General features: G+C 45.8%; 8 protein-coding genes and 2 long non-coding RNA genes across 28 annotated transcripts; 4 read left to right on the top strand and 6 right to left on the bottom strand.

Moving 5' to 3' along the window:
- Positions 1-40,711: 40,711 nt before the first annotated feature.
- On the bottom strand, positions 40,712-42,907 carry FZD2 (frizzled class receptor 2). Its single transcript, XM_077853526.1, has one exon. The coding sequence runs from the start codon at positions 42,524-42,526 to the stop codon at positions 40,829-40,831; it is 1,698 nt and encodes a 565-aa protein (XP_077709652.1). The 5' UTR covers positions 42,527-42,907; the 3' UTR covers positions 40,712-40,828.
- Positions 42,908-51,408: 8,501 nt separating this feature from the next.
- Positions 51,409-81,276, bottom strand: LOC144286707 (uncharacterized). 2 transcript variants are annotated; one of them, XM_077853524.1, is made up of 4 exons: positions 80,156-81,276; positions 56,608-56,720; positions 52,549-52,686; positions 51,409-51,548 (listed from the first exon to the last, which is right to left on the bottom strand). In XM_077853524.1, exons 1-4 carry the CDS (start codon positions 80,426-80,428, stop codon positions 51,485-51,487), a joined length of 588 nt encoding a protein of 195 aa, XP_077709650.1. In that variant the 5' UTR covers positions 80,429-81,276; the 3' UTR covers positions 51,409-51,484. The 2 variants fall into 2 exon arrangements, with proteins under 2 accessions (XP_077709650.1, XP_077709651.1); XM_077853525.1 differs by having other exon boundaries at positions 51,410-51,548; positions 52,536-52,686.
- Positions 79,812-197,103, top strand: GPATCH8 (G-patch domain containing 8). Of its 8 annotated transcripts, XM_077853515.1 has the most exons (13): positions 79,900-79,958; positions 110,484-110,558; positions 111,557-111,591; positions 116,416-116,433; positions 118,975-119,047; positions 145,740-145,784; positions 147,841-147,908; positions 148,624-148,710; positions 172,471-172,614; positions 176,072-176,108; positions 186,428-186,477; positions 187,627-187,757; positions 190,965-197,103. In XM_077853515.1, exons 7-13 carry the CDS (start codon positions 147,882-147,884, stop codon positions 194,848-194,850), a joined length of 4,362 nt encoding a protein of 1,453 aa, XP_077709641.1. In that variant the 5' UTR covers positions 79,900-79,958; positions 110,484-110,558; positions 111,557-111,591; positions 116,416-116,433; positions 118,975-119,047; positions 145,740-145,784; positions 147,841-147,881; the 3' UTR covers positions 194,851-197,103. The 8 variants fall into 8 exon arrangements, with proteins under 8 accessions (XP_077709635.1, XP_077709637.1, XP_077709636.1 ...); XM_077853514.1 differs by lacking the exon at positions 111,557-111,591 and having other exon boundaries at positions 79,894-79,958; XM_077853513.1 differs by lacking the exon at positions 145,740-145,784.
- A 4,908-nt stretch (positions 197,104-202,011) lies between these two features.
- Positions 202,012-216,075, top strand: ITGA2B (integrin subunit alpha 2b). Of its 3 annotated transcripts, XM_077853517.1 has the most exons (30): positions 202,022-202,415; positions 203,956-204,077; positions 204,165-204,262; positions 204,367-204,532; positions 204,786-204,835; positions 204,917-204,962; positions 205,064-205,192; positions 205,513-205,560; positions 205,725-205,768; positions 205,906-205,959; positions 206,108-206,160; positions 206,339-206,550; positions 209,043-209,225; positions 209,667-209,712; positions 209,814-209,918; positions 210,001-210,056; positions 210,150-210,301; positions 210,446-210,571; positions 210,970-211,037; positions 211,159-211,306; positions 212,136-212,228; positions 212,500-212,579; positions 212,903-212,983; positions 213,106-213,202; positions 213,303-213,455; positions 213,580-213,705; positions 214,187-214,300; positions 214,517-214,618; positions 214,815-214,931; positions 215,802-216,075. In XM_077853517.1, exons 1-30 carry the CDS (start codon positions 202,081-202,083, stop codon positions 215,853-215,855), a joined length of 3,258 nt encoding a protein of 1,085 aa, XP_077709643.1. In that variant the 5' UTR covers positions 202,022-202,080; the 3' UTR covers positions 215,856-216,075. The 3 variants fall into 3 exon arrangements, with proteins under 3 accessions (XP_077709644.1, XP_077709646.1, XP_077709643.1); XM_077853518.1 differs by lacking the exon at positions 214,187-214,300 and having other exon boundaries at positions 202,012-202,415; XM_077853520.1 differs by lacking the exon at positions 209,043-209,225 and having other exon boundaries at positions 202,019-202,415.
- On the bottom strand, positions 213,847-219,030 carry LOC144286708 (uncharacterized). The gene is made up of 2 exons (XR_013354640.1): positions 218,848-219,030; positions 213,847-215,831 (listed from the first exon to the last, which is right to left on the bottom strand). It is a non-coding gene; the product is annotated as an uncharacterized LOC144286708 (long non-coding RNA).
- Positions 219,031-219,264: 234 nt separating this feature from the next.
- On the top strand, positions 219,265-229,429 carry FAM171A2 (family with sequence similarity 171 member A2). The gene is made up of 8 exons (XM_077853521.1): positions 219,265-219,432; positions 222,675-222,902; positions 223,150-223,242; positions 226,015-226,173; positions 226,253-226,432; positions 226,536-226,652; positions 226,772-226,898; positions 227,401-229,429. The coding sequence occupies exons 1-8, from the start codon at positions 219,315-219,317 to the stop codon at positions 228,875-228,877; spliced, it is 2,499 nt and encodes an 832-aa protein (XP_077709647.1). The 5' UTR covers positions 219,265-219,314; the 3' UTR covers positions 228,878-229,429.
- A 97-nt stretch (positions 229,430-229,526) lies between these two features.
- On the bottom strand, positions 229,527-236,975 carry GRN (granulin precursor). Of its 2 annotated transcripts, none has more exons than XM_077853522.1 (13): positions 236,822-236,975; positions 233,454-233,598; positions 233,204-233,329; positions 233,009-233,093; positions 232,414-232,526; positions 232,184-232,319; positions 231,968-232,062; positions 231,626-231,749; positions 231,235-231,332; positions 230,900-231,145; positions 230,402-230,635; positions 230,066-230,296; positions 229,527-229,969 (listed from the first exon to the last, which is right to left on the bottom strand). In XM_077853522.1, the coding sequence occupies exons 2-13, from the start codon at positions 233,589-233,591 to the stop codon at positions 229,832-229,834; spliced, it is 1,764 nt and encodes a 587-aa protein (XP_077709648.1). In that variant the 5' UTR covers positions 233,592-233,598; positions 236,822-236,975; the 3' UTR covers positions 229,527-229,831. The 2 variants fall into 2 exon arrangements, with proteins under 2 accessions (XP_077709648.1, XP_077709649.1); XM_077853523.1 differs by lacking the exon at positions 236,822-236,975 and adding an exon at positions 236,652-236,815.
- A 13,033-nt stretch (positions 236,976-250,008) lies between these two features.
- LOC144286702 (uncharacterized) lies at positions 250,009-254,356 on the bottom strand. The gene is made up of 2 exons (XR_013354638.1): positions 251,448-254,356; positions 250,009-250,715 (listed from the first exon to the last, which is right to left on the bottom strand). It is a non-coding gene; the product is annotated as an uncharacterized LOC144286702 (long non-coding RNA).
- A 78-nt stretch (positions 254,357-254,434) lies between these two features.
- SLC25A39 (solute carrier family 25 member 39) lies at positions 254,435-259,008 on the top strand. Of its 2 annotated transcripts, none has more exons than XM_077853507.1 (12): positions 254,435-254,574; positions 255,613-255,712; positions 255,846-255,905; positions 256,026-256,070; positions 256,327-256,436; positions 256,778-256,845; positions 256,988-257,112; positions 257,289-257,462; positions 257,794-257,903; positions 258,126-258,207; positions 258,288-258,368; positions 258,480-259,008. In XM_077853507.1, exons 2-12 carry the CDS (start codon positions 255,628-255,630, stop codon positions 258,593-258,595), a joined length of 1,056 nt encoding a protein of 351 aa, XP_077709633.1. In that variant the 5' UTR covers positions 254,435-254,574; positions 255,613-255,627; the 3' UTR covers positions 258,596-259,008. The 2 variants fall into 2 exon arrangements, with proteins under 2 accessions (XP_077709633.1, XP_077709632.1); XM_077853506.1 differs by having other exon boundaries at positions 256,303-256,436.
- A 639-nt stretch (positions 259,009-259,647) lies between these two features.
- Positions 259,648-269,116, bottom strand: RUNDC3A (RUN domain containing 3A). Of its 7 annotated transcripts, none has more exons than XM_077853499.1 (11): positions 268,941-269,116; positions 265,142-265,257; positions 264,413-264,549; positions 264,155-264,240; positions 263,101-263,190; positions 262,898-262,978; positions 262,645-262,810; positions 262,389-262,546; positions 261,517-261,654; positions 261,279-261,385; positions 259,648-260,254 (listed from the first exon to the last, which is right to left on the bottom strand). In XM_077853499.1, the coding sequence occupies exons 1-11, from the start codon at positions 269,045-269,047 to the stop codon at positions 260,112-260,114; spliced, it is 1,329 nt and encodes a 442-aa protein (XP_077709625.1). In that variant the 5' UTR covers positions 269,048-269,116; the 3' UTR covers positions 259,648-260,111. The 7 variants fall into 7 exon arrangements, with proteins under 7 accessions (XP_077709625.1, XP_077709626.1, XP_077709631.1 ...); XM_077853500.1 differs by having other exon boundaries at positions 264,413-264,546; positions 268,941-269,115; XM_077853505.1 differs by having other exon boundaries at positions 264,413-264,561; positions 268,941-269,082.
- Between the last annotated feature and the right edge of the window lie 13,542 nt (positions 269,117-282,658).

Raw genomic sequence — 282,658 nt, 5'->3', positions numbered from 1 at the left:
AACATAAGAGCCCTGAATGAGACTAGATGCATCCCTTGTTTGCCTTGTTTTCTGTGGGTGGGTCTCAAGGTTGTTGGGAAATGTACACTGTTAACTGAATCAGTGGAAGGGGTCATTTGGGTGGTGGTGTTTCAGGGTGTCCAATGTTGACATTGAGGCTCATAGCAGGGCCAACAAGTTCTGGATGGGCCTTGGATGAGAAAGGGTACCATGGTTAACGTGTCTAATGACTGGAAGGAGGAGCATTTGTTCACTTTGAGTTCTTGGAAGGAGAAATGGAAAGCCATCTCTCTCCTTCCCCTGTGGCTCTGGATGAGTCTCACCTGGATCTCCATGGACAGGGGCTTGTCCCAACCCCACCATCCACATAGGTGCCATTGCTCTAGTCTAACCAGATCCACTCAAACCTAGAGGCAGCCGGGTCCTTGTAAACATCTTCTTCACCCCTACCTACCCCATAAGGCCAACATGAATGACCTCCTTGTGGGAACACACTCACCTACAGCCCACTCAGACACTTGTCTTTTAAAAAACACAAACCAGGGGCACCTGGGTGGCTCAGTTGATTAAGCATCTGGCTTCACTTCAGCTCAGGTCCTGATCCCAGGACGTTGGGCTCCCTGCAGACCCTCTGCCTGCCGCTCTCCCTACTTGTTCTCTCTTTCTGTCCAATAAATAAAATCTTTTTTAAGATATAAAAAAAACCTACAAACCAGCTTCGTTGATATTTATAATACACATATCAGAAAGTTCACCCTTTTAAAGTATACTGTTCAGGGACACCTGGGTGGCTCAGTGGTTGAGTGCCTGCCTTTGGCCCAGGGCACGATCCTGGAGTCTCTCTGTGTCTCTCAAGAATGAGTAAATAAAATATTTTTTTAAAAGATTTTATTTATTTATTCATGATAGTCACACACACACACACACACACAGAGGCAGAGACACAGGCAGAGAGAGAAGCAGGCTCCATGTACCGGGAGCCCGACGTGGGACTCGATCCCGGGTCTCCAGGATCGCGCCCTGGGCCAAAGGCAGGCACCAAACCACTGCGCCACCCAGGGATCCCCTTTAAATATATATATATATATATATATATATATATAGTTCAAAGTTTGGGGGTACATACCCACTCTTGACCTCCTGTACTGAATACCATGCTCATCTGAATCTTTGCCACACAGACCTCAGTTTCTTTCCCTTTGCTCTCCCTCGGCCCTAACTCTTCACTCTCTGAGTCTGGACTCAACTCCTGGGAAAGGTGCCCCATAGTTCTGGCATTTTCCACCTTGGACCATCTCTCTGGCTGGAGGCCCTCATCAGGTCTGCTGTACTATAAAAGTCAACTGGCGCTGGGGTTGGCGGGGAGTGCACAGAAAAGCTGCCAGCGTGAGCTCCACATTTGGTGAGATTGAGGAACGCCCAGGGAGAACCCAGGCGGCAAGAGGCTGTGGGCAAGACCAGCCCAGGGAGCTGCAGCACTTGACAGATCACATTGTTAGACCGTGACTCACTCCTGCCGCAGTCTGGAAAGCTGAACCGCTCCGCCTGGCCTTCAAAGGAGGGCCGCTCGGACTGTGGGTGGACTCTCTGAGCAATCCTCTGAGGGCCAGGTTGGACAGGCCGAGCAGGGACCTGTGAATTCCAGAGCTGGACTGTTTCATGGCCCTTGACCCCACGTTGGGAATCCCTGTTAAAAAGTCATATGGTGGGGGCCTGAAAGGGGGAAGATAAGGTGTCTTCTTCGTGCTTTCCAAGAGAGAAGAGGGGGTCATCTGAGTTTCTGACCCTGCTCTGGGATCTGGGCTCTGCTGACTGGCAGTGGAGACCCAAGCCCCAGCTCCACTGTTGATGAGTGTCAAGCAGGCCCCCCTAAGGGACCCTCTCATTACCCTCCAGCCCCCTTGTGTAAAGCTGTTCCTGACCAAGTGGCATTCACATATTCCCCTCTTCTCATTCCCTTCTCCTTCTCCCCATATTTCTGCTTTTCCCCATCCACCCTGTCAGCCCCCAGATCTTTCACATATAAAGAAGAGAAGGGGGACTCTTCCTTTCCAGCTTACTCTATGGGTTTAGCATCCCTTTGTTTCAAGTGCCCATGAGAGTCTGGATTAAACCTGTCCCTTTCCACAGGCTGGGGAGGGGCTGCCCAGTCGAGACCCGCTGCCCTCCCAGCACAGCACACAGTCCTGCTCTCCAGGTGTGCTTGGGCCAATACCTGACTGGAGTGTTGAGAGCATGACCCAGAACTCCCCGTCTGATGGGGGAGACAGAGTTTGGTCTCTGGGAACCCCTGTCTGGTGGAGGAACTTAGATTAAAACAGTTAAATACTATTTCATAGAGCAGTAGGTTCCCAACTGCAAATTCTATGAAGTGCTGAAGCCACAGAGAAGGACTAGGGTTGTGTCAAGAGTCTTTCTGAAGCTCCTTCCTTAAAGCCCTTGAGAACCATGCCATATAATGGTCACAATCTGTTTTTTAATTTTTAAGATTTTATTTTTTAAAAAATGTTATTTATTATTTGAAAGAGAGAGAGAAAGAGACTGAGCACTGGGTGGGGGGCTGGGGCAGAGGGAGAGGGAGAAGGAGGCTCTCCCCCTGAGCACAGAGCCTGATGCAGGGCTCCACTTGGAGCTCCATCCCAGAACTACGAGCTCAGGACCCAAGCCCAAGTCTGACGCCTAACCACCTGAGCCATCCAGGCCCCTCCTTAAGATTTTATTTTTAAGTAATCTCTACCCTCAACACGGGGCCTCGAACCCACAACCCTGAGATCAAGAGTCGCTCATTCTTCTGACCCAGCTAGCCAGGCGCCCCTGCAGTCACAATCTCTAACACTCCCTCAAACAAAGCCAGGTGGAGTGCCTATTGCCCGTGGAAGTTAAGGCTGGGCTGAATTAGGGGTAGCTGCCTTTAAAAACAGGAAAGACCCCCAAATGCAGTGGTCTTTCCACCACCCCACGCTACTTCCACTGACATAAGGAACTTCAGGAATGGGCATGTCAGGGGGTGGGCTGTGCAGCCAAGTGGGAAAGCTGCAAGACGGTGAGAGCTGCTCCATCTGCTAAGGGAAGGAGGATGAAGGAGTGGACCCAAAGTATCTCAAAACAATATTCTCTCTCTCTCTCTCTCTTTGAGGGGGGTATGAAGTAAGAGAGGGAAAGAATCCCAAGCAGGCTGCAATGCAAGGCTCGATCTCACAACCCTGAGATCATGACGTGAGCCAAAATCAAGGGTCAGATGCTTAACCTACTGAGACACCTAGGCACTCCCAGTATTTTCTCTTCTGTGGGAATAGCAAGTGCATCTGAAGGAGACCAGGAGAGCTCCCAGTTTTAGGGGGAACTTGGCTGATTGGGAGACCATCCCACAGCCAGGAAGGACCTTCATGGTTACTTTCCCCAGCTACACTAGTGCTGGGCCCACCTCACATCCTCTAAGGGTGTGTCACTGGTACCACCACCATTCTCTAAGTGGGGCTTTGAGAAGTGAGATCACTGGCAGCTGGCTCACTGCAGATCTGGGACCCGAGCCCAGTCTGATTGCAAATCTGGTGGTGGTTCCACGGTGCTGCATTGTCACATTACGAGCTGGTATCTAGGATCATTACTGCTTCCAAGGTCCCTGCCGAAGGTGCCTATTCTCCACCAGAGCCACTGCCCTCTTCAGTCTTTGGGACAAAGGTTGAAAGGCTCACTCTCAAGGCTCAGAGACCCCTGGCCCCTTTCCCAGGCTCCTTAAGCAGTTCTTAGTCAAGCTGTTCTTAGGCTCCATGTTACACCCCCTCCGGCCCCCACCCACACCCTTCTAGCCCCAGCTGACTTGGACGCAGAGAGAAGGACTTGAGGCCAGAAGGCTTTTGTTTTTCAACGATGGAGAAATGGCTGAAATCCCGGCATCTCCCCCAGAAGACAGAGGCAGCTCTGGATTTCCTGTTGCTCCCAACACGGGCCAGATAATTGGAGACAGATTTTTGTGCTTGAGTTGGGAGGTGAAGCTGGAAGTACAGTCATCAGGCCTCCCGTGAGTCCCTGTACGCGCGCGCCACTTTGTTGGGGTTTCTTTGTTGGTGCTTAATGTGTGTGTGTGTGTGTAGACACTTGTGTTGGAGACAGTATGTGTGTATATCTAAGTGTGTCCATATGCGTGTGCGGCACACCTGTGTTCCTGGTACTTCTTTTTTAATGTCCAGGACCCTGCATGGATGTCTGCCTAAGAAAGTGTGTAAGCATGTGTCTGGGTCTCTGAATGGCTTCCTTTTTTTTGTTTTGTTTTCCTTTGTGAGAGTCAGTCCAGCCTGGGGAGACCTCACCAGTCCTTTTTGGATCTTATTACTCAAGACTTAGTGATTAAATGTAAAACAGTAATTAAGATTTAAAAAAAAAAAGGCAGGAAGGCAGATGGCCTTCAGCAAGGGGTATGAGGGATAGAAACAGCCAAGGTACAGTCAGAGGAAAGAGCCAGGGGGAACCTCCTTACAGAGCAGAGGGGCTCTTTTGGGGGTGGGGTCTTTAATGGTGGAAGGCACCACAAGATTCCAGAACTCTTCTGCTTTCTTCACACTTGAAGGTTGGGCAGAGGAAGGAGCTGCTCTTGCCTTGCCCGCCTGCCTGAATGGCTACCCTGGAAGGAGAATTGAGCCTCTTTCTTCTCAGCCCCTCTGTGCACATTCACAAATGTAGGTTCTTTTTTTTTTTTTTTTTTAAAGGTCTTATTTAGGGGCAGCCTGGGTGGCTCAGTGGTTTAGCGCCACCTTTGGCCCAGGGCATGATCTTGGAGACCTGGGATCGAGTCCCACATCGGACTCCCTGCATGAAGCCTGCTTCTCCCTCTGCCTGTGTCTCTGCCTTTCTCTCTGTGTATCTCTCATGAATAAATAAAATCTTTAAAAAAATAAAGAAATAAAAAATACAGATCGTATTTATTTATTCATGAGGCACACAGAGAGAAAGAGAGAGAGAGAGAGGCAGAGACACAGGCAGAGGGAGAAGCAGGTTCCTCACAGGGAGTCCAATATGGGACTTGATCCTGGGACTCCAGGATCACACCCTGAGCCCAAGGCAGACGCTCAACCGCTGAGCCACCCAGGTGTTTCAAATGTAGGTTCTTTTTACTACAAATGAAATACAGACCAGTTGGGATGCAGCCTAAATCATACTCGTGGCCAGTCATGGTGTACCTGGTGCACACTCTATCCTGGGCTGGGCACTTCACATACATTTTGTATCAACAGTATATATATGTATGTATGTGTATAATCACTTATAATCACTTATGAGGGGCACTGGGGTGGCTCAGTTGGTTAAGCTTTCGACTCTTAAAGCTCAGGTCATGATCTCAGGGTGGTGGGATGGGGCCCTCCTTAGGTGTCTGCTCAGCAAGGAGTATCTTCTCTCCCTCTCCCTCTGCATGCTCTCACTCTATTTCAAATAAATAAATAAATAAATAAATAAATAAATAAATAAATAAATAAATAAAGATTTTGATTTTGAGAGAGAGAGCACAGGAGCAGGGGTGGGGCAGGGAGTAGGGGGAGAGGGAGAGGCAGACTCCCCACTGAACAGGGAGCCCACCGCAGGGCTCTATCCCAGGATCCTGAGATCATAACCTGAGCTTCAAGAGTGAAGCTTACCCAGGGGCCCCATAAGAAAATAAATCTTAAAAAAAAAAAAAAAAAAGCCCACTTATGAGCTGGGAATTGCCTTTTTGCAGAGGAAATGAGCCTTATGATAGAGCAAGAACTTTCACTCACCATGATTCCCCCAAGAGGTAATTCACTTGTTCGCTCAACAAACATGTACTTCCTAGTGACCTTCATCAGACACTACGGTACATACCAGGGAGCAGAGGCAAACAAGACACAGTTCCTGTCCTCAGGGAGGCCACCCTCTAGGGAGGAAATCAATGAGGCTCCAATGATTGAACTCCTCACTCTCTAGTTGGACCTGACGGCTGTCGATGCCAGAGCCAGGTGTCTGTGACAGGGCTGAGGACTTTTCAGATGCGGTAAGATCTATTCCCAGAATGAGTTGTTCCTTATAAAGACACTGGTTGTAAGGACTAGCTGGGGAGGAGAAGACTTGGTAGCAATGGAAGGCAATGGAGTAGGGCTTGAGTGGGGAGAGATGGGGAGGACACCGCCTGCCTGCCCTCCCCGTGCATTTGCTGGGTGGACATAGGGTCCCCACAGGGCCCAGCCCTCTGGCAGGAGGAAGGACGGAAATGAGGAAGATGCCCACACCTGTGCTTCTCTGATTTGGGGGACAGGGAGGGGAGAGTCCCCTCCTAGCTCCTGGTGGCTGGATTAATCCCCCCTTGCAGCCGCCTCAGCATGCCGCCAGCGTTCCGGCCTAAATCGCTTCCAGTTTGTTTAGTCAAAACCCTTGGCCCCGACATCAAAGCCCTTTGGAGTTTCTGGGGGTTGTTGTTCTTATATGGTGTTTATTTCAGAGTTGGTTCTCTGTCACCAACTGTGCCTGAGCAGGGAAGGGCAGGAGGGGCTGCTGGGGCCTTTGGGTTTCAGAGACACCAGGTTGCCTGGGGGAGGGTGACAGGACAGTCTCCACACTCTCTCCCCTGTGCCTGCCTCTACCTGGTGCACAGGGGTACCAAAAGAGAGGCTGCTTCTCCCCTGCCCAGGGCCCCACACAGGAGCCTCCGTGCCCCTTACATTGATGCCAGACATTTTCGTCTGGGCTTCCAGGGGTCAAGTCTAGGCCACCTCCCCCCTCCGCCCATTCCGGCCCTCATCTTAGAACCCCTGGTTTCCCGCCAAGCACACAGCTCTCCAGTGTCCACCTCACCACCCTTATCCCTCTGGGCCTGGCCCCAGACCCCAGCTCCTTCTACCCTCCTCCTCCCTGCCTCAGGAGAGCTCTTCTTTTAATCTGATTGGCTGACCATGCATCCAGCTATTTGAACTTACACTGGGTTCCACTTGGCTCTGGGATCTGTACCTTTCTCATTTCTGAGTTCCTGCAGGTTCTAGTAGGTTCCCTCTTTCCTGTGCCTTGTTCCTCTGTGCCCAGGCATAGGGGTGCACCCAGTGAAGAGGGGATGCTTTATCCAGGGTAGGTGGAGGAATGAACTTCTTTTGTAGGGGCTGGTAGCAAGGATGCTGAGCTGGTGGCCCAGGGGGAGGCAGAGCTACTAGGAGTCTTGCTGGGGGGAAAAATCTGCACTGGGTGAAGTAGAAGGCAACTCCAGATCTTAGCCACTCACTGGAGCAGGAACAGAGATAGGCATGAAAGACCAGAAAGAGGGAAAAAAGAGAGAGAGAGAGAATGAGCAGGGGAGAGAGGAGTGAGGATATGTAATGGGCCCAAGTCTTAGGTAAACTTTTGTTAAATACAAAAGTTTCCAACCAAGATCTATAAGGACAGAGTCCTCTCTGGGTTGACTACCTTCTTTCCCAGAATGTTCCTAGGAGTTAGAGGAGTCTCCAGACTCCCCAATTTATACTCTCCCTCCACCACCTCAGCTGCCTCTGTTTTTTTCCTATCATTTTCTTGGGCTGCACCCTTCCTGCCTTCTTAACTTCCCATCAGCTCTCTCAATGCTCCCACACAAAAGGACCTGAGAGCACCAGTGGCCACATTTAGCCTCTCCCAATGGCTAATAATTTACAGTTGCTTGCTAAAAAATGGGAGCCCAGCCAGGAGTGGTAAAAACTGGAAGTGGACTTAGCAATCACCTCTGCCATGGGATGATGGGAGGGGCATCTGAATTTCCTGCACTTTTGCCCACACTTGTGAGCCAAGAGCAAGGTCTTCACAGGGAGCCCCAGTCTAGAAACTTGGCCAAGCACAGTGAGCTCCTTGCTCCATGGACTCTCCCACAGGAAGCCTCATTGAGGGTTCCCCCAAGAGGTAGTAATTCAGAATGCCTGGACACAGGCTCCCCATCCTCAAACCAATGTCTTCAATGCCCTAATGAGCTTGTCTCCTAATTATGGAAGGAGGGGAGGTGCAGTTTTGAACCACTCTCTCCCAGGGTGGCCCCTGGGCTCAATCACACAGCAGGTGCCTCCCTCTCCTCCCTAACCCCTCACTCTATACCCACCCCCACCTCTGCAGACTGCTCCTTAGTTAATAATGTTAATGTGGCTGCAGCTAGTGATTAAAACCATTGGTTTGACTGAGACTTAGCGATCAACATCCCTGGCATAGTTGCTAATCCCTCGGAAATATGTTTTTAATAATCATAAGGGAGGAGGTCAGGGTGGGTGGTCTTGGGAGCTGGGATCCAGGGCCTCCTATTCCCCCAGCCCTCGGTTCCCATGGTTTCTCTTAGGCAGGCACTCTGGGATGTGTTGGAGCAGGGGAACCACTTGGGAAGACCGGCCAACTCTGCAGCAGATGGAGGTGATGCCTGGTACACAGCTGCCTCCGCTAATAGGACAGGGACAGGACTGTGCCAAGGGTGTGGCTGCCATGGCGAAATGAAGTGCCCAGGGTCAAGAGGCTTTAGCCACGTGGAAGGATTAATTCTGAGCCCTGTATTGCTCACTCCCATGCCCAACGCCCACGGAGGAACCACAGGTTCCAAGGATCCCCTCACCAAAGCAGCCCAGCTGCTTCTTTGGTCTCACCCAGTCAGAAAAGCCTTAAGTCAGAAGGGTTCCTCTTCCATGCCCTCAAGCTTCTCCGGCCTCCTGATCATCCCATTCAATTGTTTCATTTTTGTTGCCTTTAATAATACATTTACGTAATGCCTTTATAATTGTTATATGAACAATATAATAGCAGGCACATAATAAATGTAAACTATATATTAATATATTATGTGCAATAATATAATTATTATGATTAACATTTTATTGACTGCCTACTTTGTCAGGCCCTTTATATATATTACCTCTTATGTTCATAACACCCTGCCAAGCAGGCCTTATTATCCTGTTTTATATATGAGAAATCTGAGACCCAGAGTGGTTAACTTGCTCAAGGTCATATAGCTAATAAGGGGCAGGGCTAGCTAGGTCTCTGGCTAACTTCAAATCCATTTTTTCCCAAGCCTAACACTGTAGGGAACCTGAATAATAAAATAATACACAGACAGTGCTATTAAAACACCGATAAGGTGACTGGGTGGCTCAGTCAGTTAAGTGTCTGACTCTTGGTTTCAGCTCAGGTCATGATCTTGGGGTCCCAAGATGGAGCACTCAGTGAGGAGTCTGCTTGTCCTTCTCCCTCCCCCATTCGCTCCTCCCTGCTTGCTCTCTCTCAAAAAAATAAATAAATAAAAACTTAAAAAAAAAAAACACGAATACTGATAATTCAGCTCCCAGGTTGTGGCACACGTGTACACATATGCACACACACACAAGCAACTAAAAGTTAGATGATGGCACAAAATAGCTTTTGGCAAGCTGACACCAGCCAGTGTGGGTGAGGGCCTAGTGAGTGTAACTGGCAGGAAAAGTCCTAGCTTAGCGGAGGGAGAGGCCACCGAGGGCATCAGAGAACTCTGAAGACTTCATGGAGGGAGGAGAGGGATTTGCTGGACAGGAAGGTGTTGGTGGTGGGAGGAGCGGGAGAAGGTACATGGGGGAAATTCAGTGGCAGTGAATAGACCAGAGTGGTCCGTAACCTCTGTCCTTCCACTCACCATCCCTGTAAGCAGGCCTGCCCTTAATGTTGGCAGTGCTGGGGCCAGAGTACAAACCAAAGCCCACTAACAAAAAATTTCTAAATATTTAAAAGTTACAAATCAAGTGAACAAATGATGAATAAGATAGATCCTATCCCCTTACCATGGCAAATCCACTTTCCTCCTGACTTCAGAGTTTTGCACTGGAATACCACATTCCCTCTCACCTGCGGTGAGGACACATCCGCAGCCCATGCGTGCGAGCCCCTTGCGAGCCCTGCCCGGCCCCATAGACAGCCATCCCTAGGGCACCCCTCAGCCCTGAGCATGTGCACACTTGCGCTGGTCCTGCCCTCTGTAGGATGGATGAGGGACCGAACTCTATGGGCCTTGGAAACAGTCTGGGGTCACTTAGATGGGGAATTTTGGGGATCAGTGAGGCCCTCAATTCAGATGCAAAACATAAGGGACACCAAAAAACTCAGTAATAAACAATATTTTAATGTAATATTTTAAAATCAAAATGAAAACAAAAGATCCAGGTCCCCTGGGTGGTTTAGTGGCTGAGTGTCTGCCTTTGGCTCAGGTCGTGATCCTGGGGTCCCGGGATCGAGTCCCACATCGGGCTTCCCACAGGGAGCCTGCTTCTCCCTCTGCATGTGCCTCTGCCTCTCTCTGTGTGTCTCTCATGAATAAATAAATAAAATCTTAAAAAATAATAATAAAGCAAAAGATCCATAATAAAACACCAACATTTTAAATAAAGGCAGGATCAGTATTACTGTTGTTGTTGTTAGGGTTTTTGGTGTTTCTCCTCTTCTCTTCTCTTCTCTTCTTTCTCTTCTCTTCTCTTCTCTTCTCTTCTCTTCTCTTCTCTTCTCTTCTCTTCTCTTCTCTTCTCTCTCTTGTCTTCTCTTTTCTCTTGTCTTCCTTTCTTTCTCTTTCTTTCCCTTAGACTTCAGTGTGATTCCACACAGCACTAGGACGGAACCCACAGCATCATCTAGGAGGGAGTGTGGAGGGGACTGTGGCTCCTAGCTCAGGGAACCCTCTTGCCTAGAGCCTAAGGATGATACATACTGTGTGTTCCTGAAGACATCCAGCACCTAGCAGGGGATCTGACACTTAGTAGGCCCTCCATAGATACTTCTTGAACAAGCAAATGAATACCACTAACTTTTCTAGAATCATCACAGTCCTATTCATTACCAGGTTACCAAGTGAAATGGGTTATAGCCACTCTCAATACAGTATTCCCTGTTACGAGTATGTTGGCTGGGTCAGAGCCATGAGTTGGGGAACAGAGGCAGGGAAATTGTCAAGACTTCAAGAAGGCTGACCTAGGATCCTGGAACAGTTTGAGGCAGCAGGAGGCAAGGCCCTGTGGTCCGAGAGAATGAGCCCCAGGAGATCCAGGAGAGATGGTGGCCAGGGGTCTCTGAGGCTCAACTGGAAAAGAGTTCTGACAATGACAGGGGTAGGGAGTTGGAATTGAGACTTCCAGTGGGTGAAAGAAAGTGAGGGAAGAGCTGGCTCCCTGAGGACCAAGGAGCTGGCCAGGGAATGAGCAGGAGTGGGATGCAGGGAAGGGAACTATGGGGTCTGGCAGGAAGAGCACAGGGTCTAGGAGTGGCGAGTGTGTGTGCTTCTACACAGTGAATAGGAGCCTGGAGAAGGGGAGGAAGGGGAGTCCAAGCCTCAGAGTGCGGATCCCAGAAGCCAAGAACAGGTCAGTTCCTCAAGAAAGGTTCTAGGTGGCACCCCCCCTGCCTCCGCGCCCCTCCCCCCCCCACTCAGGTTACACACCAGTGTTTCCTATTTCAGGCCCTAAGCCCTTTCCAATTGCTCAGCCTCTACCTCAGCCTCCACCACCTCCTCCCCTCCCTTTGGCCTCCTCCCCCACCCGTCATTCCCCAGAGAGAGACAAACACACTTGATATATGAAGTGTTTCCACCTCTACTCTTGGGAATCCCACAAAGGCTTCAGTGTGTGGCGCCTGGCCCCTCCTCACTTTCCACTCGCAGCTCCTCCCCTCCCTTCTGTCTGGGAGTCTGGGAATGCCTCCTTTTCCCTGGGAGGGAGTGGGCTGGGGAGGCGGCAGAGAGAAGGAGGACAAGCGGTGGGTGTAGAGGACTCCTGTCCTCTCCAACCGTACCCTTCTTATAGCAGGTGGGTGTGGGTGTGGGTGAGTGTTGGGGCACTGGATGATGATCCTTGGTTTCTTTGGGTTCCCACCGAGGCCAAGCTCCAGACCTCAAAGTGGTGGTGGTGGTAAGACGTGGGGGGCTCGGTGTCTATATTTGCCTCTTCTCTTGCCCACCTCACTCACTTGCTGTCAAAGCCCCCACCCACTGGTCTCGGGGGTGTTGTGCACCCTCCTCTCCTCCAAACTGGAGCCCAGGGGAGAAAGGAAACTGATACTCCAACGTGCTCCATATGCCAGGCATTGTGCTAGGGCCATCTTACAAAAAATCATCTCAGTTCCTTCCTGGGCAGCTTCTGAGGCAGGTATTTTTACAGCTGAAGACATAGTGATTTGAGTGATGGTGGAGGCAGCTTGGCACAGTGTTCAAGACCATGGGCTTGGGCCGCAGACAGACATGGGACCAGATCCAACTCTTGGCCTCATGAACGGGGCATGTTTGCCCCCAAAGTTTCAGTTTCCCCATCCCTCAAGGAAGCACGCAAGACCCCTCACAAACTTGTTAGAAGTCTTAAATAATAGGGACACTTAGGTGGCTCAGCGGTTCAGCATCTGCCTTTGGCTCGGCAGGGGATCCTGGGATCCAGGATCAAGTCCCACATCAGGCTCCTTGTGTGGATCCTGCTTTTCTCTCTCTCTCTCTCTCTCTCTTTCTCTTTCAAAAAAAAAAAAAGAATTCTTAAATAATAGGGGCACCTGGCTCGCTCAGTCCGTAGAGCATGCAACTCTTGAACTCAGGATCCTGTGTTTGAGCCCACGTCAGGGATGAAGTTTACTTAAGAAAAAAGAAGTCAAAAAGAAAAAAAGAAGTCTTAAATAAGATATTGTGCAGGAGCTACCGGGCATGTAGTGTGTAGTATAGATGTTGAGATGATTATTATTGCACGATCCCATAACTGGTAGGCGGCAGAGCAGCCTCTGAGCTTTCTACTCCCCAACAAAGCTCCTCTGGGAGGGGGCAGGCAAGGACCCCTGGGCCCAGTGGAGTGGGCTTGGATCCCGTACAATGAGGTTAGGCAGGGGATGCATGTGTGCAGGGGAGGACTCCTTTCCAAGTCCCAGGAGCACTTTTTAGAAGTACAGATGGCACGATGGACACCAAAAGCCCCTGCACTCAGAGAGTCTTGAGGACACAGACGTCCCCCATCCCATCCACAGGCAGTGGGGGAAGACCCACTACAACGCAGTGGGTGGTCTCTCTGGAGCTCCTCCTCTGACTCAGGGAGAAGGGAGAAGCCGCAGCTGGCCTAGGACCAGAGCAGCCACTCACAGGGCCAGTTGCACCACATGTGTCCATCACTCTAACCCTTCCCGACACCCACGGTACAGCAAAGAATGGAAACAGGCACACTTGGGGGTTTGGAATAATGTTTTCCATGTGAACGAGTGAGGTTGTGTGCGGAGCACAGGTACCCGGCACCCACGTGGAGGATGAGCTCTGGGTGTGCATGCGTTACATCTTGTCTACAGGTGACAGGGTACCTGTTTGTGTCCACATTTGTGCTCGCGCAACTCCTAGAGCCACCCTGGGGTCCCCGGGTGCATGTGTGTGCCATGTGCAGGTTCTGTGCGTGTGTCCACGTGTGTGACTGCATGTCAGACAAATTCCCTGGAGCTGGGGCTCTGCGGGAAGGGTCAGACGGCAGTCTGAGACACTTTTCATGTGTCAGGAAAATCAGGCTCCCCTTTCAGGAAGCCTTCCCAAGGAAAACAAACTAGCCCAGCTCCTGAGGCCCATGGGGAGGGAGCTGGGGATGGGGAAAGAGAAAAGGTGGCTGAGCGTGGTGGAGGAGGTCACAAAACTAGGCGGTCAAATGACACCCCTTTGGTTCCACACTAAGACTCCATTCTGATTTCTGGAAATCATCTTCCTCTCACTTTGTCTTAGGAGAGCTTTGTCCTCTTTCTCCTCTTCACATCCTTTTTTCTCCTCTGGCTCTCCTGTCCCCCTGCTTTCTTCTCTCCCTTCTTTTGCATCTGTTCTCCAATTTTCTCTCATCCTCCCAACTCCTATGACTCTGGCTCTCTGCCCATCACCCCTGCTTCTTGTTCATCTTTGCAGCAGGAACCCAAACCATGGTCTACCTATGAGAACAAGGGGTCAGAAAATCCCCATAAGGAGCAGTACAGGTGTGCAGGTCATTTGGGTTTGTTGTTGTTTTGTTTTTTATGGGTTGTTTTAACTTTTGTCTTTCTGTTCCAGATTGACTGCAAAGCCCCCTGACGATTGCCTTCAGCTATGGAGGGGATCTTTTATTTGTCAATTGACTAACTGCACCATTAACCATATATGCTTATCAAACACCCAGTTTGTGCCAGGCACTGGGGTTGGCTTCAGAGCTACAAAGGTGGGCAATAAGCAGGAGGAAAAAATTGACTCTGCCTCGCAGAAATTTCAGACTGATACGGGAGTCAGAAATTTATCAAAGACACACATAATGTAAAATTAAACAATGTTGAGGGCTGTAGACAGAGGAATATATCTACATTTATGTGTGGTGACAGCCTCTATTGAGGGAATTGACATGATTAGGGAGACAGGAAAGCTTCGCTAAGGAAGTGATTAGCCTAGATTTGGGGAAAAAGTAAGAGTTAATCAGGCCAAGGAGTGGAAAGGGGTTGTGAAGTGACACAGATAATTGGATTGTTGTAGGCAGAGGGAACTGCATGTTCAAAGGCCCTGAGTCCAGAGGGAGTTAGATCCATTTGTGAAACTGAACTGAGACCTGTGTGGTGAGGAGAGGGAGCTTGGATGAACCTGGGGCAACAGCCTGTACAGGTCATGCATGCTCTCGTAGGCTATGTTAAAGATCATTCATGTCGACAAGATTCATCTTGACAAAATGCCAACTTTATAATTGTGATAGATTTTCTAATTTGTTAAGAAAGTATAAATGCATGAAGACAATTTTCTATTTTTTCACCGCAATAGCATCCGTACATATTTGAAGACCATTAGCACACAGACCTGGGAGTCAGGTGGGAAACTTCTAATCTACAGGTGATGCTTGGCCCACACAGGAATCCTCGGGGACCACCAGGTTGGAAGTCACTGTGCTAGGGAAGAGAGGGGAGGAATGGATAGAGAATCACCCCAGTTGCCAGGCCTAGGTCTGACGGAAGAAGCCAGGCTGCCATACCCTCTGCTCCTGGAGAGTCTAACCCTGGCTTCTGCCACCCTGGCCATGTGCTTAGCCCCTAGCAGCTGGGGTGGCTTGTGCTTGGCAGGTGGGGGCAAGCAGGGTGGCAGGGGCTGGGAGAAGGATGGGACAGCTGAGCAAGGAGAGAAAGAAGTAGTAGAATACTACTTCAAGCATGGCCTCTGGACCAGGAGCATCAGCATTACCTGAGGAGTGGGGATTCCAGCTCCTGAGAGTAGGGGCTGCCTCCCCTATTAGACTAGGGCTCCCTAAAGGCAGGAACTGAGTCTCTGAAACTTGGAGGCCTCCTACTCAGCTCTATAATTCTATTCCACAGAGACACAGCCTTGGTTTAGTCCCTTAGACATGTAGCCTGGAAACCTAAAAGCTCTTCAGGAGAATCAGGAACTTCAGATTCTCAGCCCCCACCCTAGACTCGCTGAATCAAAATCTCTGAAGTGAGGCAGACTTTAGGGCATTATGTTTTAACAAGTGACTCTCAGGCTCTGCTGAAGTTTAAGAACCAGAGGTACAGAAGGTAAGAAGTTGGTGGGGAGCACTCTAGGCTGAATCAAAGAAAACAGGAATTGAGGGACGCCTGGGTGGCTCAGTGGTTGAGCGTCTGCCTTTGGCTCAGGGCGTGATCCCCCAGTCGAGGGATCGAGTCCCACAGTGGGCTCCCTGCGGGGAGCCCGCTTCTCCCTCTGCCTGTGTCTCTGCCTCTCTCTCTCTCTCTCTCTCTGTCTCTCATGAAAAAATAAAATCTTAAAAACAAAAAAACAGGAGTTGGGCCTTCCATTCCGCCATCGGCCGCCATCTAGGGCTGGGTGCTCCATGTGACCCCAGCACTTTTCCTGTAAGTCTTTCTGATGGAAAGGTGCCAAGATGGAAATAACATGGCTCCCCCAGGTCCAGCCCCTGCTCTAAGCTCTCCCCCTTCACCGTCTGACCTCTTGTTCTGGGGGTGGAGAGCACCCCCCATCCTAGCCCACATGTGTGGGGTGAGGGTGGGGGAATGTCTCAGGAGGGGTGTCAGGCCAGGCCTCCTGGCAGACCCAGCTGTCCTTTCCCATCCACATTGCCCCCCACCTCCCAGCTCCCTCCCGAGGAGCACACCCAGCAGCTGCAGGAACCACCCAGCCTGGCCCAACTCTAGCCCCAGTGTCCCCCAGCTCAGGGGAAGTGGAGTTCAACCTTTCTTCCCCATGACCCCTCCCAGACCTCCACAAAGGGTCCCAGATCCACTGCAGGCCTACTGAGGACATCCCAGGAACATTTCTCTCCTTCCCCACAGACCCACAGATCTCCCCGACCTGAGGGTATTGGGAAAAGCAGCCACAAGCCATGTCCTCACCCCGGTGCCCCAGCTGTCAGCTCCTCAGGTCACAGTGCACCCTCACTGAACGCCATCCCACACCGTGGGTGGGATCTCATCTTTGCACAGGCCAAGCAGCTGGCTGCACCACCTGCCTCAGGAGAGACCAAATGGAAGGCCGAGAGGAAGGGCAGGGGTGGGGGAGGCTCTGAGGGAGAGGAAGCAGGGGTGAGAGGCCCAGGGCCAGGAAGTCTAGGATGTTAGAGCTGGAAGGGATGTGAGGGATCAGCTAGTGCAGTCTGGACATTTCACAACCCTCCCCCAGGCGGGAGAGATAGTTGTGGCCTCGTACACAGAGGAGGGCTCTCCCCCACTCACTGTAGTGGACCTTATTGTTCACTACTTTCTTCTAGGAGCTTCCTCTACCTAACTCCAGATTTCTTCTCCCTTATTCACTTTTTTTTTTTCATTCTCCTTCTCCTGACTGCCTATAACTGGTACTTAGTTCATTAGCTTGTCTCATACTCACCCCAAGTCTATAATAACTTTCTATATCTTAGGAGTGTGTGGGGATGCCTGGGTGGCTCAGCGGTAGACTGCCTGCCTTTGGCCCAGGGTGTGATCCTGGAGTCCCAGGATCGAGTCCCACATCCGGCTCCCTGCGGGGATCCTGTTTCTCCCTCTGCCTGCGTCTCTGCCCCTCTCTCTCTGTGTCTCTCATGAATAAATAAATAAATAAAATCTTTTAAAAAAAGAAAAGAAGTGTGAGTGTGTGCGTGTGTATGCATGTGTGCCTCCACCATTGGACTGGAGGTTTCCTAAGCACAAAGGCTTGGTCTCTACCTTCAGACTAGGTGTCCCTAGAGAACAAATGACATTTCCCTTCCACTAGAATATGAGCTCCCTGGGAGTAGGAGCTATCTGCCTTATTAGACCAATGTTCCTACTCAGCTTTACAATTCCATTCCACAAAGAGAGCTCTGGTTTAGTCCCTTAGAGATGTGGCCAGGAACCTAAAAGCAATGAGCCCCGTGGACAGGAGGAGTCACTTCAGAGACTGTGCCTGAAATGTCTGGTGCCATTTGGAGCCATTGGGGCCAACACTTTGGGGCACGACCTGGGAATTCTCAGACAACTGTTCTCATTCTTTGCCCACCCCAAGATTCCAATTTTTTTTTTAAGATTTTCTATTTATTTAATCATGAGAGACAGAGAGAGAGAGGCAGAGACACAGACAGAGGGAGAAGCAGGCTCCATGCAGGGAGCCCGACATGCGACTCGATCCCGGGTCTACGGGATCAGGCCCTGGGCTGAAGGCAGCACTAAACCGCTGAGCCACCTAGACTGCCCAAGATTCCAAATTTTTGTAAGAGTAATTAGCTGCCTTGGTGTTCTAGAGTTCCTGTCCCTGCAGCCCTCCTGGGAAATTCTCTGAAGTTTTGAAGGGAGCTCACCCTACCTGAGCTGGAGCCCCTGTGAACCCAGGGACTGTTGTGAGGAATAGGGGTAAGAGAAGAAGCCTCCCTTCCTCCTGTTGGCCAGGCCTCTGGGGATGGCTGAGGCAGATGACCCCTCACCAAAGCTCCCGAGGCCCCAGCCCCTCTCTGACTTTCTCTCTCTTACTTGTTCTGGTCCTTGATCACCAACTCCTAGGATGAACTTCAGCAAAGGCACCAAGCTAATCCTTTCTTTAAAAGAAAAAAAAAAAAAAGCTAACCCTCTCTCTACAGAATTGATCATAGAGTCTTCCTCTCTGCCCCTCAAAGAATCCTGGGATTTCTGTCACAACTCCCAACCAACAAAAGTCTTAGAAAAGTTCATTCTGGAAGCTTTTGGTATCGTCCCCCTGAGCCTCCAACAGCCCCAGCCCCCAGCTGGAGATGTGGCAAGATCTGAGCCAGTCCAGTAAGTACAATGAAACCTCAGTTCTTGGGACGCCTGGGTTGCGCAGTGGTTGAGCCTCTGCCTTCATGGCTCAGGGCATGATCCCAGAGTCCCGGGATCGAGTCCCACGTCAGGCTCCCTGCATGGAGCCTGCTTCTCCCTCTGCCTATGTCTCTGCCTCTCTCTCTGTCTCTCATGAATAAATAAATAAAATCTTAAAAAAAAAAAAAAAAAAAGAAAGAAACTTCAGCTCTGTCCCAGAGGATCCCATCCACAGCCTCTTTCCACGCTGTGCTGAGCCATGTGGTATACAGGGCAGCTTCATAGAGGTCATCCGAAGAACACACATGTAGGGGCGCCTGAGTGGCTCAGTCGGTTAAGTGTCTGCCTTTGGCTCAGGTCATGTTCCCAAGGTCCTTGGGACTGAGCCCCCCATTGGGCTCTCTGTGCAGTGGGGAGCCGCTTCTCCCTCTCCCACTGCAGCTCACCCAGCTTGTGCTCTCTCTCTGTAAATAAATAAATAAAATCTTTAAAAAATATATACACATGTGACAGGCTGGCTGGCAGTGCTTCCAGTCTTTATGACACATGGTTAAAGCACATTACACTCTATTTGTGTATGTGACTAACCCCCCACACCCCATACTACTAAGGATGAACTTCTAATGGTCAGTGTCCTCACTTTTGCAGCCCTGGTAACCAGCAGAATTTATGAAATACAGGTAGCCATCAAGTTTGTGGGCTGGCTGGCTGGATACACAGACACAGGAACACAATCTGTACAACCACCTTATAAGATACACAGGACAGACCCTACCCCAATAAAGAAGGAAGGCTCAAAGAGGCTAAGAAATGTATCTGGGGCCCTATAGCTAATCAGTAGGACTGAGACACCAGGCCAGGCCTGTTTTCTGGTTTCAGTGCCCATCTTATCGCAGTGCTAGCTTGGAACTAAACCCCAGGCCAGACTCCCTACACCTGGAGCAGATCACACACTGTACCACTCCAGGAGGCACCGAGCATCTCCTGGAGTTGCTGCAGGATGTGACCCACATGGCCGCCTCCCCACCACTGCTCAGCCCTCTTTGTGCACACATTCAAACACTGGAGGCAATGGGAATTCATCCCTCCTTCTCTTCTTCTCCCACTAGTTAGGGTGCCAACTAGTAAGGAGTTTCTGTGAGTGGGGGGGAGCAGGTGAGGATCCCTGAGGAGTACACAGCACCCCCTCCCAGCACTTCCCTGTGCCTCCTGTCTCCCCAGGTAGGAGCACTTCTGTCAAACCTCACCAAGTCCCAACAGGCCCCGTACCTGTGCCCACACCCACCCCTCCACACTCACCTCCCCACACACCGCCCCACACATATGTGCACCATGCGAGGGAGGCGCAGGGCCCCAGATCTCCCAGCTCCTGACGGAGACTCAACCAAGCAGGGGGCTGAGGGCTGGGGGCCCGCCTTCTGTAGCAGAGCCCCGTCCCCCTCCACTCGTCCCCCTCCACTCGTGTGCAGGGCCCTGGCCCCTCCCGGGGAACAAGGCTGGGATTAATAAGCGGCGCGGCTCCCTCCCCTAATGGGCTCCAGCTGCACAAACATTCCCAGAATTCAGAGCCTGCTCTGTCTGGGGCAGCCCAGGCCTCAGCTCCAGCATTCCTGGACCCCTCCCCCCCAAGCCTGGGACAGCTGCTCCGGAACTCTGGCAACTGGCAGGGGATCGAATCCCAATCTGGCTTTTCCAGGGGTGGGGGGTATTGGCATGACTGGGGCCGGGGGTGGGGTGGGGAGCAGGAAAGGAGGGAAGAGGGGAACAAACTCTGAAGGGACATCTCAGTTCCTGCCCTACCTGCCCCTCCCTCTCCCTCTCCCCCTCCCTGGGCGCTGCTTACCCTCTTAGCAGTAGGTCCCAGGGGCCCAGCTCAGTCTCGCCTAATTTGTCTCCTGGGGCAGTACCTTGGGCGGATGATGCCCAGGAAGAGGGGACAGGACAGAGCTGGGAGGAAAGATAAACATCTCCCCTTAGGTTTTAAGAGATCCAGCTGTGTCTCAGATGGAATCTATGGCCTGGCAGGAGCTTCATTCTAACAGATTCTTATCAAGGAGGGGAGGAGGGGAGCAAAGGGAGCCAGAAGAAGAAGGAAAGTGGGGTCCTCGCCCTCCTGCTATCCTCTCAGGGTGGGACAATCAGGGACCCAAAGGCAGGAGTTCTAAGTGGATAAAGAGGTGCCATGTTAGTAAAGCTCCAAAACTGCCTGTCTTCTTTCCCATCTCTGGATCAGGGGCCAGAACAGGTCATTCCACTGTCTTTACCCAGGACCCACCAGTTAGCCTAGTCTGTGGGACCCCAAGGGTCTAGGCCAGGTGAGGGGTCCTGGGACTGGAGTTTGTGCCAGGGGCCCGTGGAGAGCATAGGTCACCCTAATGGAGGTGTGCGACGGTCTGTGTGTGTATGCTTGCCTGTGCCCAAGCCTGAGCAGCTGTGTTAAGTTGCACTGTCTGACAGTGTAGAAGTGGATGAGCGTGTGCGCACACTCATCAGCCTCCTGGTATTCAGAGATGCCATAGGTCCTACATTCATTAGGTAAGGTGGCCTGCTGGTCACTCCCTACCCAGCTGGATGTGCCCCTGCATGGGGTGTGTGCTGACCTGGGCCTTGGTCTCCTTGTCTTGAATATGGGCAGTTTAGACCAGAATGTCTCCTGAGTTCCTTCTTAGACTCCACTATCACTGGAACTAACTTTGGGGGCACAGGGAAGATGTTCCTTCTCCTCAGAGCTGTGGAGAAATGGGCTCTGGGCAGTCAACAGGGACTGTGTGGAAGGTACCCAAGTCTCCCTGGAGAGGCAATCCAGAGGAGGGGGTTGGTCCTTATCCTGGGGAACCCCATTCTCTGGAGGCAAGTAATGGCAGAGTCTCCCAACCTGCTATTCTCAGTGGCAGTCCTAGGTCAGGGGGAGAAGAGGGACATTGAGACAGGGAGCATGGGGACAGTCACCCTCTTGCCCTCATGCACGTGTTACCCCTGCCCTCCTCTGGCCCTGCTGGGGAACATAGGCCTCTCCAGATCTTTCTCTCCACACCTACCTTACATCACCTGCTTCTTCCTGGGCCACCATTTCTCCACAAGCCTCATTAGTCATTCGTCGGCATTTAGTGCACAACTACATTACAGTTAGCCCTGCATTAGAAGATGAGGAATACAAAGAAACAGCATTTCCTCCAGGGATATGACTTAGGAAAAAAAAAATTCCCCCCCCTAGAACCAAAGGTAGAATTGGAACGAACCCTAGCCCGAGCCAAGGAGACAGTAATCCGCATGTAGTAATCTGCCTGTATTTTATTTATTTATTCATGAGAGACAGAGAGAGAGAGAGGCAGAGACACAGGCAGAGGGAGAAGCAGGCTCCACGCAGGGAGCCCGATATAGGACTGGATCCGAGGATCTTGGGATCAGGCCCTAAGCGGAAGGCAGATGCTCAACCGCTGAGCCACCCAGGTGCCCCGATACTGGGGATTTTAAAAATGAAAAGAAGGAAAGCAGCAGGCCCTGGATGTGGAACTGTAAGGCACAGATGGGCGAGAAACTGAACTTCTATCCTCTCTCCTTCATCCCTCCCTAATTCTTTCAGTTATCTACTGGGTAACAATCCACCTGAAACTGAGTGGCTTAAAACAACAGCAATCTTTTATTTCCTCAGGACACTGCAATTTGGGCAAAGTTTGGTGTGGACAGCTTGCCTCCGCTCCATGTGCTGTTGGCTGGGACAGCACAGCTAGGCCTGGAGCATCCAAGATGGCTTTCCTGACGTGTCTGCTGCCTCTGCCAGCGTGGCTGGAAGAGATGGGGCTCTCTCTCTCTCCTTCATAGTCTCATCCTCCGGAGTGCCTCTCCTCCTCTCTCTCCCACAGAATGGTTGCTCTTCACGTGGTGGCTGGTTTCCAAAAGGCAAAAGTGGAAGCTGTACCAGGCCTCCTAAGGCTTACACCTGAGCTGTCAGGACAACAGGTTTGCTGCATCCCATTGATCAAAGCAAGCCAAAGGCCACCTAGATTCAAGGAGTGTGGAAAGTAGCTGAAAGGCTCTGAAGGAGAAGGCATTGCTGGTGGTGATCTCTGCAGACCTTCCAGCTCATTCCCCTCACCATGCTCCCTTTTTTCCCTTGGCTCACCAAAAGGCACTCCTCCCTGGGGTGTTGTCCTTAACCCCATCTTCTAATCAGTGCCCCAGTTCTGTTGTTTCTGCTCTCTCAGTGTCTCTCAAGTCATTCCCACAGTCATTACAATTCTCTCTTACTGGAATGTTCTATAGTTTCCTGAAAGATCTCCTTTTTCCACTCTTGCTCCATTATCTCCTTGCTTTCCACCTTGCAGACAGAGAGATCACCTGTAGGGGGCTGGTGAAGTGGGGGAACCAAAGAACCAGGGAGACCTGTGCTTTATGATGTGCCCTTTTGTACCATATGTATACCTTTCCAAAAACTAAAATTATTTTCAAAGTTGACTCAGGTGCCTGGGTGGCTCAGTTGGGAGAGAATGTGACTCTTGATCTCGGGGGTATCAATCCCCATGTGGGGTAGAGAGATTACTTAAATAAAATTTTTAAAAAATTATTAATTAGTTTTAAAAAAAGAGAGAACTGGAAGCCTTTAAAACATCGACTCAAAGTCAAATTTATTAATAGAGAAAAGCAACCAAATCCTCATTGTGTCATTCTGAAAACCCCTTAGTAATGGCCCTTGGCTTCTTCAAGTTTAGACTCCTTAATGGAGCTCACAAAGCCCTTCATCATCTACCACATCTAGCCCCCACAGCCTCACCCCTTCCTACTTTGCACTCTCTGCTCCAGCTGCGTGGAACTTCTCTGACCTTCCTGCAGTTCCTAGAAAGCACCATTTTCTCTTTTGCCTTGCAGTTTTTGCACAGATGACTGCTCACAACACTATTCATCATTCAGTTCTCAGCTTAGAGGTTGTTTCCTCCAGGAAGTCTTCCATGCTCCATAAAGTTGGGGTTTGACGCCTCTTCTATGAATTCCAATAGCACCCCAGATTTGACTAGCACCATGCTCATCACACTGCATTGTAATTACCTGGCATTTTACCTCTCCGTCCCACTAGTGCACACCCTCCAAACAGGACAGGAACCAAGTCTGCATTGTTCACTGCTGTTTGCCTAGCACCGTTTTTTTTTTTTTTTTTAAGATTTTATTTATTTATTCATGAAAGACACACAGAGAGAGAGGCAGAGACATAGGCAGAGGGAGATGCAGGCTCCCAGCCCGATGTGGGACTGAATCCTGATCCCGGGACTCCAGGATCACACCCTGGGCCAAAGGCAGGTGCTCAGCTGCTGAGCTACCCAGGCATCCCTGCCTAGCTAGCACCTTTGAAGGGCATTTTCTACATACTGGTAGAGGAAAGGGAGGGGAGAAAGGAGGAAGAAAGAGGAGGAGGGGGGAAGGAAGGAAAGTAAGCTGGTATAAGAGCTGGAACAGCCCAGGATAAGGGCAGGATTCAACCGTGTGGATGGACCTCATAGACAATAGATATAAAAGAGGGAATATTATATTATTCCATTTCTAGAAATTCCAGAACGGATATAATTGATTGTGATAGAAGTCAGAATAGTGGTTGCCTCTAGAGCAGAAGCCACTGGAAGATAGCAGGAAGAAAGTGTCCCATATCTTTTTTTTTTTAAGATTTTATTTATTTATTCATAGAGACCCAGAGAGAGAGAGAGGCAGAGACACAGGCAGAGGGAGAAGCAGGCTCCATGCAGGGAGCCTGACGTGGACTCGATCCCTGGTCTCCAGGATCAAACCCCGGGCTGCAGGCGGCGCCAAACCGCTGCGCCACCGGGGCTGCCCTGTCCCATATCTTTTTAAAAAAATATTTTATTGGGGATCCCTGGGTGGCTCAGTGGTTTTGCACCTGCCTTCGGCCCAGGGCGTGATCCTGGAGTCCTGGGATCAAGTCTCTCATCAGGCTCCCTGCATGGGACCTGCTTCTCCCTCTGCCCGTGTCTCTGCCTTTCTCTCTCTCTCTGTGTATCTCTCATGAATAAATAAATAAATAAATAAAATATTTTATTTTATCCTCTCAGGGTGGGACAATAAAATATTTTATTTATTTATTTATTTATTTATTTATTTATTTGAGAGAGAGAGAGAGAGCGCACGTGGGGTAAGGGGCAGAGGGAGAGAGAGAATCTCAAGCAGACTCCAAGCTGAGCATGGAACCCAACAAGGGACTCTATCTCACAACCCTCAGATCATGACCTAAGCCAAAACCAAGAGTCTGTTGCTTAACTGACTGAGCCACCCAGGTGCCCCGAAAGTGTTCTATATCTTGACTTAAGTAGTGTTTACATGAGTGTTGATACATGAAAAAATTCATTAATCTGTACGTAAATTTAAAATTACTTTATGCATTTCACTTTGTGTTATATCTCATTAAGACAGTAGAAAGGGAAGGAAGGAAGGAAAGAAGGAAGAGAGAGAGGGAGAAAGGAAAGAAAAAAGGGAGGAAGGAATTATGTGAGCCTGATATTCACATAAATTGCCTAATTGGTAACAATGATAAAGCAGTTATAATCTAGGACTAAGGTATAGAACTGGGATCTGGGCAGAAAAAGGTGTGTGTGTGTGTGTGTGTGTGTGTGTATACATATGTGCATGTGAGCAAAGAAGATAGTTTCTATTCAATGGAGGAAGGTAATGCAAAAAATTTTCCCATCCATTCTTCACACATCTATCTGTGCCCTCCCTCCCCCAAGCCTCCAGTGGTTTTTCGTTACTACAGCATAAAGTCTGGTCTCCTTGACCTGGCATTAAAACATTCCACTATCTGCTCCTTGCCCACCACCCCTTCTAGACTTATCTCTCTTGCCTCATATCCGCTCTCCCCAAATCCATCATATTGTGCTGCTTCTGTGTATCTCTTACTGGTAGAGGTTCACCAAGTCATTGAAAGGTCAGCTATCATTGCTCTTTGCTTATGAGACTCCTACTCACCACCATGGTCTTCACTGCTCCACCATCTTTCCTTTCATGGCACTTTGCTCTAGCCAAATAGCATGTAACTTGACCTCTTGTAGATCATAGCTATTTATATATGTTTCTCTTCCTGTCTAGAATGTCTCACATGGATGTAGGCAGGCCTCAATCCCTCAGATTGATTGATGGATAAACCCTCCAGCAGTCAGGGACAATATCAGGGCTCAAACCTCTAGCTTGAGCTCTCAACCCATCTGAACACAAGAACCATATCTCCAATTGCTTACTGGCTATCTTCTCCTTGAAGTTAATGTGTTCAAAACTGAATTTTACCTCCTTGTGGCAGAGACAATCGTGATCACCAAGTACTCCATGTGCTTCCCTATACTTTCCAACTTGTCTAGTTAGGTAGAGGCCACAAGACTGGTTCTGGCCAATGAAATGTGTGTGGAAGTGATGTGCATCATGTCTGGGCTGGGGTAGTAAAAGCCCCATACACCATTCTCTGGTATCTCTCTCTTCCTCTTCCATGTAACTGAGGACATGAGTGAAGATGCCATGTGTGGTAGATGGTGTAGCTACAAGATGGTGGAGCCTCTGTCAGTTTGGATCCCTGAGTGACTGTATGGAGTAGAGACCCCTGCTGACCACAAAGGACCTGTAGTATGAGTGAGAAAAGAAAACAGGGATCCCTGGATGGCGTAGAGGTTTGGCGCCTGCCTTTGGCCCAGGGCGCGATCCTGGAGACCCGGGATCGAATCCCACATTGGGCTCCCAGTGCATGGAGCCTGCTTCTCCCTCTGCCTCTCTCTCTTTCTCTCTCTGTGACTATCATAAATACAAAAAAACAAAAAAATTTTGTTTTGTTAAACCAAAAAGATTTTGAAGTTATTAGTTATTGCAGCATAATCTCTATGATCCTAATAGATTCTCTACTCTTTTTTTTTTTAATATTTTTTATTTATTTATGACAGTCACACAGAGAGAGAGAGAGAGGCAGAGACATAGGCAGAGGGAGAAGCAGGCTCCATGCACCAGGAGCCCGACGTGGGATTCGATCCCAGGTCTCCAGGATCGCGCCCTGGGCCAAAGGCAGGCGCTAAACCACTGCGCTACCCAGGGATCCCAGATTCTCTACTCTTAAATCTGCATGTCATCTTATCCTTCCATTGGCAAATGGCTTATCATCCACCAAATTATCCCAGCTAGAAACCCTAAGCTGTGTCCTCCTTCACTTCCTTCTTGATCTGACAGTGCTTGGGCCAGGCCTCATCCGACCCCTCCCCTGGATCAGAATCATCATCGTACCTGATTTGTCTAACTTTAGACTACTCTCTCCAGCTATCCTCCATGTTGCCTCCAGAGTTCTCCTTCTAAAACACAAATCTGATCACAATACTCATTGGCTTAAAAACCTCTACCCGTTCTTTATTTTCTATAGGATAAAACCCAATAACTTGAGTCTGACACCAATACCTTGATTGCCTGGTCAACCTACCTTGCCAGTGTCCCCTGCCATTTGGTCCTCTAAGATCCAGCCACATGGGATGCCCAGTGAGTCCTCAAACATAGTGGTTTTGTTGGCCTCTCAGTATGTGTAAATGTAGCTCCTACGACCTGGAAAGCTCTTCCTTCCTTTGTCTTCCTGGCAAATTTCTACCCCCTTTTTCTTTCTTTCTTTCTTTTTTTTTTAAGAAGTTTCTTTCTTTCTTTCTTTCTTTCTTTCTTTCTTTCTTTCTTTCTTTCTTTCTAGATTCTATTTATATATTTATTCATGAGAGACACACACACACACACACACACACAGAGAAAGAGAGGCAGAGACACAGGCAGAGGGAAAAGCAGGCTCCATGCAGGGAGCCCGACATGGGACTCGATCCTGAGACTTCAGGATCCACCCTGGGCGGAAAGCAGTGCCAAACCGCTGGGCCACCCGGGCTGCCCCCTACCCCTTTTTCAAAACCCAAACTGAATGTCTTCTCTCTGGACCTTTATTCATATAGCCAGGCAGAATTATTTTCTTCCTCTTCTGTGTTGCTCAGGAACACTGAACCTTCCTCTATTAGCATTTTTCACTAAAATTTTAAGTATCCATTGATAAGTTTGCCTCTCTCACTAGGCTGGAAGCTCTTCAATGGTAGAAATGAAACCATACATCTTTGTATTCCTAGGAGCAAAGCAGGTAGAAGTGTACTGAAAGTATGAGTGAATGAATGGATGGATTAAGGAAAAAATTATCTCATATTACTTACTGTATACATCATTTGTAACCCAGAATTTTCTCAATATGCAGTGTTTTGGTTACTTATTACTGTGTAAAAAAAAAAATACCCCCAAACTAAGTATTTTTAAACAACAAACATTTATTATTGCAGTTTCTGTGGGTCATAATATCAGGCACAGTTTAGGTGGGCGCTGTTGGCCCCCAAAATCTCATGAGGCTGCAGTTAAGCTGCCAGCTAGGGTTGAGGTCTCGTCCAAAGACTTGACTAGAACAGGGTCAGGGGAAGGGAATCTGCTTCCAAGCTTACTCACATGGGTGTTGGCAGGCGTCAATTCCTCACCACGCAGGGAGGAGATTACACAAAGAACACCAGGAAGCAGGGATCACCGGGGACCAACTTAGAAGCTGCCTACCACATGTAGTTATGTAGTTTTTCTACTTTAAATGACATGAGACAAAATGGAAAAGAAAAGAAGAACAGGAGAAATTCCTAGCATAGGATCTTGAGCCAGGTTAATACCTTTGAAAGCAAAATCCTGATCCCTGAGACGGTATCAACAAAAAGCTCACCTAGCTCTAGTAAAAATGGATATGTTAAAAAAAAAAAAAAAGGATATGTATGTGTGTGTCTGTGTTTGCATGTGCGAACACACAAGCATTTGTGCACCCAGATGTCCTGAGGGGGAGCTAGTCATTTTTGCATATCTACAGTAAATGGCAGAGACTGAAACCAAGGATTTTGTATCGTGACCCTGAAACAGAGTGCACATATGATGGTCCAGAAGGAAGTGTATGTTGAGACAGAAGAATGTTCCATTCTGTTTTTCCCCCTAGACTGAGAGTCAGCAAACTTGAGATCTGGACTTGACTTGGCACAAAGAGACTGTGGGATCCTAGGGTTATTCATTTAATCCTCCTGGTTCTCCATTTTTTCTAAAGATTTTATTTAGGGGTGCCTGGGTGGCTCAGTCAGTTAAGCGTCTGCCTTTGGCTCAAGTCATCCTGGAGTCCTGGGAGTCCCCACATCAGGCTCTCTGCACAGCAGGGAGTCTGCTTCTCTCTCTCCTTTTGGTCCTCCCCCCCCCATTCATACTCCCTCTTTTATTCACTCTCTCAAAGAATAAATTTAAAATATTATATTAGGGGATCCCTGGGTGGCGCAGCGGTTTGGCGCCTGCCTTTGGCCCAGGGTGCGATCCTGGAGACCCGGGATCGAATCCCACGTCGGGCTCCCGGTTCATGGAGCCTGCTTCTCCCTCTGCCTGTGTCTCTGCCTCTCTCTCTCTCTCTCTCTCTCTCTCTCTCTCTGTGACTATCATAAAAATTTAAAAAAAAAAGAAAATTAAAAAAAAATAAAAAAATAAAATATTATATTAATATAATTTAATATAATTAATAGTATATTGATATAATTGATGTTATATTAATATTATTTTTAATATTTCTTTATTTTAAGATTTTGCTTTGGCACCTGGCTACCTCAGTCAGTGGAGCATGCAACTCTTGATTTTGGCTCAAGGTTGTCATGATCTCAAGGTTGTGGGATTGAGCTCCATGTTGGGCTCCACTCTGGGTGTGGACCCTGCTTGGGATTCTCTCTCTCCCTCTGACCCTCTCCTCCTATTTATGAATAAATAAATAAAATCTTTTAAAAAAATAAATAGATACAGAGAGAGAGAGAGGCAGAGACACAGGCAGAGGGAGAAACAGGCTCCATGCAGGGAGCCCGAGGTGGAACTCGATCCCGGGTCTCCAGGATCACACCCTGGGCTGAAGGTGGCGCTAAACTGCTGAGCCACCAGGGCTGCCCTAAATAAAATCTTTAAAAAAATAAAATAAAATGTTTTTAAAAATCCTTTTAGTCTCTATTTTTCTACACTCTAAGGTAGGGGGTTTATAGCACAGACTCTGGTGTTAGACTACCTGGGTTCAGGTCTAGGTAATCACACATACAAGCTCTTAACCTGAAAAAAATTGACTACTCTGGTTTCTGTAGCCCATTCTTAGGTATAAATGAATTAATGCATGTCAAATGCTTAGAACAATGCCAGATACATAGTAAGCACTTAATGAACTTAATTATTGCTATCCATTTGTTTCAGTTATCTACTGCTGCATAACAAAGTACCCTAAAACTGAGTAGCTTAAAACAATAATCATTTTATTATATCCCACAATTTTATGGCTCAGGAATTTGGATAAGGCTTAGTTGGGTGATTCTTCTGTTCCACAGGCATCTGAGGACACCTAAAGATATTCAGCTGGTAGGTGGGCTAGTCTGGAGGGTTTAAGATGGTTTCACTCATCTGTCTAGTGTGTTAGTAGAGATGGCTGAAAGGCTGGGCTCAGCTAAAACTATTAACCAGAGCACCTGGGGCAGTCCGGGTGGCTCAGCGGTTTAGCGCCGCCTTCACCCCAGGGCCTGATCCTGGAGTTCCGATATCGAGTCCCACGTCAGGCTCCCTGCATGGAGCCTGCTTCTCCCTCTGCCTGTGTCTCTGCCTCTCTCTCTCTCTGTGTCTGTCATGAATAAATAAATAAAATCTCAAAAAAAGAAAAATAAAAAGAAAGAAAGAAACAGAGCACCTACATGTGGCCTCTCTAGCATCGTGGTCTCTGAATAGTCTGACTTCTTATATGGCAGCTCAGGCAGCTCGAAGGTGACAGTTCCCATGAACAAGGTTGAAGCTGCATGGGTTTTCATGACCCAGACATGTATGTCACATAGCATCACTTCCACCATACTCAATCGGTCAAAGAGCCCATATTCAAGGTGAGGAGACGTAGACTCCACCTCTCAAAAGGAAAAGTCAAATAATTTGAAATCATGTATCATAACCATCTCATTTTCTGACCCCCAAGGAAGTTTCCCAAATGAATACTATAGGGATGTCAATAGACCATTCTATCACTCTTTCTCTGACAGGGAATTAGGGTTATATCTCCTGAGACTTTAAGGCAACCATTCATATCTCTCCCTAGAGATATGCACGGATATACTCGCATATATATATCCACCTACACACACAGGCATAGTCACACAGTCAGATCTGGTACATATATAGTGCCAAGGCTGCCTCCATCTGTAGCCATGTCTCAGGTCAGGGAGACCCAAAGTCCCGCCCTAGAGTTCCTTATCAGGAAGTCCAAATTCATTGACCATTCCTACTCCTACTGGCATGAAAGGAGGGTGTTGGTAGGGATGGAATCCAGTCATTGATTAGAGAGAGAGAGAGAGAGAGAGAGGGCATAGACCCAAAACCCACTAATGTTTGGCTTTCACATTTCCTCTGGTGTGTGCGTGTGCGCGCGTGTATATATATATATATTTCATATATATATAAATGTCTCCCAGTTCTCATTGAGTCAAGTCAGTAAAGAAATGAGATCTGCTATTGAGAGCAGACAGGGGTGGCTCAGATGTGTGCTGCAGGGCCAAGCCAGCGTGAGATTGAAATTTTGCTGGGGCTCAGCCCAAATCCTCACTTAGATCAGCCCTGCCACTCTCCTCCACACTCATCCTGTGTTCCAGGCACGCTCTCCTTCTCACTGTTCCCTGATTATACCATGTTCTCCCATGGCTTTGCCTCATGGGGGTCCCCTTTGTCTAGAATGCTCTTGTCTTTTTCCTAACAACTCCAGTGTCTGCCTTTTGTGTCGCATGATATTGTAATCATCTGCTTATATGTCCACTTTCTTCAAGAGCAGAGACTATGCTCTATTCACTACTGTCTCCTCGTGCCTGGCAGAGAATAGTTTTCAAAACTGGTTGAACCAATGGCTGAATAAGCAGCAATTGCTCCCAGATTTGGCAACTATTTCTCCTCCGTATCTCTGTGCTGTCCAACTCCACTCTGACTCCCTGGGCCCCTATGAGAAGGAGCAAAGGTCTCAAAAACTAGGGTGGAAAGTTTGGGCTGGATTCTTGAGGCCCTAGGGAGATTCTGCAGAGTCTCAGAAAACAGGAAAGGACACGGTGCTGAGCTGTAGAGGTGTGGCCAGCAGACCCAGAGGCACTCACACTCCTAGTGGGAAAAGCCAGAGAATCCTGCAAGGTTTTTCCAGTGTAGAGGAGGATGTCTTAAAGTTTTCAAGCCTCGATTGAAATGGTCTGTAAACACACCTGGTTCTGCTGGGTTAAGTGTTAGGGTCTGTCGGGAATACTCAGACCTGGACCTGAGCCAGCACCTTCCTGGAAGAAGATTCTTGCTGCTGAGGTGGGGGCAGGTGCAGTTGAGAAAAGAGGTCCCCAGGACCAGTGCTCCTTACACTCCAATGTGCAAACAAATCCCCAGGCAGCCTTTTAAAATGCGGCTTCTGATTTGGTAGGTATGAGGTCAGATCCAAGATTCTGCTTTTCTAACAAGCTCCCAGGTGATGGCATTGCTGGGGGGCGGGGGTGGGGCAGAAAGCAAGTGGAATCACACATGGACTAACAAAGACCTAGAAAACTGGCATTTAAGATCCAGACATTGAGGGCTCAGGGCTCAGGCCTTAGAAGGAGAGGCTGCCATCAGCAATGTTATAAAAATGTTCAGGAGATGATGTAGGAGTCAAGGTGGTATAAAGCCAGTCTGACACTTACCTGGTATACTTGCCAACCTTTTGATTCTTTGATTCTCTGACCACGACAGACATCACTAATGGATTCCAGCACTATCTCCCATTAAACTGAAAGGATGCCTCAGCATCCATCTCAACACAGTACTCCAGAGAGCTACTACCAATTCTTTACAGCTGGCATGAGAAATGACCCCATTTGCTATTTCTGGTATTGTGGTTAAGAGTCTGACTGTTTTTGCTCTTCTCAGACTGGCTAGATGCCCTCTAAACAGCTGTTTGCATGAAATTTGGTGACTTTAATATGCTGTAATTGGAGGTAAAGACAAAGCTCATTTCATGGCTCTTGTGAACGTTATTTTTTTTTCTTGTGAACGTTAAATGCTATTAGGAATGTATAGTGCTTAGCTCAGTGACTAGCACATAGAAAGTACTCAATAAATTATGGCTACCACAGAGGATGAACAGGTTGGCTGCATAATCAGAGGGGATGCAAGTGGTGAGTGGGAAAGAGGAAGCAAGAGAGAGAAGCCAGAGAGCTAAGAGTGGGAAATATCAGGTGGACAAAGGCTGTGCCAACCTGGGGTGGGGGGAAGCTGATGGCTGGAAGATTTCTAGCTCTCTCTGGATGGAACTGGGCTCCCTACTGGCACGAAAGCTATTGGATTAGAAGGGGCGCATGGCACTTGTCATCTTGGGAGTTTCGAATTCAGAACTTCTTGTCAAGAAAAATTGTGAAAGACTTGGAAATGGTTAAAAAGATTACTCTGGGGCGGGAGGAATTACTGTGTATCCTTGCAGGTTATCTCTGAGTCTTATCATCATTTGGTTATTTTACAACTCAAGGCAACTGATAATAATGGAAATTATTTTTGTCCATAAAATGTGAATCGTGTCCGGTGAAGATGCAATTGATATTACCCAGTGACTATTGCCCAGTTTCACATTAAGCAAATCTTTGTCAACGTTCTTGATGGCCAGATGTCTTTCTGTTCTTCAGAGTCTCCTGAACATCTTACAGATTCCTTCATTATTTGAGGAATTAAATGAAAATTTTGATGTTTGTTGTATATTTGTGTAAGAGTAATTATTCTGCCTGGTAGGAAAAAAAATTTTTTTTTTTTTGAAAAAAATTTTTTTAACATTCTCATCAGCAGTGAAGATTGAGCAGGAGGCTTCCAGGACCTTCTGTCCTAGACAAGTTTTCTCACATGCTCTGAACAACAGATTACATATGTCAAGTTTATAAGGGATTACGCCCAATTTCATTGCTTGTTTTATGCTATCCAAATAGATACATCATGATTCCATATTTAAACATGGATACATTCTCAAACACTTATATAGTGAGCTTGTTTGACAAAACATAGAAAGTCAGAAGTCCCACAGAAGTTCCACTTACCCATTCATTTGCTTAAACTAGATGGTTGTCACCATGTGGGCAAGGACTGCATGTGTGCTTTTTAGAGTTTAGCAAGTTCCTGACCCATGGGAAGCACTAAATGCCCTAAATAGTGAGCTGACACAATGTATGAAAAAGTTTAACTAGCATTTACCAGGAACTTACTAGGTACCAGGCACTACTTTATTTTTTATTTATTTATTTTTTTAAGATTTTAAATTTATTCATTCATGACAGACAGACACACACACACACAGAGAGGCAGAGACACAGACAGAGGGAGAAGCAGGCTTCCATGCAGGGAGACTGACATGGGACTTGATCCCGGGTCTCCAGGATCACACCCCAGTCCGAAGGTGGCCCTAAACCGCTGAGCCACTGGGGCTGCCCTGGTTTGAGGATTGGATAGACTAATTCAAGTAAAATGTTTAAAGTAGTGCCCAATGGGCAGCCCCGGTGGCTCAGCGGTTTAGGGCCACCTTCGGACCGGGGTGTGATCCTAGAGACCCGGGATCAAGTCCCATGTCAGTCTCCCTGCATGGAAGCCTGCTTCTCCCTCTGTCTGTGTCTCTGTGTCTCTCTCTCCGTGTCTGTCATGAATGAATAAATAAAATCTTTTAAAAATTAAAAAAAAAAATCTTCAAACCAGTCTTGAAAGGTAAGTATTATTTCTATTCCCATTTACTGATAATGTACTAAGAGGTTAAGTAACTTGCCAAGGTCAACACCTAGCAAGGAGCTAAGCCCAAGGAGTCTGGCTCCAGAGCCTGTGATCTTGGACACCTCCTATGTGCCAGGCATATCGCTAGGGTCAGGGATACAGAGATGAAACACCAAATGCAGGCTTTCCCTCAAGGAGTCACAGTCATGAAAGGAGATGAATGACTCACAATAATGTGATGTGCTGACCATCGAGAACACACTGTGGTGACACGATGGGCCAGGGGCACGGCTGTCTGCAGAGGGGCCACCTCGGGTACATTCTGAGGCAATAATAGTTAATATCTAGGCTAGGGCAAGGGAAGGGCATTTTGGGCCAGAGGAACAGCACACATGAAGTCATGAGGCATGGTGGTCTGAGCACATAACAGTTCTGAAGGACGGCACATAGGAGCAGGGAAGGACAGTGGGAAGTGAGCCTGAAGAGCCAGTAGCCAGATCCAGACCTAGGAAAGCCCTGTGTGCTGAGGGAGGGAGGGAGGAACGGAGGGAGGGAGGGAGTTTGGACACTCTTTGGAAGCCTTGCAGGATGTTAACGGAAAGACATTCAACCCAGTACACAGAATTCCCTTCAAGCCACATCCCACCCCCAGAGAGTTCCCTGGGAGGCCTAGACGCAGAGGGAAATGCAGTAGGAGTCTGGGACACACCCACTGCCACCTGGGAGCAGCGGCTGGGAATCCTGTCTCCTTCCCACAACTCTCGCTGTTGCGCCACCCCCCATCCCCACCCCACCCCCATCCCCACACAGCGTGGCCACTTTAGGCCCACTCCCTGCTGTCACATTCCCCCTCCAGGGTGAGGCCAGAGATGAGAATTAAGCACCCTCCCTTTCTCCATCCCTTCCCTGCCCCCCTCTGACTCCACCATCCTCAGCAGCTGCAGAGCCTGGCACACCCTAGGCCCCAGTCAGAGGAAGAACGGGAGACCGGAGCTTCCTGGGAGAGCCGGGGCTCTGGGCTGTGCCCTCCCCTCCCAGCGGGCTGAGGCTGGTGATTAGCTGGGTTAATTATATCCAAGCCATTTCCGATTGGCACAAGCCCACCCACCCACAGAGCCTGCCCAGAAGGCGCGCAGGCCCAGCCCAGGGTCAGGATGCCAGGGCGCCAGCTACCCTGGGAGGGGTCCTGACCCCTGCAACGGCCAAATGGGGAGGGTGGCTGCCCTACCAGCTCCAGGACCTCCTCCCCTCCCCTCCCCTCCCCTCCCCTCCCCCCAGGCCTCCTTCTCAACACTTCCTATCCCATGCTCCTTTTTGCAAATCCCCCTCCTGCCCCTCCTCCTCCAGGTTCGGAATGAAATCTCGGGGCTCTGAGTTCTGCACGAGGCCCCTACATAAACACTCTGATTGGGGCTAATTATAAGGGCCAGGTTGGGAGGCTGGAGCCTTCAGAAAGCTTGGCTCTCAAACAAAGGGCCCAGGGCTCAGCCCTCAGCCCATGCCGGCTCCTCTCCAGGCTTCATTAGGAATAAGGAGGGTCCTGGGCCTTAGGCAGTCCTCTCTGAACCCAATCAATAGTTTCTGGGCTTGTTCCACGTCCCAAGTCCTGTCTTGTCCTCTCTCTAGACATCAAATCTCAGCCCTGCTCAGATGGTTTGGAGGGACCACAAGCCTGCAGTGCAAGGCGAGGCAGCTGGGGAGGGGCTCTCAGGCCGTGAGGCTGGGGCTGGGGCAGAGCAGGAGGGTGGAGGTAGTGGGGGGAGGCACAGGGGAAGCCAGCTGTGACAGCCCTAGCCCTAATTAGCTGGCTTCAAAGCTGGCTGGAGAGAGAGCCCGCCCGCGTGTGTGCCCTGCTCACTCAGGCGGGTAAGACATTTCTGTCCTAATCAGAGGAGAGACTGAGAAAAAACACTGCCCACCACCCCCAAGAGCCTCTAGACTGTGAGCTGGCACCCAGAGTCAGGTGCAAAACCCCGGAGCACAGGAAATCGCTCTATTTTGTTAAAACTACCAGCAACAATAGGTAAAATGCCCTGAAGAAATGTACATCCTTTGATGCGGTGATGCTTTTAGGAATTAACCTAGGTAATTGGAAGAGTGCTACAATTTATTGAACTTTTAGGTGCTGGCTCTGTACCTGCACCATCTGATGTAATCCTCACACAACCTGGCGGGACAGGTACTGTCACCTTTTTACAGATGAGGACAGGGACTCAGAGATTAAGAGACTTCCACTTCCACAGGGCTCATAGCTGGCACCAGCTCATGCCTGTACTCTCTACCACGATCTGCCTGTGTCTCTGTCTTTTGCCTGTCTTTTCTCTTTTACTACAAAAATAACTGCACACTCATTCCACTCTGCTGCACTCCATAATTTGTTACCTTCCAGAGAGGCAGGATTGAAGGAACAATCTGGTTTGGGGGTGTTCCTGGTTTTGTAGACCTGATGGTTTTCCCTCCGGAACCCCCTTTCCATAGCAGAAGTGATTAGACACTTGGAGGATAGGGGTAGGACACTGGAGTCTCCCAAGAAAGTAAAGGATGTCCATTGGTTGGGATCCCTGAGTGGCTCAGCGGGTTTAGCGCCTGTGTTCCACCCAGGGCATGATCCTGGAGTCCTGGGATCGAGTCCCACGTCGGGCTCCCTGCATGGAGCCTGCTTCTCCCTCTGCCTGTGTCTCTGCCTCTCTTGCTCTCTCTCTGTATCTCTCATGAATAAATAAATAAAATCTTTTTTTTTTAAGTTTTTTTTTTAATTTTTATTTATTTATGATAGTCACAGAGAGAGAGAGAGAGAGAGGCAGAGACACAGGCAGAGGGAGAAGCAGGCTCCATGCACCGGGAGCCCGACGTGGGATTCGATCCCGGGTCCCCAGGATCACGCCCTGGGCCAAAGGCAGGCGCCAAACCACTGCGCCACCCAGGGATCCCAATAAATAAAATCTTTAAAAAAAAAAAAAAGGGATGTCCATTGGTGAAGTGGAGATACCCGGTCATCAGGACGAGGAAATGTCTAAACCAGGAATTAGAAAGCTGGCTGGGAGAGTGGAGGGCAGCACAAAAAGGGTTCATCAACCCCCTAAAGTTACACGAAAATTTGCATGTTCATGAGAGTCTGGCCATTTCCTCCCAGGAGAAGCGCCATAGATTTTTTAGGTTTCCAGATGGGTCTGTGGCCCCAGTTTTGGGCAGCCCTGGTGGCGCAGTGGTTTAGTGCTGCCTGCAGCCTGGGGTGTGATCCTGGAGACTCGGGATCGAGTCCCATGTTAGGCTCCATGCAGGGAGCCTCTCTCTCTCTCTCTCTGTGTGTGTGTCTCTCATGAATAAATAAATAAAATCTTAAAAATAAAATCCATTTTGAGGAAAGGAGGGTGAGTCTAGAGAAGAAAAGAGACTGTGCTAGAGTGGGCAGGTAGATGATGAAAGGTCCAATGCCTTAGATGTGGTATGATCTGTGCTTGGCTTCCTTCCCCAGACATGGGCCTCACGGCACCCTGGGACAGCATCTTTCCACTTCTGGAAGCCAGCCCAGATCCAGGGCTAGAGCACCCTATAGTACAGAAGTCACCAGCTCCAGATCCTAGTGATCCTCACTCTTTGGGGATGTTCAGAAGAATGTGGTCTTAGAAAACTTCAGTGTCCTCTTCTGGGGTTGGTTCTTAGAGGACAAAGAGTTTGTGACTAATAGAACCATTTTCAGGAGGAGGAGTTGGAGGGGGGTGGAAGAGCCAAAGTCTGACCGATGAGGGAGGAGTCCGGAGGAAATGTGCCTTGAACCTAAATGGCAGAGAACCCACTGTTCCTCTGTGGTATGGGGTGAGGGTGGGAGAACAGGTAGAAAGCAGCTGAGTCAGAGACTGGCCTCAGGTGAAAGGCTTCCCTTCAGGCCCTTGACCCTCCACCAAAGCCTCACTCTTCCCCAAGGAGGCACCAACCCACTTACAACCACCCACAGGGTGACCCAGAAATCTACACAATCTCCAAGCCCATGCATTTAACTTGATTTTTCCAAACAAGGGAATGGAGACCCCTCTCCAGGTGACAGGGCTCAGGGAGTTTGACAGGGCTCAGGGAGTTTGCCTCCGGTCTCTGCTCCAGGCATGGTCTCTCCTAAATCCCCTGCACTTTGAGCTAACACTTGCCCTCCTCTGAGAGCTGGTTCATTAAAACAGTGAGAGCAGCCAGCCAGGACGTCCCCCCACGACTTCTGTAAGGTAATTAGCCCTTGGGCCTCCCCATTGGGAAGGGGGCATCTAGAACCATCCTTTCCCAAAGAGGCAAGGTTGTCATCTATCCTTTCCACCCCACCCCCACCCCCCATAAAGCCGATTTTTTTTCTGTTTTCTTGGGCCTTCTTCCCCTCCGTTGGCACACAACTTTTCAAGGAGGGGGCATAAGATCATAAGATGGAACAATCTTTACCAAAATTCCCTCCCTCTCACCCCCACTCAGGGAAAGATCACTGTTAGTCCACAGTGATATCCAGTGACAGCTCCTGCTATCACTGACAAAACATACCCAAAGCAGACAGAGTTGGGCTCCTGGGGGCTTAGATGCAGGGGGAGGGGTGCTGGGCCAGCTCTCCCCCAAATCTTCAACAGAGACCAGCTCTCCTTCCCACCCTGCTCCATCTGCACCACTGGAACCCTCCCCCCAACCCCCCCGCCCTCCCTTCTCAGGCTTTCACCATTCTTTCCCGGAGAGGCACTCACAGTTTGTAATTTAACTCTTCCCTGCAGCCCTTGTGGGGTTCCTTTAGAATTTCGCAACAAATGGAGCTACAGGGGAGTCACTCCCCTGCCTGCTTCTTTGATAGTTGAGGGAATCTCATATTGGGACTTCACACACATCATCGTTTGAGAAAAAAACTAGTTTTAACTTATAATGTTGACCACCCGCACAAATCATTTGGGGGAAGGTTATATATTTTGGGAAGGGGGCTCTGCTGAAATCCTCCGGCTTCATACATACAATTCCAAACAAAGCCAGACATACGACTTCAATTACCACCAAACATTTCCAGATCCCCTCCCCCAACATAAACTAACACACACAAACACATCGAAGTAGGGGTTCTAACTTACTTTCTCCCTTATCCCAAAGACTGCCAACAAAGGGTGGTAGGGCACCATTTCCCCCATCATTTAGCTAATAAAAAAAGCAAGATCTGGGGCAGGGAACCTCTTCTCCACCCCACCCCCAACCAAGTAGGTCTGGGGAGGGGGAAAGAAGGGGTGTGGTTTGGTTAAACTAATAAAATGTTACAACCCTGTTAAATACAATTAAAGGGCTAGATCTCTAGAAGATAATTAAATGCACTTTATTATGATTATTAGCTTTTAATTTGCACTATTATCAAGAAACAGGAGACGGTGAAAAATGGAGTTCTGTGCCATACTTGTTCCACCTACCCCTTGGTCTTCAAATCAATCCTTTGTAATTAAAATACTAAAATATTCCAAATAGTTGAGGGAAATGATGTGTATTGGAAACTGCAATTCTCATACCAGCTCAAAGATACTTTAAGAAAAGTCTTGCCTTTTATTTTGGGGGGTTGAGGGAAGATAAGAAACATCTGTTATAAACATTCTATCAATCTTGTGATATAGAATGTCATGTAAACACCCAACCCCACCCCCACAGTCACAAAGAGCCTGCCCAGAGCCTTCTTCCAAAGCAAAGATACCCACCTTTTTTTTTTTTTTTTTTTTCCTTTCTGGACAAGTTTGAAAAGAAACCAGTCTTTTGTCAAAGGAAAACTAAAAATCCCACCAGCCCATCCGTCCCCTCCTCCAACCCAAACCATTTTTATTGCTTTTTTTGGAGAAAAAAAAAAACACCCAACAGCAAAACCCAAAACATAACACACAAACCAACCTGGAAACTTCTAATCTGAATGCCAGAGAAGATACTGGGGGGGGGGGCATGGGGGGTGGCAGGGAGCCCACTACAGGGGGAGAGACACAAGGCCATCTCCAAACCCCAACATTTAGGAGCCAATGCTCCCCCTAAAAATGGAGGCAGTCAGGATTGGTACTCAAGGTGATGGTGGGGTGGGGTGGAGGGCGGTGTTGTTTCAAAGCACATTTCACAAAGCACTACAAAGCACTTTCTGCCCACTTCAAGCGCTTGGGGCAGCGAGCTGAAAAGAAGAAAAGGCAAATAGGAGAAGATCTTCCAGCCTGCAAAGGGAGCAGGCTGTCCCCCCAATCTCGCCCTGTCCCCCCAATCCCACTGGCGCAGGGGTTGGTTACCCAACCCCCGAACCCCCCTCGGTTTCATCTCTTTTGGAAGTGCTCCAAAGATCGAGTGAAGGAGACCGGACTTGTGGAGAGAGAAAGGGAAAAAAATGAGAATCCAAATCTCGTTCAAAAATATCCAACAGCTTCCACAGGCGCAGCGTCAGTGAAAAGGCTCACAAATCTGGCTTTGGGAGTTGAATGTAACCCACTTCCAACCCCTCCCAGCAAACACCTCTTCCAGCAGGCCCAGCCCTGCCAAAACGCCAAAAAATTCAAACCTAAGTAGGTGATGGTGTTTGAGAGGGCACTGAAAAAAAAAGAGAGGATCCCCCTCAACGCCCCCTGCCCAGGGCCCCTCGCCGCTGCCTCCCCCTCCCCGCCCCATTTTTCTTTTAAATAGAAAATATATAGTTAAATGTACAGGCTATTTACAGTTTTAATTACAAACCTGATGGGAGTGTTGAACAGAGTTCTCTTTAAAAAGCAACCTAAAAGAGAAATGGTTTCGATTGTTCTTTATTTAAAAAAATAAAATAAAGGAGTCTGTTAGGAGGAACCCCCCCCCAGCAGAGGCAAGCCCGGTGCGGCCCGCCGGGGACGCGGCGCAGGGGCACCCCTCACACGGTGGTCTCGCCGTGCCGGCTGTTGGTGAGACGCGTGTAGAACTTCCTCCACGAGTGCAACGTCTTGCCGGACCAGATCCAGAAGCCCGACGTGATGCCCACGATGAGCGTCATGAGGTATTTGATCATGTAGACGGTGAAGTCGGGCGACATGCGCGGCGTGTAGTGCGCCGGGCACGGGATGGCCAGGCTCTTGCAGTGCTGGCTCACCCACGAGCGCTCCCAGTGCTCCCGAAAGGCCTGCTCGTAGAAGTAGCAGGCGATGACGATGGTGGCGGGCACGGTGTAGAGCACGGAGAAGACGCCGATGCGCACCATAAGCCGCTCCAGCTTCTCCGTCTTGGTGCCGTCGTGCTTCATGATGGTGCGGATGCGAAAGAGTGACACGAAGCCGGCCAGGAGGAAGGACGTGCCTATGAACAGGTACACGAAGAGCGGCGCCAGCACGAAGCCCCGCAGCGGGTCCAGGCTGTTGAGGCCCACGAAGCACACGCCGCTCAGCAGGTCGCCGTCAATCTGGCCCATGGCCAGGATGGTGATGGTCTTGACCGCCGGCACGGCCCACGCGGCCAGGTGGAAGTACTGCGAGTTAGCCTCGATGGCCTCGTGGCCCCACTTCATGCCCGCCGCCAGGAACCAAGTGAGCGACAGGATGACCCACCAGATGGAACTGGCCATGCTGAAGAAGTAGAGCATCATAAAGAGGATGGTGCAGCCCTCCTTCTTGGTGCCCTGCACCACCGTGCGGTAGCCGTCCTCGGAGAAGCGCTCGTTGCACACGACGCGCTCCTGGAGCACGAAGCCCGCGATGTACGCCACCGAAACCATAGTGTAGCAGCCGGACAGAAAGATGATGGGTCGCTCCGGGTAGCGGAAGCGCTGCATGTCGACCAGGTACGTAGTGACGGTGAAGAAGGTGGAGGCGCAGCACAGCACGGACCAGGTGAGGATCCAGAGGCGCGCGAAGCGCGTCTCCTCCTGCGAGAAGAACATGGAGCCGTCCGGCCGCGCGGGCTCGCAGGGCGCCGCGCAGTCGCGCTCGCCCAGGAACTTGTAGCTGAGATAGGACGGCACCTTGAGGACGCGCGGGCAGTGGAACGGGTGCTCCAGCGTGGCGTAGCGCGGGGGAGAGCCGCCGCCGCCCGGGCCGCCCGGGGTGCCCCCGGCCCCCGGCTGCAGGCCCGGCGGAGGCGCGGTGGTGAGCAGCGCCGGCGTGCCGTCCTCCGAGTGGTTCTGGCCCACGCAGATCTGCTCCGCGCCGTGGCGCGGAAAGTGCTCGCAGCGCAGGCGCTCGGGCCACTGGAAGCCGAACTTGTTCATGAGCGCCTCGCAGCCCTGGCGCGCGCGCTCGCAGATGGAGCGGCACGGCGGGATGGCCTGCTCCAGCACCGTGCACACGGGTGCGTACATGGAGCACAAGAAGAAGCGCAGTTCGGGGGAGCACTGCACCTTCACCAGCGGGTAGAACTGGTGCACCTCCAGGCCCGCGTCCTCCTGGTTCGTGTGGCCCAGAAGGTTGGGCATGATGGTCTGGTTGTAGGCGATGTCCGTGCACAGCGGGATGGAGATGGGCTGGCAGAAGCCGTGGTCCGGGATGGAGATGCCCTTCTCCCCGTGGAACTGGGCCGGCCCGGCGGCGGGCAGCAACAGCAGCGGCAGCAGCAGGCGGGGCAGGGCGCTGCGGGGCCGCATGCTGGCCGCCGCCCCCCACTCGGCTCCCGGGCGCCCCCCCGCCCCCGCCCCCAGGCCCGAGACCGCGCGCGCCTTCCCCGCCGCCGCCTCGCCGCCGCCTCCCGCGCCTCTGCAAAGTTTGCTGGCGGCCGCAGAGTTGGGGAGGCCGGGCGGGGGAGGGGGGCGGCGCGCCTGCCGGCTTGCTCGCCGCGGTCCGACTGAGCCGCCGGAGACACCGCGCGCCGCTTGCCCTCTCTCTTCTTCCTCCTCCTCTTGCCTCTCCCCTCCCTTCTCCGCCCAGCGACTTCTTTGTGCCTTCCTCCAGCCCTCACCTCGGCCTCTCCGATCCCAATTAGTCGGTTTCAAGGGGGCCCCCGCCAGCGGCCCCGCCCTCCTCTCAGCCCCCCAAAAAAGGGATCCTTGAAACCGCCCCGTCGAGCTCTAAGCACCATCCCAAAATGTGCTCTCGGCCAATCAGATTTAAACCCCGGGACCAGCCCCGAGGGCTGGATTGGTCGACCGCAACATAATGAGATCAGAAACCAGATGCCAACAAAACTTTCCCCCCCCCTTTTGCTTTTTAAAGAGACAAGCTATTATTATATTAAGGGCTGTTTGCCCAGCACAGGATTTCTCCGGAGTCGTGGCGGCGAGATCCGGAGACACTCATTCCCCAGAACCGCGGCAGAACCAAGCCCCTAGCCCTGGATCACGCTTCTTCTGGGGCGGGGGTGGGGATGGCTCAGGCGCGGTCCTGGGTAGGGTCTCTTTAAATCCTTGCCTCCGCCTCTGCTCCTAGAACCCCACCTATTCCAGTCCAATTTTTCAAATCAAATGAAAAATCTCAAGTTTAAGAAAAAAATTTTAAGAGAGAGAGGAAGACTTGAAAAAAGGGGGGGAGGCGGCTCACAAAGACTTTTGTCTCAGCTCTTTCTCGAGGAGTCGGGACAAAAGTTTCACTTCACCCAGTAGTAGACCCCTAGGAGTTTGCCTCGCCCCCTCCCCCTTAAACACACCCTTAAATAACTCTCTGAAAAATGAGAGCCTGTCTCTTTAAGAGGCTCTTAAAGGGGCCTGGACTCCGGGGCGTAATTGCCCCGTAGCGAGCACAAAGGAGCCCATTATGGTTCTTTGTGTTCGGTGGCACCTCAAAGTGAGAAAACTCAGGAACTTAGAGGCCCCGAGCTGGAGGGTTGGGGCGGGGGTGGAACGGGGAGAGGTGAAGGAGAATAGCCTAGAGCTGCGCCTTCTCCCTCCCCCTTCTTCCGAGGCAAATCTTAATTATGCAAAGTAAAGTTTAGTTGCCATAACGAGGAGGTCTTAATCGAAAGTTAATGGTGGGGGGTGGGGGGTGACAGGCAGTTTGAGTGAAGAGATGACTCTCTTAGGCCGTTTGGGGGCATTTACCTCCTCTCTCCCCACCTCTGCCTCCGCCCCCTAAAAGCTTCCAGATACTGTCTCCTGGGAGAGAGGGGAGCTTTACCCAAATCTTAAGTGATTCCACACCAGAAAGTGATGGCGTGTGTGGCGAGGAAGAGGGATGGGGGTGGGGGGTTTGTGGTGGATTATCCACCCCTCCCCCCATCTCTCACCTGGTTGGGCTTGGGTTGTGGTGGCCAGAAGGGTTCCTACTACTTTAGAAAGGTCTTTTTTTTTTTTTTCCCCTCCTAGGATTTTAAATTTGGGAAGTGGTGGGGGTGGGGGGGCGGATTGGAAGGATTTGCATGTAAATCTCCAGGGCCTGATACTGGATGATGGATCAATTATTTCTATTGTCTCTCTGGAGGGAAGGGGGGGGGTGCTTAAAAAGAAAATTGAGTTTTGAAAACCCTTTTGCTTCTCAGTACAAACCAAATCCTCCCAGCCTGGTGAGCCGGTTCCTCTCCAATCTAGAAAAGGACTGCTTTACAAACAAAACAGAAACAACAACGAAAGACATTTGAGAAAAAGAAAGAAGAAAGCAACAGGCAGAAGAAAAAAAATTCTAAGTAGATACATACAACAGATCCAGGTTTGACAGGATTCTTTTTTTTTTTTTTTTTCTGGATTGAATGATAAACAGATTTTCGAGTTCTTTGCAATGTGAAAATGTTCCTTACTGTATCCTGGAGAAGTTGCCTTTTCACTACTTTAGGAAGAATATTTTCCCTCAAAATCAGGGGGTTACACTTTTTTTGCTGTCCATTCCAATTCCAGTTCACCCCCAAATCCACTTGGTTACAGAGCAATTTAAGGAAAGGTAAGTTGTACTCTGGGGGGGCCCAAACCGAGCCTGAGGCGCCCCTCCTTTGGGCTCCCCTCCCAGTGTCTCCCTGCACATCTCTAGAGCTGGGACGAAGCCTCTGAGCTGAGCAGGGAAAACAAAAATACTACTCTCCACTCAGGAAGCTCACTGTCTGATAGGAAATTGAAAGTCAATCTCCAATAGAATTGCAGCATCTTCAATTTCCTTCCATGACAAACCTGTTTTCCTGCCCCAGGGCCAGTTTTGAGTGACAGTTATCGCTTCCCGAGCCACCCCTACAAACGGGGAGCTGGAGGTGGAAAAAAAGAAATAACACGTATTCTTTCATTCACTCAAGAAAGCACTCATTCCTTCAACACACTTTTGTCGAGTCTTCTAACTTCAAACCACTGGGGTAGGTGCTGTGGGCAACGCAGATTAAATAAGTGGTAGCATCTCTGCCCTTCGAGAGTTTATGGCATCCCTGAAGAGCAATGATTCTACTAAGACTTTACATTTGTCTAGCATTTCTATGTGAAGTAAGAAATCATGATATTTCTTTTTTTTTTTTTAATTTTTTTTTTTAATTTATTTATGATAGTCACACAGAGAGAGAGAGAGGCAGAGACACAGGCAGAGGGAGAAGCAGGCTCCATGCACTGGGAGCCCGATGTGGGATTCGATCCCGGGTCTCCAGGATCGCGCCCTGGGCCAAAGGCAGGCGCCAAACCGCTGCGCCACCCAGGGATCCCCCAAACCGCTGCGCCACCCAGGGATCCCGAAATCATGATATTTCATGATTTCATGATTACTCTTATCTTCCGCGAGGGTCTGCAGTGTGAACAGGACCCGAACCTACATCTTCAGATTTCAAGTCTATCCACCGTACATTCCACGCCACAAACCTTTCAACAGCAGGAGATCTGTAACTAAAGGAAATTAACAGATTCTCTCAGTTTTTTTTTTTTTTAAGATTTTATTTATTTATTCATGAGAGACACACAGAGAGAGGCAGAGACACAGGCAGAGGGAGAAGCAGGCTCCATGCAGGGAGCTCCATGTAGGACTCGATCCCGGGACTCCAGGATCACGCCCTGGCACCTGCCTGGTGCGAAAGGCAAGCACCAAACCGCTGAGCCAACCAGGGATCCCAGATTCTCTCAGTTTAAACACTAAATGATGTCATCTGATAGATACCCCACTTAGTTCTGATTTTTTTTTTTTTTAATTAGCTTGAGCATTGACCTCGACCTGATGATCCCTAACTTGAAGAGTTATTTCACTTCTTTGAGCCTAATTCCCCTATCTGCTAAGTGGTAGTGAGACAACAGATTTTTTAAATGTGAGACTACACATCCAAAGTAATTTCAGAATGACAGGAAAACATTTTATTTTTAAATATTTTATTTACTTATTCATGAGAAACACACACACACACACACACACAGAGCGGCATAAACACAGGCAGAGGGAGAAGCAGGTTCCATGCAGGGAGCCCAATGTAGGACTCGATCCTGGGTCTCCAGGGTCACACCATGGGCTGAAGGCGGCGCTAAACTGCTGAGCCACCCAGGCTGCCCAGGAATACATCTTATAATCCTAAAGAATCTTTCAAAACATGAAGTTACATGAAATAAATATTTGTTCAGCAAACATCTTGAGTATACCTGGTAGCTACTACCATTTTTTGAGCTCCCACTGAGCACTGCACATACATATGTATACAAAGTAGGTATTGCATTGTGTTTATAGATGAAGAATCTACAATTAAAAATAAAATAAAAATTCATTAAAAATGAAAGCTCCAGTTTCAGGAAGCTGAGGGGTGACAGTCTGTCATCTGCTGCAGAGTACAGCTGCTGTTCAGCCCCGAGGAGGAACATTTCTGGTTGGTCTTGGGTTTCTGCGGTAGGTTGGGAGCCCAGGTGTCCCCAGTGCACAGTATCAATGCTACTTCTCCAAATCTTGAGGCACTGCTGTCAATCATCTCTCAGTTGACCAATCTGATATCTGGGATAATTGTTGAGTGCCCACTGTAATGACCCCAGGCACCCTGTTTCATGGGATAGTGCGCTAGAGCAGAAATCTCAACAGAACACAGCAAATAGCTGGTAGAGAGGAAAGAAACCTGGTCTGGGGCTCAGAACATCGGGGCTGTGGTTAGGCTCCACCTCACATCTGCCAAGTGAACTTGGGCGAGTCAATTTTCCTTCCTTAGCTTCAGCTCCCTCATCTGTAGAAGAGGATCACAAAAACGTTTATTGATCTTCCCTTTGGGCCAGATATAGGAAACTGTGAGAATAATATGTTTGGGTCATGGAAACTGTCCTTGCTCGAAAGGCTTGTGTGTTACAGATAAGTGAAAAGACAGCCAGTCAGCAAAATCCAGCACACCACGGGCGTGCATGCTCAGAGACAGCACAGGGAGGGAACTTCTCTCGGCTAAGGAAACCTGAGGGGCTCCACTCCAGGCTCCTTGCTCTTACACAAAAATCCTCTTGTCTCTGGCCTTTCATTTTGCCAAGGGAAAGAGTCCAGGCAATTGCATGCATCCCTGTCTCCTCCTCACTTCTTTCCCCTTAGAACTCCTGCCTTCCAGAGAAATCATCCCTGCCCCCAGCAAGGTTATGCGTCCTTTCTTTATTTCTTCAATCCTGGGTCAGTATTCTTTCCTTCCAGAAGCACCGAGCTCCCTCCACCCTAAAGGGCAAGGGTGTGTATCTGTTTAGGAGGAGAGGGCTGAGGAAGAGAACATGATTTCACATACTTTGAATCCTCAAAGGTTTTATCCTCTAAGCAAAAATACTCTCAAGGGAAAAATGGGTTTGAGCCTAAAGAGAATCTACTTGGCTACCTGTCCCCCAGCCCACAAGATATCTCTCTCTGCTTTGCAAGAATCTTCCTTTTCTCTCCTGTCTCCTCCAGCCTGGCCACTGAGACCTGGAATCCGCCTTCAGGTGAGATGCTGAATTTCCTCTTCCTGAACTGCGGTCCTCCATTTAGCTCTCAGGGAACCAGCCCTTAGAAATGGGCCTCAGAATAATCAGGTCTAGGACTCCGCGAGCCCCCACTTCCTGGCCACTGGAAGGTGGCCCCCTTCTGTGTACTTCACCCCACCCCCTGCCAAATTCCAAGGCTGCCCCCAGGCTCTGGGGACAGAGCTGGAGAGGAACTTGGCAGAGTCCAGCTGTTAGGTCCTTTATCTCTCTAGCACCCTTCCCCAAGGTCTTTGGATGGCAAAAATGGGCCATAAAAGGATTAAACAGATATAACAGATGATCTATTAATTAAGGACTTTAATTAGCCCAGGCCTAGGCCAAGAAAGAACAAGGTGTGGGCTGCTCAGAGTCGAGGAGGGAAAACAAAGCTGAAAAATCAGTGTTGAGTTTGGTGAGTGAGGTTCTTAGGGGTGACTCTGCCTTCTCGGTCCAGGAAATAAGCATCTCTGGGAATGGATGAGTCAGATATTTTGTCTCCTGGAAGCTTCTAGAAGCTAATGCCAAGAGGAGAGGAATGGAAGAGCCTGAATCATAGAGTTGTAGATGTAGAAGAGTCCTCAGGGGTGATGCTCTCTTGGGGAAGGATGAGCAAGATAGGTTTGCTTCCACGGTGGGGTTCCCTCCTGCTCCCCCAGAGCGCCTCTTTCTGCTTCCAGCTGCACCCCGTCTCCTAACTTGCTCTCTTTTTTCCCCTCATTCTTCCTTTCTTTTCACTCTCCCAGAATTTCTCTCATTTTCCTCCAGGCTGGGCCACCTCACCCCCTCCCCTTTCTCTTTCCTGTAACTTAAGCTGTAGTTGGGAGTTGGAGGAGCCCGGCTGGTTTGAAAGGAGGCCCCACTGCTTTTCAGGGAGGAATTGAAACCATGGAGCTGGGGGTGAGGGGAGGCCGAGGGGGAGGGGGCAGCTTGAGGAATCAAAGCGGCTGCGGCTCCATCTGGGAAACCAACTTTGATTTACTAGCAAGGACCTGGCTCTCTAACACCCCCCCACCCCCCTTTCCCTGGACTTTGCTTTGTGGTGATAACTGGGGGCGGGGTGGGGGGCTGCCTCCCTCCCCCAGCCTGAAAGCCAGTTCTGGGAGAACCAGCCAGAGGAAGGCCCAGGGGATCCTGGCTCAGTAGGGCTGCAGGAGCTTCTAAAGGGGGCCCTGGGTGTCTGCAGCTGGGTGTGGAGGGGAACCCCCAGGAAGAAGGCCCTGCTCTGACTTGAAGTGATGTCCTCCCCAGAGGAGTGGGGCTGGGTTGGGGGTGCCACCAGGAGGTGATCATGGCTTCTTCATCCCTCTGTGGCCTTGCCCTCAGACCTGGGGGTTTGGGGGCTGGGGCTGGGGCATGAGAACCTCGAAAACAAAATGACTGAGAAAGAAAAGGAAAATCAATTTTAACAGATTATTTTGTGTTGAAATTCAGTGTGGGCTGCAGACAACACTGGCTTCCAGTGGGGACTCAAGACATCTCTGGATGGCAATGCCCGCCCTCTCCTCCTGTCCTCTCCTGTCTCCTCCTGCTGTTTCATCTTGTTCTTTATCTATCAAATCTTTAAACTCAGGACACCTGAGTGGCTCAGTGGTTAAGCATCTACCTTCAGCTCAGATTGTGATCCTGGGTCTTGGGATCGAGTCCCACATCAGGTTCCCCGTGGGGAGCCTGCTTCTCCTTCTACCCATGTCTCTGCCTCTCTCTGTGTGTCTCTCATGAATGGATAAATGAAAACTTAAAAAAAAAAATTCCTTAAGCTCCCTAAGGTTTAGGGTGCTCTCACACCACTGCAATCAAACTAGGATCCCAAGGGTCCTGAACACCAGTGCAGGGCTGTAAGAGAGAACACAGTGAGTCACAAGCTCCAAGAGGTGCTGGTTGCTAACTGACAACCTGGTCTTCCTGGGTGCTGTTGGTGTTGGGGATCGGTTTAAATCCCTAGATTCCTGGGTTCCAGCAGAGCCCCCTCCTCTTGCAACCCCACCTCACTGGTATTTTTCATGATCCAAACATCCAGTCTTTAGGACCAGCTCCCAGGGCAGCTCTCAGTAAGGAGAGGAAGGAGCTAATTTGGCTAATTGTGTCCCCAAAAAATGGAACTTTCTCAGAACTCACAGCACTATGCTGAATTGCCCCATCAGAGCTCCTGCTCTGGGACAATGTTCCTGAAAACCTGGAGTCCACTTGCATCAGAATCCTGGAAGAATTAAAAAAAAAAAAAGAATCCTGGAAGAAGGGGCCCTGGGGCAGGATTTGCTGATTAAAATACAGATTCCTAGGTCCTCCCAATAATCAGAATTTATAATCCCCTAGTAATTTATTTATTTATTTAATCGAGAGAGAGAGAGAGAGAGAGAGAGAGAGAGAGACAGACAGACAGAGGGAGAAGCAGGCTCCTGCTGAGCCACCCGGGCTACACCCCCTAGTAATTTTTTAAAGATTTTGTTTATTTATTCATGAGAGACACAGGCAGAGGGAGAAGCAGGCTCCAGGCAGGGAGCCCGACGTGGGACTAGATCCCGGGTCTCCAGGATCAGGCCCTGAGCTGAAGGCGGCGCTAAAACTCACCCGGGCTGCCCCTCCCCTAGTGATTCTTTTTTTAAAAAATATTTTATTTATTATTTAAGTCACAGAGAGAAAGAGAGGCAGAGACACAGGCAGAGAGAGAAGCAGGCTCCATGCACCAGGAGCCCGACGTGGGACTCGATCCCGGGTCTCCAGGATCGCGCCCTGGGCCAAAGGCAGGCGCCAAACCGCTGCGCCACCCAGGGATCCCTCCCCTAGTGATTCTTATGCACACTCCGGAGCTCTCTGCTCTTCAGAGCACTCAGTTAGCTTTCTGAGAGTCCCTGGTTAATCTTGGCAGCTGCCCAGTCTTGCTCTGTCCCCCCCCCCCCCCCAAACTCATTCAACAAACTTTCAAACTCTAACCCCAGTGTTGCTTTCCAGGGTCGATTTCTGCCACCCTTTCCCCAGTGCGGTGGACAAGATGGACTGGCCTTCAGCATCCATTCCCACCTCCTTCTAGGTACCTTCCTGCACTACAGACGTTGGAAAGCCAAAAAACTCATCTCTTGGCCTCCCTTGCAGCTAGAGGTCCGGATGCAAAGTGCATTCATGCGGGACTTGGAGGTTCGATGGAGATGAGACCACAATCTTGCTGCTCTATTCCTGCTGGCAGGCAAGGTCTTGGGAAGGAGGTGCACTCCGTGTTCAATGTCTGTGGCAGGAGTAGAAGCCAGGCACTGATCCCTGTGGGGCCACAGGGTTGCCTCCGTTAGCTTAGTTCCAGGGGTAGCCTCATCATTCTCCCTACCTGATTGTGGCAGAGGCGGCAGCTCCTCCTGGAGGGTCATTTCTGTGGCTTCATTATAAAGTCTGTTCTTTCAGTCCATCTAACAAATTTTTTTAGGATTTTATTTATTTATTTATGAGAGAGAGCAAGAGAGAGTGTGTGAGAGAGAGAGAGAGAGCATGAGCAGGGGGTGGGGGGAGGGTAGAGAGAGAAGCAGGCTCCCCACTGAGCAAGGAGCCACTTGTGGGGCTCGATCCCAGGACACTGAGATCAAGACCTGAGCCAAAGGTAGCCAGTTAACGACTGAGCCACCCAGGCACCCCTCCCTCTAACAATTTGGCAAGCACCTATTTCCCCATTGTCTTCGTCTGCTTGGGCTGCCATAATCAAATACCATAGACCAAATGGCTTCAACAACAGAAATTTATTGTCTCAGTTGTAGAGATTAAAATTCCAAGATCAGGGTAGAGCATGGTTACGGGCTACTGAGGTCTCTCCCCGCTTGCAGGTGGCTGCCTTCTCACTGTGTGTCCACAGGGCTTTCCTCTGCCGAAGGAGAATTTAACCTTAATTACCTCCTAAAAGCTCTGTTTCTAAATATGTTCACATTGAGGGTTTGGGCCTCAACAGATGAAGGGGGAAGAGAGCACAATTCAGTTTGCAGCATCTTATTAAGAATCCTTCTACAGGGGGGATCCCTGGGTGGCTCAGTGGTTTGGCGCCTGCCTTCAGCCCAGGGCGTGATCCTGGAGTCCTGGGATCGAGTCCCGCGTCGGGCTCCCTGCGTGGAGCCTGCTTCTCCCTCTGCTTCTCATGAATAAATAAATAAAATCTTAAAAAAAAAAAAAAAATCCTTCTACATAAAGCACCTAGAATGGTCTTTGTTTTTTTTTTTTAATATTTTATTTATTTATTCATGATAGTCACAGAGAGAGACAGAGAGGCAGAGACACAGGCAGAGGGAGAAGCAGGCTCCATGCACCGGGAGCCCGATATGGGATTCGATCCCGGGTCTCCAGGATCACGCCCCGGGCCAAAGGCAGGCGCCAAACCGCTGCGCCACCTGGGGATCCCTGGTCTTTGTTTCTTGCACCAAATCCTGACTTCACTTATGAACAGAGCAGAGCACTCGGTCCCTTCGTACTCTATGCCCTTGCCCCCACTGAGCCCTGCCTAAAATGCCCTTCCACCCTTGTAAACCTGTAAGGCCCTTCTCTGTGATGCTCCCCTCCCCTGACACTACCTCCACACTCCTTTCTCTGGGTGTGTGCTTATCTTGTGGCACTTAGCGCTTGGTATGTCCAACCACCCCCAATTCTCAACAAGATAGTCTCTTGAGAGCAGAGGCTGTGTCTTAGTTTTTGCGCATACCCTAATGCTTATATATAGCAGGTGCTCAGTAAACATTTGTCAAGTGAATCAATGCCCTCTCTAAATAGGACAGGGCCTGGAGAACTACTGGGCAGTCTAGAGATCCAAGCATCCTGCCTGGACACCCAGTCCAATGCCCTTCCCCCTGACTCCCTTGCCCACCTTTGGAACCTACACTTTGGAAGGCAAGAAGCTAAGCTTTGAGAAGTCAGCAGCTAGGTTTTTAGGGTCCAGGTTTCCATCCTTCAGTTTTGACAAGCTTATCCAATCTTCTGAAGCCGTGTTTAACTGCAAATGTGTTCTGGTCCCCAATCTGAGGAATGAAGGGAAAAAGAAATTTGATATAATTGTGGGAACTCATGAAGTGGCCCCAGGAGACCGAAGTGCTCAAGTCCTGGCCTTGGTACTCACTAGCTCTTTGACTCTCAGTGAATCATTTTCCCTGAGTATCAGTTTCTCCATCTGCAGAATGGGTATAATAAATCTGTCCCTTTCTCCCCTTGAAATGAGGATTGAACAAGAAAATGGGTTGTGCAGGCACAGTTGCTTTAGGAAAAGAAGTCTGCGCGGTACATGCTGATTTGTAACCTGGAAGCAGAATGTCAACCATAGAGGCCTGAACACAGGCAGGGAAACAGACCTACTCATGAGGCAGTGTGCTGGGGCACAGCACTGGACTCCACAGGCAGGGAGAGGACGTTTGAATCTTGGCTCTCTACTTCATTACTACCTTCCCTGGATGGGTCACTCTAGTTCTCTGCAGTTTTGAAGCTGGTACTGACCCACCCACTCTCCAGGCATCTCTCCTTGGATACCCTCCCCGGCTCCTCCAGAGGGTAAGCACCCCAAAAGGCAAGAAACTCATTAGGAAACAAAGAAAGAGATCAGACTTCAGCTGAGCCCTCTAAATGTCTCATTTTGTTGGGAAGGGCTTAATATCAAAGCAGATTGCGGGGGTGTGGGGGTGGGGGGTGGGGATAAGGGAACCCCAAGGATGGAATTGGGAGAGGCAATCCCACTTTGTGGATGGGGGTCATTGGGAGGAGAAGCAAACACTTCCCTCCTCTCTCCAGGAAGCTTCCCTTCCCTGTAGCTGGTGCCCCAAGGATTCCCCCCCCCCCTTTCCACCCCAGGCCCTTCCCTTAGAGAGAGCCTGCTGAGCCTGGAATGAGAAGAATCTGAACTACAAACAGACCTCCCAGAGGCACCCCCAACTCTCCTCTAACCACTCCAACCCAGCCAAAGCCTGGCTTCCTGGAGTGGGAGGCTGGCTCTGAGAGGCAGGGCTGGGGTTCGAGCTACAGAGAAGGGGCCATGGTGGGGGGACTTTTTCCTGGAGCAGGAGGGGAGAGAGGATTTAGGGCAGGGTAGGGACCAGGCTCTACAGGGACTCTATTTTCCAAACCAAAAATCAGAGTCAACAAGACTGTACTCACAAGGGCCATGGGAATGGAGGGTTGAAGACAAGCCTGTCCCAGAATGATCCAAGCTCTGAGGTCCTGCCCCAGTCACCCCATATAATGCCAGAGGAGAGAAATGACCCAATCTGTCTCCTCCCCCAATGCTTTCTTCCCTTTGCTTGATCTCTCTCAGCTTCTCTGAAGTGGTCCGTGGCAGTGGTGGGCCGGGGAGGGTCTCTCAGGCCTTCCAGGGGCTAGGTACTCCTAGTCCTCAGTCTGGGCTGCATTATGAGGCTGAGGAGGCTGTGAATGAACTTTGAGGAGTTGAGGGCAGAGGCTGGAATCAGAGGAAAGATGTAGGGACCAGCCAAAAGGACCAAAAGCACAGAGTCAGAGGGGCCTCTCCCGCCTGCCACACTTCCCCAGACCCTGGCTTCCAGCCGCCCACCCTTCCCCTAGCATCCCTACCCCCACCTGGACCCAGGCCGGGGCTTTGATGTGAGTCAGCCAGGGCTGTCAGTGCCCATGGATGCCCAGGTGGTGAATTAGATGGGGGAAACCCCAAGGAGGTGATCAGGGAGGAGAGGCTGCTGGAGCTGGAAGCTGCCATAGGCAGATGACCTCTTTGCGGGGGCGCTCCCTCCAGCTTGTATAACACAGCTCCTGCCAAGGGTGGTATAGAAAGGCACAGAGCCCACAGCGGGCTGGGGAAGGCCACTGAAAAGGCAGCTTAAGGGCTTCCTGCTGGGTGAGAGGGATTAGGGGCCTGTGGGGAGGGAGCCAGGCAGTGAGAAAGGCACTGGCCCAAAGCCAGGGCCCCTTGGCCGCAGGCCCTCTGGGATCAGAATCCCCTGGGTGTCTGGCAGGCAGGGGTCAGTACTCTCCACCTGGATGAGGTGCTAGGAGAATAGGGCTCCAGCTAGGGCAACACCCTGGGACGAGGAGACACCATGGGTCCCCAAAATAAAGGGAGGGAGAAAGGGAAGGCAACACTCCTGGATGAACCAGCACACTTCTAGTCAGAAGAGGAAGGAGGGAAAGAACTGACCACCCAGCAGTTTCAGCCCACAGTCTCCCTGCTATTCTCCATCTCAGAGGTTCCCCAGCTGGGAGGGGAGCACCTCTCTGCTTCTCAGGGGCCCCAGGGTGGAACAGAACGAGGGGGACCCACATGGTCCTAAGTTTCCACTGGAGCATGGGTTTAGAGAAAGAGCCCAGGTGGCCACCAAGGCAAGCTGTGTAACCCAGACCCTGGGCAGGGGCCTGGACAGCCAGGACTAGCTGTACTCTGGCCCTGGGCTCTATTGTCTAATCTGAGTTGGGATCTCTAAGACCACACTGTGGGGTGGGAGGAGTGGGGTTTGTTGGGGGATCTGACTTCTATCAACACTTTCTCCACCAGTCCAATGTGGATGGGGGGAGGGGCAAAGACCTGTCCCACTTCGAGTTAGTTACTGTCTGAGAGCTGACACATGCATTCTGGAAATTGTAAAGTGCTCTACAAATGTGAAGTAGCCAGACCTCATTATCCCTGGAGCATGCATGTATTAAAGGTCAGATGTTCCCAGGAAGGGGAGGGACCCACTGAGAACCAGGTACTGCCCTGCGGGGTACTTTGCATGTCTCTATCTTCACAAGAACTTTAAGAGCACAGTACTGTTGCCCCCATTTTATGGATGAGAAAACTGAGGCTCAATAAGGCTACATAATTTCTCATCCAAGTTTATAGAGGCTCATAAAATGGCGCATCCAAATTAGAAGGCAAGGCTGTCGGGTCTTTAAAAGGTTACTTGGCCCCAGGGTTCCTATGTTTAGAGGATTTCTCCAGAGGTCTGATTCCTTCTCCTCCTTGGTTGGGCTCAGGCAAGACATTTCCCACTCCCCGCAGTACAAAACATTCAGAAGGTTGGCAAAGTGGATGAAGAAGTCCCAAACAGGGCGCAACTGAGCAGATAAGGTCGGCGTGGCTCCCGGGCCCATTTTCTGGGAAGGGGCTCCAGCCATGGGTACTTCCAGCTCAGGGCATCCCCGGATCAGAGCTGCCCTGTCTCCCAACTCAGCCGGGCCAGCCCCCTTCTTTGTGCTCAGTTTTTTCCCACAGGCCCGCAAGGGGGGTGCTGGGATCCCAGGCCCACCCCCTCCTGCTGGGCAGCACCCCATCACGCCCCACCATAAAGAGCAGAGCTCGGCAGTGGAGGAGGAGGGGGTGTCCTTACTCCGAGGAGCCATCCTCGCCCTGCTCCCTTTCTGGGGAACAAGAAGCTTGCTAATGGCTTGGGCCCCTTCCCCAGCCCCTGGCCCCAGCCCTGGCTCCCCCAGACAAAAAGCTGCTTTACATGAGAAGAGCAGGCTGGCCTGGCCTTACCCGGGCACTCAAAGAGGCGGTAGCCCCTGACAGCCGAGCGGCTGCCCCTTCCCCCACACCCGGGCCTCGTTTAGTTGCAATTAGCAATTCTTTGCAACCCACGGGGCTGAGGGGGACGAGCCCCTCACCTCCCAAACCCGGCCTCCACGCCTGGGCTCCCTTCCCCTCCAGCCTCCCCTCCCCCACCCCCAGCTCTCGGGCTGGTCCGCAGGCTTCCTGAGCGTCCCCCGCAGGACCCAGCACCCAGAGGGGCCAAACCGGGGGCGGCCTGGGGCGGACGGGGGCTGCACTGGCCGGAGGACACCCTCCCCTGCCCCTTCCCTCCTCCTCTCCGAATCAGGCTTAGCGTTTGGATCAGTAGGAGGGGCGAGAGGGAAGGAAGAGAAGGTTTTTAGGACAGGGAGGCGCTGAGCTGGTGGTGGTGTAGGGCACGGGGTGCTGAGGGGGGGGGGCGTCTCCCCTGGCCGACCTGCCCCTTGCTGCTGCAGTGTGGGCTCCCTCTTCATTCAGGGCGCCGCAGGGTAGGGCTGGGGACCTAGCGCCCGGCTCCGGCTCCAGCAGGCGGCGGGAGGACGGTGCAGCCTGGAAAATGAAAAAGGAGAAAGAATTCCAGGGCCCTTTTTAGGCTGCACACAAATCCACTCCTGGCGTCAGGGCCGGGTGGAGGGTGGGCTCGGGGTAGGAGTTTCCTCCAGGGTCCGCCCTGCCTTCTGTCCTGGTCTCCTGTGGTCTCCCTCTGTTGCCACCAGGGGGCGCCCGAGGCACAGAGGGGGCTCCGGGTTGCGGGGATCTCCAGCAGGGTCTGCACTCAAGGCCTGTCCTTCCCACAGGGTCTTGATTTCCGCTTGGACCCCGACTGAACATCCTCGGAAGAGGAGACCCCCACATTCTATGGAAATTCTGTCCCCGCTCTAAAGGGTATGTGGAGGGTGCGACGAAATGTCCCACTCTGTGGTTCAGCTAGTGATCAAGGGACAAGGCCAGGTAAAGGGACTCAGTCTCCCCTGGGCTCATCTCAGCTCTCAGTGCAGCTTTTTGGGAGGAGTCCAAGATCCCTGGATGGTGTGATGGTCTTCTAGGGGTCTCCAGGACTTATGAGAACAATAGGATGGGGCAGAGGTTAAGCTGCCAATAGTTAGAGGCAGAGGTTTAAGCTGAAATGACCTGGGTTGTTTTTTTTGGATCTCAGCCCATTTTAAGTATTGAGATGACACTCCCCACACAAATGTGAGGAGGGCGTGGTTTAGACTTGGGAAGTAAGAAAGAAAGGTCTGGCCCCTTTTACCACCCTTCAGTGGACTCCCGGAAGTCACATCCTGGGAGCCTGTCTCACGTCACAACAAGCCAGGAAACTGCAGATGGGAGACTCCAGGTGGCTCTAGGGAAGGAATCACAGGATTATTTCCTGTGGAATCTGCCCGTAAACTGCCCCCCTTCCCTTTAGAGATGCCCAACTTCTGTGTGGGGGAAAAAGCATGCCCTATAAATGAAGAAGAGTTTGGAGTTCTCACCCAGAGCTGAGAGGCCCAGAGGGGTAAACAGACCAAAAGATAGGAAAGCTGAGTCCTCTCCCCAGGGGAGGGAGGCAGGGTTGGCTCCCCCAAAATCTGTCCAGAAGTTTCACTATGACACCTGGAGTCCAGATCCTCCGAGGGGTTGGGGGAGGCTAAGCCTCTGGACACCTGGGTTCCTGCCTCCTTCAGCTGCGGAGGTGCTTGGGTCTCTGGACCTGCGGAGCACGTGAGGCCGGCCTGGCCACCCACCTCCCCTGGGAGGAAAGAATTGAATGGGGGTCAAGTGTTGGGAGCTCTGGGCAGGAAGCAGTCGTGAGCCAGAGGCAGGAAATGATCCTCAAAAGTTATCCTCCCACAGCAACCTCCTCTGAGGAGTTTGGTCATCACACTCCCCTCAGGGAGCCGTAGGGAGGACGAGGGCTGACCCTCCCCTCACTGCCCGCCCCCCTTCCGCCTCCCCATCCCTGCTGGAGCCTGAGCTGGCCTGTTCCCCAGTCCCTAGGGCCCTCCCCAGCCTTAGGTTCCTGGAGCTCCATCCTGCCCCCACAGTCAGAGCCCCCACCTCCCACCCCGCAGTCTGAGGTGCACCAGCCTTTGGCTCCCTCTGCTCCTCCCAGGAGTGCTAGATGGCCCGCCTCCCTGGCTGACTCGGGGTTCCCTCTGCTCTTCGGCTTTGGCATCTGCTGTCCTTACTGCTTCTCTCTCCGGGGTGGAATGCCTGCAGACCTCTGGAATTCTGACTCCATTCTGAAAGCTTCCCTGGGCTCCTGTGCCACCTTGATCTCACTCCTTAGAACACACACCACATTTTTCTCTTGTTTTAGAATTATTTGAGATCCTGTCTATCTGTCTTTCCACTGGGCTTAAAGCTCCTAGGACTCTGCCCTACAGAAATAAAAGGTGAGCCGCCTATGCCATTTTAAATGTTCTAGTAGTAACCTACATGTTAAAAAGTAAAAAGAGGGATCTCTGGATGGCTCAGCTGTTTAGTGCCTGCCTTCAGCCCAGGGCGTGGTCCTGGAGTCCTGGGATCCAGTCCTACATCGGGCTCCCTGCATGGAGCCTGCTTCTCCCTCTCCCTGTGTCTCTGCCTCTCTCTCTCTCTCTCTCTCTCTCTCTCTCTCTCTGTGTGTGTGTCTCTGCCTCTGTGTATGTGTGTGTGTGTGTGTGTCTTTCATGAACAAGTAAATAAAATCTTTAAAAAAACGTAAAAAGAAACAGGTGATGTTAATTTTGATGATATATTTTATTTAACTCAATATATCAAAAATATCACTTCTACATGTAATCAATATTTTATATATGTGTGTGTGTATTGTTTTGTTTTTAAGATTTTTTTTGTCTTGTTTTGTTTTTAAGATTTTGTTTTTGAGTAATCTCTATACCCAACTTGGGGCCTGAACTCACATCCCCAAGATCAAGAATTGCATGCTCTTCCAACTGAGCCAGCCAGGTTCCCTGCTAATGCTACTTTTTTTTTTTTCAACCAAAGTCTTTGGAATGCAGTATGTATTTTACACTTACAGCACATCTCTATTTAGATTAGGCATGTGCTCCATAGTCATGTAGTTAGTGGTTACCATATTGGACAGTGAAGTTCTAAAGATTAGGGATGGAGTCCCATGTCTGTACGTAAAGTCCAGATAGCATGCTGTTTAAGAACATGCTGGTTCCGGGACGCCTGGGTGGCTCGGCGGTTGAGTGTCTGCCTTTGGCCCAGGGCGTGATCCCACGGTCCGGGGATTGAGTCCCACATCGGGCTCCCTGCATGGAGTCTGCTTCTTTCTCTGTCTGTTTCTGCCTCTCTCTGTGTATCTCTCATGAATAAATAAATAAAATCTTAAAAAAAAAAAAAGAACATGCTGGTTATTCCAACAGTTGTTGGAACCAGATAGCTTGGGTTTGTTTGAATGCTAGCTTTGTATGACCTTAGGATATGTCCCTTTGCCACTCATATGCCTCAATTGTCTCATCTGTAAAATGGGTCTAAGAAGCATCATAGGGGTATTGTGAAGAGCATGTGAAGTGCTTAGGACAATATCTGGCACATAGTAGCGGGTGCTTGATAAAGGTTGGCTGTCTTCGTCTCTGCGTGATGCTAACCTTGGCCCAAAACAGTGGTTAGCTGAAAGACTGAATGAAAGAAATAGTCCTTTCCCCTGCAGCCGACTGAAGCAGAAGTAAGCTGGGTGGGGTGTGAGTTTTGTCTGGAGAAGTTGGAACAGGACAGGAGAAGAGAAGGCTGTGGGTGGCTGGCAGAAGGCTCCTCAGAGGGCCAGACGGAGGTTTATAGCTGTGCTGCCATGGAATTTGGAAACAGTAACAGAGCAGCAGAAGGCCCTTATGATTCATTGCTGAAATGCAGTTTCTGGGGTTCAAAGAAGGGAAGTCTAGAGCTCTGGAGCCTTCAAAGAACAGGATGAGGTTTGGAAAACCCGCCAGCGGTGGGTGATAGGGAGTTTGCTGAGTGCTTGGAGAAAGGGACTAGTTAGGACAAATGGTCTGATTGGAGTCAGGCCCACCCCGCTGCGGGTACCCTTCCTCTCCAGCGTCCGGCCTCTAGGAGAGGGGAGCGGGAACCGGCTGCGGGCTGCATTTTGAGGCCACAGCGCCCTCTGCTGGATTTAGGGACCTGGGGCCGCAGCAAGAGTGAAGGATCCTGGAAGTTAGGGGAAGGGGTGACAAAACTGTGCCGCTTTTTTTTTTTTTTTTTTTTTTTTTTAAGATTTTATTTTTTTATTCATGAGAGACACACACAGAGAGAGGGAGAAGCAGGCTCCATGCAGGGAGCCCGATGTGGGACTCCCCCCCACCCCTCCCCCGTCTCCAAGATCACGCCCTGGGCTGAAGGCGGCACTAAACCACTGAGCCACCAGGGCTGCCCTGTGCCGCCAATTCTGTAGTAGATGCAGTCCTTCCTGACCCCCAGACGCCCCCAAGAGATCATACAATGGGAATCCCTTGACAAGGACGTAGGAAGTGTGTTCAAAATAAGCAGCCTCTGAATCTCTGAAGTGTGGGTTCCTACCCGTTCTTTATTTGCTCAGTTTGTATAAATGTACACTATATTAATTTCTAGGGCTAGGAGTTAGAGACAAATATAATAATGGTGATAGTAGGGACGCCTGGGTGTCTCTCCGGTTTAGTGCCTGCCTTCTGCCCAGGGCGTGATCCTGGGGTCCCAGGATCGAGTCCCACGTCAGGCTCCCTGCATGGAGTCTGCTTCTCCCTCTGCCTGTGCCTCTACTTCTCTCTCTCTCTCATAAATAAATAAATAAAATCTTTTTAAAAAAAGGGTGATAGTAATAATAATAAAATCATCACAATGACAAAATCATAGTGATATTGTTATTACTATTGCGGCTAATACTTATCTAGCCCTACTATGTGCCAGATGCTGTTCTTTGACACAGCTGACAGATGGCAGAGCCAGACTGAACTGGGCACTATGATACTGGGGTGTGTGTGCACTGAACCATCATGTTATCTACTGCTTCTCTGAAATAATCAAGGCTCTTCTCCCACTTATGTGAGGTATGGTGAGTCTGAGTGCTTCAGGAATCTGGACATTCCTAGTTCTGTTTCTGATTCTTTGACCATGCTAAATAATCCCAGAAAAATTAGAGCTAACATTTATTGATTTGTTGTGCACTAAATGTATGCCAGGCACTGTACTAAGCATACTGTTGGATCATCTCTCCGAAGCTCCACAATGGCCCCATGAGATGACCACTAATATTTACCCCTTTTACAGATGGGGAAGTGATCAGTTTTCTGTTGCTGTATAACAAATTGGGGACACCTGGGTGGCTCAGCAGTTGAGCGTCTGCCTTTGGCTTACGTCATGACCCTGGGGTCCTGGGATTGAGTCCCAGTAGCATCGGGCTCCCCACAGGGAGCCTGCTTCCGTCTCTACCTAGGTCTCAGCAACCCCCTTCCCTCTCTGTGTGTGTGTGTGTGTGTGTGTGTCTCTCATGAATATTCATTTACTCTCATGAATAAATAAATAAAATCTTTTTTTAAAAATTGCTGCTGCAAACTTCATGGCTTGAAACGACACATATTTACTATTTCATAGTTTCAATGGGCTAGAGGTCCAGACATGGTTTATTGGTCAAGGTCTCACAAGGCAGCAGTCAAGATATCTTCTGAGTTGTTTTCTTATCTAGAGGTTTAACTGGAGAAGAGACTGTTTCCAAATTCAATCAGATTGTTGGCAAAATCTATTTCCTCCAGGGTACAGGATTGATGGGCTCAGCTTCTTGCTGGCTGTTGGCTGAAGGCAGTTTCTTTCCACATGGGCTTTCCCACTGTATCAGTTAGTGTCTTCTAGAAAAATAGCACCAGTAGGAAGTGTGTGTATATATGTGTGTGTAAAGATCTTTATTCCAAGAATTTGGCTTACATAATTGTGGGGGCTAGCAAGTCTGAAATCCATAGGGCAGACTGGCAAACTGGAAACTCCCAGAGAGGAGCTGATGCTGTAGTCTTGAGGTAGAATTTCTTCTTTATTCTTTGGGGAAACTTCAGTTTCATTTTTAAGGATTTCCAACCGATTGGATGAGGCCCACCCACATTACCGAGAATAATCTTTACTTATAAAGTCAACTGCTTGTAGATATTAACCACATCTACAATTTATCTCCATAGCAACACGTAGATGCGCATGTGATCTAGTAACTGTATTATATAGCCTTGCTGAGCTGACACATCACACTCACCATCACACCTAACATGACCATTTGCTTCACCAAGCCAGCAAAGAGCATCTCCGGAGTGGGTTGACTAGCAAAAAGTTGTCTTATATGATTTTTTTTTGTCTTATATGATTTAATTAATCATGGGGGTGACATCTCACATCCCTTTTGACGTATTTTAGAGTTAGACACAAGTTGTGGGTTGTATCCAGAAACAAGGGAGAGGATCACACAAGGGGGTGAGTGTAGGGAGGTGGGGACATCTGAGAAGCTGTCCATCACAGAAGCTAAGTCTTGGAGAGGTTAAGGGAAGGCCCAGGATAAGACAGTGCTGAAGCAGGTGGTCTGTGAGCGGCTCTGCTAGCAGCCAACTGCTCTGCTCTTCGCTGGTCTCATTGCCATGCGCTAACTCGGGCGTTGTGCCCAGGTTCGTGTCCTGGTCCCATACACTTTCCCCAGTTTAACCATCACATACAGGTGGAAGATGACAGATCTAGGCCTCCCGGCTCCAGACTGTCTGGTTCTCCTTTGCCTGTATTTCCACTTGGGAGTGGGCATGTCTCAAACAGTGTGGTGGAAAGACCCTGGTTTGGTCCCAGCCTTGGCTCAGCCCCCTGCTCTGTGAGGACCCTGGCAAGTCCTGAGACCTCCACCTCTCAGTTTCCTGGACTCCTCTCTTCTCACACCCTCACATCCAGATGTCTCCCTTTACTCTTTCATATCTGCCCACCACGCTCCAGCCACCTTGTCTTTCTTTTCTTTTCTCTGCTTCCACTCCCATCTCCTTCCAGTCCATTCTGCTCAGCAGGTGGAAGGATCACGCCATGCCCTCCTGAAAACTTTTCAATGACTTTCCCTGGTTCGTGGCATCAATGCTGAGCTCCTCAGTCTGACCCGCCAGTCCCCGTGGGGTGGGCTCTGGGTCACATACCCAGCCACCCTAACGGGCCACATGGTCCCATGAAAGCAGAGACTCTGCACCACCTAGCACCTAGCACCATGCCTGGTTCTAGGAGGAGCCAACCTGATAAATGACAGAGATGGTGTGTGAAAGAGTGGGGTGAATCAGACAACTCTTGAGGTCCTGTTTGTGATTCTTCTAATCTCTATCTGCTTCATCTGGTAACACTAATCTCAGGCAGCCAGGTCTCACTGTGAATAGATTTGACTGGATCCCCAGATGGGCCAACTGGTCCTTATTGTCATTTCTATGCCTTTGTTTCTATTCCTTTAGTGATTATGCTACAAATTACATTCCATATTTATATACAGGGCATGTTGTTTGGGCCTATACTCTAAGAAATATAATGTGCATCAAAGTCCAAAGTTAATCAATACCTTTATTTACCTTTATCCTGGACCATAGAGCACTTTAACCTCATTTATCATTTATATTGTACATTTTAATTCTCTCTTTTAACCTCCATGGGAATTATTATTATTATTTACATAGTCAATGCTTGTTTAGATTTATGTATGTACAGATCTTTTCACTTCCTTAAAAAAAAAAAGATATTTATTTATTTGAAAGAGAGAGAGAGAGAGAAAGAGAGAGAGAGCATGGGGAGGAGCAGAGGGAGAAGGACAAGCAGACTGAGCCCTGAGCATGGAGCCTGATGCAGAGCTATCCCAGGACCCTGAGATCATGACTTGAGCAGAAGTCAGGCGCTTAACCGATCGGCCACCCAGGCACCCCTCATTCACCATTTTAAGTGTACAATTCAGTGGTCTTTAGTATATTACACAGTTGTACAACCATCACCACTAATTCTGTAATATTTTCATCACCCCAAAAAGAAATCCTCTACTCATTAGGGCCACTCGCCATTTTTTTCTTCCTGTAGCCCCTGTCAACCACAAATCTACCTTCTGTCCATGTCCATGGATTTGCCTATTCTGAACATTTCATATAAATGGAACCACAGAATATGTGGCTCTTTGTGTTTGGCTTCTTTCATAGAATATGTTTTCTTTCTTATTTTTTTAAAAGACTTTATTTATTTATTCATGAGAAAGACACAGAGACAGGCAGAGACACAGGCAGAGGGAGAAGCAGGCCCCATGCAGGGAGCCCGACATGGTACTCGACCCTGGGTCTCCAGGATCACGCCCTGGGCCGGAGGCGGCGCTAAACCGCTGAGCCACCCAGGCTGCCCTGAATATGTTTTCAAGGTTCATCATGTCTGAACATGTATCAATACTTAATTCTTTTTGTGACTGATTCCATTGTATGGACAGAACACAATTTATTATTTTTTAAAAGTTTTTACCTATTTGTTCATGAGAGACAGACAGAGAGAGAGAGAGAGAGGCACAGACACAGGCAGAGGGAGAAGCAGGCTTCATACGGGGAGCCCAATGCGGGGCTCGATCCCAGGACCCCAGGATCACACTGTGGGCTGAAGGCAGATGGTAAACTGCTGATCCACCCAGGGATCCCCGACAGAACATAATTTATGTATTTATCAGCTAATGGACATTTGGGTTGTTTTTACCCTTGGTTATTATGAATAATGCTGTTCCAAGTATTTACATGCAAGCATTCATTCTTTCCTGCCTCTCAGACCTTTCTGTCTCAATTGCATCCCTCAGAATTTGTTTTAGAGCTTCCTTTAGTGAAGCTCTAAGTTTGCTAATGGCAAACTCTTAGTTTTCACTTGTTTGAAAATTTACTCCTGAACTCTAGGTCAGAAGTTATTTTTTTTTTACGTAAACTCTATGCCCAATGTGGGAATCAAGCTCACAATCCCAAGATCAAGAGTTGCATGTTTTACCCAATGAGCCAGACAAGTACCCCAGAATTTTTTTCATTTTTAAAGATCTTATTTATATATTTATTTATTTACTTACTTACTTATTTGAGAGAGAGAGAGAGAGCACAAGTAGGAGGGAGGGGCAGAGAGAGAAGCAGACTCCCTGCTGAGCAGGAACCCCAATTTGGGGCTGGATCCTAGAATCCTGGAATCACAACTGGAGCCGAAGGCAGATGCTTTAACCAACTAAGTCACTCAGGCACCCCCAGAAATTTTCTTTCAGCATGTTCAGGATATCATTCTACTGTATTCTAATTTCCATTACTGCTGGTGATTTAGATTTTCTTTCTAGGGGCACCTGGGTGGCTCAGTTCACAGGCTCCCCGCTCATTGGTGAGTCCGCTTCTTCCCTCTGCCCCTCCTCACCGCTCATGCACGCCCATGCTCTCTCTCTTTTGCTCTCTCTCAAATAAATAAATAAAATCTTTTAAAAAAATACTTTCTTTCTATATCTGTCATTCTAAAGTCTTTTTTTTTTTTATCTGTCATTCTAAAGTCTTATTGTAATATATCTACATATGGATTCTATTTTATTTATCTTGATGGGACTCTCTGGGCGTCCAGAGCTCGTGGATGGATACCTCAACAGTATTGGAAAATTTTTAACCATTATCTTCCAAATCTTGCCCTTGCCACATTCTGTTGTAGTTTCCTTCTAGGACTCTGACTCAACTATGTCAGGCAGTCTCAATGTATCCTTCATGTCTCTCAACTTCTTTTCTTTCTCTGCCTCTCTTTTCTGCATTCTGGGTTACCTCTGTCCTATATTCCAGTGCCTTTCTGGGAATCCCACTTTCCCTTAGGCTTTGCCCTGGAAATGTATAGCTCTCTTGTCACATATTTGTGATATTGTTTTTTTAAAAGATTTTATTTATTTATTCATAGAGACGGGGGGGGGGGGGACAGAGACACAGGCAGGGGGAGAAGCAGGCTCCATGCAGAGAGCCTGACCTGGGACTCGATCCAGGGTCTCCAAGATCACGCCCCGGGCTGCAGGCGGCGCTAAACCGCTGCGCCACCGGGGCTGCCCTATTTGTGATATTGTTAAGGAGATTTAAAAAGTCTTTTGTAAAGCATTTGCAGTTGCTTTCAGTGGGAACCTTGGTCCAAATAACAGCCCATCATTACTAGAAGTAGAAATTCCACCGTCCTCCTCATTCCTTCTGCTGGTATATATTCTCCTTCCCTGCTGATCCCAACTGGAGCGTTCTCCAAGGATGGGCTCCAAATCCATTTCTTCCACCAGCTCTTTTCCTCCCCGGAACCCCTGCAGAGCCTTCTATTCCAGAAGTAGACGTCTCCTGATCACCTTGGGGCTTCTATTGCATTGTTCACTTATCAAATAAATTTATGCATTGATTTATTGGCATTATTGATTTATTGGCTCCCACACTAGATGATCGTCTCCAGAAAGGCAGGAATAGCCCGGACCAGAGGCTCCAAATCCTGGCAAATCAGCAGGTGTGGCAAGGACGGGAGAAATTCAGGTTTAGGAAGTTTGAAGTAGTTTCTGATTCTGACCAGGCATTTGGGGATGCAGTTGAAGACTCCTCCCCGAAACTGCTTCATTAAGCCCTTGTTGGCGCTAAAGGACGTGCTCCGCAGAGCTGGAGGCTGCTTGGGCTTGGACACCCAGGGTCTGAGATCCCCCAGGAGCGGGCGGGGAGGCTCAAGGCTGCACTACCGCATCGCGTCGGGAGGGGGCAGCACACACATATCCATAGCAGCCCTAGGAGCTGTTGGCACATTTCCTGGTCGCCCGGGACCTAACTGGCACTAGGGAGTGAGAGTGCGACGCCCCAAGTTAGGCGCGATCCAAAGGCCGAAACTGGACGCAGCAAACAACCTCCCCTCCCCCCCCGTCCCTTCTCCCCTTGGGTCCCCTGCTAAAGGCGATACCTACCAAACTCCGGTTTCGAGTCCAGCGTTTCTTGCCTGATTAGTCTTTGCACTTGCTGTACCACCTTTTGAGATGCTCTGGCTTTCAGTCGCTCTCCTAACCAACAGTCCTCGGCTCAAAAAAAATATTGGGGGCGGGGGACGCCTGGGTGGCTCTGTGGTTGAGCATCTACCTTCGGCTCAGCTGTCCCTCATCTGGCTCCCTGCATGGAGCCTGCTTCTCCCTCTGCCTGTGTGTCTATGCCTCTCTCTGTGTGTCTCTCATGAATAAATAAATAAAATCTTTTAAAAAATTAAAAATAAAGATTTTATTTATTTATTTAGACTCCTAGGTGGAGTTTTTTAAATAAAATCTTTTTTTTTTAAGATTTTATTTATTTATTCATGAGAGACACAGAGAGAGAGAGGCAGAGACATAGGCAGAGGGAGAAGCAGGCTCCATGCAAGGAGCCTGACATGAGACTTGATCCTGGGACTCCAGGATCACGCTCTGGGCTGAAAGTGGTGCTAAACCGCTGAGCTACCCGGGCTGCCCAAAATAAAATCTTATTTATTTATTTATTTATTTATTTATTTATTTATTTATTTATTTATGATAGTCACAGAGAGAGAGAGAGAGAGAGAGAGAGAGAGAGAGAGGGGCAGAGACACAGGCAGAGGGAGAAGCAGGCTCCATGCACCGGGAGCCCGATGTGGGATTCGATCCCGGGTCTCCAGGATCGCGCCCTGGGCCAAAGGCAGGCGCCAAACCGCTGCGCCACCCAGGGATCCCTGCCCAAAAAAAAATCTTAAAAAAAATTTTTTTGAACTGGTTACAATGTTCTTAAACTTTATATATGATAATGAGTGCCCGGAAAAGTATGAGAAAGAACAGTGAAGAAGTACTTGCCTTACCAAGTGTGAGAACAAACCATGAAGACCATAATTAAAGTGACAACGCATTGATATGGGTATTGACAAATCGATCAGAACGGAATAGAGAATCCAAATATAAGTCCCAAATATATGAAATTCTTTTTTTTTTTTTTTAAGATTTTATTTATTCATGAGAGACACAGAGACACACAGGCAGAGGAAGAAGCAGGCTCCATGCAGGGAGCCCGACATGGGACTCGATCCCAGGTCTCCAAGACCAGGCCCTGGGCTGAAGGCGGTGCTAAACTGCTGAGCCACCAGGCTGCCCCTGAAATTCTAATATATAACATAATGAGTGGTTTAATTGATTGGGAAAAATATATAATTGATTTTGCAATCGTAGGCTTTCCAAATGAAAGCAAATAAAAGTTTTATCTTAAATGCAACAATAAACTTTAGATGGATTAAAATTTTATTTTATTTTTAAAGATTTTATTTATTTGTTCATGAGAGACACACAGAGAGAGGCCGAAACATAGGCAGAGGGAAAAGCATTCTCCCTGTGTGGAGGCGGATGTAAGACTTGATCCCAGGACCTTGGGATCATGACCTGAGCCAAAGGCAGACACTCAACCACTGAGCCATCCAGGTGCCCCGGATTAAAATTTTAAATGTAAACAATAAATTCAGGTCATAGCTAGTAGATAAGTTCTGGAGCTCTCATGCACAAAATAGTTACTGTGTTATATAAACTACCAAGTTGCTAAAAGATTAAATCTTAACTGTTCTCAACTCAAAAAGAAATGATAAATATGTGCTATGTTAGGGTGTTAGCTAACATTACTGTACTAATCATATTAATTATATATATCAAGCCAACACATTGGACACCTTAAATTTATAGTTATATGTCTATTATATCTAAAAAAAAAAACCCATAAAATCTTGTATGAAAATCTAGGAGCCTGCATATATGATGTAAGAGTAAGAAAATATTAACCAAGATTGAAAATCAGAAGCTGTAACAGAAAAACAAATATTTGACTGTGTAAAAGTTAAAATGATCATTGTGTAATTATATGTATGTCAAATTATCATGCTGCATACCTTAAAATTATACAATGTGATATATCAATTACATCACAGTAAAGCGGGAAACAAAATTAAAATGTTTACTGGATGGGAAAATAGAACATAAACACAGGTAAATGGTAGATTTAGGAAAAAAATTCTTAATACAAATGGCAAATCATGGGTTAACAGCTCTACTATGCAAAAAGATTTTACAAATCCACAAGAAAAAGACAACATGGTAGAAAAATGGCAAGGTCATGAATAGGCAATTCTCGGAAAAACAGTAATTTTTAAAAGACTCAGATTCATAGTACAGAGGGAAATGAAACAACAAGTAACAATAAGTTGTCACTTTATAATCACCAGACTAGCCAAAATTAAAAGGAGCAAAGACCCCACTTCCTGGCAGGATTATGGAGAAAGGTGCACTCTCTTGTATCATTGGATATTATTGAGCAAAGGAGGTGATGCATCCTCTCTGGAGAGTAACCCGGCAACATCTATTACAAAAAAAACCCCTTCTTTAACTGAGCAATCCCACTCTTGGGAATTTATCCCGCGGAAATACAATCACCGACACATAGCAACAAGCATACAAGGATGCTCAGTGTAGCATTAGTTGCAAAGACACTGGAAACAGAGTGAATGCCAAACAGTGAATGGTTGAACAAATGGTGACAATGGCATATTATGCAGTCTTTTAAAAAAAATCAGAGCTGTAGCGATTGTCTTTAAAACTACCAACCAGGGATCCCTGGGTGGCGCAGCGGTTTGGCGCCTGCCTTTGGCCCAGGGCGCGATCCTGGAGACCCGGGATCGAATCCCACATCAGGCTCCTGGTGCATGGAGCCTGCTTCTCCCTCTGCCTATGTCTCTGCCTCTCTTTCTCTCTCTCTCTGTGACTATCATAAATAAAAAAAAAATTAAAAAAAATAAAATAAAATAAAACTACCAACCAAATATTCCATATACCTTTATATGTGTGTGTATACAATTATATGAGCATTAAAAAAATGGATGAATACAAACTTGGTTGTAGATGGTTGGGGGGAAAGGAGAGGGAAAGCCAAGTTTTATTTTTTATTTTTTTTATTTTTTTTAATTTTTTTTAATTTTTATTTATTTATGATAGTCACAGAGAGAGAGAGGCAGAGACATAGGCAGAGGGAGAGGGAGAAGCAGGCTCCATGCACCGGGAGCCCGACATGGGACTTGATCCCGGGTCTCCAGGATCGCGCCCTGGGCCAAAGGCAGGCGCCAAACCGCTGCGCCACCCAGGGATCCCCCAAGTTTTAAAAAAAGACAAATAAGGGGATCCCTGGGTGGCGCAGCGGTTTGGCGCCTGCCTTTGGCCCAGGGTGCGATCCTGGAGTCCCGGGATCGAGTCCCGGGATCGAGTCCTGCATCGGGCTCCTGGCATGGAGCCTGCTTCTCCGTCCTCCTGTGTCTCTGCCTCTCTCTCTCTCTCTCTATGTCTATCATAAATAAATAAATCTTAAAAAAAAAAGACAAATAAGATTCTTTAAAAAGGGGGAAGATTTGGAAGATATTACACTGAAGTATCTAGGTAAAATTTTTATGCTGATATGTGGAAAAAATAAACAAAAATAAAGAGAGAAGAAAAAATAGGAAAAAAATCTATTTCAGATCCTCAACATCTTCTATTACATCTTCCCCTGTCAAGGAGAGGGGAATAAACTCTTTGGAGTTGCACCTCTGAACCCACATTGTGCTTTTTCTCCCCCAGATTTATTTATTTGAGAGAAAGAGCAAGCATTCATCCATATGCAGGAGCAGGAAAGAGGGGCAGAGTCTTAAGCATACTCCATGGTGAATGCGGAGCCCCAGGCAAGGCTCGATGCAGGGCTCAATCCCACAACTCTGAGATCACAGCCCTGAGATCATGATCCAAGTGGAAACCAAGAGTCAGGTGTCCAACAGACTGCACCACCCAGGCACCCCGCACACTGTGCTTCTTATAGGCTCCTTCCTATCCCTACACCTGACCGGTGGACATTAATAATTCTACCTAATGTCTGTCTACCCCCTCAGGACTGAGGGGAAGGTCCTGGAGGTCACTGGGCGGTCCTGGAGGTCACAGGTCATTCTTCCTAAATGTCCTAGCACAGGTAATCCCTAGGTTAAATATTCAGTAAGTCTCACTAAGTGATTGTTTAATCACTCAGCCTAAAAAATCTGCAGAGGGAAGGAGGATGCCTTGGCCCCTTGCCTTGTAGAAATTCTTAGAACAGTTGGCTTCAAATTTTCATGAACATCAGAATCATGTTTGGGGGGGGTATTATTTTGATTTGGCAGAACTGGAGTGGAGTACCATAGTTTGCATTTTTAATAAACACTCCCGTGTTAGTCTGATCCCGTTTTAAGACTCTCCTCTAAAGTCAAGATCCACATAGAGAATTGATTTTTCTTCATCTCCACTTAAATTCTGAGTATCTCAGACTAGCATGTCTAGAGTGCAACTCTTGGGGCGCCTGGCTGGCTCAGTCAGCAGAGTGTGTGACTCTTGATACCAGGGCTGTGGCTTCGAGCCCCATGTTGGGTGTAGAGATTACTTACTTAAAAATAAAATCTTTAGGATGCCTGGGTGGTTTAGTCCATTAAGCATCTGTCTTCTGCTCAGGTCATGATCCCAGGGTCCTATGAATGAGTCCTGCATTGGGCTCCTTGCTCAGCGAGAAGCCTGCTTCTCTCTCTGCCTGCAGCTCCCCCTTCTTGTGCACTCACTCTCTCTCTCTGACAAATAAATAAAAACAAAATATTTTTTTAAGAATAATAAAATCTGGGCAGCCCCAGTGGCGCAGCGGTTTGGCGCCACCTGCAGCCTGGGGTGTGATCCTGGGGACCTGGGATTGAGTCCCATGTCAGGCTCCCTGCATGGAGCCTGCTTCTCCCTCTGCCTGTGTCTCTGCCTCTCAGTCTCCCTCTATCTTTGAATAAAATATATAAATTTTTTTAAAAAATAAAAATAATAATAAAATATTTTTTGTTTTTGTTGTTGTTTTAAAGATTTTATTTATTTATTCATGAGAGACACACAGAGAGAGGCAGAGACACAGGCAGAGGGAGAAGCAGGCTCCATGCAGGGAACCTGATGCGGAACTCGATCCCAGGTCCCCAGGATCACACCCTGAGCCAAAGGCAGACACTCAACCGCTGAGCCAGCCAGGCATCCCAATAAAATCTTTAAATAAACAAAAGAGCAACACTTGATACCCTCCCAAATTTGTCCACCAATCACACAACCTTCCCAGTTTCAGCAAATGATTCCACATTCCACCTACTTACTCAAACCAGGAACCCAGAAGTCATTTTTTGTAAACAATCTCTGTACCTGATGAGGTGGGGCTCAAACTCATGACCCCGAGATCAAAAGTCACATGCTCTACTGACTTAGCCAGCTGGTACCCTCTGGAACTCACTCTTGATTCCACCCTTTTCCTCATCCTCAACATCTCATCCCTTATATTCTTGCCCATTCTTCTTCAAAACACATCTTACATTGCCTTCTCTCTGTCTCTACTGCCATCATCTTAGTCCAGATGGTCATCCTGGAGTTTACTGTACTGGCAGCTTATTTGATTTCCACTTCCACCCTTGCCCCCTTACAATCTGTACTTTACACAGGCAATGATGGATCTTATTTATTTATTTATTTATTTATTTATTTTTATTATTATTATTTTTTAAGTAAGCTCTACACCCAGTGTGGGGCTTGAACTCACAACCCTGAGATCAAGGGTCACAGGAGTTACATGCTCTATGGACTGAGCCAGCCAGGCTCCGCTGGCAGATCCTGAAAATGTAAGTAAGATCGCATTGCTCCTTCTCCTCAAATCTGTCAAAGATTTCCCTTGTGTGTGAAGTAAGGTCCAGCTCCTTGCCATGACTTCAAGGACTCCCTCGGTGAGGTGGTCTCTGCTTCCCTTTCCATTTCACTTCTAAATCCTCTCTCCCCCCCACCCCCCTCCCCGTGGTCCCTCTAACCTGGACTGGCTACAGGGCCCAGTGGAAAATGCAAATGTGGGGCACTTACTCAAAAGTTGTTAAGGGGGGAAGAAAAAAGAAAAAAAAAGCAATCCCTGGGTGGCTCAGCAGTTTAGCGCCTGCCTTTGGCCCAGGGCTTGGTACTGGGGTCCCAGGATGGAGTCCTGCCTCGGGCTCCCAGCATGGGGCCTGCTTCTCCCTCTGCCTGTGTCTCTGCCTCTCTTTCTCTCTCTGTGTGTGTCTATCATGAACAACTAAATAAATAAATCTTAAAAAAAAAAAAAAAAAAAGTTGTTAAGGGCAACCTGGGTGGCTCTACGGTTTAGCGCCACCTTCGGTCCAGGGCGTGATCCTGGAGACCTGGGATGGAATCCCATGTTGGGGTCCCTGCATGGAGCCTGCTTCTCCCTCTGCCTGTGTCTCTGTCTCTCTCTCTCTCTGTGTCTCTCATGAATAAATAAATAAAATCTTTAAAAAAAAGTTAAGGGGTACCTCCGTGGCTCAGTGGTTGAGCATCTGCCTTCTGCTCAGGGTGTGATCCTAGAGTCCTGGGATCGAGTCCCACAACAGGCTCCCTGCAGGGAGCCTGCTTCTCCCTCTGCCTATGTCTGCCTCTCTCTCTATGTCTCTCATGAATAAATAAATAAAATCTTTAAAAGTAAAAAAAATAAAATAAAATAAATTTAAAAAAATAATAAAAAGTTAAGAATTTCAAGATGTAGGGCTGCCCGGGTAGCTCAGTAGGTTAAGCGTCTGCCTTGTGCTCAAGTCATGATCCCAGGGTCCTGGGATCGAGTTTCACATTGGGCTCCTTGCTCAGTGAGGAGTCTGTTTCTCCCTCTCCCTCTGCTCCTCCCTTTCACCCCACTTGTGCATGTAAACTGTCTCTCTCTCTCTCTCAAATGAATAAATAAAATCTAAAAAAAAAAAAAAAAAAGAATTTCAAGATGTAACAGTTAAAGCAAGGGTGGGTTAAACCCAGTGTGGAGCATTAACCCAGGGTGGAGCCCTTCTGAGTACAGAGCCTCGTGCTACCAGCCCTGCCTCTGCCTGGAACTGTCTGCCCCAGTTTATAATACCCAGGTCTCAGCTCAAATGTCACCTCTTCAGAATTGTCGTTGAATTTAAAGTAGCTTCACCCAGTTCCTCTCAATCACATCTCCCTGTATCCCATCACTGGGTGTTAATATCTCCTCTGCATCTGGCCATGTCTGAAATGATCTCATTTGTTTTCTTGTGTCTTGTGTCTCTCCCCACTTCCCTGACTGCCAGAACAGAAGCTCAATGAAGGACCTTTCCTGCCAAGTCACTCTTGTATCTCCAGCACACAGAGCAGGGCTACTGCGGACTAGGCACGCAATAAATGTTTCATGAATAAAGGAATAAATATGCTGAAGAATGCCCCCCAGGACGCTGATGGCCACCTACCATAGAGGAGTCCTACAACCAGCAGTGGCTTTTCAAAAATTTATTTAAATTATTTTTTTAAAGATTAAAATTTTTGGGGTAGCCCCGGTGGTGCAGCGGTTTAGCGCCGCCTGCAGCCCAGGGCATGATCCTGGAGACCCTTGATCAAGTCCCACGTCAGGCTCTCTGCATGGAGCCTGCTTCTCCCTCTGCCTGTGTCTCTGCCTCTCTCTCTCTGTCTCTATGAGTAAATAAATAAAATCTTAAAAAAAAAAGATTATAATTTTTTTTAATTAAGTGAACTCTATCCCCAACATAGGGCTCGAACTCAACCCTGAGATCAAGTCACATACTACCAAGTGAGCCAGCCAGGCGCTTCCTATTTTTTTTTTCCTTGAGTTGCATTTAAATGCCTTTGGGCATTTCAAAAACCAAAGGCTGCTTTCTTTCCACTGGCTTAAATTCTATGCCAATCCACACACTTGAGTTCCTGTCTTTGCTATGTGTGGGCAGGGATGAACACCTCACATTTGAATCTTAGTAGTTGTGTGATCAAGAACAAGTTATTTGACCTCTCTGAGCCTTTCCTCTTCATCTGCCCAGTGAGGATAATTATGCTATCAACTAGTTGGATCATTTTGAGATTAAATGAAATAACACCCATGAATTGGTTGCATATACTAAGAATGTAGAATAAGAGTTGCTGTTATTAGTTAAAGAGAGGCAGTGGTGAAATGGGAAAGACAGGGATTCTGGTTCTAGCTCTTTACCTACTACATGCATGACCTTGGCCAAGTGACTCTACCTGCCTTAGTCTCCATGTCCTCTTCCACAAAATGGGGGAAGCAATCCAGTGACGGCTATTTTACAGTATTGGTGGGATTATCAGAGAAAGTTTGAGATGAAGGTAGGAGTTACTCTTATGTTTCCCTGAAGGAGCAGTGGGAGGGAGCCATAGGAGGGGCCCTGGGACAGGGTAGCCCTCACGCAGCTACCAGGGGTCTGCTCTCCCTCACATTGCATCCAGGACTCCTCAGGAAACATAGGACCCAGAGACAGCTCTTGGTTTCACCATCCGAGATGCCTCTCTCCATGATGAGAAAGGAGCAAAAGTCTGATTTCACAGATAAGCGGGGCACCTTCCCCTAACCATATAAAACCCAACAAACAGATAAATAAATAAAATAGCTAACCTAGCTAATCTTTGCCTTCCAAAATGTGCAGGTTCCAGCTGATGGAATTCAGGACACGCTACCTCCAAATATGGCACTATGACATATTGAATATTTTCAGCTAAAGGACTCCAGGAAACAGCAGATTGACAAAGGGCTTTCTGATGTCCTGAAGTGGGTCATAAAACTGTCACGTGAGAAGTGCTCTCTCTCTACTTGGAGGAAAGAAGCACCCTTATCTCTGAAGACTGAGGGATATCAGGAGGAATCTGAATGAACAGGCCTTGCTACATTTCTCTCACTTTATATTATTTACTTCATGCTCTTTATCCTATCATATCTTTCTACAACATCCTCCCCTTCATCAAACCTAGCATAAAATCACTCAGGCTTAACTATTTCTTTAGATCTTCCTTTCCTTATGAAGGCTCCTGTGTCACTTAAGACTCACACTAAATAAATCTGTATGCTTTTTCCTCTTGTTGATCTGCCTTTTGTTATAGGAGAGAACTCTAAAAGGTAGAGGAAAATATGTTTCCCTTCTCCTTACATGGCCTCCTGCCCATACTGAGCAACCTTCCACTCTTGCAGGCTGTGGGACTCATTGATCAGTCCCACTCTTAGTGTCTGATCTTGGGTGATGGTGGGTGTGTGAAGGTCTGGAGTGAAGGAAGGCCTCCTAAGCCTGTCCCAGCTCTTTCCTACTTTGCTTTTGGTGCCTTGACCCTTTCCTGCTCTCATCAGCCATCAGCTCCAGCCTCCATAGTGCTGAGCTTTCCCTATGCCAGTTCCCACTGGACACATGTCTAGTATGGTATCAGGGAGTAGAGGTTTAGAGGTGGGGCTCTTGATCCCAGCAGATCCTGTTTTAACCCAGACTCCACTTCTTACTAGGAGTTTTGCCTTGGATAAATTCATACAAGCCTCAGTTTCTTCACTTGGAATATGGGGGAAAAAAGCTTATCATTTATCATAGTACCTACTTTGTAGGGTGACTGTGAGCATGCATGTGAGGCTATTAGCATGGTGCATGAATGGCACATAACCCTCCTCCCCCACCGCTAAAGGTTGCTAAATAGGGATAAACTTTTAAAATATCTAACAATGGTTCTCCCTGGCTAAATATAGAACAATCTGAGTATCGGATTGTTAGGGTCCATTTTCTATGTTGTCTTATCCCTCCAATAAGTGAAAGACCAGAGAATTGGCTGCTGTGGACGTTTTTTTAAATCACCAAGTTGAACTTTTGTTTTTAATGAAAATAATGCCTATTCATAGAATAAAAAGTTAAACTACTCTACATGACTTTTTACGGAAAATGGCTTTCCTTTCCCTTAGTTCATTTTATCCCTAATTCTTATTGTTTAGAGGTAGCTGCTTTCAACTCTTTTAGCTCTGTCTTCCTTATTTTTAATCATGCCTATTTCCAGTATTTCTTAGTTTTATTTATTTATTTATTTATTTATTTAGATTTTATTTATTTATTCATGACAGACACAGAGAGAGGCAGAGACAGAGGCAGAGGGAGAAGCAGGCTCCATGCAGGGAGCCCGACATGGGACTTGATTCTGGGTCCCCAGGGTCAGGCCCTGGGCTGAAGGCAGTGCTAAACCGCTGAGCCACCGGGGCTGCCCTATTTCTTAGTTTTTTTGTTTTTTTTTTTTAAGATTTTATTATTTATTTATTCATGAGAGACCTAGAGAGAGAGAGAGAGAGAGTGAGAGAGAGGCAGAGACGCAGACAGAGGGAGAAGCAGGCACCATGCAGGGAGCCCGATGTGGGATTCGATCCCAGGACTCCAGGATCACGCCCTGGACCAAAGGCAGGTGCTAAACCGCTGAGCCACCCAGGGATCCCCCTATTTCTTAGTTTTAAATAATATGCTCATACTAGTATTTCTTGATTGTTTTTCAAATGTAGACACTATTGGGATGCCTGGGACGCCTAACCACTGAGTCAACCAGGTGTCCCTCTGCTTAAGACATTTTAACTTTCAAAAGTTACTTCTTAATCTCCGAGTATTCTTTTTTCTTTTTTTGGCATCTGATGCTTCCTGATGTGGTCCCTTGTTTCCTGAGGTAATTTCATCTCTTTGTGGATATCAATTATAATTTTTTAATGGATTTTTTAATTACTTCTATTATCTGTGGTTCCTCTGAATTCCCCTTGCTGTTTTTTGTCTTGTTTTTGGGGGTGGGGGTATTTCTGTCTTACAGGTTTCTTTCAATGATTATCTTTGGCTGTCCATTCATACATAAGAGCTGAGTGGAAGCTCTGTGTGGATGGGGTGGTGACAGGCTTTTTTGCGGGATATCTGGGCTGGAACATGACTTTTATATGTTGGGGAGACTCCACTCCACTCCCATTTTGGTTTGTGTAAACTTTTTCCCATTGAGCTGGAAAAAGCTAAAGTTAGTGAAGCCTAACTCTGACCAGAATGTTAGCTTTTACCAAATCTTCTCATTTATAGCCTGGTACCTCTTTCCGTATCTATGCCAGATATGTGAGAATCTCTTTGTTCAGTCTTTTCAGAGGAGAACCCTCCAGTTTACTACCTGGATGGAAAAGGATTTAGAGTCTGACTGTTTCCTAAACTGCCTTCTAACAAGCCCTGTTTTCGACTCCATCTACACCCTCATCTTGGTATCTAGTGATTCTAGTTCCTGAACCTTAGGGGTACACCTTAACAGTAGTTGATTTGTTTCCTGGCTTCCCCCCTCTAGGACTTTGTTTTCTCTATTTTGCTAAAGCTATTTCCATTTATCTGTGCTCTCCAGGCTCCAAAATGTTTTTGTTTTTTTCTAAGATTTTATTTTTAAGTAATCTCTACACCCAATGTAGGACTTGAATTCATAAGCCCTTGATCAAGAGTCGCATGCTCTATGGAGTGAGCCAGCCAGGAACCCCCTACCTCCAGCTTCCAAAATGTTGACACCTCTTGCCTACTGTTGTACCTTCTTCAGGTCTCTTTGTCCATGTCTTTCTCATTCTTTAACTGTCATTTTAGTAGGGTTAGGTGGGGGAGAAGAGGTAAACCTGTCCAGTGTATCCATGTGATTCAACCTGCCATTTACCCTCAACTCTCTTTACAATGTTTTCAGTCTGTGTTCTGCCTCTACTTAGTTCTTTTCACTGCTTAAAATTGTATTCTGCTTAGACTAGGGGTTGGGTGAGGCAGAGAGTAACAAAGGAATATGAGATACACATCCTTCTTCCAAAAATGTACATTCCACTGGACTCTTTCAGGGGAGGGTAAGGGCTATTTTCCATTTTATGATTTCTGTCAACTACTCTTTTCAAAAGCAGGCAAGTCCTCATACCCCTCCCACGTGTTTTATGTATTTTGGCCAAGGGAGCTGGGTGGGGACCTCAGGAAAACCATAGGATGGAAAAATCTGAATCATAATCCACAGTCATTCCTGGGCAGGGGCAGTTGAGATTACCAAACTCGATTTCCTTATTTTATAAAAAGGAAACTGAAACCCAGAGAGCTTTAGTTGATTTGGATCACCTTTGGTCTCCTGAAAAATCTTTACTCTCATATCTCTTAGAAATGACAACTCTTAGCAGTCAAGGGGCCTGTGGGTCTAACGTTCCCTTTGCTCCAAGGCTGCAAGGGTAGGGGGTGGGGGTGGGGGGCTTGCCGCCTGCTGTTCCTCAAAGGCCAAAGGTCATCTCAGAGGTCTCATCACCGCACTGTTTTATTTTTTTGTAGCCCTCGTTAACATTTAAAATTACGCGATTATTTTTACTATGTATCTGATTTTCCCCCACTGGAATGTAAGCCCTATGACCGAAGGGGTCTTTCCCCGTCTCGTTTGCCATTTAATCCCTAGGGCAAACTGGGATTCGAAAAGGAAGCAGTCCCGCTCCAAAATCCGCGCTTCCAACCCGGACATTACATTGGTATTTAGTGAATAAGGCAGACGATGGGCTTCTGCACACCCAGGGAAACAAGAGGGCGAGAAAATAGATCGTAGCCGGGGAAAGCAGCAGGTGGAAAACACCCGGACCCCGGCGTATTGTGCCCCGTGACCTTTCTCTCCGGAAGCGCTTGCAGCTCCCCGGCACGAGTGCGCACGCGCGGCCACCGGGGTCGCTCTGGGCCGCGAGCGGAGAGGGGACTTAAGGAAAGGTTCCGCCTCCAGGGCCGAAAGGCGCCTGCGCCGGCGGGGCTCCTTTTTGGACGCGCTTTCTCGCTTCCTCCCTCCCTCGCCTGCGCGCGCTGGGTGGGCGTGGGAGGAGGCGGGGAACTGGGGAGGGGAGCGAGGGGGCGGGTGTCGCGGGAGGGAAGGAGCGAACCGGAGAGCGTCGTCCTGAGAGGAGTGAAGGCGGCAAAATGGCGGACCGCTTCTCCCGCTTCAACGAGGATCGAGACTTTCAGGTAAACACGGGCGTCGCCGAGAATCCGGGAAGGCGCTCGCAGAGCCGGGACCACCTCCTCCCCCGCTCCTAGCGCTTTTCCTTCCCAGCTCGGCTCCGGCTTACGAACCGGCTTGCTCTTCTCCCGCCTCCCAGTTCCTCAAGGGGCCTCCCAGCTTGAGGCGAGGCCGCATCCCCTCTCAGCTCGTATTCTCTTACCTGTGAAACTCCGGCCCCCGGGTTTGCGGCTTCGGCTTTGCTGGGGCGGGTTTCGGAAGCCTGGCCGGGCCGCAGACTCGGGACTGCGCTCCGCTCGGGTCCGCCGGGCCTGTGGAGGCGCCGGGCGGGCTCCCGGGGGAGAAGAGGGATGGGTCGGGAGGGCTTCGGGCTGGTGTTGCTGAGACCAGGGCTTCCGAGCCCCCCGGGTTTTGCTCGCAAGGCTCTTTTTCGGGTCGTCCTTCGTCTATCCTCAGTACGATAAGTCCCTTTCATTGTCTATTTCCTCACATGGGAAAAGGATGCTTGAGTTATCAGACGCCTTCTTGGTTGGTCGAACATTGAGATTTCCCTAGGCGTAAATGTTGCTGTTGTCATGAGGCCGTTCATCTTGCTTGGAAAAGAGTAAGTTAGAGGACTGTTGTCGATGGAAGCTTAGCCCCAAATCCTACCTCGAAAGATTTTTAACAAGTGTAATGATCATGGACTAACCTTTGAAGTGCGATAATTAGCGCCAGAAGCTCCCTTTTTCTTTCTTTAGTTGCAAACGCTGTATGGAAAAGTGTCCTTGTGATGGCAGGCATTACCGAGGAGCAAATAAAGGCTAAATTACAATAACTCGTCTTCCCGTTTAAGATACCTTCCTGTTGAGCATGGTTACTGCAGAAATCTCGGCGACTAAGAGGGATTTAGTAGAGGCTGGCTGATTCTAGAGTAAAATGCATCCTCAGAGTCTCAAACCACTGCATTACTACCGCATATCCTGGCAACAGCAATTTGGGTCAGGGGATGAACATCACAACTCAAGTTTTTATCCCGCTGCAGATCTTCCTCTCAGTCACACGGGATACTCTGGATATGTTTCAGAAGGCTGTTTGAAGGAGTTAAATTTTTCCGAGATGGGGTTGGTAAATAAACACGTAAAGAAAGCAGTTAAACAACAACAGTTCAGTGCGTAGAACGCTTCTCACAGAGAAGTTTTGCAGCAGTAAGGCATCTGGGGGCTGTTGAAAAAAGCCTTGTGATCTGCGCCTGCTGTATAGCTGCAGCCCAGTACAGAATCTCACGGCGGCTTAAGAGTATAATGCAGGTGCAGGGAAGTTGAAGTAGTTCTCTATAGCCATTTGCTCCCTGAGAGATTGTTTTTGTTTTTTCTTTTCTTTTTAGCGAGCATCCTAAAACGTGAGTAGGCTACAAGATGTGTGGGCTTTATTGGTAATCTTTAAAGAGACATGTTAACTAAAATCCTCAAGTGTTTTTCAGAGGAGAGAATTTCAAGGTGACCTAATAGAATTGAAAATAAATAATATGGACAATTAAGTTTTGAGGGAAAATGTCTGTCAACCACAGAATTTCAGCAGACTTAAACAGGATTTGCAAGGCCTTGAAAAAATTTGAAAACTGGTTGGCAGATTATGAATGCTGTCACCTGAAAAAAATTGAGAAAGCCTCTGCCTTTTCAAGTAAGATGATTTTCTCTTCTGATGCTTTAGTTGGGCTTATATGAAATCTGGTTGGTAGTCCTTTGAAGATAGTAGGTATATTTTACATTTATTTCCTGCTTGTATGTTGGAATAACCAACGCCAGTATTGGGTGAGCCAGGAATATGGTTTTCTAAAATTCAGCTGTCTTAATATTATGGGTAAAATAGGGTATTTGGAAAGAAAGCTTTTTAGACAATTATAAGATGTTAAAGTTTTTGTAAATTATCGATTAACATTTCTAAACATCCATTTATAAATAAAGTAGTCAACTACAATAAATTTAAAAATTAAAAATACTTAACATATTTTTTTTCTGGATGTTTTAGTAAAAGGATAAAGGTTGATTTTCATTAATGATGTCCTTCAATTTAAAGTTATTGGAGAGGAAATGTAATATCATGTTCCTGCATATAGTATATCTGGAACATTTTAAGGTTGGTTTATTAAAATTAAATGTGGCCTCCTTTTAAGGTTTTAAGTGATAAATGAGGTTGAAGCCATTGAATACACTTGAAAACAAATCCAGAGTAGATTTCCAAACAGTGCATGGATCCTGTTGCTTTAAAAGATCTTCTTACAGCACTAGAAATTCTTCTGTGCATTTTCTCTGGTAAGTTCTAGATGACTTCATTTTCTTTGCCTTGAATTTGGCAAGATGATTTGTAATTATAAAATTTCACTCTTTGCCAACTTACCATCACTTGCAAATTTTGGAGAGTTTGTGGTATCTTGAACTTAGTATTGAGTCAGAGGTGGATTCACTTATTTGTGAACACCTGAAGTTTTAAAGGTGTTTTGTGTAATATAGTGAGCATGCTATTGTGGCATGCTACCTATACCTATAGTAATTGTGGCATGCTACCTGAAACACTTAGGAATATAAGGAGTAATCATTATTAGGGCAATAATTTAGCTTTATTTTAATAATAAACAGGTACCATTCTACAGGCTTTATGTGTATTGTAGTCTTCACAATAACCCTATGAGGTAGGTACTATTAACGCTCATTTTCAATTGAGGCAGCTGAGGCACAGAGTTAAAAAAAAAACTTAGCCAAGTACATACAGCTGATAGATCCAGAGCCTAGATCACACCCTGGCCCTTAAGATTCTTGAACCTGTGCTAATGACTGTTATCTCTACTGGCAATTACATATTTTATGTAACTGTAATTGAGTCATCAAATATGGAGGATAAATTTATAGATTACAAAGAACAAGTGAGCTTTTAGAGAGGTTATACAATTAGTTTTTACTTTGTTCTTTTTTGTCCAGAACTGTTTCTTGTTGGTCTCCCAAGGACTTAATAAGGAGACTTTTGACAGTGATGAGTTACACTATTATAGAGGATATATTGTTAATTGTTATTTTAGTTTAGACATTATTTTGTGTGATTTTTTAAAAAATATTTATTTATTTATTCATGAGAGAGAGAGAGTCAGAGACATAGGCAGAAAGAGAAGCAGGCTCCATGCAGGGAGCCTGATGTGTGGGACTTGATCCTGGGACTCCAGGATCATGCCCTGGACTGAAGGCAGGCGCTCAACCGCTGAGCCACCCAGGTGTCCCACATAAGTGATTTTTTTTTAATCTTTGGAAATCTTTGTTTAGGCTGATATATTTATGTATTTTTTTTAATGTTTTAAGTTTTGACTACTGCTTTAAGAATCTGACCTCAATTTCTGAATGAGATAGGACTTCTGCCTACATTTATCAGATTAAGGTGTATCACGGAAAATACGTAGTATAAGATACATCTGTGTTCAATTCTTTGAATTACAGGTTCCCTAAAGAAAGTTTTGTTTGTACAGAGATGTACAACCATAAGGTGTTAAGGTGGTTGTGCAGCTATTAATGGTGATGCTGCTGAATGCTGTGAGGAAATTCGTTCTTCAGTTTGTGTTTCTGCAGAGGACTGGTGATTTAAAGTAGCCACTCATTCTTGTTCTGAATGTATTTTGCATTAGCTTTTTAATAAAAAAGAGCTATGATAATAGATCAATGAATAATAGAATCAGGGGCATCTGGGTGGCTCAGTGGTTGAGTCTGCCTTCTGCTCACGTTATGGTCATGTGATCCTAGGATTTTTAATTTTTTTTTTTAATTTATTTATGATAGTCACAGAGAGAGAGAGAGGCAGAGACACAGGCAGAGGGAGAAGCAGGCCCCATGCACCGGGAGCCCGACATGGGATTCGATCCTGGGTCTCCAGGATCACGCCCTGGGCCAAAGGCAGGCGCCAAACCGCTGCGCCACCCAGGGATCCCTGATCCTAGGATTGAGTCCTGCATTGGGGTCCCCGTGGGGAGCCTGCTCCTCCCTCTGCCTATGTCTCTGTCTTTCTGTGTCTGTCATGAATAAATAAAATCTTTAAAAAAAATAAAAATTAAAAAATTAAAAAAATGAGTAATAAAATCAGAAGCAAACATCTTAAAATTCATAATAAAAATAAAATTACTCAAGGATTTTCTATAATCTATGTAAGCATAATGGTAAATAGTAATGTCATGTATTTTTTTTAAAGATTTAAAAAAATTTATTTATTGATGAGAGACAGACAGACAGACACAGGCATAGGGAGAAGCAGGCTCCATGCAGGGAGCCTGAAGTAGGACTCGATCCCGGGTCTCAAGGATGATGCCCTGGGCTAAAGGCGGCGCTAAACCGCTAGGCTACTGGGGCTGCCCTCACGTATTATTTTTATATACTGTGTTTGAAAGATTCTTCTTAGTGTTTCATATATGATACCAGGATGCGACCTTCAGATGATTTTTAGTTGAGGCCATTAAATGAGAAGGCTGTAGTTTTAAAATACTTAGGTCACAGAAGCGTGCTCATATATTTTCTGTGTGGTATCTTGTAATAAAGTTGGCTTTCTAATGCAGACTTGTTGGAGATGACATATGGGCAAGAGTTCTAATCCCTGTTTCCTGAGTCTTCCATCATCTGGAAGAGATGGCCACTTACAATCAATGTGTGCTTTGCTTGGGATACTGAAACTTATGCAAAATCATTACTACTCCCTTTCCCATACATATTATGATAAGTGGGAAGGATTGAAACCAAGGCTGTATTGATCTCAAAATACTGATGATAAATCAGCATGATTATTAGCAGATGGAAAATTATTAGTATATTTTCAGGTGTTCAAGAATTACTATGTAAGGTCAGCATTAGGGAAAGTTCTGATGGTGATTTGAAGGATAAAGAGTATATATTCGGGATCCCTGGGTGGCGCAGCGGTTTGGCGCCTGCCTTTGGCCCAGGGCGCGATCCTGGAGACCCGGGATCGAATCCCACGTCGGGCTCCCGGTGCATGGAGCCTGCTTCTCCCTCTGCCTGTGTCTCTGCCTCTCTCTCTCTCTCTCTCTCTCTCTATCATAAATAAATAAAAATTTAAAAAAATATATATATTCAAGGCAAAAGTACTTACAAAGGGATATTTCAAGGAATAACATCACGGAGAAAGGCATAAGTTGCATTGGAGGGAGAATGGGGTTGGCAAGAATTGTGATCACAGGGCTTCATGTGATTGTATGCTTATTTGTTTTCAAAGTAGGCATTGAGACCAAGAAGAAGCAGATCTAGACAAATATACTCAGGCTGATTATTTATGGGGCTGTTCTGGTGCCATCAGCATTATAGAAAAATAGGTATCCCTATTGAAATCATTCTATTTTTTCTATACATATCACACAATTCTCAGAGTACTACAGAGGGATTCATTTTTCACATTTTTGTAGGTCTTCATAATAAATTATATAACTAGAACTAAAACTTGTGACTTAGTGGGCACCTGGGTGGCTCAGCGGTTGAGCCATCTGCCTTTGGATCAGGGGGGCGTGATCGCCGGGGTCCTTGGATCAAGTCCCACATCGGGCTTCTCGCAGGGAGCCTGCTTCTCCCTCTGCCTGTGTCTCTGCCTTTCTCTGTGTGTCTCTCATGAATAAATAAATAAAATCTTTAAAAATAAAATAAAATTTGTGACTTAAAATTTTTTTAGACACATATAATTAGCTATACTGATTCTGCTGCTTCATAGCCGAGATATATTTCCATATAATTTCCATCTATTTGAGTACATGATAAAATGACAGTGCTTTCTTGTGGACAAGATGTTCATTTTCTGTGACACTTGGCTGGCTTAGTGTAGTATGTGATTCGATCTCAGGGTCATGAGTTCGAGCCCCACATTGTGGAGTCTGCTTAAAGAAAAAAAAATCATTTTCTGAAAAGGAATAGGAGTTCATGAGATCTTGAATTATGGATCTGAAACTCATGTAGAGATTTCATCTTTTTTTCTTGTGATTTAATAAGTTTCTAATATTTTATTAATGAAAATGGGTCCCAGCTTGAGGTAGACATCCAGTTCTTGAATCTATTAAAATTCCTTCCCTGAAACAGTTTGGTTTTGCTTGTATGTCTGGCATTAAATTTCTTTTCATATTAGCATCTCCATTTAGCATTGAGAGCTGACTCATGGTTAATTACCAAAGGAATTACAAATGACCACCACAAATACTGAAAGGAGTCATTGATTTGATATTGCAGTGAACACCAGAAGATGTTGTAATGATTTTCCAGTTATAAAAAGTGAATTGTCCATTTAACTGTGGAAGTCTAACCAAATGTGCTTAATGCATTGTATTAGTGCAAAAATTTAAATATATCTAGCTGAAAGAATGTATCATATTGTCATGCTTATACTAAATGATTTGTTTAGGACTTAACAAATGCATTTAGTTTATTAGACATAATATAGGAATTTATGGAAGAAAAAATAGCCAAAGTTGCTTTAGCATTGTACGTAGGTTAATAACATAATATTTTAGTAAGTGCCATAGATAGTAAGAAAGTTAGGGCCAGAATAGTAGTTTCCTGTTACTTTATTTTTACCAACAGTGTTGGAGTAAGATAAATCTTGAGTTGTGTCACTTAAACAACCAGAAGGTATCTTTGTAATATTAATTTGGTCTCATCTCATTATTTGTCATAATTACTGTCAATTATTTGTCATAATCCTTCTCACTCTGGCAGTGACATTGATTTCAAAGAGGAATTTCAATTTATCTGTTTCATAGAATTGAAGTACAAAACAGGTCTTCAGATTTGAAGTTGTAATAGAAAAAAGTCATTGATCATGTTTGTATTTCATGATATTATTTTAAACAATGATCGTTGAAAAAGTCAGTACTTTCTTAAGGTTCAGGTAACATTTTCCAGTGTTGAGAGGGAGGAGTAGCTTACTTTTTCGCCCTTTTTTGTAAATAGTACTGATTAAAAATTAATATTTTAGATCTTGACTATACAAGAAGCTAACGCTGATGCTTGTGGATTATATGTTGTAGTGTCAGTAATTTCCCTTGTTGCTATTAGTAAAGCTATAAGTAAAATTATGAGGTACCTTAAAAGGAGCAAAATGCTTGAAAATTTAATTGGTTTAATAACTACTTTAGGTTATCTCCAACAAGAGATTACCTTCAGAGTATTTTCTTTTTTTTTTAAAGAATTATTTATTTATTTCTTCATGAGAAAGGGGGGAGGAGGCAGAGACACAGGCAGAGGGAGAAGTAGGCTCCATGCTAGGAGCCTGATGTGGGACTCAATTCCGGGTCTCCAGGATCACACCCTTGGCTGCAGGCGGCGCTAAACCGCTGCGCCACCAGGGCTGCCCACCTTCAGGGTATTTTCTAATAGATGAACTTATTTTTTAAAAGATTGTTAAAATAATATTTGAATGGTGGTTGTACTAAGAAATATGTATATGTTTGTGAAGGAAACTTGGTTAAGAATTGTTTTTCGGGCAGCCTGGGTGGCTCAGCGGTTTAGCGCCGCCTTCAGCCCATGGTGTGATCCTGGAGACCCGGGATCCCATGTCAGGCTCCCTGCATGGAACCTGCTTCTCCCTCTGCCTGTGTCTGTGCCTGTGTGTGTGCATGTGTCTCATGAATAAATAAATAAAATATTTTTATTTTATTTTATTTTATTTTTATTATTTTTTTAATAAAATATTTTTTAAAAGTGTTTTTCAAGGAGCTTTTGTTTTGTTATAGTTTGAGAGATAACAAAAGTAACAATACTTATTATTCATACTTAATATTCAACTTAAATTCATCACTGATTTTTCAGCATGATTAACAGATGAATAGTATAGTCAGTAAATGCAAAATTCAAAGTAAGTGAGAGAACCCTTCAAGTGGAATGGTTGGGGCATACCTTTATGAAGAAATTAGCATTTAAGCTGGATCTTGTAAGATAGGATTGCATCTTTGCAAGGAAAAGAATGGGAGGCATTCAGCTGGGAGAAAATAGGCAGGGCAAAAGTATGGAAGTGGAACAAGAATTGTTCTAGCTATTTTTTAAATTTAGTTTTATTTATTTTTAGAAATTTTATTTGACAGAGAGAGTGAGAGCGCCCCCCCAAAAAAAAAGCATGGGGGGGTGCGGAGGGAGAGGGAAAAGCAGACTCCCTCCCCACTGAGCAGGAGCCTGGGATCCTGACCTGAGCTGAAGGCAGACACTCAACCGCTGAGCCACCCAAATGTCCCAGAAAAAAAAAAACAAAAAAAAAAACGATAAACAGGGATCCCTGGGTGGCGCAGCGGTTTAGCGCCTGCCTTTGGCCCAGGGCGCGATCCTGGAGACCCGGGATCAAATCCCACATTGGGCTCCCGGTGCATGGAGCCTGCTTCTCCCTCTGCCTGTGTCTCTGCCTCTCTCTCTCTCTCTCTCTCTCTATCATAAATAAGTAAATAAAAAAATTAAAAAAAAAAACAGGAGATAGACATCAAAACAATTTTTCTTATTGGAAGATGAATTCAGATACAATTGTTAGATGTGCTATACATACAGTTAAAGCTGTGATAACCAGTTCCCATTAATCAGAGTTAATGTGAGTGGGGGCAAGAGGGTAGATTGTAACAGTGGACTGTGATTTTAAGCTTAGTGGGGATAAGGGGTGGAGGGAAAAGTTAGATCAATGGATTGTAGGCTCTGATGGGGTTTAAGAATTGGAATGATGGAAAAAAAAAGAATTGGAATGATGGGAGGTGGGTGGGAGATGGGAAAAATATAAAAAAGATTAAGAGTGTACTTACTGTGATGAGCACTGAGTAATGTGTAGACTTGTTGAATCATTATATTGTACACTTGAAACTAATAACATTGTTAACTACACTTCAATTAAAAACAATTATTGGAGGGGAGGTGCTAGAGGGAACCAGCTGTTGTGATTGGGAGAGCACAGTGTTTGAAATAGAGGTAATGGAAGGATTGAGATTATTGGTAATGACTATGAGAGTAAAATGGCTAAAGTAGGATGGAGGACAAGATCATAGGAAAGGAAGTTAGGAAACTAAGCAGAGTGTTATAAAATCATCTAACCTAAAAAAAAAAAAATTAACCAGATATAAGAATGGTAGTATTGTATAGTTGTATACTGTCATGGTTTATTTTAGTAAGTGCCCTTGTATACATTCTTGTCTAATTCTTCCAGTAACTCAGTGAGTTAAGTGGGAACTCTATTTTAGAGGTGATGAAACTGAGACCCATATAAATCAAGTATTTTGCCTAATACAGAGCAGGATTTTGAACTTTGTCTCTGATTTTTGTTTTGTTTTCTAGTGGTTTTTTTTTTTTTTTAAGATTTTATTTATTTATTCATGATAGACACAGAGAGGCAGACAGGCAGAGAGAAGCAGGCTCCATTCAGGGAGCCTGATGGGGGACTCCATCCTGGAACTTCGGGATCATGCCCTGAGCCAAAGGCAGATGCTCAACTGCTGAGCCACCCAGGCGTCCCTGTTTTCTGGTGTTCTTTTTTGCTGTGGGATATAGATTGGCCTCTTCTGGAGATGAGTGTTGGTATGGCCTACGGTATGCAAAGCACCATTTCCTTTTAATACGTGACAGCATTTTCTAACAATTAGCTAACTAGTAGGAAATGTTAGATATGTTTATCGTTTTTTTTTTTTTAATTTTTATTTATTTATTATAGTCATCCCAGAGAGAGAGAAAGAGAGAAAGAGAGAGAGAGGCAGAGACATAGGCAGAGGGAGAAGCAGGCTCCATGCACCGGGAGCCCGACTTGGGATTCGATCCCGGGTCTCCAGGATCGCGCCCTGGGCCAAAGGCAGGCGCTAAACCGCTGCGCCACCCAGGGATCCCTGTTTATCGTTTTTTTTTTTTGTTTTTTTTTTTCTGGGACATTTGGGTGGCTCAGCGGTTGAGTGTCTGCCTTCAGCTCAGGTTGTGATTCCGGTTCCTGGGATCGAGTCCGCGGGGAGCCTGCTTCTCCCTCTGCCCATGTCTCTGCCTCTCTGTCTCTCTTGAACAAATAAATAAATTTTTTTTCTGATAAAATTTTGGTTTTATAAACTCACTTGGTTATTTATGGCTTCTTGCTGGCCTTTTCACTATATGTAGGTTTACCAGACAATTCCATTTTCCAAACATTTATTGAATGCCCATGTGTTAGCATGACATCATAAAGGATAAGAAACAAGGTAAAATCAATGCATTTTGTTCATTTGTTTCAGTAAAAAAAAGTAGATGGGAGAGGAGGATGGTACTTCTACTGGATATTGTCAAATTAGGGTACTATAAACTTACCCTTGACTATGGCAGCATCAGAATTTGATTGCTGTGATATCTAGTGATGATACTATCAGCTACTGTTTGTTGGGTATGTATTACATTTGTGACCCTATGCCAAGGTATTTTGGAGATATATACCTAATCGAAATAACTTCCAAACCAGTTGGTGGTATCCCTCCTTTTACAGGTGAGAAAAATGAAAATCAGAGAAATTGAGGCCACAGTTAGAAAACTCAGATTTGAACCTTGAACACTCCTAAGGACTTTTCCTGTTCTTGATTTTCTTAAGTATCAGATTCAAACTCACTAACTTGGCTTTTAAGACTCTCGAGCATCTGGAGGGGTGCTTGGGTGGCTTAGTGAATTAAGTGTCTGCCCTTGGCTCCTCCGGTCATGATCCTGGGGCCATGGATCAAGCACTTGTCCTTGGCTCTTCCCCCATGCTCAAGTGCACCCCCCAATAAATGCATAATTTTTTTTATTTTTAAAGATTTTATGTATTTATTCATGAAAGATAGAGAGAGGCAGAGACACAGGCAGGGGAGAAGCAGGCTGTATACAGGGAGCCTGATTCGGTTTCGATCCTGAGACTTCGGGATCTTGCCCTGAACCAAGGGCAGACAGACGCCCAACCCCTGAGCCATCCAGGTTAAAAAAAAAAAAAAGACTCGAGCATCTGGACAGGGCACCTGGCTAGCTCAGTCAATGGAGTATGTGACTCTTGATCTTGGGATTGTGAATTTAAGCCCCACGTTGGGCATAGAGATTATTTAATTAAAATCTTAAAGACTCTTGAGCATCTGGTCCTGTTGCAACCGGTATGTATCTTTTCTTTTCCCTTTGTTGTCCTGCCATCCATCAGTTTTCTATTGTTACCTGGATATGCTAGGCTCTTTTCTTATTTAAAAAAAAAATATTGTTGTTGTTGTTGTTTTAGATCTTATTTGAGAGAAAATGAGGGGGAGAGAGAGAGGGAGAGGGAGAAGCAGATTTTCAGCGAGCAGGGAGCCTGATGCCAGGCTCAATCCCAGGACCTTGAGATCATGACCTGAGTTGAAGGCAGACACATAACTAAACCACCTGGGTGCCCCACTAGGCTCTTTTATTATTTTGTTTTTGCATATGTTCTTACCTATTTGGAATTCCTACTAATGTACTTATGTTCTTCAACTCTGTTTTGGTGTCACCTCAGATGTCTTCCTAGGTAGAGTTACTTCATTTTCTGTGTTCCCACAGCACTATGGTCATTTCATTCAGTAATAACACTTTTACTGGTAATAGTAGCAGCTAACAGTATAGAGTGCTTATTCTTTGTTGTGTGCACCATTATTTCATGTAATCTCCCAGTAAGGCAGGTTTTATTATCCCCATTTTACAATGAAAAACTTAGCCAGATCACACAGCTAGCAAGTTGAAGAGGTAGCTTTCAGATAGTTTGGACCAGTCTCAGCCTTTAAGCACTGTAGTTTTTTGTTTTTTGTTTTACCTCTCCTGTGTAATTCCTTGTGATTTATCTCATTGTACTGGACTTAGAACTGCTTGAATGTGGAGTCTTGTTTTATTTTTCTAGCATCGAACCAAGGTCTAGCACCTAGAAGTTGCTCAGATATTTGAATTAATGGTTAAGTCAGATATGTAAGGAGAGACTTAGTAGAGCCTGGGAAGAATGTAGACTTGGGGACTCAGCTTCCTATTGTACTGTGGATATCTAGGTTGAACTATTACTTTCTGTGATATTTTATAAAGTCAGTTAAGGGACACTTCATAAATGGAGGCTGTACTATGGCCAGTTATAACTTCACTTTATTATATACTGTATGTAATTACAGCAATCAGTTTTTAGTTGTACTTTTGTGTGAAATACTGTACATACACTTGTTTTTCTCTGAACTAGTACAGAAGTTTTGTCACACTTTTGGATAGAGATCTATCAGACCAGCCAGTGGTAAAAGAAATAATATATATTACTATGGGTCCCAGATGAATTTTTTTTAAGATTTTATTTATTTATTTAGAGAGCTAGCAAGGGGAGGGGCAGAGGGAAAGAGAGAATCCCAAGCAGACTCCACACTGAGCACAGAGCCCTATGGGTTCAAACTTACAACCTTGAGATCATGACCTAAGCTGACATCAAGAGTCAGATGCTTAACCGACCCAGCCATCCAGTCACCTACAAGTTGCTAATTTTTCAGTGTATGGCTTTTATTGAAAACCAGTTCTTTCTTGTTCAGTCAAATTATCTAGAAAATTTGATATGTCAAACAGGTGTGCCTGTATTTTTAGACTAGTATGTGATATGCTCATACCCTTGACCTAGTGTAATATGTTTTCAAGTTCTTAGTTATTTGCTGAGATGGCTAGCCAATTCTCTTTCCTGCCAATTTACATAGAATTAAATTTAATAAAGAATTTTTCTCCTGGTGTCAACAGTGCTTTAAAATAATTATTTTGTACCTCTTTAAACCTCACAACCTATGCAGTAATGCTATAGTGTAATAATCTGGATGTTACAGTTGAGGAAACAGGCCCAGGCCTGGACAGTTTTGGTAATTTGCCTAAGGTTTTACGGCTACCAAATGGTTATGATCAGATTTCTGGTGTCTCTGACTTCAGAGATCTTTGGTTTTTATAATAATAGTATACCAGAAGTCATTGTAAATCAGACCATATGATTCTGAAAACAAAAGTGAAGAATTGGGGTTTTTGAGGAATTGACCACATTAATGTTCCTGTCCACTTTCTAAGTGGAAATAAATTTTAAGTATACTAATAAAATGAGACAATAATCCCCTAGAATGTTCATTTCTTTCTGGATAGAGTTTTTCCTCCTGAGACATTTTCTTTCTAAATTGTTTAGGATAATACTAGAATTAGTTTATTTGAAATGAGTAGAGGGAGGGGGACAGAGATGAAAATGAAAGTCTCTTATTTATTTGGTGACAGAGGAGGACTAGTTTTGTCGACAGATGGAATATGAAGCTATCCTGTATGACTCTGTTTGTTAAACCTACTTTTTTTTTTTTTGGTCTGTTGCAGGTAAAATCAGCTTCATTACATGTTTTGAATTTAGAAAGTCCAAATTATAAACATGCTTGTTATTTGTCAGGTAGGGCAATGATCAATATATCCCGATAGTGACATTAGACAGTCTCTAAGGGGATAATATAAGTATAGTATAAAAGATAAATGTTGGTTGGAGAGATTTGAACCAGAGAGATAGGAATGTCCATAATATGCAGCCTAATAACCAGAGCCAGGTGCTAAAAGATAGGGCTAGTATGAGTGGTACAATATTGCCAATGATAAAACTATTTTAACCTTGGCTCATACCTAGTTTAGATGGGAAAAATACAAGGATCCCTGGGTGGTTGAGCGGTTAAGCATCTGCCTTTGGCTCAGGGTGTGATCCTGGAGTCCCAGGATTGAGTCCCACGTTGGGCTCCCTGCATGGAGCCTGCTTCTCCCTCTGCCTGTGTCTTTGCCTCTCTCTCTGTGTGCCTCTCATGAATAAATAAAGTCTTAAAAAATAAAATAAAATAAATGGGAAAAATTAGAAAGGATTTAAAACTTTAGTGTATATAATCCTTTTGTTAAATAATGGATTTGACTGTTGATCAGAGATCTTGGATCTGTGACTTTGACTATGAGTAATATTTTTTTCATTATTTTGGGGGGACTTGTGTTAAACTTTAATAGTCATAGGAAGATAGAGGAGAATATCACCTCTTTAGGGTCTTGAATATTGTGTTTTGCTATTTGAGATTATGGTCTGTTTGGTTGTGATCTTTAAGAATTGTCCCGATAACTTATCCTCTTCTCTAGTTTTAATTTTCCCTATTAATTATCATATAGTTAACCACTGGAAAAGGTACACACGTGGGATTGTATAAATTCCAAAATCATCACTGGTTAGCAAATAACATTCCACTTATATGGATAAATTTAGGGCAGTCTCTGTCTCTATTTATATTGAAATGATCATCACAGCTAAATTTATAATAGAGAAGTTTCCACATTTGTCCTGTGCTTGGAAGCAGAATCCTTGACCTATAAGGAACAAGAGCTACTGTGTATTTTAATGACATGCAGGTCAGCCAGGTTCTCTATTCATTTATAATTAGACCTGCCACAAATTGAAGCTTTTGTTGAGAGAGGCAGTTGAGAAAAGTCTGTTGGGTGTATGTTTTAAAATAATTTTTTTTGAATAGTGAAATTGCTTCTAGTTTGATCCTTTTCAACTTATATTTCTGAGTAGCATAAATGAAAAACTATATTTCAACTCTGAGGGGATCCCTGGGTGGCGCAGCGGTTTAGCGCCTGCCTTTGGCCCAGGGCGCGATCCTGGAGACCCGGGATCAAATCCCACATCGGGCTCCCGGTGCATGGAGCCTGCTTCTCCCTCTGCCTGTGTCTCTGCCTCTCTCTCTCTCTTCTCTCTCTCTCTCTCTGTGACTATCATAAATAAATAAATAAAAATTAAAGAAAAAAAACTATATTTCAACTCTGAAAGCAGATAGTTTGTAGACAGGAAGAGTTAATTTAGGCAATGGAATAAGTGTTTCAAGCAGTCATTAAAACTAAATTTTAGGAATACTCTAACATAGGATCTGTGAATTTTCACTAGGATGACCATATGTTATACTTTATGCCTAGCATTTCCTAGCATGTTTACTGTTAGTACTTCCTTTAACTCTCAAAGTACCCTGGTTTGTATGATACATTATGTGATCCTCCTGGATCTAATGGGATTTGAGAGATCTAAATGAAATTTTGGGGCAGCCCTGGTGGCGCAGTGATTTAGCGCTGCCTGCAGCCCAAGGCCTGATCCTGGAGACCCGGCATTGAGTCCCACGTCCGGCTTCCTGCGTGGTGCCTGCTTCTCCCTCTGCCTGTGTCTCTGCCTCTCTCTGTGTCTCAATAAATAAATAAAAATCTTAAAAAAAATAAATGAAATTTCGAAAGCAGAGTGAAGCAGAAAAAAATACTTAAGATCTCTCTTGAAGCCTTCAGATAACCAAATGCCATATTGACTATTTTTAGAAAGAATGAATTTTTTTTTAAAGATTTTTATTCATGAGAGAGGCACTTTGATTTTTTTTTTTTCTCAGTACTAATGTGTGGAGATTAAACCATAATGAAAAGGCTTTTGTTTTTTATTTTTACTTGCTTAGAGTGCTCAGGAGAGAGAATGGGAGCAGGAGAGGAAGGGGAAAGGGAGAGAGAATCTCAAACACATGGGTCTTGATCTCTTAACACCGGAGATCATGACCTGAGCTGAACTCAGAAGTTGGATACTTAACCAGTTGAGCCACCCAGGTGTTCCAAGGGAGAGAGAGAATCCCAAGCAGGCTCCATGCCTAGCTCAAAGCTGGATGCAGGGCTTGATCCCACAACTCTGAGATCATGACCTGAGCTGAAATCAAGAGTTGGACTCTTTTTTTTTTTTTTTAAGAGTTGGACTCTTAACTGAATAAGCCACCCAGATGCCCCAGTACTGGTACAATAATGTTAATTTAACCATAGACCTTATTTGAATTTTACATTTATCTACTAATGTTTTTTTTCTATTCCAGTATCCCACCCAGGATTCTAAATTGATTGCATGTAGTTATTTTTCTTTATCTCCTCTAATCTGTAATATTTCCTTAGTCTTTCCATATCTTTTGTGATAACTAGGTTTTGACTAACTCTGTTTTCCTTTTTCTTAAATTAAGGAATGATTTTTTAAAAAATTTTTAAGTTTTTTTTTTTTTTTTAATTCATTCATGAGAGACACGGAGAGGCAGAGACATAGGCAGAGGGAGAAGCAGTCTCCATGCAGAAAGCCCGATGTGGGACTTGATTCCGGAACTCTGGGATCACGCCCTGAGTCAAAGGCAGACACTCAACCACTGAGCCACCTAGGCATCCGTCCCCCTCCCTTCTTTTTTTAAGATTTGATTTGATTTGATTTGATTTGATTATTATTTTATTTTATTTTATTTTATTTTATTTTATTTTATTTTATTTTATTTTATTTTTAAGATTTTATTTGTTTATTCTTGAGAGACACAGAGAGAGAGGCAGAGACACAGGCAAAGGGAGAATCAGGCTCCATGCAGGAAGCCCGATGTGGGACTCGATCTGGAACTCTGGGATCACGCCCTGAGCAAAAGGCACAGGCTCAACCACTGAACCACCCAGGCGTCCCTAACCCTGTTTTCCATATGGCTGTTGTTTCAGAGTTATGGTCAAGGTTATTATTATTATTTTTTAATCTTTAAGTTTCATATAGTATAAAACTATGGTGGAAACATTGGACTAAGAATCAAGCCCCACATTGCTAAGTTACATGCCTGAAACTGATGTAACACTGTTTCAACTATACTCAAATAAAATTATATTTATTGGGCAGCCTGGGTGGCTCAGTGGTTTAGTGCCACCTTCAGCCCAGGGGGTGATCCTGGAGACCTGGGATCGAGTCCCACTTCAGGCTCCCTGCATGGAGCCTGTTTCTCCCTCTGCCTGTGTCTCTACTTCTCTCTCTCTCTCTCTCTTTGCGTGTGTCTCTCATGAATAAATAAAATCTTTTAAAAAATTACATTTATTGGGATCCCTGGGTGGCGCAGCGGTTTGGCGCCTGCTTTTGGCCCAGGGCGCGATCCTGGAGACCTGGGATCGAGTCCCACGTCGGGCTCCCGGTGCATGGAGCCTGCTTCTCCCTCTGCCTGTGTCTCTGCGCCTCTCTCTCTCTGTGACTATCATAAATAAATAAAAATTTAAAAAAAAATTTAAAAATTACATTTATTCCTACCATACGCCCCATTCCTTCCACCTCCCCTACGACCACCCAAAGAATCAGAAGCCTTTGTGAATTTGGGACAATCTGTGTGTCAGTTTTCTTATTTGTGAAATAGAGATGATTAAGGGGCACATGGATGGCTCAGTTAAGTGTTTGACTCTTGATTTCAGCTCAGGTCATGATCTCAGGGTTGGGAGATTGAGCCCTGCCTGGGGCTCTGTGCTGGGCTTAGAGACTGGTTAAGATTCATTCATATTCCACCCCCCCCACCCCCGCCCTTAGGCACCTGGATGGCGCAGTCACTTAAGTGGCTGACTGTTTTTTTTTTTTTTTTTTTAAGATTTGATTTATTTATTCATGATGAGAGATACACAGAGAGAGGTGGAGAAGCAGGCTCCCTGCAAGGAGCCCGATGTAGGACTTGATACCAGGACCCCAGGATCACGACCTGAGCCAAATGCAGACGTTAAACTACTGAGCTACTCAGGTGCCGCTGAAAACTTTGTTTTAAATAAACCTTTTATTTTAGGACAGTTTTAGATTTATAGAAAGATTACTAAGATAGTAAGAGCTCCCATAGATATGCACCAAATTTCTCTCATTAACATCTTATATTAGTGTGTGCACATATGTTACCATACTAATGGACCAACACTGATACAGTATCAATTCAAGTCCATACCTGTATCCTTAGTACTCCCCTCATGACCTTTTCTGTTCCAGGGTCCTACACAAGATACCACATTACATTTAGTTGTCATGTCTCTTTAGACTCTTCTTGGCTGTGAGAGTTTGTTAAAAAAAATAAATAAATAAATAAAAATAAAACTTTTTAAGGGCAGAAATTTAGTTAATGTTATTGACATTAATTTTAGGTCTAATTTCAAAAATTTTTCAATCTGTGTTAAGTACCCATATGTGTTGCTGGGCTTTTTTTAAGATTTTTTTTTCTTTTAATTATATATTCGAGAGAGAGAGAGAGAGCGAGAGAGAGTCAGAGACACAGGTAGAGGGAGAAGCAGGCTCCATGCCAGGAACCCAACATGGGACCGAATCCTGGGACTCCAGGACCACGCCCTGGCCCAAAGGCAGGTGCTAAACTGCTGAGCCACCCATGGATCCCCGCTTTTTGTTTTTAAGAGCGGGGGATGGGGGGGTGAGAAGGGGCAGAGGGAGAGGAAGAGAGGGAACCTTAAGTAGGCTTACAACCCTGAAATCATGACCTGAGCAGAAATCAAAAGTTGGATGTCCCACTGAGCCACCCAGACCCCTCAGTTCCTATATATGTTCTATAGCACAGAGGGACCCTCTAATTTTTATTGTATATTCATTTAATCTTTTACAAATTTTTTTAAGTAATCTCTGTACCGCATGTGGGTGGGACTTGAGTTCATGACCCCGAGATCAAGAGTCATGCTCTTCTGACTGAGCCAGCCAGGCACACCCATATTTGTTTATTCTTTTAAAGCAAACACTTTGACTTACACATTTGTGTTTATGACATTGTTAAGTACACTTAACAATTTACTGATATATAAGCCTTCATTAGGAGCATGGATCTGTAATTGAACATTGTTGCTCTAGGAAAAAGATTTGCTTTTAAGTGATCTGGTTCAGGGAAAACCAGGAACTGCTTGCTGCTTCTTTTTTTTTTTTTTTTTTTTTTTGTTTTAAGATTTCATTTATTCATCAGAGAGAGATTGAGAGAGAGAGAGAGAGGCAGAGACAGGCTCCATGCAGGAGCCTGACATGGGACTCCATCCCGAAATGGGACTCGATTTTGGGTCTCCAGGATCACACCCTGGGCTGAAGGCGGCGCTAAACCGCTGAGCCATCAGGGCTGCCCGCTGCTTCTGGTTAAAGAAAGAAGCTAAGTTTCATATTTCTTTGAGCACCTTTTTCGGGGGGGAGGGGAGATTTTTTTTTTTTAATTTGACAAAAAAAAATATTTTTTTTTAATTTGTCAAATTTTAATTTGACACAAGCAGGGGGAGTGACAGGCAGAGGGAGAGGGAGAAGCAGGCTCCCACAGAGCAGGGAGCCTAATGCGGGGATCGATCCCAGGACCCTGGAATCCTGACCTGAGCTGAAGTCAGCCGCTTAACTGACTGAGCTACCCAGGTGCCCCTTCTTTGAGTACCTTAATGGCCAACAAATATAGCCTTTTTTTTTTTTTTTTTAATATAGTCTTTCTTAACTTCTCTTTCTTTAAGGAAGGTGGTATGTCTGTCCCTCCCAATAAATGTCCATTGTGTTTGATCTCCAACAGTTTCCCCTTTTGTTTTCTGTATATTTGCTTTCTTCCCTTTAAATCCTAATAAAGTTATTTTATTTTTAAAAAGACATACCCATTTTAGAGAGAGTGAGCATGAGTTGGTGGGAGGGGCAGAGGGAGACAGTCTGCAGACACCCCAATGAGTATGGAGCCCATTGTGGGACTTGATCTCACCAACCATGAGTCAGATGCTCAACCGACTGAGCCACCCAGGTTCCCCATCCTACTAAACAGTTTTAAAAACCTGTCTTACTATATCACTCTACTGAGCTGTACATCATACAAAGCCAGCCTTGTACCCCTTTACTCCCTCAATGGGAGTCCCCACACTTCTTTCCTGAACCTGGCTAAGATCCAGTTTACTTCCACTTTGAAGTCATATCTGACTCTGTTCCTCCAGGTCTTTGTTTATATCTATTATGGTACTTACCAAACTTACAATTCACTTTTTTCCTGTCTCCTTCTCCATATTCCTTAAGTCCAGGCACCTTTTCCTTCATCTGTATGCCCTGTGCTAGAACAGTTCTTAGTGGATGGCATATAATTAATGAATATTATGTGTTGGGCTAGAATTGTGTGTCCTTTTATGTAATAAAAGTGAAGAGGCTGGTTCATACAACTTTTTCTTTAAAGTTAACTAGTGCAAAGATGTAATACTTCCACATTTTTTCTCTTGCCTCCTAACTATTCAGTCTTCTTAAGGTGAATTGCACTGTTCAGATTATGTCCATTAAGGAAGGGTGTTGGTTTTTTAAAAAAGATTTTATTTATTTATTGAGAAAGCATGGGGGGAGGAGCAGGGGAAGAAGAACAAGGACAGACTGCCTGCTGAGTGTGGAGTCACACTTGGTGCTTGATCCCAGGACCCTGAGATCATGACCTGAGCCAAAACCAAGAGTCACTGACTGAACCACCCAGGCGTCTCCAAGGAAGGGTGTTTTTTTGTAAAATACTTTTCTCCAGACATTTTGTTAGACTGAATTGGTAGTTAGAATTTAAATCTTAAAAAAAAAAAAAAAAAAGAATTTAAATCTTATACTTAGTTTAGGTATGTTACTTGATCAAGTAGCCTCTTGTTACAGGTCAGAAAACTGTGTTAACATTAACATTGTCTTGGGTGCCTAGGTGGCTTAGTCAATTGAGTTCTGCTCAGGTTGTGATCCCAGGGTGGCTCCCTGCTGAGCATTCCCCCTGCCACTCTGTCTCCCTCTGCCATTCCCCTTGCTTGTGCTTTCTCACTCTGTCTCTCAAATAAGTAAATTTAAAAATCTTTAAAAAATTAAAAACTAACATTGTGTCTAATTTTTAAAACACTGCCCCAACTTTATTAAAATACATTATTAAAAACAGTACAGATGTAATATTAAAAGTGAATATTGGGCAGCCCCAGTGGCGCAGCGGTTTGGCCCCGCCTGCAGCCGGGGGTGTGATCCTGGAGACCCAGGATCGAGTCCCACATCGGGCTCCCTGCATGGAGCCTGCTTCTCCCTCTGCCTGTCTCTCTCTCCTTCTCTCTCTCTGTGTCTCTATGAATAAATAAATAAAATCTTTAAAAAAAAATAAAAGTGAATATTTTTAAAATGCAGCCTAATGGTAGAAAGTGAAAGAAAGCCCTACTTCATTTTGTTTCTTTTTTCTTTTAAGATTTTATTTATTCATGAGAGACAGAGGGAGAGGCAGAGGGAGAAGCAGGCTCCCTGCAGGGAGCCTGATGTGGGACTGGATCCCGGAACCCTCGGAACCCTCGGATCTCGGCCTGAGCCAAAAGGCCCTGAGCCAAAGGCAGACCCTCAAGCTCAACCGCTGAGCCACCCAGGTGTCCCTAGACTTTGTTTTTTTTAGAACAATTTTAGATTTGCAGCAAAGTGGAGCTGAAAGTACAGAGAGTTCCATATATCCATTTCCCCCTTCACACACATAGCCTCCCCATCATCAATATCTCATACCAGAGTGGTATGTCTGTTACTGTTGGTGTAGTTCTGTAGGTTTTGACAAATGTAGTATAATGACATGTATCCACCATTATAGTATCATACAGAATAGTTTCACTGCTCTAAAAATCTCTTGCACTCTACCTACTCATCCATTCTTATTCCCCAAAGTCCCTGGCAACCTGTTTTGTTTTGTTTTACTGTTTAAAATCTTTAAAAAAAAAAAAGTTTAAATTTTAATAAAGCCCAACTTAACTTCTTTCAGGACTCATGCTTTTGGTGTTGAATCTAAAAAGTCATCATTAAACCAAGAGCATTTGTTTGCTTTTACTTGGTTTAAATGTCATGGAATAAGACTACATTTGTTTTGACGGTAGGTGAAAATGTTTTATATTTCACCACCAAGGATTATTGCCAATGTGGCTAACGTTTTTCTTTTGTAGGAATTGATGACCTATGTGTTTTTGTGTTAACAAATTTTAAATGACTTAACCATTTTCTAGAGGCTAACTTTAATTAAGTTTAAATTTGCAAATTTATGAAATTTTATATTTATTTTTAAGATTTTATTTATTCATTCATGGGAGACAGGCAGAGACATAGCCAGAGGGAGAAGCAAACTCCATGCAGGGAGCCTGATAATGGGATTTGATCCCGGGACTCCGAGACCAATCCCTGAGCTGAAGGCAGATGCTCAGCCACTGAACCACCCAGGCATTCCAATTTATGAAATTTTAGATCAAGAAATGACAAAAAAGAGTGTCCAGTTAAAGATCTTCATTTTGGGCAGCCCTGGTGGTGCAGCGGTTTAGCGCCGCCAGCAGCCTGGGGTATGATCCTGGAGACCCGGGATCGAGTCCCACGTCAGGCTTCCTGCATGGAGCCTGCTTCTCCCTCTGCCTGGGTCTCTGCCTCTCTCTCTGTGTGTCTCTCATGAATAAATAAATTAAATTAAATTAAAAAAAATAAAGATCTTCATTTTGTAAATGAGTACACAGTAGATGCAAAATATAACTTGATTTGTTTGAAGACATACAGTAAATAAGGAATAAATACAGGACTTAGAATTGGTGATAACCAGTTTGATTAAATTTCTAAGATTAAAGCTGTAATAATTTTTCTTTTATGGAAAGTACATTTTTGTTGGTGGGTGCTTCTTTTTGTGACTTGGTATTATACTCCTAATATTTAAAAGGATAAGTTCTAAAACAGCAAAAAATATGAGCAGTTTTTATATTTTTCTGATGTTGCAACTAATTCATTGGCTTATTATGGCAAATCAAGCAGATGCTCATGTTAAATAATCTCAGTTCACTAATATAGTTATGGCTAGTTGTGGAATATTTCTTTTCAGACTGTTTAAAATCAACTTCTATCACTAACTTTTTTTTTTTTTAAGATTTTATTTATTTATTCATGAGGCACACAGAGGCAGAGACACAGGCAGAGGGAGAAGCAGGCTCCTTGCAGGGAGCCCAGTGTGGGGCTTGATCCCCGGATCTGGGATCACGTCTTGAGCTGAAGGTAGATGATCAACCGCTGAGCCATCCATGTATCCCTAGAAAAACTTTTTTAAAGATTTTTAATTTATTCATGAGAGATAGAGCGGTAGAGACACAGGCAGAGGGAGAAACAGGCTCCATGCAGGGAGCCCAATTGGGGACCGGATCCTAGAACCCTAGGATCATGCCCTGGGCCGAAGGCAGGCGCTAAACTGCTGAGCCACCCAGGCGTTCCCCTAAAATATATTTTTAAAATATTTTATTTATATATTTGAAAGAGATTGAGAGCATGAGCGGGGGTGGGGGTGTGCAGAGTTAGAGGGAGAAGCAAGCACACTCCCTGCTGAGGAGGGAGCCCAACCAACGCTAGAGTCTAAGGCAAACACTTAACTGAGTGAGCCACCCAGGTGCCCCTAAAATTGTATTAAAATTGTATATACATTAAAATACAATTGTAAAATTGTATATACATTTATTAAAGTTTAATAAATTAAACTTTAGGTGTTTGTTAGGTGTGTTTCTTGAGGTATATTTATCTGCTGTCACATTTTCAGAATACCACTCACTTTTTGTCCACATAAATTTACACAGTTGTAATTAGTGAACTACCTTTTTTCTTTTTCTTTTTTTAAGATTTTGTTGATTTATTTATGAGAGACACAGAGAGAGGCAGAGGCACAGGCAGGCTCCATGCAGGGAGCCAGAGGTGGGACTTGATCCCCAGTCTCCAGGATCACGCCCTGGGCTGAAAGGGGCACTAAATTGCTGAGCCACCCAGACTGCCCAAGGAACTACCTTTTTGATTTTTTTACCCCTTCTGTATAACTTAACCTGTTTATGTATAGTTCTAAAACTTAAAAAAAAAAACAAAACCTTTATTGTAACTCCCTAATCGTTGCATTAATAAAATAGTATTGAACTCTTCCCCCTATTCGATGTTTCTTTCTTTCTTTTTTTTTTTTTTTTTAATTTTTATTTATTTATGATAGTCACAGAGAGAGAGAGGCGCAGAGACACAGGCAGAGGGAGAAGCAGGCTCCATGCACCGAGAGCCCGACGTGGGATTCGATCCCGGGTCTCCAGGATCGCGCCCTGGGCCAAAGGCAGGCGCCAAACCACTGCGCCACCCAGGGATCCCTCGATGTTTCTTTCTTTGTTTCTCTTTTCTTTTCTCTTTTCTTTTCTTTTTTCTTTTCTCTTCTCTTCTCTTCTCTTCTCTTCTCTTCTCTTCTCTTCTCTTCTCTTCTTTTTTCTTCTATTTCTTTGAGAGAGAGCACCACCACACCCCTTGCTGGGGGGGGGAGGGGCAGAGGGAGAGGAAGAGAGAGTCTTAAGCAAACTACGCAGGGCCTGATTCCACAATCCTGAGATTGCTAGTGGAAACCAGGAGTTGGATGATTAACCGACTCTGCCACCAAGGCAACCCTCTAATTTTTTTTTAAATATATTAGAGAAGTGAATATAATCTGCATTAAAATTTGTAATAGCTATGGAAAATGTGCTGTCTTCCAGTGTTCCTCCTCCTAACTCTATCTCCTGGGGAAAAAAAAATCACAAAGGTAGCATACCAGAAAGCACAGACTTTAAGACTGGGGCTTAGAATTTGGGCTTCTTTACTTGCTATTTAAGTAACTGAGCAAATTTCTTACACCCTCTGAATTATACATATGAAAAAGGAAATAATGCTACATATCATGCTGGGTTATTATTTTTATTCTAAAAAGCAAATATTTATTTTTATTTTTTTTAATAATAAATTTATTTTTTATTGGTGTTCAATTTGCCATCATACAGAATAGTACCCAGTTCATGCCGGGTTATTGAGAGGATTCTTGCTATCGTTCCTGTGAAGTCCACAGTTCCTAAGACTTATTAATAGGTACTCAAAAGATAGCTGGAACAAATAAATGTACTGCTTTAGCAAGACCACAGGAGTAAACTGTTAAAATTGTGTTCCCCTCTGAGCTTTCTTTCCTTAACACAAATTTAGAGTATTATTAGTCAAAAATACCAGAAAGGTATTTTTATTTATTATTTTTTAAAGATTTTATTTATTTATTTATTTTTTTTTTTAAAAATCTATTCAGAGAGAGAGAGAGAGAGAGAGAGAGAGAGGCAGAGACACAGGCAGAGGGAGAAGCAGGCTCCATGCAGGGAGCCCGATGTGGGACTTGATCCCAGGTCTCCAGGATCACACCCCAGGTTGCAGGCGGCGCTAAACCGCTGCACCACTGGGACTGCCCAAGATATTATTTATTTATTAATGAGAGACACACAGAGATAAAGGCAGAGACATAGGCAGAGGGATAAGCAGGTTCCACGCAGGGAGCCCCATGTGGGATTCGATCCCAGGACCCCAGGATCACGTCCTGGGCCAAAGGCTGGTGCTCAGCCACTGAGCCACCCAGGCATCCTGTATTTTTATTTTTTAATGTATAAATTTGTTGGTTTCATTGAAGAGATCATTTGCTTCTAATTTCTAAGTTTGAGTTCAGATAGTTTGGTGTCTTTCACTATTAATTTTTTCTATCTAAACTGATTCAATTTTTTAATTGAAATTTATTAAAGTTGGGATTATGGGGCACCTGAGTGGCTCAGTTGGTGAACCAAAGCATCCGCCTTTGGTTCAGGTCATGATCTCAGACTCTCAGTGGAGTGTCTGCTTCTCCCTCTGCCACTGCTCCCCACTCCCAGCTTGTGTGCTCTCTCTCTCTGTCTGTCTCTCAAATAATTAAAAAAAAAAAAGTTGGGATTACATTGTGCATGATTGGTAGATGCCTTTTTTTTTTAATAGTCAAACTCAGCAGCAAAAGAGCAACTCTGGTGTCAATCATTGAGAAGACTGGCAAAAAAGAACTTGTGACCTTTATGTGCGAAGTATATGCTTTTTAAAAAAATTTCAAATACCCAAACAAATCATGATTTCATTTTGTTTTTATAAACATTTAAAATGAAAATTATGTATTTTTGAATCAATATCACTTGAAAATAAATTTTAAAATAATTTTATCAGAAATTTTTAATGGAGTTGATTAAGCATTCAAAGATAAACAGAATGGTTGTGATTTCTATTAGAGTATTTGAGTCTTAGGGTATTAAGTATAAAATTCAAAAGGAAAAAACATACAATTAAAAACAGGACCTCCCTCTCAGTCTCTTCTTGTCTCTTAGGCACTCAGTTCTCTCAGAGTTAGTCTCTAGTATCAGCTGCTTATGTATTCTAGAGCTGTCTATGCATGTTTAATAAACAACATGGTAACACTTTTTTTTTTAAGATTTATTCATTTTAGAGATAGTGTGAGCTGGAGGAGGAGCAGAGGGAGAGGGACAAGTTGAGCATGGAGCGTACATGCAGAGATAGTGTGAGCAGGGGGAGGAGCAGAAGGAGAGGGACAGTTGAGTGTGGAGCGTACACGCGGGGCTCTATCCCATGAGCCTGAGATCCTGACCTGAGCTGAAACTAAGAGTCAGTTGCTTAACCGACTGAGCTACCTAGGCACCCCAGTGTGTGTTTAATTTTTTTTTTTTAACGTGTGTTTAATTTTATAAGAAACTGCCAAACTTTCCAAAGTGGCTGTACCATTTTACATTCCCACCAACAATCTGTGAGGGTTACCATACAATTTCAGCAGCACTTAATATTGTTAGTTTTTTTTTCTTTTAAGCCATTTTAATAGATGTGTAGTGGTATCACCTTGTGGCTTTAGTTTGTATTTCTCTAATGATTAATGAATGATGTTGAGTGTGGTTTTTTTTTTTTTGATGTTGAGTGTTTATTTGCCATCTGTATATCATCTTTGTTGAAGTATGTTTAAATCTTTTGCCCACTTTGAAAATTGGGTTTTCTTATTACTGTGTTTTGAAAGTTCTTTGTGTGTTTTGGATATACAGGTCCTATATCAGGTATGAGAATTGTAATTACTTTCCCCCAGTCCATTTTTTTTTTTTTTTCAGTTTTTTTCTTTTACATATTGTGCTTTGGCAGTGTAGCATAAGAAGCCTTTGTCTAGGGCAACTCGAGTGGCTCAGTGGTTTAGCGCCACCTTCAGCCCAGGGCGTGATCCTGGAGACCCGGGATCGAGTCCCACGTCGGGCTCCCTGCGTGGAGCCTGCTTCTCCCTCTGCCTGTGTCTCTGCCTCTCTCCCAGACTCTGTGTCTCTCATGAATAAATAAATAAAATCTTAAAAAAAAAAAAAAAAAAAAGGGAACCTTTGTCTAGGGAACCTCGGGTGGCTCAGTGGTTTAATGTCGCCTTCAGTCCGGGGTGTGATCCTGGAGGCCTAGAATAGAGTCCCGTGTCGGACTTCCTGCATGAAGCCTGCTTCTCTTCCTCTGCCTCTATCTCTGTGTCTCTTGTGAATAAATAAATCTTTTTTTTTTTTTTAAGATTTTATTTATTCATGAAAGACACAGAGGAGAAAGAGGCAGAGACACAGGCAGAGGGAGAAGCAGGCTCCATGCAGGGAGCCTGATGTGGGACTCGATCCCGGGACTCCAGGATCATGCTGTGGGCCAAAGGCAGGCACTAAACCACTTAGCCACCCAGGGATTCCCAATAAATAAAATCTTGAAAAGAAAAGAAAAGAAACCTTTGTCTAGCCCAAGGTCACAGAGATTTTCTCCTATATATTTTCTTCTAGAAACATTTTTTTAAAAATTTATTTATTTATGATAGTCACACAGGGAGAGAGAGAGGCAGAGACACAGGCAGAGGGAGAAGCAGGCTCCATGCACCGGGAGCCCGACGTGGAATTTGATCCCAGGTCTCCAGGATCACGCCCTGGGCCAAAGGCAGGCACCAAACTACTGCGCCACCCAGGGATCCCTTCTAGAAACTTTCTGGTTTGAGGTTTTACATTTAGGTTTGTGATATATTTTGGTTTCGTTTCGTTTTGTTTTTTTTATCTGTGGTATGGGTCGAGGCTTTTTTTTTTTTTTTTTTTTTGCATATGGATGCTGAGTTTCCAGCACCATTTATTGAAAATACTATTATTTCTCAATGGAAATCTTTGTACTTTTGTTGAAGATCATTTAATAATAATAAGTGGATGGGTCTTTTTCTGGACTCGAACTGTATTATTAATCCTGTTTTGTATTGTGTCTGATAGCTCCAGAATGATTTGAAAGCTTAGCCAGCTGTTTTTAGAAATTTGTTAAGCACCTCATTTGGAATCTATTGTTTGTAACCTACAGAAGGTTTTTCTAAAATGAGTTTAAGTCTGGGGCACCTGACTCATTTGGTAGAGCACACACAACTCTTGATCTCAGGCTTGTGCATTTGAGCCCCATGTTAGGTATAGAAATTAATTTAAAAATAAAATCTTTTTTTTTTTAAGATTTTATTTATTTATTCATAGAGACAGAGAGAGAGAGAGGCAGAGCACAGGCAGAGGGAGAAGCAGGCTCCATGCAGGGAGCCTGACTTGGGACTGGATCCAGGGTCCCCAGGATCAAATCCCGGGCTGCAGGCGGCGCTAAACCACTGCGCCACCAGGGCTGCCCTAAAAATAAAATCTTTAAAATGACTTCAAATCTACAGATAAAAGGATTTTGCTAATGGTTCATTATCTATTTGGAAAAATTTGAGTGCTTTCTCATGCAGTAAGGATGAACTAGAATGGCTTTTCCTAAATGTCCATGTTCTTTTTTGTAGAATTATTTGGTAGTTCTCTCATAATATCTCCATGTGTTCATGTTTTTATTATATCATCTTTGATAGTGATAAAGATAGTGATAAATTTGGGGGCAGCTCTCTTTTGATTTAAAACATGTCCTAAGTTACTCTAAAGATTTACTTTCAAAATAGTATCCAGGAGGAGGGGGGCGGAGGGAGGAGGAGAGGAGGGGGAAAAAATAGTATCCAGTAATTGTTGGTTTAAAGAATTAAGTGGAACAATGGTGGTGTTCTATAATGTGAGGTTTTTGAGTTAATCTAAGTATTTGGATGTTTATTTGGGAATTTTCAAGTGCTTTGCAGTTAACACCTTGTAAGTAATTGTTTCTAAACTTTTAAATGTTGCTTTAGAAGTTAAAGTAAGAGGCAAAGTTAATTTTAAAGAGCTTGTTGGACAAAATATTGGAGATTAAGACAGACTTTCAGGATTTACAGCTATTTTTTTTCCTTTTTTAGTATTTGTTGATGATTGCTTTTCCTCATTTTTGGAATGCCTGCTCTGCAATTTTAGGATTTGCTGTTTTTCTTTGGAAAACCCATTCCTGTTACTCCTTTTTTTGAATAGACCCTACTGCGCAATTTTATTTTTATTTTTACTGTGGTAAAATACAATATAAAAGTTACCATTTTAACTATTTTAAAGTATAAAATTCTGTGGCATTAAGTACATTAACAATGTTGTATGACCATTACCACCATCAATGTCTAATTCCAGAATTTTATAGTGCTACGGTTTTATTTTATTTTATTTTATTTTATTTTTTTAAGATTTTATTTATTCATTCATGAGAGACACAGAGAGAGGCAGAGACACAGGTAGAGGGAGAAGCAGGCTCCATACAGGGAACCTGACTGGGTCTCCAGGATCACACTCTGGGCTGAAGGCGGCCCTAAACTGCTGAGCCACCTGGGCTGCCCAATACTACACAGTTTTAGCACTTAATTGTTCTTTAATGTTTAGCCACTGTATTAAGTTTTAGGGTTTTAAGAGAGAAACAAGATTTAGTTTTGTTCCTAAGGACTTTACAGTCTCATGAGGGAAATAAGTAACCTAGTATTTAATGATACAGTGTGGCAAATTATGTTCTAGGTCTCTATATTTGAATTTTAATTATTCAATTAAGATTTTACCTTGAAAAAGTAAAAGTAAAAAAAAAAGTAAAAAAAAATAAAGAAAGAAAGAAAAAGAAAGAAAGAAAGAAAGAAAGAAAGAAAATAAAGTAACCTTTTGTTAGGTTAACATTCAAGTTGTCATACTCACTCCACACACTGAATTAATGTAGATTAGGTTGAAGTCTTTAGTCTTTTGATTTAGGTCAATTCAAGACTCACAAACCATCACAACCTCTTCTTTTGTAACAAAAAGGGAACCAGAAAAGTGGTATTCTGATTTAAAGCCAAATTATGAGCTCTTTCTTTCTATTGGAGAAGGGAGATCAGAGAAAACCATGATTAGAGAGAATATCCGAGTTGTCCCCACCTATCCTCAGTTGAACTGTTTTGACTTATTCTCATTGCAGTGACTGCTTGCTTGATTATGGTCAAATATGGCATTATCCAGACATGTTTATCTCTCTTGGCAGATCATTTGAGGAATAGCTGTATTTGGAATTATGTGTTAAGAGATTGTGTTTTTGGATTCCTTGAAACTTGGGAGTAGTTAGCACTTAAAGTTGAATGTTTTAGCAGTTTTAGTTAAAAACAATGTTATCACATTGAACAGTATTACAGGTTTAATTTTCATTCTATTAGTTCTTTAGTACAAGATTGTTCATGAAAAGTTGAACATGGCTTTTGTTTTGAAGATCTGCAGTTTTCATAATATAGTCAGTCTGAGAAGAAGTTGATAATCCTAAATGCTTGATAGTATTTTAGTTAGCAATATCAATGTTAGACACAGGAAGAATTCATATTACTAAGCCTAGACTCCTAATAAATTATTTTTATAGATTTAGAAAAGTCTGATTTTGTAGCGCAGTTTGGATTGTCTACTGAAAATGAAGTTAAAAATAACCCTTAGCTTGATTAGATTATTAGTAATTTTGGCATATATTACTTTTGAAAAATAACTGTAGTCTTGTTTTTTCAGGGTAATCACTTTGATCAGTATGAAGAAGGACATTTGGAAATTGAACAAGCATCACTTGACAAGCCTATAGAATCGGTAAGATGATCAGTGCTTAATTTTGGGTCATAGTTAGTTAGGTAGTGTTCGTGTGACACTTGATGTGAATGAATTTAAACTTATTAATAATTTATAGTATAGTTTAGAGCTGTTTTCTTGCATGCCCTACAGTAATCAAATAGAATTTGGGATGTAATCGAATATTTAATATTTTGGGAACTCAGTCTGAAAAATCTAGAAACAATTTTGAATTTGATAGAAAAATATCATTTTGGCCCATACTAATATTCTGTTAAAGATAGCAAGTTAAAGTTTAGTGTTTTTGTAAATTGAATAAAGGAGTAAAATGTATTTTGATCCTTTAAAAGTTTCACTTTCCTGGGCAACACAATCACATGTGAAATGTTCTATCAGGAATAGTTAAGGACTAATATATTTACCAGACATTTGTGAAACATGACAAATTTGGTAGCTTAAGCAGATGTCTGGTTTTTGTGAAAAGCTGATTCTTTGTCTCTTCACATGGCTTAGTTTGGATAATGATATAAAACAATACGACAAGATTTATTTTCCTGATTGTTAATTTTTTTAAAAAATCTTAATTTTTGAACATTATTTTCATTTTGAAAAGCCCTTTTTTTGTAAATTACGCAGTTCACTGTTAAAATGTCTAAACTTGTCGGTATCGTCAGTATTTTAACATTTGTGCTTAAGTGTACATATTTTAATAAGGGTTTCAGTGAATTAGTAAACTTGAGTGAATATGATTGAAGAGGACATCTTAATCTTTTTAGCAGTCAAGACATTTCCCCTCTCCTTTTAAGAAACACTAGCTTCTCTTCTTTCCTCAGGAAAATAAGGCAGTTTAGAGAGCACAGATATTTTAACTTAGCTTTTATTCAAAACTGTAACATAGTAAAGGATCAACATATATTTATGTTCCTAATTAGGTTGGTGTTGTGTGTGTGTTTGTGTGTGTGTTTAGATGTTTACGGAAATTTACACAACTTGGGGTGTTCGACATTTTTCTTCCACAGCAGTTGGCCCATATTAGCTAAGCAGCCATGATCTGGTTTGTATTGCACGGTCTGCCTTTTTTTAATTTCTTCTCTAGGGTTTCTTTCTCCCCACCTCCCCTTCTTATTTCTGTTCTTCTGGTCCAGTGAACACTGCATATAGTACTTTCTGTCTTAATGTGCTGGCATGATGCTAGACTTAGGCATGGCAGTAATTGATGACGCATGTGATAATGCTGCAGAGGGAGAATTCACATCTGATATTGTGCTGAAAGCCCAGTATTGTTTTGATTTGAGGATAAAATGCCAAGCCCGCATTGCTAAGTTAAAAATCACTGAAGTTTATGCCTTGTTCTGTATTATCTTGGGAATTATCACAAGGCAGAATTGTACAATGAAATCTGTAAGCTAGCTGGATTAGTATTTTGTATTTGAAAAATAGTTTAACTTTTCTGTTTTATTTAAATGTTTCTTTGGGTTATAGTTTAAGAACAGATAGCTGTCAAAAGCAAGACCTAACATATCTACAAGGTACATGATTAATAGTCTTACATACGCTAATTAGACTAAATTTGCAGTTTATTACTCAATAAAGATTTTTTTTAACTCTAATATTTAACGTTTTAAAAGCATTTTAGGGCTACGTGTAGTTTAAAGTTTTTGGAAAGTTCCTTCCGTTGGTGTGTGAGACTAATGCTGTTTTTCCTCTCACACTGTCCAGGATTTTTTCTAGCACATGTCATAGGAAGAATGCTATCAGAAGACAATCTGACTGAATAGTCATTGTTGAGTAATCTCAAAGAGTAGGAGTGGAATTGATAAGTGCTCTATTTATTAAATAGTATTATCTTCTGCACTTAGAATAATGAATGGTATAGTCCTTAGACTGAATGTTTAATTATTTTTATACATAAGTGTATGTTCAGAGATGTATATTAATAAACTATACTTGTAATGAAAGTTTATTCCTGAAACACATAAGTAAATATTATTAATTATGGTAGTTTAGGTAGTAGGAGGAGCTTCAGAGCCTACATTGTGTTAGATGGAAGTGGGGAACACACAACACAGGAGGGATTTTATTTCTATTACCAAATCACTTATGGACAAATTGAAAGTTTATAAAGGATTTTAAAGAAACTTGTGCTAAAACAATTGGCATGAAAGTTGATATTGAGGTATCAATTCCCCTTTCCCTTCCACCTCCCCCCAAAAAGGAAGTGCCCTATCACCTAAGGAATGCCCACCAAATAAGCGTGTCTTAGTTATATGGCTGACTATATTGAACTCTCTTGTTCTTAGGGGGAAATGGCATTACTTCTCACACATAGAAAGTCTCTGCTGAATTAAAATCTTTCTCTGCAGCAATATCTATTGAGAGGTGCTGACTGTTTTGCTACAGCATGCAACTCAAAAGTGGCTGGAAATAATGCAGCTTTGGGAGTCTACAGATCATTGCAGGAGCTAAAGGTCTAGTCTTTTTTTTTTTTTTTTAAAACAAAGGTAATCTGCAGCAGCTGGTAACCGTGGAAGTCTCTGCACAGGTTTGTGCCAAGAAATATGCCTGTGTGAAAGGTTATTGTGAGTATAGGATTAAGGTCTTTTTCTTTGGTAATAGGGTAAATTTGTTGCAAACCAACAAGATGAGGAATGAAATACAAAGACTCAATAATGCATTATGCTTTTAGTAAACTTTGAAGCCTAGATTTGCTAGTGAGATGATACAGGTATTTCCATTGCAATCAGGAAGTGTTGAAAACACCTCAAAATCCAGCATTTGTAAAGTATTTCATAATCTTTGTTAAAAAGTTTTATTTCCCCTGCTTTATTTCAACCAACCAAATATCTTTCAATAAAATTTTTGATCAGGAATAAAACTTTGTTTTAAGAAAATTATGAATTGCCAGACAACTTGATTATCTGAATTACAGAGAAGATGGAAAGTATTATTTTACCCTTATTACAAAGAAACTTTTTAGAGCTTGAATTTTAAGTTATTGCTTAATGATGTTTTAAAGTCCCAGTCATTATAATTATATCCTCTACATTCTTAATAAGGATAAAATACTTAGAAAACAAAACTTAATTTAAAGCCGTAGCTCAGTCTGGAATTCCACCATGGTTCCAAGAACTGTGGCTGGTGTGATTTAGGATATATGGTTTTTATGGCCTTTGTCATAGAATAGGAGAAATGAGATGGGGGCAGAAGGCAAAATACCTGCACTATAGTAAAATATGTTGTCACCGTTGCAGTTGGAAGTAAAACTACCACCAGCCGTTAGTTGGTCTTTGTTTTACCTGATTAAAATCCCGTGTTTATAGTTGTTAGGTTGACTGAACAGTTTTTAAAAAAATAATGTAAGTTTCCAAACTCCAGTTGCTGATGTTTACTTTGCTCATGTAGGGATTTAGAAGTATATGTATAATTGAGTTTTGTCCTGTTGCATATCTGTTTAGATCTGTGGACTCCACTAGTTCCAAACTGTAACTATAAGACTGCTGATTTGACATTTAGCAGTGACCATATGTGGACTGCACTATAAATAATGTGCTTCTTGGAGCTGAATGGTGTAGCATTACTATATGGCTTTTCTCTCTAGTCTTCATTGTGTCATCTGTAGTGAGCTATAGATTTTTTGTTTCGGGAATTTTTACAACTTGTTGTTTGCATGGGTTCACCTAGTAGCCTTTGGTTTTTGCTTATAGAATCTTTTAATACACAATCAGCAAAGCTTACAATCCACTCAAGAGACTTACTATTTTTGTCACTGTTGAAAAAGGGCAAATGGTGTAAATTTAATGTGGCTGTCAACTAAAAGAAAATTGAGTGAGGAGTTAATATTCATCCAGTCACGGACATAATTGTAGTATAGTTTTCTCTTGAGACATGATATTCTGTTTCCTGCTATAAAAACTGGAAATCAGCCTCTTACAATAAAGTAAATTTTTATCTGTATTTTGGCAGGCTCCCATTATTCAGATTGGTGGTACTATTGCCAAAATGGTTATTGTTACTATGATGGAATATAGCTTTATGGAGAAGAGAAAATTTCTTGGGAAAATTTTCTACTCCATAGTTAATAATAGAAATATTGAGGAATGGCTGAAACAATAATGAGGTGTTTTTGTTTTTTTCTGGTATTGTGTTTCAGCATGTCAATAGTTTATAATACTTATATTTCTTGCTTTCAGAGATCTTCCCATTTAAAAATTATATTCTCCTTTCTTACACATACAGTAGAAGGGAACAAAGGGTAAAAATATAGCAATTTATTTATATGTTTGTTTAGAAATAGAAGAGAAAAAAGTCCAACTGAGGTGATAGGGGTAAAAAAGTTTGGATTTTCAGCTCAGTTTCTTAGTTTGACCAGAAAGAAGAACTTCATGTCTAGCCAAAGAAAATGCCACAGTGCCACCATTTTGGTCTTGGGCACAGAGAGGAACAAATAGCTTGTGAGAACTCTGTGAATCAAGTGGAAAACCAGTTTTTTGGCTGTGTCCCTTGGGCAAAGGTCAGTTGCTTTATCAATTAATTTAAATTTAGTATTTGCCTTAGGATGCCTGGTTGGCTCAGTTGGTAGAATATGCAACTCTTGATCTTGGGGTCATGAGTTTAGTCCATATTTGGGATGGAGTTTACTTAAATATGTAGGTAGATGAGATAGAATTTCTTGACAGTTCTTCCATGTACAATTTATAAGCAGCCTGTCATTGTCATGCCCATTTGTTATAAACCAGACAGTGTTAAAATTTTCTTCTATTATTTTTAGTTCTATGAGATTATAATTAAATCTCAAATTATATATTTTATTTTAAAATAAAAAACTGAAATTTTTTTTTTTTAGTTACTACTATAGTGACTGAAACAGTAAATTGTTACTATTTCAGAAATTTAATGCTCATTGCCCTTGTTATGTCTGGATTACCTATTTGGGCTTTAAATTACTTCAGTTTATTCCTATAAGTAACATCCATGGGAATAATTAGCAAAATCACAACTCCAAAGAGAGGAGATTATTATTTTCACAGGCTTACGAGGGAGTCCCTTGTTCTTTCACAGTGAGCATTCAATGAACATTTTGATTATTTCAGAGCTAAGCAAGTCTGCTTTGTTTATTTTGTTTTAAGGTATTTTGGTGTGCCTTGCTTGTGTTATCCATCATCCCCTAAGCCTATTGGATTTTTGACAAGTATTTATAAAACTTTTTTTTTTTTTTGATAGGAAAAGGGACCAAACTGAATACTAGCCCTTTCTGCAGAGTCACAGAGCTGCCTTTTTTTCCTCCAAAAGTAGGTAGTCTGGAATGATAGGAAAGGTCCAGATTTTCTGTATTAGCCATTCACTTAATCTAGGATGTGGTAAGGGGAAGAGCTTCTGGGAGAGATATGTCCATTGTTTCTGTTGCCTTTTTTGTAATCATAAGGACATAGAGTGGCATGTTAATAATTTTAATATAGATCCTGACATTTCATTCCTTATTCATACTTAGGAAAATAAACTTAATTAATGAATGATTTTCACCTGAAGTTTGAAAAATGCCACTACCATTTTGTATCAGTAGCTTTTTTTTTTTTTTGAGGTGACAGCCATCTTGAGTGGTTTTGTAAAAGTGGTGCTAATGTGTATAATCCTAAAGTTTTCTTTTTTCTTCCTCTCCCTTTAACATTTGCTTTTCCTTTCACTGTTGTCAGTCACAACACGCTGCTCTTGAATCTCTCAGCTGGTCTTGACTCGTGGATTTACTTATGCTTTCACTCTTCTTTAATAAATACATTAATTGCAAGCAGTGAATTGAAAACAAGACAAAAAAAAAAAAAAACGACCATTAGTGATTGGACAGTTTCTTACTTTGTGTTACATTTAACTGTTCTTTTGACAGCCCAGTTTTTAAAGCCAGGTTCGTATGGAAATGCTTTCACTCCACTTGCACTGCTTTTGGAAATAGCATACTGCTTCATCTGTCTGTTTATTTTAGTGCATTCATAATATAACACAGTCAGCATAATGTCTCATCTCCATTTAGCCAAAGATTGAGTTTTCTTAAAAAAGGGAGCAACAGTTTTTGTCAGTGTGGTTTAATACCCTAAACCTCTGTGTCAAATATAGTTAAAACATCAGATTATTATTAAAGATTAAATAATAATTTAGTCAACTACATAATCTTAAAGGCATTCTGCTATCCTTGTCCTTTGCATAGTTTCACTTGTAGAAGTTATGATACAAAATAAGGATTTTATGTACAGGTAAGTTTATATCTTCATAGTAGTATAAGAAAGACCTTCTTCTTTCTTCTTTCTTCTTCCTTTCTTCTTTCTTCTTTCTTCTTCAGATTTTATTTATTCATTAGAGACACAGAGGCAGAGACATAGACAGAGGGAGAAGCAGGCTCCTCAAAGGAAGCCCAATGCAGGGCTCAATCCCTGGACCCAGGATCATGCCCTGAGCCAAAGGCAGATGCTCAATCACTGAGCCACCCAGGCATCCCAAGATTTTTAATTTATTTATTCATGAGAGACACCGGCAGAGGGAGAAGCAGGCTCCTCGCAGGGGGCCCAATGCAGGGCTCAATCCCAGGACCCAGGATCACACCCTGAGCCAAAGGCAGACACTCAACCTCTGAGTCACCCAGGCATACTGTAACTTCTATTTTATTTTTTTATTTTTTTAAAAATATTTTATTTATTTATTCATAAGAGACACAGAGAGAGAGGTAGAGACACAGGCAGAGGGAGAAGCAGGCTCCCTGCAGGGAGCCCGACGTGGGACCCGATCCCAGGACTCCAGGATCACGCCCTGGGCAGAAGGCAGGTGCTAAACCGCTGAGCCACCCCGGTGTCCCTATAACTTCAATTTTAGAAACAAATTTTCTTTTTTTTTTTTTCTTTTTGGAAACAAATTTTCCATTATCATTTGCCTTATTTTTTGTTTTTAAAGAAGTATCCTGATCTTTTCCCCACTGCTTGATCCGTTGCAGGTTTTTTGTTTTGTTTTGTTTTGTTTTATTGTTTTTTTGTTTTTTTTGTTTTTTTTGCAGTTTTTGACTTTGCAGTTTGCATGTCATAAACTTGTGGAAGGAAATTGTCCTTCACTGTCCCTCCCCCACCCCCACTTAAACAGAACATTGGGAGGCTTAATCTTCCTCTTCTAACTTACTATCAGCAAAGATAACCGTAAAATAATTTTTTCTTTTATCTGCAATTCTAAAGAGCATTTTATCATTGAATATGGAACTAGAAGAAAAAGCAGTTTAATAGGAGCTGCTTGATTTTTTTAAATCAGTGATTTATGGCTTTAGCTTTCTAAGATTGGTTCAGGAAATAGATTATTTTCAAATGGTGATACCGGGTTAGTACTATAAATTACATTTTAATGCATATAGAACAATTTGTTTATTATTTTTAAATGTTTCCCTTTAGATTAGTTTAGCAGCGTTTTATCTGATGTAGTTAATGGTTATTTTAGTTTTGTCTCCATATTTCACAGTATTTGTAAAAAGCAAATGGGACAAAGGTATGCAGAGGTTTCTAAGATCTTGAACCCTTACACAGAGGCTGACATTAATTGTTGTTTCTGGTGTCTTTTCATACAATTTACATTGAAATACCTTTTCTGATGTGCTCCTAGGAAGATGAGACATTATGTATATTGGTTTTTTCTCCCCTACATGCACTAATGGTTCTTTACTGTTAACTTATTGCTAGGCCTGTTTCATTCTAACATTTTAGCATTTTTGTTAGATTACATGTTGAAATGCATCACTCAGTCTGTGCTTGAGCTCATTTTATTTTTCTGTTTAATCAATTTAATTTCTTGTTTTACTAACCTCACTGTTTTTTCAGTTTAATATTGGCTGCATGCTAGTTAAATATTTATATTATATATATATTAAAAAAACCAATCAAGTCTAGCCTGGATTTTGCTCTGATTGTGTTTTCATTTCTAGTGGTGGGGCAGTCTTACACTTACAACTTACTGTGTATCATGAAAGCCTGACACATAAACAAAATAACTAAACACAGTGTAGATTTTCTTTAAAAAAAAAAAAAAAAATCTTAAAGTGGTGCTGTCTAGGTGGTGGATATGATTGTATAAGTACCTTGATTTTATGCTTTTTAATGTTAGTTTTAAACTTCATAAATGTATTCTTCCCCCTTTCCCCTTCCCTTTATTCTCCTTTTTAAAGTGTTATATACAAAAGTTGCCCGGCACACCATCAGAAAGGACCCTTACCCTTATGTTCTTACCATATAAAATACTGGCCAGCATTTCTTTTTACATTAATGCCCCTTTAATTGGGCACATTTACCCTATTATTAGCATCTTTTTGCATGCATATATGTAGAATTATCTCTTGCTCATCACCTGTTTAAATGTCACTAGGAAGGGAAGAATATATTATTGGAATATTTTTGGTTTGTCTCTCTGTTCTGTCTGTCAGGATAATATTGGACATCGCTTACTCCAGAAACATGGGTGGAAGCTGGGCCAGGGATTGGGAAAATCTCTTCAGGGTAAGTTTTTTAAATATACAAAAATAAAGAAAGAAAAACAATGTTTTTGATTTGATCTTATGCTTGAATATATTTATTGTCTTTTTTTGGTCTGGGCTCTCCCCCCTCCCCACCTTTTCTCCCTTAGAACAGTCTATATTTTTCCTATAACTGTATTTTAAGTTACTGTTAAGCTAATAGTTTGTAAGGATAAGCTGCTGTGTCATGAATACTTTCAGGTCAACAATTCTGAATGTATGGTTGAACTAGTTTAAAATTTTTTTGTTGGGGGTGATGGGTGGGTAGAGTAAAAGAAACACAGTCTCAAGAGTGTGCTTTCTTTTTTTTTTTTTAATTTATTTTTTATTGGTGTTCAATTTACCAACATACAGAATAACACCCAGTGCTCATCCCGTCAAGTGCCCCCCTCAGTGCCCGTTACCCATTCACCCCCACCCCCCACCCTCCTCCCCTTCCAACACCCCTAGTTCGTTTCCCAGAGTTAGGAGTCTTTATGTTCTGTCTCCCTTTCTGATATTTCCCACACATTTCTTCTCCCTTCCCTTATATTCCCTTTCACTATCATTTATATTCCCCAAATGAATGAGAACATACAATGTTTGTCCTTCTTGGATTGACTTACTTCACTCAGCAAGAGTGTGCTTTGTGTCATTTAGCAACGTTGTATTTTGGCTTTAACAGGGGAATTTAATTTTTGCCTTTCCAAATTCTCCCTGAAGCTGGTGATTGCCCTGGTTCTTTTTCTCTGCCATCAGAATCCATGTAGTAGTAGAGAGAAGACAACCCACATGAAACATAAAATGGAAGCAGAGGTTTATTTCCTACAGCTCTCTAAGCCAAGGTCATTTCTCAGATTCAGATCAGGCTCTGGAAAATACATGGCTTAAAGTTTCCATTGTATTTATTTTTTTCTTTTAACTAGTAAACATGTGGATAGAAACAAAATACTAATACTTCTGCATTTGAGTTCTTGTTAGTTGGAAACCAACTCCATTCACTTTTTAGCTCCCTCATGTTAAAGAGCTACTGTTTATTCATCGCAGATGTGAACACTACCTCAGAAATAATGGGAATCATTGGCACTTCTACTTCTGGTCATTGGGGGGCGGGGCGCTCATTGTATAAAGAAATCTTTGGGGAGAGGTGTACTTTTATTGACTAATTCTTTGAAGTTTGGAAATAGATTTTCACAATTTGAATGGGAAGGCTAATCAGTTCAAGTGTGTGTGTTAAGGGGCGCAGGACAGGGCATAAAGCAGGACGTTCTAGTCTTTAAAACCTTTGCTATACACACACACACACACACACACACACACATAATTTTGTGTATTTATTTATTTATTTGGGAGAGATAGAGTACTCGCCATGGTGAGGGGGAGAAGAGGGAGAGGGGCAAGCTGACTCCTTACTGACCATGGAGCCGGATGAGGGCTTGATCTCACCAAAATCATGACCTAAGCTGAAACCAAGAGTCAGACACTCATACAGCTGAGCTCTCCAAGTGCCCCTAAAACCTTTGCTTTTTAAATTATAATTCTATAAGTTCTATTCAGTGGTGATACAAAGGAGATGCTCAATAAATATATCTCAAATTAGTATCTATTATTAAGCACATATCTATTTTGAGGGAGGAGATAGAAAGATGTGATTACCATTAAACTTGTTTTCTCAATGGCTTAAGAACTCATTGCATTCGATACAAAGAATGCAATTGAGAGCAGTTTGTCTGACAAAGACCATGGATTTGTAAGAGTCCAGAAGAGAGAGAGAGGGTAATCAGGACTGAAAGGATAAAATTTGTCTCAGTATTTTACAGAATTGTTAAGTGTTAGGTTGATAAAATTAAATGGAGGTGATTGCTTAGAGGAAGTTCTGAAGTCTGGATATGATCTTTACCTACCATCTTTACATTCCTCCTATTCAGAGATTCCAAGGAGCATTGTTGATTGATACTTTTTGTTCAGGCACACAAAGCATTAGAATTTCAGGGCATTTCATAGGGGCTAGCAAATCTGAATCCCAGAATTTTTCATTTGTAAGCATCAGAGACTTACTTACAAGTACACCTAGCAGAGGAAAAGAGAAAGTGAATTTAAGAAAGGAGAGGTAATTGAATACTCATTTTTCAGTGATGGAAAATTTTTAATTACTTTTTATTTTATTTATTTATTTACCTTTTTTTTTTTTTAACGATTTATTCATTCATGAGAGACACACAGAGAGAGAGAGAGGCAGAGACACAGGCAGAGGGAGAAGCAGGCTTCATGCAGGGAGCCTGATGTGGGACTCAATCCCGGGCCTCCAGGATCACGCCCCAGGCTGAAGGCGGAGCTAAACCACGGGGCCATTGGGGCTGCCCACTTTTTATTTTTATTTTTTTTAAAGATTTCATTTATTTGATATAGAGAGTGAGAATGAGAAAGAGAGCATGAGTCGGGGGTGACAGGGTGGACAGAGGGAAAGGGAGAAGCATGCTTCCCATTGAGCAGGGAGCCCGTCTTGGGGCTCAATCAATCCCAAGAGTCTAGTCAGGCACCCAGATGCCCTGGAAAATATTAATTTAATTTTTATTTCATTTTAAGACTACTCTAGAATTTTGGTTTTTAACATTGAGCTCCTTGATAAGAGAGGAATTTTTTTTTAAATTTATTTATTCATGAGAGACACAGAGAGAGAAAGAAGCAGAGACACAGGCAGAATGTGAAGCGGGATCCATCCAGGGAGCCCGATGTGGGACTTGATCCTGGGACTCCAGGATCATACCCTGAGCTGAAGGCAGGCACTTTAACTGCTAAGCCACCCAGGTGTCCCAGGAATTTGGTTTTAATCCATATCTTAACTCTATCTCCACAGTTGCAAGCATATAAGCATTCAATAACTCCTAAGTCTATTATCTAAATTACAAAGGAATTTGAAGCTCATCTCTTTCTTTTTTCTTTGTGATAAAAAAAGTATATAAAATTACCATTTTAACCTTCCCCCTCCCCCCATCTTTAACCATTTTAAAGTACAGTTCAATAGTGTTCACTAAATTCACACTGTTGTGCAAACCTACCTGTTTTGGAGACGCCTGGGTGGCTCAGTGGTTGAGCATCTGCTTTTAGCTTAGATTGTGATCCTGGGGTCCTGGGATCGAGTCTTACATTGGGCTCCTTGTGAGGAGCCTGTTTCTCCCTTTGCCTATGTCTCTGCCTCTCCTTCAGTGTCTCTCATGAATAAATAAATATATCTTAAAAAAAAAAAAAGCCTATCTGTTTTGAACGGCTAGTACAATATCTTTACCCTGGAAAAGAATAGAACCTTATTCTCTTGCCAGCATTAAAGGTTGAGTTTAATTGTCTTATAAATGGCTATTTTTTTTAGTATCAGATTCAGCAGTGTGCATACTTCCCTTTCATAGATATTTCTATAATACCCACATGATCTGACCTAGAATGTAGCCACATTTAGGGCATGTTGAGGTAATTCATGACATTTTTTTCATTGTACCAAACCTTTGCTATAGATAACCACTGAAGAAAGCTCTGTTGATCTAGTGAAAGTGATAATGCTTTTTTAGTATTGCATAGACTAGTCACTGCCTGTAATTCCTGGGGTCACAGCTTTGTAAATTCTTTCAGTTCTTTTTATTTGATTTTAGGGCTCTGACATATTAAACATAATGATCATTTAAGTTTAAACCTGGTTCCTTCAGGATTTCTGGTTAACATTTAAATATTTCAACCAAGAACGCCTGGGTGGCTTAGTTGGTTAAGCATCTGCCTTTGGCTCAGGTCCTGATCTCAGGGTCCTGGGATTGGAGCCCTGAGTCATGGACTCCCTATTCAATGAGGAGTCTGCTGCTTCTTCTCCCCCTGCCGCCCCACCCCCCTCACACTCTGTCTCTGTTGCTCTCAAATAAATAAATAAAATATTTTTTTAAAAAGTTATTTCAGGATGCCTGGGTGGCTCAGTGGTTGAGCGTCTGCCTTTGGCTCAGGGCATGATCCCGGGGGTCCTGGGGTTGAGTCCTGCATTGGGTTCCCCTCAGGGAGTCTGCTTCTCCCTCTGCCTATGTCTCTGCCTCTCTCTCTGTGTCTCTCACGAATAAGTAAATAAAATCTTAGAAAAAAATTATTTCAGCCCATATAAGGTTTTTATAAAGAGTGTCAGTCCTTAGAAACTACAGTGCAAATATCTTGTCACTAGGTGGATTGGGGAATAGGATATGCTGACTCTATAATGAGATTATCTGTGGCAGAAATTGGATTTATTTTTGTAGTTGAATTTCTTTTATTCTTACCATTTGTTCTCCCTTGGTATTAAGATATTTCTAAAGTTTAGAAAAAGAACTTTATTGTGTGTGGCTGATAAGTGATTGCTAGTATTAAAAAGAAAAAAAGACTTGTAGAAAAGATAGGTTGATAAGGTATCTGACGGGAACAACACAAAGAAAGGCCTGTTGATAAATATGTGGACAATTGCTTATTGTAGAAGCAGAAGATACTTAATTTGGAATTAAGTGACAGTTTTGTGGCAGTTGGACTAGATGTATCTCTTGAAATTGTTTTAAAACCTTTTGGCAGCTTTAAAATAGAATGGAATGCAGCTCAAAATCTTTACTTTGCTGTGAAATGTTTAGTCAGTAGGTGTAGCCCAGAAGTGGGGGTACTTGAACTTCTTTGTTGTCTAGGTGCTTTTTTTTTTTTTTTTAATTTTTATTTATTTATGATAGTCACACAGAGAGAGGCAGAGACATAGGCAGAGGGAGAAGCAGGCTCCATGCACTGGGAGCCCGATGTGGGATTCGATCCCGCGTCTCCAGGATCTCGCCCTGGGCCAAAGGCAGGCGCTAAACCGCTGCGCCACCCAGGGATCCTGTCTAGGTGCTTTTCAGTGCTTTTACTGATTATTATATTTTATTTTTTAACAAAAACAAAAGGTCAGCCCCTGGGAGAAATGGATGGGTTCTGATACTGTTTCATATCTCACCCAGTCTAGAAGATTCATTCAGTAACAGACAACCAAGAAATATTTACTGAATTAATAATGTATTCTAGCTATACTAGCTGTAAATAGCATAAGCCATGGACGAAGTACGTAAGAAATTGTTCCTGTTTCCCCAAGTCTTGCTCTTTTTTTTTTTTTTTTAAGATTTTATTTATTCATGAGAGACACAGAGAGAGAGGCAGAGACACAGGCATAGGGAGAAGCAGGCTCCATGCAGGGAGCCCCATGTGGGACTTGATCCCGGGACTCCAGGATCACGCCCTGGGCCAAAGGCAGGCGCTCAACCGCTGAGCCACCCAGGGATCCCCAGTCTTGCTCTTTTAAACAACTCTAGATCTTTAATGGTTTCTTAAGTTTATACTTTTATGTATTCTTTTCATGCTTAGAATTAAGTATGTGATCAATTTGAATTTAATTGATCACTCCAAGTTCCTTGAATGTGGGGATTCTTGTCTGGTTTTGTGTAAAAGTACTTGGTGTAGGATGTGAAGGCAATGTGAGCAGCATTTAGAAAATATAAGATCGGGCAGCCTGAGTGGCTCAGCGGCTTAGCGCTGCCGTCAGCCCAGGGCGTGATGTGATCCTGGAGGCCTGGGATCGAGTTCCACATTGGGTTCCCTGCATGGAGCCTGCTTCTCCCTCTGCCTGTATCTCTGCCCCCCTCTGTGTGTGTGTGTGTGTGTGTGTGTGTGTGTGTGTGTGTGTGAGATGAATGAATAAATAAAATCTTAAAAAAAAAAATATAAGATCTAGGTTTGAGTTTGGCTCTGCCACTTCAAGTAAAGGACAAGTTACCATCACAGTTATTTTTTCATTCCAGTAAATGGGAATTAAAATCTTTGCTCATTTATTCACAATTATGGGGTGAAGTAAATTAATGTAAATGATGAAATTACTTTGTAAAAACTGTAAAATGCTAAATAATTGCTGATAAGTTATTAATACCTCTCGTATTTATTTAGATGTTTTAACTGAATTGGAGATAACCCATCTTTGGATCTTTCTCTTCCTTTTTTTTTTTTCAAGACTTTATTTTTAAGTAATCTGTACACCCAATAATAGGGTTTGAACTTACAACCTGAGATCAAGAGCTGCATGCTCCACTGACAGCCAGCCACGTGCCTCCCATCTTTAGATCTTAATCAGAAACCTAAATGTCATTTAAAAAAATAGAGAAGCACTGTCTTGCTACTCTGTATTTCCCAGAATTTACAATATAGTAGCCATAATGTGCTCAATATGTGCTAGATAATTGACTTTCAGATCTGTTTTTAATGCTGCGTGCATTTTAGGGTCCCTAAACCCCTAAGTTTGGTGTCTATGTCACTAATTCCTAGGTCATTAGTTACTGCCACTTCTGAGCCTAATTCATAACATCAAAGAAGAGTCCCTGAACAGTGGCATTGGGAAACCTGGATACCAACTCATAAAAAAGAAGTTGGATCTACACTGTGCTACCTTACCCTAACATATATTCTGGATGATTAAAATATTTAAATGTTATAAAAAAAAAGAAATCATAAGATCACTAGAGTGTGCACTGGGATATTTATGATTTAAAAAATAATGTTGGAGGGGAATCTGGTTGGCTCAGTCAGTCAAGCGTGTGACTTGATCTTGAGGTCATGAGATCATACCCCATGTTAGGCATAGAGCTTACTTTAAAAAAAAACAACAACAAAACATTGGAATGAGGAAATCTTTTCTGAGTTTACTCTCAAACCCAGAAGCCATTTTTAAAAAGGATACATTTTACTGTATTTCATTGCAAATAAAATAAAAAAAAATATAACAAACTGGGGGAAATATTTGCAACATCTCATTATAGACAAAGGACAAATTTCCTTCATGTATTTATCTGTTACATGAAAGACAGCCTAAAGAGGAAAGGGGAAATGATATGAACACTGCTTATAGAAAAGTAACACAAATAGAATATTCTCAGTTTTTTCTTTTTTTTTTTTTCAGTTCTTTTTTCATAATAGAAATATGCATTTTAAAAACCATGAGATAGGGATGCCTGGGTGGCTCAGCAGTTGAGCATCTGCCTTTGGCCCAGGGTATGATCCCGGGGTTCTGGGATCGAGTCCCGCATTGGGCTCCCAGCGTGGAGCCTGCTTCTCTCTCTGCCTGTGTCTCTGCCTCTCTCTTTGTGTCTCTCACAAATAAGTAAATGACATTTTTTAAAAAACAAACCAAATGAGATATAGTTTTTCGCTTTTGCATTGGAAAGGTTAAAAAAAATTAGCCTGGTCATATTGGCTAATTGATGTAAAGATGGGAAAACATCTTTACATCATAGCCAGTGAGCATATAAATTGGTAAACCACTGCAGAGGAAGGTCTGAATTACTTAAAGATTAAAATGAATCCTGAGGCTCCTAGGTGGCTCAGTCAGCTGAGTATCTGGATCTTGAATTTAGCTTGAGTTGTGCTCTCAGAGTGGAGGGATTGAGCCCTGTTTTGAGCTCTGTACCTTCAGTAGAGAGTCTGCTTGGAGTGCTTTCTCTTTCTCCCCCTCTGCCCCTCCTCCCCTCAAAAAAATAAAAAATCTTCTAAAATAAAATGCATGTATCCTTGGGGTCAGCAATTCTAATTTTCTCCACTTATTCTTTGAAATGCACAAAATAATTTGTGATTGACGTTATTATTTTGTGATAACTAAACATTGGAAACAGTCCACCATATTTCATTGATTCCAGGACATTTATTTTGTATTTTATTTTATTTTATTTTTTTAAAATTTTATTTATTTATGATAGTCACATAGAGAGAGAGAGAGAGAGAGAGAGGCAGAGACACAGGCAGAGGGAGAAGCAGGCTCTATGCACCGGGAGCCCGACGTGGGATTCGATCCCGGGTCTCCAGGATCGCGCCCTGGGCCAAAGGCAGGCGCCAAACCGCTGCGCCACCCAGGGATCCCTATTTTGTATTTTAATAGAGAGGTAAGATTAAATGCATCTTATTAATGGCATTATAGTTATAATTGGCAGCTTTTAAATTTCTTTCAAGCATATAAAATAGTGTGTTTTATGGTTAATGGCATTTTGTTTTTTTTTTTTTTGTTTTTTTTTTTGGTTAATGGCATTTTGGATTAAAGAAATAGAATACCAGGATTGTATAGAGGGAAACTATGATGCTTTAAAAGGATTGAAGTAGTTTAGGATGTATTCGTTATATGTAGAACAATTTCCAAGGAACATTAAGTAGAAAAACAATATGCAGAATAGTGTGTGATATATACTAAACTACCATTTGTGTTAAATTATATACACAGATACATGCGTATGTACTGGTAGACACACATCTCCTGCTTAAAATCAGTATTTTTCCCCCTAAATCAGACTGTGTGAAAAGTTTACTTGGGTACCTATTTACCTTTATTTATTTATTCATTTATTTATAATTTTATTTATTTATTCATGAGAGACACAGAGAGAGAGAGAATGGGAGAGAGAGAGAGAGAGAAAGAGAGAGGCAGAGGGAGAAGCAGGCTCTACGCAGGGAGCCCGATGTGGGACTCGATCCTGGGTTTCCAGGATCATGCCCTGGGCTGAAGGCAGCGCTAAACCACTGAGCCACTCGGGCTGCCCTATTTACCATTATTTAATGTGAGTTACCTGTCAACCCCAAAACAGCAAATTTTCAAAGTATAGGTTCCTTTTTGTGATTAAAAAAAAAATTATTAGGATATAAAGTGCTTAAACATTTCCTCCTTATTGTCAGATAATTAATATGGTTGTGTAGTAACATGTCTGTCCCAAAACTTAAGAAGCTTTTCCAGAGTTCTACTAGTGTATGTGGAAAGTATTTTTATGTTTCTCACATATATTTTTCTTAAAAATACTGAATTAGATTTTTGAGAATGAAATGTAAACATTTTACTATTAAAAAAATCATTGAATAATACTATGTTGAGAGCCATGAACTGAGACATTCCGCTACAAAACCTTAAACAGGTACATTCTGTGAGATATACCTGTACATTTATGTTTGTATTTGCTTGACTATGCAGAGAAAAAAAAAATCCTTGTCAAGACAGATTCTGAAGGGAAACTAAGTTGCTTTTTACTGTATTCTTTTAAAATTTGATACACTATGCTTACTATTTAGAAATATAAAAATTGGGGCCCCTGGGTGGCTCTTAGTTAAGTGTCCCAACTCTTTTTTTTTTTTTTTTTTTAAGATTTTATTTATTTATTCATGAGAGACACAGAGAGAGGCAGAGACATAGGCAGAGGGAGAAGCAGACTCCATGCAGGGAGCCTGATGTGGGACTTGATCCCAGGACTCCAGGATCATGCCCTGAGCCGAAGGCAGACACTCACCCACTGAGCCACTTAGACATCCCTAAGTGTCCAACTCTCTTGATCTCAGCTCAGGTGTTGATCTCAGGATTGTGAGTTCAAGCCCCTTGTTGGGCCCCACGCTGGGGGTGGAGCCAACTTTAAAAATCTGTATATAGAGAAAATTACTTTGAAAAACAGTAGGCAAAATTAAAGCAGAGTAGTAGAGTAGGGTTTGTTTCTTTGGTTTTGTGTGTATATCCCTTCCCTTCATCTCTGCTCTAATTTAATTTAGCAAATAAGTGGTAAATATAGCTGGGTAGGGCTTATATTTGCTAGTCATAACAGTGTTCTTACTACATTTTATGACTGGAGAAAAACTAGACTTGAATTCAGTACACCAGAATAGAAATATGTAGTGTTATAGTTTAGGATTTACGGGGCACCTGGATGTTAGTTAAACATCTAACTCTTGATTTTGGCTCTGGTCATGATCTCAGGGTTCTGAGATGGAGCCTGGTATTGAGCTCTGTGCTGGGCATGGAGCCTGCTAAAGATTCTCTCCCCCTCTCTGTGACCCTCTCCCATTCCTTAAAAAAAAAAAAAAAGAAAAAAGAAAAAATAGACTTTATTGTTAAACTAGAATGTTGATCTTTAAAACCACACTGACTTCCTAAGAGAGATCATTCTTTAGTTGATAAAAATAAGCTCTCCCGCCCACTTTTTAAGATTTATTTTTAAGCAATCTCTGTACCCAGTATGGGGCTCAAACTCACAGTCCCAAGATCAGGAGTTGCGTGCTCTACTGACTGAGCCAGCCAGGTGGTGTTCCAGTAAGCTCTCCTTTATTTATTTATTTTTTTTTAATTTTTATTTATGATAGTCACACAGAGAGAGAGAGAAAGAGAGGCAGAGACACAGGCAGAGGGAGAAGCAGGCTCCATGCACCGGGAGCCCGACGTGGGATTCGATCCCGGGTCTCCAGGATCGCGCCCTGGGCCAAAGGCAGGCGCCAAACCGCTGTGCCACCCAGGGATCCCAGCTCTCCTTTAATATTATAAATGACTGATAAGTTTTGTGAATAGGGTCTTTGTAAAATCTAAGTTGTTGTCCTTCTATATTAGTTTCCCTTTGAAATTTATTTTCCTTTGGGAAAAGGATATTAGACTTAGTACATATTATGTTCCAAACATTGATTTAAATCTAAGTATTTTCTATGTTCCACTTAATGAAATAAATACTAGTATACTCATTGCATAAATGAACAGTTTTGGAAAGGTTATTATTTTTTTTTAAGATTTATTTATTTATTTATGATAGACAGAGAGAGAGAGGCAGAGACACTGGAGGAGGGAGAAGCAGGCTCCATGCAGGAGCCTGATGTGGGACTCGATCCTAGGTCTCCAGGATCAGGCCCTAAGCTGCAGGCAGCGCTAAACTGCTGCGCCACCGGGGCTGCCCTGGAAAGGTTATTATATAGCTACTGAGTCTCTGCCATTCGAGTATAAGCATGACTTTGGAATCAGTGTCCCTATATATACCTTTGCCCTTCTCAGAAAAAGCTGGTAACTGTAAATAAGAGTAGTTGGGGGGATCCCTGGGTGGCGCAGCGGTTTGGTGCCTGCCTTTGGCCCAGGGCGCGATCCTGGAGACCCGGGATCGAATCCCACATCGGGCTCCCGGTGCATGGAGCCTGCTTCTCCCTCTGCCTGTGTCTCTGACTCATTCTCTCTCTCTCTCTCTCTGTGACTATCACAAATAAATAAAAAAATTTAAAAAAAAATTAAAAAAAAAAAAGAGTAGTTGGGGGGGGGGTGACAGACATGTAGCTCCCCCAGCATGAATGTATGGATTGTCAGAAGGGCTTAGTTAGACTTGAAGCTGGTCTAGCTGACCTTCTGAATGGGATTTCATTAATATGAACAAGAGGAAGCCCATTTAGTAAATAAAATTAGTGAGAATTGGCAGTCTGCAGTAAGAGGTCTGAGTCTTAGGGCTGGACTAAAAAGGAAGAGGGATTAGAGGAGAGGAGGGGAAAAATGAACTCAAATTCTGTATGAACTGCTTGTTTCACAGTATAGAGATCATCACATTTAAAGGATACATCAGAAAACATTAAATATATGTTGAGGTGGTGGCAAAATAACTAGAAAAGAAGTGGCAAATTTTTCAAATGAAAATTTGGAATAGTTAAGTATAGAAAGCTTTTTTATTATTCTAGTGCTTTTTTTTTTAATTTTTATTTATTTATGATAGTTACACAGAGAGAGCGAGAGAGGCAGAGACACAGGCAGAGGGAGAAGCAGGCTCCATGCACCGGGAGCCCGATGTGGGATTCGATCCCGGGTCTCCAGGATCGCGCCCTGGGCCAAAGGCAGGCGCTAAACCGCTGCGCCACCCAGGGATCCCTCTAGTGCTTTTTTTTAAAGTGAATCTGGGTAAACTTATTTTTCTTTTTTAAAGATTTTATTTTTTATTTTTTGTTTTGTTTTTAAGATTTTATTTATTTATTCTTGAGAGAGAGGGGCACAGACACAGGCAGAGGGAGAAGCAGGCTCCATGCAGGGAGCCTGATGTGGGACTCAATCCCGGGACTCCAGGATCATGCCCTGGGCCAAAGGGAGGCGCTCAGCTGCTGAGCCACCCAGGCATCCCAAAAGATTTTATTTTTAAGTAATGTCTATACCCAACATAAGGCTCAAACTCAAAACCCTGAGACCAAGAGTTGTATGCTCTTCTGACTGAGCCAGCCAGCAACTCTTTTTTTTTTTTTTTAACTAAGAAAAGAGAGTGGACCACTTAAGAGAAGCAGATAGGACATTATCAAGGTAGATTACTTTTAAGGAGGCGCTCTGGTGAAGAATTACATGGAATTATTTGTACACTTATTGAATATTTCCTATGTTCAAGAGACCATTAAAAGAATATACATAATATTGTAAGACACTGCTCTTACTGCTATTTATTTTAGGAGTTAAGGGTGGGGAAATCTTCGAGTAAACGCTGTAAGTCCTCAGAAGAAGGGAATGACTAGGGAAGACTTCACAGTGAAGTCTTGAGGAGGGAAGAATAGATATTACCAAAAACAGGAGATACTGATGTATACAAGTGATTACAGTTAGCAAAGAGTAGGCATAGCTGGCTGGAGTAGGGAATGCCCATAGACCTTTCATACAGCATGTATATATGTATGCATGCATGTATGTATATATGTATGTATGTATTTATTTCTGCTTTTATTTTTAAAGTTTATTTTTAAATAATTTATTTAAGAGGGAGAATGTGTGAGCGAGAGAGCATAAGCAGGGGAACAGCAGAGGGAGAGGGAGAAGTAGATTCCCTGCTGAGCAGGGAGTCTTATGTGGGACTTGATCCCAGGACCCCAAGACCATGACCTGAGCCAAAGGCAGATGCTTAACCAACTGAGCCATCCAAGTGCCACTTACTTATTTGACCAGCGCACAATCAGGGGGAGGGGCAGGGAGATGGAGAAGCAGGCAGACACATAATAGACTGAGCTGTCCAAGTACCCCTCCAGATATTTTTTTTGATGTTGAACCTTCATAATATAAAAGGTGGGGTGGGGGTTGGTGGATGACACAGTTGTTTTCGTTGAAGCAGAGTTCTGGTCTCCAAGAACAGTTTGGAAACTATAAGAAGGCGGCAGTGATGGGAAATTGGTTTGAATAGGCACAGAAATAGAGTGTTTACTATGTGCTAAGCACTTAAAAATACTTAATTCTTAAAACAAGTCTATGAGAATTTTGTTCTCATTTTGCAGAAGAAACTGATACTTCAAAAAGCTTAGTAAGTTGCCCAAGGATAAACAACCAGTAAATGACAGTATCAGAATTCAAATCTTGGTTTTTTTCCACACTCCAACACCATGCTCTTAACTACTCACACTGAATGAATTGTTAATACTGCTCCCAATTTAGACTTCATTTTGTAAGCCAAAGGCAGTTTTTGATCAGAAGAGAGACTTTTATAGCAAAAAAGATAATTAAAGATAATTTTACCTGGATCACCTGGGTAACTCAGTGGTTAAGTGTCTGCCTTTGGCTCAGGTCATGATCTCGGGGTCCTGGGATCGAGTCCTACATTGAGCTCCCCACAAGGAGCCTGCTTCTCCCTCTGCCTATGTCTCTGCCTCTCTGTGTCTCTCATGAATAAATAAATAAAATCTTAAAGATAATTTTACCTAAAATTGATTTTACAGATGGAAAAATTTGGGTTTAGGATTTCTTTTTTTTTTTTTTTAATTTGTATTTATTTATGATAGTCACCGAGAGAGAGAGAGAGAGAGAGAGAGAGAGAGAGAGAGGCAGAGACATAGGCAGAGGGAGAAGCAGGCTCCAAGCACCGGGAGCCCGACATGGGATTCGATCCCGGGTCTCCAGGATCGCACCCTGGGCCAAAGGCAGGCGCTAAACCGCTGCGCCACCCAGGGATCCCAAGGGTTTAGGATTTCTAAATGTCTTTGTGATAGCGCTGAAACCCAGCCCTAAATTCTGATTTGCGATCTATTGTTCTTTCCAATACACCTACCAGGATATTTGTGGTAGAAGTTAAATAGTAGTATGATCAAAGTATGTCTGAAGATGAATGGAAGACTGTTTAGAAAGTTGTCTGGGTATGAGTTGATGAGAACTTAGAGTAGAGTGATGGAAGTGGAAATGGAAAAGAAGATACAGTGATGAAGGATAATGAAGCAAATCAGGAAGTATAGTGTACAGTTCATGCAGGTCTGTCTGGCAAGCTCTTGTTCACTGGGTTTACCTTTTAATCATTTATAATAGTTACTAGCATTTATTAAGTATTCAGTGAGTGCTTGCATATGGATTGTCTAATTTAAATCCTCTTTCAGGTGTAGATACCATTCCTGGTTTTTAGATGAGGAAATTGACATTCTGAGCAATGCTTTGCTCAAGAACTTAGAGCAAATAAGTGGTAGAATAATGGTGCCAAAACTGTGCTTTTAATCAATATGCTGTAGTCTGTGGTAGCTCACCTCTCTGTTCTGGAAAGATATGATGGTGAGCAATGCAAGTATTACAGAATTAAAATACACAATAGTTATTCTGGCCAAAAAAATTAGAGATAGTCTTAAGGCACTTGAAGTGATTATATATTCTTCATGATTAACATAAATTTTTATAAAGTCAGTAGAAACTTTTTTAAAAAATATATTTTTTAAAGATTTTATTTATTCATGAGAGACACAGAGAGAAGGCAGAGACATAGGCAAAGGGAAAAGCAGGCTCCCCACAGGGAGCCCAATGTGAGACTCAATCCCCAGACTTGGGATCACACCCTGAGCTGAAGGCAGACACTCAACCACTGAGCCACCCAGGTGTCCCTTTTTAAAAGATTTTATTTATTTATTCATGAGAGACATAGAAAGAGAGGCAGAGACATAGGCAGAGGGAGAAACAAGCTTCCTATGGGGAGCCTGATGCAGGACTCAGATCCCAGGATCCTGGGATCACACCCTTAGCCAAAGGCAGATCTCAGCCACTGAGCCACCCAGTCATCCCTAAAGTCACTAGAAACTTAAGGCTAGATTGCTTGGTAAGAAGTTTGGCTATATTTTAAGAGATGGTTGATAATTGGTCTCCAAGGCGGGGGTGAGGGGGATGCTATAACTTCTGTCTCATATTTGAATTTCTTTCTTTATTGTTTCTTACGCTTTATATTTCTCTGGTGGAACTTTTTTTAAAGGTTTATTTATTAGAGCAAGCAAGCGTGTGTGTGAGAGAGGGGCAGTGGGGGAGAGAAAGAAAATCAAGCAGATTCCACACTGAGTGCAGAGCTCCACAGGGTGCTCAATCCTAGAGATCACAGCCCGAGCTGAAATCAAGAGTTAGGAAGCTTAAACAACTGAACCTCCTCCCCGCCCCTGCACCCAGAGCTTCTGAAAAAAATTTTTTAAGATTTTATTTATTTATTCATGACACACACACACACACAGAGAGGCAGAGACATAGGCAGAGGGAGAAGCAGGCTCAGTGCAGGGAGCCTGACATGGGACTCAATCCCAGGTCTCCAGGATCACACCCTGGGCCGAAGGCAGCACTAAACCACTGAGCCACCCGGGCTGCCCGAGCTTCTGAATTTTTAAAAAGGAACCAGAAATCTAGATTTTTTGGTGTATTCCCTGCTTAATAAATATTGGCTCAAAGTTTAAAATAATTTGGGAGAAACAAAACATATAGAAGACCTAAATTTGAGCCACTTTAAGGTTACCACTTTATGATCTCATTTGAAATTTGACCCGGGTTTGAATTTGAGCTCTGTAACTAGTAAGCAGTGTTTCCTTGCTATACTCTCAGTATACCTATATTTTTTAAAGATTTGGAGGTGTAAGGAATTGAGCATGATGGTTTATGACTTTTATACCTGTATACAATTTCATTTTCCTCCTCAGTATGTAGAGTGGGAGATAATGCCACCTAATAGATTGAGAAATTTAGATGTTTATCCACGATCAAACTGCTGAGTCTAACAACTATGTTTATAAACACACAAGTATTTTGACCTCTACTCCAGTAGTATTTCCATCAGGCTTTATGGTTCTCCAACTTTCATGAGCCACAGAATCACTTTGGGTGCTTTGTTAATAATGTAGATTCCTAAACAGCACAACTCAGCAGGTCTGGGGTAGGGTTCAGGAAATTACATTTTATTTTTTATTATTTATTTATTTATTTTTTTTTAAGTAGACCTCGTGCCCAGCATGGAGTCCAAATCAGGGCTTGAACTCAAAACCTTGAGATTGAGATCTGAGCCAAGATCAACAGTTGGGCACTTAACCAACTGAGCCATCCAGGTGCCCCCAGGAGATTTCATTTTAAACAAGCTCTCCCAAAGAATTTGCTCTGGGCCATGTGAATAAAATAAGCTCTTGAGATGGGATGTGTGGGTGGCTCAGTGGTTGAGCATCTGCCTTCAGCTAGGGTTGTGATCCCGGGGTCTGGGATCAAGTCCCCACATTGGGCTCCCTGCAGGGAGCTGCCTTTTCCCTCTGCCTATGTCTGTGTGTGTGTCTCTCTCTCATGAATAAATAAAATCTTTAAAAAATAGGGATCCCTGGGTGGCGCAGCGGTTTGGCGCCTGCCTTTGGCCCAGGGCGCGATCCGGGAGACCCTGGATCGAATCCCACGTCGGGCTCCCGGTGCATGGAGCCTGTTTCTCCCTCTGCCTGTGTCTCTGCCTCTCTCTCTCTCTCTCTCTCTGTGTGACTATCATAAATAAATAAAAAAAAAAAAGAAAAAAGAAAAAAATTAATAAAAAATGAGCTTCTGAGAAAATTACCTTCACTAGAACAAGTAGGGTAGACTTGGTTCTTTTACTATATCTAAAATGTATTAGTGATTTGAGGTCTGAATTAGTGTAATGCTGTTTATTTTTCTTTATAGTCTAAGCCTGATTTACATTGTTTCCTACCCTCTAACTTGTGGACTTCTTGCCCTTGTTGCCCTGGGTTAATTTATGTGATTTTTTTTTTAATTTTTTTATTTATTTATTTATGATAGTCACAGAGAGAGAAAGAGAGAGGCAGAGACATAGGCAGAGGGAGAAGCAGGCTCCATTCACCGGAAGCCCGATGTGGGATTCGATCCCGGGTCTCCAGGATCGCGCCCTGGGCCAAAGGCAGGCGCCAAACCGCTGCGCCACCCAGGGATCCCAATTTATGTGATTAAGATGAAGCTGGTTTATGTAGAAACTGGATTTCTTAGGCAAGAAAGTGGAATGTCCAAGAAACTTTTTTTTAAGATGTATTTATTCTACACCTCCACTGGAAGGAGGGGAACACAGGAGACAGTGTCTCAAGCAGATGCCAAGCTGAGCATGGAGCCCTAAGTTGAGATGGGAGCCCCCAACTCAGGGCTCCATCTCAGGACCCTGAGATCACGACCTGAGCCAAAACCAAGAGTTGGATGCTTAACCCACTGTGCCATCCAGGTGCCCCTCCAAGAATCTTTTTAAACGAGCAACTTAAATGTATATAGAGTATATAGTGTGGTAGTGATTTCTTTTTAACTAGAATAGTCCAATCGGGTAGAAATAGTTGAAAATATAAAAATTCACTAGTGAACTCAGTATTTGATAAATAGGAATTAAGAGGAGACAGAATTGCTTTCAAAGCTGTATGGAATCATAGATTTTAGAACTGCAAGGAAAAAAAAATTTTAAGGTATGACCTAGTATCTTTGGACTCATAGCAGAAACTCCAAAGGAAATTAGGGGGATTTTGAGTAATCTCAATCTACTATGCATTCTGAATTTTTTCTTATATTCCATGTGGACTTCATCTGTTACAAATTTGACACACTATGGATTAGTACCTTGTTCTTTAGTACACATACATAGCTGCTGTTGTCTTCCAGGTGGCAATAATAGTAAAATAGTAAGCATTTTGACAATGTTAAATTTATTTAGCTTTTTTTTTTTTTTAAAAAGATTTTATTTATTCATAGAGACAGAGAGAGAGAGAGGCAGAGACACACAGGCAGAGGGAGAAGCAGGCTCCACGCAGGGAACCTGACGTGGGACTCGATCCCAGGTCTCCAGGATCACACCCCGAGCTGCAGGCGGTGCCAAACCACTGCGCCACCGGGGCTGCCCAATTTATTTAGTTTTGCTTAAGCTAAATATATTTTCTTAGATGATTTGAACTCTATGTTTAATTTGGAGAAGATTTTGCTAAAATTATGCTTAAGTTCATTCTTTTGCCTTGGGTTTAATAGTTATGTAACATTGCTTTTCAAACTCAATCTCATTTTGTTAATGGAATGATATATGGGAAACATTTTTGGATGATTCTTTGGTTATTGATCCTGTATAATTTTCTCCCACCTATTGGGAGAAACCTTTTGTTTCATTATCACCAAATTGCATGTAAAACATAATTTGTCATAGCTTCTATTTTAGAGTAGCATTCATTTCATTTCAAAAAAATGCCAAATTTGGAAATGAAGGGAAAACAAATAGATTTTTTTAAATTTTCTTTCTTTTTAAAGTTTTTTCATCTAAAATTTTTTTCTGAGGCCTTAAGGAGATAACTGGTTTGGAGTTCAGCATCCTACATGGTGATTTATGGTTTCCAAGGCATCTTCTATTTGTTATATCTTGATCTGTATACCCATCCTGAAAGTGAGGATAATATCTCCATTTTGCAGGGGAGGCTGCTGAGACTCAGGCTCTGGTTGTCAAAGGTGACAAAGTAGTTAGAAATGATCTCTTACTGGAGAACTGAGATTTTTTTGCCCAGCTTTTTAAGAAACTACCTAGAAAAATATAGAAAGAAAATAAATCGGGGGGAGGGTTAATGTGGAAAGTAAAGAGGAACAGTTTATTTTTTTATTTTTAAAGATTTTATTTATTTATTTATGATAGACCTAGAGAGAGAGAGAAGCAGAGACACACGCAGAGGGAGAAGCAGGCTCCATGCCGGGAGCCCAATGCAGGACTCCATCCCGGGTCTCCAGGATTGCGCCCTGGGCCAAAGGCAGGCACCAAACCGCTGAGCCACCCAGGGATCCCAAGAGGAACAGTTTAAATCAAGTCCCAGTCCAAGAAGCCTGCTTCTCCCTCTGCCTATGTCTCTGCCTCTCTGTCCCCCTGTGTCTCTCATGAATAAATAAATAAAATCTTTAAATATATATTTTTTAAAAATTTTAAAATAAATAAAAAGCATTTGTTGACTCAAACGAACAAATATATTCTTAGTAGGTCTAGAACTTGTTCAGGTCTATTTATTTAGTTATCTTAGTACTTTCTGCTTAGTACCATGAAATTCTGATAATTAAACTGTCTTGTAATCAAATAATTATTTCATCAAGTAGAACACAGGGCTATGTTATACAGGCCTTCATATCTCAAAAAAATATACAAGCTATCATAAAGGAATATCTGAATTTTGCATTACTGTTCATTAGAGGCTTGTTCAATTTGTTTTATTTTCTGCCACTCATTAGCAATTAAGAAACAGGCATCACATGTTTAAGGAGTTAGACTTAAGGCTCACTTCAATATTTTTTTTAAAGTTTAAGTAATCTCTACACCCAACATGGGGCTTGAATTCACAACCCTGAGATCAAGAGATGCATGATATTCGGATTGAGCCAGAGAGGCAACCTGGCTCACTTCAATTCTTAGAAAGTTTAAAGAGTAGAAAATATCTAAGTAGATAATATTTGGGAGGGTTAATAGTAGCCAGTTCTATGGTATTGTAACAATCCAACACCTTTTTAGAGTTGTATTCTCTTCCTATTGGTTAAGTTTTCTGTAATTACACTGAGAATTTTTTACTATTCCAGGATCCTTCAATAACCCAAAAAGCAGGCTCCATGCAGGGAGCTCAACATGGGACTCGATCCCAGGTCTCCAGGGTCAGGCCCCAGGCCAAAGGTGGCGCTAAACCACTGAGCCACCCAGGCTGCCCAAAATAGTATTTATTTATTCACGAGAGACATAGAGAGAGGCAGAGACACAGACAGAGGGAGAAGCAGGCTCCATGCAGGGAGCCTGACATGGGACTTGATCCTGCAACCCCGGGGATCACAGCCTGAGCCAAAGGCAGACACTCAACCCAACCGCTGAGCCACCCAGGCATCCCAACAAATGCTTTTTAATTTTTTTTTTTTTTTAAAGATTTTATTTATTTATTCATGAGAGATACAGAGAGAGAGAGAGGGGCAGAGACACAGGCAGAGAGAGAAACAGGCTCCATGCACCGGGAGCCCGATGTGGGATTCGATCCCGGGTCTCCAGGATCGCGCCCTGGGCCAAATGCAGGCGCCAAACCGCTGCGCCACCCAGGGATCCCCAAATGCTTTTTAATTGAACACCACTCTATCCCAAATATTGTGTCAATTACTCCAGATACAAGCATAAGTAAAACTCAGGGCATAGAAGTGTTACCCAACATTATTTTTTAAACTTAGGGACCTAATATTTTTCCCTCACTTCTTGAGCCCCATTTTTTTGGTGGTTATTTTAACATGAAATTGTATGTATGTATGTTTGGTTTGGTTTTTAGAGAGAGAGAGAGAGAGAGAAAATGAGAACGTGTGTGTCTGCATAAGCAGGGTGAGGGGAGAGGCAGAGGGAGAGAGAGAATCCCAGGCAGGCTTATGTCTGACATGGAGCTTGATCTCACAACCTGAGCCAAAATCAAAAGCCCAGTGTTCAGCTGACTGAGCCACCCAGGTACCCCCGAAATTGTATTTATTAAATTGGCTTTCCCATTTAAAAAATAAATTGAGGGCAGCCTGGGTGGCTCAGCAGTTTGGCCTAGGGTGTGATCCTGGAGACCCGGGATCGAGTCCCATGTCGGGCTCCCTGCATGGAGCATGCTTCTCCTTCTGCCTGTGTCACTGTGCGCCTCTCTCTCTCTTATGAATAAATAAATAAAATATTAAAAATAAATAATAGGGATCCCTGGGTGGCGCAGCGGTTTGGTGCCTGCCTTTGGCCCAGGGTGCGATCCTGGAGACCCGGGATCGAGTCCCACGTCGGGCTCCTGGTGCATGGAGCCTGCTTCTCCCTCTGCCTGTGTCTCTGCCTCTCTCTCTCTCTCTGTGTGTGTGTGTGTGTGTGTGTGTGTGTGTGTGTGTGTGTGTGACTATCCTAAATTAAAAAATAATGATGATAATAAATAAATAAATAATAAAAAATAAACTGTTCTTCCCACAATGGTTAGTATGAGACAGCCTTCAGTAAACTGATAAAATTTTAGCTAAAACAATCTTATTTGGGTTAAAAGTATGATTTTCTTTAGGATTTCTTTTTTTCAATTAAAAGCACCTCCTGAATGCCCTTTCTGAATCTCTTCTAAAGGCTTGATTAGGGGATCCCTGGGTGGCTCAGTAGTTTAGCGCCTGCCTTTGGCCCATTGCGCGATCCTGGAGTCCTGGGATCGAGTCCACGTCGGAATCTCGGCATGGAGCCTGCTTCTCCCTCCTCCTGTGTCTCTGCCTCTCTCTCTCTCTCTATATATATATACCATAAATTTAAAAAAATAATAATAATAAAAAAAGAAAGGCTTGATTATCTCCTGTCATCCATGATGAGGTATCCTGTTCAGGTTTAACATTCTGATTCCATAACATGTTTATTAGTGAAGTCTTTTTGCCTCTTCTCTGTCCTTGTTTAATAGTATTAGCCTTATGTGATTAAAATTGAACTATTTTATCTTGGAAAGCCAACTCTGATACCCTGGAAAGATGGAAGGATGAGGATTCCTTCAGGTCACAGTTAAATTTCTTTGCTCTTAGGAAACATCTGTATTTGAAAATCAAACTAATCTGGTTGTTGTATAGACCACTAAACTGGCTATGGCAACAATATAGTTAGTTTTATACTGGAGAATCTGAATTCTGTTGAGTAGGAAGTCTCTCTTTTTTTTTTTCCCTAAACCTTAGAAACTCTGGGAGGGCCTGGGTGGCTCAGTCTGTTAAGCACCTGCCTTCAGCTCAGGTCATGATCCCAGAAGGAGGAGAGCTTCCTGCTCAGTGGGGAGCCTGCTTCTCTCCTTCTGCCCCTCCCTCCTGCTCATGCTTTCTCTCTTTCTCTCAAATAAGTGAATAAAATCTTTAAAAAAAGAACAAAATACCTTAGAAACTCTGTAGGGAATAGTTAATGTGCTTGATGTTTCCAGTTAGTGTTTTAGAGAGGTAGCATTTATTATAGTTACTAAGAAAAAATATTTAAGTGAAAGTAATCATTGTTTTTATGGTACCGAAAACTTATTTTCAGGAGAAATTTGCAAAAAAGCTTTGGCTTGGAAATAGATGTACCATTTTTACTGTGTTTCTACGAGTTGTGTGTAATCACTGTTTTAATAAATGAAATTTTATTTATTTATCTATCTTTTTATTTTATTTTATTATTTATTTTATTTTATTTTATTTTATTTTTATTTTTTTATTTTTTTTAATTTAATTTATTTTATTTTATTTTATTTCTGATAGACATAGAGAGAGAGAGAGGCAAAGACACAGGCAGAGGGAGAGACCGGCTCCATGCCAGGAGCCCGACATGGGACTTGATCCTGGGGTACCAGGATCGCACTCTGGGCCAAAGACAGGAGCTGAACCGCTGAGCCACCCAGGGATCCCTGAAATTATATTTAAATGCACAGATATAGCTTACCAAAAGTTCTATTTTGCAAATCAGAATATTTCATAACATCTATTTGAGTTGCTTAAATTTAGTAAGAAATAAATATATTTAAAGATGTCAAGTCAGGCTCTTGGTCTTAATCAGTTTATTTTATTTTATTTTATTTTATTTTATTTTATTTTTAAGATTTTATTTATTCATGAGAGACACAGGCAGAGGGAGAAGCATCTCCCTGCAGGGAGTCCGATGTGGTACTCATCCCAGGACCCTGGGATCATGACCTGAGCCAAAGGTAGATGCTCAACCACTGAGCCACCCAGGCGCCCCAGGGCTTAATCAGTTTAATGGCCTTTTGCGAGTGGATATTGTGACTTTGATGGCTTTTATATTTATTTCTGCTTATGAGGATCAGTCTTTTAAAACTATTTTAGACATCTTAAGACAGCATCAGATATTTTTAAGCGTTTTCAGGTATATGCACTGGCTCTATAAATGTTGTGTTTTACCCACTCATAACAGGAGTTTAAGTTGGTAAGATTATTTTGCCTAATTATTGGTAATTAATGGGATTTAAGACTTTGTGTTGATCACTGCCATATGCCCAATGCCTTCCAACAGAGTAGTAGCAGCTTGATTTGTAACAGGTGTTTGTTGTTGAATCAATCTTAGGAAGGGGAAAGGCTGCAGAGAGAAATTAAGGTGTTCTTGCATCTATTGGCTGTCTAACCAGTGTTCTAATCACTTTGAAAGCTTCTTCATTTCTAATTTGTTTCTCTCAGAAAATCTTAAACATGTTCTGATTTTGAAGTGTGGCTGTTTACCAAATTATGGTTGTTCTATAATATTTTCCTCTCAATTGTTCTATCCCCTGGAGTTTGTCTCTAAAAATAGCATTTCTTTAAAAAGTATTTCTCTTTAGTGCAATTTTTGGGGCCAATTTTGTAGACTAGTATATATTTAATTATTTTCAAATCAAAACTGATTTATGAGGGATTGTTTTCAGAAACAAGGTGGTTGTAGTCAGCGAATTTTTGTGTTTGGCCTTATTTTCTCTTCAGTTATGGTAAGTCGTAATAGCCTCACATTTTAGCAAGAGATGCATACATGCACATTTAATACTTTTGTCATTATAGAAGTAAAACTACCTTTTAAAATATACAAAGTCCGTGCATGGAGCCTGCTTCTCCCTCTGCCTGTGTCTCCACCCCCCCCTTCTCTATGAATAAATAAATAAAATCTTTAAAAAATAAAAATAAAAAAAAAATAAAATATACAAAGTACAATTCAGGTTGGTTAATGAAACGTTTTTTTCTTCTCTTTAAAAAGCATTTTTGAAGGGCACTTGGATGGCTCAATCGGTTAAGTATCTGCCTTCATTTCAATCATGATCCCAGGGTCCTAGGGTTGCCCCACATCAGGCTCGCTGCTCAGTGGGGAGCCTGCTTCTCCCTCTGCCTGCTGCCACCAATGGCTCATCTTCTCTCTCTCTCTCTCTCTCTCTCTCTCTCTCTCTCTCCCCCTCAAATAAAATCTTTTAAGGGCAGCCCGAGTGGCTCAGCGGTTTAGCGCCGCCTTCAGCCCATGGTGTGATCCTGGAGACCTAGGATCAAGTCCCACGTCGGGCTCCCTGCATGGAGCTTGCTTCTCCCTCTGCTTGTGTCTTTGCCTCTCTCTCTCTGTGTCTCTCATTTTATTCATGAATAAAATCTTTAAATAAATAAATAAAATCTTTAAACACTTTTTTGCTGAAGTATAATTATCATACAAAATATTAGTTTCAAGTATACTACATAATTCAGTATTTGTATGTATATTTGAAATTTTGATTTAGAAAATATGAATATCAAATTTTTTTCATCACATGAATAGTATTGGCGTATTCTAGATCTGGTATGTTGTTGTTTTTTCCTCCCCTTCTCTAGTTGGCCTGATTACAGTCATAGTATTTATTGATCTTTGGCTGAGGAGGACAGTTTCTTCTTAGGAAAGTTTTTAGTGTTCTGGTTGAAGTTGCTTCCTTTGGAATGAAATAAACAATAACATGTTCTCTTTAAAGGAAACGAAGTAGGGAACTAGGATTTAGTTCAGTTTATTTTTGTGGGATCCCTGGGTGGCGCAGCGGTTTGGCACCTGCCCAGGGCGTGATCCTGGAGATCCGGGATCGAATCCCACGTCGGGCTTCCGGTGCATGGAGCCTGCTTCTCCCTCTGCCTGTGTCTCTGCCTCTCTCTCTCTCTGTGACTATCATAAATAAATAAATTAATTAATTAATTTTTAAAAATTAAAAAAAATTTATTTTTGTTATTTTATTTTAAATTCAATTTTATGTATTTTTAAATTCAAAAAAAATAAATTCATTAAATTTTAATTTAATTTTTTAAATTTTTAATTTTTTTAAGTAGGCTCCACATCCAGCATGGAGTCCAACATGAACTCACAACCCTGAGATCAAGACCTGAGCTGAGGGGTGCCTGGGTGGCTAGCTAAGTCAGTTAAGCACCTGCCTTTGGCTCAGGTCATAATCCTTGGGTCCTGGGATCCAGCCTTGAATTGGGCTCCTTTCTTGCCGGGGAGCCTGCTTCTCCCTCTCCCTCTGCCTCTCCCCCTATTCATGTTCTCTCTCTCTCTCTCTCTCAAATACATACATACCTACATACATACATACCTACCTACCTACCTACATACATACATACATGAATAAATAAAATAAAATAAAATAAATCTTTGGAAAAAAACAAGAACTGAGCTGAGATCAAGAGTTGAGCACTTAGCCTACTGAGCCACCTAAGCACTCCTTTATATAATGTTTTTAATCTTTATTTTTTAAAGATTTTATTTTTAAGTGACATATATATTCCTAACATGGGACTTGAATTACAACCTCGAGATCAGGAGTCACGTGCTTTACTGACTGAGCTAGCCAGGTACCTCTAGTAGAGTTTATTTTTTTAAAAAGTTTTCTAGAGAATATCATATTAGTAAGTATTTGTTTGCTACCTACCTTTTGAAAAGTCATTGCTATAAGTTGTTATTCAGGTGTTCCATGTAGTGTACTTTATGATAGATTTATCGATTACAAATGAATAAATTAAGAGGTTTCTTTTATTTTTAAGCTGCAGTCCCTTCCTGTATTATATATTCTTTGTTTTTTCCCACTAGGATTTTTCCTTGGTCTGGAGCCTATTTAATAATGGAAAGAAATTACTGCTTGGCTCAGACAATAATGTCATCTTCAGATTTTTTTGGTTTTGTTTTGAGGTGTTTTTGTTGTTGTCGTGTATATTTATTTTACAGGTAAGCTCTCTGCCCAGGATGGAGCTTGAACTCATGACACTGAGTTGAGGAGTTGCATGCTCTACCAACTAAGCCAGCCAGGCAATTGAAATATGATTAACAGACAGTATTATATTAGTTTCGGTGTACAACATGATTCAGCAGTTCTGTCCAGTACTCAGTGCTCAACGATAAGTGTAGCTCTGTCACCAAACAGTGTTGTTATAGTACCTTCAGATTATTTTCAAAGCCAGACTGTTTATTTTCTGTGATGAGTTACCTCTGAGTAGACTAATTATAAATGTGACAGCCATTTCGATGCCATTTTCTCTGGAGTTCCTGGTCTCCTTCAAAGCTTGGCTTTGTTGTATGCAGAAAGAAAGATGTTGGCAAGCCTGGGAAGACTTCATTAGAAGGAAACAAATTTCTAAGGAAAGCTACTTCAAGAGTTTTATTCATTCATAACAGAACTCAAATATACATTAGTTTTCTAAGCACTTAATGTGTAAAGGTTTATTTTCCAGACCTTTTACTTATATATTTTTTAACAAGGTCTTGATGACTCCCTTCCCAAACCACAAATCCTCTTACAATTCTTTTAATTAAGGAAATGACTTGATCACTGTCCAGTTGATCTGACTGTCTTTGATGTTATTTTTTTAAGGAGAAGTCCCAACTTGGGGCCTGAATACTGATTTACCAGAATGAATAGTAGTTAAATAAGAGATTGGAAGCTAGAGCTAGTGCTCTCGCTTTTAACACCTCGCCCCACTCCCTGAATTGTTAAAGAGGAGGTTGTACTTGTTCTCAAGTAGCAACACGCAGGCAAAAATCTCACAGGCTGGGCCAACCAATATGAAAACAACTGCTCTAGCACAAAGTGTCCTTCCTCTTCTTCAGCTGAAATTGGGGGAGGGACAAACCAATGGTTACTTTACCCCTTCCCATCTGCCTGCTAGAAGGCCTGTTTCCTACCCTGATGGTTTCTGCCTAACAAATGGTGTTTCTTTTTTACAGCATTATGATCCTGGACTTGTTGTGGTGATGGTAAACTTAGCAGTGGTAATTTTTTATTTTCAGACTGAATTACTCCTTTTGTCATCAGTGCACCAATATGTTAGGCTTACTTTCTCTGTTGTAGCCTTCATCCTTCTGCTTGGTCTTTTTCATTTTCCTTTCCTTTCCTTATGCAACTTGTCTGATCCTTGTTCATTAAAGGGTACTGTTAAGAAGGGATGTATCTGTTTGTGTTAGAACTGCCAAAAAAAAAATCAGTTAAAACATTAAATTCTAATACTGTCAAAAACTTGATTTTCCCACAATGTAATGGGCACTAGCACTTGCTACTGCAATTTATAAATAAATTAAAACTTTGACTGCCTTAGAAGGCAAAAGTACTAATGCAGAGTTTATAAACAGGGGTTTACAGAGGTAATGAATTTATACCAAAATTTTCTTGATTCTTGCAAAACAAATTCTGACAGACCAAAAAGAAACCAAAACCAAAAAAGTAAATTCCTTTGACATTTCTTTTCAATTGTTTCATTGGAGCATTTGTGTATTTTACCAGTAAATCCCTGATTGAGACGTTATGAAAGTGATATTGCACCTAGGAAGTCATTTTTATAACCTGTCTTTAATTTGGTCCTTTTGCTAAAGATTGCAGTCACTGCTTATTTATTATACCATTGGGCATAAGGTAGTAATGTATTTTCATTTTAACTGGCAGTCTTTGATAGTTTCCAAAAGAAGGCTGTATTTTAGAACTTTTTCCTTTTTTTTTTTTTTTTTCTGGCATGAAAGGATCTATATTAAACTTTCATTGTGATAATTACTCCTAAATATCTCCTTATTTATTGTTTGAAAACTATAATGGGATATTGGTGATAAGTAAACTTCTGAATTAGTTTTTCATTATGTTTTAAAGACAAAAATTAAACACATATATGGAGCAACTGGATATAAGTGGTTGCCAATCACTTTGAAAACAGTTTCTTTTTTCCCCAGGACCAAGCCTAGTTATGAATATGGCATTTATTTATTTTTAATTGGTTTTGGTAGTACCTCAGATTTAGCCGGACAAAACTCAACTTTTAGCCCAAAGGTATAATACATATGTGTGTATAACAACAACAACAAAAACACAAAAAAACAAAAAACAATTGTTTACACCAGCCTGAGTGAAATGATGAGGGAAGTAAACATTGTGTTTTTTCACTAAAGGTGTACAACGGATAAGGTAAGTAAGTCCTCTTTTCAGTGGGCTTACATCACAATAAACAGCGCAAGTTGTGATGTAAAACAGCTGTGGTAGTAAAGTGCTTGTCTGCCCCATTTTGCTTTGTTTGGCTGGTTATGAGTGGATTAAATATACATTTTTAAAAATCTCCAGCATAGATTGATTAGTTTAAAGTCAATTTTCTTCGCAACTAGTCCTTTTCACAGCTTACTGATTGCCACAGCCGGTGTTAAATCCATTCTGGAAAATAGGACCTCAGAGCACCAGTTTAAAAGTAAAACAATTTTTGTCCCTAAGGGCAGCTAACTTTTGCTTTTTATTTAAATTTTGTCTTAGCCTCAGTTAATTATAAAGCATCTTTTGAAAACAAATTAAATATGCTGAATTGCAATTACAGAGTTTTCCTGAATTATATTTGAAACCATGCTTTTTTTTTTTAATGTAAGCATGTCAGTTGAGATATTTATTACTAGATTTAAAAGTGTGTGTGGGAGGATGTCCGTGGACAGTAAGAGTGAAGTGATTCTTGATGAAAGTTATTTGGGGATCTTCTTAAAAAGCAGTTTCTAAAGCTTTTGATTTTTAAATCTCCTGGTGCCATTGCTTAGAAGTGCTTTGCATTACTTATGTATTTAATTTTGCCATAGTAATCTGGAATTTTCCCCAACTGGAATGTCAACCAAGGTTAACTGGTTAGTTGGGATTAAACTGGGAGAGGTAGGTTTGGTTGTAAGCTGTGAGAATGGCTTGTGTTTGGTTCACTGTAGCTTTCTGGTCTCTGCACTCCAAGGCAAGATCTCTAACCACCCAAACCCAATGTATAAAGTGAACTGTTGGCTTAGCTTTGCCTCTTACCTTGATTATGTGTTCCTGTTACAGGGAGAACAGATCCCATTCCAATTGTCGTCAAATATGATGTCATGGGCATGGGTCGCATGGAAATGGAGGTAAGTTCATCTTGTTAGCTAATTTTTGTTTTAATGGTGTATTTATTTATTTTTTAAATGGTGTATTTAAAATTGATATTAATTCCAAATTCAGATGCTAATACAAGAATACATTTACTAGATAGAATGTAGTTGTAATATTTTTCTTTGAAAATTTAAAAATTTATTTTACAGTCTCATTTAGTGCTGGCTTTGAGGTAGGTAGATGGCAGAAATAATGCCCCTGGTTTTTTGTTTGTTTGTTTTTAATGCCCCTGTTTTAACAGGGGCATAAGGAAGTTGAATGCTTTGCCCAGGATTATGCCACAAAGCAAGACCAGACTTAAAACCCAGTTCCTGGTGCTCATTAGGCAGTGTTTTTCAACTCTGGAAATATTTGCCATTGTAGAAGCTTTGCTCCTGTGTATAGCTGTCATCTGTGATACTTTCTTTTCATTGACTAAAAAATTATCTCCGTTTACTCCTAATTCTTTGGCATCGAACCTTAAAGTTAAGTCTGTTATCATCAAAAAATGTGCTCATTGGGAACTACCAGCATGAAAGGATTAATTAACTATTTTGCACACATTTTTCTCTGTGGGGTGACAATAAAGAGGTAGCTGAGTAAAATAGGAAGTTTTTATTTTCATGCAATACTGTAGTTGTGTAGATGATTTTTTAATGCTAATTGGGGGTACTTTAGGAATTAAAACTAATTATATCTATTTTTGTTAAGCTTGATTATGCTGAAGATGCTACCGAACGGCGCCGTGTCCTAGAAGTAGAAAAGGAAGACACAGAAGAATTGAGACAGAAGTACAAGGTACTTGAATGAAGCCATTCTTACATATTGGGTGCTGCTCACAGTTCAAGAGATACTCCTTTTGGTGAAAAGGATCTCTGTTGATAACAGCATTTGTTTGACGTTTGGTGATGATTAGTAGTAGGCCTCAGGTTTTTGTTACTTTCCTATACTGCCATTGTAAAAACTATAGGGCTAATACCCACTTCATCAGTCTGTTGGAATGGTGATTATATTGACATTTGAAAACAGAGTGCCAGGTACACAATAGGGAGTAGTAGTAGTAAAAATTATTTAAGAGTCCTTTGAGAACTTGGACCTATTGGCAAACTTTTTGTTTTCCAGTGGATGGATGGTTTTAAGAATAACAAATAGAGAGGCCACCTGGGTGGGTCAGTTGGTAAAGCATCTGACTCTTGACTTCAGGTCAGGTCATGAGATTGAGCCCCAAGTTGGGTTCCATATTGGGCATGGGGCCTGCTTAAGATTCTTAGTCTTCCTCTCCCTTTCATCCCGTGCTTGCTCACTCTTGCTCTTAAAAAAAAAAAAAAAAAAAGAGGGCAGCCTGGGTGGCTCAGCGGTTTAGCGCCACCTTCGGCCCAGGGCATGATCCTAGAGACCCGGGATCGAGTCCCATGTTGGACTCCCTGCATGGAATCTGCTTCTTCTTCTGCCTGTGTCTCTGCCTCTCTCTCTCTCTCTCTCCGTGTCTCTCGTGAATAAATAAATAAAATCTTAAAAAAAAATTTTTTTTTTGAGAACATCAGTATTTTCCTTTTAAAGGGATTAATTACAGAAAACTGCAATTTAGACCATATCGTAAATTAGCTTTCAAATAGACTGACCAAGGAACATGCCTTTCAAGATGTAATATGCTCAGTCTCTACTATAAAATATAAATTTGACTAGTTAAGATTATCATACAGAAACCGATTTTGGTCATGAACCTTAAAGGGGGAAGAGGGAAAAGGGATTTATTTTTAAGAATCTGTTCTATCATAAAAAAATAACTAATATAAAAACTGACAGAATTATAAGGAGAAATATTACATCTACCAAATAGTGGGGGATTTTAATATATCTCTTTAAATATTTGATTTAAAAGTAGAAAAAGGGCAGCCCCGGTGGCGCAGCGGTTTGGCGCCGCCTGCAGCCCGGGGTGTGATCCTGGAGACCCGGGATCGAGTCCCGCGTCGGGCTCCCTGCAAGGGGCCTGCTTCTCCCTCTGCCTGTGTCACTGCCTCTCTCTTTCTCTCTGGGTCTCTATGAATAAATAAATAAAATCTTTAAAAAAAAAAAAAAAGGTAGAAAAAATTCAGCAAAGACATTTGAAAGGTCTCAGTTAACAGATTTCACCTACTTGTTATATAGAACTGTGAGTCTGATCACTTTGAAAATCAGAAATCTTAAAAATATATGGAACATTTATTTAAATAATATTTTCTACCATAGCCTGGCATCATAAAGTATCAACAGATTTTGAAGAAGTCTAGTTAAACCACAAAGCAATCAATTTTTTAAATAAAGATGATAGAAAAACTCCAGTATGAGAAAATGCCTTTAGTTTTCAATCAGTGAAAGAAAAAAATCTCAATAATTGGAAAATGTTTTGTCTGAAAGATACACATACTACATATCCAAAATTGTAGGATAACATAAAGCAGTGTCTTAGGTAATAGTGAATATATATCCTTAAATGCTGTGTTAAAGTAGAAAATGAAGTAAACATTTCTCTTAGGAAGTTAGGAAAAGAATAGCAAAGTAGGGGTGCCTGGGTGGCTCAGTGGTTGAGCGTCTGCCTTCGGCTTGGGGCGTGATCCTTGGGTCCTGGGATCAATCCCACATCAGGCTCCCTGTGGGGAACCTGATTCTCCCTCTGTCTCTGCCTCTCTGTCTCTCATGACTAAATAAATAAAATAATTTTTAAAAAAGAATAACAAAGTAAATCCAAAGAATGTAAAAGTAAAGAAATAATAAAAAACAAAAAGGTAACAGAAATGAAACAAAAAACAAAGCCAAAGTTAGCTGTTTGAGGTACTTGTTGTGGTGATATTAAGAAAGAAAAGAACTTAGAAAACCAGTATCAGTAATGAGAAGATACCATTGCAGATGCAGTAGGCAGCACTAAAAGATAAAAATACTGTGAATAACTTCATGCCATGGAATGCAGAAATTAAGTTTATTATTTATTTTTAAGATATTATTTATTCATGAGAGACACAGAGAGAGACAGAGGCAGAGGGAAAGGCAGGCTCCCCACAGAGAGCCCGATGTGGAACTTGATCCTGGGACCCTGGGATTATGCCCTGAGCCGAAGGCAGATGCTCAACCACTGAGCCACCCAGGTGTCCCAAAAATTAGGCTTAAATGGACAAATTCCTAAGAAATAAAACTTGCTAAAATATACTAAAAATGAAATAGAAAACTTCAGTAGTTTTGTATGTATTATATAAATTGAATGCATAGTACGAAGTCTTTCCATAAAACCCAAATAACTTCACTAGTGAATTCTAGCAAAATTCATACAAGAAATAACTTCAGTCTTAACCAGCAATTTCTAATCTTCCAGATAATTGAAAAGAAAAACTCCCAGCTCATTTCATGAGAAATTAATACCACCTTGATGCTAAATCCTGACAAGGATACTTACATGACACTGATTTATAACACAGATGCAAATCCTAAAACACTAGCAAATACCAGAACCATTTCAGGGTATATCATGACCAAGTTATGCAAAGAATGCAAGATTGATTTAATGTTACAAATGTATATAGTCAATCATATTAGGATATTAAAGGGAAAAAAGCTATATGACCATCTCAATAAATGCAAAAAAAGCATTATATAAAGTTCTACATGCATGCATGATGAAAAGTCTTATTCATATTCTTAAAGAACCCTCTCTAACCATATAGTAATTTTTTTTAAAGATTATTATTTATTTATCTATGAGAGAGAGAGAGAGGCAGAGTCATAGGTAGAGAAGCAGGCTCCATGCAAGGAGCTTGATGTGGGACTCAATCCCAGGACTAGGACTCCGGGATCAAGCCCTGGGCCAAAGGCAGGTGCTTAAGCCACCCAGGCGTCCCCTCCTTAATCATGTAGAATGCCTACAAAAACCATATACAGGGGATCCCTGGGTGGCGCAGCGGTTTGGCGCCTGCCTTTGGCCCAGGGCGTGATCCTGGAGTCCTGGGATCGAGTCCCACGTCGGGCTCCCGGTGCATGGAGCCTGCTTCTCCCTCTGCCTGTGTCTCTGCCTCTCTCTCTCTCTCTCTATGGGCTATCATAAATAAATAAAATTAAAAACAAAAACAAAAAACCATATACAAGATGTTGATTTTAATTTTTTAAAAATATTTTTAATTAATTAATTTATTCATGAGAGACATACGCAAAGGGAGAAGCAGGCTCCATGCAGGGAGCCCGATGTGGGACTCGATCCTGGGTCTCCAGAATCACGCCCTGGGTCAGAGGCAGGTGCCAAACTGCTGAGCCACCCAGGGATCCCGATTTTAATATTTAAAAGTTGAAAACTCGGGGCACCTGGTGATTCAGTTGGGTAAGTGTCTGTCTGCCTTCAGGTCAGGTCATGATCTTAGTTCCTGGTTTCAATCCCTGAGTCAGCCACTCAGTGAGTAAATAAAAGTTGAAAACTCTCTTTTAGGATGGGGAGATAACAAAGATGCCTGCTCTCATTGTTTCTGTTAAATATTGTGCTTGAGGTCCTAAGCAGCACAGTAAGGTAGATAAGCAGAAACAAAGATATGAGATGAAAGGAAGAGACAAAACTGTTTTTGGTTGTAGGTATGATCACATACATAGATATCTGAAAGAATTTACATATAAATTATATAAATTAGTAAGAGTTTAGCTGGATGCTAGTTTCAAAATCATAAATTTAAATTTATGTATCTATATATCAACAAAAAGAAAATGGACATTACAAATGTATCACCATGCGTAATAGCAAAAAAATTTATGAAGCACCTAGGAATTAGAAGACAGACCATCATATATTTGACCATACATACCATACAATATGATATGATAATCACATCCTTAATAATCTGTTTAAAAGGAAAAAACATAGTTTATACAGTAGTTCAGAGGATTCTTTCTTCTAGCTGTATCTGACTTACGTTTAAAAACGTCCACCTCTTCAAGAGAAATACTCTTGAAGCAGACTAAGCATGGAGGGTATGGGGCTCTATCCCACAACCCTTGAGATCATCACCTGAGCCAGAAACCCAAGAGTTGGACACTTAACTGACTGAGCTACCCAGGTGCCCCACATGTCTGATTTCTTAAGAACAGCTTTACTAGCAATGCTTTTTTTAATCCTTGAAATAGGGGATCCCTGGGTGGCTCAGCGGTTTAGCACCTGCTCCGCCTGGGGTGTGGTCCTGGAGTTCAGGGATCAAATCCCACATCAGGCTCCCTGCGTGGAGCCTGCTTCTCCCTCTGCCTGTGTCTCTGCCTCTCTTTCTCTCTACGTCTCTCCTGAATAAAGAAATAAAATCTTAAAAAAAAAAATCCTTGAAATATCTTTTATTCTATTTCCAATTTGTTTTTTTGTTTTTTAATAATGCCTGTCTTTTGTCTTTGTGGCACTATTTGTGCCCTTTTTTCTTTTTAAACATATTAATGTTTTAATTTCATAATTTCTTTCAAATCTTCAATTACCTGTAGTACTTGATAAGTGTGTTTCTAGTTTATTGGTTCTCCTTTTTCACAGTGGTTTGTCTCCCTGGGTGGCTTGCAGTTTTGTCATCTCATCATCTTCTGTGGAAGTTTCTTGTATCCTGGATTTTATTTGGAGGGAGTTCTTTTTTTTTTTTTAATTTATTTTTTATTGGTGTTCAATTTACCAACATACAGAATAACCCCCAGTGCCCGTCACCCGTTCACTCCCACCCCCCGCCCTCCTCCCCTTCTACCACCCCTAGTTCATTTCCCAGAGTTAGGAGTCTTTACGTTCTGTCTCCCTTTCTGATATTTCCCACACATTTCTTCTCCCTTCCCTTATATTCCCTTTCACTATTATTTATATTCCCCAAATGAATGAGAACATATAATGTTTGTCCTTCTCCGACTGACTTACTTCACTCAGCTGGAGGGAGTTCTTATGAGGTAGTTTCTTTCGTATGTGCCTTTGCTAAAATCTAGGGTCTTTAACTGGTAGACTGGTTTCAAAATGTTAATACCTAAATTAAGGGTTCCTGCTGTGAGTAGAAATTGTAAATCCTTCAATTCCACCAATGACTGGTCTGAAATTCAACCTCTTCTTATACATGACCCTTTCCATTTATACCCTGATACATGGTGAGTTTCATGTTGCTTTCATGGACAGCAGGCAATGATACAGTGTAATTTTTTCTAGTTCCTGTTTCAAGGATAGAGGCAACTCTTTTTTTTTTTTTTTTTAATTTTTATTTATTTTTGAAGTAATCTCTGCACCCAGTGTGGGGCTCAGATTTACAACCCTGAGATCAAGAGTTGCATGCTCTATGGCTGAGCCAACCAGGTACCCCATGGAGACAACTATTTATATCTCTGAACTTTTCACAAGGAGAACTTAATAGCGTCATCTTCAAGCATCTACGGATTGCCCTGCCTTGAGCTCAACTACATATTAAATTTTGTACTTTTGTGTGTGTGTGTTTTAAATATTTTATTTATTTATTCATGAGAGACACAGAGAGAAAGAGAGGCAGAGATACAGGCAGAGGGAGAAGCAGGCTCCTCACAGGGAGCCTGATGTGAACTCGATCCCAGGACTCCAGGATCACACCCTGAGCTGAAGGCAGGCGCTAAACTGCTGAGCCACCCAGGGATCCCATTTGTGTGCGGTTTTTAAGATTTTATTTATTTATTTGAGAGAGAGTAAGAGAGCATGGGGGAGGGGGAGGGGCAGAAGGAGAGGGACAAGCAGACTCCCTGCTGAGCAGGAAGCCTGACATGGGGCTTCATCCTAGGAGCCTGAGTTAGGCCCCCTGTGTGTTTTATTTTTATCCAGAAGTGTAAAATGGTGAAATCTTCCTCCTCTTCCTTTTTTCCTTTCCTATTCTCTTCTCCCTGCCCTTTTCTTTTGTTTTTTGTTTTTTTTTTAATTTATTCATGAGAGAGACACAGAGATAGAGGCACAGACACAGGCAGAGGGAGAAGCAGGTTCCACGCAGGGAGCCCGATGTGGGACTCGATCCCAGGTCTCCAGGATCACACCCTGGGCCGAAGGCAGGCGCCAAACTGCTGAGCCACCTGGGCTGCCCTCCCTGCCCTTTTCTTTATGCACTGTTCAACCCATTTAGGCTGGGTTTAGCACTTTTCATGGAACCACTTTATTTAAGGCCACAAAATACCTCTACTTGCTAAATCCAGTAGATATTTTAAAATTCTTATCCCATATTCTGTTTCCTGGCAGCATTGAATACAATTGACCATTCTGTTCTATTTAAAACATTTTCTTTTCTCTTGCTTTTGAAGATTTCATACTCTCCTAGATTCCTCCTTCCCATCTCCCTTGCTGCTTCTGTATAGATTCCTTTGTTGGTCCCTTGTTTTCGCCATGAACTTTAGATGTTGGAGTTCTTCATATTCAGACCTGGGCCCTATTTTTCTGTCTAAACACTGTCCTTAGGCCCTGAATGGTTATGACACTATGTTTCCTCATCTTTCACAGGGTTCTTTTCTATCCTTTAGGACTCAGCTTAGAAACCTTCCCTCATCACTCAGTTTATTTTTTTAAACATTTTATTCATTTATTCATGAGAGACAGAGAGAGGCAGGGACACAAGGAAAGGGAGAAGCAGGCTCCATGCAAGGAGCCCAACGTGGGACTCGATCCCGGAACTTCAGGATCATGCCCTGGGCTGAAGGCAGGTGCCAAACCGCTAAGCCACTCAGGGATCCCCATCACTCAGTTTAAATAAATCCTCCACTCTGCCTTATTCTCTTGCAACACTGTCTTTAATTATTTCTAATTATAAAGTTTTGTTTGTTCACTTGTTTATATAGTCTGATTACTGTACGGGCAGAAATGGCCTTGAGGGGAGAGACTGCACATATTTATTGCCAGTATACTGTACCAGCATGATGCCTAGCACATAAATACTCAATAAGTATGTGTTGAATAAAATTCTTTGAAATAAAGAGAAGAGCCAGATTTGTTTGGTTTACTGTCAGAAATAGAAATATTGTAAAGAATATGTTGTTTTCAAGTCAAAGTAAATAATAAATGAAATAGCTGAGTAATTCACAGCCTCTTAAGATAATGCATTATGTTTTGAGGCTCTTTGTACTAAAATTTTTTCTCATTTGAACTCTTTGCATTAGGTAGAACAAGAATTACTTATCCCCATTTTATTGATTGAATTCATAGAAATCTTGTCAACTCTGAACTGTATTATTTATGAAACCTTTCCCCTTCCTGCTTGTTATTAATTTATTTCACTATATTTATTCTTCACCTTCACATGACCTTGGAACCTTGATGTTAGTAACTTAGACTGTCCTTAATTTGCACTTCTCAAGCACCACAGATTTTTTTACTTCCCTCAACACTTTGATCCCATCTTTTTTCTTCCTAATCCTTGTGTCATAGCTACTTACTACTTACCAAAAGCCTATCTCCCCATTCAGTACAAATACTTGCATTTCTACATCTTTACTATAGTGCAGTATGAGACTGGTTCTGATTCACTGGGCTTCCAGAACTGCCAGATAATCCTTTCATATGTAATTTCCTGCTTAGTCCCCTCATTCTTTTTTTTTTTTTTTTTTAATTCATGAGAGACAGAGAGGGAGAAGCAGGCTCTATATAAGAAGCCCGACATGGGACTCGATCCCAGGACTCCAGGATCACGCCCTGGGCCAAAGGCAGGTGCTAAACCGCTGAGCCACCCAGGGATCCCCTCAGCTTTCTTTCTTAAGCATTTGTTCTCAGGCCCTCATCTTCCCTTAGCCACCCCTTGTCCTTCTTCCACCTTCCCTTACCCCTAATAGAAAATTTAACAAAGAAAATTTAGACCATCAGGTGAGAGTGCATCATCTGCCTATAATATCCACATTGGACCCACATATTCCTGTCCTTAAGTATTTCTCCTGCTTTACCAGTTGTCAAAGCATAATTCCTACCTATGAATTCTAGATCCTAGATCTCTATCTTATGAAAGGACTTTATATCTCTGTAAAGGTGTAACCTTGGCAGCCTCTCTTATTATTCGCTCTTTTCCTATCACCAGTAAACATGCTCACACATTTGTGGGAAAAGAGAACCACTAACAAAAAAAGAAAACTGTTGCCTCCCACTCTCTGTAGCCACCATTTTCTCTATTTACATAGATTTAGAACTAAACTTCTTAAGTAGTCTTGGGATGCTTGGGTGGCTCAGTTGTTTAAGTGTCTGCCTTTGGCTCAGGTCATGGTCCTCGGATGTCCTGGAATCAGTTAAGCATCCAGCTCTTGGTTTCAGCTCAGGTCATGCATGATCTCAGGGTCCTGAGTTTGAACCCTGCTTTTGGCTTGGCGGGGAGCCTGCTTGGAATTCTGCCCCCCCCGCCCCCGCCTCTGCCCCTCCTGCTTGTTCTCTCTCTCTTTCTCTCTTTCAAATAAATAAATCTAAAAAAGGAAAAAAAAATGAGAGTCTTGCTTATTGCTGCTTTGTAGTAAGGTTTGCATTGGGAAGTGTGCATCCTTCCTATTTTATTCATTTTCAGGATTGTTTTGGCTAGTCTTGATCCCTCCCAATTCTGTATGAATTTTAGAATCAGTTTGTCAATTTCTACAAAAAAGTCAGCTGGGAATCTAATAAGGATTATGTTGAATCTGAATCTGTAGGTCAGTTTTGGGAGTATTAACAATGTTAAATCTTCCAATCCATGAACACAGGATGTTTTTCCATTTCTTTAGATCTTCTTTAATTCTCTCAATATTTAAGTGTTGTACTTCTTTTGTTAAATTGAATCCTAAATATTATTTTTTAAATGCTTTTGATTTTCATATATTGATCTTGTATTTTCTGCAACTTTGTTAAACTTATTTATTAGCTCTAATAGTTTTTCTTGTGTGAATCCTTTAGGACTTATTACATATCATATTATCTGTGAATACAGATACTTTTACTTTCTTCTTTCCAATCTAGATGCCTATTTTTTCCCAATTGCCCTGCCTAGAACTTTCAGTATAGTATTATGTAGAAGTGGCAAAAGCAGATATCTCCATTCTGATCTTAGAGTGGGATCAGGCTTTTGGTATTTAACCTTTAAGTATATTAGCCAGGGGTTTTTCACTGATATCCATATCAGATTGAGGAAGTTTCCTTCAATTTGTAGTTTATTGAGTGTTTTTGTCATGAAAAGGTATTAGATTTTGTTGAATGCTTTATTTTTTACATCTATTGAAAAAATAAGGATCCCCCCCCTTTAATATGGTGCATCACATCATTTTTATGTATTGAACCAACTTTGCATTCCTCAAATAAGTCCTACTTGGTCATAGTGTATAATCCTTTTAATATACTGCTGGGGGATCCCTGGGTGGCGCAGCGGTTTGGCGCCTGCCTTTGGCCCAGGGCGCGATCCTGGAGACCCGGGATCGAATCCCACATCGGGCTCCCGGTGCATGGAGCCTGCTTCTCCCGCTGCCTATGTCTCTGCCTCTCTCTCTCTGTGACTATCATAAATAAAAATTTAAAAAATAATAATAATAATATACTGCTGGATTTAGTTTGCTAGCATTTTGTTGAAGATTTTTGCATCTATATTCATAAGAAATATGAATTTGTAGTTATAGTTTGTAGTTTTCTTGTGAAGTGTTTTTATAAGGGTAATAGTGGTCTCATATAGTGATTCAGGAAATGTTATCTCTTATTGACACCCACCTTTTCCCCCTAAGGTTTTATTTATTTTAAAGAGCAATAGAGAGCTCAGAGGGGTAGGAGCAGAGGGAGAGTGAGAGCGGGAGCAAGAATCCCAAGTGGACTCTGCACTGAGCACAGAGCCTGATGCGGAGCTTGATCTCAGGACCCTGAGGTCATGACTTGAGCCAAAACCAAGAGTCAGAGTCAGACGCCTGACTGAGCCACCCAGGTGCCTGTTGTCCTTTACTTTTTAAAATGGTTTTACAATCTGTTTTGTATCCCTAAACATGTATTGTTTAATTTTACATGGTTTTTAACCTTATATAAATGGAAACCTATTTCCTAGTATACATGTATGAATTTCTCCAGAGTGTGGCTTTTGTTTTTATTATTTTGTTACTTTAAGTAGTTCTACCTATGTATTTTTCCTGACTGCAGCTACACTTGACACCTGTATATATTGATAAATAATGTAGTCATTATCATTTTTCCTCTAGAAATTCTGTGATTTCAGATTTATAGAAAAACCTTTAAAAATATTAGTTCCTAGTTTTATTTTACTGTATTCATATATGTTGCTTTATATTATCTCTTCTTGGAATTTATTACAGTTTCTTCTATAGCCTAATATGGTCTTTTTTTGAACATTCTATGAGTATTTTAAAAGGTGTGTTCCCTGAGATCTCTGGGTGGCGCAGCGGTTTAGCGCCTGCCTTTGGCCCAGGGCGCGATCCTGGAGACCTGGGATCGAATCCCACGTCGGGCTCCCGGTGCATGGAGCCTGCTTCTCCCTCTGCCTATGTCTCTGCCTCTCTCTCTCTCTGTGTGTGTGTGTGTGTGTGTGTGTGTGTGTGACTATCAGAGATAAATTTTAAAAAATAAATAAAAAAAAAATAAAAGGTGTGTTTCCTGTTTTCAAGCCACACAACTTAATAGATCAAGGTGTTCTATGTCCTCTTTTTAATCTGTCATTAAATGAGAGATGATTTGAGTCTCCTTACTTTAATAAATCTCCTCTAATTTCTCCATGAATGTTGCTGCTAGATTATGATATTAAAATTTTTAGATACCATGAGTTGCCATCATTGACATTATAAAGTGCCTTTATCTTGTTTAAAGCTTTATAGTGTAATCTGTACCTCGAGTGAAAGTAAGACCTTATTCCTGCTTTCATTCTGTGTATATTGCCTTGTATATCTTTGGGTTTTGGGGGGTTTTTTGGTATGTTTTTTAAAAAAGATTTGTTTATTTATTTTAGAGAGACCCAGGTGGAGATAGAGGGGGAGAGACAGAAAGAATCTCCAGCAGACTCCCTGCTGAGTGAAAAGCCCACCACAACACAGGGCTTCATCCAGTAATGCTGAGACCATGATCTGAGCTGAAATCAAGAGTTGGTTGAGCGTCAGACTGAGCCACCAGGCGCCCCCCCGCCTTTATTTTATTCAGTCTTTCTGAATGATGTTGTTCTGGATGTGTGTCTTATAATCATCATGGACTTGGGTTTTGCTTTATGATACAATATGAAAAAATTTTCTTTTCTTTTTTTTTTTAAGATTTTATTTATTTATTCATGATAGTCACACACAGAGAGAGGCAGAGACACAGGCAGAGGGAGAAGCAGGCTCCATGCAGGGAGCCCGACGCGGGACTCCATCCCGGGTCTCCAGGATTGCGCCCCGGGCCAAGGGCAGGCGCCAAACCGCTGCGCCACCCAGGGATCCCACAATATGAAAAAATTTTAATGAATTAACTGTGTATATATTTTTTAAGAAATCTCTCAAACTCACCACCCCAAGATCAAGAGTCATATGCTTAACTGACTGAACCAGCCAGCTGCCCCAATTTTTATGTTTTATGTGACAGATAAGTTTGGTTTATTTTATATTACACCTTTTTCTTTTTCTTTTTTTTTTCTTTTATTAAGATTTATTTATTTATTTATTTATTTATTTATTTATTTATTTATTTATTTATGATAGACAGAGAGAGAGAGAGAGAGGCAGAGACACAGGAGGAGGGAAAAGCAGGCTCCATGGCAGGAGCCCAACACGGGACTCGATCCCGGGACTCCAAGATCGCACCCTGAGCCAAAGGCAGGCGCCAAACCACCAAGCCACCCAGGGATCCCCATATTACACCTTTTTTAAGGTCCCTGACTCTGTGGTATAGATATAGATGGATTGTATTTTTGTTGTAGTTACCTTTTTAAAAAAAAATTTTTTTTTTAATTTATTTATTCATGAGAGACAAGAGAGTGAGGCAGACACAGGCAGAGGGAGAAGCAGGCTCCACAAAGGGAACCCGATGTGGTACTAGATCCCGGCCTTCAGGATCACACCTGAGGCTGAAGGTGGCGCTAAACCTCTGAGCCACCCGGGCTGCCCAGTAGTTACCTTTAATTTAATAAAATTACCCTTTGTTCTCTTTTTTTAAGAGTGTCCATTATTTTTGTACTGTTAGAAGCATCAGGTTAACTTGCTTTCCTCTTCTTATTTCCTTTCATTTCATCTACCAGCTAATGCTAATAAATACACTCAGTATGTAGCATACAATTAAATATGGGTTATAATACTTATAATACTTTCAGCTTTGAATAAAGTTCTTTTTACTTTTATTACAAATGCAATAATAAGCAAAACTCTAATTCCCGTTTGCCTCTACCTACTGTTTTTTTCCCCTAGATTTGATTTGATTTGATTTGATTGATTTATTTATTTATTTATTTATTTATTTATTTATTGGCAACGGGGGCGGGGGGGGGGGGCAGAGACACAGGCAGAGGGAGAAGCAGGCTCCATGCAGGGAGCCCGACGTGGGACTCCATCCTGGGTCTCCAGGATCACGCCCTGGGCTGCGCCCAGGTGGCGCCAAACCGCTGCACCACCGGGGCTGCCCTACCTACCCTGTTTTATAATAGTTGATTCCATTTCTATTTTGTGAGGCGTATAGCATGTACCTTCTGATCTCTGACACACTGCTTACTATCCCCACTTCTCTGAACCTCAACTCTATGTATAAATATATTCAAAGCCTGCCAGTCCTTTTGCTGAGTCTTTTCCTCATGATTTCCTACAGTTGATATCCCAATAACTTCTTTAAAAAGGATTGTGCAAATAATATTTCCTCAATTATTTTTGTATGGTGAGAAATATTTATGAAATAGTCAATGACATTTTAAGAACAAATATGTGCTTTAAAGTTGCCGGGGTGGGGGTGCCTGGGTGGCTCAGCAGTTGAGCATCTTCGGCTCAGGGCATGATCCTGGAATCCTGGATTGACTCCTACATCGGGTTTCCTGCAGGGAGCCTACTTCTCTCTTTGCCTATGTCTCTTCCTCTCTTTGTGTCTCTCATGAGTAAATAAAAAAAAAAAATAAAATGGTCTCGGGTAGATAGTGCCCTTGAGAAGAAGCAAATTCAGACTTCGCTAGAGCAACTTTAAGCATCAAAGAACTTCTGGATAAAACCCCCCAAAATAGGAGATCATAGTCATAAACCCGACTGAGAAACTAGACGTTATGGGCTAAAGTTAGCCAGGGAGGGGAGAAAAAGAGCAGAATCAGACCCCTTAAGGCTGAAGATACTGGAATTGTCAGCTCGGATATAGCATATAAAAAAGCATATTAGATAATGTTTAAAGAAATAGGGGAGGCGCCTGGGTGGCTCAGTGGTTGAGCACTCGCCTTCAGCTCAGGACATAGTTCTCTGGAGTCCTGGGATTGAGTTCCGCATTGGGCCTCCTGCATGGAGCCTGCTTCTCCTTCGGCCTATGTCTCTGCCTCTTTCTGTCTCTCTCATGAATAAAATAAATCTTTAGGGAAAAAAAAGAAAAGAATTGAGATTATGAGTAAAGGGCAAGAAACTGTATAAAACCTCAATGAGAGGATTTAATAGCAGATTACACAAAGCTAAATGTTAAGCTATAATACATGTGAAGAAATACCCAGAATGTAGCAAAAAGAGAAGAGAGAGGGCAAGAAAGAAAGATAAATGGAAAATATGTGAAAGAGTTTCAGTTAGATGATAAAAAATGAGAAGCTCTAATATGTTAGTTTTAGAAAGAAAAAGTAGGGCAGAGGCTCAAAGAAAAGATTCCAGAATTGACGAAAAACACATTTCAGATTTAGTAAGCCTAATAAATCTCAAGCAAGAAAAAAAAAGTTTATACATAGTCACAGTCTGGCAAAACTATACAATAATAACAAAAAACATAATCTTCAAAGAATTGTTGCAGTAACAAAGAAGTCAAAATACAAAGTTGATTCTATTAGCGTGTAATGGAATCTTAAATGTACTTAGAGCAAACAGTAATCATCCTAGAATTGTACACACAGCAAAAATGTCTTTTAAGATTAGAGATAAAAGTAGATAAATTTTCAGGTAGAAAATTTTGCCACCAAAAGACTAAAAGAAATTTTAAAGAACATACTTTAGGAACATACTTTAGGAACATACTTTAGGAACATAGTGATTCCTATTTAGAGACCTGAAGTAGAAGGAAGAATCTCTTACAAATCAGTATTTAAGTGAGAGAGGTGTTGTGTTTTATTTAATCCAGTCCTCTGATCTCTCTTTTGGAAGAATAAATCTTTTTAGAAGCCTTTGAAATGAGACTTCTCTTTAGATCTGTTAACTAGAAATATCTACTAACTGTGAGACTAATGTATGCACCTTTGCTGTAAAGGGTTAACAAGTCATCACTTACTCCTTTCCTTTTCTCATTCTTCTGTACTACCTTTAGCAAATGAATACACAATTGACCCTTGAACAACACAGGGGTTAGGAGCATGATCCTCCCATAGTCAAAAATCTGTGATAACTTTTGATTCCCTCAAAAACTTACTTAGTAAAAGCCTACTGTTGGCCAAAAGTCTTAAGCAATAACAGCACCACTGGTTAACACATATTTTATATGTTATATGTATTATATACTGTATTCTTATAATAAAGTAAGCTAGATAAGAGCAAATATTAAAATCATAAGAGAAGATACACTTAAAAGTATTTGTTGATAATATGTTTGTCATCTGTTTAGAAGATGAGCCATCTGTCAGTACCTGCATCAATATTGTCTTATTTGATATAAAACACTGTAGATGTTATACTTATTACTAATACTAGACATCAAAAATGAAAAGATAGGGGCGCATGGGTGGCTCAGTCGGTTAAGTGTCTGCCTTCGGCTCAGGTCATGATCCTGGGGACCTGGGATCAAGCCTATCAAATGTCATTTACCTTATTGCTATTTAAGGATAGTCTACCCACTTCCATACTAGTCTTGTGCATGATGTCCCACATAATACTCAGGCGATGATGACACAAAAACATCTCACACAATTTTTGCTATATAGTTACTGGATTTTCACAAAAAGACACAAGAGATAAGTTTATTAACTGTACAGCATGATGGTTATATACTATTCATTAAGTGGAAGTGGATTATTTTAAAGGTCTTCATCCTCATTGTCTTCACATTGAGGAGGAAGATGAGGGATGTGTGGAGGATGTAGAAAAGAAAGAAGCAGCTGGCACACTTAGTGTAACTTTAAAGAAACATTGTCATTATTTTTATGTGACTTTTTGCTTTTTCATTTTTTAAAAATATGTCACTAGGGCACATGTGTGGCTCAGTCAGTTGGGCTTCTGCCTTTGGTTTGGGTTGTGGTCTTGGGGTCCTGGGGTTGGCCCTGTGTTGGACTCCCTGCTTGAGGAGGAGTCTGCTTCTCTTTCTCTCTGTTCATGCGTTTTCTGTCTCTCTCAAATAAAAATCTTTTTTAAAAAATGTTTCTAGGGGATCCCTGGGTGACTTAGTAGTTTAGCGCTTGTCTTCAGCCTAGGGCGTGATCCTGGAGTCCCGGCATCGAGTCCCACATCGGGCTCCCTGCGTGGAGCCTACTTCTCTCTCTGCCTGTATCTCTGCGCCTCTCTCTCTCTCTCTCTCTCTCTCTCTCTCTCTGACTCTGTCTCTCATGAATAAATAAATAAAATATTTTTTTAAATGTTTCTATACATAGCCTTCTATTTGCTGTAATTTCGGTGTCCATATCATAGACGGGTCCATGTGGCAGAAGTCGTCAACGCAGTCTTGAATAATCAGAACCCTTCTTCCAGATAGTGTACTGTCAATTTGTTTTCTGGCACTGCTGCTTCTGCATTTGCTTCCTTATTGTCTGTCACTGGCTTGGAAGCATTTGTCTCGTGTTAATTCCTCTGGTGTGGTATCTTTTAGCTCTTGAATTTAAGATCTGTATCTTGAAACCCTTCTCCTACCACCACCTTTTTTTCTCCCATATCTACAATTTCTTTCACGATTTCCTTCATTGGCTGTATTGTAAATCCTGTGAAGTAATACACAACATCTGGACACAGTTTTCTCCAGCAGGAATTTATTGTTTGGGGCTTTTAAGGTTTTCAGGGCTTTTTCTGTAACAACAGTGGCGTCTTCAGTGGTATAATCCTTCTAGACTTTCCTGATCTCATTTTGGAGGTTCTTCCATAGTGTTGACGGTGCTTTCTATAGTGTTTTGTGTATAATGGAATTGAGCCCCACATCAGGCTTCAAGCTCAGTGGGGAATCTGCTTCTCCCTCCCTCTCTACCCTTCCCTGCTTGTGTTCTCTCTCCCTCTCTCTCTCTCTCTCTCCCTTCCTTTATTAAAAAAAAAAAAATTTTTTTTTTGTGGGACACCTGGGTGGCTCAGTGGTTGAGTCTGCCTTCGGCCCAGGGCGTGATCCTGGAGTTCCAGGATTGAGTCTCATGTCGGGTTCCCTGCATGGAGCCTGCTTCTCCCTCTGCCTGTATCTCTGCCTCTCTCTCTCTCTCTCTCTCTCTTTCTCTCTCTCTCTGTCTCTCTGTCTCTCATGAATGAATAAATAAAATCTTTTTTTAAAAATTAAAAAAAAATTTGTTCAGGCAGTTAACCTTTCTCCTCAGTGACTTTCTTAAGAGCGTCTGGGAACTATCTGCTCCTCTTAGTTGGTAGAAGCCGCTTTTCCTGTTATCTTGACATTTTTCAGCCAAACCTCTTTGTAAAATTATCAGACCATTCTTTTGCTGGCATTTAATTCTCCAGCTTTAGACCCTTCACCTTTTGCTGTACGTTGTTGTGTAATCCCTTTGATTTTTTGGAACATTACCAGAGTCTATACATATTCCTTTCTAATAGCAATCCTAAACCCACAAAAAATTTGCATTTTCAATATGAGATTAAAAGATTTTGCATAAAATGGGGTGCCTGGGTATTTCAGTCGGTTAGTGTCCAACCCTTGATTTTTGGCTCAGGTCATGATCTCAGGATTGTGAGATTGAGCTCCACATTGGTCTCTGTGCTGGGTGTGGAGTCTGTTTAAGATTGTCTCTCTCCTTCTCCTCCTGCCCCTCCCTTTCCCCAACCCCCTAACTCCCCCTCTCAATGAATGAATGCATGGTTTTACACAAAAAGTGCAAGATTTTTGCACCTGCTAATATAGCTGCAGCAACAGCTTCATGGATTTCCTTTTCTTTTTCTTTTCTTTTCTTTTTTTTTTCCCCCCACAGTGGTCCTTACACTTATATTTGAAGATTCATCTATCTTGAAATGGCAGGTAGCCATTGTTGCAGATTTGAATCTATGGTCTATATCAAGCAATTGCTTGTGAGCACTTCCAGTGTCACTGATGGCACTTTCTATGGGTCCTGTGGTGTGATTCAAGGTTTACAATTTTGCACTAAACATGATGAAAAAATACAAAAGAAGTGGGAGAGATCACTTTTTATTGCAATACCAAATTTGCTAGAGAGCAGAACTGCTCATGCAGATGATTAGCATCACACAACTATGTAAGTGGATACTAGAGCTCACCCCAGTAGCAACAAGAGATGACCTTAAATTAAATTGTTACTATAGTACAGCATGTACTACAGTTAATTTTATGCAATTATGATTTAATACATTATCTTTACATTTGTTTACACTTCTCCCTGCCACTGGTGCCTTAAAGGTCTGTAAGTGTAAGTTTTGATAAACTATAACTTTTTTTTCTTTTTCCTTTTTTTCCTTTTCTTAAAGTAGGCTCTATGCTCAGTGTGGAGCCCAGCTCAGGGCATGAACTCATGACCCTGAGATCAAGAGTCAGATGCTTAGCTGAGTGAGCCACCCAAATGCCTTTAAATTTTAATTTTTAAGATTTTATTTATTTACTCATGAGAGACAGAGCAAGAGAGAGAGAGAGCGAGCGATTCAGGCAGAGGGAGAAGCAGGCTCCACACAGGAAGCCCGATGTGGGACTCAATCCCAGGACTCCAGGATCATGCCCTGGGCCAAAGGCAGGCACTAAACCACTGAGCCACCCAGGGATCCCCCTAAATTTTAATTTAACTTTTTATAATAGATTTATATATATTTTATGGTAGTAAAAGATAAATTAGTATCTACATGTATTTTATGCATTAACGATATACTGTTTAATTTTTAAAATATTTTTAGACTATAATAGTCTGTGGTCTAGTATAAACCAAACTACGTGGTTTATCTGTTTTTTCAAATTGTTACAAATCTCCAAAATATATATATTAGAAAAAATTCTCATATAACCAGATCCATGCAGTTCAAAACCATGATGTTCAATGTTCAGCTGTACTTAGCTTGTTTTGGTGTCTAGTTTTTAAGTGGAACTGCTGAGGCAAATTGGACCACCTTTTTTTGGGTCAGTCTTACAGTTTTGAACCAAAACCTCATAAAGATCAGTGGATAACCAACATATCTATGTTGGCTTTTCAGATTAGCAGTGCAATTTATGTAGAGAATAGCCTCTTAATATTTAACTTCATAATTGGCCATGGTCTCAAGTAATGCTTTTTGCCTTAAAGTCTAAAAAAGATGGAGCTCATGGCTGGCTCAATCAGCAGAGCATGCAATTCTTTTTTTATTTTATTTTATTTTTTTTTAAGATTTTATTTATTCACGAGAGACACAGGCAGAGGGAGAAGCAGGCTCCCTGCAGGGAGTCCGATGTGGTACTCGATCACGCCCCGGCTGAAGGTGGCAGGCGCTAAACCGCTGAACCACCCAGGGAACCCTCTGGCAGTTTTTTAGTATATTTATGTTTCTGGTGATTACTTATCAGTCTATCTTTTTACTTCTATTTTCCTGATTTTTCTGGTCTGTCTTAGTTTTATAAAATTGAAGTTTTCTTACCTTTTTCCCCCCTTTACTCTTTCTATTCTAATAATTACTTTTGGAATTTTAATATAAATTATGCTTATTTTTTAACAAAGTCTAACAAAGTTTAAAGTTAACTCTATCTCAATTAGTAGAACTCTAGAACACTTAAACTTTGAATTCCCTCTTTTGTTATACTTGGCTGTGTCAGCTAGCATTTTGCTTTTATCCTTTTTCAGTCCTGTAAACTAGGTGTTTTTGTTATTATATATGTAATATATATGTTTATATAATAAGTATATATTTATTCTATATTTATAATAAATATATATTTATTGCCTACCATTTACTTTGAGATTTCAGACCTTTTCACTGATGTCATTTTCCTTCTTCCCTAAAATACATTCTTAAGGATACAGTGACTTTCAGGTCTACAGTAAGAAATAGGTTTAATATTGCAACCATTTAGAACTGAAACAAAAGTTTTACAAGACAGTATTTACCCTTATGTGAAATACACTCCATATTTTACTATTTTTCCCCTTTTTCATGCCTATTATACTCTTCTAAATGTTAATGTTGTGACCCATTGGTGAGTCAAAACCTGTGATTTCAGAAATACTGCTTTAGGAAGGTTTTTTTTAATGAATCTTTTTGGCTGGTAAAACTATCTGGAAATGCCTTCGTTTCTTCAACTCTGAAAAATAGGTCATTTTGGTATACAACAAATAAAATATATTTTCTCTCAGCACACTGAAGCACACTGTCTTCTAGCTTCTTTTACTTTTTAATCTGTCAATCTGATTGTGGGTGATCTTTAATTTTTTTCTTGATATTTTATGATTTGATGGTCTTTGGTCCCTTTGTAGGTTCACTGCAGTGTGCCTAGGCGCGTATTTTTATTTGGTCTATGTGGTGTACGTTGTGCTTCCTGTATCTGTTGAGTTATGTCTTACTAGTTTGGAAAAATCCTCAGCCTTTGTATCTTCAATTATGTTTCTCATCTATGCTCTATTCTCTTTCTGGGATTCCAGTTATACTCATGTTAATATAATTATTCTCCATGGCTCCTTAAGCCTCTTTTTCATATTATGTTTCTTTGTCCCTGTGCCACATTCTAAGTAATTTCAATCTGTTTTACCTCTTTATATTACCTCTTTTTATTTTATTTTATTTTTTTATATTACCTCTTTTTAAAATTGAGATATAATTTATATACTATAAAATTCACCTTTTAAAGGTGTCCATTTGTTTTTAATATATTTCATAAGTTTGTGCAACCATTGCTACAGTCTAATTCCAGAACATTTTTACCTCCCTACTATATTTTTTAAAAATTTATTATTACTATCTTTTTTTTTTTTTATCAAGTTGGCTCCGCGCCAGCACAGAGCCTGAGGTGGGGGCTTAAACTTAAAACCCTGAGATCGAGACCTAAGCTGAGATCAAAAGTGAGAGACACTTATTAACTGACCAAGCCACCCAAACACCCTCTTACACATATTGAGCTGTATCTGGTCTGTGTTTTTATTATTTATTTATTTATTTATTTATTTATTTATTTATTTATTTTTAAGATTTTATTTATTTATTCATGAGAGACACAGAAAGAGAAAGAGGCAGAGACACAGGCAGAGGGAGAAGCAGGCTCCATGCCGGGAGCCCGATGTGGGACTCGATTATGGGTGTCCAGGATCAGGCCCTGGGCTGCAGGCGGTGCTAAACCGCTGAGCCACCGGGGCTGCCCTGGTCTGTGTTTTTAATCTATCATCTAACTAGCTGAATAATTTTTTCATTTCTTTTTTACAATTAGGTTTCTTAGTTATAAAAGTCTCATTTAGTTCTTTCTGCAGTCTGCCTAGGTTTTTGTTTTGTTTTGTTTTGTTTTGTTTTGAAGTAGGCTCCACGCCCAACATAGGGCTTCAAACTTAAAACTCTCAGATTAAGTTGCATATTCTACCAACTGAGCCAGCCAGGCACCTCTAGGGTTTTTTTGTTTCAAAGATTTTATTTAGGGGCTCCTGAGTGGCTTAGTTAAGTGTCCCCCTTCCTCTCAGGTTGTGATCCCAGGGACCTGAGTTAGTATTAGTTGGGCTTTCTGCTGAGCAGTAAGCCTGCTTCTCTGCTTCTTCCTCTGCCTGCTGCTTCTCCTGCTGGTGCTTTCTCTCTGTGTCAATAAAATCTTTAAAAAAGATTTTATTTATTTATTAAAGACTTTATCTGAGAGAGGGCAAGAGAGTAAGCACACGAGCATGGGAGAGGGGCAGAGGGAGAGGCATACTCCTCATTGAGCAGGGAACCCGTTGCAGGCCTCTATCCCAGGTCTCTGGGATCATGACCTGAGCTGAAGGCAGATGCTTAATTGACTGAGCCACCCAGGCGTCCCTAAAGATTTTTTATAAAAGAATTTTATTTTATTTTATTTATTTATTTTTTTTTTTTTTTTTTTTTAAGATTTTTATTTATTCATGAGAGACACACACAGAGAGAGGCAGAGACACAGGCAGAGGGAGAAGGAGGCTCCATGCAGGGAGCCCGATGCGGGACTCGATCCTGGGTCTCCAGGATCAGGCCCTGGGCTGAAGGTGGCGCCAAACCGCTGAGCCCCCCCCTCCCCCCGGGCTGCCCAAGAAATTTATTTTTAAGCAATTTGTACACCCAACATGGGGCTTGAATTCACAAGCCCAAGATTGAAAGTCACGTGCTCTACCAACTAACCCAGCCAGGTGCCCCTACGGTCTGCCTGGTTTTTTTTTTTTTTTTTTAATTTTTATTTTTATTTATGATAGTCACAGAGAGAGAGAGAGAGGCAGAGACACAGGCAGAGGGAGAAGCAGGCTCTATGCACCGGGAGCCCGACGTGGGATTCGATCCCGGGTCTCCAGGATCGCGCCCTGGGCCAAAGGCAGGCGCCAAACCGCTGCGCCACCCAGGGATCCCTGCCTGGTTTTTTAAATATGTTTTATGTTTGCTCATTGTTGTAATCCCATTTTATATTTTAAACATTTTATAGTTGCTTTATATTCTATAACAGACTATTCCAGTATTTGAGATTTGGGGCACCTAAATCCATTGCTTGTTTCCTATGATTCTCACTTGTAGATAGACTTATTTTCTTTCATGTGTAGTAATCTTTGATTGTAACCCCTGTTTTCTTGGTCTTAATCTAGGAAAATGTTAAAGGGCTAAAATGAAGGATGCTTTCTGGGAGTATTTTTTATTCCCTCTGCAAAGACACAGAGGTCCTTGGGTACTCTCTAGCCCACTTACAGATCCTTTCGTTTATTAATGAGGCTTCTCTGGTCTAGCTCCCCCATCTTACTCAAACACCAAGCCTAAAAACAAACAGACAAAAAAAAAACGCCAAGCCTCAGTGTCACCATATGTCCTAAGGAGAGCCCTTGCCCATCACAGCCCTGATTTTAGTTTGAGATGATGATTGCTTTGTTTTGTTTTTTATTGCCTCTTTTAAGGATTATACTTCTGTTGTTTCTACAGTGCAATAAAAATTGTGTTTTGGCGTGCCTGGATGTCTCAGTTGGTTGAAGTGTCCAACCTTGATCTCAGCTCAGTTCTTTTTTTTTTTTTTTTTAAGATTTTATTTATTTATTCATGACAGAGAAAGAGACAGAGACACAGGCAGAGGGAGAAGCAGGCTCCATGCAGGGAGCCTGACATGGGACTCATTCCCAGGTCTCCAGGATCACATCTCGGGTTGAAGGTGGCACTAAACCGCTGGGCCACCGGGTCTGCCCTCAGCTCAGTTCTTGATCTCAGGGTTGTGAGTTCAGGTCCCTCATTGGGCATCACGGTGAATGTGGAACCTACTTTTTTTTAAATTGTGTTTTTTATTTCTGGTTGGTTGGGTGTTTTATTTATTTCTTTTAGCCAAGGGTAGGAGTAGGGGATGCCACCATAATGCCAAAAGGCAAAGTAAAATTAAACTCCTCTTGAGGGTACTTGAGTAGTTCAGTTGGTTGAGGTCTGATTGTTGGTTTTGGCTCTGTTCATGTTATCAGGGTCCTAGAATCAAGCCCTGTGTCTTAGGGTTCGACCCAGCAGGGAATCTACTTCTCTCCCTCTCCCTACTCATGCGTGGGTATTCTCTCTCTCTCTCTCTCTCTCTCTCTCTCTCTAAAATACATAAATAACTCTTAAAAAAAAAAAAAAAAAGGTGGGAGGCAGCCCAGGTGGCTCAGCGGTTTAGTGCCGCCTTCAGCCCAGGGCATGATCCTGGAGACCTAGGATTGAGTCCCACACCAGGCTCCCTGCATGGAGCCTGCTTCTCCCTCTGCCTTTGTTTCTGCCTCTCTCTCTCTCTCTCTCTCTCTCTCTCTCTCTGTCTCTCATGAATGAATAAATAAAATCTTTAAAAAAAAAAAAAACTCTTTTTGAATGTTTATTTGAAGACAGCTCTTTGTACCACTCCACACAAATTACCCCACCAAATTGTGTCTTGTGTTCCATCTGGCTTTTACTGGTGCCACTAAATAAGCCCCCTGTTCTCTCTTCAGGTAAGACTCCCTCTTTATAAGGTTTATTTAAAATTCTACCAAGTTCGGGACTCTTGGGTGGCTCAGTGGTTGAGCTTCTGCCTTTGGCTCAGGGTGTAACCCTGGAGTTCCAGGATCGAGTCCCACATTGGACTCCCCTGGGGAGCCTACTTCTCCCTCTGCCTATGTTTCTGCCCTCTCTCTCTGTGTTTCTCATGAATAAATAAATAAAATCTTTAAAAAAAAATTCTGCCAAGTTCATTTTGTTTGTATTTTGTGGTTCTTATAGGATTATGTTGACAAAGAGAAGGCAATTGCCAAAGCATTGGAAGACCTCCGAGCCAACTTCTACTGTGAACTCTGTGATAAGCAATATCAGAAACATCAGGAATTTGACAACCATATCAACTCCTATGATCATGCACACAAGCAGGTGAGGAATTACTTGCTAACAAAGAAGAGGATACTTTATTTGTTACAACTATTAAACTTTATAAATGTACCCAAAGCTTCATGTCTATGCTTTCTTATATCTGCCAGTCTTTGTCTGAGGTCCATCTGACTTACTTGATTTTTTTTCAGTGACAGAAGTCCTGACAGACCTTCCCTTTCCAAGAATTTATGTAGAGTGAAGAATTGTGAGCTTCATAAACATTACTAAAAGTTTATGCCTTTGAATGATTCCTGCATTTGTGTTTAATCTGGTAATTCAACTGAGGATCACTAGGAGCTTTGTTTCCTTTTGTCTCTCTTTCTGAACATTTTAAACGTTGCACAATTGCTGGTCTCCCAGTTGCTGGTCACTTCATCTTCTATACGTAGGAGTTCATGCTTTATTGGCTACTACTTCCTATCAGTAAGTCATTTTGTTATTTGGTATACCTTCAAAGGTAGATAAATTTTAGAGAAGAAAAACAGAATTAGATGCTGTCTTAACTTTAATAAAAACCTCTGATGCTGCATGTTTTAAGAGCTTGCTCAAAAGTGATTTATACTTTCTTTTGAAGTCTTTTTTTTTTGCTTTCATTTGAATTTCATATTTAGAAAATAAAATTATACCTAACTAGTTATAGGCATAAAGAAGGTAGCAGTAATTCCCAAGGTAGGATTTTTTATTTTTTTTTTATTTTTTTTTTATTTTTTTTTTAAGGTAGGATTTTTTAAAAGGAAGAAATGAATCTTTAAATCTTATAGCACAGTTCTTTTTTTTTTTTTTTTTTTTTTAAGATTTTTAAAATTCATTTATTCATGACACAGAGAGAGAGAGAGGCAGAGATACAGGCAGAGGGAGAAGCAGGCCTCCATGCAAGGAGCCCAACGCGGGACTCGATTCTGGGTCTCCAGGATCATGCCTTGGGCTGAAGGCGGCGCTAAACCACTGAGCCACCCGGGCTGCCCTAAAGCACAGTTCTTAAAGAATTTTGGAACCGTTTGATTTTGTTTTTTGTTTTGTTTTTGTTTTTTTTTTTAAGATTTTATTTATTCATGAGAGGGGGGGAGAGAGAGTGAGAGAGAGAGGCAGAGACCCAGGCAGAGGGAGAAGCAGGCTCCATGCAGGGAGCCTGACATGGGACTCAGTCCCGGGTCCCCAGGATCACACTCTGGGCTGAAGGCGGCGCTAAACCGCTGAGCCACCCAGGCTGCCATGGAACCATTTGATTTTGGGTGATTTTAGCAGAACTTGCTAGGTCTTTGGAGGTATAGTAGTCATATTTGTTAAACTTGGAAGATTTATGAGCATTGCTGGAGTATTCTCTTAAGTGGATCTGTTGAACCAACATTTTTTTTTTTTAACCTTTGCTTCATCTTTCAACCAACCATAAGATTTCAGTGCACAGGTAAAGGGCAAGCTTTGATTACTAGCACAAAGATAGTTTGTAAGCTATTATACTTTTTGTAACAATCTCTTCTACATTTAACTCATCTAACTATTTTAAGATTCTTCCACTGATAGAGTTGTATTCAAGACAGACATACACCTTTGGACATTGTTATACTATATTGTCAGTTCTGCTTAATTTGAAGAAGAGAAATTTAGGATATATATGGATAAGATATATTGGCAGTTATCTTTTCCAAAGAGTCCTGTGTAAAGAAAAAAGTTATAACAGCAAATACTGCTTATTCAGTAACTTTTCTACCTTATCAATGTATATATAATTCAGATTTGGGGGTTATTTTTTATAGAATTAAGACAGTTAACATCTAAACATATGACTGCCTTTTTGGGTTTTTGAGAATGTCTTCAATTAAGAATGGACTGATGGGGCACCTGTCTGGCTCAGTTGGTCAAGCATGTGACTCTTGATTTCAGGGTCATGAGTTCCAGCCCCACATTGGCTGTAAAGTTTACTTTAACAAAAAATAAAAATAAAAATTGTGACAAATTAGAAGACTCTAAAAGAAACTTTAAGGCACCAAAAGGACATTTTTAAAAGTCAATTTTTTTAGTCATGAGAGACACAGAGAGAGACAGAGACACAGGCAGAGGGAGAAGCACGCTCCTCGCAGGGAGCCCCATGCCGGACACGATCCCAGGACCCCGGGATCACGCCCTGAGCCGAAGGCAGACACTCAACTACTGAGCCACCCAGGCATCCCTAAAAAAGTTACTTCTTAGTAAATGAGAAATTTGAATAATTTCTATTTAGGAAAAGATAAATCAGGAAAATTGTAATTCAGACTGAACAATGTTTAGGTTGCTCCTTAAAGGGAAAAAATTTTTATCAAAGCAACAGATTTACAAATTAAGTATGAGCAGAAGTACAGAACTAGTGAATTGCACATTGACAATATTAATATGATGAGTGATGTTTTAGTGATGTTGCTTTCAACTTGCGAGTAGTAGTAATTGTTACAGTTCTGGTTCATTTGAATTTGACATGTTTGTTTTCCTGTGTGCCTTGGAATGACCCAGTTCTCCACTTTTCTCTTTTGCACTGGTTTTCCACACGGGGAGAGTTTGTCTTCTAAGGACCATTGAATGCTGCCTTGAGACATTTTTGATTACCACAATTAGGGGGATGGTGCTACTGGCATGTAGTGGGTAGAGGCCAGGGGTCCTTCTAAACATCCTACAATGCGCTTGAAGGTTCCCTGCAACAAAGAATTACCTTTCCCAAAATATCAGTAATACTAAGGTTGAGAAACGCTGTTCTGTTAGGACTATTGAAAAACTCTCAAATATGTATATGATATTGTGATATCATTTCGCCTTTGCTTGGTACAAACGAATCACTATCGTTTTTAAGTCCCCAGTTATGTTCTAAACATTTATAAAGTACTCATCTAGATGATCCCAGATACTCATTTATTACTTTTTTTTAAAGATTATCATCAAAATGAAAATAAAAACATAAGGATTTCTTATAGGGAATTCATGGACTGCCTTTCCATTAATATAGAAATATGTTTGTGATCCTTGGTCTGGGAAGAAATCTTTAGCTGGTATGATTAATGAATGCATGTGAGCTTATTTCTTCACCGTGATCAAAAGCCCATCTTAGGTATTAAAAAAAGAACAGAGTTGGTATGAGTTTGTTGTTCTGTTTGTTTTTAGTGGAGTGTTCTTTATTTGGTTGAAATGTAGGCTTTTTCATCTTTCTTTATATTGCTCTCTTAGCACAAATAGTAGAATCTTGAAACAATGCTAAAAACATATAAACAAGAAAATGCACAGTACTAAATTTTTTATAGTTCTATTCTTCCCTGTACTTAGAATTTCTAAGGAGCCTTTAATTGCCCTTGTATAACACAGCTAAATAATCCCTAAGAGGAGGTAGGTCCTGTTTTTTATTCCTCTTTGATGGACATAAACTTACCATACAGTGGACCTACCATTTTCCAAATTCATGCTCAAAATCATAAAGACACCCTGTCTTGTCTTCCAGGAAGGCACACAGGATTATTATGAATCTGAGATAATAGGTAAGTACATTCAACCCTATATTAGTAATCCCTAGTTCGCATTTTCTATCAGATTTTCACCATTAAAAATTTCCAGAGAAATAATCTATCATGATAATGGTAAACTACTAGTATAGACTGGATTCTGAGCACACCCTTATCTTTATTAAGCAAGAATAATCTCTCAAAAAAAAAAAAAAGGCTACATGGTCACCCTCATTTGTGGTGATTTTGGAGTGGTTATGTGCCTCTCACTACACAGTAGTTTTTCTCAAATTTTCCAAGAGTTTTGTGAAGAAAGTCATTAACTCGCAAATATTAAGACCCAGCCTAATCGTCAAAGATGAAAAAACTCATTAGACATTTTGGCTCTTTTTAGCAGTTTAACCCTCATTTTAAGGGGATAATTTCAATACATTTTGAAGGGAAAGCCTCTCCATTCCTCAAGAGATAACCCAATCTGATTCATTTTTTATAATTTAGTCCTGATATGCCTCAGTGCTTAATAAATATTAGTACCCACCTGTTGTCCCTCTTGGCTTGTACTCAGTTACTTTGAAACTAAACATTTTTCCATCTCTGCCTCCTCACCTTGAGTATCTTAAAACATGTCTACTAGTGGATATGACCACAGAAATAATTTTCTTGAGCTTTTCATAGGGTCTAAATTTAAAACTGCAAAAAGCATTCTCTTTCTCAGAGGTAAATTTGTAGCAACACAGTAATAATACTCAGTGCCTTATTTTAACACTGTTTTTTTGTTGCTATTGTTTTTTTGCTTTCTTTACCTAGTAAGGATTCTCCCAACCTCACTTTCTTTTATTTGTGCCACGAAGGCTCTTCCTTACCAGCCAGCCTCCAGTACATAAATCAGAGATCACAAATTGTCCCACAGATGTATGTTGCCTGGCCTTCATAAGTATTAGATTTTTTCCTTTTAATCTTGGTTGGTCCCCAGTTTTTAAAAATGAGATCCTATGTAATTCAAACTTTGTCTTATCTTGAAAAATTGAAATACCTAAGAACATTGGGCACACATTTTAATATAATAGTTGGCTAAAGCTGAATAGTTGCTATCTCTTCAGAAAGGCACAATGCTCACTCTTCAATTAGCTGTGGTTTCCACTTTATCTTTTCTCTTACATCACCTTTTGTGACTCATTATGTTAACTGTCAAATCTATAAACATTTGAGTTTGTGACCCAGGCCTGTACCTCCCTTTTGTCTCCACACAGACTTCTAACCTCAGAATTCTAATTGACATTGGGAAGTAGCACATTGAAAAGCTGCCTCCTTATTCCTCTTTAAGTGTGGGTCCAACTTCTTTACAATTTCAAAACTATCTGCTGTAGTCTGATCCAGTTCTCAAAATCTGGTGCTTTAAAGCAGCTTTGAGAAATTCTTTTTACTTGTAGAAAGAGTCCGTGTCTTAGAGGAAAGAATGCTTTCGGCCTGCGTTTTCTTTCTGCTAAAATCAGTTCAATATGAAACTCCTTTTGTGTTTTTTGAAAAGACTGAACTCTCATTTAGTACCAAGGTCTGTTTCAACTATAATAGTGGTTTTATCAGTGACTGCTCTATTCTGAATTATACAGAATGGAATCTGTTACTGCATAATTTAGTTAACTTTGTCTAAACTGTTACAATTACTTTTTGACAGCATTGCTTACTTTTGGTTGACTGTTACAGTATCTGGTAATGCATATTACCATGGAACAGAAATTTTAGTTTTTCTTCATTACTCAAAAATGAAATAGGTTCTGAATTGAAGTGTTTCTGAGAAATTCCTTGATGATGGAAGGAATGAACATTTTTAGACTTCACATGGACTCCATTCAAACTTGGAGCACTTTCCACTTGACGTTTCACTGTTTACTGGTTGCATTTTTGCCTCTTAGGATCTTTTCCTGCTTTTGATCCTCTGGTACATAGGGAGAGTGTTAGGACAATAAGCACATCAAAACCAGTTGGACCTCTGGCAAGGCACTACAGATTTGAGGAAATTCAGACTGAGTTCCCTTTTTCAGTGTTTCTATGATATTTGGTGCAAGGGAAACATGAGAGTAAAGTTTTAAAAGACAATAAAAAATAAATAAAATTGAGAAATAATTCCAGAGCTAAAATAAAAAAGAAAATCAACTCTTCTAAAAGAATTGAAACCTTTGACAGAGGAAAGACAAATAAATACTGTATTAATAAGAAAAATAAATAAATAAAAGAATTGAAACCACAAGAGCACTTGGCTAGATCAGTTGGTGGAACATATGACTCTTGATCTGGAGGTTGTAAGTTTGAGCCTCACATTGGGCATCAAGTTTACATTAAAAATAATAATAATTTTAAAATAATAATAATAATTTAAGAAAAGAAGGGGCCCCTGGGTGGCTCAGTCCGTTAAGCATCTGCCCTCAGTTTAGGTCATGAACTCAGGTTCCTAGGATCGAGCCCCACATCGGACTTCCTGCTCAGTGGGGAGCCTGCTTCTCCCTCTCCCCCCTGCTTATGCTGTCTCTCATTATGTGTCTCTCTCTCTCTCAAAGTGTTTAAAAAAAAAAAAAAAAAGAAATGAAACCACTAAGATTAGATACCAGTAAAGATACTCTACACATCATCTGTATTTCATATTTTATGGAATTTCTGTCCTTAGAAAACCATAAATTATGGCAAAGGTGTGAAATAGATTAGGAAAACCATAAAGTATTTATGAATCCGAAAGCTTCATAAATATTGACTTAAACAGCATAATTCACTTCTGAAGAGATTATGTGAGAAGCAAAGCAAGTATGAAAAGAATTTGAGCATCTTGTAGTTTTATTTAAATAACCTGTAACCGGAGATGAAAGTTTGTACTACTGTGTATGTTATTTTTCTTGGGGACTGTTCTGCTTAATATAAAAGAATTGACATCATTTATTCATCCTCCAAAAACTGAGCATGTTTTGAGCCTTTTCACTTATTGAATCTTACATACTTGCTACCTCTGCTTTTGTTGGGAATAAACTTCTTATATCCACCTCTCATAACCTAGTTAACCTTGGAAAACTCTGTTTCTGTTTAGGAAAATTCTGCTTTTGTGAGCAGGCAAGGGTAACCCTAAACAGATCCTTTGGGAACTTTGTTGGTAAACCCCACATTTTCTTCGTAGAAATTTCTAACTGTTCTTCATCTTGGCACACATTCCCAATATGAATAAAAATGATTCTACCTTATTTATGTTCTGCAGTTTTCAGCCTGTTTTCTGCCCCTGTACATTTATACTTATCAATTTATACTTATCACAGTGATGCACTGTGGTAAAGATTCTTGCATTAGGCTCTATGTTCTATTGTAGTCTGAAAAGGTAAAACAACCTAAGAAACAATGATAGGTCTGAGTGACAGTTCTGATCAGAGATCTCTGAACCGAGATGCTGCTGTTCCATTTGCTATAGGCCTAAGTAGTTCTTAGGAATTATGCTCCTTTATATTTTACAAAGAGGGCAGACCTTTGCCTCCAGATATGATCTGGAGGGCTAAATAGTTATATGTATCTTTTAAGATTGATTTATCTATTTGAAAGAGTGAACACACTAGGGCGGGAGGGGTGCAAAGAGAGGGAGAGGGAGACAGAAACTTAAGCAGATTCCCTGCTCAGAACCTGATGTGAGGCTCAGTCCCACAACCCTGAGATTATGACCTGAACCAAAATCAAGAGCTGGATGCCCAACCTACTGAGCCATCCAGGTGCCCCATAATATAGTTATATTTAAAAATCATTATCCACAAAACCACAGTGGCATGCCATATCATACCTATTAGGATGGCCAGAGTTAGAAAGACACTGTAGTATGCTGGAGAGGATATAAAAAAAGAAAACTGGAATGTGCCTGTTACTGCTAGTGGAGTTGTAAAATGATGTAGTTCCTCAGGGAAACAGTTTGGCAGTTCATCAAAATGTTAAATATAGAGTTACTAAATGACCTGTATATACCCTAGAGAAATGAAAATATATGTCCCCACAAAAATTATTGTTCATAGTATTCAAAAAGTGGAAACAACCCATATATCTATCAGCTGATGAATAAACAAAATGTGGTATAACTATTCAATGGAATATTCTTCAGCAATAAAAAGGAATAAATTACTGATAAATACAACATACACGAACCTCAAAAATAATATACTGAGAGTAACCACCCCGCCATATTGTATGATTTTATTTATATAAAGTGTCTAGAATAAACATATCTATAGAGAAACATATATTAGGTTCCCAGGGACTGGGTAGAAAGGGATAATGGAGAGTGACTGCTAATGAGCATGGAGATTCTTCTGGGAGTAATGTTCTAAAATTAGATAGTGATGATGGTTACACAATTCTGAGAAACCCACTAAATTTTACACTTTAAATGGGTGAATTTTATGCTATGTGAATTGTATCTCAATAAAATTTATTTTTAAAACCTCATTATCCAGCTTAAGTTTTGGTGATGGTGATTATTGTATGTACATAGTATGTGTGTGTGTGAAAAAAAAATTAAAGCAGACACACCTGGTTCTGTAAAAATACACCATGTTTTAAGGCTTTTTGCTGAATTCCTGAACATATCAAGATGATTAACAATTTTGTAACATATTTATTTGATATTCACCAAATGATATTAATAGGCATTGTATTGCAAAATAATGGGGCATAAGTGGTAAGTACTGTCAGATGACTAATTAGGACTACTCTTAGCCAGCAAAAAGAATGTATACTGCTCTATTTCCGTCTGATTTTTTTTTTCAGATCTATAATCAGCATTTTAGTTTTGTTACCAAACATTTGTTTTTCTCTGTTACTTAATAAAATTTATTGTCATCACTTACTCATAAGCATGTGCTAAAAGAAAGAGTTTACATCTAATGCCCAGTAACTTGGATTTCCTTAACCATTCAGCTACAGTCTTCCTTCCCTGAGTAGTTTAATACTGAGGCTTTCTTTGTTCTTTCTTGGTCTTTTTCTTTCCTCACCACATGGTGTGTTGTTCTGGATGGTCTCATTCAGAAGTATCAAACATCAAGACTTGTATCCAGGTAACCTGGCCAAGTAATAGCTAGAGCATAACTTACTCCACTTTGGGAATGGAGAGGAGATTAATGTTGTGTCATGAGAAAGAGGCAGGAAACTGGGGAGAAGGAGCCATGGATTTGGGATATGCAGAATTGATGACAGGGGAAAGCGAGTGGCTGAGGTTCAGAAAAACCTGGATTGGGGAACCTGACTGTCTCAGTCAGTGGAACGTGCAACGCTTAATCTCAGGATTGTGAGTTTGAGCCCCATGTCGGGTGCAGATTTTATTTTAAAAAGGGGGCGGGTGTGTATGTGTGTGTGTGCTGCATTATACTTAACCAGAAGAAGAGATTGAGGTGCATACAGTTTCTTCGCTGTTTCCTGTCTCTGTTTATAACCAACAAATAATCCATAAAGTATTTGTATGTGTTCCTTTTCCCAGCAACTCATTTTAAAACTGAAACCAGTTTGATAAATGTTTATTGAGCATCTCTTTTGTGCCATAGACAGCAGTGTGTGCAATGCAGGGTTAGTACAAAGGAAGAGTAAGCTTTGATCCCTGTTCTGGGAGAGTGGGGTTGTTTGGTAAGTGGAGGAAACCATGGGTAATCTTTTGACCCTAAAGAGACAATCAGGTTTTCTCTTTAGGGTTGACTAAATATTAGAACATAGGATTTTTATTTATTTGTGTGTTTTTTTTTTTTTTTTATGATAGTCACACAGAGATTGGCAGAGACATAGGCAGAGGGAGAAGCAGGCTCCATGCACCGTGAGCCCGACGTGGGATTTGATCCCGGGTCTCCAGGATCGCGCCCTGGGCCAAAGGCAGGCGCTAAACTGCTGCACCACCCAGGGATCCCCCTAGAACATAGGATTTTTAATGGCATTAGGAAGTATTCTCTATTCTCCAATGTCTGAAATTCCCTTCATCTGGAAACAGTAGCCTGTTTTTATTTGAATGGAGATATTAGATTTAAAATACTTGAGAAAGAGATTTATTCCTAGATTATACCAAATCAAATATAAAAAAATTACAGCATCAATTTTTGTTAGAAAAGAGTACCATCAAAAAAAAAAAGAAAAAGAAAAGAGTACCATCAAAATATATATTAAAATATTTTATTAATTCAGACCCATGTTTTGTTATTAGAGAAAACCGTGTGCAGATATATCTTTGTCTCATTCATTCCCAGGTCAAACACAGTGCCACTCCTTGCTGTTCATATCCCACATTATTGATAATATGGGCATATCTATCACCCACATTAAAAACCTGGTAAGATTTACCAGATTCTCATTTCTCTGGTTTAATTTGTTCAGAGTTGGACAGTGGAACAGGAGTTTATGTCTGGAGTACACATTTTTGCTGCCAACACAGCACTATTTAGGCTATGTTTTAAGAATTGGTATGACATTTGCATTGAAGGGGTCTTTAGCCCAAAAAGCCATGGTTATTTGGGTATTTCAAGTGCTGGATTATTTGTTAAGGTCTGTCTCCACCTGTATTGGTCTTTTCGGAAATTTAGTGGAAATACCAGCTATCATGTGATTGAGAATCAGTGAGAAATGGCCATTTTGTTCTTTGCCACAAAAGTATGTACTTTTTTGGGAAACATACTATTGGTTTTTCAGAACAGGATCTTCAAACCCTTTCATTTTGAATGGGAATTAGTCTCCCTTTTCCTTATTGTCCAGCTAAAAAGGTGTTATATGGCTTAAATTTTATTAATAAGTACTAATAGTTCAAAGAAGAAGGAAAGTTATTAGCAACACTTGAGGAAGCATACTTTATAATTTTCAGAGATAAGGACATGGTAGCTTTGGAGTTAGCTTAAATGATTAATTATATCCACTCAGTCTGTGTCCCCATTTGGAATCTAACTTATTTTTAAGTATCAAATGAAATTTGCTCAGCCTTCGAAAAGTTTTTGGGTTGATAACACATCGATAATATTTAGTCTCCTTATGGGAGCTCCGTATCTTTGACAGGCAGGTGTGTTGCTGCTCTATTCTTACCTTAGAAGCTATCTGAAGTTGTGTTCCTCTTTAGAATTTAGGAGGAAAATAAAAGTATAGGACACGTAATTTCATATGAACATGCAATTGCTAATGAGACAGGCTTTTATTTTTTTTAAGTTTTTTTTGTTTTGTTTTGTTTTTTAATTTTATTTATTTATTCATAGACACAGAGAGAGAGAGGCAGAGACACAGGCAGAGGGAGAAGCAGGCTCCATGCAGGGAACCCAATGTGGGACTCAATCCCCCGTCTCCAGGATCAAACCCCAGGCTGCAGGCGGCGCCAAACCACTGCGCCACCAGGGCTGCCCGAGACAGGCTTTTAGAATAAAATAGCCAACTTTAGAAAACCTGATGCTGAATTAGGGACTTTTACCTTTATAAAAATTACTTTTTATATAGGAAATTGAGAAGTTTCTGGTTAATATCTTTTTTCCTATTTGGCCTTTTTTTCTTTTTCTTTTTTTTTTAAGGTAATTTCTAGGGGCACCTAGGTGGCTAAGTCGGTTAAGCATCTGACTCTTGATTTCACCTCAGGTCATGATCTCAGGGTTGTGAAATTGAGCCCTGTGTCAGCTCCACGCTGTGCCTGGAGTCTGCTTACGTTTCTCTCTCTGTCTAATCATCATCATCTCTACATCCAACATGAAGCTCAAACTCATGACCCCAAGATCAAGAGTGGCATACTCTACCAACTGAGCCAGCCAGGCACCCCTGGCCTAATTTTATCTAGAAGTAAGGGGTTAACATTTTAATCTTTTTGATTCTAAAGAATGAGACTTCTTTACTAGATGAGAATAATAGCTAGGAAAACCACACAATGTTAACCTATGTCTCTGGTAGAGATACAAAAATATTTCCTATCAGAGGCCCCTGAGTTGTTCAGTTGGCTAAGCATTCGACTCTTGATTTCAGTTTAGCAACTCTTCAGCTCAGATCACAATCTCAGGGTTTTGAGATCGATCTCTGCCTTGGGCTCCATAATGGACAAGGTGCCAGCTTAAGATTCTCTCTCCCCCTCTACCTCTGTCCCTCCCCCTGCTTTCTCCTTCTCTAAAAAAAGAAAAAATATTTCATATCAAACTTTACTACAAATGAGGAAAAATCAAGGATCCAATATTTGGATTCAATATTTAAGCCAAATTATTTACCAGATGCTTTCTGTAGACTTAATACTGTTCCATGCACTGCAGGGTTGATGATAAACGTCAGCAATGTGAGCCTCACGTTGAGTGTAGAAATTACCTAAAAATTTTAGATTAAAAAAAAATGTTTTAGATTTAAAAAAGTGGGAGCTCAGGTCTGTTGGTAGAGTATGGGACTCTTGATTTCGGGGTTGTGAGTTCAAGCCCCCACGTTGGGTGTAGAGATTACTTAAAAAATAAAAATAAAATTTAAAAAGATAAGCGACAATCTCTGCCCCTAATAAAAAGGGAGAGGAATATGAACAGTTTTGACATACATTATTTTGACACTTACCCTCATAGTGTCAGAATGGTCCTGTGTTTCTAATGGGGAAACTGGAGCTCAGAGAGATGAAATCACTTGCCTGGTAATTAATGAATTTGAACGCAAGTCTTTCTGACTCTGAAACGACATAAACACTGCCTTTCTGAAAGTCAGAAATAGGTATAGTCAGAGCAAAATATGATGGTTGCCAGATAAGTGCTTGACAAAGTACTAAGTTCAGAAAGAAGAAAAATTTGAGGTATGAGTAGAGACTTTGTTTATTTTTTTTAAGACTTTATTTATTTATTCATAGACACAGAGAGAGGCAGAGACACAGGCAGAGGGAGAAGCAGGCTCCACGCAGGGAGCCCCACGCAGGACTGGATCCCGGGTCTGCAGGATCACACCCCAGGCTGCAGGCGGCGCCAAACCGCTGCACCACCGGGGCTGCCCTGAGTTGAGACTTTGTGAGGGGAATTTAGTTTGACTTTGGGTAGGAAGGAGAAACTTGGAATTAGGAATCCATTTTTATCCTCAAAATGCCCTCTAGATCTAAGAGACCTCAAACATTTCAAGTTTGGGAGAGTTGCCAAGCCCTGTAAAGTTTGGGTTAGAATTCTAGGGTTCCAAAAAAAAATAAATTTAAAAAAAATTCTGGGGTTCCCAGTTTTACATTTGTGATGCTAGACTTTAAAGTTTGTAAAGGCAGGGGCACCTGGCTGGCTCAGTTGGTAGAGCATGTGACTCTTGATCTTGGGGTTTGAGTTTAAACCCCACATTGGGTGTAGAGATTACTTAAAAATAAAATCTTTTTAAAAATAAAGTTTGTAAAGGTGATTTAGAAATGTTTGCTACACCCTATATAGGTATATAGTTTTGCCTAGAATGGGGCTGCAACTCCGCTTTGTGTACTGGTATCATCCCATTGTCTTCCCTCTCTACTTCCGATTATGTTGTGGTAGGAATTTGAGATAGGGCATCTTCAGAATGATATGGACATGGTTTTATCCCTTCAACTTTAAGGTTGTACCATGTGGTTGCTGAATGATTAGAAAGCCTAACCTATGTCTGACTTAGCATAGAAACTCCAGGCTTTGGTAAAATACTCATTATTTTTTAAACAGTGTCGTTTAGTTTGGGAAATAACTCCTAAAAGTAATGAAATATTTGTAAGAAGGAAAGAAGTAATGAGGCACAGGGAGATTTTGCAGGCCTCTGGGGTGGTGAGAGAGAAAATGAAAGGTATGAGAAAGATACGTTGAATTTAAATTTTGGCTGGAAAACTTGGTAAACGTTTGGCATAGAAAAAATCTAGGTTTGTCACCTGAAATAATTGTATAATAGTCCTGACAGCCTCTTTCTGCCTCATACTCCTTGAAAAGAAATTGGAATTCATATTTACTGAAAATAGTTGATTCTCCATTTTGAAGTGGTTTTTATAAAAACCTTAATTCTGGATAGCCAACTTTAGTAAAATATTTTGCCTTCTTTTGGTTACTTAAACATTCCCAAAATAAAGATAAATGAAAATAGACTGTTTTTAGGTCACAAATGGTCTTTCCTGAAGTTCTGTTAACTATTTTTCCCGAATGCAGTTAGGTCTGTTTATCTAGGAGAGATGATTACTGTGTTGGTCTGTGTGTATGTACACATATATGTGTTGTACAGGTGCTTCCCTTCTCCCTAACCCTTTTAGAGTTGATGGCTTTGTCCCTGATTGTTCAGTATAATAGTTTGCAGATTCACTAAGAGAGCCTGTGTAGTAATGCTTGCTTTATTTTTTTTTCTCTTCCACTCTTGTTTTATTTTTACTTTTTTTTTTCTTTGTGATGTGACATTTTCAGCTGATGTATTGAAAGCAAATCCTTCTAATTTGGGAGCCCAGATCACAAGAGTGAGTTTTTCTACTAGTGTCTTTAGCTGTATATATTTTTTTGTGTGTGTCTTTCCACCCTTTTCCCCTCCCAATTCAAAAATATTCAAAACACATTTCATAAATATTAGATAAGAAAATTCCTCTGTCTGTTGAACATCATGCCCTTCCACAAAGCAATGTCCACTTTATATTGGGTCAAATTCCTTTTCCTAATGCTATTGTAAAAGCATAGGCTAATGTATGTGTTTTGTTTTGGTTTTCTATATTATCTAGTGTGTTGGAAATAATTTTAGTTCTGTCTTCATTGCAGATATGTCTGGACTTTGTCACCAGTGTGTCTTAGCACTGTTCTTTTTTGGTTGTTGTTTTGTTTTGTTTTAAGGAAAATTATATAGAGTTTCTGAGAATGAAAAGCCCATTCTTCTATCAGGATTTTAAGTAATAAATTCTTTGACTTATCTCTATTCTCCCTCCTCATCCCCTGGATGTTCCTCTCAGGGCCATGAAGGAATGAAAGAGCTATGTATATTACTCTCTGATTTCAGCAGACTGACCAGATGCAAGTGGTCAGACTGGTGAGCTCTGAACATGCAAGCATTGGAAGACGGTTTGTTTGATAGTCACAGGAAAACTCTTCATGCTGAAAAGAAATAATAGCACCTTTTTATGGTGAAATAAAAGTGTGCTTTCTATTTGTTATTTTTTATTCAAATAACCTCCCCATGTAAGCTGTACATTGCTTTTTAAGATCTTACACCTGGGTAATTTTCTGTACTAGCCTAACCCCTTTCTGTTCTCTTTGGCTTGTGTTATTACAGTTTATCTCATGTTCTGTTTGTCTAGTTTTGCATCCTGGAGGAGCAGGTGATTAAATAGTCCCTTTTCTTTCCTCCTAGTGTTCTAAAATTTGCTTATTGCTCTTGAAATCATTTAATTTTGCCCCATAAAGCAAATGGTATGCTGTCCTAACTAGAAATGCAGGTACTACAAGTGTTTTATCCAAAGTAATCAGCCATTGTGTTTTCAATTACTATAAGAATGTAACAGTGTGTTCTATGCTAGCACTATAACCACTGATTGAGGTAAATATTCTAAAGGCCTTGTTTTCAGGACCCCTACGTTATTTTAAATCACCCACCCTCTATTCCCCTTTTTTTGTTACCCCAGAGATTGAAAGATCTCAAGCAGAGAGAGTTTGCTCGAAATGTCTCTTCGAGATCCCGCAAAGATGAGAAGAAACAGGAAAAAGCCCTTCGGCGGCTCCATGAATTGGCAGAGCAAAGGAAACAAGCTGAATGGTGAGGATATTTTCTCTCAGAGAGTTCTATTAGATAGTTTTAATCCTTAACATTTAAGATTATAGATTTAAGATTATAACTGTAAGACCTAAATTAAGATTTAAGAATTATTATTAGTAAATCTTTCAAACTGAAAGCGTATCTGTTATTAGAGTATAATATACTGATTTATGAATGAGTGTATACTTCTGAGGCCATAGCCTATCTGTGTGACTTTAGCTATCTAAGCTCTATGCCTTGGTGTCCTTATCTGTGAAATGGGAGATGATAATAACAGTTTACTTCTTGCAGTCATTGTGAGTAGTTTATCTTTACATCAGAAATGCCTTATAAAAGAGTGCCATAGAAGCTGCTCAATAAATTATACAAATATTGTTCCCATTCTCCAACCTATTTTTTATAGAAAAGTATACATATTACAATATTCTATTTTATAAACAGTAGGGGCAGAGATTCAAGTGTTTTAACTTCCTTTTAAGTATTATACAGTCCATTCTAATCACTGAAACCTAGGGAATTCTATCCATTTATTTCTCTGTAGGTTCCTGCCTTCTTGAGTGTTCTTTTTAACCTTCCTTCATGATTCTTGATTATTATCAATTTAGGGGCTGGTATTTAGCCTTAGATGGAATTTACCCTACCTAGGGCTGAATTTCCAAGCAACTAGACTTTGGGGACCCAGTCTTTGAGCATCTGAGGATTCATGAGGTATGTGCCTCGATCAGAAAGACTTAGGCCCCCATGTTTGTTTTTAATGGCTAGCCAGGACCAAAGGACGGAACTGATTATAGTAGAAAGAGAAACTATGATTGTGGTTTTCAAAAGTTCACAGCCAACTTGGGGCCAATTTCCAAGTTTCTGGACTTACTAAGTTCATTTTTGTCTCAGGATCCTTTTTTTTACTTATTTACTTCTCTAGTGTTTTAGAGGAAGAAGGAAGAGCGAGAACATGTAGTATGAGTTTTGAAACAGAATTAACCAGTGAGCTCTAATGTTGAGTTAAGCTGCCTATAAACTTTGGCAGCTTTTTATATCACAACACATTCCTCTTGGGTACATTGCAAGGGTACCTCTTCAAAAAGTATATACCAGGTCACTTTATAATGTGAGACATATTTTAATACATATTTTTCTTCAGGTGGCTTGTACTTCTCAGTTTTATTAAGTAAACAGTTAAAATATGACCAAGTGATCTCTTGGTTTTGACCCATCATCAGGTATTTCACTGTCCTAGAATTAATGCATGATCCCACAATAAGTGTTATTGAAGAAATTAACATGGCAAAGACTAAATAAAAATCCCTTTTTAGGGATCCCTGGGTGGCGCAGCAGTTTGGCACCTGCCTTTGGCCCAGGGCGCGATCCTGGAGACCCGGGATCGAATCCCACGTCGGGCTCCCGGTGCATGGAGCCTGCTTCTCCCTCTGCCTGTGTCTCTGCCTCTCTCTCTCTCTCTGTGACTATCATAAATAAATAAAAAATTTAAAAAAAAAATCCCTTTTTATTCACCTTGAGGGTCTCTTTGCTGTAGGGTGGGTTTTGTGGCACAGTATAAATATCTCTTGCTATGTAAATCTTTTGGGTTCATATCTTCCATTACCGAGAGTCTAGATAGCAAGGGATTATCCAAATATATTTAGTTCCTGAGTTTAAGACCGCTAGTAGCTAGGAATCAGATAACGAGGCTTCATCCAAACAGATACCTAATTCTCCTCACTTCTTGAGTTTGGCTTGAAAGGTACCTCAAGTGTATAGTCTACACACTAAAAATTTCAGGCATGATGAGTTTAAAATACTGGCTTTGAGGCTCCTCCATGTTCCTGTTTTCAAAGCTGGGTAGGTGTTTGATAGCATGATGATCATTGTATAGAATGCCCAGAAATTACCACAAAACCAAAGCAAACGCTTTGTGTAGTGCCCAAGAAATAGGTACAGCCGCTTAGGTTTCTGAAACAGACATACTAACCATAGACTACCATAGAGAACCATGGTGGAGGTTTCTGACTATGTTGAACTCAGAAAATACCCACATTTTAAAAAATGAAACTTGAAAATACAGAGGAAATTAGAGGGTTTTTGGTTTGGTTTTGTTTTAGCTGGGTGAAATTCAACCTTTGTAAATAGATGTTCAGACACACGTTTGATGGCATACTGATGGGCAGGATGTTTCAGTAAGAAAGAAGAACAGGGGTGCCTGACTGGCTCAGTTGGTAGAGCATGTGATTTTTTTATTTCAGGATCATGAGTTTAAGCCCTACATTGGGTATAGAGGTAGATTACTTATAAATAAACAAACTTTTAAAAATGAGAAAGAGGGGCAGCCTGGGTGGCTCAGCGGTTTAAGTGCCTGCCTTCATCCCAGGGCATGATCTTGGAATCCTGGAATCGAGTCCCATGTTGGGCTGCCTACATGGGGCCTGCTTCTCCCTCTGCCTGTGTCTCTGCCTCTGTGTGTGTGTGTGTGTGTGTGTGTGTGTGTGTGTGTGTCTATCATGAATAAATAAATAAATAAAATCTTTAAAAAAAAAAAAAAAAAAGGTGAGAAAGAGGGGCAGCCCCGGTGGTGCAGCAGTTTAGCGCTGTCTTTAGCCCAGGGCCTGATCCTGGAGACCTGGGATCAAGTCCCATGTCGGGCTCCCTGCATGGAGCCTGCTTCTCCCTCTGCCTCTGTCTCTGCCTCTCTCTTTCTCTCTCTCTCTCTCTCATGAATAAATAAATAAAAATTTTTAATAAATAGAAAGAAAGAAAGAAAGAAAGAAAGAAAGAAAGAAAGAAAGAAAGAAAGAAAGAAAGAAAGAAAGAAAGAAGAAAGAAAGAAAAGAAAGAAAGAAAGGAAAGAAAGATAGATAGATAGATAGATAGATAGATAGATAGATAGATAGATATGGGATGGGTCAACCATACTAGGTGGTAACAACAGAAAATTGTGTGATATGTCTTTCCTTTTTAAATTTTAATCAGTTTAGGAAGAAATAGTAGTAACTGGCTGGCGCTGGAAATACAGCAAATTAGTAGATTAACAGTATGAGACTTTGCCTAAACTCACAGAGCAAGTTCTCTTTTTAGTACAAGGCTAGGAAACAGCCACCACTTAGTGTCTTTGAAGCCTACTGTAATGAATGGTGGAACATAAGAGATAAGTGCTAAGTAAGAAGTATGAAATGTGCCCCTAAACTTTTTTTTTTTTTTCTCTAAACCATTGTGTAGTGCACCTGGAAGTGGTCCCATGTTCAGACCAACCACAGTGGCTGTAGATGAAGAAGGTGGAGATGATGATAAAGATGAATCAGCTACAAACAGTGGCACAAGTGCCACTGCCACTTGTGGCCCAGGATCTGAATTCTCCACAGATAAAGGAGGCCCTTTCACTGCAGTACAAATCACTAATACCACTGGACTGACACAGGCCCCTGGGTTAGCTTCCCAAGGCATCAGCTTTGGCATTAAGAATAATTTAGGGACCCCACTGCAAAAATTGGGAGTGTCATTTTCCTTTGCCAAGAAGGCTCCTGTCAAACTCGAGTCAATAGCATCAGTTTTCAAGGACCATGCAGAGGAAGGGACCTCTGAAGATGGATCAAAAGCCGATGAGAAGGGTTCTGATCAAGGACTGCAGAAGATGGGAGACTCTGATGGTAGCAGTAATCTTGATGGTAAAAAAGACGATGAAGACCCTCAGGATGGAGGGTCCCTTGCCTCAACATTATCTAAGTTAAAAAGAATGAAGCGAGAAGAAGGAGCTGGGGCTGCAGAGCCAGAGTATTACCACTACATTCCCCCAGCACACTGCAAAGTAAAACCAAATTTCCCCTTCCTACTCTTTATGAGAGCCAGTGAACAAATGGAAGGTGATAATAGTATACACCCAAAAAATGCCCTAGAGAGCAAAAAAAGCAGTTCTCCCAAGCCTAAGGGCTGTGTCAAGGTGGCAGTAAGCCAAGGAGCAGAGAAGACAGTTGATGAAGTCTCTGAGCAACAAACAGAAACCAGTGTCACAGAGCCCTCAGAGCCTGGAAGCAAAGCTGAGACAAAGAAGTCCTCAGGAGGGGATGTGAGTGAGCAGGATGTAGAGAGTGCAAGTCAGAAGGTTTCAGAGAACCAAATATGTGAGTCTAACCCTTCTAAAGAAACTTCTCAGATCACCACACCAGGGAAAGAAAGCCAGGAGGGACCCAAACATCCTACTGGTCCCTTCTTTCCAGTTTTGAGCAAAGATGAAAGCACTGCCCTCCAGTGGCCATCAGAACTCTTAATTTTTACTAAGGCAGAACCCTCCATTTCATACAGTTGTAACCCTTTATACTTTGACTTTAAACTTTCAAGGAACAAAGATGCCAGAGCTAAAGGGACAGAAAAACCAAAGGACATAGGCTCCTCAAAGGACCATCTCCAAGGCCTTGATGCTGGTGAGCCAAATAAAATCAAGGAAGGAGGAGAGAATATAGAACATTCCTCGGGAGGCAGAATGGATGTACCTGCTTCAGGGTCTGCCTGTAGCAATCTGAACAAGCAGGAACCTGGGGGTAGCCATGGGTCAGAGACAGAGGACACAGGGAGAAGCCTTCCTAGCAAGAAAGAACGATCTGGGAAGTCCCACCGACACAAAAAGAAAAAGAAACACAAAAAATCCAACAAACACAAACGGAAACACAAGGCTGACCCAGAAGAGAAAAGCTCTAAGACAGAGTCTGGGGAGAAGTCTAAGAAGCGCAAGAAACGAAAACGAAAGAAGAATAAGTCATCAGCTCCAGCAGATTCTGAACGGGGACCCAAACCAGAGCCCCCTGGGAGTGGTAGCCCTGCACCGCCCAGACGGCGGAGGCGAGCTCAAGATGCTTCCCAGCGGAGACCCCTCCCGGCTGAAGAAGGGAGCAGTGGCAAGAAGGATGAAGGTGGAGGTGGTGGTGATTCCCAGGATCATGGTGGCAGGAAACACAGAGGTGAGCCTCTGACTTCGTCCTGCCAGCGAAGAACTAGCACCAAACGGAGCAGCCGATCCAGCCATCGGAGTCGCCCCAGTAGTGGAGATGAGGACAGTGATGATGCTTCCTCACATCGGCTACACCAGAAATCTCCTTCCCAGTACAGTGAGGAGGAGGAAGAGGAAGAAGACTCAGGCAGTGAGCATTCCCGTAGCCGCTCCCGGTCGGGCCGGCGCCATTCCTCACATCGTTCCTCCCGGCGTTCTTACTCAAGTAGCTCAGATGCTTCTTCAGATCAGAGCTGCTATAGTAGACAGCGCAGCTACTCTGATGACAGCTACAGTGACTATAGTGATCGATCTCGAAGGCACTCCAAGCGCTCCCATGACTCTGATGACTCTGATTATGCCAGCTCCAAGCACCGGTCCAAACGGCACAAATACTCCTCTTCCGATGATGACTATAGCCTCAGTTGCAGCCAGTCCCGAAGCCGCTCTCGGAGTCACACCAGGGAGCGCTCAAGGTCCCGGGGCCGCAGTCGCAGCAGCAGTTGTAGCCGCAGCCGGAGCAAACGGAGAAGCCGCAGCACCACAGCCCACAGCTGGCAGCGGAGCCGAAGCTACAGCCGTGACCGCAGCCGGAGCACCAGGAGCCCTTCCCAGAGATCGGGTTCCAGGAAGGGATCATGGGGTCATGAAAGCCCAGAGGAGAGGCGTTCTGGTCGTCGAGACTTCATCCGCTCTAAAATCTACCGCTCCCAGTCTCCCCACTATTTCCGATCAGGCCGGGGAGAAGGTCCTGGGAAGAAAGAAGATGGCAGAGGAGATGATGGTAAAGGGACAGGTCCACCCTCCCAGAACAGCAATGTTGGCACGGGAAGGGGATCCGAAGGTGACTGCAGCCCTGAAGACAAGAATTCCGTCACTGCCAAACTGCTGCTGGAGAAGATCCAGTCAAGGAAGGTGGAGAGGAAACCCAGTGTGAGTGAGGAGGTGCTGGCCACCCCTAATAAAGCTGGGCTCAAACTCAAAGACCCCCCACAAGGTTACTTTGGCCCTAAGCTCCCCCCATCTCTTGGCAATAAGCCTGTCCTTCCACTAATAGGGAAGCTCCCAGCTACCCGAAAACCCACCACCAAGAAATGTGAAGAGTCTGGCTTAGAAAGGGGGGAAGAGCAAGAACAGTCAGAGACAGAAGAAGGGCCTCCAGGGAGTAGCGATGCCCCATTTGGACATCAGTTCCCTTCAGAGGAAACAGCTGGCCCCTTATCAGACCCACCCCCAGAAGAGCCAAAGTCTGAAGAAGCTACTGCTGATCATCCTGTGGCTCCACTAGGCACCCCAGTGCACTCTGACTGCTATCCTGGGGACCCCACCATCTCCCATAACTACCTCCCTGACCCCAGTGATGGGGACACACTAGAGTCCTTGGATAGTGGCAGTCAGCCAGGCCCTGTGGAATCCAGCTTGCTGCCTATAGCGCCAGACCTTGAGCACTTCCCCAGTTATGCACCTCCCAGTGGGGATCCTAGTATTGAGTCGGCTGATGGGGCTGAGGATGCTTCCCTGGCCCCTCTGGAGAGCCAGCCTATCACCTTCACTCCTGAGGAAATGGAGAAGTACAGCAAGCTCCAGCAAGCCGCACAGCAACACATCCAACAGCAGCTTCTGGCCAAGCAAGTAAAGGCCTTTCCAGCCTCTGCTGCCCTGGCCCCAGCCACTCCAGCCCTGCAGCCCATCCACATTCAGCAGCCAGCTACAGCCTCTGCCACCTCGATCACAACTGTTCAGCATGCCATCCTACAGCATCATGCGGCAGCAGCTGCTGCTGCAATTGGAATTCACCCCCACCCTCATCCCCAGCCACTTGCCCAAGTACATCATATTCCCCAGCCCCACTTAACCCCCATTTCCTTGTCCCACCTCACTCATTCAATCATCCCTGGCCATCCCGCCACCTTTCTCGCTAGCCATCCCATTCACATCATTCCTGCCTCAGCCATTCATCCTGGGCCCTTCACCTTCCATCCTGTCCCACATGCTGCCCTCTACCCTACCCTGCTTGCTCCACGGCCTGCTGCGGCAGCTGCCACTGCCCTCCACCTTCACCCACTACTTCATCCCATCTTCTCAGGTCAAGACCTGCAGCATCCGCCTAGCCATGGCACATGAGTTGGGGATTGGGAGCCCAGGTAGGGCCAGGGAAGGTGACCCATATATCTTCCCTCGGGGGTGTTGAGCCATTAATACCAGCAAGTACAAGCTGGGATGGGCAGTGTCTGACAGCCAAAGAATCAAGTTTTGGCTTGCAGGGGTGGTTTTAGATTTGAGGTTTGCTTTGGGTTTACTATCAGGGATTTTTTCCCCCCTTCCCTCTTTCTGTTTGTCCCTCCTCCTGTGTTTCCAAGCTAGGGAACACCAGTAAGTGCTCCCCACCCCTCTGCGGCAACATCTCCAAACTCGAGTTTGGATACTCGTCTCCTCCCTCTACTTTTTATCCTCTGCTCTCCCCTTCTGTAAATTTTAAAACATTTTCTTCCTCTCTGGCCGGCGGTTTGGCCATCTGGTCCTGCGCTCTCAATGTCTTTGACCATCCCTTGGTGACCTTATGCTATCCCGGGTGAGGTGGAAAGGGAGTCTGACCTGCAACTAGATGCTACTCAGGCTGTTATTCAATCCACTTCCCACACAAACAGCCACACATTGGCACTGTTGTCCTCATATCCCTCATCCCAGAAGAGATATCTGCATATCCCAGAAAAGAAGATGCTATCATGAATAGAAGCTATGCGGAACATAAAGTCACCCGTGTGCTTACCCAGAGAGGAGCTCATGTGTCTGAAGGGTGTATTTTCTTCTGTCATGTTGATGTTTCCTTCTTAATTTATAGGATTTTTTTTAATGTAAAAAATTGCACTGAACTCTATAAACGTAAATGCTGCTTTTTGTAGCTCATATAAAAAAAGTTCCATATTTGTAGTATACTGCAATAATATTTTTTACATCCAGCTCTTTAAGTGATCCTTGTTCTGGTGGCTTTGTGTAAATATGTTTGCCCTAGTTGAATTAAGAAACTTTAAAGGTTATAAAATGAAAACAAAAAATAAAGTACCTGTTTTCTGCTAGATGCAAAAATGACTAAGCATGTATATTTTATCAAGCTCATGTATTTTTTGAAGTTATGAACTATAAAAATGTTAAAACAAAAAAAAAAAAGAACATTGTTTAACATTTTTTGCTGGGACAAAATGTTTAATTTGCAGTAAGAGGTGCGCCCCGCACTGGGATTTTTGAACTAATGGGCAGCAGTCGGCTGAGGGTGTCAGAGGGATCCTCAGTTATGACATCTCCCTTGTGCTTTGCAGTTTTATACAGAGAGGTAGGCCCACAGAGGAGGGAGAGATTTGAGAGCTTTATTCTCTGGAAGCAGTGAGATTCAGAGTGGTTGTCCTGGGGGGGGAGAGGGGGAGGGTTCCTGGGTGCCTTGTTCCAGGCAGTCCGTTTGCCTTCCTAATACTTAGCCCCCCTCTGACAATTTTTTTTTTTTAATGTGCCTTTTGGGTTGGCTAGAAACTGAAGTAGAAGTAGACTTAAGGGTCATAGAGTTGGGACAGTTTCTTCCTCTTGTTGGGAGGTGAGCACATTTACAGATACTGCAGATTCTTTTGCTTCATAGTTTCCATGCCTTCTGCCCAGCTTAGTTTAAGCAGTGAAGATGTTCTTTTTCCTTTTCTCCCGTGACACCTACCAGAGGAAGCACCACCTCAATTCCTCTTCCTCCTCTTGCCTTTCACCTGGGCTCTCAGAACTAATTAACATACTGACCCATTTATGTTGCAGGTCTCATCTTTGGCATAGTTAGCATTTCCCTACCTATTCCTGTGGCTAGAATTGGTTGGGTGGTTACTGAACAGGAAGAAACAAACCATACGTACTTGGGCCAAGGCTCTGCATTTTCTGCCTTTCTTCTCAGATTCCCAAAAGAAAAAAGTTTTGAGTGAGAAGCAAGGGCAAACAAGGCTCTTGACTGAGCCTCCTACCTGTTCAGTTCTCCTCATCTGAGTGAGAAGCATCACTTTTGATAACTAGCACTGGAAAAATGAAATCATCTGTTTGAAGTGAAGGGACTCATTTTTCTTTGCTTTCAGCCCATGTAAATATTTAAATAATACAGTATTAACATTTTTGTGCTGCTTCCCATTAGCTTGTAGATTGAGCCATACTCTGGCTGCCTCTCTACCTTCCTGGGGGCAGTTTTCTTTAAATTTTCAGAATAGTGATTTTAAAACTTAAAGGAAAAATAAAATAACCTATCCTTACTTACAAGCATTACAGATTGTATTTAACTTTATCACATATGATAGAGATATATATGCTGTAAAATTAGGGAAAGGAACTTTCTAATAAACCAATGATTTGTGGAAACTTGGCAGAGTCTGTCGTGATTGTTGCCCCATCCATTCAAGCTGGGAAGGGATGGAGTTACAGGCTACAAATAACGTGAAGTAATCAAGGAATAGATTCTTGTGAACGAGTTGCTAATGATGTTTGGAATTGAGCTTCTCAAGACAGCCTGCCCAAGTATAGAGGAAAAACTGCCATAGGAGGAAACAATAGTGGTTAATTTCCTTTCGGTCTTAGGTGGTATGTCTTGGAATGCACTTCCTTTCCACTCTTTCCCACAAGAATTTTCTTCTAGGTCTACTTTTTTCCTCAGTTTAGATATATAATCTCTGTGGTAGAGCCTATGGCATGGAGGTGCTTACTAAATGGGTTTAGAATTTCTGGTTTTGAAACTTTTAGGATTTGCGATGAACTTCAGGGTGATGGGAATAGGAGTCATCTGCCTGGCCTTTGCCTTCGAGATGGACATTTGTATACCCAACCAGTCTTGGATTAATCTTACCCTTTTAATACTACACTGCAATGCTTGAGAGCTACCTGGTAAAAGGAAATGTGCTCTAATTGTTAGAGCAGATAAAAGCCTCGGTCTCCTGTTTCCCAAAAAAAAAAAAAAGAAGAGAAAGTTTAGCAACAAAAGCTAATGCCTGGGTGATTCCGTGGGCTAAGCGTCTGCCTTCAGCTCAGGTCATGATCCCAGGATCCTGGGATTGAGTCCTAGGTCAGGCTCCACATTCAGCCTGCCACTCCCCCTTCTCGTGCACTCCCCTTTCTGTCTCTCAAAATCTTTTTTAAAAAAAAGCTAACCATAGGTTTATAGTGATAGTTTCCTCTCTCCCTCAGTCTTTCAGGAAGGAGTAGTACAATGTTTCTTTCATGCTCTTTCATGCAGCTGTGTTCTCACCTTGAGGAAAGAGAAGCTGTTCAATTTGAACCTTATGTCGGATGCTCAGATCTGCCTCTTTTCATAAAATAGCAAAATCCCTGCCCAGAAAGAAGGCATGTTAGAAAATGAAAGTGACATTCTAAGCAGGCAGGGTGCAGTGCAAGAGGCAGACTGGCCTGTAGAGAGAATGACAGGGACATGTGCAGGTGTCTGATCCCAGTAAGGGTTTTTTCAGCTACCTGCCCTGGCAACATGGACATACTCCCCTCTCCTACACCCTTGATGCCTAAATCAGGCCTTGTCAACCATTTCCATTCTTATTTGCCAGAAATACCTTCAACTCCCCTTTACCAGCTCATGTCTGTGCCACATTTTCCCGGCCGGCCTCACCAGGATCTAACTCCTTATCCCATTTAAGCTTACTTACCCCATGTAAACTCTTCAGAATCTGGGTGTAATTCATTTTATATTTACTGCTTTGCAGTAAAATTGTAAGTTCAGGACAAGAACTGATTTTTATACTTTTTTTTTTTTTTTTTTTTTTAGTCCTTTAGAGAGTTTTAGGTAGAGTTGAACACATAAACATTTTGACTATTTAAATATGAGCAAAGAAAATATTAAAGGAGAATTATGCAAGGATTTAACAAGGAAGCATCAAAGATGATAAAGGATTTTTATATATCTTCCACATCACCTAGCTCAGTGCTAGGCACATAGAAATTCAATAATTTTTTTTTTTTTTTAAGATGCTATTTACTCAGAGAGCCAGAGACATAGGCAGAGGGAGAAGTGGGAGCCCAATGCGGGACTCGATCCCAGGGTACCCAGGATCACAACCCGAGCCGAAGGCAGACCCTCAACCACTGAACCACCCAGGCGTCCCTGAAATTCAATAATTATTGACTTCACGAAACCTGAACAAAACTTTGGATTCATTGAGGAATTCTAGGACTCCACGTTGATGGGAAAGTGGGAGCACTCTGCCTACTATCTCAGAAGGGAGATCAACCAGCTATGGCTCCAGAGGAATACCCATGAGAAACCAAATTCTCGAATTACCAAACTTCTCTCAAGTCTGATCCTTCACATAATTCCAGTTTCAGCTGATGGTATGTCCTACCAGCCAGTCAGGTACCAAAGCTTTGAATTACTTTGACACCTCCCTACCACATCCAGTTACTGATGGTGTAATCTCCCCTTTCTGATTCCTGTCATCAGTATCCTGGTTCAGGCCTCACCACCTTTAATGGAGGGGATTGCAGTGGCTGCCCATCTGATCTTCCCACTAAGTCCTGCCTTTTTCAGTTCGTTCTATCCACAGAGAAACCGTGTAATCATCTGAAATGGAGCACAATTGGTCAATGTAGCTCTTATTCCCTGACTTAAAATATCTTTATGATTTTCCAACTCTTAGAGTTCAAATTTCTTAAGGCATTCAAGGACCTCCAGCGATTTGACCCCAGCCTTCCATTCCACCCTCATGCCCCAATCCTCACCTTTGGACACCCAGTGCTGAGTTGGCCACTTGCCTTTTCCCTATAAAAAAATTTTTTTTAATTTTTATTTATTTATGATAGTCACAGAGAGAGAGAGAGGCAGAGGGAGAAGCAGGCTCCATGCACCGGGAGCCCGACGTGGGATTCGATCCCGGGTCTCCAGGATCACGCCCTGGGCCAAAGGCAGGCGCTAAACCGCTGCGCCACCCAGGGATCCCTGCCTCTTCCCTATAATCGACCTCTATGGTCTTCTGCTCTCTTTGCTCATGTTATTTCCTGTGCCTGAAAACCTCTTCATTCTCAGACAGAAGGCAACATGGTAGAATGGTGAAGAACATGGATTCAAGTGTTTGAATCCTTGTTTGGCCACCCATTGGCTATGTAAGTTTAGGCAATTTACCTAAAACTATGTGCGATGGTTTCTGCATTTATAAAATGGGCATAATAGTACCTATTTCATAGGGTTGTCAAAAAGAACAAAGATAGGACTTCAGTTAGGCATAATGTCCACTCTTTTCAAGGCATTCTTCACTGTCCCTCTGCTGCAGTTACATGTGTTCATGTCCTAATTCTGAGCTAAGTTCTTTAAGGATCCCTGACCATTATCTTTGTATTTATCACTCAGTGCCTTGAGCAGAATAAATACCCTTTTTTAAAGATTTTACTTGGGATCCCTGGGTGGCGCAGCGGTTTGGTGCCTGCCTTTGGCCCAGGGCACAATCCTGGAGATCCGGGGTTGAATCCCACATTGGGCTCCCGGTGCATGGAGCCTGCTTCTCCCTCTGCCTGTGTCTCTGTGCCTCTCTCTCTCTGTGACTATCATAAATAAATAAAAATAAAATAAAGATTTTACTTATTTAAGGGTGCATGGGTGGCTCAGTTGGTTAAGTGTCTGCCTTCAGCTCATGTCGTGGTCTCGGGATCGAGCCCCACATCAGGCTCCCTGCTCAGTGGGGAGCCTGCTTCTCTCTCTGCTCCGCACTCGTGCTCTCTTTTGCTCTCTCTCTCTCTCTCTCTCTCTCAAATAAAATCTTTAAAAAAAAAGATTTTTTTATTTGACAGCAAGCACACAAACAAGCGGAGCGGAGCAGCAGGCAGAGGAAGAGGGAGAAGCAGTCTCCCTGCTGAGCAGGGAGCCAAATGCAGCTGATCCTGGGATCATAACCTAAGCTTAAGGCAGACGTTTAACCGACTGAGCCACCAAGGCCCCCCAGAATAAATACCTATTAAAGACCTCAGTGGGATGTGACAATATTGGGCTATACAGTATACAGCAGTAATACCACTTGGTTGAAGACAAGGAGAGAGTGGAAGGTAAGTATAGGACAGAATTAAGTATTCATTCTAGCAAATCATTGCATGCCCACCACAAGCTTAGCACTGGGAATTCAGCAGTGAAGAAAGTCCAGACTAAAGTTCAAGGAGCTTCTAATCTAATAAAGGATAGGATTTTGAGCTGTGTGCTGAATTATGAGAACAGAGGAGCTGAAAGGAAACCTGAATGGCACAGGATAGCTGGGCAGGATGCGATGATGGTTAAGTTTGGTTAGAAAATATAGAGCAGAAGGAGGATGTGGCAGTCTTCCTTTACTTGGAGCAGATCTCTTGAATTTCCTTACTGTGAAACTGCTTTTTGGAGGAAGACCTGCAGTGCCAATAAGACTTGTCACTCCTCTTCCTGTCCTCTAGAGAAAATTACCTTGCCTTTCTGCGCAAAACTACTTCTCTTTCCACTGTGTGACTTCATGTTTCCGTGCTCCCATTCAGTCTATCAGCAATACCTACTAAGTGTTGGGCTCTTGGCTAGGTCCTGGGGACACAGAAAGGAACCTTGCTCTCAAGGGAGTCGTGGACACAATCATGTCCATGAATGGACCATTACAAAACAGCATGATCGGTGCTGTGCCCATGTGTGTCAACCCCAGAATACCAGCCTGAGGACTTGAAGGAGGCTTCCCCTAGGCAGTGACCCCACTAGAATTAAGTCTTAATTGGACAAGAGCTCTGTCACCTAAGACTGAGGGTCTGCCTTCAACCAGAGAAGCTGGTGTATAGTCCCAGAACCTGTGAGCCTGAAGACTCAACTCTATCCTCATCTCCTTTCCCCTTCGCCACCCCTTCACCAGCACCAGCGGCACTGCTGTGACCACACTAAGACTTGGCCTGAGATGGAGGGAGAGTGGAGAAACCTGCTACACCAATATGGCTGACCAAGGCCCTGGAAGGAGGAAGTGGGTAAGTGCGTTATCCAAAAGGATATAGCAGCTTCAGGTCTTATCAGGGGACAGCACCCCTTCCTCCACCTCTGACCAAGTCAGAGTGGGCCACAGCAATGCAGACCACTGTGAGATGGAGAGCAAGAGCTGTAAAACAACTAGAGTGGACATGTACACACCATTATAGTTCATGGTTATGCTATCCCAAGCAGAAAGGAATGGTGGCTTAGACTAGCCTGGTGTTAGTGGAAATGTGAAGATTCAAGAGACATAGTTGAAAGGCAGAATCAACAGGACTTGGAGATAAACTACTCTCAGGAAAAGGGAGGAGTCATGGCTTTCAGCCATCAGCATCCACCCCCCAGGGTGCCCTCACCCTCTTCCTGGCAATCCAAGAAACCATATGGTTCCAGGGCCTGTAGCCCTTTCCTCTGCCTACTGCTCAGCAAGTGAGTTCCAGTCTGATAAGAAAAGCCTTCCTGTGGTGGAGACTGAAAGGAAGAGGAGGCAGCTAGCCCATTCCTGCCCAGGAGATTGTGGGAGAAGGAAGATGGCCAGAGCTGTATGTCCACTTAATGCCCTCTGGCTTCTGGAGTGGGTGCAGCTGTTCTTGGGACCTGGTGCCATCCCTCTAGGCTGGGCCTTGAACTTGGACCCAGTGCAACTCACCTTCTACACAGGCCCCAATGGCAGCCACTTTGGGTTTTCACTGGACTTCTACAAGGACAACCATGGGAGGTAAGGCTGGGGTGAAGTTTGGGTGTTGGGGAGAGAGTTACTATCACTACTTCTGTGAACCCATTTGTGATAGAGGTTGAGCAAAGTGACTTCTAGGCTCTATTCAGACAGTTCTTTTTAGGAATACTGGCAGGAACTAGCTCAAGTAAAGGTGTCAGGGAGGGGCACACATGGAAAGGTGAGCACCAAAACTACAGGAATAACAAAGGGAAGATAAAAGTTGATGCCTTCTTTTTTCCTTCAAGGGTCAGTTGTATGACCTATTCCATCTTTGTTATCTCAAAATACAGAGAGGAGCATGTGTCTTAAATTTACTTGCAAAACTATCTACCTGCCCCCACCTTGCTGTTCTATTCCATGTCCCTCTTCCCCATCAAAATTACAGATATTTGAAAAGAAACAATAGAGCATTAATGGTTGGGATTAGTCAGCTGCGAAATCAGACTTCCAAGATTAGAATCCTGGTTCCTTCTCTTTATTGTAACTACCCTGCACTACTTATTGTGGTAGATGCTGTGATGCCCACCTCTGGGGAGTGGGAATGGCAGACAGCCTTCAACTATCTGACTCTTAGGGAATTTCCTTTGCTGAAGAGAGTCACCTCCCCCAAAGTCAAGTCTTTTCCAATGGAACCTACAATCAATGACTGATCAATGAGGAGTGTGGAGGGAGGTGTAAGGGTCTGATGTTCTCACCTCAACTTGGGACTGTTCTGAAGGGTCCTTTTTTTCTGGAGCTCTAGCTCCAGAGCTCCCAGGATGTTGCCTCATGGCTGTCAATGGGTCTGGATCTGCATTTGACCTCTTTCTCTGCCCACTCCTGCTTCTCTCCCTTTCTAAATACTGGCCTCATAGGCATTACTTAAACATCCTGCAAGCTAAAAGAAAATTATAGCATTTTTTTTTTTAGTACTTGTTAAGCATTACTTGGCTGGCACCACGCAAAAATGTCCCTCATACCTTGATTTCATTTACTTCTGACATTGGTTGGTATTGTTCCCAATTTATATATGGTAGAGCTATGATTTGAACCTAGATCTACTAAAGTCTTTGGTGTTATCAGTATCCCACTTTAGAGGTGGCCAGTAGTTTCCCTAATCCTTCACCATTAAAACTAGCTCTTAGGAAAGCATCTGGTAACAGTATTCAGTTCTAGGAAGCATGTAAACCCCTGACTTTTGGTGTGGGGCGCAGAAGTGAAGGATATGGAATTGGAGGGTGTGCAGAGCTTAGGAGGTCTTTTTCAGCAAGGATACAAACTCTTCATATTCAAATCAAACCAAAAGGTTATATAATACCAGCTTTACCGTTAACTGGCTAGATTACTTTAGGCACGTGGTTTCCCCACTGGGAGACGGTTTCATTGACAGTAAAATGAAAAGATTGGCCTCCATGGTCTGTGATGTCTCCTTGAGGGAAGACGATCCAGTGCCTTCCCAGGCACACAGCCCTTCCGGGTAGTGCTCTCAACACAGGCACCAGGGCAGGTGCTACCTCGGCATCTGCTCTGCGCCGCACTCACCCAGCTTTCCTACGCGCAGAGTGGCCTTCGTGGTAGGCGCCCCGCGGACCCTGGGCCGCAGCCAGGAGGAGACGGGCGGCGTATTCCTGTGCCCCTGGAGGGCCGAGGGTGGCCAGTGCACGTCGCTGCCCTTTGACCTCAGTGAGTCCTGCGCAAGGAGGGCAAAGGAGGGGCCACCCGGAGCTTGGGCAGCCTGGCTTCAGCGCCCACCCTTCTTATGCTCTCCAGATGACGAGACCCGACACATAGGCTCCCACACCTTCCAAACCTTCAAGTCTCGGCAAGGACTGGGGGCGTCGGTCGTCAGCTGGAACGACAACATTGTGGTGGGCGCCACGGAACGGGGAGCAAAGAGCAGTCGGGGGCAGGGACACGTGGGCGGGGATCCCGAGTCCCGCCGATTCCCCACTCTCCTTTGGCCCTGCTCCAGGCCTGCGCCCCCTGGCAGCACTGGAACGTCCTAGAAAAGACCGAGGAGGCCGAGAAGACGCCCGTAGGTGGCTGCTTTGTGGCTCAGCTCCGGAACGGCCACCGCGCGGAGTACTCGCCGTGTCGGGCTAACACCATGAGCTCGGTTTATGTGAAAAATCGGTTTAGTGAGTTCGGCTCCCTGTTTTGTTTCCGCCCGCTCAGGGCCACTTAGCTCCGCCCTCAGCACCTCCCCAGGAGCCGCCCAGTCCCCGGCTTTCGGTCCCGCATTTCCCCTAGGCCCAGCTCCTAGTCCCACCCCGCCTCGCTCTGCTTGGGGGCCGCGCCTGTAGGTTACCCCGTGGCCCCGCCCCGGCCCCGCCCCGGCCCCGCCTCTGCCCCGCCCCGCCCCTTCGCTGACCCCTCCCCTCCCTCCTCTAGACCAAGACAAGCGCTATTGCGAAGCGGGCTTCAGCGCTGCGGTCACTCAGGCGAGTGGGGAGCACTAGCGGCGTGGGGGGGGGGGGCTTCCAAACACGGCCCCCCCCTCACTTCCAGGGCTTCCCTTTCAGGCTGGAGTGCTGGTGCTTGGGGCCCCCGGCGGCTATTTTTTCTTAGGTACGTGCCCATCTGTACACTTCACACCCTTCTCTCGGCCTGGGGAGACCGGGAGACCGCAGGCGTCTGGGCCCCCACACCCGCTGTCCCTCGCGCCGTAGGTCTCCTGGTGCGGACGCCTATTAACAATATCATCTCGAGTTACCGCCCGGGCACCCTGTTGTGGCACGTGTCCTCCCAGAGCTTCACCTACGACTACAGCAAGCCAGAGTACTACGACGGCTACCGGGGTAACACTGGCACCCCCCTCCTAGGCCTCCCAGCCCTCTGAGAATCGCCGCCCACCCCGCGGGTCAGGTCCTGAGGCGCCTCCACCCTCTGGTCCCTCGGCATCCCCGCCACCGCCAACTCCCATTTGCCCCACCTTGCCTTTCCCACCCCGGATTAGCTGCGCAGCCCCGGGCTGACCTTGGCTTCTCGATGGCCTGTTTTCCCATCTACACAATGCAGGGTTTGGACTGGGTGGTCTCTGGGTCCCCCCTTCTTCCTTGCCCATGGCCTTCTCGCTGCTTCGCCCTCCCAGAAAGATTAATTCGTGCTGTCTCTTCAGGGTACTCTGTGGCTGTGGGCGAGTTCGACGGGAATCTCAACACTACAGGCAAGAAATCCATTTCGGGGACAAAGGATAGGGAGCCCCGCCCGGGGAGGAGCGCCTCCAAGCCCCGCACCGCACCAAAGTCTCCCCCGGGTTACAGAATCGCGGGCGGGAGGGTCGGTGGTAGGGTCGAAGGACCTCATTCACTGGGGTCTGGCTCTCCCCAGAGTATGTCCTCGGTGCCCCGACCTGGAGCTGTACCCTAGGAGCGGTGAGTGCCCCCTGTCCCGCCACTCGGCATCCCAAGCCTTCGACCCCACTCCTCAGCTTCAGGAGCCCCTTTCTCACTCGGAACGGGAGGCTGTCCTGGGGAGCAGGAATGACGCGCTCCTGTGCTTGTCCGTGCAGGTGGAAATTTTGAACGAGTACCACCAGACGCTGCACAGGCTGCACGGAGAGCAGGTGGAGGCCGGTTCCGGTGGGGGTGGCCGACGCTGGGGAATTGGAGCCCTAGAATGTTCCACGGGGTTTGGGGGTGGGGGGCAATGTGCAAGAGAGGGTGCCTGTCTGGGCGGGGGACGGGGATTCAGTAAGCTTCGTCTTCCTGCAGATGGCTTCGTATTTTGGACACTCGATAGCCGTCACTGATGTCAACGGAGACGGGTGAGGCCCCTACCCGTTTGGGTCCCCCATCACCAGAGGAGTTGCCTGCTCTGGGTCGCCTCCTTTCCTCCCCCACTCCCACGTAACCACCGAGGGGAGCGGGAGGGCGAGAATGGAGCCGGCGAGTTTGGGCTAATCTCCCTAACCCACCCCGTGGCACCGCCCATCCGGCCTGCAGGCGGCACGACTTGCTGGTGGGCGCGCCACTGTTCATGGAGAGCCGCGCCGACCGCAAGCTGGCCGAGGTGGGGCGCGTGTACTTGTTCCTGCAGCCTCGAGGTCACCAGGCGCTGGGCGCCCCCAGCCTCCTGCTGACTGGCACACAGCTCTATGGGCGATTCGGCTCGGCCATCGCATCTCTGGGCGACCTCGACCGGGACGGCTACAACGGTAAGGGGCAGAGAGGAGCACCGCTTGCTTCAGACTGGTTAACAGCCAGAACCAAGACCGCCGATTTGACCAGAGGGCAGCCAGAGCGGGGAAGGGCTTTTCTCTGGAAGAGTTGAATGGGACCAGTTTGTTTGCATTGGTCCAGGCAAGAGATGGTGACCACCTGGATGTGAATGTGGTCAGTGGAGTTAGAGATGGGGTGATGTCACAGATATTTAGTAGCTGGACTATTAGGACTTGATGGGTGAGTGGGTGGATGTGGAGTTAGAGAGAGGAGTTGGAAGGGATAGTGTTGATGCCTTCACGGCCTGGAGCTCAGTCTGGGTGGGGGTGGGGATGGCGGGCGGTGGGGATCAGCAGTTCAGCTCTGGGCCTGTTTGACCTTGAGGGGCTGGGGAGCATCAAACCCACGGCCAGAGAAGGCGTGTGCCTTCCCCATTCGCACCAGATAGGCGCTTGGAAAGGGTAGATGAGATCGCTGCACCTGTGAAATGAGAAGAGGCAAAGGATAAAACCCTGGGGAGCAAGAGCATTTAGGGGACCCTCAAAGGAAGTGAGTCTAGAAGGGAGACAGGAATGTCCAGAGAAGTAGGAGGGAAACCAGGAGATCTGATGGCCCAGAACTAAAAGGAAAAGAGTGCTCTGAGCAGGAGGAAGGGGGTCAGTGGCGCCAGATGCTGCTGAAAGGCATAATTAGATGAGGCTGGAGAACTATCCATGGGCTTTAGCAAGAAGGAGACCATTGGTGACAGTGACACTGATTCAGGGCTGGGTAAGGACAGAAGTCAGGATGCCATGGGGCAAGGTATGAATGAAAGTGAAGAATTGGAGGCAGTGAGTGTAGAAATGTCTTTCAACCAGTTTGTGAAAGAAGAAAGAAAAGATGATTCCTGAAAGGAGATGAGGGCCAAGGGAAGGTTATTCTAATTTCAAAGCATATGGAGTAGGTCGAATGTGGAGAAAATGATCCTGCGGGGGGGGGGGGGGGGGGGTGGTGGTGAGAGAAGGAAGCCCAAGGAAGGTCCCTGTGATGCTCTGAGGGGTAGGCGGGGTTGGGATATTTAGGGTAAAGGAGTTGGGGAAAGTGAGTTCAGATTTATAGCACGACAGTTGGGCTACTTCTCTTTGTGAAGGAAGTAGGGGGCTGGGAGCTTGACAGAATGAAGAAAGTTGGAAATAAGTGCTGAGCAGAGTGGGAGAGGGGGCCGAGCAGAACTCCCCCAGGATGGCTGGGAAGCACCTGGTTCCCTAGCACAGATGGATGGTCAGGAGTCCCTGAGGCCCAATCTGCTGAGGTCTGGCCAGGCTTGCTGAGGACTGGCAATGGGGTAAGATGGCAGAGGATATGACCAGGGTGATCGAATGGTCAGAAATAAGTGAAGAGATCAAGATGCCAAAGATCAAGAGAGGGGAGGCCCAGAGTCTGGAGACAAGACTGGTCAGGGTAGACTTATTTGGATGAATTCTGTGTAACTCAGTCAGAAAAATCAATAGATTTTTCTTAAGATTTTATTTATTTATTTGACAGAGAGAGCACAAGTAGGCAGAGCAGCAAACAGAGGGGGAGGGAGAAGCAGGCTCCCCATGAGCAGAGAGTCCAATACAGGGCTCAATCCCCAGGGCCCTGGGATCATGACCTGAGCCAAAGGCCAATGCTTAACTGATGGAGCCACCCAGGTGCCCCTCAATAGATTTTTAAAAGGAAAAAAGGTACATAGAAAACAAAATCAGAAGACAAAGGAAAGACAGTTATAACCTATATATAAAAGATCTTAATTCCTGTCACATGTAAAAAACTTACAACTTAATAAGTTTATGATGATTAACAAATGCATTTTCAAGAGTGATCTTAAAAGTTATTAGTGATGACAACTCCACAGAATTAAATAGGATGAAGAGAGACACCTAGATGGCTCAGTTAAGCATCAGACTCTTGATTCTGGCTCAGGTCATGATCTCTGGATCAAGCCCCCAGTTGGGCTCTCTGCTGGGTGTGGAGCTTGCTTGGGACTCTCTCTCCCTCTCCCTCTGCTCCTCCCCACTCACAAACGCACATCCATTCTCTCTCTCTCAAATAAATACAGTCTAAAAAAAAAAAAAAAAAAGAAAGGAAAAAAGAAATGGGGTGAAGTTCCCTAGGGGAATAGGAGGCCACTACTTAATCTTGGTCGTGGTTATTTAACCTTCTGGGACTCAGTTTTTTCATCTAAAATGGGAATCATAGTGTCTAATTTTCAGGATTAAACAAAATTATGTCAATATGTTTTCCTCAGTAGATACCAAGGGCTGCTATTGTCTTTATAATAACTCTACTTGATGGGTCTCTTTTGTACTCAGTTGTAAAATCCTGGAGGGCAGGGCAGCTGCTTTCTTGACCCCATCCCTCTGCTGGTCCCCTGGGATCTGCCAAAGTGGGAGCTCTGGGCCACCTGGATACCAAACAAAAATTGGAGAAAATTATAGCAAACAGCCCTTTCTGTTGCTCCTTCCAGATGTTGCAGTGGCTGCCCCCTACGGAGGTCCCAGTAGTCTGGGCCAAGTGCTGGTGTACCTAGGTCAGAGTGAGGGGCTCAGCTCACGCCCCTCCCAGATCCTGGACAGCCCCTTCCCAGCAGGCTCTGGCTTCGGCTTCTCCCTGCGAGGTGCCACAGACATCGATGACAATGGATACCCAGGTGGCCCTAGAATGCCTCCAGCTAGCCAAGAGGGGCTCTCGGGCATTAGATGGAGATAATGAAAGACACAGTCAGGGGTCTATGCCCCGCTGAGTGTTCTGATCCTTCTGGGAGGTCAGGGGAGGCCAGGGGAGGCCAGGTCACAACTCCAGTGGGGCGGGCTGCCCAGGTGACTCAGCAGTTTAGCACTGCTGAAGCCCAAGGTGTGATCCTGGAGACTTGGGATAGAGTCCCATGTCAGACTCCCTGCATGGAGCCTGCTTCTTCCTCCACCTGTTTTTCTGCCTCTCTCTCTCTCTCTCATGAATAAATAAATAAAATCTTTAAAAAAAAAAAAAAAAAACTCCAGTGGGGCAAATAGTGTGGGAAACCCCGGGAAAGATGAGATGAGGACCTATTGCCTCCTCTAACTGCTGATTCTGACCTCTCCAATATCTTTAGACCTACTGGTAGGAGCTTATGGGGCCAGCAAGGTGGCTGTGTACAGGTGAGCGCTGGCTCCAGGGGCATGGTCAGGGAGTGTCCCCACCATCAGAGGATCCTGGGCCAAGAGGACCCACAACATCAAGCCTCGCCCTGTCCCACCAGAGCTCAGCCAGTGGTGGTGGCCAATGTCCAGCTGCTGGTACAAGATTCACTGAATCCTGCTGTGAAGAACTGTATCCTGCCTCAGACCAAGACACCAGTGAGCTGGTGAGGAGACAGGGGGCACAGGCCGGGCAAGATTTGGGATCTTGAAGGGCCCTACCCCTGAGCTCAACTCATATATTTGCAGCTTTAACATACAGATGTGTGTGGGAGCCACTGGGCACAACATTCCTCAGCAGCTGCGTGAGTGTCATTGTGGGGACAGAAGGGAGTTGGGTCTGGGCTCATCTGGAAACTGGCCACAGAGACCCTGACCCTTCCTGTTTGCCCTGCCAGCCCTAAATGCCGAGCTGCAGCTGGACCGGCAAAAGCCCCGCCAGGGCCGGAGGGTGTTACTGCTAAATTCTCAGCTGGCGAGCAGCACCCTGCATCTGGACCTGGGCGGGAGGCACAGCCCCATCTGCCACACCACCACCGCCTTCCTCCGAGTACACCCAGGCTGGGGATGGGAAGGGTTGGGTGTGCAGGCCTGTTTATCCAGCCCTTGGGCATGAGCTGGGTGCTGTGGGTTGGGGGGTGGCCAGTGGGACATGTATGGCAGGCGTGTGGTCCGACTTTTGTCCCCTCCCTAGGATGAGGCCGACTTCCGGGACAAGCTGAGCCCCATTGTACTCAGCTTGAACGTGTCGCTACAGCCCAGGAAGGATGGAGTAGCCCCTGCCATTGTGCTGCATGGAGACACCCATGTCCAGGAGCAGGTGGGGGTGGGCAGGAACAGGCAAAAGAGGTGCGGGACCCCTGCCAGAAAGTCAGGGTTAGGGTTAGTGTCCAAGTCAGTAAGGCGAATCCCAAAACCTTGATATCACTTCTCATCTCTGATGTCACTCTAAACCCTAATGAAAACCCCCAAATCTCAAAATTCTCTCAATCCTGATACAAGTCCCATGTGTTGTGGATGTCACTTCTAAACTCTGACAAGCCTATAAACCCTGATGTCACCATCATAACATGATCCCAAACCCTGATGCAAATCCCAAAGCCATGATGTCAGCCCCAAACTCCTTTTTAGTCTCAGAACTTTGTTAGAAGTTCCTGATGTGACCCCCAAAATTCACATGTACCCAACTCACCACACACCTTGATTTGCCTCTTCTAGACTCGCATCATCCTAGACTGTGGGGAAGATGACCTGTGTGTGCCCCAGCTCCAGCTCACCGCCATCGTGTGAGGCCATTTGCCCCATGACACCCCTTCGCCCCCTGGGGCCTGATACTCTGTCCTCGCCCCCTTCCCAGACCCTGGGCCTGGATCCAGCCTTCTCTGCTTCACTCCTTTCTCCCCATAGGATGGGCTCCCCACTCCTCATTGGAGCCGATAATGTACTGGAGCTGCAGATGGATGCGGCCAATGAGGGCGAGGGGGCCTACGAAGCAGAGCTTGCTGTGCACCTGCCCCCAGGTGCCCACTACATGCGGGCCATCAGCAACATTGAGGTGATGCTTCACTTTAGGGGCATTACCATGGACCTGGGAGGTGCAAGAGCATTGGCTCTCATTTTCCACCTGAGAGCCCCAACTTCTCTTCCACATTGTAGTAAAAACTGTGATTTTTTTTTTAATTTGGAAAAGGAGTACTTACTAATAGCATAAAATCCGAGGACTATTATAAAGCCCAGACCAAAAATGGCTCAGGAATTAATGTCAGCAGGAACTTGTGTTAGAAGGACTGTGTTAATGGGAACTCTGTTAGCATTTGAAAGGAAGGTGGACTTCCTTTGGGTCTTTTCTCTCAGTATAGACAGACACTTACATGGGCATTATTTACTTTTTTATTTTGTTGATCACAGTAGTAGTAGTTTATCACAATGGGATCATGCTCTATGTAATGTTTTGTGTTTTTTATTTTCAAAAATGTCATTGAAAATAATAAGGTGCTCTAGAGAATGTGACGTCCCTCAAGTCCCTCAATCTCCCATCCTAAGAAGAGTCCCTCTCGACCCTAGCCCACAAGTCTCTTCCAGGCTTTCCAAGGGATCTTACATATATATGGGATACTCCAACCATCTTTTTTCTTTTTAATATTTTATTTATTTATTTATTTATTTATTTATTTATTTATTTATTTGAGAAAGAGAGAGATCACGAGTGGAGAGAGAGGCAGAGGGAGAGAGAGAAACAGACTCCCGCCTGAGCAGGAAGCCTGATGTGGGGCTCGATCCCAGGACCCCTGGATCATGACCTGAACCAAAAGCAGATGCCCAATTGACTGAGCCACCCAGGTACCAAACCAACCATCTTCTTTCTTGAAACTATCTCCCTGAAGGGCTTTGAGAGACTCATCTGTAACCAGAAGAAGGAGAATGAGACCAAGATAGTGCTGTGTGAGCTGGGTAACCCCATGAAGAGGAACGCCCGGGTGAGACCCCAAGGCATGGGTGCTGGGTCCACTCCACCAGGGACTCATACACAGCCAAGTTTTAGGGGTCAGGCTTGGAGTCCTATAGCTCTGGGCTGGAATTCTGGTCCTCACACTCCCTGTGTTCTTGAGTGAGTGGCTTTCCCTCTCTCAGTGGGCTTCTGAGGTAATGATGGGGATGTGGAGGATGGGAACCAGAGGTCACATGCAGGACAGGGCTGCCCAGAGTGGGCATCTGGGCCATGACTTTGCCCCCCACCCCATCTCTCAGATAGGAATCACCATGTTGGTGAGTGTGGAGAACCTGGAAGAGGCTGGGGAACATGTGTCCTTCTGGCTGCAAATCAGAAGGTACTAGACTGGGAAACATTCCTAGCCACCACCCTTCCCCTAGCTGATCCCGCTGCAGACACCCTCAGATGCCCTCCTTCCAGAAGGGTCTTCTGGGATGCCCACTCTTCAGACTTCCCTGTTCCCTTTCTTCCCCCAAAGCCTTGTTTCTGAGTCTTGGAGCCCTAGAAGAAGGTCTATCCCAGGTCTAACTTCAGTGTGGCATGCCGTTTGTGGAGTTAGCACTTCCTGAGCACTCTGAAACTCTGGCCCTACCCCTAGAGAGTTCTGCCATTCACTGGGCTGGGTCCCTGACCTGCGCATCCTTATACCCTCCCTTCTAGCAAAAACAGCCAGAATCCGAACAGTGAGGCTGTGCTGCTGGATGTGCCAGTGCGGGCAGAGGCCCATGTGAAGCTAAGAGGGTGAGACCTGGGGTAGATCAGGGAGGTGGCAGGCACAACCCTAAGGTTCAGAGGGCCTTGGGGGAGCCCCTACAGGCAAGTCAGGTGATCGAGCTCACCCTGAGGGATTCGGGCCCCTGCAGGAACTCCTTTCCAGCCTCTCTGGTGGTGGTGGCAGAAGAAGACAACAGGGAGAACAGCTCAGAGAGCTGGGGCCCCAAAGTGGAGCACACCTACGAGGTGCGAAGGACCTTCTGGGGCTCAGGCCGGGGTGGGGAGGGACCCATGAGCTAAGCATGGGTGCTGAGCCATCTAACATCCTGCCACCACCACCTGCCAGCTTCACAACAATGGCCCTGGTACCGTAAGTGGCCTCCACCTCCACCTCTGCTTTCCTGGGGAGTCCCAGCCTTCTGACCTGCTCTACATCCTGGACATACAACCTGAGGGGGGACTTCAATGCTCCCCCCAGCCCTCTATTAACCCCTTCAAGGTGAGAGGCTGAGTGGAAGAAAGAGTTGTGGGTGAGGCCCCCAGCCCGTCAACCAGGGCCCCTCCGGCAGGGTGGGTGGGGAGGTGAGCGGCGCCTGGGACTGACTGCTTCTTTGCCTCCCCAGCTGGACTGGAGGCAGCCTACCCCCAGCCCTTCCCCCACTTCCCCGGGGTATCACAAGCGGGAGCGCAGGCAGGCTTCTCTGCCAGGGTCCAGCCAGCCCTCTGGGCTTCAGGATCCAGTTCTCCTGGTGAGCAGACTCTGTGGTCTCCAGCTGAGGCCTCCCTGGGACAGGGGACAGAGGCGCTGAGAGGCAGGGAGAGGGGCTGTCAGTGTGATGTGGGCCATGGGTGGGCCACCTTGGTCCCCCGGAGTACTCTAGGTGAATATGCAGGGTGGGGCTGGTCTTGTGTCTGGGGCCTGGTGGGGGTACTTGAATTTTCAAAGGTTCCCAGTACCTTAAAGACAAAGAAGAAATGTCAAAGCAGAGTTACAAAAATTCTGAGTGTTGAACACTGTGGGATGGCACCCTTCTTCCTGCCCTTTCTCTGCATCTCTGGGACCGTGTGAGCAGACTCATTTAGAGATAATGTCGGAAGCTTGAATCTGAGGCCCTTCCTGAGGGGGAGGCCCGAGCTTCCTGCCCCCTAGCCCCTTTCTGTTGCTGGGTCCTTGGGGTGATCAGGGGTGAGGAGTCAGAGGGCCTGGGGACCAGTGACGTATCCCCTTAGAGCTGCAAGTCGGGGCCGCATACAGTGGTGCAGTGTGAGCTGCAGGAGATGGCGCGAGGGCAGCGAGCCATGGTCAAGGTGCTAGCTTTCCTGCAGCTGCCCAGCCTCCAGCAGGTGAATGGGCTGCCGGTGGGTGGGGCTTTCTGGGGGTGGGGGCCAAGCTTTCTCCCCAGAGAGATGGGGCCACAGGGTGAAGAGGGAAGTGAGGACAAGGCTGACTTTTGAGGGGACAGAATGAGGCCAGGGGGCAGGACTCACAGCAGGGAGGCTGGGGGGTATTCCTGCAACCAAGAGGCCCGTGTAAAGGGCTTTCACTCCCACCCCATTCAGAGGCCGCTGGATCAGTTCGTGCTGGAATCGCAAGCTTGGTTCAACGTCTCCTCCCTTCCCTACGCTGTGCCCTCCCTCAGCCTGCCCAGTGGGGAAACTCTGGTGAGTATGGAGCGGTGGTGGCAGAGGAGAGGCATTCCCCAGGACCCACTGCCTTCCCAAGGATGGGGGAGGGACACCCTGGGGTCTGAGGGGTGGCACAGATAAGTGGCTTGGTTGGCCATCCTCAGCCCACAAGTTTGAGTCTTTGAGAGAGGCAGGTGTCAAGGTGATGGAGAAAACATGGGTTTGCCCTCAGGTGCAGACACACTTGCTTCGTGCCTTGGAGGAGAGGGACATTCCCATCTGGTGGGTGCTGGTAGGCGTACTCGGAGGCCTGCTGTTGCTCATGCTCCTGGTCCTGGCCATGTGGAAGGTGAGGCATGAAGGGAGGGTGGGGTCCCCAGGTGGGCACAGGCTTGGCCCTGCCCTACTTCACAGGGAGGCAGAAAGAGATGGTGACCCAGAGCCCATTCACATCTCCACTATTAGAGTATCATTCTCCAGAAGACATCTTCCAGGGCACAGACCCCTGGGAGAGGTGGCATCTAAAATCCTAAGGCCTTTCAGCCTGTTCCCTACTGAGAGAAAGAGTCACCGAGAGGGAGTCCTGGCTGCTGATGAAGACAGAGCTCAACTCCTGACTCTGTCCTTCTCCCTGAATGAGGTGGGAGGCCCGAGTACGATCCAGACCCCTGCTGGGTCATCCCTCCTTTGCACCAGGTGCTCAAGCCCTGGGAAATCATGGTGCTTTTAGGGAAAATTATGCATTAGGCTTAGAGTCATCAAATACATATCATTTTGTACTTAAGTCACATAGAGACATAGTGGCCAATATTTAAGAAAAATTCAAGGGAGGGGCACTTGGGTGGCTCAGTCGTTGAAGCATCTGCCTTCACTCAGGTCATGATCTCAGGGTCCTGGGATCAAGCCCCACATCAGGTTCCCCGCTCATCGGGGAGTCTGCTCCCTCCTCCTTTCCCTCTGTCCGCCTCCCCTGCTTGTGCTTGCTCTCTCCCTCTCAAATAAATAAATAAACTTTTTTAAAAATTCAGAAGAAAAATACCAAATTTTTAAAAAAGTAACTTGTGCCATGAATTATCTCGGAATGAGGAAGGCCTCCCTTTGTGCACGCAGTGGGATCTGATTCTGTGCTGGTCCAGGGAGAAGACCTCGTAACTGGCCACTTTCTAGCATACTTCTTCAACTGATCATCTTTATACCCTGTTTCCGGCCTCTTCTGCAGGGCGGCTTCTTCAAGCGCAACCGGCCACCGCTAGAAGAAGAGGAGGAGGAGTGATGGAGCAGCTCACGCTCTGTCCTAGGAGGAAGGCTGGGGACCTGCCTGCTCTGCCCTTTCTTCAGTGTGCGCCCCCCAGCTCTGCTCACCCACGGGTTGGAGCTGTGCCATGGAGGCCTCCTGATACCCCCCTCTACCTCATCCCCCAGAGCTGGCCACTCCTTTCCCTGCTGCCAAATAAAGAGGCTGAGTCCCAACCCCTGCATCTCTGGGACCCCCAGCATACTGTCTCCTCTTGGGTCAGGGAAGATAAAGGTACCAGGGACAGGTGATGTTAGGAGTGAGGGTCTGGGGCTGCTGGAAGTGTGGGCAGAGGGTGTCTCTGCCAGGCAAAGGTTGCAAATGACTGTCTTTGGAGAGTGTCTGGGAGTAGAGACTAGGGGTAGAACAGAGGAGAAAGGGTGGCAGGCCTGCAGGTGAGACAAGAGGGGGATGGGGTATCTGGAGGTTGGAAGCATTACAGAAGGCAGGCTGGTCCCTGGTGGACAGCTTTAAATATTTTTGTTTTGTTTTGTTATAATTTCAAAGGGATAAGCCTCAAGTTGACCCGGGATTCAGGAACATAACCAGCTCTCCCCACTTCCTTTATTTATTTATTTATTTATTTATTTATTTATTTATGACAGAGAGAGAGAGAGAGAGAGGCAGAGACACAGGCAGAGGGAGAAGCAGGCTCCATGCAGGGAGCCCAATGCATGACTCGATCCTGGGGCTCCAGGATCACACCCTGGGCTAAAGGCAGGTGCTAAACCGCTGAGCCACCCAAGCATCCCTCCTCACTCCCATTTGAATAAAAAAAAAAAGCCTTTAAAGCTGTGTTCAGAGTGAGGAGGGGGCAAAGGGAGGTTGACTAAGCCCTCAGCCTGAGGAAAGCAGCACTGCACCAGGGAGAGGACAGCAGGCATTGCTGCCCAGCTTACCCTTCTTCCCCAACAAGGAGAAGGCTCTCCAGTTAGGAAGGAGGGTTCCAGGCAGAGAGCTCACAGGACAGCTAGGAGCAGAAGACAACTCTCCCTCTGCCCGCCAAGACTGGAATCCCAGGATAGAAGGTGGGGGGTCCTCCTGGAGTCCTGAGAAATGTGTTGCTTCATGGATTCAGTAAATATTTGTTGAGCACCTCCCATGTGCCCGGTACCATCCGTGTCCTGAGATGGAGCAGTGAAGAAGGCAAAGTACCTGCCCTTGTGGAACTTACATTCAACCAGGAGTTAAAAAGTAAACAAGTAAATAAACATATGGTCAGTGGTGGTCGGTGCTGGGAGTAAAAATAAAAGTCAGGAGATTGTGGGAGAATTGCGTGGGAGAGATAGAGCTGTCAGGGAAGGCCTCTAATGAGGTGAGCAGAGAGATGGATGAATGAGCCAGGTGGCTGCTCAAGAATAAAGTGTTCTGGACAGAAAGAGCAGCCAGTGCAAAGGCCCTGGAACAGGCTTGATGTGTTTAAGTAAAAGCAAGGAGGCCCATGGTCTGGAGTCAGGCACAGGATCCAGATGAGGTCAGAAGTGGGGGCAAGCAGGTAGCGCCTTTTGGCCATGGGTAGGACTTTGGACTAGATTCTAAGTGTTGGGGGAGGCCACTGGTGAGCAGACTTACCTCACAAGAGCTGCTGGTATTTGATTTTACCCAAAGGGATAAAAGGTAAATTTGGAAAAGAAAACAATTTGACATCATGCATGGCAAGTTCCAGAACAGGTTTTTAGTTGGGTGACTTTTCTTAGGAAAAGATTAAGCCGCTGTGATCCTTACACACCAGCCAGATTCCCTCTCCACCCCACCATTGCCGCTTCATAGCCCCAGACAGTTTATCTTGATCCAGCACAGCATTTGGTATTTGCCTTATGGACAAGACAGAAATGCGAGCTGGATTTAAAACTGAATAACTCTGATAAAGCTGAAGGAGACCTCTAGGAGGTTGTTCCAGAGCTCGGTCCTGGCCCTGAGCTGCCTGGTATTGTCCCGAGCCCCTTGAATGGAGGCAGGGAAGCTGCCCTGCACCCGGCAGATGGCTGCTGGCTGTCTGGGAGCTCCAATACAATGGGTTACTGAAGCAGATTCATGGCAGCCCTTGACAGACTGTAAAGTTGGGTTGAAACCAACAAGATGAAATTCACCAGGGATGAGTGCTAAATTCTGTGTGGAGATTGTGAAAAATTGGTTACATAAGAAGAGGACTGGAAAATCTGGTTAGATGGAGATTTGTGAGAAAGAAAGAGAAAGAGGGAGGGAAGAGGAGAGGGAAAGATTAGAAAGAGAGGGAGGGAAGGAGGAGGGAAAGAAGGAAGAGGGAGGGAGAGGGTAGAAAAAGAATCTGGTATCACAAACTCACAAGGTCCCCTTAAGTCAGAAGAGCCAACCAGGGGACCCAACCAGACCCAACCTGCTGTCCTGTGGGGAACCAGGCTCTTGCTCTAGGTATCTAGGGCCCCTTGAGGCGCCACATCGTGAGAAGGAGGAGAGAGCCAGGGAAAACCAAGAGAGGGACACGGAATGACATGAGGATTTAGCCACCCAGAAGCTGAACCATGATGACAACCAGAAACTGGAAAGAAAGAGAGCTCTGCTGGGGCTAGGGCAGGCTTCAGATGTGGGGTTCAATGGCTGAGGAAGAAGGCCAAGACTGCCATCATGAGCCAGTACCAGTGGGACCCCTGGTGATTCTCGCAAAGGCCGCTGGCATCTTTAGAAGAAATTTCCTAAGCATTATGACTGTCCAACAATGGATATTATTACCGGAGTGGAGGTGAGCCCCCACTTTTCCCTGGACCAACACCGGCCCCATTGATGGCGCCCCTGCTCCTGTCAAGCATATGCTAGATGCTTTACATCATGATCTCATGTCATCGTGAGGACAGCCCCACGAGCTAGAGACTATTACAATTCTCACTTGAAAGAGGGGGGAGACCAGAAGGCGAAGTCACTTGCTCACGGCCCAAGAGGCAGAAGCTAGACCCGCTGACCAGCTCCCACTGCGTGGGGGTTTGTGCGGACAGACCTGGGCAGTTCCTACACTTTTCGGAGACGCTCGTGACCCTACTGCCTCTTTGAGCGTATGGTCAGCAGTTGCTTTTCCTCCCAAATTCTGCACCAAATTCCGAGGGCTCCGGACCTCCAAGCGCTCGGGTCGATCGGCCCCTCTCCGTGGCAGCCGTCGCAGCTCGGGGTCTGGCAGCGCAGGGTGGGGGCCGCAGGGTGGGCTGAGCGCCCGCTGCGCGGGCGGGCGGGCGGGCGGCGCGCGGAGCGGGGCAGCGAGGGGGCGGCGCCCCGAGGTCTGCGGGGTGGGGCGCCGCCTGCAGGGGGCGCTGGCGGCGGCTCCGGGCGGAGACAATCGCGCCGAGCGGCCGCCGCAGCCAGAGCGGGAGCCCGAGCGGCGCGGCGCGGCGCAGAGCTGGGGCTGAGCGGGGCCGGCCGAGCGGGGCCGGGCGGGAGCCATGGGCCGCTAGGGCCCGGCCGAGCCCCGCGATGCCGCCGCCGAGTGGCCCCAGCGTCCTCGCGCGGCTGCTGCCGCTGCTGGGGCTGCTGCTCGGCGGCGCCTCCCGGGCTCCCGGCAAGTCGCCGCCGGAGCCCCCCAGCCCGCAGGGTGAGTCTCGGCCGAGAGGGGCAGCGATCGCGGGCCTGCGCCCCCTCGATGTGGCCCCCGCCCGCCAGCTCCCTCGTCTCGGCGCTCGTGAATCGGGGGTACTCTGTTCCCTGGGCTGGGGTGGGGGCAGCCAGCGACTTGGGGTCGGCGCTTACGGGGGAGAGGGGGGAGGGAGAGGGCGACGGCCGGGGCGGGGGTCTCGAGGAGACACAATGGGGAGAGCGGGGGTCCCCAGGCTCCGCGCTGCCGCCCCCTCTCGCCTTGTTTTTCTCTCTCCGGGTCCGCGAGGCGCTGCTGCCTGAGCCATTGTCTACCGGAGACACCCGCCCAGGGGCGGGCTGGGGCGGGCGCCCGCTCCGCAGCCCCCTGCGGGTTCCCCGCTGCCGACCCGGCCGGGGTGGGGGCGCCAGCCCGGCTGCCACCTCGGACCCGGACGGGGGCTGGGCGCCCCGAGCCGGGCTGGAAGGGGGGAGGGGGCGGGGGGGCGGGGGGGGCGGATTGACTCTGCTCGAATGGGGTTCTTCGCCCTGGAGCCTGACAGCCCCCGGCCGGCCCCCCCAGGTTCAGGATTGGGGGTGTACCAAAGAAGCGCTGTCAGCCCTCGAGGGGGGAGGGGCTGCAGTTTGGGGGGGTCTGGAGAAGGGGGTACGCGGTGCTTCCCAGCCAAAGCGCATGGCAGGGCTGTGGTGGCGGAGCCATGCTGGGCTGGCTGGCTGGCTGTGGGCTGCGCCGGCGGGGCGGGCAGGTGCCTGGGTCCCTCCAGCGGACCTCCGGCCACTCCTATCCCCAGCCTGCCCCCAGCGCACCCCCTCCTCTTCTAACCTCTCCCTCGCGGTGAAACGGAGCCTCCCGGCGCCTCCCGGCCCAGGTGGGTGTGTGAGGTGGGGGTGGGGCGGGCTCCTGCAGCGGGCGAGGGGGGAGAGCTAGACCGTGGCTCCCTTCCGACGCCTGGGGTCTCAGGGCCTCGCCCACTCCAGCCCCGCGCCCACCTTCCAGCCTCCTGCCCACCACCCCGGCGCGCTTCCCTCTACCGCCTCCGGGCCCCATCCCTGCCTGAAGCAGTGCTCTCCGCTCTTCGCCTCCCCACCAAGGAGCTGACAGGAAAAGCAGGGTGGGGGGGGTGTCTGGTTCAGGGAAGTGGGGTCCGGATGAAGGGAGGGGGGTCGGATTTCCTCCTGGAAGGAGGCAGGGCTGAAGCCAGGAGAGACGGATGCAAGTAGGGAATGTCAGGCTTGAGAAATGGGGAAGGCTCAGCTCTGGCCTCAGTCTTCCCTGCTCTCTGTGGGAGGAGAGGAGGCTTTGATGGGTAGGAAGGGGCCCTGGTTTCTCAAAAAGCCTTTCCTGCAAGTCCTGTACCCCAGGGGAGGGGGCCCGGGGAATTGACTGGAAGAGAGTCAGGATGGGAGGCTCTCACTGGCTGAGAGCCCAGCTTGAGGGGAAGGGGATGGAGAAGCTGCTAGGCACCTGCTCACCCCTGCCCACCCCTGTGCGGTTCCTTGGGCCCCCTCCCCTCCCTGAGGCTCTGGCCCTGGAACCCTGAGCATTCCTTCAAATGACCATATTCCAGACTCCTGGGTCCTCTCTTCCCAGCTGCTCCATCCAGCTGCTCCTAGCCTGGGCAGGGGTGGGGAGTAGCCAAGCCCCTCTAGCTTCTCAGCATTCCTCCTGGGTAGTGGTGGAGGAGGGGCAGGGAGATTGGCCGCTCCTGGGAAAACCAGAGTAGGAAAGAGTTGAGTGTGTGCAGCCCCCCTGCCAAGTTGGACTTTGGCCTGGGAGGGGTGTGGGAGGTGGGTTCAGGCGAACAGCTGGATGGGATGCCAGGCCCAGGCGTGGCGCTGGCCCTGGGGTTGGAAGCCTGAGATCCGACACCTGTCACTGCTGAGCGTCAGGCTCCACACCCAAGCCCCCCTGACCTCCCGATGCCCTGCTGCCCTGAGCTCCAGGCTCTTCTTTCTGTACCTGGATTTGCCCTTTATCTGTAAAATGGGCACTGAGCCCATTCGTCACCTGCCTCTGGGCCCTGTACTGAGGCCCCTGTACCTTTCTAGGCATGGACATATCCTCCTATTATTAGCAGCAAGGTAGGGGTGAGGCAGGTTCTTGAGGGTGGAGCCATGCTCAGCGGGAAGAGGTAGATGGTACCAAGGATCAGAGAGGCTGCCCGGGGAATCCATGAGAACAGCTCCAGGCCTGGTCCCTACCGGGTCACCCCATCTGAGATCAGGACACCTGCCGGTCCGTCCTGGCCAAACTATCCTGGGGCCAGGGGCAGAGGCAGCTGGAAAGCAAAAGACCTGGACTTCCCTTCGCAGCCCTCTCCACACCAGTTTCCCTTGGGCCTGGGTCGGCCCCCCCAGATCTCCTTCCCCTTGCCAGGGCCCCAGCTCTCTGCCCATCTCCTGGGAGGAATGAGGGCGTTGCCATGGTGACTGACTTGTAGCTGACCAGCTGGGAGGGGGTGGGCAGTACTTGTGAGGGGGAGGGGTCAGGAGGTGCTTGTTTGGGCTTAGGGGTTGGGGTGAGTCCCTAAAGCTGAAAGGAAACAAGCTGTGCAAAGGATTCTGGGAAGAAGATGAGTAAGAGGAATGACCAACTCCCTAGTGTCCCCTTCTCAGCTTTTTCTTCAGGACCCACACTCTGACCCAGCCCCCCGGCAACCCCTCTCATTGGCTGAATGCTGCGCTCTCTCCTCTCCACCTGTGGACCCTTGGCCCTCCACTTATTCCTCCTTTCTCCGCCCTCTTCCCTTTCCCTTCCCTGACACCAGCCCCATGGGGTCCAGTGGTTAAGAATTTGGGTCTAGAGGCAGACTCCCAGGTTTGGATCCCAGGTCTCCCGCCTTAACTGCAGGGCAAATATCTAAATTCTTTGAGCCTCAGCTTCTTTATCTGTAAAATGGGCTCAAGAGCATCTTTTATGAAGTCTGATACATCATTGACTGTAAGATACACCATTATTTCATGTACCAGGAAGAAAAAAACAATACTGCCAATCACAATGATGACCTCATCAGTCAGAGGCACAATGTGAGTTCAGAAATGTAAAAATGTGGCACTTGAAATATGGCCATAGCACCACCATACGCCTCATGCGCTGACATGAGGTTTACACGAGGGCCCTATCAATGCCCTGTCATAAAGCCCTGTCGAGCCTGGGCCCCACAGCCCCCTCCTCTGATCTCGGGACGCCCCCCAGTTCCTCCCCCCTCCCTCCTCACTCTCCTCACCCCATCTTGCCCACAGAGATCCTGATCAAGGTGCAGGTATATGTGAGCGGGGAGCTGGTGCCCTTGGCCCGGGCCTCCGTGGACGTGTTTGGGAACCGGATGCTGCTGGCCGCTGGCACGACGGACTCGGAGGGCGTGGCTATACTGCCCCTCAGTTACCGTTTGGGCACCTGGGTGCTGGTCACTGCTGCCCGCCCCGGCTTCCTCACCAACTCAGTGCCCTGGCGTGTTGACAAGCTGCCCCGTGAGTGCAGGGGCAGGTGGAGGGAGGGGGCAGCAGCTGACCCCATCAGCCCCTTCCCAAAATAGTCTTTGGGGGTGGAGGGGTGGGCCTTTCAGCAGCTGCTGCGGGGCTGGGGGTATGCAGAGGGGGCTGAAGGAAGAGGCAGTCACTGGGATTCACTTGGAGTTGGAGGGAGTGCCTGGCCCTGGGGTTGAAGGGGTGTGTGGGGGGAGCTTTCTCTGGAGCTGATGGGCCACCCCTCCCACAGTGTATGCGTCAGTCAGCCTCTATCTGCTCCCCGAGCGGCCGGCCACCCTCATCCTCTATGAGGACCTGGTGCACATCCTTTTGGGCTCTCCTGGTAAGGCTCGTCTTTTCCCCCCACCTCATGCCAGCTCCTCTTCCTTCCTCTGACTTGGGATAGAGAGCTCCACTCTTGCACATATTAGTGCTGGGTCCCTTTGAGCAAGTCACTTCACCTCTCTGAGCCTTTGTTCATCTGTAAGATGTGGATATTGACAGTCAAATCATCAATTTAAATATATCATCAAATTGGGGATCCCTGGGTGGCGCAGCGGTTTAGCGCCTGCCTTTGGCCCAGGGAGCGATCCTGGAGACCCGGGATCGAATCCCACGTCGGGCTCCCAGTGCATGGAGCCTGCTTCTCCCTCTGCCTGTGTCTCTGCCTCTCTCTCTCTCTCTGTGTGTGTGACTATCATAAATAAATAAAAATTAAAAAACAAACAAAAAAACAAATTGAAGTAGGATTAAATATCAACAAGCATGCAAAAAACAGCACAGAAGGTGGTCAATAAATGTTTATTATTATTGGGGCTTCTCGTGGTTTCTATTCTCCCTCTACTCCTACCATTAGGATTTCTATTCCCTGCCACCTGTTTCATTGGTGGATCTACACGTACTTCTTGTGCACCTACTGGGTGCCTAGCTATGTGAGAGGGCCATCAGAGGGTCATTCCATAGGGACTGAGCAACTCTCAGGTAAAAGGCCTGGAGCAATCCCACAGCAGTCCCCCTCTAGCCTCGGCTTCAGTCTCTGCCCCGCCAACTCTTACTGCGGCACCTGTGCCGTGCCAGGCTTGTGTCTGGTGCTGGGGAACAATAGGAGGGAAGTCTTGTGGAGTTCACGGATAAGTAGGAAGACGGACAAACCGATCACTGCCAACCCTGAACTAATTGCAAAGCAGGCAGAGCAGTGAAGTAGAGGGCAGCAGTCTTCAGCATCGAGACATCCCTCACCTCAGCAGGGCAAGGGAATCAGGGGAAGGGAGCTATGGAGCCTTGTGGGCTCAGGAGTTGAAGGGGGAGCAAAGGCACCTTCACTGGAGATGCAGGGACAGAAGGGGACAGTGAGGGTGCAAGGGATGCTCCAGTCTGGCTCTGCAGGAGGGGTGCCTGCTGCAGACTGATTGAGCTGGCTAGTATGAGGGAGCCACAGTGGGTTTTGGAGACGGAACCCCCTCCCCAACTTATATTCCTAGCTTGAGCCCTTATCTCCAAGTTACTCGTTTGCTCATCTTCATCTCCCTGGTCCTGAACCAGAGGCTTCTAGACTGTCCTTGGAAGTTTCTAAAATGCCTAATGAGGCTGGCTCAGTCAGTAGAACATTCAACTCTTACTCTCAAGGTCATGAGTTCAAGCCCCATGTTGGGCATGGGGCCTACTTTAGAAAATAATAAATAAGTAATAAAATGCCAAATGATCCCTTTGTTGCCTCTTAGCTTAATGGCCTCCTGTGGCTCCCACTGCTTTCAAGGTAAAGCCTAGAGTCTTTCATAAAGCTGACCGTGCCCTATGAGGCCTGCGTGCCATGCAGCAACCTGTGTCCATGGACCAGCATGCTGCCCCGTGCCTCTGGGCCTTTCGGTCACCCGTTCTCCTGGCGGTCCCTTTACATTTTCTTTCCTGGTAGAGTCAGTCTTAGCCTGCAAGATTCCACTGGGCCTTCCCCAGCTGGGTGGGCCAAGCACCCTTTGCTACCTGCTGTTTTAATAGCAAGGTAGGATGAAGAGGGGCTGAGAAGTTGGGCCAGCACCGCACTTCCTGAGCTTCAGTCCGGCTCCAGGATTGTGGCCTTAGGCAAGTCATTAAACTTCTCTGGGCTCCATTTCTGTGTGTTTACCACAAGGTTCATAATGAAAGCACCTATTTCAGGGCTATTGTACTAATTACAGGGGTTAACACAGGAAGCCTGCTCAGAATAGTGTCCAGCGCATCTTAAAGCTTAATATTAGCTACTACCCTATTGTATTGGAATTCTCTTTATACGCCCCCTCCCACCCCAAGGAAGACAGACAGACACACACATCTTAAGCTGTGTAATACAGTAGCCACTAGCAACATGTGGCTAAATGAAAGTTCATTATAAATTTTGAAAAATTTCAAATAAATCCAGTTTCTGAGTCACAGCAGCCACCTTTCAAGGGCTTAAATGGCAGGTGTGTCTAGTGGGTACTGTGTTGTGGGCAGCGCAGAGACCATTTACACCCAACACAGCAAGGAGTTCTGACAGGTGCCCAGATGCACAGCCCTGCACAAGACCGTGAACTTCAAGGCAGGGAATTGTGGACTGTGTATTCTTCACCTTTCTATCTCCAGCACCTGACACAGTGCCCGCCACACACTAGGCAACGGGAATTGTTTGAGGACCTGAACCCTTTCACTGTATAGTTTTTTTTTTTTTAAGATTTATTTATTTATTTATGATAGACATAGAGAGAGAGAGGCAGAGACACAGGAGGAGGGAGAAGCAGGCTCCATGCCGGGAGCCCGACGCAGGACTCGATCCTGGAGTCCTGGGCCAAAGGCAGGCGCTAAACCACTGAGCCACCCAGGGATTCCCTACTGTATAGGTTAATAAGGAAACGGTGTTTCAAAGAGAGCAAGCAACTTGCTCAGGGTCACACACCCAGGACTAGATTTCAGGTCCAAGTCCTTTCCCTGTCAGCATTCTATGAATGCAGTTCTCCCCAAGCCACCACCCTCTCTGACCTTCCCAAATGGCTTAACCTGGTGGCTACTGGGTTAGCTCCCTTCTCAAATATTCGCTTTCTGCTCTGTTCCCTGGGGAAGCTTGTCCCTGGCCAAGCCACAGCAGTCCTGCCTCTCTATCCAGGTGCCCGCTCCCAACCCTGGGTGCAGTTCCAGCGCCGGGCCGCCCGCCTGCCGGTCAGCTCCACCTACAGCCAGCTCTGGGCCTCGCTCACACCTGCCAGCACCCAACAGGAAATGCGCGCTTTCCCTGCCTTCCTGGGAACTGAGGCCTCCAGCTCAGGTAAGCTGCATGTTCCGCATGGAAGGGCGTCCTCCCCACCATCAGGATTTAGCCCTCAGCCCTGTCTCCTTTCCCCCAGGCAATGGCTCCTGGCTAGAGCTGATGCCCCTGGCTGCCGTGAGTGTGCACCTGCTGACGGGCAATGGAACAGAAGTCCCACTTTCGGGCCCCATTCACCTGTCCCTGCCCGTGCCCTCAGAGCCTCGCGCCCTGACTGCAGGCACCAGCATTCCAGCCTGGAGGTTTGACCCCAAGAGTGGTGAGTGCCTTAGGGGGTAGCAGCTGCTGGAGTTTGGGGGAAGACAGTGGGAATTAGATGGGGGGATGGGCATCGAGTTTCACAAAACTCCTGCCTCTCCCAGGGCTGTGGGTACGCAATGGCACTGGTGTGATCCGGAAGGAAGGCCGACAGCTCTACTGGACCTTCGTCTCCCCCCAGCTGGGGTACTGGGCAGCTGCCATGGCTTCCCCCACCGCTGGTGAGAGACAGGGGGACAGCCAGGACGGGGCACAGTGGGGGAAGGGAGGCTGGGAGTGTGGGCTCCTGGAAGGCAGAAGGGCACCCATGCCTGGAAAGCTAAGCCCTTGCCTGGCACAGGACTGGTCACCATCACATCGGGCATCCAGGACATTGGTACCTACCACACCATCTTCCTGCTCACCATCCTGGCAGCCCTGGCCCTGCTGGTGCTCATTCTGTTGTGTCTGCTCATCTACTACTGCCGGTGAGTGCCTCCCCATCGCCCATGCTCCCCTCATCCCAGCAGACTGAGGCCCATCCTAGGTCTTCCGTGGGGCTGGGCACTCGCGCTCCAAGCACGTGTAAAATACAATTCCAATCTTCAAGGCCTTGACAGGAAAAGGCAGCAAATGCACATGCTAGGACCCCAGAAGCAGGTGGCTGGCTGAAGAGAAGTGGGGGGAGAGGAGGCAGGACCTGCAGCCCGGCCCCTCAGAGGGGCTCCTCCCAGGTTCTCGCAGCACCGCCTACGTGTGAAGGAGTGCAGTTCCCCTCAGGGGGACCCAAATGGGAACAGCTGCTGGCTGGCCCTCCCACACTCTTTCTGCAAACCAATCCCAAGGCCCCTCGGGGCTCCCCAGTATTTCTCTCCAGTCCCAGGCATTCCCCCCATCCCTCATCTTGCAACCGCGGGGGTAGGGAGCTGCTCTGGCCCCCACCCTTTCCTGAGGTCGCGGTCCCACCCCCCCCTGCCCAACACCCTCCAGGAGGCGCTGCCTGAAGCCGAGGCAACAGCACCGCAAACTGCAGCTGTCTGGGCCCTCTGATGGTAACAAACGAGACCAAGCCACCTCGATGTCTCAGCTCCACCTCATTTGTGGGGGACCCTTGGAGCCCGCGCCGTCTGGGGACCCTGAGGCTCCGCCCCCAGGCCCCCTGCACTCGGCCTTCTCCAGCTCCCGGGACCTGGCCGCCTCCCGGGACGACTTCTTCCGCGCCAAGCCACGCGCGGCCAGCCGTCCAGCCGCCGAGCCTGGGGGCGCCCGCGGGGGCGAGGGCGCGGGCCTCAAGGGCGCCCGCTCCGTCGAGGGGCCCGGCGGGCTGGAGCCAGGCCTCGAGGAGTACCGTCGGGGCGCCTCGGCCACCCCGGCCTTCCTGCAGGAGCCGCCCTCGCCGCCGCCGCCCTTCGAGCACTACCTGGGCCACAAGGGGGCGGCCGAGAGCAAGCCCCCCGACTTCCTGCTGTCGCAGTCCGTGGACCAGCTGGCGCGGCCGCCGTCGCTCAGCCAGGCCGGGCAGCTCATCTTCTGCGGCTCCATCGACCACCTCAAGGACAGCGTCTACCGCAACGTCATGCCCACCCTGGTGATCCCCGCGCACTACGTGCGCCTGGGCGGCGAGGGGGGCGCCGCGGGGCCCGGCGACGAGGCGGCCCCGGCCGAGAGCACGGGCCCCGGCCCCGCGCGCCCCTTCCCCGCGCCCGACCCCCAGCGCCCGCTGATGCAGAGCCACTCGGGCGCGGGCGGCGAGGGCGGCGGCGGCGGCGAGGCCTGGGGGGGCGGGCGCTCGGCGCCGGTCAGCGGCTCGGTCACCATCCCGGTGCTGTTCAACGAGTCCACCATGGCGCAGCTCAACGGGGAGCTGCAGGCTCTGACCGAGAAGAAGCTGCTCGAACTGGGCGTGAAGCCTCACCCGCGCGCCTGGTTCGTGTCCCTGGACGGGCGCTCCAACTCGCAGGTGCGCCACTCCTACATCGACCTGCAGGCGGGCGGGGGCGGCCGCAGCACCGACGCCAGCCTGGACTCGGGCGTCGACGTGCACGAGGCGCGGCCCGCGCGCCGGCGGCCCCTGCGCGAGGAGCGGGAGCGGGAGCGTGCCCCCCCCGCCGCCCCGCCGCCCCCGCCGCCGCCGCCGCCGCCCGCGCCCCCGCGCCTGGCGCTCAGCGAGGACACGGAGCCGAGCAGCAGCGAGAGCCGCACGGGCCTCTGCTCCCCCGAGGACAACTCGCTGACGCCGCTGCTGGACGAGGTGGCGGCGCCCGAGGGCCGGGCGGCCACCGTGCCCCGGGGTCGGGGCCGCAGCCGCGGGGACAGTTCCCGCAGCAGCGCCAGCGAGCTGCGGCGCGACTCGCTCACCAGCCCAGAGGACGAGCTGGGGGCGGAGGCGGGCGACGAGGCGGGCGACAAGAAGAGCCCGTGGCAGCGGCGGGAGGAGCGGCCGCTGATGGTGTTCAACGTCAAGTAGCGCCCCCGCCCGGCCTGGCGCCGCCCCCGGGCCGGCCCCCGCCCCTCCCGCCCGGCTCCGCCCCCAGGGTGCGCGCGCCGGGGGGCCGCGGGGGCCCTCGCTCTTAGCGCCCCAGTGCCCCCCGCCCTGCCGGGAGAGGTGGCCGGGGCCTGCGGAGCTGTCCAGTGGTACGTGCTGGGTGAGGTCTCGGGAGGGACCCGGGTCAGCCTCCAAGAGGGAGGAGGTGGGAGGGGTCCAGATCCCCATTTGGGAGGTGCTGGGGAAGGAGGGCTGGGTGGGGGGAAGCAGTGCCTGTATAAACGTGGCTGTACATAGAAAGATCTATTGTGGGGAAGCAGGAGGGGCGACCGGGCCTCAGCTGCTAGTGTGAGGGCCGGGAAGGGAGGGGGCCTTCTCTGTGGACCCCCGGGAGGGGAGGGGGTGCTGCTTGCTGACTAGCCCATCTCTGGGCTACAATGTCACAGGGCTGGTGGCTGGGGCGGCTCTGGGGACTAGGGGATCGTGTGATGGGATTGCTGTGGGCAACAGCAAATATAAAACTGGTGAGATTAACTCTGTGTGTGTGTCTTTCTGTGGGGCTGGGGAACACGGACACTGGGTGGGAGCCCTTCTCAGAGTAGGGCAGGCAAGGTGGTCAAATCAGACGCTGTTAAGAAAGTGTACAAACTTTACTGCAGCACATACACACATACACCTGTGGATAGGGAAGAGCACCTGGCCACAGGGTAGACGGAAACAGGGAGGGATGGCAGCTTGTAACATGGCTTTCGCCACAGCCTCCCTTGAGATAGGGAAGGCCTTAGGTTGAGGCCCCAGCAACCATGATGGGGGTGGGACTCAGGATGGGGGACTTGGGAGAATTTGGTGGGGGAGAGGTGCTGGGGAGGCCTGAGCAGTGGGGACCCTCCGAGCAGGGTCCCAAGGGCTGCAGACTCTATAGTCCTTCGGCTCGCCTCACAGCAGCGGTCTTGGGGCTGGGTCCCTCAGTGGCATGTCCCAGCGCAGGCTCTCCCTCCGTAGACATTTGGTGCCCTTGGCCCCACAGTGGAAGCCAGTGGGGCAGCAGTGACGCTGATCCGCACAACAGACACCCTGGACGGCCACAGATGGGTGGGGGCAGGGGGTCAGAGTGGGGCACCTGGCTCCCAGGGATACCCAGCTCCAGGGCAGGGGTGAGGGGGCACTGACCTGGTGATAGGGACAGCAGGCCCAGCCTCCTCGGCTATCTCGACAGCAGGTCTGGTTATCATGGCAGAAGTGCCCTTCCCCACACTTCACGTTCCCCACACCCACGCGAGGGCCACGGGCCAGGCGGACGGCCAGGTGGGTCGAGTCTGCCTCCTTCTCACAGGATCGGGCCTTCACGTTGCAGGTGTACCCGGCCGGGCAGCAGTGCTGACGGTCCTCACAGCACACAGCCTGGGAGGGACAGGGCAGCCTTCAACTCTCCCCTCCTCTCCCTGGGAGACTCAGACCCCCTGTGCAGGGCAGGTGGGGTAGTGGTGGTGGTGGTGGGGCACTCACATGAGGCAACTGGCAGCAGGCCCAGCCTCCACTCAGGCTTGGGCAGCAGGTCTGTCCCACGGGGCAGCTGGTGTGCTGGTCACAGCCTATATCCCTGCGGTGAGATGGGGAAGCCCGGCGGGCAGGCATCTTCTCCAGTCCACTCACCACCTTGCTCCCCCTCTGACAGTGCCCGTCGTCCAAGCACGTATAGCCATGGGGGCAGCAGTGCTGGTGGTCTGAGCAGCAGACAGCCTGGCAGGGGTGGGGGGGGTAGGGGGGGCAGTGGTAGAACAGGATGGTCTGGGAAGCTGCCATATGGGACAAAAAGCTAAGCCCCTGCCTAGCCCGACTCCCTCTCCTGCTCACAGCTCCCCCAGCTGGGAATGAACTTGACCCAGCTGGTGTGCCACCTGTGGGCCAGGCAGGGGAGAGAAGAGCAAAGCAACAGGAGGCTGGCCACCTGCCTTGGCTAAGACCCTGTCATCCCCCTGCCATGCTCTCCCCCTACCCACACACCTCTGGGGCAGGACAACAGCCCCACTCCCCGGACATAAGTCGACAGCAGGTATTGGAGGAGGGACAGCTGGTGACGTTATCACAGGGGACGTCATTCTCTGTGGCCTGGGGGTTCAGCAGCTGAAGGCGGGCTGGGGCCTGCACCATCCAGGGCATCTGGGGGGCGTTCTGTTCACAGGTGCCCTTTGCTGTGTCACATTTAAACCCAGCCGGGCAGCAGTGTACATGGTCCTCACAGCATACGGCCTAGGGTGAATGGACAGGGGACAATGGGCACGAGGCCTAGCTGGCTGCCACTTTCTGCTCAGCCCAGCCCACCCACCACTCCTGGGTACCTGGGCAAAAGGGCAGCAGCCCCAGGCCCCTGACTGCAGACGGCAGCAGGTGTAGCCGTCTGGGCAGCTCACCTCCATGTCACATTTCACCTCCTGCACTGTGAGAAAGGCACGGAGGACAGGTCAGCGGTGGCTGTGGGGGCCCTCAGGACACCCAACCCCTTGCTGGCGCCACAGCTGGACCCAGGTGTGGAGAATGGAGAGTATATTTAGGCCACCTCAGCAGTGACCCAAAGGCAATGACTAGTGTGGAGGAAAGGGGGCTGTGCCAGCCCTGTCCCCTCCTTGTGGCCATCAGCCTCCCACCCCCTTATCTGTTCCTGGAACAGTGCAGTGGAGAGCTCCTGCACATGGTGCAGGTAGAATGGGGTCTGCAGCCTTCCTCTGGTACCTGTGTGTGCTGGCAGCTTGGTGAGGAGGTCCGTAGCGTTCTCCTTGGAGAGGCACTTACTCCGGACCAAGTCGCACACAGTATCCTGGGGGCAACAGTGCAGGTGATCGGAGCAGCAGATGGCCTGGGTGGGGGGAGGGGAAGGTCCTGTGACTTCCAATCTCCGTTGAGCTCAGGGAGCAGCCAGGTGACAGCTGACACTGCCTCAGTCCCCCACTAGGGGGTGGCATGAGTCCTGAGCAGCCAAGCTTCCAAGGACCTGCCAGCACACCCCACCCCAAGGCGTCCCTCCAAGGTAGGTGTCCGGGCCAGGTGACTGTGGGCACCTAGCCCTTCACTCACATGAGGCATTGGGCAGCAGCCATACTTCCCGCTGGGCAGCTCGCAGCAAGTGGAACCATCAGGGCACTGGGACCGGCCATCAGGGCATATGACCCCTGGAAGGGGAGAGAGGTGTGCGGGGCAGCCCAGGTGGCGGGGAGCTCTTCCCCAGCTGAGAGCCAGATGAGGCCTCGCCTCACTTCCAACCCCGAACCTGATGCTCTCCCACTTCCTTACCTGCCCTGTTACTCCTTTGTGCGGGGATCTTCTTTGCCAGGGGGTGGCTTCCTGTGGCCGTGAGGCAGCGGGCATGAGCCAGGTCACAGGAGGTACCATGGGGGCAGCAGTGCACCTTGTCCTCGCAGCAAGAAGCCTGACGAGAGATGGTTCCGACCCGGTCTTTGCTCTCTCCAGCCCCTTGCTCTGCCCCTGCTGCTTCCCCCACCCCCCTCTTCCCAAACCTGTACCTGGGGCATGGGGCAGCATCCCCAGGAGCCATCTAGCATAGTGCAGCACGTGGAGGAGTTGGGACATTCAAACTGGCTGTCAGGGCACTGGATGGCACCCAAGGGGTTGGTATCTGTGGACAGGATGACCCAGGATTCCGCCAACCCAGTCAGGGAAGGCCAATACTCCCGTCACTCGAGGAGCTGCTTGCGCCAGAGCCTCCAGGCCCAGCACGGTGGGGCTCGGGGTCCGGCACTGGGCTCAGTGCTCTCCCAGGCACGCCTAACCCACTCTCCCCACAAGCCAGTCTGCTGCGGCAATATGGCACCAGGAGGGGCATCCAGTGACTAGACTGGCCTTAAACCAGCCCAGCTTGACCTCTCTCCATCCTCAGAATGCCTGGCACTGGGCCTTGAGTCTGGCATCCTCTCCCGCCCCTTCCTAACCTGGTGCTGCCCCTCTGTCCAGCACAAGCAAAGGGGTTGTTTAGTACAGATGCCACGAGAATGAGGGCACAAGGGCAGGAATCAGGTCACCCAGCTGGCGGGGCTCCTGGGCAGGCCAGCCTCTGCATGCTGCCCATCTGCCTGCCCTCCACCTCCACCCCTGCCGCACCTGATCTTTGGAAGCAGGACCTCCCATCAGCACTGCAGTGGTAGCCTCGTGGGCAGCAGTGGCGGCCATCGGCACACGACACGGCCTGTGGGACACAGAGACGCCAACATTGGCTAGGCCCTTTTACCTGGGGTGAGTGGAGGGAAAGTCTAAATGCTGACCTGAGCCCCCGTGTTGAACTAATGGTACCCTCACCTCTGGGAACGGGCAGCAGCTGGAGGTCCCCAAGATCGTGAGGAGGCAGGAGTAGCCAGGAGAGCAGTGGGCATCTAGCTGGCAGGGCCTGCCCAGATGCCTGCTCAGCGCCGTGGGCCACTTGCCCTGGAAAGCAAGAGGAGAGGGCAAAATGAAGGACCCAAGCCTGCCCCCTCTCTCTGGCCATGCCAAGATGCCCCTTTGGAAAATGCCAGGCTGCCAGCTCTTGCCTGGGCTGCAGGGCGCTCACCGGAATGGGATTGCAGCAACTGTAGCTGGCTCCTCCTGGGTCCAGGCAGCAGGCCACAGGGCAGAACTGACCATCTGGGCACTGTGTCCCAGCTACCAGCCCGGCCACCAAGGCCACCCAGCTCACCAGGGTCCACATGGTCTGCCTGCAAAACACCAAGAGGCATTTGGCGACTAGCTTCAACAAGCCCATGTGACCCTTGATTCTGGGGCCAGTCACTCCCCCAGGTCCGTGCCAGATACCACCTGAGCCTCTCCAACAATTCCCTGTTGAGGCAGGAAGAAAGATGTGAGGCCCAAGATCCAGCTTCCTATATGTATCCTGCATGTGCATCATATGTGTAACAGCACCTGGACAGAAGTGCTGACACAAGGATGCATGTCAGGGGCGCCTGGGTGGCTCACTTGGTTAAATGTCTACCTTCAGCTCAGGTCATGATCCCAAGCTCCTGGGATGGAGCCTGGTGTCAAGCTCCCTGCTCAGTGGGGAGCCTGTTTCTCCCTCTCCCTCTGCCTGCCACTCTCACTGCTTGTGCTCTCTCTGTCAAATAAATTAATAAAATATTGTTTTATTAAAAAAAATAAAAACAACCAAGTATGTGTGTCGATCTGTGTCCCCAAAATGTGGCCAAATGTCTCCATCTGTGGGTGAGTGTGTAAAGATGTAGGCGTATGAGAGCACCAGTCTGGCTTAGTCAACAAGGCATGTGACTCTTGATCTTGACGTTGTAGATTTGAGCCCCATGCTAGGTGCAGAGAATACTTAAAAAAAAAAAAAATCTTAAAAAAAAAAGACGTAAGTCTGTGAAAGGAAAATTTGTGGGGTTTGTGGGTCTGATCTGTAGGGACATGGGGCACCTCCAGGGAGTGGGTGAGGCATCAGTGGCCATGGGAGGACTGGGCTGGGGGGCAAAGAGGGAGTCCCCCTTTGAAGAAAAGCTGGGGTTCCACTTCCCCAGCCAGCCCCTCCAGAAGCCTCCCTGTGTGGGGTGGGGGAGGGGTGTCACATGATGATGTGGGAAACCAGGGTGTTGAGAAAGTTATGAAAAGGGAAGTGTGGGGATCCCTGGGTGGCGCAGTGGTTTAGCGCCTGCCTTTGGCCCAGGGAGCGATCCTGGAGACCCGGGATCGAATCCCACGTCAGGCTCCCGGTGCATGGAGCCTACTTCTCCCTCTGCCTGTGTCTCTGCCTCTCTCTCTCTCTCTGTGTAACTATCATAAATTAAAAAAAAAAAAAAAGGGAAGTGTGGTAGCCCGTGGAATCTGGGCTGCCTACCCCAGAGGCCAGCCATACCTATCCCCCCAGCTGTCCCCAACCACCCAGGGAAGGGGTGCACAGGCCGGGCCAGCCTTTGAGACACCTGTGCCCTTGGGCTCCCCCAACACCACCAGGCCCTTTAAGACTCCCCAAACATACCACCCCCAAACCCTGCCGACCCCCTACCCGGAAGCTGAAACTCAGCAGTACAGGAAGAAGATCACATGCACTCACACAGCTGCACTAGCAGAAGAAACCAATCATGAGTCTCTGGGGAGTAACCTCTGACTTCCTAAATGAGTATTCCAAGCTCAGCCAGCCCTACTAGTTCAATGGGATGGGCCCAGAAGATGTTACCCTGCCTGGAGGGGCAAGACTAGTAATGTCTATTGAGCTTCAGGATGCCTGGGTGGCTCAGAAGTTGAGTGTCTGCTTTTGTCTCAGGGTGTGATCCTAGGGTCTGGGGACTGAGTCCCGCATCAGGCTCCCTGCAAGGAGCCTGCTTCTCCCTCTGCCTGTGTTTCTGCCTCTCTCTGTGTCTCATAAATAAATAAATAAATAACATCTTAAAAAAAAAAAAAGTTTGTTGAGCCTCTCCCGGGCCAGTTACAATACTCTATCCTATTTTCTTTCTTTTTTGCAACAGCCATCCAAAGTACTAATTACCTTTACTTTGAGGCTCAGAGAAGTTCGGTAACATGCCCTTGTCATATATCCAGTCATGGAGACGACAGGCTTTGAGAGCTACAAAGCATACCAGACTTGGGTTCATGTCACCAGGTGGCACCATGCACAGTGCCCAGGAATGGACCCCTGAACCCCAGGAGAGTAGAGGCCTGGGGTCCAAGCAGAGGAGGGAGACAGAAGCATTTTCTGAGCAGGTGGACAAGGCAGGACAGAAATGAGAAGCACAGGGGTGCTGGATACTGCACTGGGGTGCTAGTCCTAGAATTGCCACCACTGATGGTGAGAGCCTCAAAAGTTGCTGTCTTGGGGCCTCAGTTCCCCCATGAGTCTGTGTGGACACTGCACACTGGGTGTGGCGACGACTTACACCCAGCCAGTCACTTGCATCCTTCTCTCCCTCACCTGGCTCTCTTCGCGGCCCCAGTCCCAGCTCAGAGACCGTTTCCAGGGGACACCGCCTGGCTGGTCCTATACCTTGGCCCCTTTCACCCTCTCCTCTACACTCACAGCTCCAGGCAAGACTCGTCCCGCCTACTTCTTGGGAGTCACACCTCAACCTTCCGTAGGCTGTCCCTTGTCCTGGCTTAGGCCGGAAAAGGTGCCTGTCTGCACAAATCTGGGACCACGGGGCAGTCTTTGGCATCCTAAAGTTAGGGGGTACAGCGTGTGCTTCTAGTGGATACCAATGCACAGACGCGCGCACACACTCACAACCAAGGATGACCTCTCTCCCGCCACCCCCCACTGCCAAGGTAGAGAGGGACAGGAGCCTCTTCAAGCCCCCAGCTCTGCCATCTTCCACTAGGTGGCAGCCCCCAACTCCCAGCGTCAGGAGAGAGATTCCCAAAAGGTGAGCCAACCCAACTGCGAGTGAGCAGGAAAAGTGGCCGGGAGAGGCGGAAGTTGGCTGGTCCCACCCCCCACGAGAGGAAGTACGGGAGCGGCAGACCCAACCCCCGCGTTCGGTCACCACCCCCCCGGCCCTGCTACCCTGGAGGGGGCAGGGCCACCAGCCCACTCGCAGCCCTCTGAGCTCCAGGACCAGGGCGCGCGCCTCTCTCGCTCCCAGTGCCCCGGGGACCACCCAGCACCACCAGCAGCAGCACCAGCAGCACCAGCAGCAGCACCCGGACCGGCCCGGAGCCGGCTCAAGAATGGGGTGGTCCCTGCTCTGGGGAAGGGGCTGCAGCTTCCGGAGCCGCTGGAGAGGGAGAGAGCCCCCTTCTCGTGGGGGTCACTGCAATCACTGCTTACCCCCGGCCCCCCGTAAAACTGCCTCCTGTGCATCGGAAAGCCCCAAAGGAGCTTCTCTGAGCCAGTCTTCTCTTGCCTCCCGGCTGAAACTCCAGACGAGCCTCAAGCCCTCACGTCCGCCCGGCCGAACTGCCGAGGAAGCGAGAGGTCTGCGCGGCCGCCCTCCTTACCTGTGACCGGCCCCGCGCTCGCTGCGAAGCCGGGCCGGGCAGCTCCGGACTAGGGCCTGCGGCGCGACGGCCCGCCCACCTCCGTTCCCATTGGCCAGGCGTCCGGGCTGTCGCGCTCCTACTGGCTGCTGCCCGACGGTAGAGGCGGGGCCAGCCTGCAAAGCTCTGCTTTTTTTTCTTACTCAATTCGCGGTCGTCCCTCCCTTCTTCTCGCTTCCCACCCTCCCCCCTCCACTGTTTTATGGGATCATGTGATTGGAGAATCATGTGACGTCCTGGCCGGGCTCGGCCGGGCTGCGGGCGCCTGGCGGAGTCTTCCCGAGGTGGTGTGGCCCCGGAGTGCGTTGGCCGGCGAAGGGAGCTGCCCCTTAGGGGGTGCACTCCAGGGCGTTTACAGGATGTCTGCTTCTGGGTTAGGGACACCTGTGCATCCTGTTTCTTTTGTATTCAACGAACTCAGAATAAATGCTGGGCAGCCAGGCCCCGAAGGGAGGGTTGTGAGGGCAAGGATAGACAGCTCTCAGGCCCTTTCCTCAGGGTGCTCCTGGCCGGGTGTGAGTGGGTAGAGAGATGAGACAGGCTCACGTTCAATCTAATTTAAGGTGCAAGATCGTGTGCCAGGTATTAATGGATGTGTGTAGGGCAGAGGTGGAAGATTGGCTCTTGGCAGGGAGGAAAAGATTTAATTCTACCTTAAGGGCACTTTAAAAATTATTTATTTATTTATCTGAGAGAACGAGCATGAGCGGAGGGAGAGGGAGAAGCAGACTCCCTGCTGAGCAGGGAGCTGGACTGGGGCTTGATCCTAGACCCTAGGATCATGACCTGAGCCAAAGGCAGATACTCAACCAAGTGAACCACCCAGGCGCCCCTTTAAGGACACCTTTTGGAGCTGAACCTGGGAGAATGTTAACTGGCAGGTGGACAGGGGTTGGCAAAGCTCCTGAGCAGGGGGTGTTAGGAAGAGCATTAGGAAACCAGATGGGAAGAGCAGCGTTGGGCAGGGATTAAATGCCAAGTACAACGTAGTGGGCTTGAGGAGCTGTTGGGTGCCTGACACGAGGCTTGGGCTGGGGGTGGGAGCATAGTGGAAGTGGCTTCCTCGTTAGAGTCAGCCTTGCCTTCCAGGAATTGAAATAACCGGTGAGGAGAGAAAGGTACTACACAGAACAGATTGGCCAGCAACAAGAGCCAGGCTGCTCCGTGCCAAAAGGCCATTTTGGCTCAGGCCAAAAATGGTTGATAGATGCACCAGGAAAGAGGAGAGGCCCAGAGAAAGCCCAGTGCCAGGCTAGGGGGACAGGCAGTGTTTGGTGGTACAGTGTGGATGGAGAGCACCACAGGCTCAACAAAGAGCTTGGGCAGAGGGGTGGCTGGGGGAGATGACAAACACCCCAATTCAGGGGTGGTGGCATTCTGTGTGTGGGAGTAGCAGGGTTGGGGAATTGTGTGTGGCAGTGGTGCTCAGCCTGGGGCTAGAGAGGGTCTGGAGAGTGTGTGAGGCTCCTGCTGAGAATCAGGACAACCCTGTATGCTAGTGACATTTGTGCACAGTTTACCTCCTGAGTATCCTGAGGCAAGGGGAGGTCCCATTTATGCTTCCATTAATAAAGTATGGGCACACACATTTTTCATGAAATGTTAGGATAATCTATAAATGAACATATTAACCGCAACTGCACAGAACCATAAAAAATAAACACAGGGAAAAAAACTAGAGTGATTGATACAAGTATCCTGAAAAGTATCCTTAAAGGAGTGATTTGCCCATCAGGGATATTTGGCAGTGTGCGGAGATATTCTGGGTTGTCACAACTAGGGCGAGGTCCTCTGGGCATCTAGCAAGCAGAGGCCAGGGATGCTGCTAAACATCCCACAATGCAAAGGACACTCCCACAACAAAGATTATTCTTCCCAAAATGAGTAGTACTGAGGTTAAGAAACTCTCACTAAACTCTCTCAATAGAATCATAAACTGTCTCTGTTCTCTCTGTCTCTGTGAGAGAACTCAAAGTTTCCTTCATATAGCGTCTTTCTCTTATTTCATACATGTATGTGCATACACACACACACACACACACACTCAACATAGGGCTCAAACTCATGACCCTGAGATCAAGAGTTGTATGCTCTACTGACCGAGGCAGCCAGGTGCCCCATATAGTTCAGATATTTTTAATGAATGTTATCTGATTTCCAAGCAACCATAGATTATAGAAAGATCAGAGGAAAAGCAATCACTTTGAGTTTAGCAAGGATTAAAAGCATTTAACAGGAATAAAATGCAAAAGGCAGACTGATGGACTTAGAAGCTCAACATCCTGGAGACATTGGATGTAGGGGCAAACAGTCCTGGATGAGCTGATGGGCCTTGTAGGCTTCACTCTCAAAGGACAAGATAATTAATAGTCAAGGTGTGAGCCTAAGCTTTAGGAAAATATGAATCAGATGCAATTACTCTGATTGCTATGGCAAAGAAATGTGAAACATATTTATTAAACAAAAGGTATTTACCTGTCAAATGGGTGCAGTGAAATTCCACTTTAGTGGAAAGGGTACAGTTCTTCTGAGGACTGCAGAACATCTCTCGCATTCCTCAAGAAACACTCCAGTGTCCTTAAACCCTCTAATTTAGGAATCTCTCTCCCTCTGCTTTTTGCTTTTAAGAAGGGTGCATCTTTTTTTTTTTTTTTGAATAGAGAGGACTGAAAATAAGCAGACTTCAGAGTCACAAAGAAATATGACATCAAAGGGTCCATGCCCATTTTCCCCGTCCCTGTGCCCACCCAACTCCCTTTGGCCAGGCCTTGTGATTTTTAATTTTGATAAAATTAATTGACTGTAACTGTGAGGGTTTATTTCTGGACTCTCAATTCTTTTCCATTGATGTATATGTCCTCATGCCAGTACTACATTGTCTTGATTACTATAGTTTTTTTAAGGATTTTATTTATTCATTCATGAGACACACACACAGAGAGAGAGAGAGAGAGAGAGAGAGAGGTGGAGACACAAGCAAAGTGAGAAGCAGGCTCCATTCAGGGAGCCTGATGTGGGACTCGATCCTGGGACCCCAGGATCACGCCCTGGGCTAAAGGCAGGCACTAAACTGCTGAGCCACCGAGGGATCCCCTACTACAGTTTTTTTTTAAAGATTTATTCATGAGAGACAGACAGAGAGGGGAAGAGATATAAGCAGAGGGAGAAGCAGGCTCCCTGAATGGAGTCTGATGCAGGACTGGATCCCAGGACCCCGGGATCATGACCTGAGCCGAAGGCAGATGCTCAACCACTGAGCCACCCAGGCATCCCTTGGTTACTATAATATTGTAGCAAGTTTTGAAACTGGAAGAGTGGATCCTCCAACTTCTTTTTTGAAATTGTTTTGGCTATGCTGGGTCCTTCAAATTTCTATATGAATTTTAGGATCAATTTCTGCAAAGATGACAGCTGAAATTTTGGTAGGGAATGCACTAAATCTACAGGCTAATTTGGGGTGTATTGCCAGAATAACAATATTAAGTTTTCCTATTCATGAACATGGGATGTCTTTACATTTATTTATCAGTTTGACAGTTGCCAAGTATTCCACACTATAGATGTTACATAGTTTACTTAACCGGTCTCATTTAATAGACTTTTGTGTGTTTCCATTTTTTTTGCAGTTACAAATAATTCTACAATAAATATGTGTGAATATGTCTCTGAGTGCACATGTGGGGGTTAAATCCCTAAAAGCAATATTGCTGAATAAAGGGTATGCATATTTGAAATGTGAATGCCAAGTTGTTTTAAAATTTTTCCAATTTACGCTCCCAGTTGCCATATTTGGGGGAACTTATTTCCCATACAGTCATGAACATTAAATATGCCAGTTTATTTATTTTTTTAAAGATTTAATCTATTTTTTCATGGGAGACACAGAGAAAGAGGCAGAGACACAGGCAGAGGGGGAACCAGGCCCCATGCAGGAAACCCGATGTGAGACTCGATCCAGGGACTCCAGGATCACACCCTGAGCCAAAGGCAGACACTCAACCATTGAGCTACTCAGGCTTCCCATTTTGTTTGTTTTTCAAAATATTTTTATTTATTTATTTAAAAGAGAGAGTGAAGGTGTGTATGAGCAGGGGGTCCAGGCAGAGGGAGAGGGAGAGAGAATCTCAAGCAGACTCTTCATTGAGTGTGCAGATTGACGTGGGTTTCGATCTCATGACTCTGAGATCATGAGCCAAAGTCAAGATTTGGACACTTAACCAACTGAGCCACCCAGGCACCCTGAATATGCCATTTTAAAAGATGTTTTGCCAGGGGTGCCTGGCTGGCTCTGTCAGAAGAGTGCGCAACTCTTGATCTCAGGGGGGTGAGTTTGAGCACCATGTTGGGTGTAGAGATTACTTTTGTAAATAAACTTACAGGGATCCCTGGGTGGTGCAGTGGTTTAGCGCCTGCTTTTGGCCCAGGGCGTGATCCTGGAAACCCGGGATCGAATCCCACGTCAGACTCCCAGTGTATGGAGCCTGCTTCTCCCTCTGCCTGTGTCTCTGCCTCTCTCTCTCTGTGTGTGACTATCATAAATAAATTAAAATTTAAAATAAATAAATAAATAAATAAATTTACAAATAAATAAAGGAAGGAAAGAAAGAAAGAAGGAAGGAAGTTAGTTTTGCCAATCTAATGACAAGAGATATTCCAGATTGTTTTATCTGTGTTTCCTTGATCTCTAAGGAAGCTGAGCACTTTTTTCATATGCTTATTATGCGTATGTATTTCTTTTGTGAATTGCCTATTCTTATTTTTATGAGGGTTCTCCAGAGAAACAGAACCAATTGAAAGATATGCAGAAATAAATTTATTAAAAGGAATTGGCTCATGTGATTACGGAAGCTAACAAGTCCAAAATCTACAGTGTGGGCCAGCAGGCTGGAGACTCAAAAGGGCCAATGGTGCAGATGAAGTTCAAAGGCAGTCACTGGAGAATTTCTCCTTGGTTGGAAAGGCCAGTTTTTTAAATGTTATATTCAGGCTTCCAACTGACTGGATGAGGCCTGCCCACATTAGGAGGGCAACTTGCTTTAGCCAAAATTTATTGATTCAAATGTAAATTTCATCCACAAACACCCACATAAAACTAACACATAAAATAACACATTATTTTTTGTTTATTTTTCTTCAATGTTTTTCTTTTTCTTGTTGAACTGTGGGAACTCTTTGTATATTCTGGATATTATATATATTGCAAATATTTCCTCTGAATCAATCATTTCTCTTTTATCATTGTTTGTGGTTTCTTTTGTAATCAGAAATTGTGTTGCTGTTATGCCATCTGAAATCCAGTGATCAATCTTTTCTTTTATGGTTTCTGCCTTTCCCCCCTCCTCTGGCTTAAGAAGTTAAAAATATGTTCTTCTATAAATATGGTCTGTTTCTATTCCTACTACAGCCCCAGCTGGATGACCTCAGATGCCAGTATTGAGGCACCAAAAGTACTGAAAGGTTTCACTGAGAAGTCTGGCATGGAGAGGCCCTCTGGATGTGTCTCCCTGGCTGAGATATGCCTCCAGGTCAGCCCCAGGGCTGCTTTCAGAAGTAGTGGTCTGGGTAAAGGATAGGGCAGCTTCCTTCTCCCTCCTTCCTTCCACTTCTCTCAGCCTCTCCCCGGTTCTTCCAATTGCCCCATCGGGTTTTCTTCATTCAGAGTTACTGTTCTCACCCCCATGGAAAGAGTCACAGGGGCCTTTCCCCCCAAGATCCTGAGTTGTCAGCTCAAACGTAAGATGTCCATTTAAATTTTAATCAAACCAGAAATGAATTTTGTTTAGGGAAAGTATGTCTCATGCACTATTTGAGACATATTTACACTTAAGTATTCATTGTATATCTGAAATTCACATTTAACTGAGCATCTTGCATTTTTTTTTTATAAATTTTTTTTTTATTTATTTATGATAGTCTTACAGAGAGAGAGAGAGAGAGGCAGAGACACAGGCAGATGGAGAAGCAGGCTCCATGCACCAGGAGCCTGACGTGGGATTCGATCCCGGGTCTCGAGGATCGCGCCCTGGGCCAAAGGCAGGCGCCAAACCGCTGCGCCACCCAGGGATCCCGCATCTTGCATTTTATCTGCTAAATCTGAAAGCCCTGAGGACAAAGGTTGGAGTGAGGGCACAGAAACAGCCTCTTCTCACTCACACCTACTCCTTCCCCTTCCTGCCTGAGTCACCTTGGGGTGAGCAATCGTCGGCGCTTGCCCTCATCATCAGGCACCTGACTGGTGAGGCTGTGGGGCTGTGCTGGGTCCTCCAAGCTGTCTGGGTGGTGTGGGGGAGGGGATTTGGGACTGGGCTAGTAACCTGGCCAGAGGCTGTGGGAGGATATTTGGCAACAGAGGTACTAGATGAAATCAGGAGACTCAGGTTCCTGTCCCAGCATAGGCTGCGAACTTGCCCAGTGCTGCTGGGCAGGCCACTTTCCTTGTTGTTGTGTTTTAGTCAATTACTATTTTTTTAAAAAGTAATCTCTACGCCCAACATGGGACTCGAACTCATGACCCTGAGATCAAGATCGCATGTTCCAGTGATTGAGCCAGCCAGGAGCCTCAAATCAACTATTATTTTAAACAAAACTAACATGTAAATAAATGTTAATCAAATTATAACACAAAGCATCACTCTTGTCCTTTCTTCCTATCCTAGACACCCACTTTCAAACCCTTTCAAATTTCTTCTGTGAGTTTCCCTCGCATTTCTAAATCAGAGTGCATTTTGGAATTCTCGCTTTGTCTCTGGGCTCTTCATATTCATCTGAGCACCACTCTGCTCCCCGTCCACTGGGAAATTCTGAGTCTACAGTGAATGGTGGCAACTCCACTGGCCCTGGGGAGAATGATGCTGGGCAGTACCCTTAAATCCAGCTGTGGGGTACTTGCAGGATGGGAGGGAGAAGATGAGAGGGATGAATGGAGGATGAGAAGGCAGGTGGAGGAAGCAGATTATTTGGCTCTGCAGAGGCGCTGGCTGGAGAGGCCTCTGGGGATCTGCTAGCCCACGTTCTCAGCCCCAGCTGTCTATCCGTTGGAATCACTTGGGGAACTTTTGCAGCTGCAGATGGCTGAGGTCTGAGAACCTCTCACCTCACTCACGCCTCTTTTTATGGAATGAGGAACCCAGTACTCAGCGAAGAAACTATTCTCCAGCAGCTCTTCCTCTTGCGAGCTGCATGACTCAATGTAAGCTCTGCAGCAGCATCCTGGTCTGGACATCGCAGACTTTGAGATTGAAGCAGTTCCCTGCATGGAGTGAAGTAATGCCTGCAGGCCCTCGGCACAGAACCTGAACCAGGTGCATGCTCCATTAACAAAGCTGCCCCCATCTTGGTGATTCTTCCCCTTAGGCCCTCCTAGCAACTCCTCAACTTTAGTTAGGAGACTGCCCCCCTTGCCCCTCAGCCCACCTCACTCTCTCCTCCCTAGCCCTGGGCTCCAGGTCTCTCCTTCCAGAAACTCCCCTGGATCCCCACTGGGGCTGCACTCCCCATCCCATCCTACTGGCCCACTGTCCAGAACTCTGTCCCCCTGGGCCTGACTCCTGTGCTGGGGGGAGAGGCTGAGATGGAAAACCATCCAGTTCTCTCAGCCAGACAAGGCCGAGGTCGCAGAAGGATCAGTCCCTCTGAGATGGGGTCGGGGTGGCAGTGAGACAGGATAGGAGGGGCTGACTCCTCTTCTCCCATTCAGATGTGGAGTCAGCATCTGCCTCCTATAGGAGAGCGGGGCACATTTCTGAGTTAAAGTGTCAGCTTCTCATATTTTGAGAGCAGTGGGATGATCTGGAGATGAACTTCTGGGTGAGGGCAGGGACTTATGCCAGCGAGTCTCCAGGAAGGCAGAGTGGCCTCTGGGACAGGCAGGTGGTGGGTGCCAGGGTATAGGAGTCAGCTCTTTCCTGGAAACCTGGACAATGGGCTGAGATCTGAGCAGCGGCAGGACCTTGTCATCACCTGCTGATCTCAAATTCCAGTTCTGACTCGTACCTGCTGGGTGACTTTGGCTTGTTTCTTTGAGCCTAAATGTGATAGAGTAACTGTAATCACCTACTGGGGAGTTCAGGAGGATAGAATGCAATAACATCTATGTAAAGTCTCTCTCTCTCTCTCTCTCTCTCTCTCTCTCACACACACACACACACACACAGTCCTTCCTCAATAAACTCTCATTTCCTTCTCCATCACACTTATGTTTGAAAGAACTTTTGGGACACCTGGGTGGCTCAGTTGGTTAAGCAGCTGCCTTTGGCTTAGGTTGTGATCTCTGGGTCCCAGGGTGGAGCCCTGCATTGGGTTCCCTACTCAGTGGGGAGTCTGCTTCTCCTTCTCCCTCCACCATGCTCTCTCTCTCTCTCTTAAATAAATAAATAAATAAATAAATAAATAAATAAATAAATAAAATCTTTTTAAAAAGAATTTTGACAACCAAACTGCATTTATTCAGGACCAAGGCATTCATTTTCCTATTCAAATTTACAAAATCCATGATATAAAATCTGATTCCACTGGGGTGAAAAAAGGAATCCAGCCAAACCCAAGACAGGGGCACAGGTCCTCCAAACCCTTCCCAGGCTTTCCTAGGGGACAGGTCCTGGGCCCACGGGTCAGGATACCCTGTTCCTGCTCTGGGAGTCGGGTGCCCCCTGAGCTGCGAGGCCTGGGAAAAGCTGAGACCTGTTGGTGGTCTGGCCAGTGTCACAACTCCCTATGGGTACCTGGAGTACGCTTCCCACCGTGTGCCTTTTCTGAACTTGAGAAAAGCTGCCTGGGGGCAGCTATGCCTACTGGTTGGTGCACAGCAGGGGAACTCCAGGAATTGAAGCCTGGCTTCTGTCAAGGGCAGCAAGTGGACAGGTTGACTGTGGAAATGGAAGGAGTGTTTGGGTTGTTGACTCATTGATCATTAGAGCTGGGAGGATAATGAGCTTAGAGACCTGGGGGCAGAGTGGAAAGAAGAATTAGGACAGTGTTTTGAATGCCTACTCTGTACTAGCTCAGTGAGTTCTTTTCTTGCTCTTTTTTTTTAAAGATTTTATTTATTTATTTGAGAGAGAGCACTCACAAAAGTGGGAATGGGGAGGGGCAGAGGGAGAGAGAGAAGCAGACTCTTTACTGAGTAGGGAGCTTGACATGCAATGCCTGGGGCTGGATCCCAAGATCCCAAGCTCATGACCTGAGCCAAAGGCAGCCGCTCAACCAACTGAGCCACCTAGGCATCCCTCACTGAGTTCTTATAACAACACTGCAGGGTAGTGTCTCCAGCTCACAGAGCTTTGAGACACTGTGGGCCTTGTCCAGGGTTACCTGGCTCTGAAGTGGTGGAGTCAGTACTGAGTCCAAGTCATTCAGATCCCACATCAGGCTCCACTGGATGCTGACACCAGCTCAGCCCAGCCCTTCCACCCCTCTGAGTGCTTCTGTCCCTTCTCCAGGCAGACCCTGTAGGGGCCAAGAAATATTTGCTTCAAGGTACTTGGACAGGTCACTTAGCTCCTCCAAGATTCAGTTTCCTCCTCTGTAAAATGGGCACACAATAACCCCCATGTGCCCCTTACACAGTCATGTGAGGTTCAAATGAATGATGGAAGCCAAGAGGCCTTGTAAACTGGCACATTAGAAATGGAATTCTTCTTAGGACATCAAAGGGGTTCCTCTTGTTAATCTGATGATCTATCTCTGAAGTGCCAGGCCAGTGTCTAGGTAAGAAAACTAGACAGCTCAAAGAGGTGAAGTCACAGTCACCTCCAGGAGCCTAGGGGGAGAAGAGTGGCAAGGAAAGCAGAAGGGGTGGATGGAAGCGCCCCCTCCCTGGCCCCAGCACCCTTTCCTGGTCACACATCCCATTTACACATCTCATCTGTCTTAACCACTCAGGACTCCTGAAGGGAAGCAAGACCAGGAATAGTCTATTATAAAGATGAAGAAAGGGGATCCCTGGGTAGCTCAGCGGTTGAGCATCTGCCCTCAGTCCATGGCGTGATCCTGGAGTTCTGGGATCAAGTCCCACGTCGGGCTCCCTGCATGGAGCCTGCTTCTCCCTCTGCCTGTGTCTCTGCCTCTCTCTTTCTGTGTCTCTCATGACTAAATAAATAAAATCTTAAAAAAAAAAAAAGATGAAGAAACAGAGGCCCAGGGATCCCTGGGTGGCTCAGTGGTTTAGCACCTGCCTTCAGCCCAGGGCATGATCCTGGAGTCCTGGGATCGAGTCCCACATTGGGCTCTCTGCATGGAGCCTGCTTCTCCCTCTGCCTGTCTCTCTCTCATGAATAAATAAGTAATATCTTAAAAAAAAAAGAAAAAAACAGAAAAGCCATAAATTCCTCCAATAAGGTAGCAGAGAAATCTGGACTCAAGTGCACTTTGGGGGACTTTGACTCAATCTTTTATGCTATGGTGGTTGCTGGTGTACTTGATTTCAGTTTTTTAAAGAAGTGGGTCCTAGAGGGATGCCTGGGTGGCTCAAGTGGTTGAGCATCTGCCTTCCACTCAGGGTGTGGTCTCAGAGTCTCGGGATCAAGTCCTGCATGGGGCTCTCCGTGAGGAAACTGCTTCTCCCTCTGCCTATGTCTCTGCCTCTCTCTGTGTGTCTCTCATAAATAAATAAAAATCTTAAAAGTGGGTCCTAGGGCACCTAGTTGGTTCAGTTGGTTAAGCATCTGCCTTTGGCTCAGGTCCTGATCTCAAGGTCCTGTGTGAGTCTGCTTCTTCCTCTCCCTCTGTCCCTCCTCCCGCTCGTGCAGGTGTGCACTTGCGCACTCTCTCTCTCTCTGTCTGAAATAAATAAATAAATGAACTCTTTAAAAAATTGAAAAGTGGGTTCTGCTAATGTTTTATCAAAGCTTCACTTTGTGCGAGGTTCTGTACAAGGTTCTCCTTTAATCTTTAACATAACCATGCTAGGTAGGTACAGTTATGAACCCTGCCTTACAATGAAGGAAGAAAGGCCCAGAGATTAACCAACTTTACTGGCCCTGTAGTTGGGCAAAGGTGAAGTCAGGAATTGAATCCAGGTATGCCCTGGAGCCTGTATTTGTGCCCATCACAATACTCCTTCCTTGGAAGTTTCTAGGAAATCCTTTCCCCCTCATCTGGGCACTTCCTTTTTTTTTTTTTTTTTTTAAGATTTTATTCATTTATTCCTGAGACACACATTGAGAGAGAGAGAGGCAGAGAGAGAAGCAGGCTCCATGCAAAGAGCCCGAGGTGGGACTCGATCTCGGGACTCCAGGGTCATGCCCTGGGCAGAAGGCAGGCGCCAAACCTCTGAGCCACCCAGGGATCCCAGCGCACTTCCTTTTGGTGGAGCCTGCCCCACCCTCCCCTTGGCCCCTCACATGGGGGTCAGTCTCCATCAGTGCTCCTAACCCCTGGTTCTCCCTGACCCCCTAGTTCTCCCCCTCTCTGGGCTGGCTCAGGCCCCCTCTGTCACATTACCTGTCTGTCGTATTGCCCTCAGGAATCCCGCGCAGTCTGCAATTGTCTTATTTATTCCTCTGTTTGCAATCTCCTGCACCAGAAAGTGTGAGCAGGGGCCTTACGTGACTTGTTCTCTGCTGTATCAATACTATTGTGCCTACAACACTATTTGGCACAAAACAAATATTCAAAAATAGCTAAAAATAAAAAATAAAAATAAAAAAACAGAGAAAAACACTCAAATCAAAAAAAGGAGATGCCCGCCAGCCAGACCTTTGGTCCAGGCCCCACTTCCTCACTGGAACAGCTCCTCCTCCATTTGGGCCACAGCAACCAGCCCTTAGCTCCAGTGTGCTCACTCTGGTCCAGGGGCCCAAGTTCTCCAGATAGCACTGAGAAGTAGAACTTGCAGCCTACAGGAGGCCATGTCACTACTAGAGGACTGGATCCTATGTACTTGGTGAGATCACAGTCCCTTCTGAGGTTCTCAATAGAATCTGACCCTAAGTCAGCAGTTGGTAACATATGTTTTGTACTCTAACAGATTTTTAGAATTGAAATTCAAAGATAGGGGATCCCTGGGTGGCGCAGCGGTTTGGCGCCTGCCTTTGGCCCAGGGCGCGATCCTGGAGACCCGGGATCGAATCCCACGTCGGGCTCCCGGTGCATGGAGCCTGCTTCTCCCTCTGCCTGTGTCTCTGCCTCTCTCTCTCTCTCACTGTGTGCCTATCATAAATAAATAAAAATTAAAAAAAAACAAAGATAATATAATTTTCCTATGCACAGTGTTTTTAGAAATGTATAGAAAGGAAAAATAAAAGGAAAGTGAGTTTATAATAAAATAATATGCATTTCTGTATGTGAAAGCTGAGGCTTGAGTCCACGAGGGAACAGAAGCTTGCAAACGTGTATGATTCACTGGCAATGGAGAACCGTGAATGTCAACTTGGTGCTGGAGTGTCCGGTTAGCAGCTCAGCTCACGTGGGCCAGGCGGCGGCCATGGAGAAAAGATTTTCTGAAATAGTGAATTATTCTTGATAAAATTCTAATAGAGACAAAGTCAAATCTTCTGTAGGACTGCATGGTAGATTTATTCCTGGAAAATTCAATATATTTTAAAAGCATTAAAAAAAAAAAGATGTGGGTGGAATAGAGCTAGCCTCCAGGTCAGATCATTATGAACACGTTTCTAATGTATGTGGTTGGCCAGAGAGACAAAGGAAAACTGAGTGGCGTACTGGACAATTTTTTGTTCAGGGTGTCCTACACTTTAAAGGATATTTAGCATCCCTGGCCTGCCATCTATCACAGGCCAGGGGCTCCAATCTTGACTACTAACAGCTCATAAATTTACAAGACGTCCCCTAGGGGGCGGTAGCGCTTCGGTCGAAATCAACTGGCCAGCACCAGAGCCCTGCTTTTTAATTTAACTCTATCTCTGAGATTGTTTTACATCATAATGTGGAGCTCTGCGTCTCTTTCCAGATTAGTGGTATTCGTCATGTGGAGGTACTGTCACTCAGTTCCCTGTCGATGCCATTCCACTGTTACAAACAAGGCTACAGCGACTGCACAGTTGGGGTGTTGTTTCCTGCTGCTGAATGCCCCTTAGCAGAGTTCTTAGAAGTGGCCTGGCTGGGTCACCGGGTTTGGGCATTTGGAATTTTATTTTATTTTATTTTATTTTATTTTATTTTATTTTATTTTATTTTATTTTATTTTATTATTTTATTTTTTAAGATTTTATTTATTCATAGAGACACACAGAAAGAGGCAAAGACATAGGCAGAGGAAGAACCAGGCTCCCTGTGAGGAGCCTGATGTGGGATTCCATCCCAGGACCCTGGATCATGCCCTGAGCCAAAGGCAGACGCTCAATCACTGAGCCACCCAGGTGCCCTGGAATTTTCATAGTTATAGCCAAATCTGCCTTCCACAGAAGTAAAGTAGATTAATTCACATTTCTCCAGCAGAGCAGGAAGGAGTCTGTCTCCAGAGCTCTGGGGGTCAGGCTGGGGGAAGGGGAAGGGGTGGAGGGAGAGAATTCTGGAAGATCTTTTTTTTTTTTTTTTAGATTTTATTTGTTTATTCATGAGAGACACAGAGGGAAAAGCAGGCTCCATGCAGGAAGCCTGACATGGGACTGGATCCTGGGTCTCCAGGATCACGCCCTAGGCTGAAGGTGGTGCTAAACCACTGAGCCACCAGGGGTGCCCCAATTCTGGAAGGTCTTAAAGAGGACCCTTACCCTCTGGGGGCCACCTCCTCAGACCACACCCAGGATCCTCTCAATGAAGTCTTGGGTGTCCAGAAGCTCCCCAACCCACCCTCTCAGGCCATGGGTGTGGCTGGGCATGGGGATGGAGGGGCGGTGAGTAGAGACATCCTTTCCCAGGTGGGTTGATCCTAGTTATTACAGATACCTTTTTAATCCTGGAAAAAAAAAAAAAAAAAAGCTTTGTTGCTTTTTGATTCTTTAAGTATTTCAGAGAGTGAAATCCCTTTCCCCACCGACTTGTTTTGAAAACTAAAAACCTCAGAAAAATCGCAAGAATGATACAATGAGCCCCCATATACCCTTCACCTTGATTCACTCATTGTTCACATGTTGCTACATTGGCTTTATCTCTCTTTATTTTTGCGGAACCATTTGAGACTAAGTTACAGGCATTCAACCCTAAACACTGCAGTGTGCATTTCCGAGGAACAAGGACATTCTCCTGCAAAACCACAGTCTGGTTATCACGCTCAAGAAATTCAACATTGATGAAGCAGTATCTACTGTACAGGCCTCACTCAGTTTTCTCTAATAGGCCCAGTACAGCTTTCTGTATCTCACCCACCCCTCCCTGCCCTCGAGCTCCAATCAAAACTCTGACTTGACATTTAGCCCTGGGCCTGGAGTTTGGGTTTCTCTCCTTCCAGCTAGGTGGTTCTGCAGCTGTGGGCCTGGCCTCCAGGAAGGCAGCTTTAGTTGGGGACTGCACTGGCCGTGAACTCGCAGGTGCTGGGGGGGGGGGGGGTCCATGGAAAGGAGCTAAGCACTATTCAGGCCCTACACATGTCTTCCTAGGTTCTGGGGGTTCAAGCTGGGGAGGGGGTGGGAGGGGACACTGTCCTGCCACTGGGCTTGCTGGGGAAGAATTCAGTCTCACAATAAACTACCTTCCATTTATGTTCTTCCCCCCGCGCCAGGCAAGGACTTGTCCATCAGTCCCCACAGCTCCTGGGACTGGTATCATTTGCTCCTCTTTTACAATTGAAAGGAGTTTCTGTTTTTCCATCTGATGAGGAGGCCAGTGAGGGCCACATGGGGCCACATGGTGTCTCTGGAAGGACCACTGAGTGCTTGCAGTGTGAACCATGGCTAAGTGCCACTTTCTCCTCAGGTCTCTGAGCTTGTTCCTCTGAGCAGGCAAGTCTAGCCAGGGCTCCAGAGCTTCATCGGTATCTCAAGGTTCCTGCTCCCCTCTGCAACTGCTAGGACTAACCTTGGGAGATGTGTCCACCAGCTCCAGGGGTGCCTCATAGCTCACAGATAACCTCTCCCACCTGCCCAGACTGCTGCCATGGGACTGGGCTTTGGTCACACCAATGATGCCTCAAAGCATTTTCCTGTGGTGGAAGGCAGGGACTGTGAGTTGATCATCTCTGAGGTCCTGACAAGGGCCACAGAACCATTTGATGACTCTTCACATGGCTTTCACAGATGTGCTTTTAGCTAGGAGTCTGCAAGTCAGGCGGGATGAGTGACATCGTCCTTATTTTCAGATAAGGAAACAGGTGCAGTGACAAATCTTAAAGACATCCTTATTGCAAGAACACCAGAAATGGAATGTAAGCCCCTTATTCTACTGTGGGGGAAACTGAGGCTCAGAAGTCACCAGGTTTTGTTTCCGACCACTTATTTGCAGCTGTATGATTTTGGCTCTGGGCGGGAAGGGGTGTAAGGAATTATTACTTATCTGTGCCTGCATTTGGAGTCAGAGGTAGGACCAGAATCTGGTTGCTCTAAAGGCCTTTTCCATAACTTTCCAAGGTGGTGGTGGTGGTGGTGGTGAATCAAAATAAAGATGATGACCATAATAATAATAGTCACCGAGTGTTTGCCACATGATAGACAAGGGTCTAAACACTTTACAGCTATTAGCTCATTAAATCCGCACATATTGCCTGTGAGGTGGGTGCATTATTTTCCCCATCAGCTCATTTTATAAAGTGGTGGAACTCGGGCTTACAGGCATTAAGATATTTGTTAGAGGTGGCACGGCTCCCGCAGGAAACAGCCGGGATCCATTGGAGCCAGGTCCCTGCCTCCCAAGGGCTCTGATCTTGAGACAAGCCCCACAGGCTAGATTTCTTGGGGTTCTGGAGGCCTGAGGCCAGAGCACATAAAAACCTTCACAGGTGAGCAGGTCACTGCAGGGAGCAGAGAACACAAGTTGAGAATGGGTTGGGGGTAGGGGGTGGTGGGACTCAGGCAGTTGGGGGGTTTGAATCCTGGCTCTTTCATTCGAGTGACCTTGGTGCGATCTGACCTCTTCGGCCTCCATTTTCTCATTCGTAAAACGCAGGTTGCGCGGGAGAGATCTTGGTTCCATTACACACGGGGAGTCATCGTTCTCGAGGCCCTCAGTTTCCTCCTCGGTAAAATGGGGAGAGTCATCTCTTGGCTGTGGATTATGAACCTGTTCGGGTAAACCGTAACTTTGAGGCTGTGAAAGACCGTAATAGAAGCTGGGTTCTCGCCTGAACATACAGTTTATAAAAGGATTTTCCGTCATTTCAGACCTCCACTGGCTGGGGAAGGGATGCAAGGGGCGCCTCCCCGCTGCGCTTTCCCAGCGGCCACTAACCCCCCGCGTTACAGTTCGCACTCTCCCGCCGCTAAACTGCGGCTTGTAAGCCTCCCGGAGCCGCACAACCGGTTTCAGGGAAAGCTGATGGTTGGCCCCTTGGGATCCACGTGCTAGCCTCCCGGGCGCCGAATGGCTGGGCGGCTGGAGCCCGAGAAGCTGGTGACGTCCAAGTCACGGTCGGCCCCTCTTAAAGGCGCAGGTTCGCACCCCGCGTTCGCTTTTCTGTGTTCGGACAAATAATGACGACCGCGCCAAAGCTTTAAAGGCGAGGCAAGTGGTGGGGTCTCAGGTGCAGAGCTTGCAGTGGGGGAGAGATGTCTCCCCGAGAAGCGGGATCAGAGACGTCAGCGCAGGATTTAAGCCCACCTGTCACCCCGGGAGGCAGGCTGATGAGAGTGAAGTACCTGGGCGGTTCCAATTCCAGGCACTTAACTTCCAGCCTCAGTTTCATCTCCTGTAAAAAGGAGCCCGATGATAAGATACTCCTAAAGTTTGGGGGCGTAGACGTAACGCTGAGAGAGTAACCAACGCAAGCAAAAATGTCATTCCCCTTCTTCCCTCCTCAATCCCCTCTCAGCGCGGAGGAGGAACCCGAGGCCCGGAGGGGCGGTGTACCTTGCCCAAGGTCCCACGGTGGTGGGACTAAGCCTCAATCGAGTCCGGCTGACCCCGCTTTCCTGGCTCCGGGGACAACCTCCTGCCCCGTCCAGCCTGCCTGGCCCGAGTCACAGTTCGTCTAACCCCACCGCCCGCACGCCCGCGGTACCCAGCGGTTTGCCACGTGGTTGCAGAGCGGGACCGCAGTCGATTATCCGTAAAATGGAGACAGTGGTAATTCCCGCTCGGCAGGTCGTCATTAAGTCGTAAAACCTCAGCAGGAAGCCGGCGGGTGTCAGGCGTCACTATCTGATCGCCCCGTGGCCTTGGAAGAACTGATTCAGGCCCCCGCCTCCCCGCAGAGGACCCTGAGGAAGAGCGGGAGAGCGCGCTACCCACGTGGGTCTGGGAAGTTAGGGGGAGCGCCGGGACTCCCGGGGCAACGCTCGGCCGGGGTCCTGGTAGGATGGAGTTTGCGAGAAAGCGCTATTAAGTGCGATACTACCGCAGGCCACGCACGACAGGGGCACCCAAGACCTCGGGGCGCTGGCCCCGGGCCGCCCCCCACGGGGCACCAGCTGCGCGGGTACGCGGGCGCGGCGCGGGTCCGCGAGAGGCAGCGAGTGGGCGGGGCCGGCGACACTCCGGGTGTGCGGCTGGTCGGCCGGCGGCGGGCGGGGCCTCGCGGCGCGGTCTGGGGGCGGGGCGAGCTCGGGTGCCTGCAGAGGCGGCCTTGGTGCTCGGCGGGCGCGCGCGGACCGTACAGCGGCCGCGGAGCGGCCATGGGCCCGCTGGGCCCCGGGCGCCGCGCAGCGCGAGCACCGGCCTAGAGCCAGGTGGGTGGACCTGGGCCGGGGTGGGGGCGGACGTGGGCCTCCGGGGGTCCCGGGGAACCTGAACCCCGGCTGGACTGGGGGCCGGGAGTCGCGAGCCGCCCGGCCGACCTAGGCGGTCCCGCCGGGCGTCCCCTGCTCGAGGGGCCGGAGCTTCTCCTAGGGCCCGGGAGAGAGTCTGTTTTCCCAAACCAACTCCCGACCGTCTCGGCCGAAGCCCCGGCCTCTGCCTTGGGGAGAGAGCGCGGAGAGCTTGTCCTTTCCATCCAGACCTGGGGGACTGGCCCTTCCGGCCTCGCGAGGAGGGTGCGTGCGGGGGAGGGCCGGGCACCAGCCTCCAGCCCCGAGAGCCGACCGTCCTGCCATCAGATTTGTTTACACGTTTCCCGCATTGCTCGGCCCCACCTTCCATGCCCCGTGACTCAGAGCACACGGGGCCCGCCTTGCGAGTGAGGGGAGAGGGGGGCAGGTTCAGGCGTCCTGGTCTTTGGGTCCCGAGGCCAAACAGGGCGCCTGCCCCCGTGAGGGGGACGCAGGGATTCCGTGTTGCTCAGATGAGGGAATGGCAGCGAGCCATTACTGCTTCCTAAGCATGAGTAACTACTCCAGCTTTCTCCCTAACTACTCCCGGAGTGACCTTGTTCAGGTCATCCCCGCTCTCTGTCCATTGGTAAAGTAGAGATGACGGTAACTGCTTTCAACGGTGATTGCGGGACGCCTGGGTGCCTCAGTGGTTGAGCATCTGCCTTTGGCTCAGGTCATGATCCCGGGGTCCTGGGATCGAATCCCGCATCCGGCTCCCTGCATGGAGCCTGCTTCTCCTTCTGCCTGTGTCTCTGCTTCTCTCTCTGTGTCTCTCATGAATGAATAAATAAAATCTTAAAAAGAAAAAAGTGAATTGTGAGGATCGCTCGAATTCATATTTAGTGAGTGAATTGGGGTGATGGGCTGGTTCAGATCCCAAAGTGCCCTCACCTGGGTTCTTCCCCTCCCACTGATTTCTGTTGTGAATTGGGGTCCAATTGACTATTTGTTTTTCAGAATTGAAGCTGCAAGATGGCTGATCAGGACCCTGGGGCTATTAGCCCCCTCCAACAAATGGTGGCTTCAGGAACTGGGGCTGTGGTCACCTCCCTCTTCAGTAAGATCTGGGGAGGTGTGAGGCGGGTAGCTGGGGGCTGGGGAAGACCCGAGATTAGAGGTGACTTGGCCCTGGAGGAGGGCTCGGGGATGGGGTCCTGAAAGGAGCCTTCAGACCTGCCCTCCTCCTCCAGTGACACCCCTGGACGTGGTGAAAGTACGCCTGCAGTCTCAGCGCCCCTCGATGGCCAGTGGTGAGTGCCTGACCCTGAAGCCAACATGGGAGGTGCATGGGCAAAATGGATCTTCCAGAGATGGGGTCCCTGGGACAGGTAGGTGGCTCTTCTGACTTAAGGGACTGCCTTGTATTTTAGAGCTGATGCCTCCCTCCAGACTCTGGAGCCTCCCCTACGCCAAATGTGAGTTTCCCTAGTCATAGGGGGCTTGTCATGGTCCGGGGGAGGGAGGGTCCTAGTCTCCCCAGGGGACCTGAGGGCTCCACAGCCCTAGAACACACTTTCAGGTCAAATTCGTGAGCAAGAATGTCCACCCAGGGATCACTGCCTCTGCCGGCCCCTAGGGATGGGGCTCAACACCTTCCTGCAGGGTTCTAGGGCACTGTTGTCCTAATGCCCCCCTCCCCTTCCCCAGTGCCCTCCTCTCTCCAATCCACAGGGAAGTGCCTCCTATACTGCAATGGTGTTCTGGAACCCCTGTACTTGTGTCCAAATGGTGCCCGCTGTGCCACCTGGTTTCAGGACCCTACCCGCTTCACTGGCACCATGGTGAGGAGCAGCTGTGCCTTCAGCTGGGTCTCTAGGCCTTCCTGAGGGATTCACATTGGTCAGACGGCAGACCTGGGAAAGAACGGGTGGTGCAAAGGAAGTAGGGGTGGTCCAGTCGGTTTGGGAAGGGCTTCCCTGAGGCAGTGCTTCTGTCTGTGAAGTTTTGAAGGGTGAGAAGGAGTTTGCTTGGAGGTAAATGAGAGATTGCATGCCTGTAGCCTGAGGGGCTCCTGCCAGGGCAGAAATGAGAGCATCAGGTTAGGGCCAAGTCTGGGTTAGCCCCATCACAGAGCTTAATCGTGTTCCTCTTTCCTCCCTTGGGCTGGTGTCCGCGTGGCCAGGACGCTTTTGTGAAGATCGTGAGGCACGAGGGCACCAGGACCCTGTGGAGTGGCCTCCCAGCCACCTTGTGAGTATCTGGGTCCTGTGTATTGCTTTTCCCTGCTGAGATGCTTTGACCCTTTATTCTCCTGTGGGCTGGCCGGGGCAGGGGAGGCCTGGGAGGTTGAGAGCCTTTGGGAGTCTCAGCTGACATCTGTTCACACTTTCAGGGTGATGACTGTGCCAGCCACTGCTATCTACTTCACTGCATATGACCAACTCAAGACCTTCCTTTGTGGTCGAGCCCTGACTTCTGACCTCTACGCACCCATGGTGGCTGGTGCCCTAGCCCGCTGTGAGCATAGCCCTGGGCCCTTGATCTCTCTGACTCCCAGCCGTGCTTGAGTCTAGTCCTGGCTTCCAGTTCTGATATCTGGCAGCTGGCGAGTAGAGGGATCTCTTGGGCCCCTGGATCCTGGGAAAGCTGCCGATGGGACCTGTGAGCTGACCCTGCCCCGCTGTTCCTCCTAGTGGGCACCGTGACTGTGATCAGCCCCTTGGAGCTGGTGCGGACAAAGCTGCAGGCCCAGCATGTGTCCTACCGGGAGCTGGGCGCCTGTGTCCGAGCAGCTGTGGCTCAGGGTGGCTGGCGCTCGCTATGGCTGGGCTGGGGCCCCACTGCCCTTCGGGATGTGCCCTTTTCAGGTAGGAATCAGGTGCAGTGGGTGGGGTAGGGGAGCCTCTGGATGACACACAAGGTCTATGGTTAAGTCCCGATTTTACTATTATTGACTTTAAAGTTACCTTTCTTGGCCTTGACTATCATGTGAAATGGGCCCAGCAGGCAGGGTAGTCACCCAGGTTTATCAGGAGAAGATTCCTATAGAGGGCATGTTACAAAAACTGGCACACAGCAGGCAGTCCTCATTACCAGGAGGGAGGAGTTGTCACATTGTGTGGTAGTGGAAAATGGGAGGTTTGGGGCCACCCCATTGCCCCCTCAACTCTAATGAGTGTACCTCTGCATCCCCCCAAGCCCTGTACTGGTTCAACTATGAGCTGGTGAAAAGCTGGTTGAGTGGGCTCAGGCCAAAAGACCAGACATCCGTGGGCATGAGCTTTGTGGCTGGCGGCATCTCAGGGACGGTGAGTTGATCAGGGAGTAGGGCTGGTAGCTGTGTCCTTGGGAGGCCTGAGGGTTGTTAGAGGTACTCAAGAGAAGAGTGCTGGAGTAGCAGCACATCAACTGCCTGTCAAGCAGCATGCTCGCCCTCCCCAGGGAAGCCCTAACTAAGGTTGGCAGAGCTTGGCTGGATGCAGGGTATGGGGTTTGGGGAATGGAGACAAGCTCTCTCCCCACTGCACCAGGTGGCGGCCATCCTGACTCTACCCTTCGACGTGGTGAAGACTCAACGCCAGGTCGCGCTGGGAGCGGTGGAGGCTGTGAGAGGTAAGGTTCTGGCTAGTGTGGGGCCGGGGGGGAGGGGGGGCCCAAGTGGGGTCTTACTGGGCCATGCCTCACATTTGCAGTGACGCCCCCACGAGCCGACTCCACCTGGCTGCTGCTGCGGAGGATCAGGGCTGAGTCAGGCACCAGGGGGCTCTTTGCAGGTAAACCTGTGTGTGTTCACGTGTGTGTGTGCATGTGTCCCCAAGTTCAGGAAGGATTGGGGCTTCCCCTGGGGCCCTGACTTCTGACCCTCCTGCCCCTTCTCATTGCAGGCTTTCTCCCAAGGATCATCAAGGCCGCCCCTTCCTGTGCCATCATGATCAGCACGTATGAGTTCGGCAAAAGCTTCTTCCAGCGGCTCAACAGAGAACAGCCTCTGGGCCCTTAGAAGGAGATGGGACAAGGACTCCATCTTTTCCATGGATTGGGACAGGTCGTGGGTGGAAGGAGACTGAGCCAAGTGCCTTGTCCTCAGCACTGAGGGAAGGGGCCTCATTTCCCTTCCCCCTCAACTCTGAGCCCCAGGGGTAGGGGGCTACCCCTCTAGGCCTGCGCAGGCCCCCCCAAAACAGCTTTCTTCCTGCCATTTCACATTCCCAAGCCCCAAGGATAATCACTATTCCACCCCCACCCCCACCCCAAGTTGAAGACCAAATCTAACTGACCCCTCCCTTCCCACTGTTTTCCTGTGTGTTTGCTGTAGCTGGGTCTGCTCCCAGGAGCCACAAAACCCTGGGCCTGGTGTAGTCTGTACCCATCCCTGTTAATTCCTGGAATCTAAAGATGATGAACTTCTCTCCAGTGCCTGTGACTGTAGGGTGTTTTGGGGGTGGGGAGGCAAGTGGGACTTGGTGAGTGATTCGCACAAAGAAGACCTGGAAGGGACCTTGATGTTGGCTTTGACTACCCAGGTGGTACCCATGTAGAGGACCCCCTCCCCAGCTTAGTGCCAGGTCAGGGTGAGGACCCAGAGTTGAAGGGGCAACAAGTAGTGTTAGGGCCAGGGTGGGGGGTGGTGAGATCTAGCCCCAAGGGCATACTTTGATAGAGGTTGCTTCTTTGGGTCTCAACTTTGGGCCAAAGCTGAATTGCTCAGGATGATGGATTATCTTCAAAGCTAAATTGCTCAGGGCCCTTCTAGGGCTTGTCTCCTCTTCCATCCTGCCCCCAAGATGTTCAGGGTCTTCTCTGCTGGGGGCTAAGCAAATTAAGAGTATCTGGTTAAGTGAGGCATTTACATGTCTTGCTCCTGCTCTGGACAGTCACTTCATACCAAAGCCACCCACTTCTGGGATCATTCTGACCGGTCTGCTCCTGTGGGCACACACCCATTCTGTCTGCCAGCACCTCCGTGCTCCTGGGTCCAGCACTGGCTCTATTGAGTTGTGCCACCTCAGGACAGTGCCCAGTCCCGGCCCCCCCCTACAGACAAAGTTGCCCTCAGTCTTCTGGTTTTTATTTACCTGTTCCCATCAGAGCCCCTGCCCCGGGGGCTGAGAGGGGAGGACTCCAGGGAATATACAGGGCAGACTGGAGAGGCAGGGGGTTAGGACGCTGAGGCTGGACCACCAGCTCCCGAGGAGGGTGGTGGGGATGAGCGAAGATGAGTCCCACAGGAAGTCAGCCAGGTGCCAGGGCCACCAGAAGAATGGGACGAGCTTTCCCAAGGGCTCCCTGTGGCTGTGGTACCCCTGTGTCCTGGCCCAACTGGCTTCCCTTTGCAGCTCCTGCTCCCTTGGGCAGAAAGTTAAAATGGGCAAGAAGCAAAGGGTGCCTTTCGCAAGAGACCCATGGCTGGGTGGGCAGCGTTCTCTGGAAAAGTGGCCTGGATTGGGGAACTCTGAGGAAAGGCAGCAGGTGTCTGCGCCCCTGGTAGGTGGGGCTGGCGCTGCCCACGCCGCTCCTCAGCTGGGACTCAGTGCCGGGCTGCCCTCAGGACTGTCGCTCACCAGGCACTCGTTGGATTTGAAGCTCGCCAGGGACTTGCAGCTGGGGATGGAGGCCAGGGAGCCGCAGAGGCCCAGCATGGAGGGCGTGGGGTCCTTCCCTGGGGAGAGAGGGCGGGTGAGGCCGAGCCAACCGGTCTGGCTGCGTGTGAGCTGGGGCAGGGGGGTTTGCAGGCGAAGGTAGTGGAGGGGTAGCCCCCCACCCGGGAAATTTTCCTCATTTCTGGAGCATTTGCCATTTTCAATTAAACCCTGATAAGCATCTGCCCATGCCATGCACAGTGCCGGGGACACTGTATTGTAATCGTCAGTTTATGTCTCTGTCTCCCCCTGAGGTTCATCCTCTCTGTCTGTTTATTAAACACACGGTGAGCACTTGTTCCGTTCCAAGCACTGGGGATACAGAGAACGGACGAGACACAGTCCCTGCCCTCACGGAGCTCACAGTCTGGGGGGGAGACAGACACACAGACAATCACAAACACAGTGTGGTGGGGTTCCATGTCCATAGCCTGCCTTCTCTCAAAGAAGATCTAAAGTCATCCAGTACAGTGTGGTGTTTAGAAAGAAAAGGCGGAAGTCCAGGCACCAGGAAAACTAGGGTAGGGAACCAAGGTGAAGCCAGGGGAGGGCAACACAAAATGCATGCGTTGAAGTCCTGGACATTCGCTTGAAGGGAGCCACTAATTTGGCTCTGAGCTTCCTGGCAGCCAAAGAAAAGGGGGAAACAAGGGTCAGGCAAGCGGTTCACAGAATGCATGAGACAAGAGCAAATCAGTTAGGCAGAGAATTCCCCAAGAATGTGTGAGCCCCTTGAGGATATCATGATGGCAAAAAGCCATTGAACCCCCACCATATGCCACACTAGAATCAGCATCCCCATTTTGCAGACAAGAAGGGCTCAGCAAGGTGAACTGATTGACCAAGCTCACACAACCAGAGGAGGCGCAGCTGGGGTTTGCACTGGGGTCTGCTGAGCACCCCAAACCAAGCTCTTAAGTGCTGAGCTAAGCTCTCTGGAAAGGCTGAATGAAGGAAGGAATTGGCCAGAGTCTGACCGCAGGCCCCAAGGCTTGGCTTCAGCCCTTCTTGGATGAACGTTAGGTGCTGGAATGGGGAGCTCACCGATGGGGCCCCAGGGCTCCTCATCCCGTTTGCCCTCTCCCAGGCGCTGGGAGTCTGAGCTCAGACTGGCTTCAGCTGACAGCGGCTCCGTGCTCATGAAACTGTGTCTGTGGCAGAGCAGAGGGCTGGTGTGTGGGCAGAGGCCTACAGCCCACCCCCTCCCACGCCCCCTGCCAGTGCCCCTCTTCCCCAGTAAGGGCCAGCACTCAGGCCCAAGCTGAGCCAGGCCGAGCCTTACCTCCGGTAGAGCTTGGGATTGTTGGCACCCTCTGCCCCATTCAGCGTTCCCAGGGATGGCCATTGGTTGACCAGGGGCGTGGTGAGGTCTTTGGAACCCTGGGCCAGGGGAACGTGGTCACCGGGGATCAGACCTGTCCTGGGATGGGGAGGAGGGGTCAGGCCTGACTAGAAGAGGGAACAGAAGTGGGGAAGGGGGGCTCAGCAAGGGGTGGGGGCCGGGGTTATGAATGAAATCTGAAGAAATGGGGACAGAATGTTGAGGACCAGTAGGACAGATCCTCCAGATCAGTGGAGGGTACTGAGAGTCAGAGTGTGCTCATGTTGGGGGTTGGAGGGAATAAATAGGATGTTGTGCGAGCAAGTCAGTGATAGAGTGGGTAGAGAATAGAATGGGAATCCTGAAGGGTAATGGAGTATCTTGGGGGATCATGCTGGGAGGTCACAGGATGATTAAGAGGTTTAGGGAGAGAGCTATCAGAGAGATGATTAGTGGGGTTAGGGGTCACTGTAGGATGATGGTCAGTGGTTATAGATCAGAGAGGGAATAAAGCGATCATGTCGAACGTTGCTGAGTAATATTTGAGGTCCTTAGGAGTAATGGGGTCGCGGCAGTAACGTTCTGTAGCCATGCTAGTTGATAAAGTGGGGAGCCGGTTTTGCCTGGGGCGGGTGTCCCTGGATCTTATGTTGAGGGTAACTTAGTTCACTGGGGAGGGAGGGGGTCTCGGGGTGGAGGTGAAGGGATCAGTGGTTGGATGCTGGCGGTTGGTTGCGCTGGCTGCTGTTATCGAGAAGGTGATGTTAGAGTCAGTGGGGGCGATGTGGTCGGGGAGGCCGGGACGGGGGCAGGGCGGCGGCGGCGGCGCTCACAGCTGCTCCTGCAGCTCCAGGATCACGCCTTCCAGCTCCCGCTTCTCGCGCTGGTTCTGCGCCGCCGCCTCCTCCAGCTGCAGCTGCAGCCGCCGGTTCTCCGCCTCCAGGTCCTTCAGCTGCGACTCGCGCAGGCGCACCAGCTCCTCCAGGTAGCCCTGCGGGGCGCCGGCTCAGCCCGGGCGGCCGGACCATGGGGTCCCAGCGGCCGCCCGCCCGCTCCCCGGGTCCCGCTCCCCCGCCGCGCATCACGCACCTTCTGCGCGTAGACGATGCGGAACTTCTGTTCCATCTTGTGCCATTTGCTGTACCAGCTGTCCTCGTCGGTGACGAGCGGCAGGTACGGGTGCTCGGGCGAGTTGTCCTCGCTCGTACTGCTCTCGGCGCTGTGCCGCTCCTCCTCGTCCGTCAGGTAGTCGTAGCTTGGGGGAACGAGTAGTGGGCACGGCCCGCCCCGCCCCGCCCGCGCGCGCCCCCCCCCCGCCCCCCCGCCACACCGCGCTGCTCACCTCTGGGTGAACTTTAGGTAGGGTGTGTAATCGATGACCACGGGGGTCTTCCCGTCCAGCACTTCGCCCTTTAGGCAGAAGCTGCAGTGGGGGCCGGGGGAGAACCGCAGGGTTGGGGCGGGTGCGAGCGGATGGGAGTGTGGACGTTCTTGGCTAAACTCCCGCCGCCGCCGCCGCCGCCGCCACCGCCACCCAGTCCCAACCTGAAGTCTATGGCGCTCAGTCCGATCAGCATCCCGGTGAGGACGGTGGCTTCCTCCCGAAGCATGATGGCTCCTGAGTCGTAGAAACGCCTGCGGGGGGTGAGGGAGTGAGAGGGGGTCCCGCTCGAGGAGCTGATGGTGCAGCATCCTCCCAGGGAGGCCCCACCCCTCGGGATTTCGCGCGTTGGCTTGCTACAAACCTGTCCCAGAGAGGGAGGTACCTCTCTCCTGCTCGCCCCTCAGGTGTAGATCTTGTCTTTCCCTCAGAGTGGTGCCCACTGTGTCTCCCATGTATTAGATCGTGTGTTCCCCAAGAATACTCTCCTCCATCCTCTGAACTACCCCTTTCCCACCGAATATGGGGTCATCCCGGTCCGTAAAGTCAGGAAACAAGTTCTAATCATTAGTGCCTGGCATATAGTAGGTGCTCAAAAATATGTTGATGTGAACTCTGAAATGTGAGGACAGACTAGAGATAGAATGGGACAACCATCAGGTTGTACGTGACCACGGAGTTCGGGAGGGGGTATGGGGAGCAGGGGAGACACATGCCCCGGACTGTACTCAGTTTCAAACACATCCTGCCTGCGAACCTGCACCTGAGACCCAATCTCTGCAAACCCACAGTGCGGGGACTGAAGCTCTGCACACTGGGACTCTAGTCCATGGGTGGCAAGTACAGACTTCTTGTCACTGTTTGGGGAGTAGTAGGGCTCTGTGTTATAGGTCATGGAACAATGCCAAGAGGTAAAATGATACCATAGTTGAGGCTTGTTCAGAGGTGTGTCTAAGGTTAGAGCTGTGCATGACATCAGTACTGTGGAGTGATGGGAAAGAATGAATTTGACTTGGAAGAAATGGTGGTGGTGCTAAAGGTGTGTCCTGGGACCAAAAGCTCAGTGGCCAGAGGGGGTAGGGGGAAGGGAGCTAGCAGTGCATGCTGGGAGTTGTAGTCCAGGTACCAGAGGTTGCTCCAGGAATTTAAGGCTCAAACATGTTTAGGCAGTGAAGTGCACACTGGGCGTGTGGTCTGAGCTGACTAAGAGGGCCTGACCTGGTGGTCCGGGTGTCCCGCAGAGCTGTGGTGATGTATTCCGACATTCGCTTCTCCATCAGTGCCACCCGGATCCATGCCCGGCCCTGGAAAGACACTCTACTTGTACACCACTGGGTGGTTGCTCTTCTACCCGGTGCTGGTAGGCAGAGTTGAAGAACAAGGAGCAGGCTATACACCCACCCACCCACCCACCCACCCCACCCCAGCTCCCTGCAACCAACAGCTACCCTGGCCCTGTCCACCCAGGCCCCTCACCTTGGCTCGGGCGGTGCTGATGTTCTCCATGTTCTCAATGCTGCTCACACAGTTGTTGGGCACTTTGCTGCAGGCCAGCCGGATATAGTCCCAGAAGCCCCGCTGCCCGTCTGAGCTGAACCAGCTCACCGGACCTGCTGGGGCACAGGCTGAGCCAGGGCAGGGAGGGGGCTCAGCAAAACCAGGGAGTTTGCAGAGGGTCCATGTAATGGGGTATGTACACACATGCATAAGTATAAGCAGCCACACCCGCCCACAGTTCCTACCTTTTTTTTTTTTTTTCCTTAAGATTTTATTTATTCATGGGAGAGACAGAGAGAGAGGCAGAGACACAGGCAGAGGGAGAAGCAGGCTCCACACAGGGAGCCCGACATGGGACTCGATCCCGGGTCTCCAGGATCACACCCAGGGCTGAAGGCAGGGCTAAACCACTAAGCCACCAGGGCTGCCCCACAGTTCCTACCCTTAAGCGTGTACACACATATGCATGTACACCAGGGACACACTGGCATGGAACTGCACACCTGCTGGTGGGGCTTGTGGGCACCCACTGTATGTGGCCAGAACACTCCCTCCCCTTTTCCCAGCTGTGTGCATGGCCCAGCCATATGGGGGCCAGGGTCAATGATGGGGTACAGAAGGCCATGAGGTAGATCAGTGTGGGTAGCTGGAAGCTAAAGGCTGGGAGTTGGGAGGGCTGGACAATGTGGGACAAGGAGCCAGACCTACCTTTGAAACGGTGGCTGAGGATCTGCTCTAAGATGGCTGCAAAATTCACAAACTCCTCGGATGAGTCATCGATGGGCTCCGCTGTGTATTTCTCCAGCAGCGTTTTCACAGAGAACCTGGTAGGGGTGGGGAAAGGGGGCAGTTGGATGTCCAGTGAGATGAGGGTAATGGTGGTAGAGGAGGGGTGTTAGGCAAAGAGAGGGATCGAAGGGCAGAGAAGAGTTCATGAAGAGCATGGGCGTGGTGGGGAGGCAAAGGAAAAGAAGATAAGAGACAGGGGAGGTATGCAGTGACTGCAGAGATACTGTGACATGTGAGTGATACTGATTGACAAATAGGTGACAAGAGGTGATGGCCAGAGAGAGGAAGCTTCAGGAATAAGGCATGCGAGGAGACAGGACAATAGGTAGGAAGATGAGGCACCTAGAGTCGGGGTGGGGGTGCTGTCCCAGAGCCCCTTCCTTGCCCATGCTTTGGAGTTACATTTTTGATGTGTGTGGGTTGGGGGTCACCTAGGAATTAGAAAGTGGGTTTGTGCCCCTGCCCTGAGCTGTCTTCTGCTACTGCTAGAACAAACTTCAGTCCCTTCTGGGGGGGTCACCTGTGCCAGGGCATGTGAGTTGAAGCTGAGCACATGGAGCGTGGGCATGCAGGGGTGGCCAGGTGGGCTCTTAGCACCCGGATGCCCCCCTTCCCCCCTTTCCTTCCTAGCTTGATCGCCCACACACCAGCTGCCCAGAACCAGGCAGTGCAGAGCAGGGCTGGGGTGGTGTGTGTGTGTGTGTGTGTGTGTGTGTGTGTGTGTGTGCAGGGTGTGGGTCTGACACACGCTCTGGGTGGGAGGGGGCATTGGCAGCATATCACTGGAAGGGATCTTTGGGGCCCAGACACCTGGCTTCTCAGAGAGGAAGGGAACCAAGGGAAGCCAATGGGGCTGAGAACTGGAGCTCAGCAGCCCTCATCCCTCTCTGCATCCTGCTTGGGGCCTCAGCTACCTCTGCAGTCCCTACCCTGCAATCTCCACCTGCCGTCCCTGCAGTGGGGTAGGGCAGAAATGAGGACTCAGCTCCCAACATCCCATTATTGCCCTTTTGTGGGTGGCAGGGCAGGAGTGGGGTATCCAGGGATATGAGGGCTGCTTGGAACTGTCCTTCCCCGCCTAAGCTTATCAAGCCCTGTAATGTGCCAAGCACTGTAGTTTGCATGTATTACTCATCCATCCTTACAACAGCTCTGGGAGGTAGGTCCTCTTATCACCCCCATTTTACAGATAAGGTAACCTAGGGTTCAAGAGGTTGACTGATTTGGTCGGAGTCACACGGCTTGTGAGGAGTCAAGTATGTATGTCTGATTCCAGAGCCCTTGCTCTTTCTGCTACATCTTGTGGCTTCCTGCTGGCTGTCACAATTACCAAGGCCTGGGAGCAGCCCCTGCCTCCTCTGCCTTCCACTCTGCAGGCTCCAGCCCTTAAGCACTGGCCTCTGAGGCTCTCAGGCCAATGGCAGAACTGAGCCAACGGACATCCCTCCCTTCTCTTTGGGCTTAGAGCTGGTCTGGCCTGAAATCAGAGCCAGGTCAGTTTTGGGGTTGTAGTAGGGGGAGGCAGCCTGGTGGACTCAAATCCTGTTTCCTTGTGATACCCCTGTGGCCTTGGCCAAGTTATTTAATCTCTCTGAGGTCCAAACAGGAATAATAGTATCTGCCCCAGACTCCAGGAAGGACTAGGAGAAGGGGCATGTGTAGAGGAGATTGGGCAGGGGTGGCAAGGAACTGGGCCGTTAATGGGAAGGTTGGCCCTGCCAGGAGGAGTCCGGTTTGGGGCATTAGCTGAGCCTAATTATGCAGCACACACCACCCTTCTTGATATTTTCTGGTCATCTGGGTCAGCTCTCAGTGGGGGTCTGGGGCTGGTTTCAGCATGGCAGCCATCTGCCATCTATCCTCAGGGGTGCTGCTGAACTGGCCATCGCCCCCGGGAGCCCCATGGTGTGCTCCCTGTTAGGAGGTGCAGTGGCTGCTGCAGGTTACCATGGAGACAGGGAGGCCAGGGCCCAGGGGAGCCCTTGGCCTGCTAAAGGGAACTGTTCTGGGAGCTGGAGGCGAACCACATGATGGTGATGAGGTGGCAGAGGCCTGAGGGGTTTCTGAGCCTTTGTCATGCTCCCAATCTCCCCTAAAACTCTATCCCTCACACCCCGGCTCTACACCCACTTCCAATCCACCAGAACCACTCCTTCTCCAGCCTAGGCCAAAGGGAGCTCCCCTCGTTCCCCATACACAGGGGAAGGCAGGCAAGAGAAAGAAGCACGTTCTTCTCAGGGACAGGAAAGGTATCATCAGGACAGGGCTAGTTCTGTGTGCCAGGCACTGGGCTAGGCTCCTCCATGAATTATGCCATCGCTATTCCTTGGCGTGGCTGTTACATCTACAGTGGGGATGATGAGGCACCCAAGGCCCAGAGTGGTTAGGAGAATTCCCCATGGTTGCACAGCTAATAACTGATGAAGTAAGAGCTTGAGCCTAGGATGCTCTGGCCCCAAAGGCAGAAACCTTTGTTTTATACCACACTGGCAGGGTTTGAGGGGTGAGGGTGGAGGCATTGGTCTGTACTTTGGCCCAGATGGGCCAATGCTACACTCATTCCTTCTATAACATCCCAGGCATTTTTACAGAGGTCTGATGTGAATAGCTCTGTGCCAGGGACTAGGATATAATGGTGTGAGACAGATGCTGTATGGTTGGGTGTGTGCTCAGGAACCTGGAAGGAGCTGTGGGAGGCAGGAGCCAGGGTATCAGGTAAGTGCTGATTCCTGGGGGAAGGAGGAGGGCCGAGGCCTGTGTGTGGGCAGGTGGGGGTGGCAAAGCAGGGCAGCTGAGCCCTGCACCTGGAGCACCTTGCCCTCAGAGGTGGCTTGGGGGTGGGGGAGTTGCAGATGGAGAAGGCAGCTAGCAGGGGGTCCTAGAGGGAGAGAGGAGGGCAGGTGAAGCTGAGGGACAGTGGCTCAGCAGCTGGCCGCCCCTGGCTCAAGCAGGGAGGGTGAGTCACTGCGGGGCTGAGGTGGGAAGGTTCCCTTCCTGGGCCCCCCAAAGCAGATGAATCTTCCCAATACTGCGACAGCCCCACCCTCAGGGACCAGTGGCCCTGCCCTCCTCATCTCCTCCCTTGAACCCAGGAGACCTAGGCTTCTGCAGGCAGACCCTCAGTCCTTCCCATGGCAGGCACAGTGCCCCTCACCTTGCCTGGGTGCATTCAGGGGCTTTGCCCACACCCCAACTTGACCCTGCCACAGGCTGCAGCTGCCCAGAGATGGAGGAGGGCACCATCCCTGCACCCTGACTTGAGCATAGGAAATTCTCTCAGGAAAGCCCCACCCCGGAGAGGCCAGGCTGACAGTGAGGGTATGCTTGGAGGGCCATCACGCGGCCACCCGGCCACCCGTCAGTTCTTTCCTGCCCACCCCGCCCCCGCCCCCAGCAAGGGAGCCAGCCATCCCTCCCCCTCCCCCTCACACAATGTCACTTCCTGGTGTTCACAGGAAGCTGCAGTGCCAATTAAACACCCCTCACCCCCCAGGCCCCGGGCTGGGCATAGGCCTTACTTGGCCTAGAAGGGTAGGGACCAGACCTCCAAAGCCCCTCCTGGTCTGGGCCTGAGGGACAGCCGATGCGCTCCTCTTAACTCTGCTTCCTCCCTTTCCTCCGCGGCTGCCGTGCATCCTCCGGCCGGCACGCTCAGTCCATATTTCCGCAGCCCGGCCCGACGCCTCTCCCTGACCACCCCCCCGCCAGCGGCGCCCACCTGCACACGGTGATCAGGTTCCTACGCTCCACGGCCACATTGCGGGAAGACGCTTTCTTGGAGGACAGCCCCAGAGCCATGGTGGTCTGGACAAAGCTCGCTTCCATCCAGATGTGCGGCCACTGCTGCCGCCACCAGCTGCCCCCCACCCCGCCTGGCGCCCCGGCCCCCTCCCCGCCGGATCACGGCTGGGCCCTGTGCCCGCCGGGGCCCCTGGATCCCTGCACGGCCATCCCCCTGCCGCTGCTCCCGCTGCCCGGCCCCCCGGCACCCTCCCCCGGCGACGATTCCAGAGCAAAACAAGGCCGGGGAGGGAGCTCTCCGAGGTGCTGAGCCGGGCCCGTCACCCCCTCCCTTAGCCGCCCGCCCCCCTCGGCCGGTGACGTCAGGGCCCTCGGGCCCCGCCCCTGGCAGGCCGGCCACCAATCCGCAGAGGATGCAGAATTTGGGGGTGGGGGCTGGGGCCCGAGGGAGGGCGGAGGGGGTCCCCGGAAGAGGCAGCGATTGGAAGGAGTAAGAGGGGGCATCTGGCCTGTTCTCCACTCCCACACTCAGGGCTGGGGACCCCTTGCCTCGCGTCTCTGAGTTCTGACGACTGAACTCCCTGTTTCTGACCCGTGATGGGTGTTGTCTCAGTTTTCCTCCTGCTGCCAGGGAAAGGAGGTCCTCACCCTCATCCCAGCCCCGCCTCCCTTCAGTAACGGCATTCTCAGCGAGACCCGGCCAAGTCTATGTCCAGAGAGCGCAGGTGGCCCTTCGTGCTACTAGGAGGCCAAGGAGCAGTGGAGACTGTGTACCTGGCGTTTGACTTGTCAGCGCCAATGGATGGATTCAACTGCTCCGGGGGGGCGGGGGGGATGGGAATCCAAAATAGGCTGTAGGAGCCCAGCGCCTGGAACCACTCAGGACAGGGAGACTGGCCTGGCAGCTCCCGGCGGGGGCTCTGTGGAGGATCCCAGTAGTAGGGCTGGTGTCCACAGTGGTGCCAGGGCACTGCTTTCTCTCAGAGTCCTACCCCCTCACATCATCCCCAGGGTAGCTGGCTTGAGGGTTAACCTCATGGCTGCCAGCATCGCTGCATGGTGCCATCAAATCTCTCAGCAAGGCTAGGAGGTCCCCCAAAGCTGATTGCATCTTTTAAGGGAAGGTGGAATAAATGGATTCATAGTCTGGCTTTCCTGTCGCCCTTTGCCTTGCAGTTGTTCTCTTATCCCTGCTCTCACCTGCTCTGTTTCTCTACTCAATCTGTTCTCTTTCACACACTGAAATTCCCAGATCCCACAGAAATCTTTCTGTGTTGATTAAGAGAAGGTCCACCCAATTTCCCTCTCTGGCTTTTGGAATGTTCATCCTAGGGGACATGTCTTCACATAGATTTAGATGTGCACCAACATCTGAATATGATCAGCAGGCAGGGACCCTCTGTTAGCACAAACAGAGGAGGAAGAGAAAAAAAGGCTATATAAGTTCACAACCCTGACCTGACTCCCTGGGGGCAGGGGGAAGGTCCTACATCCCAGCGCAGATCTCATGCCCACTCAACCTCAGCCTCAATTCTTGGCTTCTGGGACCTCGGATTTGGTCTTTTCCATTCCTCCTTTGCTCTTTCCCTTTTACCTCACTTTTAGAAGCCACCCCCGTTTTAAAGATTTTATTTATTTATTTATTTATTCATGAGAGACACACAGAGAGAGGCAGAGACACAGGCAGAGGGAGAAGCAGGCTCCCTGCACGGAGCTGGATGTGGGACTTGATCCCATAACCCCAGGATTGCTTCCCAAGCCTAAGGCAGAAGCTCAACCACTGAACCACTCAGGTGTCCTTATTTCTTAGATCTTTAAAGTGATGACACAGGTGTTTGTTTTGCAAATATTCTTTAAACTGCAAATAGTGTTTTATATGCTTTTTTGTGCATATAACATATCCTGCAATTGAAAATCAAAAGACCATCAAGATTGGCATCGGCTATGTATCTAGAGGCAGGAGGATGATAAGAGGGGCTTCTAGGGATGCCCGGGTAGCTCAGCGGTTGAATGTCTGCCTTCAGCTTAGGGCGTGATCCCGGGATTCCAGGATTGAGTCCCACATCCAGCTCCCTGAAGTGAGCCTGCTTCTCCCTCTGCCTATGTCTCTGCTTCTCTCTCTCTCTCTCTGCCTCTCATGAAAAAATAAATAAAATCTTAAAAAAGGAAAAAAGATATAAGAAATAGAAAGTTGCCAAGAACTCAGGGCTTCCCATATACTTCTCCCAGATCTCATCTCCATCCATACCCCCAAGAGATAACCACTAGCTTGACCTTTATGATAATTATGTCCTTGCTTTTCTTAATAGTTTTATCACCTATGTGTCTATCAAAAAAAGTACATATAGTTTAGGGGCGCCTGGGTGGTTCAGCTGGTTAAGCATCTGACCTTGGCTCAGGTAATGATCCAGGGCCCTGGGAACGAGCCCCGAGCCCCACGTCGGGTGCTCTGCTCAGCAGAGAGTCTCCTTCTCCTTCTCCCTCTGCCTGATGCTCCTCTTGCTTGTGGGCTTTCTCTGTCAAATAAATAAAATCTTTAAAATAATATCTAACTTAATGTTTCTTTATTAAAAGAAAACTCTTTCTATATTATTCTTGTTATTCTTTCTATATTATTTTCCTTGTATACTATTCCAATATATGTCAATACTACAGTTAATCTATTCTATCACTGAGGGTAACTTTGTGTATCAGATAGAACCTAATAAGAAAAATAGAAATCACATTATGTATTTCAGATAGAGGAGATTTATTTTTAAGAGATTTTATTTATATATTCATGAGAGACACAGAGAGAAATGCAGAGGGAGAAGCAGGCTCCCTGTGGGGAGCCCAATGCGGGACTTGATCCCAGGACCCCACCATCACGACCTGAGCCAAAGGCAGACACTCAACCACTGAGCCACCCAGATGCCCCATATAGAGGAGCTTTAATATGAGGAATTGGTTACACAGGAGTTAGAAGACTAAAAGCAAAAGGATAAAGAGAACACTAAGATTGTATGGAACTAGTAACTAAATGAAGCAGCAAGGGCTGTAGGAACAAAAGAGAAGAGATAAGATTACTACATCAAGGAGTTCAGGTAGAGCCCTACTGAGTTGGGGCTCAGATTCAGGCAGAGTCATCAGCAGGGTTGCTGCTCATTCCTGAGAGGAGTCATCTACAAAGCTCGTTCTTGGCACGCAGAAAGAAGCTGAAGGCTGAAGTCAACTTCCAACAATAGAGCAACTCTGAACAATACCAGAAAAATGGGGAGATAGTGTCTTCTCCCTTCTTCCTGTCTTCCATCCATCTCTAGTGTCTCCTATTAGCAGAACCTAACAGAAAGCTGGGTAGTAATGGAGTCTGGAAAACAAGTTTGCAGAGTCCTAGTCCCACCCAGCATCAGACAGCAGAGACACAAAGAATGGATTTGGAGCAGAAAGGCAAGAAATGAATAACTGCTGCCTGTCTACTTCTTTTCCTGTTCAACATTTACACACATCTTTCTATAGATATTTGAACAGTAACAAACTTCATGACTTTGCCTAGCAAGACACATTGTCCTTGGTACAAATGAAGATGCTCTGGTGCCCTCCCCCCAAAGTGGAACTGCAAAGTCTCTAAAGTAACACTATCCATTTCTGGGTGATGTTAATACCTCTCCTAGTTCAGCCACATTTCCTCTAGAGGATACTGTAACCTAAAGACTAAAGTATAAAGTTCGCTACCAACAACAACCCTTATATAAAATAACAAAGGAAAGAAAGGAGGGGAGAATCAATTAAAATAGGGAGAGGGTATATATAGTACAAAAGAAGCAAGAAAGAAAATTTCTAGGGGCACCTGGGTGGCTCAGCCAGTTAAGCTTCTGACTCTTGGTTTCAGGTCAGGTCATGATCTCAGGGTCCTAGGATCAAGCAGCGGGGAGTCTGCTTGTCTTCCTCTCCCTCTGCCCCTCCTCCTGCTCATTCTCTGTCTCTCTCTCTCTCTCTCTCTCTCTCTAATAAACAAATAAATCTTTAAAAAAAGAGAGAAAATACCAGTAGCTTCTAGAATCCTTATTTCTGTAACTTGTTAGAAGTTGATCATTAGGGGCACCTGGGTGGCTCAGCAGTTGAGTGTATGCCTTTGGCTCAGGTTGTGATCCGGGGGTTTGGGATCAAGTTCCACATCAGGCTCCTCACAGGGAGCCTTCTTCTCCCTCTGCCTATGTCTCTGCCTCTCTGTCTCTGTGCCTCTCATGAATAAATAAATACAATCTTTAAAAAATAGGGGCTTCTGGATGGCTTAGGGGTTGAGCGTTTTTGCCTTTGACTCAGGGCGTGATCCCAGGGTCCTGGGATCAAGTCCCACATCGGGCTTCCTCCATGGAGCCTGCTTCTCCCTCTGCCTGTGTCTCTGCCTCTCTGTGTGTGTTTCTCTCCTGAATAAATAGATAAAATATTTTTAAAATATTTAAAAATAATTTTAAAATAAAAATAGAATATTTTTAGAAAGAAGTTGATCTTTGTAACTCTCCTCTTCCATTACTCATTTCATTTTCACTTTGCCCTTAGCCAAAACCTTGATTATTGTTTTTTAACCAAGTCAGGTGACCAAATTTTCATTCTTGATGAATCTAATCCTCAGAATTGAGTTCTTATGTTTTTTCTTTAACTGCTGCTACTGGACATGGAAGAAGAAAGAGCCATACCAGAGAATCCCGTGGGTTCTAAACATAGTCCTCTCTACCTTCACTGTGTAGTTGTAACCCCGTATCCCTTGGTATTTGGGATAGTCACCCCAGAAAGTAACTTCCTTCTTTGCTCTGAGCCCAGGAAAGCCTTAATTGCCAGTTCAGTGGGACCACTGTTGCATCTAGTGAGAGGATTCTTCCCTTGGTTAGTCGATGTTGTCCGTGTTCCTTCCACGTTCCCCAAGCCCTTGGGTACACTAGAAGAACCTCTAACTGCCAGGAAGACTGCAACTCTTTCCCTGAGAGTTCCCTCTGGCCACTGGAGCCTGCTCTACCCAAATACTGAGCAGGCTGAAAGTTCTAGGGAATGATACTCCCATCCAGAGCAACCCTTCAGGGAATAATGGATGAGGATTGATGGTAAATACCTCAGCTCCCTCAGCCCTCATGTGGGATGGTCCTGAGGCTCAATTATTACTGGTTCCCCGAGTTTCTCAACAGAATTTTAAGCTGTCTTGGTTCACATTCTTAACTTGCTTGACAGCATATACACTTTTATTAGCCTCCTCTCCTTCCCCACGTTACTTTCCCAGTTGCTTCCTGGTGGTTCTTAGCATCATTTCTCAAATAAAGACTTGCTTTTGAATCCTTGACTTACGGTCTACTTCTAAGGCAACTCGCCAAAATATAACTGGTATCTGAAGTGGTCCTAGGAAGCAGATCCCCAGGATAGGATTCTGGAATTAGATCACTTTCCATTCAGATGGCAAGAAGGATTCCATTGTTGAGGTAAGCAGAGCCCTGATATCCATTAGAGTGCTGTACATTGTGATTAGTCTCACCATGGTGAATACAAGGATGTACTACATGTGCATATCTCTAATTTTTGAGATGTAAGAGGGAAATGGTAATTATAAGGACTGTGAAGTTGGCAAGTTGTTGTTAAATGCCATCAAAGTACTAAAAGACAAAACTGAGACTCACATCAGCCAACTATCAACTCAGGGTACAGTGTAAGAGCCAGAAGGCCTCTATGGCAGCATTTAAGAAAACTCTCATCTGCAGCTTGTGCAGAGCAGACTGTGCTGAAAATCAATCCCATGATCTTATTGTGAGAACAGCAGAATTATGTGCTTAAAGACACAGCAAGTCATGACTTGGTAGAGAAGGAGTAGGACCCTCAGACCTGGTATGGGATCATCTGTCCTGGAACCCCCCGATTCTCCTGAATGCTTTGGACCAAAGTGGTCCAAAAAGTGGTCTCTTCCCTTTGGTGGAGAGAGCAGCCTCTCCTTGCTTGGATACCATGCAAAGTCCTCACCTGAGGCAGGTGCCTCACAAGATGGTACCTGCCTTCTTCAAGATCTGACCCTGCCCCCTCTGTGATTCTAGACCAATAGCTATGGTCAAATGTCACCATAAACCAAGAAGGGAGTACTGTCCCAGCTATGGGAAGAAAGGGATTAGTCATCAAAAGACTGCAGGATCTGGCTAACCTGTAGCAGCAGAAATTGGGAGAACATGCTTGAGAATGGATCTTGAGAGTGCTGGACTGGGGCCAGGGGGTGGAATATAAATAAGTCTGGATAATGGAGAGTTTATTGATCTGGGATACTCTACCATGACTGAGAATTTAACATTTTAAAGGCTTGGCAATGACATCTGAAGCCAGTTGCAATATGCTACTGGCATAGATCTTCAAAGTTTAGGAAAATCTATGCATTACAGCAAATGAGGTAGAGATGCTGTAACTTCCTTGGCAGAGTACTGGGGAAGGGGTTCAAAGGGCACAGAGAGGTGGGCACACCAGAACGAAATTATTATTGTATGTGACCAGAGAACCCTTTAGCCTTCTGTGTACCTCATGAACTTCCAGAGATACTTCCTTCATTAAAGTGATAAGAAATGTGCACTGGCACCATTTGCCAGCTCAGTAGCAGCTCTGTTCAGCAGGCAAAAGTTGATGGTAGTGGAAACCGCTTATAGAAGTGGGCTTCCTAGAGTCAACAGGTTTGACAGGAGCCCAGAACAGAGGCCAGGTGATGGCACTTAATCATCAAGAGTCAAGGTGGGCATAATTACTGTAATGGGCAGAAAGACCAAAATGGCCATCTGGGATCTGTTGTGAGTGCCTATTTTCAATTCTTTTGAATTGCTGTGTCATATGGTTATTCTATGTTTAACTTTGTGAGGAACAGCCAGACTGTTTCCACAGGGGTTGAACCATTTTGCATTCCCACAAGTCATATATAAGGGTTTCAATTTCTCCACTGACACTTGCCATTTTCCATTTTTTAAAATAATAGTCATCCTAGTAGGTGTGAAATGGTATCTCATTGTGGTTCTGGTTTGCATTTCCCTAATGGCTAATGATGTTGAATATTTTTCCTTGCGTTTATTGGCCATTTGTAGATCTTGACTATTCAAGTTCTTTGACAATTTTTTAATTGAGTTGTCTTTGTGTAATTGATTTTTAAGCTGATGCTGCTAGTTTACTAAAAATTTCTATAAGCTTATTTTAAAAAAGGGTGGGGGGATGCCTGCGTGGCTCAGCGGTTTAACGTCTGCCTTCAGCCCAGGGTGTGATCTTGGAGTCCCAGGATCAAGTCCCACATCAGGCTCCCTGCATGGGGCCTGCTTCTCCCTCTGCCTGTGTCTCTGTCTCTCTCTCTGTGTGCGTCTCTCATGAATAAATAAATAAAATATTTAAAAATAAAGTAAAATAAAAATTTCTATAAGCTGAAATAATTGACCTGTAGCTTCTTTTGGATTGTCTTGACACACAATTAGGTCATTTGCAAAAACAGGTTTGCTTTTCCGCACCAAATAACAAGCATCCTCGTCCTATTTCTGACCTCAGAAGGAAAGATTTAGTTATTAAATGTGATGTTTGCTATAGGTTTTTTAAAATAGATCTCCCTTATCAGGTTACAGAAGTTTCCTTCTATTCTTAGTTTGCTCAGAGTATTTATTAATCATTAATGGATGGCAAATTTTATCAAATGCTTTTTCCGTTTCTGAGATGAATATATGGTTTTTACTCTTTCCATTTCTAGGATGAGCCAATGTGGTCATGGTGTATTGTCTCTTTTTTAATATATTACTGGTTTTAGTTTGCTAGATGTTTTATTCATTTAGGATTTAAACATTTATGTTCGTGTGTGAGATTGACCTGTTATTTTCCTTCCTTGTACTATCCATGCCAGGTTTGGGTATTAAGATTATGCTGTTAAATGAGTTGAGACATGCCACATCATTTTTTATGCTTCATGGAATAATTGTGTTCTTTGGAAATGTTCACTTCTTTAATATGTGACTGAATTTAGTGATGAAGCTATCTGGACATGGAACTGTCCTTTACTGCTGATTCAATTTCCTTAATACTTGTGGATTATTTGGGCATTCTGTTTATTCTTTTTTTATTCTTAGTTTTTTATTTTGACTTTGTCAATTGGTTTCTCCCTTTTTAAAGATCAACAGCACGGAAGAATAATTTACACACAACAAATGCACCCATGTTAATTTCACAAATCAGTGAGTTTTGACAATCAAGATATGGAGTATTTCTATCACCAAAAAGATTCGTTTGTGCCTCTTCCTTGCCAATCCTCTGTATCACCCCGACCTCAGGCAACCATTTATCTACTTTCTGTAGTTATAGACTAGTTTTGTGTGTGTGCATGTGTGTGTGTGTGTGTGTTTAGGATTTCATTTAAATGGAATCATATAGGAGGTAAAATTTTGTGTCTAGCTTCTTTTACTTAGCATAACATTTTGGAAATTCATTCATGTCATGCAAGCGTCATTGATTCATCCCTTATTATTGCTAATGGGGATTGGTGGATAAATATAGTAGATAAAGTGTAGTATTCCATTGTATGGATGTAGCACAATTTGTCCATTCACTTGTTGATGAACATTGGGATTGTTTTGATCCTTTCTTTTTTTTCCCCACTATTTTGGTTTTAAAGCTACTACAAATGGGGACGCCTGGGTGGCTCAGCAGTTGAGCGTCTGTCTGCCTTTGGCTCACGGCGTGATCCTGGAGTTCCAGGATTGAGTCCCAAATCGGGCTCCCTGAATGGAGCCTACTTCTCCCTCTGCCTGTGTCTCTGCCTCTCTCTCTCTGTGTCTCTCATGAATTAAAAAAAAAAAAGAAAAGAAAAAAGCTATTACAAATTTTCAATACTTGTAATTAAATATTTTCATTTCTCTTGGATTTATACCTAAGTGAAATTGCTAGGTTATATGGTTAAGTATGTGTTTAACTTTATAAGAAATCTCCCAAGTGGTTGTACCATTTTACATTCCCATCATCAATTCATGAGAGGTCCACTTGCTTCATATAGTTGCCAACATTCAGTATTTTATTCTTTTTAATTTTAACAATTCCAGTGGGTGTGTGGCATACCCTATTCTTCTTTATTGAGGTGTAATTTACATATAACAAAGTGTTTAGATTTTTGAGCATGCCATTCATAAACTTAATGGATAGATGCACTCATGTATCCCACATATCAGTTAGGGCACAGAACATTTCCATAACCCTGAGGACATTCTCTGTGCTTTGTCCTAGTCAATCCCTACTACCACAGAAGCAACCACTGATTTCTAGAACCATAGTTTGAATCTGCCTATTCTAGAAATTTATGTAATGAAATCATACAATAACTACTCTTTGTCACTGGCTGTTTAATTCAGTATGATGCTTTTGAGATTCCTTGATGTTGAAGCATGGGTAAGTAATTGTTTATTTTTATTGATGAGAGGTATACCACAGTTTGTCTATTCATTATCCTGTTGATAGATGTTTGAACTGTTTCTAGTTTTTTGGTTATTAGAAGAAAAGTTGGGATCCCTGGGTGGCGCAGCGGTTTGGCGCCTGCCTTTGGCCCAGGGCGCGATCCTGGAGACCCGGGATCGAATCCCACATCAGGCTCCCGGTGCATGGAGCCTGCTTCTCCCTCTGCCTGTGTCTCTGCCTCTCTCTCTCTCTCTGTGACTATCATAAATAAATTTTAAAAAATTAAAAAAAAAAAAGAAGAAAAGTTCCATGAACATTCTCAATCAAGATTTTTGTGGAAAAAAAAGGTAGTTCCTATTTTCTTGGATAAATATCTAGGAGTGAATAAATGAATCATAAGATAACTATATGATTATATAGTTAATATATAATATACATATTATATATAATATATATATATTATATGAAGGGCGCTAAACCTCTGAGCCACCCAGGGATCCCCCTTATAAATCTTTTAAAAGAACGAATTTGTTGTTACTGATTCTATTATATTTTATTTTGTGTTTTATGTATTTTTTTCTCTTCATTTTTTCTACTCTTAAGGAACTCATCTTGTTCTCCTGATAAATTATAGAAATAGTATTTAAATTGTTTATTATAAGCTTATTTTCCAATATATACATTTAAGGCCATATATTTTTTTTCTCTATGTATTGCTTTAGCCATACCCCACAAATATTTTTTCATTCAGTTCAAAAAATTTTACAATTTGCATTTTGGTTTCTTCTTTAATCCATGAGAACCAACAGGACAGATAGAGACCTATAGATAGAGATATATAAACATGTCTTTCTGTCTGTATACATGTATACATATATATATGTTTATATATTTATTACTATATTTTAGATATTTATAGATAAATGTTTATATACTAATATACACATAGAGATATTTAAATATAAATATTTGGTATATTTTATTTACTGCTTTATTGCCAAGAAATTGGCTTACTCAATTGAGGGGCCTGGTTAGGCAAGTTCAAAGTCTGTAGGGCAGGTGCTGACACTGCAGTCCACAGGTAGAAGTTCTCCATCAGGGAGCCCTTACTTTTGTTCTTAAGGTCTTTCAACTGATTGGAGAGGACCATCCATATTGTTCTTTACTTAATGTCAACAGATTGCAGATGTTAATCATATATACAAATACCTTCACAGAAACACCTAGATTGGTGTTTGATTGAATGATGGAGCACTATAGACTAGTAAAGTTGACACATAGACCTAACTATCACACTGCTGTATGGAAATCTGTCTGATGCTTCTCTCATTTAAAAAAACAGATTGTATTTATTTGAGAGAGAGAGCACAAGAAGGGGAAGCAAGGGAGTGGCAGAGGGAGAGAAAGAAGAAGACTCCCCACTCAGCAGGGAGCCCGACCTAGGACCCTGGGATCATGACCTGAGCTGAAGGCAGATGGTTAACTCACTGAGCCACCCAGGCACCCCTGATTCTTCTCTCATGATTAGATTGAGGTCATGAGTTTTAGGAAGGAAGATCATAGAGTCCCATATTCATCCCATCATATCAAGTATACATACTATCAACATAATTAATGACTAATGATGTGGACCTTGCTCACTGGCTGAGGTAGCATTTGTCCAGTTACCCATTATAAAGTTATGTGCTTCCCCCTGACACACTTCCCAAACTGTAGTCTTTTTGAAGAGAATCACTATGCACTTCCTACACTTGAAGAGTGGGGAGTTATACTCCCCCCACTTGAGGGCGGAATATCAATGTATATTATTTAGAATTCTTCTGCTTAGATTTATCTCTTCCCCTCCATTTATTAATTTAGTCAATCATTTAAATATATATTAAATATATCAATATAGACTCATGGATATTTATTTTATACCTTGGGTTATAATCCAATACTACTTTATTTTTTGCTCAGATTGTTATAAGTTTGACCATTGAGAACTGCATGGTATTTCTTTTTCCCATCTTCTTACCTATACCTTTCAGCGTGTACATTCATTCAACAAACATTTATTGAGCATCTAATGTGTGCCATGCCCTGTGATAATCATCCACAGTCTACATGTAGTCTACTGCATCACTGGAGGGAATGAAGAGGAAGAAAGAACCTGGAAATTAGAGCTATGAGATTTGAACATTAGCAAGGAGTGATAGGCTCCGATTTGGGCTGTAGAAAGATCATCAGCTATATGGAAGCCAATGGATAGCTCCTTGATGGTTGGCCAGATAAGGTGGAAGTTTTGCAATTACTCTGGGTTTCTGGCTTGAGCAATGGATGGATAGGGATGTGATTGACTAAGATAGGGCAACTTGGCAGAGGACCAAATTACAAAAGTGTGCAGAGTGTAAGGAGAAGATAGCTCAGGAAACACCAACTTTGGGGAGCACTGACATGGGGGGAGGTGATAGGAGGAAGAAGAGCCATCCTAGAAGATAGGGAAGAAACCATCAAAGAGGTAGGAAGGGGACTGAAAGCAGACATTTCCAAGAAGGGAGAGGCTGCACATGTCAAATGCTACAGAGAAATCCAGCTGGGGAGCTGGAGTGTCCATTAGATTTAGCAACTAATTGGTTATTAGTGGAAAGGGGAGATGGAGAGATGCTGAACAGTCTGGCAGGGGAGGGAATGAGAGGTGAGGAAGAGGAGTTAAGCTGTGAGGAGTGCATGGGGTCAAGACAAGACTGGTTATTTTAATGGAGTAAGTTTGAGCTCATTTAGGCCTTAGAGAAGGTGCCAGCGAGGGTGCAGGGAAAGACATTGAAGGGGGAAGACAGGAAGTGGTGAAGTGGTGGAAGCAGTGAGGGAAGAAGTCACAAGGAACAGCCTGAGCCCCCTAGAGGGCGGCAGTGTCACTACAGACAAGCTTATGGAAGTAGGGGTAGGAGAGGTTATTTATTAAATTCTTGAAAGTACAAGGGCCTTCACTGGTAGAAAGAAATCCTCACTAGTATGTGAACTTGGTTTCATGTCCCATTCATTAACCTTCTAAATCTATTGAGTAATTGATATTGCTTTAAGCAATTAATATCTCTCTAATATTTACCCAACAAATATTGGGAATTTGACAAGTTAAATTTCTCTAAGCAAATTTTCTTCTCTAAACATTTTTTAAAGATTTTATTTATTTACTCATGAGAGACACAGAGAGAGAGAGGCAGAGACATAGGCAGAGAGAGAAGCAGGCTCCCTATGGGGAACCCAATTCAGAACTCGATCCCAGGACCCCAGGATCACTCCCTGAGCCAAAGGCAGACGCTCAACAACTGAGCCACCCAGGTGCCCCTAAACTTTGTCTTTAAAGTACAAAACGAGGAGAGGGAACCTACAGCCACCCTGGAGAGGCATCTCTCATGTCGTTGCTCATTTTTTGCTTTCATTTTCTGCCCTTTTGGTCACAAAGGTGCCCACTTCTGTAGAGGCTTATCCATGGTCAGAAGCAGATTTTGACTTTCTGGACATTCTGTTTGTGTTGTCCTGCTTCTTTGCACACCTGACTTATTTCAGGTTAGCCTACTTATCCTTATCTTTCTGCTGCTCACACTGTGCCTGCCCAGCAGAAGGACTTCTCAGCACTGCACCCCCCCACCCCCTGCGCATCCTTAACCATATTCTTGCTTCTCTAGGATGGGAAAGCACAATCATCCTGGGAATCTTATTCTCTTTGAGTGGAGAACTTATTAGAGAGAACAGCTGGGGTATTGGGCCACATATGGTCTGAGTGATGACCTCCAGCAGCTGAGTTCTGGATGTGAGAAGACACGCCTGTGGTTGGATCATGCAAGGATTGGGGGCTGCTGGGCCAATAAGGCAGATGGAGGAGGGTGTCTACAGTCACCTGGCAGCTGCCCTTCGGGTCTTCCCATTTGAGATGGAGAAAGGATGGCAGCACCCACCAAGCCGCAGATCCTCTGTGTCACGGACACACCACCTACGGTGGTTTGAGCACATCTGTTTTACTTCTCTGCTACATCCCGGGAGGGAATCCCTGCTCTTCCTGAAGTTTACAGGCCAAAAGGATGTGTGATTTGGTGCGTGGGAGGCTCCCACAGGTTCTGGGCTGCTGCCTTTCTCTGCACAGTCCGGGGACTGTGGGGTTTACTTTCTCCCAGACTTGAGGCCCTGGGCCCCTCAGTGTGGGTTTCAAGCTTTTGTATCTCCAAGTACCTAGTATGGTACCCGACGCATTATAGGACAAAATAAATGTTACAGACCTGCCTCTTGGATGAATAAATGAACTCACTCTCCATC

Source organism: Canis aureus, chromosome 16 (genome assembly GCF_053574225.1).
Source record: "Canis aureus isolate CA01 chromosome 16, VMU_Caureus_v.1.0, whole genome shotgun sequence".
NCBI classification, from domain to species: domain Eukaryota; kingdom Metazoa; phylum Chordata; class Mammalia; order Carnivora; family Canidae; genus Canis; species Canis aureus.
This window is presented reverse-complemented; position numbering and strand designations above follow the sequence as displayed.

Excerpts from the sequence above, each read along its gene's own strand:
- FZD2 (XM_077853526.1), bottom strand. The coding sequence starts at position 42,526 with ATGCGGCCCCGCAGCGCCCTGCCCCGCCTGCTGCTGCCGCTGCTGTTG.
- GPATCH8 (XM_077853509.1), top strand. The coding sequence starts at position 79,914 with ATGGCGGACCGCTTCTCCCGCTTCAACGAGGATCGAGACTTTCAG. Across the intron at positions 110,559-118,974 it reads TTGACAAGCCTATAGAATCG|GATAATATTGGACATCGCTT; the intron begins GTAAGATGATCA and ends TCTGTCTGTCAG. Across the intron at positions 186,478-187,626 it reads TGGGAGCCCAGATCACAAGA|AGATTGAAAGATCTCAAGCA; the intron begins GTGAGTTTTTCT and ends TTGTTACCCCAG.
- LOC144286707 (XM_077853524.1), bottom strand. The coding sequence starts at position 80,428 with ATGAAAGGGACTTATCGTACTGAGGATAGACGAAGGACGACCCGAAAA. Across the intron at positions 56,721-80,155 it reads CGGGGGCCGGAGTTTCACAG|GCTGCACCGTCCTCCCGCCG; the intron begins GTAAGAGAATAC and ends TTCATTTTCCAG. Across the intron at positions 51,549-52,548 it reads AGCTTCTTGCCTTCCAAAGT|AGGAAAGCCCTGTGGACACA; the intron begins GTAGGTTCCAAA and ends CTCCTTCGGCAG.
- ITGA2B (XM_077853517.1), top strand. The coding sequence starts at position 202,081 with ATGGTTCCAGGGCCTGTAGCCCTTTCCTCTGCCTACTGCTCAGCAAGT. Across the intron at positions 209,713-209,813 it reads AGCAAGGTGGCTGTGTACAG|AGCTCAGCCAGTGGTGGTGG; the intron begins GTGAGCGCTGGC and ends CTGTCCCACCAG. Across the intron at positions 211,038-211,158 it reads CTCCAGCTCACCGCCATCGT|GATGGGCTCCCCACTCCTCA; the intron begins GTGAGGCCATTT and ends TTCTCCCCATAG.
- FAM171A2 (XM_077853521.1), top strand. The coding sequence starts at position 219,315 with ATGCCGCCGCCGAGTGGCCCCAGCGTCCTCGCGCGGCTGCTGCCGCTG. Across the intron at positions 226,433-226,535 it reads GAGGTTTGACCCCAAGAGTG|GGCTGTGGGTACGCAATGGC; the intron begins GTGAGTGCCTTA and ends TGCCTCTCCCAG. Across the intron at positions 226,653-226,771 it reads CATGGCTTCCCCCACCGCTG|GACTGGTCACCATCACATCG; the intron begins GTGAGAGACAGG and ends TGCCTGGCACAG.
- GRN (XM_077853522.1), bottom strand. The coding sequence starts at position 233,591 with ATGTGGACCCTGGTGAGCTGGGTGGCCTTGGTGGCCGGGCTGGTAGCT. Across the intron at positions 232,320-232,413 it reads GATGCTGCCCCATGCCCCAG|GCTTCTTGCTGCGAGGACAA; the intron begins GTACAGGTTTGG and ends ATCTCTCGTCAG. Across the intron at positions 231,333-231,625 it reads CAAGCTGCCAGCACACACAG|TGCAGGAGGTGAAATGTGAC; the intron begins GTACCAGAGGAA and ends CCTTTCTCACAG.
- SLC25A39 (XM_077853506.1), top strand. The coding sequence starts at position 255,628 with ATGGCTGATCAGGACCCTGGGGCTATTAGCCCCCTCCAACAAATGGTG. Across the intron at positions 256,437-256,777 it reads CCCGCTTCACTGGCACCATG|GACGCTTTTGTGAAGATCGT; the intron begins GTGAGGAGCAGC and ends CCGCGTGGCCAG. Across the intron at positions 257,113-257,288 it reads GGCTGGTGCCCTAGCCCGCT|TGGGCACCGTGACTGTGATC; the intron begins GTGAGCATAGCC and ends TGTTCCTCCTAG.
- RUNDC3A (XM_077853505.1), bottom strand. The coding sequence starts at position 269,047 with ATGGAAGCGAGCTTTGTCCAGACCACCATGGCTCTGGGGCTGTCCTCC. Across the intron at positions 262,547-262,644 it reads GCATCGTCTACGCGCAGAAG|GGCTACCTGGAGGAGCTGGT; the intron begins GTGCGTGATGCG and ends GGCGCCCCGCAG. Across the intron at positions 261,655-262,388 it reads CTGGAGCTGCAGGAGCAGCT|GACAGGTCTGATCCCCGGTG; the intron begins GTGAGCGCCGCC and ends TCCCCATCCCAG.